General features: G+C 38.7%; 1 protein-coding gene across 8 annotated transcripts; it reads left to right on the plus strand.

Moving 5' to 3' along the window:
• Positions 1 to 6,620: 6,620 nt before the first annotated feature.
• gphnb (gephyrin b) lies at positions 6,621 to 219,676 on the plus strand. 8 transcript variants are annotated; one of them, XM_057822148.1, is made up of 25 exons: positions 6,621 to 6,836; positions 86,775 to 86,853; positions 102,911 to 102,968; positions 103,060 to 103,152; positions 110,680 to 110,774; positions 111,045 to 111,111; positions 121,509 to 121,781; positions 125,793 to 125,927; positions 156,250 to 156,291; positions 163,862 to 163,936; positions 172,821 to 172,877; positions 177,429 to 177,471; positions 186,842 to 186,979; positions 200,999 to 201,091; positions 204,770 to 204,825; positions 205,039 to 205,158; positions 207,811 to 207,881; positions 207,977 to 208,130; positions 211,986 to 212,107; positions 212,207 to 212,294; positions 212,416 to 212,489; positions 212,569 to 212,636; positions 212,766 to 212,869; positions 213,074 to 213,170; positions 216,329 to 217,724. In XM_057822148.1, the coding sequence occupies exons 1-25, from the start codon at positions 6,773 to 6,775 to the stop codon at positions 216,460 to 216,462; spliced, it is 2,400 nt and encodes a 799-aa protein (XP_057678131.1). In that variant the 5' UTR covers positions 6,621 to 6,772; the 3' UTR covers positions 216,463 to 217,724. The 8 variants fall into 8 exon arrangements, with proteins under 8 accessions (XP_057678131.1, XP_057678133.1, XP_057678134.1 ...); XM_057822150.1 differs by having other exon boundaries at positions 6,622 to 6,836; positions 207,823 to 207,881; positions 216,329 to 217,721; XM_057822151.1 differs by having other exon boundaries at positions 6,623 to 6,836; positions 207,823 to 207,881; positions 212,569 to 212,633; positions 216,329 to 217,720.
• The last annotated feature ends 8,981 nt before the right edge of the window (positions 219,677 to 228,657 follow it).

Raw genomic sequence — 228,657 nt, forward strand, 5'->3', positions numbered from 1 at the left:
CAGTTGTCAAACGTCCTTTCGGAATAAAGGCAGTCACATGTAAACGCTGGATCGGAATAGATGAAGTGACATGTAAACAGCTGATGTGAAATTTCCATTCGGAATGATTTGAATCTGTATGAATAAAAGTCAGCATGTAAACGTGGCTAATGAATGACCTGAAAAGAATAAAAATGGTAGGCTATCTGACTGCCTTTTCTGTTGTAAAAAAAAAAAAAAAAAAAATACACACACACAACTTTAGTAAGAGGGAAGTGTAAATAAATTATAGAATTAAGATTTGCTATCAATGAAAAAAATTAAAAGTGTTCATTGGCTGTCACTGAGTAGTCCCCAATAATGGTCAGAGACGTAGGACAACCAGAGGATATAATACATAGGAAAGACAGGGCTGGTGGTAAAGGATAGCTTGTATAAACAGGAGAATATAATTGTCAGTCACGTAAGAAAAAGGTGTCGATAAAAAAGCTAAAGGCTATGCTAAAGTCGGCTCGTTTTTTTCGTCTTTTTCAGCCCTCGACACTCAAGCCATCTCTTTAACTGAACATTTTTATGTACTTCCACATCTTTGCAATTGAATTTGGCACCAGGGACATCATTTTTGGAGAGAATTGGTAGGTTTAGCTTTGTAAACATCTCCTTTGTACACGATTTCCATTCATTTCCTATTGGGGAGAAACGGTGGCATGTCCTTCCTTAGCAACAGTAGCTAACGTCATGAATATTAATGAGCGGAAGTGACGTGTTGATTGCGGTATGCCCAGAGCCGTATAAAGAGAATCGCGACACTCCCATAGGATCCATTATACGATTTTATTTCCGGGTTTTCCGGGAAGTGGAGCCTCGGGTAGTTCCAAACATGGCTTCGACGAGGGCGGACCGCATTCATATGAATGGCTGGTTGTCAAGGATATTCATAGGTAAGTTAATGATAAAAACGGTCCCTTTTAACTTTCAACAGTCTATATTCTATAAGAGGCGCTTTACAATGTATATGTTGAGCTTTATTTATATGTGCGCGGCGTAGTTATACGTATATTTTATCTTGGTGACGAGCGATTTTCTCCTACTTTTAAAGCTGACTCTGCTTACTGGGAATGTATCGTCAGGGATAAATTCATTTAGTCGCTACCTCTATTAAATTGTCAACTCTTTCAGAGGCCCTTTGTGACGGTCACACTCATCTATATTTGTGAGTATTGGTAGACGACTGGCTTTCACGTGCTGATTAGCTCGATTTTGTAAGCTTTGAACTAAGGTATCACCCTCATGAAAGAGTACCAAGGCATGACAACCTGTATTCTTTACACCAAAATGTTTGACATTATTATATTTTAGAGATCTGTATAGATTGAAAAGTGACATCAACAAACAATAAGCACAAATTTATAATAGAAAACTAATGTTTTTTTTAGGTCACATTTTCAAGATCTGCTTCTGCTGAGGACTGCTGCTGGTGCCTGCTGGCTGTGGGCATGAAGCCCATTTTTCAAATAGCAAAAAACATATTTAAAAAGCCTTTTATTTCATGTTTTGACCATTGCCATCCATTTTTTTCTGCTGCTCTTGTTCTTTGGGGAAACCATGCTGCACAACCAACCATCACAGGCCACTGATCTATAAAATGTTAGGTGTAAGCAATGAACCACGACAACAATTTCACCAATTGTTCAATAAAAAATGTTTTTCTTTATCAAAGAGTAACACGTTGTTATTGTTATACATTACACCATGTTACAGAAAAGAATACAATTTTGTTCCTGTCTTGTAATCATTTTATTTGTGTTGCGTGGGTCCAAACTAAATGAAAAATGCCTCTAAAAAGGTACAGGTTTGGTTTTGCTAAAATTAGAGGCTATATTCAAAATTTGAGTTAAGTTGGAAATATTTGTTAAACGTAATTTCTTTGTGTTTCAGGTCAAACTAAGTCTATAAAATAAAAAGGAAAATGTACACGAATATATATAAGCATTAGAAAGTACAACAGTAAAGAAAAGTGGAAAATAGAATTTAAAAGTCGTGACCTCCAACTTTTTGGGAAACAAAAGTGTTTATGTCAAAGCGACGAAACAAACTAGGATGGGCTATTTAGAACTTGAGAACAAACTATGTTATACATGGTGTTATTTTTAATATATTACCACAGGTAGGTGAATCAAGGAAATCTAGACATTCTCTGGAAAAACAGTATTCTTGTTGTGAAAAAAGAAAACCTAAATCATCTTGCATTTCAATGTAAAAGTCGATTTCTCGTGCAAATGCAAACACAAACATGAAACTTTCACCCCACATGGGAAAGTTCCCTTCTGCGTAACAGTTTACATAGTTTTCAGTTGTCGCCTTACCCCTCCAAATGTAAAACTAGCATTTACATTTATGTTATAATGCAATGACATAATCAAACTAGTACTTAAATATGCGATTTTATCCATTTTCCCATAAATGTCGCAATTACCGCTGTCACTTCCATTGAAAACCACTACAGCGCTGCTTGTGCTTGGAACTACCCACACCCTACGGGAACCACGTGACCATCTCCAGTGACATCAAATAGTGTCAGTAGTGTGGGTACGCCGTGGAGGAAGTCAGCGTGCTGTCACGATGACGTCACCTCGCTTAGCAATGTGTCGCCATTTTGTGAAGGGGGTACGCCCAGCTAAACCTTCCATAGACAAACGTCTGAAATTCATATATTTCAGGTGTGTTTTGCGTCTTTTTTCATAAAAACGTCTTAAACATGGCTTACTATTATCACGAGTCACTGCCGACAGACGCGAGGAAGCGGTACAATTTAAAATTAGCGTTTATTGGCTTACAAAGCTGCCGATACAAAGTTGCAGCTGATAGCTGGATAAACAAAGGAATGGCCTGCAGTGGAGTTTGGAAACATCTACAACTACCTCATAAAGTCACCCAGTAAGTTGACCTTGATCAATTACATGGAATATGTACTGTGTGGAACTGAGAAAATTGGTAGTATATACAAAGTGATTATTTCTGCCATAACCGGTAATTTGCCTCCAAGCGTTATTTAGCCGTGAACACGTCACGGCAAAATAACCAACTCCCACCAGGCCAATAATATACCGATTGACCGATCAGAGCAGTTCACGGCAAAAGAATAATAACGCTTTGCGAGTTGCCGGTTACGGTAATAATAACCACTGCCTAGTCTATTTAATCCTAGCAGCTAATTGGGGCAAAAATTAAAGTTTACTCACCAGTAATAAAATATCGGCTGCAAACGTAAATGTGCTTGGATTTAGGTTCCCACAGGCGAGAATAGTCCACGGAACTCTCTTCTTTTACTGTTCCTCGATTTATTGCTTTCAGCCATTTGTTTCTCTTCCTCTCACGAGGAAGAATAAAGAACTTCAAATGCGGCTCCGAACTCTTCCTTGTGTGACAACCCGCAACACAGCAACTTTTAGTTATTCCGATGGAAAAAAGACCGCAAATAAGATGAAGTTCAGTGCGTTTGTATTACAATGCACGACAGAGCAATTGCTTGTGACTCGTCCATAGCCCCGTTTTCAATATGGCGACGCTTTGTTGTGTGTGGTGACGTCATTAATGCCCGGATGTCCGACTGCCTCTATTACAATCAGGGGTGAAAGTGGTGAGAATTTCTTGCCGGAACTCCCCGACGTGAGGGTCGCCACGGAGCAAGAAAGTGTATTTATTTTTTTTTTTGGGGGGGTCAAACCTCTTAAACTACTGAAATGCAAAGAAAACTGTTTTAGCACATTTATAACAGATATAATATATAGACTATATAACAGCTAAAACAGATACAAAATCTGATTTTCATTCAAAATTTTATTTTTCTCAATGATTTGCAAAATAAAAGTTAACACAAACAGCAATAACCCCAACCTCCATCTCCTAATTTTTATTTTCCCTCATTTACATACGAAATGCCATATCTCAATTTTAACTACTTAAGAACATAGGATGTATATTAAAATTGAAGTTAATGTAAACATTTACTTTTTTCTTAATAACAAAGATATAAGTAACATACATTCAGAAAAAATAAGTACAAATGATTTATATTATGCAGAGTGAAATGGCGTAAATATTTTGAAGATTGACTTTTTTATTTAAATCATAAGGAAATGAATAAGTAGCCTAGCATAAATGAACAAATACAAGTCCAAAGTGCACTTTGACAGCTAAGATGTTCTGGACCTCCCCATCAGGGCAAATAAAACTAGATATAATAAATAAGCCTCCTCAACTATTTCGTTGCTTTTTAAGATTTGATCCATTTTATGTTGCATTGCCCTTTTTTGTCGCATCAATTTAACAACCTTTTTTTTTTTTTTTTTTTGCTGTTCCAGAAAACATGTACATTTGAACCAATCAGAGCTAACTATCTCTGCTGGTCACGTGTATGTCAGCCAATTGAACGGATAAATGAGTCCAGGCGTTTTGCTTTGCTGCATGCATTTGCACATCGACGTGACTCATCATCGTCAGACTCAAATAACTGCAGCAGCTGGGGAAACCTCCATGCCGTCCATGGAATAGAATAAATAATAAATATTGGTGGAAACGGATTACGCTACACAAGCACTTTATTATGCTTGTTGTTAACACCTGTGTATGTAAATCTGATGTTGGTAGATTGTTTCGTTCTTGGAGATGAAATGCATGTGTGGCAGCTTAGCATATATATATGGTGGAAAACACAGACAAGACTGAAAAAGCAGTTTCTGCTCTTGCACTCCTCTGTATAAGAAACGGCTGTATTTTAAACCAAAACAACTGTTGTGTTTGATAAAACAATATGTCTATATGCTGCCATAGCAGATTCATGACGCATAAAGCCCCGAACTATTTTTAATTTGTCCGTTTTACCCTGAAAACCCCCGTTTACAGACGTCGCGCAACCGCTTTTGTTTCGACCCAGCCATAAAATAAAGGTAATTAATTATATTTTCTATTCAAAATGTCTGTCGTTTTTAGCTTAGAATCATTCATTGATGTCTCATATTTCGTTTAAAAAACAAAACAAAAAAGACTTAAAAAAATTATTCGCTCACATATTTTAAACTTTTAAACAAATTATGTCACAATGAAAAAAATGGCGTCTGTAAAAGTCGGATATCTACCTCATAACTATTGCTTAATTGTATTTTGTTTTTTGTTACTGTCGCATTTTTCCGATAGGTTAGATGATAAATAATTGATCCAAACCAAAAAAAACAAAAAAAACGTTTAAAGGGTAAATATATGAAAAAGAAAACCTCGACCACTCCTTGATGTCTGCGATTTCTGCATCGCGACCCTTGTTATATTACCATGTTTCACCCATAAAATCCCCAAATAATCCAGCTGTGGCCATTCACAGCTGTGTCTTGACACTCAGTGATACATGCTACATGGAGTTTTTGGATCGAAACAAAGTAGGTACACGATAATATCTCGTTAAAGTCATGGCGTCTGTAATTCTGTTCCCGCGTGCTCTCACCTTTAGATAGGGTTTTGCTGTTTAAATTTTTTTTTTTTTTTTTTTTTAAATGCCCTCCTGCTCAAAATTTTTCTTCCCCCAGAAAATTGAGATTTTATTGCCTGGCACGGCCAGACTGTTCTCCCTGTATTTTTCAAAAACTGAGAGAAAAGTTTGGGAACCATCCCATTAACGGCCTCTCGAGCAGGTACAAAATCAATCGACAAATCAGATTTGTTTATTTGCGTGACGTGTTCTTAACGAGCTTCTTCTTGCGCGTCGAAAGTCGTCTCCACAACAACACAGATAGTGAACAGGAGAGCCGAGAATATGTTCCAATCCACGGTAAAATCAGTTTTAAATTACCAAAAACACATCGACACGAGTCATTGACAACAGTCTGTCTCGCGTTAGCCATGTTGAGTAAACTCCGCTCTCCTCGTATGTTTACTTCTGCGCGCAAGTCCCTCATCCTGCCCTCGTCGTTTTACTAACGTCATGTCTGCCCGTTGCTGATTGGTCCACTCTGCTGTCTGTTTGCTGTGGCTTGCTCCGCCCTGGAAATTGTATCCACTGAATGGTGGCTAGACTCAATAGCTGGAACAGCGGTGAGTCTGGTGTACCAGGCAAAAGATTTTAAGCCTCCCAATGATGTATCACACATGCATATTGGACAATTTTGAAAGTTGGCTAAATTGGGGGTCTCAGAGCGGAACTTCAAGTCAACTGAGTGTTTCCCGCCATATATTTTTTTTTTTTACATAGCGTTTTGACAGTTGCCGTCATATTCGGAATCACAGCACCATGGACCGGAACAGCATTGTGGCCCTCAATCTTATACCGGAACAGCATTCCGGCCCTGAATCTTATACTGGAACAGCGTTCTGGCTCTGAATCTTACACCGGAACTGCGTTCCTGACCGTTCTGGCCCACTTTCACCCCTGATTACAATACACCTAAGAGATTATAAAAATACATGTAAAAAAAAATCTCGTTACGCTAAATAAATGTTTCTATTTCTGTTACTAGCTTTAGAACAAATTCAGTTGTGCTATCTAATTCTGTGTCAGTGGGCCAGCTGAGCGACGCACGCCTTGATGCGTTGATTGCTCGACATTCTACTCATCTCGTCTGCCATTTCCCCCCTCTTTGCTCCATCCTAACACTCCTTCTCAACCTCCTCCCTCCTCTTTCTCTTCTTCCTCCATCCCTGCTTCATTCTCCTCCTCCTCTTCCTCCCTCTCCCCAGCAAGTTCGATGCGATCGGCTCTGGGCCCTGCCGTGAGTTGTCGGTGCGGGCGACAGCGCTGCTGAACATGGCGTCGGACGGGATGATTTTAACGAACCATGACCACCAAATCCGGGTCGGAGTTCTGACAGGTAAGAAGAGAAAGACATTCAATCGTTTCCGTTTTTTTCTCCCCTCACAGCTAAAGCTGCTTGGATTATTTTTTTTTAACATGCTGCTTGCACCGTGGCACCTCGCACGTTCTGTCTTAATTAGAAAAAGACCCATTTCCTCGGTACGGCCCATTACATCCAGCGCCGTGGATGTGCGGAGCTCAAGGTGGGCTCGCCGTCGCCGTGTGTCCGCTTGTGCCGAGTCCTTTAAAGGACAGGAAGAGGTGCGCGGTTTATGTGTATTGAATAATTAATGTGGCGATCTGTTTGTTTAAAGCCGCAAATTACAGCTGAGCGCGCGCGCGTATGGATGCTTCAACATGCATGTGTATGAACACACAGCGGTTAATTATTTATTTGGCTGGAGGTGTTGCTCAAGGTGGTGGTTTGGGGGAGGCATACCTTGGCCCATTCCTTTGCCAAAATGCTAGAATAAGGTGGATGCTCAATGGACACATGTTGGTCCTGCAGTTTGCGTGGCTGATGCCGGATTGAGGAGAAGTGTGTATTGGTTTGCATGTGTGTGTGTGGATGGGGGATCCTCCACTAGACGCGATGACTGCGCGTCTCTCACGAAGCAATGTTGAAAAAGGGATGTGTTGGATCTGTTTGCCGTCGGCCTTCGTTTGTGAGCTTGTATAGCCTCTCTCATGCTTTGTCATGTTATCGTGGGCTCGTCTTGATCCCCCAGTTAAATGATATTTCAGATGACGCGCCGAGGCTGATGGGGTGGATGCACGATTAAAGCTGTCCAGAGGAATATCCTCCCATCACCCCCCTATCTCCCTTCCTCTTCCTCTCTCTACTCCTGTTGTCCATCCTGTGTGGTGCTGCCTCGATCAATATTTCATGAAGGGCGAGATCTCACACATGCGGCAGACTTTATTCCCTCCACATGGATACAGAGGTGGTGGCAGTGGTAGAGCGGTGGGGTAATGACCGTGTCTTGAAATCTGCCAGGGAACCCCCCTCACCAAAAAAAGCACCAGCACAGCTTTTCACCCCCACATCATCATGCCATCCGCCACCCGCGGCTGGAGAGAGACTGACGGTGCTGAAATTGGGCTGCGCTGACCTTAGCATGCTAGTGCCGCATCAGCCATGTAGTCCAGGACAAATGCCTGCGCTTCTATGTGGATTCACTACGTGCTTTCATTACCGCTGCCGAAGAGGTTATGTTTTTATTGATCTCCGTTTGGTTGGTTGGCTGGTGACTCACACTATGCGTAACTACACATGTACATGATAGCACAGGTGAACCAGTGTACGATTAGTCCATCTATTTTCCTCTGTGTTTGTCCTTGTTTTGTAGCCTGGAGTCTATCACAGCTGACTTTGGGCTACGGCAGGGTGCAACTTTGATTGGCTGAAAATCAATCACAGGTCAAAAACAACCAAAGAACTATTGACACATTCATATTTAAGGATAGAGGTGTGCATCGGCACTGCCCTCACGATTCGATTACGATGCGGAGGGCCACGATTCGATTCGATTCAGAAGGTCACGATTCGATTCGGTTCGATTCGGCAATGCATCGCGATACATTAAAGCCTGGGATGCATTAAAATTCTAAAGCAAAGGATAATTTTCGTGAATCATGAGGCAACACAAGCGGTCAAGCGGTTTAAAGAGCATACGACAGGAAAAAAAATCTTAAATAGCATTATTATGTGAATTACAATCATATTTTGAGACGATTCGACTATATACGACAATTTAGCAAAACGCAGATGACGAGAAATTAGTCTTTTAATCTGCCGGTTAGCCACGCCTACCGTTATAGGGCTGGAGCGTCCCCAACAGGTGGATGACGTCAGCGGGAGACTGGGCTCATCGGTTTTACTATTCAACCCATTGAGGGGGCATTATTCAGAACGAGGAAAACGCGACGAAGATAGCCGCAAAATGTCATTGTTTCAGTCTCTCTACTCCAATATTTTTACAGGATATTCTTTTTATCCAAGTATTTTTCCACAATAGCTAAATAAATGGCTCGAGAAGGACCAGTCAGCCTGTCGAGAGGGAAGTATTCACAACGAGGAAAACGCGACGAAGAGAGCTGCAAAATGTCATTGTTTCTGTCTCTTTACTTCAATATTTTTACAGGATATTCTTTTTATCCAATTATTTTCCCCAAGTGCTAAATAAATGGCATGGTCATGACAAATAACAGTCTTGTGCTAAATGGAATATGAAATCATAAAAATGCACATATTCAGGACAACATGGCAAAATTACTCCATAATGGTCAAAACTGTCGACTTCACCTTTACTGTCGCACCTCCCGAACGATATTTTATGACACCTAAATCGGACATATGTCATTTCCCTTCCCCGACTTCGGAGAATGTAAACAAACCAAGAGGCTTGACAGCTAGCCGACATGCTAACCCGAACCGAATGATGTTTCAAAGTCTTCGAGGCGGAAAATCACACATAACTAGCCCGGATTATTTGACATGACGACTGGGTTGTCGATTGTCTTCGCGGACCGGCAAACCGCCCGGCGGAGAGCAATTTACAGCTCGTTCCCCGGAGGAGGGCTGCTGCAGTTGTTGTGCAGCTAACATGCAGCTAATGTGCATGAGGAGAGCTTTTTACATGCCTATCAATGATCAAACTTAAGTAGTCTTTTATTTAAAGAAAGTTTGTAGTGTTTACTTTGTAATCGCTGTATTCGTATTTGACATAATACAAAACAAGATGTTTACTCACTTCCTCGTAAGTTCAATGTTCCCACAGTAGTCGGGCTTGTTTTGGCCAATATCCACGGTGAATGGGAACCTTTTTAAACTCCAAAAAGGCACACACGCCTCCCTCATAAAGCAAGATTTTTCTGCAGCTTTTTGGCTGGCATGAGGCGAAAAATAAATGTATTAATCCGCAAAATCAGCTGAATCCTTAGTCCTCATACACAACAGTACGACTGGAAAGTGAAGAGGACGCCTTCAACCGTACACGTCACAGCGCCCTCCTCCTCAATGCAAGACCGAAGCCAGAAGTCACTCATTTTCATGGCGCGGGATTCAAAAAAACTAAATAAATATAGCCATCGCACACACATCCAAGCGGTCCATATCATTCAGGAGCATAAAATACCGCGTGTATTATGAAATAAACATGATTTTTCGTGTCACATGCACTTTAAACTACATTCAATTAATTTAATGTTGTGAATCAACCGTTAAAGTTGTTAAAATTGCTCCCGTTATTCCATAATTTCCCTTCTGTCTACTTTCGACGTGAAAGTTTTAAAACTGTTTCATCATTTAAAGATAGATTCAAGTCAAGATTTTGCCGATTTGGGTTGGGTTTTTTTTTTTTTAGATAAAAAGTAATTAGCTTCGCTACAACAGAGCCTTCTAGAGAAGTCTACTGCTTTAAGACTGGCGCGGGAAAGTCTGTCATTTCGCATCTAGTTCTTGGTATATGAACTAACACGGCCGTTGTCTGTCATTTCACATCTAGTTCTAGATACATGTGATATCTACCATAGCCGTATGTTGCCGTATGTTTGTAGCAACTGAGCGCTGTTTGTGGCGGGTGACGGCCGCAGTCAGGTATTATTATTATTATTTTTTTTTTTTTTTTTTTTTTATCTAGCGGCATGAGTTGAACATGACATTTACTCTCGGTCCGTTCCTCATTGCGTCCTGAAGACCGCACTGACTGTGTTTTATTTCCGCTTTACCTGGTATAATTCAATAATCGGAATTTGGATATTTGTGAATCCTTCTCGAATCTTTCACGGCCAAATCGCGAATAATCTATGAATCGGAAATTTTGCACGCCTTTAGTTAAAACACACACAAGACCAGTGTTGTTAATAATGGCGTTACAATATAATGGCGTTGCTAACGGCGTTATTTTTTTCAGTAGTGAATAATCTAATTAATTACTTTTCTCATCTTGGCAACACCGTTATCGTTACTGAGGATGGAAAGGTGTGCGTTACTATCTGTTACTACATTGGTTGAATGACGCGAGAAAAGTCTGAGGGAGACGGACTCACCGAGACGACAGAGCAGGAGTGTGGGGAGGAGGCAAAAAAGTTGTAACGCCGAGCAAACGCGATGCTAGGTGGCTCCGATAATACCTGACTGTAGCGGATAGCCTACAAACTACGCTCACATGATATGGTAGATATGGTAGACATGGTAGATATCACATATACAGTATATAGAACTAGATGCGAAATGACAGACACGGCGGCGTTGGCAACATGTACAGTACAGGAACTAGATGCGTTAGTAAACAGCCGCCATCTTAAAGCAGTACTTCTTAGGAAGGCTCTGTTGTAGAGAACCTTCCTAGCGAACCTAAGTAACTTTTTATCTAAAATACTCCTAAATCGGCAAAGTCTTGACTTGAATCTATCTTTAAATGATGAAACAGTTTTAAAACTTACACATGTTAAAAGTAGACAGAAGGGAGTTGATGCAATAATGGGAGAAATTTTAACAACTTTTAACGGTTGATTCAGGGTAAATTAGGGTAAAGAATTGGGCTAGGGCCAATTGTCCCAAAAACCTTTTAAACTTCACATATTGTGACCTATGTTTTTTTTATTTTAATTTTATTTTTTGAGGAAAGAAAAACAAAACATGAAAATTATCACCAATTACTTTGCCAAGTAACTAATTACGCTTACATTCAGGTAACTCAGTTACTAACGCAATTACTTTTTGGGCGAAGTTATTAGTAACTGTAATTAATTACTTTTTAAAGTAAGATTAATAACACTGCACAAGACTAAGGAGAACATGCATAGTCCACAAAGGAATGCCAGACCGCAGATTTGAACTGTGACTTTAGAACTGTGAACCAGTTGTACTACCAACTTGATCACTATGCTGTCCAACTCTGTAAAAACTGGACACTGATGTACGCCTTCAGTCAGTGTTTCTTGTTGTCGAACAACACAAACAGATGGATGCAACGGCATGGCATCAGTCGCAGAGAATTCTAATCACAGCCCTTTATACAAATCAAAGTCCTTTGCTGCTGCTCGAGTGCCAGCCCAGAGTCCTATCAAGCCAATGGGAATGAAAACAAAAGAAAACAGACGTTAAAAACCTTCTCATATTTAACCGGTAATGTTTTATGCAGAGTCAAATGGTGATCTTTCCAGGTTTTATACAGCACAATATTGAAAAATTTGCACACTTTTCTGTCCAAGCTCTCCCACCAACCTAAAGGTGACCTTCCATTATTATACATATGTATGTATACATACTGTATTTACATTATTTTATAACCTGTGATTTCATTTCATCATATTTTTAAGATAATTCAGGTCGAAAAATACCCATAATGTCCTCTATCAAGTTATCAGTTGGTCGTTTATACTTGCCTCTCTAAATAGCTGTATTATCATTCAGGGGCGATGTCACTCAAAGCAGGGGTGCTGAAGAACTTTTTTTTATTTTTTCCCCATCCAAAAACAGTTGTTTAGGTCCAAAATGTGTCATGCTCGCGCATTTTCTCCATACTGGGCATACACAATGGCAGGACACACGCATGCTGGATAGTTTACATACTACTACTACTACTACTAGGCTACTACAAAGACAGCGTTCTATTTCACCTTCAGTGTGGGTTGGGGGTTTTGTATTGGAAATAAAAGCGCCAGTGTATTATAATTCAAATCCCTGCAGCTAGATGACGCTAAGATACCAGAACACATTTGAAAATCAAAAGGTCCGATAAGCCTCGGTTTAACACCCCCTTTTCATAACAATAAAATAAATGCACACAAATAACAAACAGAGCTCTGCACAATGGCAGCTCAACAGGAACAACAACCAATAATATGGCTACAATGCAAGCATGTCTTACCGATTTGAAGACACCAATTTTATTTCAAAGGTAGGTTTTCGTTCTGGTGTGTTGTCGATGAATTTCTTCATCAGTGGCTTTAGGTCCATTTTATCTGGGATGGTATTATGGATATGCAGTAATGTCTCCCGCTTGGGCTAGTGATTCAGCAGAATCATCTCCACGGTCTAAATCTGCAGCTAACTTTTTCTCGCTGGTACCTCGACGTACGATCGCTTTGACACACGATCTTTTCGACATCCAATGTAAAATTTGACTCGCCATTTGTTTCTCCGTCCGACGACATGCTCGAAATACGATGACAATACATGACAACATCGCAGACGCACCCGCGGGAAATTTTCTTGTGAAAGGAATTAACACAGGTTTCTAAAAGGTTGGTACAGGTGGTCAAACAAGAAAAAAGGTGACACCATTAAAATGAAGATGCCAATTATATAGAAATATGAGCGTGGGGTGCGCATCCGTTAACTGGCTCAACAATACATCTAGAGCTGAAATGAATATGCGAGCAACTCTAGTAACTCGAGTTAAAAAACTGATCCGAGTAATTTTATTCACCTCGAGAAATCGTTTAATTTTGCCAGCTCTAAGCATCAAGTTTTGCCTGGAGTACTTAGCCTAACCCTAACCCTAATGCGGGACAACGCGCTGACGTCACGTGCGGAGAGGAAGAAGCAATAAAAAAAAAATACCTTACTGCAGCCAACAGCCTCTACAAACTACGCCGACGTTCCTAAAAACTACGCCCGCATAATGCTACGGACGGTGGTAGCAGGTAGCTTCTGATGCGTCTCATAGATATCATATGTAAGTAGAACTAGATGCGAAATGACAGAGCGGCGTTGGTAAACAGCCGCCATCTTAAAGCAGTAGACTACATAGCGCTAATAAATAAGATTAACGTTACTGTCACTCGCTCAGGTAACATTAGCCCTGCAGAGGGCTAGTTTTCTATTAATTATGACCACTGTAGATGCGTGGCTAACGTGTCTAACATACAGGCTTTATTCAATCTGTGAAAACATAGCGCTGTAGAGTGATGAGGGTGTAAAATAAAAAATAATGCTAACTGTCAATTTTAGCTCAGTAGTCATTGCTGGATAAAACACTAAGTAGCACTGGTCCTTAATGAGCTCCAATACAGCAGGTATCATAAATTTATTTTGAACACTGCAAAAACTCAAAATCCTATCAGGACTTACAGTTTAGACTAACTTAAAACTTAACAAGAACCTAAAAATAGCTGGACACAAATGGAAATTCAATTGAAACACATGGGAAAAACACCTAACTTTTAAGTGATGTGTGTTATCAAGCGTAATGACATTTTTAGGTAAGAAATATATATATATTTTTTTTATAAGACCAAGAAGTTTTTTTTAAGTAAAAGCAGTGAATTAGTATTTTTATTCTAGTCACATCTGAGATGCAATTGTTGGCTGTTTTCAACAATGTACATCGAAAATAAAGACATTGATTGACTGAAAATGGTTCAATATTAGATTAAATGTCTTGTTTTCTCATGTATATTTCTAATTGCTCTTGACCTAAAAATAAAAATGTTTTATCTGATTACTCGATTAATCGATATAATTTTCAGTCGATTACTCGATTACTAAAATATTCGATAGCTGCAGGCCTAAATACGTCTTCTCGGTCTTCCTCCGACGACCGTTTGCCAGTCTTTACAGGTTAAGTTGACAATTGTTATTGTGGTAACATCGCCAAAGAAATCGCCAGCTTCGTCAGGTTTTTATCATTTATTTCAGAACATATCCAACACAAAACGCCTCCTGACCGCCAAAGTTGACAGTGTTCTCATGAAAACATTGAAAGCGAAAGTAAACTCTGAGCCGCTCCACTCCCTCACTCTGTCAGGATAGCCACGCGGTGCGTTCAGGTACAGAAAAAAACGTCCGAAACATTAGAACCCGATTTGTTACACTATTACAGGAATGATTATTATTATTATTATTATTATTATTATTATTATTATTAATTATTCCAATTTTTATTTATAATTAATTTGTTTTGCTATGTGTAATTGATTGAACACGTTTATTTCGAATACTTAATACATAGGTACCGATAATCGGTGACAGTAATGGAAAAAAATGAAAAAACAAAATATGAGTATTCGAAAAGGAGTGAGAAGAAGTAAAAACTTATTTACTCCCACCCCTTGTCCTTAAGTCCTGACATATCAGTTCAATTCCTTACATTTAAATATATACATTCTTGTATATACATTCTTGTTTAACACATATACAATCTCACCATATAACCCTGCATATGAGCTATATACAAATGTTGCAAAAGCCCAGTCCATTAAACAGTACAGTAACAGTAATTGCCATTTGTAATAGTACCAGCATTATTTATTAAGGATTTAGTTTAGGTTTTTGGGCTGTGGAACGAATTAATGGGATTATAATGTATTTTTATGGGAAAATCCTGCTCGACATACAACCATTTCGACTTACAAATAAGGTCCTGGAACAAATTAACCTCGTATGTAGAGGTACCACTGTATTATAGAACTATCATCACAATCTTCATTTTCGTCATCGAATTGAATTGTAGAACATTCGCTGTTTTTGTAAACAAAAAAAATCACGCTATGTTAACGCTTCTTCTGTCAACAGTTAACTTTTACGTTCATATGTCGCCTTATTCAACGTGACCCGGTAGCAAGCAAGGTAACCATGTTGTTAACGAAAACAAATCTTTTTCAACACGTATATTTAATCCCAAAAGTTGAATACGCTATTGTTTCAATGTTTTATTTATTTACTTTTTTTATTTTTTTATTTTTAACAACAACAAAAACAATCTACCCAAAAACTTTTTTTTATCCTCAACACCAGGGGGTGCTGTAGCACCCTCAGCAACCCACTTCCCGCGCCAGTGTTCTCATGAGTATGTGGCTGAGTCGATCAAATTTGAATATTAAGTGTTTGAATTTAAACTGCGCTTCCGCTGGCGAATGGGCATGTTGGTAGACAAGTTTTTTTTTTTTTTTATATATATATATACATATTAAGACAATGTCTAAAGATCAGCTATTGTCATTTCTGGTACCTCTTGAAATAATGTTATGCATTGCATACTTAAATTTCTATGGATGCTTTTTCCCAGTCTCCTGTCATTTATTCGAGCCATAAGGAAGTGCTTCGACGGGTTTTGCTGAATGCAGGAGATGGGTGTTTGAGTGCAAAAAATCATTCCTATTACACTCCACACCACAGGATAATCACTCAGGATAATCTTTCAGAGACATCTGAGAAAGAAACCCATGAGGATCTGGGGATTGTACATTTGGCAACATCTGATAAAAGGCGCAGCATTTTCCTTTTCTGATCCAAATTAGGATTGTTGGCCCTTGCTGGGAGAGATGTGTGCTCTACTGAGTGTTGTTGTAATTCCTCCATGTGTGGGCGGTTGTTTGCCTTCTGACCAACTTGTTCTCGGTATACCCTGCCTCTTTTTTTTTAAGATTGCATGAATGGCAAAGCTACATCAGAGCGGGTTAATTTTTGTGTGTCATTAGTCACTCGGAACCCCAACTAGATCTCCAGCGCATGCAGTGACAGATTGACGGTTTGATCTTGCTGTGCCGTGTTGACAATTCCTGCATACATATGGCGACGCTGAGACAAAAGCGACAGCCGTATTTGTCTTTTTGATGTACTGTATTTGTGTGTATGGAGCAAGATGGCTTACATTGTCACAAGGAATTAACCATAAAAAAAAAATATGGCGGGCAATGGCAGTACAGCAATGTTACTGTATTTGGTTTCAATGTCTCATGATTACTAGTGTGTTTAACTCAATGAGGAGACATCTATGACATTTTGTGAAAGTTGACGGAACTCATTATGTGTTCCACGATCGCCTCTAATCAATCGCAATGTGTTCAAAAATCGAATTTAGCCTATGGTGCTCCACCGAGATGCCAGATATTGTCTCAAAATCCAGCTAAACAATCACACATTTCCTTACTATTTTTGTAAAAAATCCATGAGAATCCCCGATTTATGGGTATTAGTATAAGGATTCCCTTTTATTTATTTCGGGGAACGCCTGGGTATTTTCAATACTTCTAGCATAAGCTTGTGGCTATGTGAAGATACCGGCCTCTGATTGGTACTCTCTGGTTGGTCTATTCCAGGGGTCCCCAAACTTTTTCCTGTGAGGGCCACATAACTTTTTCTTTCTTTGATAAGGGGCCGGGTCAGTTTGTAACAGAAAAAGTGTGACGATTGCAGGAGTGCCTAAATATAAAAAATTATTGTTTTTCAGAAAACCACAATCAAATAACCCTTTCTGAATTCTTCATGGAACAAAAGTAAATAATATAAAAATAATTATCATATCATATCATATAATATATAGGGATGTCAAAATTTTTCGTGTTAATGGGCGGTAATTGAATTTTTTTATTAATCACATTAAAATATTTGACGCATTTAACGCACATGCCCCACTCAAACAGATTAAAATGACAGCACAGTGTCATGTCCATTTATTACTTGTGTTTTTTGGTGTTTTGTCACCCTCTGCTGGCGCTTGGGTGCGACTGATTTTATGGGTTTCAGCACCATGAGCATAGTGTAATTATTGACATCAACAATGGCGAGCTACTAGTTTATTTTTTGTCTGAACATTTCACAAATTGTATTGAAACGAAAACATTAAGAGGGGTTTTAATATAAAATTTCTGTAACTTGTACTAACATTTATCTTTTAACAACTACAAGTCTTTCTATCCATGGATCGCTTTAACAAAATGTTAATAATGTTAATGCCATCTTGTTGATTTATTGTTATAATAAACAAATACAGTACTTACTTATGTACAGTATGTTGAATGTATATATCCGTCTTCTGTCTTATCTTTCCATTCCAACAATAATTTACAGAAAACTATGGCATATTTTATACATGGTTTGAATTGCGATTTATTACGATTAATTAATTTTTAAGATGTGATTAACTAGATTAAAAATTTTAAGCCCATAATATAATATAATAATGACACTATTAATTAAATAGATAATAACCAAATAACCCTCTCTGGGTTCTTCACAGAAAAAAGCCAGGAAATAAGTAACACTATTGGGGGGGGGGGGGCGGATTGTTCAGGGGGCCGGACTGAATGTGGTGGCGGGCCGTATCCGGCCCGCAGAACATAGTTTGGGGACCCTTAGTCTATTCTATAAGCACAGCAGAGGATGCAGAGGACAGGGTTAGATGGAGACAACTGAGTCGCTATGGCGGCCCCTGAAGGGAAAAGTTGAAAGGAAAACTAGAATATACTGTATATACAGTATATACACTGCTGGCCAAAATTTTTGGCACCCCTGCAATTCTGTCAGATAATGCTCAATTTCTCCCAGAAAATGATTGCAATTACAAATGCTTTGGTAGTAATATCTTCATTTATTTTGCTTGCAATGAAAAAACATCCAAACAAGTTCAGGCTGTCCTGCAGTCCGAGGGTAACAGTGTCAACCCGTACTATCCGTCGGCGTCTGAATGAAAAGGGACTCTGGACACAGGAAGACCCCACTTCTGACCCAGAGACATAAAAAAGCCAGGCTTGAGTTTGTCAAAAGTTACCTGAGAAAGCCAAAAACGTTATGGACAAATGTTCTCTGGTCAGACAAGACAAAAGTTGAGCTTTTTGGAAAGGCATCAACATAGAGTTTACATTACAGGCGAAAAAAAGGACACGGTTGCCACAGTCAAACATGGCGGAGGTTCCCTGGTATTTTCGGGTTGCTTTGCTGCCTCTGGCACTGGACTGCTTGACCTTGTGCATGGTGTTATGAAGTCTGAAGAATGTGAGAAAGCTGGGTCTCCCTCAGAGGTGATGGGTCTTCCAGCAGGACAATGACCCAAAACACACTTCAAAAAGCACTAGAAAATGGTTTGAGAGAAAGGACTGGAGACTTCTAAAGTGGCCAGTAATTAGTCCAGACCTGACTCCCATAGAATACCTGTGTAGAAATCTGAAAATGGCAGTTTGGAGAAGGCACCCTTCAAATCTCAGAGACTTGGAGCAGTTGGCCAAAGAAGAATGGTCTAAAATTCCAGCAGAGAATTATAAGAAATGGATATAATGGATACCGGAAGTGGTTGTTCGCAGTTCGCAAGGTTGTGCTCCCAAGTATTAGGCTGAGGGTGCCAATACTTTTGTCCGGCCCATTTTTGGAGTTTTGTGTAAAATGATAATGATTTAAAAAAAAAAAAATTCATTCTCGTTTGTGTTTTTTCATTGCAAGCAAAATAAATGAAGCTATTACTAGCAAAGCATTTGTAATTTCAATCATTTTCTGACAGAATTGCAGGGGTGCCAATACTTTTGGCCAGCATATGTTTGCGCTACTTATTACACAAATTGTTGAGATAAATGCTAAAATCTCTCATCAAATAATAAAGGTTTTTCACTACTTCCTAATGTGGAATTGTCCGAATTGTTATCCACATAACCGATGTATTCAGTTTAAATGGAAGGCTCCATGAAAAATCCGCAACATGTCGTGAACAGAAGACGACAGTAGGCAGGAGCAGTGCTCAATCTTCTTTCCCGCAAAGGTGAAAGGTCAGCTGTCCACTGCTGCATTCAAGTCACCAGGGGATGAGATGAGACCTTGGCTCCCTCTACTCCATCATTTAGCCCCTCCCAAACCCTCCAGACAGGTGACATGGAGCCCAGGGGACGTCTCTGTTTAGACTCTGGGCACGCAGTGGAGTCGTGCGTGGGTCGAATAATGGATGAATATCAATGCATGTTTGAACAGGAGGTTTAGTTTGTTGGTTTATTTGCATGGGGCGTTGATGGCAATGTTGAGCTTGACGCAGGATAACTGGGACGAGCAGGCTGTCACTTGTCAAGGATATGACACTAAAAATGTAAGCTTCCTCTTGCCTTGATGCCCAGCGTTCTGTTTGTTAAACTTGACTTTTAATATGAGTTTTAATTAGGCCGAATCTGTCTTTCCAGCCCTTTCTCAGGCTGTAACTTGACCCGCACTTCAGGTTGTGGGCTGGTGGAAAGAAACAGCAATAAATTAGGGTACTAACACAAAGGTCACAATATTCACAATTCACAAATTTTAGTGTCAGATTAAAACCATGACAATATCAAACCGTGAGAGTCACATATCGTTACATTCTTACCTACTAATAACTTTTTAAAAATATATACAGTGGTACCTCTACTTACGAACGTCTGTACATACAGAGGAAAATATTGCCATTTATTACGAAATAAGTTTTAGGATACGAAAGGCAAAAATACAGTATGGCTGGTACTTGCAGCGCCCAGAGTTTATTGAACGTAACATACTTACAGTTGCTCTGCCATTGGCTATTGCCTAGCAATCCTGGAATTCAATTAGGTAAGAGGGACCTCTACTGTATGTGTACTGCATGTGTGTATCCCAGCGTCCTCTTCATTCGCTCCTCGTGTTCCGACAACTTTACATGAATGTATTAACTTTTATTCTTGGATTTTTACATTATGCACAACTCTGATTTTATGTTTATTGTGCAATAATGTAATTGTAACATGTATTTCTTACATGTTTTGATGCATTTTATGCATTATAAAAGATTTATGTCTGAATTTTGGGGGGGCTTGGAACAGATTAGGGCTTTTACATGGAAAACACGTCTCTACTTACAGAATCTTCAGGTTACAAAACTACTTCCATGAACAATTAATTTCGTAAATACATGGAGGTATCACTTATACCATTTATATACTGTATATATATGTATATATATATATATATATATATATATATATAGAAGTATTAGGGCTGCTGCTATCGATAATTTTAGTCGTCGATTAATCGATGAACTGGTTGGTTTGAATAATCAAGTAATCTGATAAGGAACATAAAAAAATCAAAATACCTGAGCTGAGCTTTGAACAATATAAAAAATAAATAAAATAAATAAATGAGGATCTTAAGTACAACAAAAGAACAGTTGGCTAACTTACATAGCAAAAGTCCGCTAGCTTAAATGCAAAAAAAATGCTAACTTATATATATATATATATATATATATATATATATATATATATATATATATATATATATACACATATATATTAGGGCTGTCAAACGATTAAAATATTTAATCGAGTTAATTACAGCTTAAAAATTAATTAATCGCAATTAATCGCAATTCAAACCATCTATAAAATATGCCATACTGTAAATTATTGTTGGAATGGAAAGATAAGACACAAGATGGATATATACATTCATCATACGGTACATAAGGACTGTATCTGTTTATTATAACAATAAATCAACAAGATGGCATTAACATTATTAACATTCTGTTAAAGCGATCCATGGATAGAAAGACTTGTAGTTCTTAAAAGAAAAATGTTAGTACAAGTTATAGAAATTTTATATTAAAACCCCTCTTAATGTTTTCGTTTTAATAAAATTTGTAATATTTTCAATCAAAAAATAAACTAGTAGCCCGCCATTGTTGATGTCAATAATTACTTACACAATGCTCATGGGTGCTGAAGCCTATAAAATCAGTCACACCCAAGCACCAGCAGAGGGTGGCAAAACGCCATAAAACACAACAAGTGAGCGTTTCACTAAACTGTCAATTAAATCTGTCTGAGCGAAGCATCTGCGTTAATTGCGTCAAATATTTTAATGTGATTAATTCAAAAAATTAATTAACGCCCGTTAACGCGATAATTTTGACAGCCCTAATATATATATATACACATATATATATATATATATATATATATATATATATATATCCTCTCACAAAAAACGGGTAAATATACCTATAAACAGTTGTTCAAACAAAAACTTATGTTGGTCTTAACAGGGACCACCTGGATTCAGCCATGTGAAATGAATTATGTCATATTTACCGTTGCCACTAGAGGGCAGTGTATCCACTCCATTTCTAATCGAATTACTCGAGTTAATTGATTAATCGTTGTAGCACTAATATATGTATATATGTATATATATATATATATATCGTACTTATATACTAATACCATATTACCATAGTACCATTGTACATACTACTATCATACTATATGTACAATATTCTTTAAATGCCAAGCTAATACAGTATTTTCCATGGCTTGCTGTATTCGGTTTGACATTTGTTGAAAAAGGTATGCAATCAAAGTGTTTCCTCCTTGGCTCCTACTTGATTTTTACTCAAGTACTGAGCTTTGAGTAGGAGACCCACTGTAGTGAACAAAATCACTACCACTCCTTGCATCCTTTAAAACACGGCTGCTTCTCTGTTTATGCAGTTGCATAGAGATGTCGAAGATTGTGACATAAAATAAAATGATGACAAAAAAGAGGGAGACCCTCCCTTTTGGGTAATGATTGCAGTGTTGGGTTTATACTTCCAAGAATGCATTATTTAAATTTATATTATTATTAACATCCTCGTGATAAGCGCTTCAGAAGAGGAATTAATGAATATTGCTCATATGATACTCCAATGTCTTAATGTTGAACTTGTATCTCTTATTTCATGTATGTATGGTGTTTTTATGTTTTGAGGACCACAATGGAAATGAGCCTGCCAGCTTTATTGTGTTATTATGCCTTTTAAACTTCTAAAACAGTCTTACAGATGTTGGAAGAAACTGACCACTTTTAACAGTAACATAACCCCTACCTCCCCAAAATAACCTTTTTTATTTATCCTTACTTTGATAAGAAAGTCTTACGATTTCGGAATTTCATACTGCTTGCTTCACATCACTACCAATATGCTTCTGTTTAGCTATATATATTTCCTGAAAATTTAGTGATAATTGAAAAAAACAGAACCAGTGATGTTTGTGTTATACAATGTGTGGACATACTGTAGGTAGAGGTCGACCAATACTGGATTTTCAAATGCCGATGCTGATGCCGATATCTAAAAACATTTTCAGCCAATTGCCGATATCCAAATCCAGTTTTTTAAGCCAATATACTTTTTTTTTTTTTTTTTTAAAGCACGTAGTTTATGAAAGGCATTTTTTTTAAAACAACAGCTTCAAATTTAAAATGATGACCTGAGACTTATACGATTAATTCAGTCCAGTGCTACTAAACCAATGAATGCAGCACTTTTTTAATGATTATACACATTCAGCAACAACAGTACATTATTTTTCAAATAATTAAACCCACCAGGACATCACAACAAGATGTAAACAAGTGAGAGTTCAAGAGGTCGTCATGGTAAAGCCAATGCTAACGCGAAAGCTACGCTAATGCTACAAGTTACATTTAGAGTGTAAGGCTCATTCACTCAACACTTTAAAAAGCTGAAGCAACATTGCATAATCTCTCATGCAAGACAAAAAAGTACAATATTTACAAAACAGGCATGCCTGATGCTTCCTGTAGTGGCCTGCCTTCAAGCTGCTGCAGGGTACCATCAGTCAGTTTGCCACACAGATGCCTGATCAAAATCCTTTTTTATCGGCTCATATTTTTGTTAATCGGCCGATGTTGGAAAAAGTAGTCCATGTATCGGCCCGATATATTAGCCGGATGACATATCGGTTGACCTCTAGATATAGCTATTAAGTAACTGCTTGATTCTCGTTCCATCCAAAGCTTACCCTAATGATATAAGGCTGCAGTATACACTGCAGGTGCATCATGTACGGTATCTTACAGGCTCTCCTCAAAACAAGTGACAGTCCAATGAAACCAAGCCGGAAAACAACACTCATTTTACCTTACCTCTCATTTAGTGTCTCAGTGTCTCTCCATCCTCTCAACGTTTTTCTCTTTTCTGCTCTTTTTATCACCCTTGGCTGTAACAGTTGAGAGAAGCCTGGCGATGCATGGGCTGATTTCCAAACGTACATGTTTAACGGAGGCATAAATTGACAGAACACAGGATTCTTCTATGTTTATAGATGGCGCCCTCAATCTTCCGCTTAGATGGAACTACAGTAATTCTTTGACTAGCCGTCCAATCGGGATTAAAGCTTTAGCTTTTGAGGTCGGTGGAAACAAGTGAAACATTTAATTTGCTCATGCACACAATTTATACTCTGGAGTTTGTCCTAATGCTCAGAAGCTCACAGAGGTACCCCACAGTGACCCAAATAAGTCACCGCTTTATTATCGGCCAATCTTTTTGCACTGTATATTCGGGTGTGCTGTCAACTACAACTAATACTGCATATTGATATTTAACTCTGTGTACTACATAGGAGGTCATTTTGAGATAATGAACGGCACGCAAATTGTTCTTAACCAAGAGAAATAGCCTGGCCTCCTATATGCATAGCAGTTTTGTGTTCTTTGTTGTCTGTATCAAGACCCTCAAAGTTGAGTCTTTTTTTTTTTGTCTCATTTTATCCTTTTACACCTCTGCAACTCTGAAAGTAAGTTTGCTAATACTGTTTGCTAGCTTACTCTCATGAGTTGCGGTTTGTCATGCTTTCACAATCATCCACTCAGAAGAGTAAACAGTTGACACTCTTGTTTGGAGATTTTGTACAGTGTATCACAAAAGTGAGTACACCCCTCGCATTTCTGCAGATATTTAAGTACCGTAATTTCCCAAATATAAGGCGCACCTGTGTATAATGCGCACCCCAAATTTACTTGTAAAATCTAGGGAAAATTATTGTACCCGTGTATAACGCGCACCCTAATTTTAGCACCAATAAATAGAAAAATACAAGAAAACAGAGCTCGTGTACAGATACAGAAATGTCAATTTACTGACTGGTGAAACACAGCACAAGCATAGCACATTGGTAGTTCAAAACATCACCATAAACTGACAATATTTACGGTAATAATATGATTTGACAACTTCTCCATCTTACCAGAATATAGGAGAAAACAAAACAGATGTGACTTTTCTTCTAAAGGCTGCTGTATAACTTGCTCAATTCATCATGATGAATAAATGTTTCTTCCGTGGATTGATACGGTAAAATGAAAGTGAGAACGTAAGTCAAAAATCCGAGAGACACGACAATAACAATAGGAACTATTGTTATTTGGGTTTGAGTTTCCCTAGGGACAGATATAGTTGACGGACACAGGAAGTCTGTGTTGTTACGTTTGTTATGGTCCGAGTTGCGGAGCTGCAATAAACGTTAACTCAAATGAGTTCAAGAAACTAAATTCTGTGCTTTATGAAGAGTGAAAAAAGCAGAATTTAACACAGACAAAATCATTCGGCCGATCAGAGTGAAGTATTACAGAAACAAAATGGTGACGTCACGAACCGTAATGGTCGGCAACGGATCGCCTCATACGTTTCTTCAACAGAACGTGGCCGTGTCAATAAAAAAAATCGGTTTATATAGTATATATAATATACAGTGGGGAGAACAAGTATTTGATAAACTGTCAATTTTGCTGGTTTTCCCACTTGCAAGCCATGTAGAGGTCTGTAATTTGTATCATAAGTTCTCTTCAACTGTGAGGGACGGAATCTAATACAAAAATCTAGAAAATCACATTGTATAATTTTGAAATAATAAATTTGTATTCAACTGCATGAAATAAGTATTAGATACATTACCAACTAGTAAATATTTCGGCTCTTAGTTCTTTTTTAAGAACCCCTCCTGTTCTCCACTCATTACCGGAAGTAACTGCACCTGTTTGAACTTGTTACCTGTATAAAAGACACCTGTTCACATGCTCAAACAAACAAACTCCAACCTCTCCACAATGGCCAAGACCAAAGAGCTGTGTAAGGACATCAGGGATAAAATAATAGACCTGCACAAGGCTGGGATGGGCTGCAGGAAAATAAGCAAGCAGTTTGGTGAGACGATAACAACTGTTGGAGCGATTATTAGAAAATGGAAGAAGTTCAAGTTGACAGTCAATCTGCCTCGTTCTGGGGCTCCATGCAAGATCTCACCTTGTGGGGCATCACTGATCATGAGGAAGGTGAGGGATCAGCCCAGAACTACATGGCAGGACCTGGTCAATGACCTGAAGAGAGCTGGAACCACAGTCTCGAAGAAAACCATCGGAAACACATTACGCCGTCATGGATTAAAATCCTACAGCGCACGCAACGTCCCGCTGCTGAAGCCAGTGCATGTCCAGACACGTCTGAAGTTTGCCACTGACCATCTGGATGATCCAGAGGAGCAATGGGAGAAGGTCATGTGGTCGGATGAGACCAAAATTTGAACTTTTTGGTCTAAACTCGGCTCGTCATGTTTGGAGGAAAAAGAAGGATGAGTGCAACCCCAAGAACACCATCCCAACCGTGAAACGTGGAGGAGGAAACATCATTTTTTGGGGCTGCTTCTCTGCCAAGGGTACAGGACGACTGCACTGTATTGAGGGGGGGATGGATGGGGCTATGTATCGCCAGATCTTGGCTGACAACCTCCTTCCTTCAGTGAGAGCCCTGAAGATGGGTCGTGGCTGGGTCTTCCAGCTTTACAACGACCCAAAGCACACAGCCAAGGCAGCTAAAGAGTGACTCCGTAAGAAGCATCTTAAGGTCCTGGAGTGGCCTAGCCAGTCAACAGATCTGAACCCGATAGAAAATCTATGGAGGGAGCTGAAAGTCTTTGTTGCCTGGCAGCAGCCCCAAAAACTGAAGGCTCTGGAGAAGATCTACATGGAGGAGTGGGCCAAAATCCCTGCTGCAGTGTGTGCAAACCTTGTCAAGGACTACAGGAAACGTTTGGTATCTGTAATAGCAAACAAAGGTTTCTGTACCAAATATTAAGTTCGATTTTCGTGATGTATCAAATACTTATTTCATGCAATTAAATGCAAATTTATTATTTTAAAATACACCGTGATTTTCTGTTTTTTGTATTAGATTCCGTCCCTCACAGTTGAAGAGAACTTATGATACAAATTACAGACCTCTACATGCTTTGCAAGTGGGAAAACCAGCAAAATCGGCAGTGTATCAAATACTTGTTCTCCCCACTGTATATATATTTCTGTCTCCATCCATGTACCCGTTTATAATGCGCACCATGATTTTACAAGTTGATTTTGGGGGAAAAAAAGTGCGCGTTATATTGGGGAAATTACGGTTTATCTTTTCATGGGACAACACTGACAAAATTACACTTTGACACAATGGAAAGTAGTCTGTGTGCAGCTTATATAAAAGATTTATTTTCCCCTCAAAATAACTCAAAATATAGCCATTAATATCTAAACCCGCGTACACCGCATGGGAACTACGTACATCCGTAAATGTCCAAATTGAGTACTGCTTGTCATTTTCCCTCCAAAATGTCATGTGACTCATTACAGGAGTGCTTTCAGCGTTGCTGCAGAGATTATCATTTGAAGAATATGATTAAATGTTCACTATAAAAGCTAAGTTTACACACCGAATATCTAAAAATATCAAAATATATAAAAAACATACCGCCCACCTTTTGTAACTTCGTATATTGGCATTTTAGTGGATATATACCCTCCCTTTTCTCACTTCTGCGTCAACCTAACATTACTTCATGACAGTGAAGCACTTGCTTGTGTTTGTCTCCCCCTGTTCCCTCCTTGACATGGAGCTGTGTGTCTGTACATGCATGAACCTCATCTAAGCTATACTTCCCTCCTAGTGACATATAAACATCTGTTCAACAATATGCTGCCAAGACGAGACAAAATAATCCTTCTCAAAATACCATTTGGTATGTTTCCATTTTGCTCTAAATTCCATAATTAGTGTTTGTGTCAATCTTGATGCAGATGTAAACTCCATTTATATTACTGAAACAGTCATAACAATAAATGTGAGCTTCTCATTTAAAATACCTTTGTATGTATGATCAAACGGAGCTTTGCCCTTCATATTTGGGTTGACTTTGTAACAGTAACAAGACATGCAACACACACTGACCCTTGTGTCACTAGTGCCCTCGCTCTATGCGCGCACACACATCCAGCTGTCACAGTGGACAGCAGTAAGGCTGGCGACCGCATGAGCAGAATAGACAATGCTGAAGCAAAGACACACAAACAGAATAAGAATTAAGTCCTCCCTGCAAAGGAATTATTTTCAGTGCTGAATCAGCCAGAGTGGAGCAGTGTTGTTAAAGTTGAAGGAACATTGAGGCCTCCACTCCTCCTACTTCTTAGCACACACCCATCACTCTCCCTGTTCTCTCATAGTCTACGCAAGTAATCCTCTCGTACTGTAAATCGGGATGAGAACTGGAACATGGGACAGACAGTATTACTCTCTCCAGAGAAGCGTTCCGTTGCGGCTGCCTTGCAAAGGCTGCACGTAGAGGTGGGAAAAGGAGTTGGAAGGCTGCCACTCCCTCCTGGCCCAAAAACTGTAACAGTCTGTCATTCAGCTGAGGTGATAAACATGTGAAACGAACATTGCCAAAGACAAAGATGTCGGATATTGTTTTCAGGAAATCATAATTAGTGCTTTTTCGGTTCAGTATCTGCCATGGTTTGTTTGTTAACAAAAGTCTTGAGCAGTAGGTACCCTATTTCATAAATATTAAACATTTTTAACAAATCCGTTTTGGAATTATTTAACATATGGTTGATAGATGTTTATCAGCAAAGGAATGCACACACTAATATGTTGAGTCATGCGACTGTTGGGAAATATGCCTCTTAAGTCACATTAAACCGGAGTTCGAACCCAGTTCACTGCAGCATATCTTCAAGTTCGTTCTACTATGATAAAAATGTACGTTTCGCTACTTTTAAATGAGCCCTCCTATTAATTGGCCTTTGCCCTTTTGCTTTACCCAGCCTACATACCGTATTTATTTTTTTAAATATAATTTATAGAAGTTAATTTAGAAAGCATAATTACTCTGTAAGTTGTGCTTTTCCCATAGCTACTGGTACTGTTCTGAGTGCTTCCCTTTTTGTTATTGTTGAGATGTTAATTACAAAAGGTTAATTAATCATGTGCCATTTTGGACAGACTTATCTCACATGGCAATTTCTTATGCTCAATTTATAGCAGACTCTCTTCTTTTGTATTGGCTGTTGAACAAACTAAAGTTAGGGGTTTATTAAATATCTTTTACCTATGACACCTACACACTCATACCGGTCTTCGGGGAAAGTCGGAACAGGGCCGTACAGTCCCAGGCCAGCAAACCCATTGATTTTAATGCATTATATACTGAGGATGTGGCGTGGCTGGGACCGGTTTGGGAGGGGTGACGTGACAGTTGCCTTCCCGGGCAGGCCCTGGCATTCCCACACCTCTTTTGATGCACCACATATATTTTACTAGGAGGGGGGCTTCGGCAAGGGGCGGCGGGATGTGTGGCTGGGACGAGCTTCCATGCGGCGGTCCCCCTGCCCTCAGCCGGGTTCTCCTTGGGCCCTGGCGTGGGTCGTTGGCTGAGTGCAGGTGGGTTGGCGGTTTGTCGCCCCCTCCAGATGGGGATCTTATCCTGCACCGGGCCTAGTGGGCCATGGGGTCCCACAGTGTGCCATGTCGGTTGCAGGGTTGCAGCGGTGGCTGGTGATGCAGGCGTAGCGGGCGGTGGCATGTCCCTCATCCCTTCCCTGAAGGCCGGTTAATGGGAGCGCTGGCTCACCCAAGGCTGGTGAGGGACCGTGGCCCTATGGCGGCCCCCGCACAGATTCTCACTTGTCTGCAGGACTACCACACATCTGATGGGATTCACGCATGACTGGGTGCAATTAGGCTAGGTTCATACTGCAGGTCTTAATGCACGAATCCGATTTTTTCGTGTTTTTCCGACTGGAGTGAGGCATTAACTTGACGGTCTGAACGGGACAAGTGGCATAGAAGTGGACCATTTCAAATCTGATCTGGGTCACTTTCGAATATGGTTTAAATCCGATCCGGGCCACATTTCTCCAAAATTTTGCGTGCGGTCTGAACTGTCAAGTCTCCGAAATTGGAATTCATGCAGCAATTACGTCATCAAAGAGCGAGAGAGAGCGCGCGCTACGGTATCGGTGCAGCTGTGCGTTAGCGCCTAGCTTGCCTTGAACACTTTTGGGCTTTTTGGGAAGGGTCGGGCTTGACAACAGTCATAAAAAATAAAAATGGGTTGAAGATAAGCCTGAGAATGATCGGTTTTCTCTCTGCTCTATATGAGCAATTTTTCAAGATTGCTTACACGGCCGAGAGTTGGAGCAAATTGCCCGTATGGGTGTGTGACATGCATGGACAGTGCGTGCATGCTATCGATCCATATAAACTTTGAATATACGCCTAAACGGGGATTATTTATGTCTGTTATTTGTGTCCTCTTTTTGGAAATCAAAATATGATCTCCCTGCAGTGACGGATGACAGCCAGCATGCGTGGTCATTTGTTTTGATGCTTCTGCGCATGCGGGTCTTCTTGCTCAGCGCGAGTCGGACTGCAAATTAGTGCGCATGCATAATACTTGAACGGTCTCAATGGACAAAGGCAGTCTGAACAGGCACGTCAATAAAACAGATGTGACAAAAAAATCAGATTCGTGCATTAAGACCTGCGGTATGAACGTAGCCTTCGACACACTCAAGTAGAGAGAATGTCGGTGCCAAGATTGGCGATCAGGCAGCAAAGAAAAGGATGTCAACATATCCACACGTACAAGTGATTCACATATTACTGGGTTCTACCCCTCACATTGCTGATTCGTGTATGCTGCACTCCGGCTCATCACATCTTTTTTGGGGGCAGTTTACATGGCGACTCTGCGACACCAAGACGCAGTGACTGTGCTGCGGAATGGCGTCGCCTTCATATGGTGTCAGCAAAAATGGAAGGGAAAGACGCAAACCACTGATTCTGGGCTCTAAAGTGGAAGGATTTGATTGTGGGGGCTTGGGGGGGCTTGCTCCGCATCCATATCAATGGAAAGCTCCCGCGCCATTAACGTCAGTACTCGCACACGTCACATTGAGCGTGCGCAGCGGTGCTGCTAAACATAAAAAACAGCAAATATGGCGGAACGTTGGCTTTAATTTACTTTTTTATAATATTTACAATAATAATAATATAATATTTTAAATTTAAATATGTTGAATGTTTCCATTTTTGTGCCTTTTGGAGCAAAAGAAAAATACCATTGCTTGGTGAGGGCGGGTATGTTGTCTTCCAGGCTGAGGAGGTTGTTGGGGTCAAAGTGAATCATTGGATGTCACCTTGTAAATATGCACTGCCCCCTAGGGTCTGGCATGAATACTGCATTGTTTTCACACGGAATTGCGACATTGTTCAAATGGAGATGGAACCATAAATATGCAAATTTGAAATTTTTCGTATTCTCAGAGAGTCACCATGTAAACGGCCTCTTTGACTCACCCTTCTCCTCTTCTGCTCGGCCCCCTCACATGGTGTCCACGGGAAATCCAATTAGCTAATGATAGCACCACTATATTCATAGGTAATGTAAGCGTGCAATGTATTTCTTGTTGTTTGTTCTTCTCCTCTTTTGTCTCTGTCTCTCTTCTATTTTTCTTTCTTTCTCTCCATAACCCCTTCCCGCTCGCTGCTTTCTCCGAATAAACAAAACACATTGAATAATCACAGGAGTATGTCATACCCCCATGTAGGGGTGTAACGGTACACAAAAATCTCGGTTCGGTACGTACCTCGGTTCTGAGGTCACGGTTCGGTTCATTTTCGGTACAGTAAGAAAACAAAATGCAAAATGTAAATGTGCTAGTTGTTTATTACCAGTGTTGTTAATAACGGCGTTACAATATAACAGCGTTACTAACGGCGTTATTTTTTTCAGCAATGAGTAATCTAATTAATTACTTTTCTCATCTTGGCAACGCCGTTACCGTTACTGAGGCGGGAAAGGCGTGCGTTACTATGCGTTACTAAGTTGGTTGAATAAAAAAAGTCTGAGAGAAACGGACTCACAGGGACGAGAGCAGAGCAGCAGTGGGGAAGACGCCGTTGCAACTGCGATGCTAGGTGGCTCCAATAATACCTGACTGTGGCCATAGCCGACAAACTACGCCCACATGACACGGTAGATATCATATTATAGAAATAGATGCAAAACTGACACAGCTGCATTGCCAACATGTTTTAAGGATTACATGCGTTAGTAAACAGCCGCCATCTTAAAGCAGTAGACCTCTCAGGAAGGCCCTGATGTAGAGGTCCTTCCTCGCGAACCTAAGTAACTTTTTTTTTTTTTAAATCTAAAATGCTTCTAAATCGGCAAAATCTTAACTTAAATGATGAAACAGTTTTAAAACTTACACGTTTAAAGTAGACAGAAGGCAACTAATGCAATAACGGGAACAATTTTAACAACTTTAACGGTTGATTCACAACTTTAAATGACTTCCACACATAGCAAAGGTTACTAGCTAGTTATCGCAATACCCTTGTGTCTAGTTAAGTGGAGGATAAAGAATTGGGCTAGGGCCAACTGTCCCCCAAATCCTTTAAACTTCACATTGTGTGACCTGTTTTTTTTTTTTTGTTTTTGTTTTTGTTTTTTTTGTTTTTGTTTTTTTGAGAAAAAAAAATCACTAGTTACTTTGCCAAGTAACTAATTACTCTTACATTCAGGTAACTGAGTTACTAACGCAATTACTTTTTGGGAGAAGTAATTTGTAACTGTAATTAATTACTATTTTAAAGTAAAATTAACAACACTGTTTATTACACACCTTTGTGCCTTCAACAATAGGAACATTAGCCTATACAAAGCTCGAATTCTGCTCAAAAAGTAGCGGGTATTTAAAGATAACCCAACAACAATTCGCCTTTCAGACCCCGCGTATTGGTCAGCTTTCTTTCTGAAAGAAAGAAGAAAAAAAGAAGTCCTGTGCTAAAGAGAAAAGCAATCCCAATGACAGATTTTAACATGTATTTTACAAATGAAATGCCTCAATGAAATTTTTTTTTTTTCTTATGAACGGTTTTCAAAAGCTTTATTGGTGGATTTTCTCAATTTAAAGCACCCAACAGAAATTAATAAATTTAATTGTGTAAGCAGGATGTGTGTATTATCCTTATTAGTCAATTACATGTGTTTTAGCTCATTTCAATTTATTTTATTTAAATGGGCTGTTATTTATTGTATTATGTGTTTATATTTTACAAATGTGATGTAGTATTCATTTATATTGTATATTTTATGTTGTATAACTTTAGTACCCATGTGAATATTAGTTCCTACTTGTTTTGTTGTGGTAGGAGAGTTTTGTATTGAACATGGGGCCGTGTTGGTTATTATTATAGCAGAGAAGACCGCAGTAAATCAACAAAGACAAGTGAACTGTGCCCCTATCCACCACTCAAGAGATCTGATGAACTCAAAAAGTAGGTTACGATTGCATATTAGTTTGAAAATCAACCGGATCTACCGTATTTTTATACTAGTGACTTCCGGCCCGATCCTAGCTACCGGTAGTAGTATTGACGCAGCAGGGCCGCGTCTCGCGTCAAATAATAAACTCTGCCGTTCTTTTCGCGTACGTCGCGTTGAGCCGCTTTTGGGACGCATCTAACACGTGGCCGCACTGCGACTGGTGTGCATTGGCTGATTGACTCTAACGCCTGCGTTTTACTGCGTTCTCGTGGCGGCTACGTTGTCGCGCCGTTGACGTTTCTGGGTTATACTGTCCTACCGTGTTGGTCCTCATTATAGTAGAGAAGACGGAGTAAATATAATCTACACAAAGACAGCAATCGACTCACAGCCTCAAAAAGTAAGGGTTATATTACGTCCAGTGTTGTCACAGATTACTTGAAAAAGTAATTTAATTAGTGATTACTGATTACGCCTCAAAAAAGTAATCTAGTTACAATACTGATTACTTCATTATCAAAGTAACTAAGTTACTTTAAAAGTAATCTGTCAGTTACTTTTTACCCATTTTTCTCCCTTTGGCGCCTCAACATAAGAATGACAACAGAAAAATGTCATCACATGTAATTGACTTTCCGATGATTGAATTTAAAGGGGAATATCAGAATTTCGCGCTAGCTTAGCCACTCCGGAGCCTTGAAACTAAGAAATATCTGACAAACTGCTTGGAATTTGTTGAAATCAACTCCTCCGACCAATTAAACCCCGCTAACTTTAAGATTAAGCCTAATATCAAAACTTCTGAATTCCGGCTTATGGTTAACAGCATATCAGTGCCAATGTAAAACAATGCAAACTGACTGCACAAAATTGCAAAGGTGGTTGGCGTGGATGCGCGTCCACAACCCGGAAGTAGTCCTCTCAACACACACGCGGTCAATTCCATCCCACAGATGCTAAACGAACACATAACCTCACGCCATAAATGTGCAACACGCATATGATGTAAACAAAGCTTGCAAACTTGAAGCAATGACTGACCGTCGTTGCTACAGCAAAGCTACGAAGCGGCCGCGCATGTAGGAAGTCCAACCTTTTGCTGATACCCTCCAGAATGAAGGAAAAATACTCACCTTCATTCATGGATATCCACGGATCAAAATTCCCTCGCAACGTGTCAACACTCGACTCCAATGTCCACCCGCCTGGCCCACGCTTTCAGTCCCACAACACATGTGACACGAGACCAAAACAGGAAATAGCTAAGAGGTTGTCATGGAAACACGTACCGGGAACCTTTTATTTTAGCATTTTCTATTCAAAATTCTCTTCGTACATGACTACACAAATCTTCATTTTACATACGTTATGAGGCGATGAAAAAATAGTAACGCAGAGACACTAAGGAAACTAACTTTAATCAGATTACTGGTGTAGAAAAATGAACGCGTTAGATTACTCGTTACTGAAAAAAGTAATCAGATTACAGTAACGCGTTACTAACTAACGCGTTACAGAAAACACTGATTACGTCAGAAACCCGTTCGGCACGCGTCCGTTCCAAACCGAGCACCAAACACCGAAATGGTTCAATACTATTACATGTACCGTTACACCCTTACTCCCATGTGATACATAAAAAAATGTTGAGACCATAAAGACACTCATATTCCCATTCTCCGTATCGAAGCAGCTAAACATGAGGTTTGGGGGTTTTTTTGGGTTTTTTTTGTTGTTTTTTTAATATAATAATTTTGGGTTTAATATTGTCAAATGTACTTGTGCATTTTTAGTCTCAAAGTACCAAAGTCACTTTAAAAAAAAGTTGTAGCATGTCTACAATTGATGGCATATGCTGTATACCAATTTTTGTACCTTTATTATGGATCAGACTCCAAGTTTCAAGAGATGTAAGATGTTTGACGATCGGGAGGTCATAGTTGTTTGTTTTCCCAATGTTTCAGAGTGTTTTTTGCTATAAGCCGACAGAGATTGAGTCCATTGCTTAAATCAGTACCTCCTGATAACCTACATGAGGAGTGAAACCGTTGAGTGATTGCGATGAAGATTTAGATAAAAGATACTTGGTTTCAACTGATGACTTCCCCTGGCAGTCCATTGCTGCTGCTGGATCCTGTGTCCTTAGCAGAAGTGTTAATTAGACCAGCAGGGAGAAAGGTGGTAGAGAATCCAAGAATGGGGAGTGAAATCAGACAGGATGGGGGTAGAAGAGTGTGAACTTACTTTGCTGTTATTAATACCTTAAATGTGTCAAATATGATCGCTTGTTGTTGTTGTTGTTGTTGCCTGGTGGGGTTGACGTTTACATTACAAATTGGGTCTTCAGGCTATGTGTTTCTTCAATAATAAAAATGTGTCATGTTAGGCAGTTTGCTTTGTCAAAAACTGGTTTTATGATACGTCTGATTGTTCGGATGTGACTATTTATAACAAATTGCACTCACTGGATTAAATACCCCATAGGAGTTTAGCATATGAGGTATTTTGAATGTGGAAAACAGGTTAATAGCTAATGCATCATACAATTTTAAAATTGTGTTTCTACTGACTTTCTGCATACATTTATGAACCCACCATTTTCAAAACATTTTTATCCTGCTCACTGTTTAAGGCCATTGTAAATCCAAATTCAGAGCACAAATTGGTCTTATAATTGTCGATCACTGGCCAATCTACTTCCTTAATAGTTTGTGTTCCAGGGACATTTAAAACAAAAATATGAAAAGAAATATATATATTTATAAGACAATATGTACATAAGACAATTAAGAGTTGACGCGCCAGGCATACTTCCATGAGTGGATAAGTTATTATGTATTTGAGTAATTTAACAAAACAATGACTGCACTGCTAGTTAACATGTAAAAAAAGTAGCATTGGAGAAGAATACTAAAACATCATTCAAGCCCTTTACTAGTATTTCAAACTTTGCGTGAGTCTTCAGACACTTTTTTTTCCTCACTAAAGCTTGAACAACATTTTCATGATGAGATTTTGATGATTTTGTTGAAGCAGTGGAGGTGTCGCGAGATCACAGCAACCTCCTGGGATTCATCATTTTGGTGTGTTTGATCTGTCTCATGTAAACATGGTCTGAAATTAATAGGCTAATTTGTTTGGAAAGGTGTGCAAGTTTGATGTTCCGATGTGTATACAGCAGAACTTCAACTCTGAAATGCCTTAGAACGTGTAAAAAATGGAGTAATACAAGCATTTGTGGCTGGAAAAAAAGATGTCTTGAACCACTATTGTTGATTCTGTTCAGTGATGTTTCTTTGTGTTTTCGTTCTCGCTGACAGTGGCTTGATAAGACTCCATTGGCCAACATTTTGAGAGAGGACATTGATGGGATCTTCTGACTGTTGTTTTGCATTTTGTTTACACCTGCTCGTAAAATTACAGAAGAAGGACCAATGAGTGGAATTGTAGACTGCTAGCTGATCTTTAGTTAGCGGACTGACAAGTTGACAATGCATATTTAAAAAAAGTTTGCAGTGATGGTTGAGTTTTTGCAAAACAGAAGGTCCTCATAGTTCCATAGAGAGTGTAGGCATGTGCCGGTATGAGATTTATTTATTTCAGTTATAGCTCTAAAATTTGTTAGAGATGTATGGGTTTTTTTTTTTTTTTCCACTGAGCAGGATTTTTTTTATTTGTCACAACATAGCCTATTTGCAAATTGAAAAAAAAACAAAAAAACTAAAGACTAAACCCAGAGCCACAGCTCGAGTTGCTTAACAGTTGGGGGAAGAAGAAAAATTTTGAAAAGGAGGGCATTTTTTTTTTTTTTTTTTAAACAGCAAAACCCTAACTCGAGGTGAGAGCACGCGAAAGCATAATTAAAGACGCCATTATTTTAACGAAATATTATTGCGTACTTACCTCTTTTCGATCCAAAAACTCCATGTAGCATGTATCACCGAGTGTCAAGACACAGCTGTGAATGGCCACAGCTGGATTTTGGGGGGATTTTATAGGTGAAACATGGTAATATAACAAGGGTCGCGATGCAGAAATCACAGGCATCAAGGAGTAATCGAGATTTTCATTTTACTCCTTTAAACCCATTTAAATGTTTTTGTTTTTTTTCAATTTTTCTTTGTTTGGTTCGAGTATTTATCATCTAACATATTGGGGAAAATGCGAGAGTAACGTAAAAAATACAATTAAGCGATAGTTATGAGGTCGATATCCGTGACTTTTTTACAGACGCCAATCTTTTCATTGTGACGTTAATTTGTTTAAAAGTTTAAAATATGCGAGTGAATAATTTTTAAAGTCGTTTTTTTTTTTTTTTTCAAATAAATAAATATTGGACATCAATTATTGATTCAAAGCTAAAAATGACAGACATTTAGAATAATAAATACAATTACTTCTTTTTATGGCTAGGTTGAAACAAAAGCGGTTGGGCGATGTCTGTAATCTGGGGTTTCCAGGGTAAAACGGAAAAATTAAAAATAGTTAGGGGGCTTATTGCGCCATGAATCTGCTATGGCAGCATATAGACATATTGTTCTATCAAACAACAGTTCTTTTTGCTTAAAATACAGCAGTTTATTTTAAAGAGTGGTGCAAGAGCAGAAACTGCTTTTTCAGCCTTGTCTGTGTTTTCCACCATGTATACAGTATATATTACAGGCACTTCATTGACTTTAAAGCTCTATCTCAACATTTTTTGAGACTTGCTCATTTTCTACATATTTCTCTCTCAGTCCAAGTTATGATGCAGCAATGTGAGTATGTTCACCTTTTCCGGGTTAATATACCACTACTACTATTAATATTAATTAGGTGAATATTAATGGAGAGTGACTGCGCGTGTGTATGACTCCTATCATTATTTACACATTATACACACACACCCTCTCTCAACACAGAAAGTCGCCAGAGAGAAAAAAATCACCACAGGCTGTATTATGAAAATGTTATTTTGGAACAAATGTTTACTATGGCGGCAGACTTTACAAAAGCACACTATTAACAAGAAAAATAGTTAGCCGTCTGGGCATGCTAACTAACCAAGTTAACAGCCTCGTAAACAACCTTACGTTATAGTATTTGTTTTACCATCGCTAGACACACGAGACACGCAGAAGTGGACTCTCTTAGCTGGTGGGAAACGTTCATGACAGCTTTATCTTATCTTAAATTATGTGTAAAGTGACGGATGATGGTCACGTAAATGTGGAATCAGGTTGGAGGTGTTGACTGCACATCGGCTGTCCTTCCTCCTCTAAGCCGCGGCCGTCTGTTTCTTTTCAGTAGCCCAAATACTCCCATACTAGACTATACCTTTTTGAAGGGGTTTTGAAAAAGCTCAGGTGTAGTTTTGAGAGCGACAGCCATGTCATCGACACATAGGACAGAGCAACAACCGGAGGGGGAGAGGAGACCGCTGCCGCTCCAATAAGCTTGAGAACGATAAACCGATACGACCGGATATCCGGTTTTACAGGTGAGAGATACAGATGTATCAATAGTAAAGTTACCATTCGAACAGTAATTAGCCATTAAATATTCAATGAAGAGAGAGATAGAAGAGATAGAATTCGGCTATCGCGAGCACAAGAATCGGCTTCTAATGCCTAGTTCAATGCATTGCTTAATATGATAATAATTTAGCTTTTAATTCACATGCTGCGCTTGTGTCATTCAGCACACAGCGCACTTAGATCGAGACCGCACGCATGATATAATATGGACAAGCACTACTCACAGTCGTGGTTGCCTCAACTTCCCATGCATTTCGGCAGAACCGCTACTAGTCGTCGTCATTACCCGATCGTCACGGGCGTGTCATAACAACGCGAGAGCTAACGAAACCACTGTAACGCACGCTCCGTAGCATTTTCTTCGCAGCCCAAAACGAAACTAGTAGTGGCAACGAAGCAACATGCTAAAACAATGGACAGTGTGATCACCGACGCCAACGACGTGCAGCGATTGATTTTCAACGCACCCAGGAAAACAAAAGTCGGACTTTGAAGTGATGAAGGCAGCCAGATCTGTTCGCATGGGACAGAGCTTGTGTGAAGTGTGGAGCGGTATAGAGATCGTGAGTTTTTAACCCTGTAAAATAATCCACTACAATGGTGGAAAGGGCGGCATATTGTTTCCACGAAACGCAGTCTACTTAAACATGAACATGTGGATTAGTTGATCTTCCTCAAGAAAAATCTGCCCTTCAAAAAATATATGGACAGTGATGAGGAATAAAAAAATGAGGAAGCACAGGCATGAGTGAATGACTTTGCTGTGTATTAGGTTAAAGTAATGATTATTGACCTCTCTGTCTAAAATGCCATGTTTTTATTCCCCCAATTATACCAGTCGTAAAGCATAATTTATTATTTATTTATGATAACACTAGCAGGTTAAATTCTTTTTTTTCTAGAGCTGCTGCATATAATTAATAGTTTTTGTTTGTAAGACGTTTACGTTGAAAGTTTGCACTTGAATTACTTACCTCTTGTGTTAAAAACACCAGGAAATACATTAATTGAATTACTGCACTTTATTGTTGTCTGTCACTGGAGTATTATTTTATTATCAATCCCATCCAACAAAATGACGGTCATATAGTAAGCCTTATTATTTTTTTTTTCATAAAAAAATAAAACATAACACTGGTATGAAATTTTGTTGTTTATTTTGCTATATTAGAAACGTGGTCTTCTTATATGTTTAAAATACTGTACAAACACAACAAATATTTACTATTGTATCATTTTCACTTTATCGAACGGTATCGTTCTTACACTGTATCGAATCGCTCGGCCTTAAAAATGTATCGTTTTTTTAATCGAATCGTAACCTGTGTATCTAGATACATATCGAATCGGCTTCATGCCAGAGATTCCCAACCTTACGCTCCAAGCCGTTTCTCGCTGCATTTTTTGGGACATAAAATATAGGTGATACTTTGGCATGACGGAAAATTTTAGTGGTTTTGAAACCGTGACGTTTTCATACCATGGTAAACCTTGAAACCGGTAACCGGCACATGTCTAAGAGAGTCAGAGGAAAGCATCTGTGTTTTTCCTGTACGGTTTACTGTTGCTATGGAGCTTGCCAATGTTGCTTTCATAATTGACAGCAATTGCTGCAGTCATTGGCCTGCTCACATGATACATTAGTAACATTAGTGGCTGTAATAAATCCCATATCAATGATGATTAAAATCTAGTTTGACTAATCCCAATACACGGTGAGGGATGTATCGTCATCGCTACCCAGCTCCCCATTTTACATTCCCCATTCCATCCCCAACCATCTCCCTTTTTCTCGCTTGCTATTTCTGTCTCCGTTGCCTTTCTGCTCCTTTTTTATTTATTCTCGTATACCTTTCTCACTTTTTTTTTTTTTTTACCTTTTCTGGCTGTCTGCACTCAACTCCTCTGCAGCCAAGAGCGGAAGCGAGCAGTAAGAGAGGAACATGTATGTGTGAATAATTGAGGTGGCCAGCGTCTCCCTAACGAGGTGTGTTTGATAGCTGACCTCGTGCGTCTGCGTGTGTGTATGTGCATGGTCAAGGTGTTCTCCGGCACTCCCTCAATTATTCAACATCATGCATATCCCAATACTACCGCAAAATCCTTTCAGATCATGGCAAAAAAATAATAATACAGCCAGAAATATGCAAAGGCAATACATATACAGGGAGACAGTTTGAGTGACAGGAAAAGGCAATGCTCAATGGCTTTGATGCCCTTTTGCATCATTCATGGTTCTGCAACAGGTTTTCCAATGTGAGCACATGGCTATGTTGTGTGCATTTGAAATAATGAGTCAGCGTCTCCCTCTCCATAATAGAGGCGCATGCTTCTCAAGAAATTGGAATCTCCAGGAAAACTACATTTATTTCTGGAGTTCAATTGAAAAAGTCAAACTTGTATATGGATGGAACCGGTGTCCTTTGCTGACATCTTGCTTATAAGGCATGACATTCATTGCCCTCTTTAGATTATTTTTCTTCATGCTGCTACATGGCTGTATTTACCTCAGGACCTTTAAAATGAATTACTCTTCACAGGTGTATGGGTAGCATGAAAGCAAAAAAATCATTTGGAATAAATACTTTGGAATGTGATTTGCTAGACTACAATTTGACTGTTAATTCATTTTAGGTTTTACATATTGTCAAACAAAACTAAGATTATCGTAATTTTCGCACTATAAGGCGCACCTGGCTATAAGCTGCCACCCACCAAATGTAGGGTGACCAAACATCCTCTTTTGCCCGGACAAGTCCTACTTTCACTTAGTATCCTCGTCGTCCGGGTGGGTTTTATAAATTCATAAAAATGTACGGTTTTTATGATTTTTCACGGGACCAATTTGAAGAGAATTCCTCCGGCCGCTGGGTGGCAGCGCCTGCCTGCGATGACATGGCTCCTAGTAGTTGGGAGGGAAGGAGTAGTTTTTCTTGTTTTTGTTGGCAGTTTACCCCATCATGAGGCATTACCGCCATCTACTGGGTTAACGATTTGGCCACAACGCCTGAAGTTTTTTACAATAACTACGTATATAGTGGCAACTGTTGACTTCTGTCGGAGCTTTGAATGTAAAATCCCGTTTGGTGTCGCATCGTTGCGCTGTTGATGATTGTAAACTTTTATAGCAAAGTTTAATTTTTGCCTCAGCTAGCTATCAGTAAGCTAAAGCATGCTAGGCATTATGGGAAACGTAGTTTTGAACTGCTACGTTTGGAAACATGCTGGTTGAATAGTTTGTCAGTTTATTTCGGTTTTTGTTTGTGTGCAATCTAGAACATCTAATGAGAATATCAATTGAATGGGAATAACAATTTGTCAAGGACAATTGTTGTGATAGTAATTTATAAAAATGTTTAGTTGGCACATAGCCTACTGTGTGTATGTGTATTGACTGGACTACAGTTCTATGGGTCTGCATTATATATTTTAGGTATATATATATATATATATATATATATTTTTTTTTTTTTTTTTTTTTTTTCAAACTGCATTTTTCCATCCAGAGTGAGGGAGCACACTTTAAGGGCTGCACCAGACTATAAGCCACAGCTTTCCTCACTGTATTATGGGATATTTACAACAAAAGATATTAACCGGTAACACTTTTATTTGACAGTGACAGCGGCATCTTACGACTGTTATAAAACCAAATGAACCACCATGAAGCTTTGAATCAATTGGCTGAAAAGCTTCATTGCTTCAAGAAGCTTCATTTGGCCATTACTGCTCCCTTGGGGGAGACAGTCAACCTCTGCTGCCAGCTGCTGTCAACAATGTCTTTGTCCAACGTGCCTCTTAGCATGCATTGCAACATTCTAGATGTAAATAACAATCAAAATTCATGTTATGTGCTAATTATTTATTCAGTTAATCTTGCAATTCATTAATTGCTAGTTATGGTATTTGGTAACACTCACTGACAGTGGCGCTATAAGACTGTCATCATAATTATGACATGAAACTGTCACGAGCATTAATGAATGCTTATAACAGATGTCATTTAGTGTTATCCGGCAAATTATTTCACTTTTGAATGGATGTAAAAGATCCGAGCTGGACGTAAATGGAGTTAGTAACATAATTTGCTGGATGACACTTAATGACAACTGTCATAAGCATTCAGTAATGCCCATGATAGTTTCATGTCAATTATGACTGTCTTATGACAGTCTTATGACGCCGCTGTCAAATAAAGTGTTACCAAATACCATAACTAGCAAGTAATGAAACAACCGGAAGAGTAACTGAATAAATAATTAGCGCAGAACATGAATTTTGATTGTTATTTACATCTGGAGAGCTGCAATGCATGCTAGGAGGCATGTGTTACCTATTAACCCAAATAAATCAATAAGCCGCGCTAGACTATAAGCCGCAGGATTCAAAATGAAGGAAAAAAGTAGCGGCCTATAGTCTTCTGTGTCGTATGAATGAAAGGTAGACAGCACACTGGATGAGTGGTGAACACATCTACCTCACCGTTCTGAGATTTGAGGTTTGAAACTGCAGTAAACTTTACTGCATAGCACGTGATACATACTTTAGATATGCCTAATTATTCCGGGTCACATGTTTGATTCCTAGTCAAGCCAAAAGTTCCCTAAATGTTCTCTTTCTCTCCCTCTCTCTCTCTCCTGGGGCTTCCCCTTTGGTTGTGCTTGCACTGACTTGTACATGTATGTGTGTCTCAGCGGGATAAGTGATGAGATGTGTGAACTAAAGCAAGTGAAGCACTCTATTAGGCAGCCCCTTGCCTGCAGGCCACCAGACGACTCCACTAGCCATAGTGGTAAGCAGTGGAGAGAAAAGTCACAGAGGCGATGCTGGTGTCCAGGCAGCCTGATCTAATTTGGGTTCCATGGATTTCAGCTACTATTTACAGTAGCTCTTCAGGTATTGGTGTGTATAATGTATGTCCAATTCCGAATTAGTACCTGTAAAAAAATTTTCATACTGACTTCCTTTCCACTTATTTTCAAAACCTCTATACAGAGTAAATATTTAATGGTTGAAGAACTGAGATTTGTTGATATCTTGCACTATGTCATGTATCAGCACTTCAGATTGCTGGTTTTGCGAAATGTGTGTATTTCTGGGGTTACAATATGTTTGACAGGCAGGGAGTTTTACATGAGTAGTTCTTTTTAATATATATGTATATATATGAACTGAACATGGTACTCACTTCCATATCCAAAATATCGCCAACTAACACTAAATAAACTTCCTAAACCTGCCCTATACCACAAAAAGCTTCTACCACCTTAAAGCTCAAAATTTTTGACATTAGGCTTAATCTTCGAGTTAGCGGGGGTTTAATTAATCGGTGGCGTTGATTTCAACAAATTGCAGTTTGTCAGTTATTTGTTAGTTTCACTGCTCCGGAGTGGCTAGGCTAGCGCGAGTCAATTTTCTCATCTTAGCATGTCAAGAAAAAAAACAATATTGACAGATCTAACATAGTCCAAAAAATTCTAAATGCAAATCATTGTCCCAAATATCCATGCGGCTAATACAATTTTCACACCAAAAGTCATGCAATTCTGCAGGACTTTAAAAATTTTTTTTTTTTTTATATGTGCTCATGCTGCATTCGAGGAAGGTGGGAATCCGGACTTATCCCATTCGGGTACCAGTCGCGACCTCAAAGCGCTGCAAGCGAACGTAAACAGCTAGATGGTTGATCGCGACGAGTTGTTTTTTTTTGGCCATCATAAACATAAACACACCGGTGGAAAAAATATCACTCCGCTCTGCAGACTGTTCCCTGCAGAGCTGCTGGATTACAAATGTTGCTATTCCTACCACAATTACTGACATGCAATGGTAAATTTGAATAACTTTATCCTGAAAACATAGCCAACACTATTGATTGCATGAGTCATCGGTGATTCTCATGCATGCATATGTTGTTTTATATTGACATGCTAAGAATGAACCACTGACTCGCGCTAGTTTAGCCACTCCAGAGCCCTGAAACTCACACATAACTGACAAACTGCATGGAATTTGTTGAAATTAACTCCACCGACTAATTAAACCCCCGCTAACTCGAAGATTAAGCCTAATATAAAAAATTCTGAATTTCTCCTTTAAGACTTGGTTTTAATTGAGCTATCATAAATTTCTTCCATCACAATTTGTTCCGTTGTCCAATGCGTTTTGTCAAAAAGTTCAACTCACACAGTTGTAGGGATGGGAATCGAAATCCGATTCCAATTCCGAACCGGTTCGTAGTGTTTCGAGGCCTCGAAATCACAATGAAAAAGCCTTAACGATCCATTTAACGATTCCTAAAGATGCGCATTGCGTCATCACGTGACGTAACGTGTCTTGTTGTCCAGACGCATCAAACTAGCATGGCGCCAAGAACCACTCGCTCCAAATTTGGCTACACTTCACCAGGAAAGAGGGTGAAAATGAAAGGTTACGATGGTTTAGCACGAGCATTGCGTAAACATAACAATGACAGCACGTAGGTTCAAACGCTCGAAAGTGTGTCTTCACTTCACGAGGAAAAGTTACAACAAAGCAACTTGCAGTCATTGCAAGGTGAAAATAACTGCGTTGGGAGGGAATACGACTGTACTGTCCTCACTGAGACGCTAAGGCTCAGTCCTGGCCATACAGCTAGCTAAACTCCCAAATGACGGTACAGAAGACATTGGTGTAATTTGCTGACTTTATTCAACCATCACTTGAAGAGTGAAATTAAAAATAGAAATGAAACAAATCAATTTCGTCCCCAATGACAAACAGGTTCGCATCAACGTAAATCAGCGATGATTAGCTGGTAATACAGTACACAAACTAGTAACACAAACGGTTAGCATTGCGTTCGCTAGCTTTAGCACACCGTTGAAGCCACTACACAACTGGAATTAAGTGTCCGATCGCGAGTGGAAACACACAACAACAACACAAAAGATGATACATACAGGCGTTGCCTCTGTAGATATTTTAAAAACATAAACAAAGAACCTAGGCTCACAGCAGTGTTTCCCTCTCTCACTAACTCGCTCACTCACTTGGATGCTTTGTAGCGCCACTTCTTCTTCGCGTGAGAGCGCGCTCTTCTTCGCGTGAGAGCGCGGTCTTCTTCACGTGAGCGCGTTCTTCTTCGCGTGAGGAAGCGCTAGGGCCCCCCCACTTGAGCATGAAAGCACCATAAAAACTAAAAGGCATGTATTTCAATATAATGGTAAATAATACACTTTAACACATATTGCCAAAGGCAGAACAACGACCTATATGCCAATATATACCAATATTTTTTATTTCTTTTAGAAAAATGTTTCAGTAAAATGTTAAACATTCTTGTGTATTTGCCACTTATTGCCACAGTTAACATTGAGGTCTTGGGCCTCTTTTAACCTCGTTGTGAGTTTGTAAGGTTGTGACTTCTGATTAAACAAACTCGATGCCAATCAGAACGTTTGTTCTTCTTTTTCCCCAAATTAGAATCGATTACAGCAGGGGTCCCCAACCTTTTTTGCACCACGGACCGGTGTTATTTGGGTCTTTTTGTCACGGACCGGTGTTCTGACAAATTTTGCAACCCATCAAAAGTTGCAACGATGCGGTTCTGGGCATGCGCGTAACGTTAAACATAGCCACAAAATGCGCAAATGTAGCGATTTGAAAGTAAACACTACAGACTTTCTTAAAAGAAAGGAATATTACCTTACGTTTGATCATGAAAAGACTTGTAGAAAAGTTCTCCTCAGATACATCCTGCCATGTAAGCTGCACACAACAACTTCACACTGCTCTCACCATTAACGACATCGCCTTGTCGTTAAACATTAATTAAAAAGCCCGCTTCACAAGATACGATGTTGGAAATTGTAGCAAGGTTTTCAATGCTCTTGTAGCGATGTCAGGATATTCCAGAATGACTTTAATCCAGAACCTCGGTAGAGTTGTTGTCTCAAATGTACGTTTAATAAGGTCGCCGTCATTTGCGATCTCTACAAGTTGATCTTCCTGTTGCACAGACATGCTCGAATCACTCGGTTTATTCACAAACGGGTCACAAATCCACTCCTTCGCAGTTTGTAGGTCTTCGAGGTTGTAGGCTCTTCAGGTGACCTTTTCGCCGTAAAAATATCTCCAAAGACGTCTGTTTTCCAGTCATCTTCGCTCGTGTGGGGGCTAATTATTTCCGGGAACAAATGTGCTGCGGGTGCGGCCTAGCAATACATTATTATCGAGGACAAGCGCACATTGATATATTATATACTCAAACAAGATGTACTGCTAGCAGTCCAATCAATGGATTTCTATGACGACATTTTAATCCATCCCGTAGTATTATATCTAGAGTAGACAGGGATATTGGTGTGTTAAGCAGGGGCACAGGGTTAATTCAGCCAGAATGCGGTCGTAATTAAATTGTTATTTCTGTGCGGCCCGGTAGCAAATGCGCCACGGACCGGTACCGGTCCGCGGCCCGGCAGATGGGGACCCCTGGATTAGAGGATCGATAAAGAATCGAATCGTTAAGCAATATCGATAATGGAATCGGAATCGTAAAAATCGTATCAATTCCCATCCCTACACAGTTGTGATGGTAAAGCTTGATTTAAGGTTTTGCCATTGGTTGCCCCCCAGTTGAGACAGTATTGCATTTTAGTACGAGTGCAGGCCTGTGTTTGAGCGTAAGTGTGTTCACTAGCTGACATTGTCCAGAGAATTGAAGGTAATGAAGGTAGCTGCAAAGAGGCCGCTTCATTAGTACAAGCGGGCCTGGGGTACTAAGTGTGTGTTATGCGTGTGTTTTCAGGTGTGTGTATGTAAAACACTGTATCTTGGGAAATAAGAGGAGCCGAATGGTTCATGCACACCCATATGCTCCCAGATACACACATAACAACACAAGCACACACAGCAAGCGGCGTTGGTTTATGTGTAACTTTAATATATAGATTTCCTCTGTTTGTACAGCCTAACCCAACAGAGGCCACATTTCAAAAAATAAGAGTGTATCACAAAAATATATTTTTGTTGCAGCAAGCTACATTACAGCTTTGATGACATTATTTTGAATAAAGACATATTTTCAAACTGTTTCAATGGTAAATATTACTCAAAAGAACTAATAAAAAAATGACGATGAAATTAACCTCAAAATAATTATATAATCCAAAGGGAGTTTTGTCATTCTCTGCTCCAAATGTATTTCATGTTTATCATGTGGAACCTTGCAGGGAGACTTATGTGAAGCAAATGTCATTTTAGTTTACCACTGTGCTTCATGTCAAACAGAGCACTCAAGATAATCTTGCATTAGCTGATTGGCCCTGGTTGATTGATTCATGCTGTATAATCCCAGGCTCCTCAGCTGTTTGGTATCTGACTAGAACTGTCCGCTCGTGCGCTCTTTGATAGATCCATGTTAATTTGCTTTAGTGTAGCAGTTCTATTCACATCGGAGGCTGTTTTGCTTTTTATATGTACATTTGATGAGAAGCACTCTATACAAAATGATTCTCTAAATTTGAGTAGCAGAAACTAAATAAAAGTTTTGAACTGTTCATTGCAACTTAACATTAAACATAAATAATTACACATTGTGTATTTTTATAACGTTGCTTAATACAGTCTATATATCTTAAAGCGAACAGATAATGCAAACCAGCATATGAATAAACTTTGGTGTTTCAGTGTTATAATATATAGGGGTGTCCAAACTTTTTGCAAAGGGAGCCAGATTTGGTGTGGTAAAAATGTGGGGGGCCGACCTTGGCTGACGTCCTTTACGTAGAACAATATATTTAAGCAAATTTTAGCAAGCCATTCTGTGTGTCACGTTTGCTTTATCTTTTTTTTTTTTTTTAAATAATAATTTCAACAAACTCGCAACTAGCCTTTGTGACGTTCTCTTTCGACTCTCGGGCTCTTGCGAAATACTGCTGTGAAATTAAACTAGTTTCAAGTTGCTTCAATTTCTCGCTGCCTATCTTCCCTCTAATCTTGTCGTACATGTCAGCGTGTCTTGTTTGGTAATATCGCCTCACATTGAACTATTCAAAAACAGCGACTGTCTCTTTGCAAATGAGGCAGACACAGTTGTTGCGTATTTTAGTAAAGAAATAGTCCAATTTCCACCTATTCTTGAAACGTCGGCCGTCGCAGTCAACTTTCTTATTTTTGTTGATTGTCGCCATTTTAGAAAATTGGAAGTAAAGAGTCACACGGGGTAATGTTGCTTAGAGTGCTGCTGCCTTTTATTGGGTAAATGAGGAGCAGCATTTAGTGTGTAAGCTACTTCATATGCTGGTAGCAGTACTGCTGACCAATTTATTAAATCTGTGTGCGGACCAGACATTATTGATTTTATGACAGAGGATGGGGGCCGGATGAAATTTGACCACGGGCCGCATTTGGCTCCCGGGCCGGACTTTGGACATGCCTGCTTTAAGCAATGGCTACTAGAACACACATGGGTACATGTACACAAATAGTACAAAAATACTCACATATATATAGTATATATTCTTTCTAAATAATGATTATAAAATGCAAAAGTTTTGAGTTATAAGCATTGTAATTGTCAGAACTACCGTATTTTTCAGACTATAAGTCGCACCTGAGTATAAGTCGCACCAGCCATAATATGCCCAACGAAGAGGAAAAAAACATATATAAGTTGCACCTGAGTATAAGTCGCATTTTGGGGGGAAATTTACTTGATAAAATCGACCACATAGAACAGATATGTAATCTTGAATGGCAATTTAAAATGAAAATACAATAGAGAACAAAATGCTGAATAAGTGTACAGTATGATAATGTTACATGATGCATGAACAACGAAATGCGAACGTGGCCGGTATATTAACGTAACATAGCTATTAAGAGTTATTCAGATGACGATAGCATAAAGAACACACTAACATGTTTACCAAACCATCAGTGTCTCTCCAAAACACCAAAATAACATGTGAAATGATATAATAATGTGTTAATAATTTCACACAAAGTTGCTCCGGAGTATAAGTCGCACCTCCAGCCAAACTATGAAAAAAACTGCGACTTATAGTCCAAAAACTACGGTAATTGAATTCACATCTCAAAGCATGACTGTATATGGAAATCAGTTTTGTTTTTTGCATAATTCTATTTTAAATAATGAGCAATTTAGAACCGGTTACCTTGTAAACTGCACCAACTAAAGATATTTAATGAAGATGTCCAGATACAGATTTGTTTTTAGTTCTAATTCAAAAAAAATTTCATATATTTTGCAGATGGCGATCCGATATATAAGATCTGATCTTGTGACCAAATCCAATACTGTCTGATACTCCCAAAAACAGTCATATCAGGTAATGATACCGATACAGAGTATCGGATTGGGACAATAAGATATGCTTGGAAGTGACCTTTAGGTAGTCATTATTTTCATCTCCTCTAAGACATCACAGTCAGAAAAGCTTCGTGCTCCTCTGAGAGCTTCTGCCTTATTCTGGATTCAACGGAGTTCCATTTCGTTATGTTCCGCCAATTTTATAGTGATTGTTCATACAGTGTTCTGAAACCTCAGCTGTGTCGGCCAGGCTTTTGTTTTTCATGGCTGGTATGAAATAGGATTTGTGGACAGTGAACGAAGAGGGGCTGGTCACAGGGAGGGCAGTCGGTCGGTGAATCCGCACCAAGATGAGGCTGCCATTTTTGCCACATGGGGATCTCGTGCGCAAATGCACTTTAGATTAACTTCCCGCTTTAGCTGAATTTTCACTGCAGTTCTTATCCAACTTTTTGGACTCGATTTACACCTACTTTCGGGTGACCCATATCCAATATCACTGTGCATTGCATTACTCACCACCTGAAGCAATCCATTTGTGCCAATACCCAAACCACTGGTAAACGAAATGGAAATATAAGTGGCAGTGCTGCCTAATGGCAACCTTTGTAAGTCCACTGTGTGATTTCAGAGATGTATTTTGTTACATTGCAACAGAAGTATCTGATGTACTCCCTCTCTTCACGCTTAAATTGATATTTGTCTATTGGAAATGATACAAGGATTGTATCGGAGTCCGAATGAACAAAATAAAGAAGAGAGAAAAAAAAAAAAAAACAGCATGGCAATGAAGGTGGAAGGCGTTTTAAATTCGCAAAATTTTACCAGCACTGGTAAACTCAATCAGCTTTGAGGCTGATTTATGCTTCTGCGTAGCTGCGACGGCGGACCTACGCCATTAACGCAGACCCGATTTACGATTCTATGCTGTAGCTTGACGTGCACCTCCAAAAAATCCTGACTGCGCGTGACGTGAACAACGAAGGACTGTGATTGGTCCACTCAGAATGTTGTTTCTGGTTCGGCACAACAACACCGCTGTTTTCAAACATTCGCAAATTGTGTCACCTACGCTTCAACATTTGTATTAACATTTGTTCTTCAATGTTGATTAGCTGCAGCTGCAAATACCCACGTTCCATCTCTGTTGCCATTGCTGTCAATTATAACCGAAAGAAACCTGTAAAAACCGTACAAAGACAAAGCCACACCCCTCTAGAGGCATGGCGATGAATTACAGAGCAACGCGTTCCCTTGACGCAGAATTTCAAATGCTCAATGACGGCGTAGATTCTGTCGTCTACGTTACACAGAAGCATAAATCAGGCTTCAGGCCATTCTACACGCAGCAGGGTATTTGGCAAAAAGAACTTTTTCTACGGTTTGGCCTATCATCCACACGCACATTTAAACGAGGGTTCTTAAAAACTGCGTCTGAAGTGAAGATATGCGAATTCTGCGTTTGTGGCACCAACACGTGGACACTGATTACCGAAGATTCAACTGTGGAAACGTCAATGACTGAGACAAACTTTGTCCCTATGTCACACATGAGACCAATGTTTACATTTGGAGTGAATTAGACAGGTGCTTCCATTTATTTACTCTTGCAGTGCTTCTTATTGAAGAACGCACGCGAAGGATGGGGGTTATTATGGACAATTATTTTTTGTGCATTGTTATGAATGTACTTAAAAATGAATGAATGCAGTTGGATGTGGAAGCTTTTTTTTCCTACAAACGCGCTGGAGTGAACATAATTATTTTTTTTCGACGTGTTGGGGCAGGATCTTGGTTCTGCTAGGTGTAGAAATGGCCTTAGTAACAATATGTCACTTAAAATAATGTTTAGTGTTAGAGATGTCGCCGATCGATCGGGTCCGATCACGTCATTTTCAAAGTATCGGAATCGGCAAAAAAATATCGGCCATGCCTTTTTTTTATTTATTTATTTTTTTAAATTATTAAATCGTTTTCTAATTGTATTTAACGTTAGACTAGAGCTGAAACGAATACTCGAGCAACTCGAGTAACTCGAGTTTAAAAACTGATCCAAGTAGTTTTATTCACCTCGAGTAATCGTTTATTTTGACAGCTCTAAGCATCACGTTTTGCTCGGACTACTTTTAATGTGGGACGCGCTGATGTCACGTACGTAGAGGAAGAAGAAGAGAAAAAAAACTTACTGCAGCCGACAACCGCTACAAACGATGCCGACGTTGCTAAATACTAGCCCGCACGATGCTAGTTGGTAGCAGGTAGTGTCTGATGAGTCTCATAGAGATGACATGTATGTTGAATTAGATGCGAAATGACAGACTCGGCCGCGTCTGGGCAGCGTTAGTAAACAGCCGCCATCTTAAAGCAGTGGAGCGCTAAGCGCTGATAAAGAGCGCTAAGCGCTAATAAATAAGATTAACGTAACGTTAGCCCTGCGGAGGGCTAGGTTTCTATTAATTATGACCACTGTCGATCCTTGCCTAACGTGTCTTACATACAGGCTTTAACATAACATAGCGATGTGGAGTGATGAGGGTGTAAAATATAAACTCAATAATGCTAACTATCAATTTTAGCTCAGTAGTCATTGCTGGATAAAACACCAAGTAGCACTGGTCCCTAATGTGCTCCAATACAGCCTGTATCATACATTTATTTTGAACACTGCAAAAACTCAGAATCCTATCAGGACTTACAGTTTAGACTAAATTAAAACTTAACTAGAACTTAAAAATGGCTTGTCACAAATAGAAATTCAATGGAAGCACGTGGGGAAAAAACTTTTAAGTGATGTGTGTTATCAAGCGTAACGGCATTTATATATATATATATATATATATATATATATATATATATATATATATATATATATATATATATTTTTTTTTTTTTTTATAAGATCTAAAGGTTTTTTGAGTGAAAGCAGTGAATTAGTCTTTTTTTTTTTTTTTTAGTTACATCTGAGATGCAATTGTTGGCTGTTTTCAACAATATACATCGAAAATAAAGACATTGATTGACTGAAAATGGTTCAAGATTAGATGAAATGTCTTGTTTTCTCCTGTATATTTATAATTGCTCTTCACCCAAAAATATATTTGTTTTATCCGATTACTCGATTAATCGATAGAATTTTCAGTTGATTACTCGATTACTAAATTATTCGATAGCTGTATAATGAGTTGAGTGAATTTTGACAGCCTTTGGAACCTTATTTTAATTGGCTAAAGCCTTACAATCCCTCTCCCAATGATTTGAAATATCATGGGAGTAATGTGGGGAAGCAAGGTAGCAATTGATCTTTTTCTTAACACCTTAAGTTATATCCCATTGCTGAGAAGATATATGAATTGGTAGCACTACGCACAGTCGTGGTTTCACTTGTCATGGTTCCACTTTTTATCATGCATTGGGCATGGCCTTCAGTATCATTTACTGAAAGCTCAACAAATACACTAGATGGCAATATTTAGTCACAATATACAAAGTCACAAGTCTTTCTATCCGTGGATCCCGCTCACAGAAAGAATGTTAATAATGTAAATGCCATCTTCAGGATTTATTGTCATAATAAACAAATACAGTACTTATGTACTGTATGTTGAATGTATATATTCGTCCGAGTTTTATTCATTTTTTTCTTAATGCATTGCCAAAATGTATATGATCAGGAAAAATTATGGGGAATGATTGGAATTGAATCGGGAGCAAAAAAAAAAAAGCAATCGGATCGGGAAAAATCGGGATCGGCAGATACTCAAACTAAAACGATCGGGATCGGATCGGGAGCAAAAAAACATGATCGGAACAACCCTATTTAGTGTCCACCTACTTGTTTGTCCCAAACAGAGTTGATTGCTAGTTTTACAAATGCAATTAGGTCCTCTGTTTGACCCTTTGATTGAACCGACATTGATTTTAGATCGCCGCCTGACATACCACCCTTGACTCATGAGCCAGAGCCAACCATCTCGTCACCTTTAGTCTGCTCTGCTTTGGATCCTCCCACTCGCCATTCTTTTGAATAAGTGAACACAGAGGAGCCATGACAACATTGTTTCCTCCGTCACGATGGTCGATACCTGATCTGATTAGACTTCGGCATTTGTTTCTCGACATACTGTAAACCCACCCAGCAGATGAAGAGCAGGCTCGCTAACGTTAGCCAGTACCTCCAATGATTTACTCTTTTGGGTGAGGTGCAATGAATGAGGGGACTTCTCTGTGTGGATTCACACTGCTCATCCCAGTATACAGAGAAGCCATGTGTAGCTAAGCTGTAGTTGTTGTGGGTTTCCCTGCATCAGCAGCTTGGAAGGATGAAGAAGTAGGTGGAAGGAAGGAGAAGGAGGAGGAGGGGGATTACGGGATGTTAGGGGAAAAGGGGAGTGTAGGGAAAATTCTGAAGGGAGGTATTAGAAATGTGCAGCTGTATTGATGCCAGTGTAAGCACATTTCTATTTAAATCAATGAGGCTGCTCTGAAGATCATTTTGGCTTTAACAAAAGAAGGTACAGTGCCTGGTGCACTTATAAAGTACAGTGGGGCAAATAAGTATTTAGTCAACCACCAATTGTGCAAGGTCTCCTACTTGAAAAGATTAGAGAGGCCTGTAATTGTCAACATGGGTAAACCTCAACCATGAGAGACAGAATGTGGGAGAAAAAAAGGGAAAATCACATTGTTTGATCTTTAAAGAATTTATTTCCAAATTAGAGTGGGAAATAAATATTTGGTCACCTACAAACAAGCAAGATTTCTGGCTGTCAAAGAGGTCTAACTTCTTCTAACGAGGTCTAACGAGGCTCCACTCGTTACCTGTATTAATGGCACCTGTTTTAACTCATTTTCGGTATAAAAGACACCTGTCCATAATCTCAGTCAGTCACAACTCCACTATGGCCAAGACCAAAGATCTGTCGAAGGACACCAGAGACAAAATTGTAGACCTGCACCAGGCTGGGAAGACTGAATCTGCAATAGGCAAAACGCTTGGTGTAAAGAAATCAACCGTGGGAGCAATTATTAGAAAATGGAAGACATACAAGACCACTGATAATCTCCCTTGATCTGTGGCTCCATGCAAGATCTCATCCCGTGGCATCAAAGTGATAACAAGAACGGTGAGCAAAAATCCCAGAACCACACGGGGGGACCTAGTGAATGACCTACAGAGAGCTGGGACCACAGTAACCAAGGCTAAATCAGTAACACAATGCGCCGCCAGGGACTCAAATCCTGCACTGCCAGACGTGTCCCCCTGCTGAAGGCAGTACATGTCCAGGCCAGAGGTTGCGCTAGACATTTTCGTTGTCTGTCATTTTGACTGACAGGGTCATAAAAATCCGGTCATAGTCTATTTTTACCCGTCACTTAAATTTTTAAAATGATAATGATGACATATTCAATAGTATTTAGTTTTCATTCATTTTTAATTAATATTGTAACGCTTGCCTGGCGGCGAAAAATTAGACACGGAAGTCGTGGTATTTTTCTCCCTTTATACTCTGCTTACCGCCAACAACTCCGCCCCCAAAGGAAAAGAGGCAACGATATAGACCCCAATCACCTATGTCACACAATGATCTTAATTGTGGTTGTCAGCCCAAAATCTTCTAAATATATATTAATTGCATCTTACCAGATATAAAACTACTACATAGTCTGTGGTGATCGTTTGGTGCCCAGATTTCTTGTCGAATTACAGCAGTCCATCTCGCTCTCATCTTCGGGTCTCTCAGAATACGGTAGAACTTCAAGTCTCTCCGTCTATCTTCTCTGTTACAGCAACCAACCGCCACACACGCCTTCACCATTTTGATTATTAATATTAACGAGCCGAAAAACACGCCGTAATAGGAGGCATGTACGTAGCGGTAATGTGTAAACATGACGAGCTGATACACAATATGGCGGCTCCAGTCAGGGGGGCAGAGTTGTGACGTCATGTGATTGGGGTCTATACACAGGCGGCAATCTTGTCCATCAATTGGATGACGCGCTGGCACACCGGGTGCACCAATAAGAACCTCGCGTTGATGTGTCAATCACGGTGCCGCCGCCAGACCCCGGTGACGCTACAATATTCTGACAGAAGAGCCAACGACGTCATGCATTAAGAGAGACAATAGCTAATTAATATGCTAACTCACCACCCTGTGGTCTGGGGTGTGAATTGCAACTTGTCAAAATGACGGACGGACTTCAGTTTTTTTCATCACCGTTTTAAAAAAACGGTCAACGACGGAAAATATCCGGTTAACGCGACCCCTGGTCCAGGCCCGTCTGCGGTTCGCTAGAGAGCATTTGGATGATCCAGAAGAGGACTGGGAGAATGTGTTATGGTCAAATGAAACCAAAATAGAACTTTTTGGTAGAAAAACAGGTTCTCGTGTTTGGAGGAGAAAGAATACTGAATTGCATCCGAAGAACACCATACCCACTCTGAAGAATGGGGGTGGAAACATCATGCTTTGAGGCTGTTTTTCTGCAAAGGGACCAGGACGACTGATCTGTGTAAAAGAAAGAATGAATGGGGCCATGTATCAAGATTCAAGTGATTTTGAGTGAAAATCTCCTTCCATCAGCAAGAGCATTGAAGATGAGACGTAGCTGGGTCTTTCAGCATGACAATGATCCCGAACACACAACCAGGGCAACAAACGAGTGGCTTCGTAAGAAGCATTTTAAGGTGCTGGAGTGGCCTAGCCAGTCATCAGATCTCAACCCCATAGAAAATCTGTGGAGGGAGTTGAAAGTTGAAAACATCACTGCTCTAGAGGAGATCTACATGGAGGAATGGGCCAAAATACCAGCAACAGTGTGTGAAAAGCTTGTGAAGAGTTACAGAAAACGTTTGGCCACCGTTATTGCCAACAAAGGGGACATAATAAAGTATTGAGATGAACTTTTGGTATTGACCAAATACTTATTTTCCACCATGATTTGCAAATAAATTATTTAAAAATCAAACGATGTGATTTTCTGTTTTTTTTTTTTCACATTGTCTCTAATGGTTGAGGTTTACCCATGTTGACAATTACAGGCCTCTCTAATATTTTCAAGTGGGAGAACTTGCACAATTAGTGGTTGACTAAATACTTATTTGCTCCACTGTAGATACACCACAGGAAAATGTGACACTTTAACATTTTCAGTCCAATGTGAAGCAGGTGTGAATTGCTGTAAAATCTGTTAGCCTTAAGAGTAGCTAGCTTGTCCTTAATATGATCCCTCAAATAACCACCACACTATGAGATTAAAGACAGTTTACAATAATTCAGGTGCATGGAGATGAAGTGTTGCCTTCACGAGTGAAATTACCTTTAATTCTCTGACTAACATTTCAGTTGCTTCTCTATATGATAATGCTTACTGGTGTATGAATATGAGTTACACTAACAGCTACACTGTTATAGTTTAGATAAAAGCAAAATATAAGTCCTCGCAATTTACCATAACTTCTTCTAATTCAGGGTTCATGTTGTCCAACTCAAAAGGAATCTTGTCTACTTTTGCTTTCACAAAAAAACAATGAAAAATTGCACTGCATGCTCGCGGAAAACCTATGCATATTTTGTCCAGGTCGTCATGTGTAAGCAGCTGTCAGAAATACAACATAGCACTGACTTGCCCTGGGCCATCTAAATGTATACAAGGTTTGAAAAAGGATGTATTACCTCATATTCAGTAGCCACAGGAACACGTCACACGCTACATGCACACACACGAATACCCTTGCGCGACTTTGTGGTAATGCCATGCCGAGGCACCATTCATCATGCCGCAAGTCATCATGAGCAACCCTCATTAAACACTGAGCCCATAATTTATGATTAATATTTGCTGAGGGGTGGCCTGTCATCAAGTCCCTTCAATTCATTGATTCTATTGATCAAATAAAAACAAAAAAATCAGAAGCACAGCACTAGGTTGGTTTTGTGTGCATAGTTTGGAAGCTGCAGGGCTATTCCAATCATGGTACGGAAATTGAAGTTACGAACCGGGCCAGTATAGAAAGGAGTTCAGGGTGTTGTATTCAAGGTCTCTGCATTCCCTCGCGTTGTAAATTTTCTCTAGAGCTTTGCGCGTGGCTTCATTAGTAAGTGTCTTTTCAATATTTATGACCTTATTAATAAAACATCAATACAAGAGGCTTTTGTGAAGAACTGCGGGGTGCTGCAGTCTCAAAGTTAGGATGTTCGCTTGTTAAATACAGATGCTCAGGTGAGAAATGTGCACGACATGGCGGTAAACGAATTACGGTGGGTCACGCAAAGGACATTCTTAAAGAGATCAATTCAAATTCTGGGTGGGCGACTCATTTTGTGAGTGATTGCTTGGTAATTAGATCTTTCAGTGAATTTAGTAGTGGAGTGTGTATTGGTTTCTAAACTAGGGTACTGAGTTAAATTGTTCGTACTGTGGTTAAGCCTTGCTCATGTTTTTTTTTTTTTTTTCGGTGACCTAATGGAGAGTGCTGATTAGGTACGATGCGATTTGCGATACAAAGCTCACGATAACGATGACCTGACGATATGCCGATACAACGATTATCGATACATTTGTAGAATATCCTAGAATGATTTTATGACCAACAACTAATAAACAGAAAAACAAGCTTCTGCTGTGAATTGGAATGAGTTTATCAGTAGTAGACGTCCAATCCATTTGAAATGGGAGGGTGGCAGCGAATGAACGAATGTTCATTCGCTGCCACCCTCCCATTTCAAACGGATTGAACGTCTATGGCCGCCAGTGGCAGCCAATGCCAGGCAATGAGGTAATTTTGGGCCATTTAAGGTCATTTTCCTGTTGATGTTCAGTTACTTCCTGTTGATTTTGGGGTATTTTATGGGTCACTCCCTGTTGATTTGGAGTTACAGAACAGGAAGTGACCTGGGAATCACCCAAATGAATAGGCAGTGACTCAAACTCAACAGGAAATGACCTATAAATGCCCTATAATGAACCTGTAAAGTGACCTGTAAATGCCCTGAAAACCCCCAGTCTAAATGGATTGGGCGTCGTGCACCGTCAATGCAGCCTTAACTGTTAACTGAGACAATATTATGGTGGAAGATTTTGGTAGCAACTTGTTGGTTCCTTTTTATTATTATTTTTTTTTAGACATTGACACCTTTTTAAAACGATATCTCGATTCTTGGCAGGAGCATATCGCTAACCTTTTGGGATACAAAGTATCACGATATTTCACCATTTCGATATTTTGTCACACACTTAGTGCTGATAGTACCAAGCCTCAGGAACTTCAGGGTCCGACCACTGTTTTGTTTTCTTCCATCTCAATTTTCTCTGCAACATACATTACAAAGTCACAGATTATGTAGTGGTCCGCAACCTTTTGGCACCACGGACTGGTGTGATGTAGGCCTTTTTTTACGGACCGGCTGTGTGTGGCAGAAAATTACAATAAATATAAAATAATACGACGTGGCTAAAGCACAAAGGTTAAGTGCAGGGAAAATTTAACTCACCATACGCTGAATGAGCATATTTTTTAACAGCGGCATCTCCTAAAACTTGTCGGCAAATATCCTTGGTCGCAGGGATAATGAGTTCTTATCCAATCGTGAGAGGTTTCATGGCTTAAGTAGTTCACCACGAGGTATAATCCTCTCAGTACATTCGCTTTTGTCGCTTCGTTTGCTAGCTTTTAGCCACATATTATGCAGGATGGACTTGGCTCTTCTTCTGGCTCAGCAGGTGGCCTTTTCTCCGTAAAAAAGCTGTCCCAAGACGTCGTCGCCCGCAGCACACAGCCAACAGCAACTAACGTTACTGTTTTAAAATTGACTGACGCTGGGTTGCTATAGGTGTGCAAACACTCCAGTAGAGCTGAAACGAATACTCGAGCAGCTCGAGTAACTCGAGTTTAAAAACTGATCCGAGTAATTTTATTCACCTCGAGGAATCGTTTAATTTTGCTAGCTCTAAGCATCACGTTTTGCCCGGACTACTTTTAATGCGGGACAACGCACTGATGTCACGTGCGTAGAGGAAGAAGCAATAAAAATAAAACCTTTCTGCAGCCGACAGCCGCTACAAACTACGCCGTCGTTGCTAAAAACTAGCCCGCATGATGCGGTAGTACCAGGTAGCATTTGATGCATCTCATAGATATCACATGTATGTTGAACTAGATGCGAAATGACAGAGTAAGTGGTGTTAGTAAACAGCAGCCATATTAAAGCAGTACACTTCTCAGCGCTAATAAATAAGGTTAACATTACTGTCAATCGCTCACGTACGTAACGTTAGCCCTGCAGAGGGCTAGGTTTCTATTAAGACCACTGTCGATGGGTGGCTAACGTGTCTTACATACAGGCTGTAGAGTGACGAGGGTGTAAAATGAAAATATGATAAAGCTAACTGTCAAATTTAGCTCAGTAGTCATTCCTGGATAAAATACCAAGTAGCACCGGCCCCTAATGTGCTCCAATACAGTAGGTACCATACTGTAACGTTGACAAAGAGTCACCCGCTTCGTTAGGTTGCAATTATTTCTTTTTTGGGAACTTGTGGAACGACAACAACAACAGGAAGGCGCGTCTCTCGCTCTCCCGCACCTCCCTCACCCCCGCACGTCACGCTCATTCAGGAACGCATGCAAATATCCCCGCCGTAATATAACCTGATATGTTACAATACATTTATTTTGAACACTGCAAAAACTCAAAATCCTATCAGGACTTACAGTTTAGACTAACTTAAAACTTAACTAGAACTTAAAGATGGCTTGACACAAATGGAAATTCAATTGAAACACGTGGGAAAAACACTTAACTTTTAAGTGATGTATGTTATCAAGCTTAATGGCATTTTTAGGTGAGAATTTTTTTTTTATAAGATCTAAAAGTTTTTGGAGTGAAAGCAGTGAATTGGTCTTTTTTTTTTTTATTCTAGTCACATCTGAGAGGCAATTGTTGGCTGTTTTCAACAATGTACATCGAAAATAAAGACATTGATTGACTGAAAATGGTTCAATATTAGATGAATTTCTCATGTATTTTTATAATTGCTCTTTACCTAAAAAAAACGTTTTATCCGATTACTCGATTAATCGATAGGATTTTCAGTCGATTACTCGATTACTAAAATATTCGATAGCTGCAGCCCTACACTCCAGTAATGGCGGCCGACCACTAGAGGGTAATGTACATACAGTGGGGAGAACAAGTATTTGATACACTGACAATGGGAAAACCCATTGGCAGTGTATCAAATACTTGTTCTCCCCACTGTAAATCTCTACTCGAATTAGTCAAGAGAAACAGGCCAGATTGTGGTTGTTAACAAATTATTAATTATTTCTCTGCAACCCGCTAGCAAATGTGCCATTGACCGGTACTAGTCCCCGGGCCGGTGGTTGGGGATCTCTGTTATAGGGGGATAGGTAGTTAATAAATTAAAGAGATTTTGATTATAACTGCTAGGAAGTGTGTAACATTGATTCAGTTTTGCTCAGCCACCTTCAACTTTTTCACCATATTTTCTTTTCTTTTTAATGTCTCCCATTTTTCCTTCCAATCTCATTTGCTTGCTTCCCCCTTGTACATTTTATTAGTCCCTTGCCTTTCATTTTGCGACCCTTGTTCTCCTCTCTACCTTTCCTCTTTCCAATCTTTTACCACTGATGCTGTGCCTCTTCGCACTTCAGTCTGCCATGTTGTCATGTTCCCTGATTTAGTGCGAATTGGTCTCCTCTTAAGCTTCCAAGGGTTTGCTTCCACACCACCCTCCCTCAGCTGTACTTGTCCATCCCAGCAGCTCTACTGCCCGCTTGCCTCCTCAGCCTGGGACGGCGCTGCCTTTTCTCTCCATGGACACACTTGCATGGGACTCATCTGATAAGAACAGAGCTGTCTGTTCCTCTTTGTCTCTCTGTCTCTACACATCTGGTGCATACTTGTACTTTGTGTGTGTGCCACTAGGCTTGCTGGTGTATTTAAAGTGCAGTTTACAGTGAAGCCAGATTTCAGATTTCTTGAGAACCGTCACAGTCCAAATGCTTTATTGGTGTTTTAGGGAGAATTCCAATGATGGAACCCAATCTATTTTGCAGCATCTACATAAATAAATTGTTGTTGTTTAATCCAAGCCAAGTGAGAGTTACAAAACAGTTGTTGCCATAATGTAATATAGCTGTTTTGTTAATAAATTAATTAATTCACCATCCATATTCATACTAGGGTTGGGAATCTCTGGCATGAAGCCGATTCTATATGTATCTAGATACACAGGTTAACATTCGATTAAAACACGATACATTTTTAGGCCGAGTGATTCGATACGATTCGATACAGTTTAAGAACGATACGTTTCGATACAGAGTGAAAACGTTACGATAGTAAACATTTGTTGTGTGTGTTCGTACAGTATTTTAATTTTTTTTTTTTTAAACACATTTTTAATAGCAAAATTAAACAACAAAACTTCATACCAATGTTATGTTTTATTTTTTTATGAGAAAAAAAAAATACGAAAAACTATATGACCGTCATTTTGTTGGATGGGATTGATAATACAATAAAACTCCAGTGACAGACAACAATAAAGTGCAGTAATTTAATTACTTTTATTATTTCCTGGTGTTTTGAACACAATAGGTAAGTAATTTAAGTGCATACTTTCAACGTAAACATCTTACAAGCATAAAATATTATATGCAGCAGCTCTTGAAAAAAAAAACCTGTTAGTGTTATCATAAATAAATAATAAATTATGCTTTACCACTGGTATAACTGGGGGAATAAAACATGGCATTTTAGACAGACAGGTCTATAATCATTACTTTAACCTTATACACAGCAAAGTCCTTCACTTATGCCTGTGCTTCCTGGGTGCGTTGAAAATCAATCGCTGCACGTCGCTGGCGTGGTGCGCAAACTGTCCATTGTTTTAGCATGTTGCTTCGTTGCCACTACTAGTTTCGTTTTGGGTTGTGAAGAAAATGCTACGGAGCGTGCGTTACAGTGGTTTTGTTAGCTCTCGCGTTGTTATGACACTCCCGTGACGATCGGGTAATGACGGCAACTACTAGCGGTTCTGCCGAAATGAATGGGAAGTTGAGGCAACCACGACGGCGGTCACAATCTAAGTGCGCTGTGTGGTGAATGACACAAGCGGAGCATGTGAGGTAAAAGCTAAATTATTATCATATTAAGCAATGCATTGAACTAGGCATTAGAAGCCGATTCTTGTGCTCGCGATAGCCGAAGTCTATCTCTACTATCGGTTCATTGAATATTTAATGGCTAATTACTGTTGAATGGTTACTTTACTATCGATACAGCTGTATCTCTCACCTGTAAAACCCGATATCCGGTCGTATCGGTTTATCGTTCTCAAGCTTAATGCATACCTGTCAAGTTGTATGGTTTCGGCGTAATTTGTACAAGTGAGCACTGATTTTTAAATGTGTATGACATACGTTCAAAATCTGTACGTTTTTCGTGCATTACCTTTTTTTTTCTCCGTTCAGATTTTGTCACCGTTTCGGCAACGAGACAATGTGTGTTACTATGCGTTACGTTGGTTGAATGACGCGAGAAAAGTCAGAGACACGGAGAGAGAAGAGTGTTTGTTGTGACGCTGTAGCAAACGCGATGCTAAGCTAGGTGGCTCCAATATTTCCTGACTGTAGCCGACAGCCTACAATCTATGCCTAGATATCACATGCATATAGAACTACATGCGAAATGACGGACTCGGCGGCGTTGGTAAACAGCCGCCATTTTAAAGCTGTAGACTTCTCAGACAGGCTCTGTTGTAGTGAACCTTCCTAGCTAACCTAAGTAACTTTTTATCTAAAATAGTCCTAAATTGGCAAAATCTTGACTTGAATCTATTTTTCAATGATCAAACAGTTTTAAAACTTTCACATGTCAAAAGCAGACAAAAGAAAACTAATCCAAAACGGGAGCAATTTTAACGTTTGATTCACAACATTAAATGACTTCCAAACATAGCAAAGGCTACTATGTTTTTCTGTTTTTTTGTTTGTTTGTTTTTGTTTGTTTGTTTGTTTGTTTGTTTTTTGAAAAAATGAAAGAAAAAAAAAACATGAAAGGTAACACCAGTTACTTTGTAAATTAACTAATTACTCTTACATTCAGGTGACCGAGTTACTAACTCAATAACTTTTTGGGAGAAGTAATTTGTAACTGTAATTAATTACTTTTTAAAAGTAACATTAACAATACTGGTCATAAAGATGAAGTCTGCTGAATGAAAAGTGACGAAAGCGGCGATTTTATTCTGCCAATTTGTTGCCGAACACAGTTTGCCCGCAACTACTGACTAACTGATCACTTCTCATAATTAGCAAAAGAAACGTTCCCTGACTTAAAGATTGCATCGGTAAGTTAATTTTATCAACTGACCTTTTTAATTTATAATTGGACACACTAACGAACTACCTTCAAGTCAAATTGAATTGGGAGCTGAAGTGCAGCCATCAAAAGACTAGAATAGAAATAGAAATTGCCAAAAGTGCTACATACGTACAATTGTAAAAAAAGTCACTGTTAAATTTTAGTAATCATGATGTGGCTGAAGATATTGATTGTTCTTTGATTGCACAAGGTTATATGTTACAGTATTACCAATAAATTCATATCATTTTAAAAACTGAGTTTCATTTTTCTTTCATATTGCATGCTATATACGACGTTGTAAGATTAGTTACCAATTTGTAAGGGCATACGTCACTAACTTGTAAGATTGCCAACGGCCTCGGGTTGACAGGTATGCATATTGCTTATCCTCACAAGGGTTGCAGGGGTCCCGATCCCATCCCAGATGACCATGGGCAGGAGGAAGTGATGCACACCTCCATTAATTACTACTGACTTTCAAAACTTGCTCATTGCAGATGTGGTTAACACTTAGATTAGTGCTTTAAATTTGGTGCAATAACTTCTGATATATTCTGTAGGTTTTTTTTATGTTATTGACACAGCTTGTTCGAAGCTGTTTCTGTCTAACCACGTGCATTTTCGTGAGTGGTGTTTTGTGACTTTTCACTAAATTACATCTTTTTCTTGATGACGTCAATCACAGCTCCTCCGTCGCAGCTGACGGAGTCTACCAACTCTCTCAATAGCAGACGGGTGTCCCAACAACTAGCGCAAACGTAGCACAAACGAATGGCATCCCTCCGGGTCCATTTTGCAGTAAACATTGGGCTGCGGGTGACGTCAAAACTCGAAATAAATATCATAAGCCCCCCTAGTTGGATAAGGGAAAAACTGCGAGTAACGTCATCACTCAAAATTAATATATCAATATCTATAAAACAATAGCAGCACAAACGAAATTTTTTACAGCACAAATGCAGCATAAACGAATGGCACCATTTTTGGCCCATCATCACTCGAAATTAATATCTCAGAATCACAAACACGATAGCAGCACAAACAAAACTTTTTACAGCGCAAACAAAGCATAAACGATTGACACCGATTTTAGCCATTTTTTAATCAAAATGGGGGCTGGTTGACCTCAGATTGACCTATATAAGAATTGTAAATATCTTAAAAACGATAGCAGCACAAACAAGCACAAACATAGCGCAAACGATTGACATAATTTTTATGTAAATTTCCGTCTGATGGGGGGCTAACTTCACTGAGGTGATTGAAGTGGCTTGTTTATTGTAACACGAGAGTGGCTTCTTACATGGCCAATGAGAAGGATTCTGATTGATTTATACTGTTGCTTAATAGTGTTTTTGTCTCATTATTCACTACAAAGTACAAACATGACAACTTTAGACCTGAATTAGCCACTGTTGGAGCGGTACGCCATCATAAATGGAATACCCCTGCTACTAAACAGATTATTTGTTCAAGTAATAGTGAGAGATTTATGTAGTTGTTGTTTCCATCTATTGTTTTATGCAATGGCAGACCCGTCAGCTGCAGCAGTCAGGTGTAGTGTCGTTCTCCTTGCGTTATGTAACCCCCCACCCCCAAATTAGATCCAACTTCAAATAAATGAAAAGCAAGCCGCTGGTTGGCTCCTTCCCCCCGCAGATATAAATAGCATTCTCACATCTTATCTAGAAACCGTGTTGTGGAGAGGAGAGGCTTTGAAACGCGGCCCAACGATTAGGATCCCATTGTTCCGCTCCACACCCCCTCCCTTTCCCCGGCTGCTTACAGTAAGCCCTGGAATCTGCGTGCATGTGTGTGGATGCAACGTCTGAGCGCGTATGCATTCATCTGCATCACACTCTCGTGGAGATAGCGGCCATGATAGCTTGTGTGTTTGCGTGTGTGCGAAGTGTCGTGGGTTAGCGAGTAATTGGTGTGTGAGTTCCTGCTGGGTGTGTCTTTGATGACTGGTGCCGCGCTTGTGCTTCTTACCCCACTGATCCTCTCAGAATTAACAAGGTTGCTAAGATACATTGGGTTTATATTAGATTTGTTTATGCTCTTATTGTTCCTGCAATATTTTACTCAGGACTATGAAGCCTTTATTAATTTAGTAATGTAGATGCACCGTTCCTCTCTCCTGGTGTGGAGGGCGTGGGGGTTTAGCCCTTTAGTTAGATGTCTACCCCACCCCATTACAATCTGGAGGCGGATCCATACCTCCATTTATCATTACATCATTTAATCCAAAGCCTAGGGCCCAGCTTTTCTATTCAGTGCAGAAGAAGACAGTAGGAAAGCAGACAAGTGATCTCACTTTGGCTCAGGCTCATTGGCATGAAGAGCTGTCGTCCCTCCTACCAGCAGATGTCATCTCAATCTAATGTCTGACCTCCATAGTGACTTCTCCTGGCTTGAGGGCCATTGGCGCTGCTGTTAGCACATAAAGAACGGGAAACAATAGGGGTGGGCTGGCGAGACAAAGACTGCCAGCGCTCTGCTCTGTCGGAGTTGCCAGTTTTCATGGATACTGTATTTCCTCCACTCTAATAAAGGCAAGGTGTATCGTCTACTTTACCTAATACAAAACAATATTCGTTAATGCACTTGCCTATTATGACTACGGCTGGGCATTGACTAACACTCTGGTTCTCCCGTAATCATTCGATATTTTTTTTTTTTTTTTTTTTTAATTCCAACTTTCGATGCCCTGACCGCCGACCGGAAAAAATAGCTGCCGAAGACCACAAAGAAGAAGCCACGTGAAGATTAGCTAGGTTATGACCAAATCAAATGATTGATTGACTGATTGATTTTTATTTCGAGCAGTAATAACAAAAACAGCAAGAATAGGTAAAACATAACAATACCAGTACTGTTGATTACAACAAAAATTAATAACAAATACATACATACGTAGCTCGAAAAGGAGTGGGAAGAAGCCAAGCTTTTTTTGGTTCCCACCCCAAATTCACTCCCCAAAATTTCATTGTGAATACAGTCACTTCCCTACATTGTCATCATCATTACACTATCACCACCGCCATCACTACCACCGCCATCATCGTCCCCATTGCCGTCCCCATATATTGATTGTACGTTCAAAAGTCATAATTTATGTAATAACAGCTTTACTGCTGCTCATGGTGATAATTCTTGAAATGTTAATTATTCATTATACAATGTTATTTGTGGACCTGCTTCCAGAGGGGAACAACCCCCAGGCAACGGGACCACTCATTGCTACGTGTCCTAGCTGTGCATTAAAAGACAAGATTTGGAAACCTGAGCCAAGGTGTTAGCATCCAGAGTTAGAGCTCCAACTTGCCAGCCCTATACTCCAAGTTATATTGAATGTGTAGACATATAAACATGTTTGCATACTAGTTCATCGATATAAATATGTATAACCATTTAGCTATAACCATCAGCACCGGCGTTCCGCTTTACAAAGAATTGTTAATTACGATAGAATCTGGACTCAATTGGATTAGAGCATTATTCACAACACCAACAAGGAAAATGACAGTTACGGCCACAAAAATAATGGCAACAAAAGCAATGATAACTGTGATGACATCAACGACAACGAAACACTTATACTACAACTCTATTAATCAAAATGATTACACAGATAATAACAATAATAGTTGCAGTGATCATAATAACACCAATATATCAGTAATAATAAGTAACTATAACACATGTAATAATGATTGTACATAACTCCTGTTATATATATATATATATATATATATATATATATATATATATATATATATATATATATACTGGACTGTCTCAGAAAATTAGAATACACAATATTCTAATTTTCTGAGACAGTCCTGTATATTGTTCTATGTAAAGGACGTCAGCCAAGGTCGGCCCCCCACATTTTTACCACGCCAAATCTGGTCCCCTTTGCAAAAAGTTTGGACACTCCTGCTTTAAATGGTGGATTAATGTACAGGACTGTCTCAGAAAATTAGAATATTGTGTATTCTAATTTTCTGAGACAGTCCAGTATATATATATATATATATATATATATATATATATATATATATATATATATATATATATATATATATATATATATATATATATATATATATATACATATACACATACATATACAAATACCCAAAAACATTTAGAGACCACTTTCTGTGTATTGTGACCAGACCTGATGTTTGTAAAACAATTTGAATCTCTGAATACTTTGGCACTGCTTACATTTTAAATCCAGACTGTTCCAGAGTTTTACTCCACATACAGACACACAGAATCCTTTACGCGTACTATGAAATTTTGGTCTTAAAAAATTGGCAAATCCTCTCAAATTATGAGATTGCTCTCGCACTGTAAACATACATTGTAAGTTCAAGGATAATAATTTATGAAATGCTTTCAATAAAAATATAGATGTGTAATATTTTACAATGCCCTGCGATTGGCTGGCAACCAGTTCAGGGTGTCCCCTGCCTACTGCCCGTTGTTAGCTGGGATAGGCTCCAGCACCTCCGCGACCCTCGTGAGGAATAAGCGGCATGGAAAATGAATGAATGAATGAATAATATTTTACAAGATCATTGAATTTTAACAGTTTGGATTGAGTAAATAAATTAGGGGTGTGATCTAAAAATCCCATATTATGTATGATCCGAATTGCTCGTTTCTGTAATATAAAAATGAAGTGGCTATTTAAGCTCAGCACAAAAATGTGTTGCTTCGTTTCACATAAATGACAACAAAGTAACAGAATAAACACATCTAAATGCTATCAGACCCTCTGTTAGAACGTGCAAACTTACAGATTTTGTTTTATTAAGGGTTCCCAACGTTGTGTAACGCAGAGGAGATGTGTAACGTCAGTACACCTCAAGGATTCTTTTCCAACTAATGTTCTTTTTGCCTGCTGCTTCCAGCAAGTCACCACTAGGGGAAGCCAAGCACGCATAGCAAACCAAAAAAAAACTGTAAATTCGGGGGTTACAATAGTAATACAATTGTGGACGGATGAACAATATACAGTGGTACCTCTACATACGAAGTTAATTCGTTCCAGGACTTTGTAAGTCAAAATGTTCGTATGTCGAGCAGGATTTTCCCATAGGAATACATTATAAGTCCATTAATTCGTTCCGCAGCCCAAAAACCTACACTAAATCCGAAATAAATACTGCTGGTACTATAAAAAATGGCAATTAAACATAGCGAAAAAATAGGTTATGAATATAAATCGGAATAATATAATAATACTAATAATGATTCCTGTAAATAATGTAACGATTCGGATTCTAATGTGGCGTACACTTTTTGCTGTACCTGAACCCACCGCGGGGCTGACGTCACAGTGAGATAGGTCAGTGCGGTAGAGATAACTTTCGTTTTCTCAAAAGCACAGTCAACTGCGGAGGGAAATGGCCGTTTTGTGTTGAATAAGTTCTTAAATAAATGATAAAAACGTGACAAAGCTGGCGATTTCCTTGGCGATGTTACCACAATAATAATTGTTACCTTAACTTATAAAGACTGGCGAACGGTGGTCGGAAGAGGACCGTGGAGCTGTATTGTTGAGCCAGCTCATGGATGCACACCCCATTTTTTTTTTTAATTTGCATTTTCATTTCAAAGGTAAGCATCACTTTTTTCCTTGTTTCACCAACTGTACCAACGTTTTGGAAACCTGTGTTGATTTCTCACACAAGAAAATCCGCCATGCGTTAGTTTGCGGTGCTGCCATGTCGTCGTATTTCGAGCATGTCGTCGGATGTAGAAACATGGCGAGTCAAATTTTACGTCAGATGTCGAAAAGATCGTGTGTCGAAGCGATCGTATGTCGAGGTACCACTGTATCAGTTTAGAAAGAAACCAAACTTAAAAAGTAGTCAACTTAAGATCATGTATAGAACACTCCCCGCCACCTGAAACAAACGATGCAATACAATAAATGCCAGCAGCATAAGACACTCTCAAACATAGGCAAAAGAATATGTGTAAATGTTTTCTCCGTGAGGTTTTTAAAAATAAACATCTTTGTGAAAGTGCAATCCTGTGGAAAGAAACATTATATTCAAGTTCAAAGACTGATATTTATGTTCAAGTTAAAAATAGCCCTGTGAGAAAGTCATAGCAAAGTTAATTGAAAATTCACATTAGGGCTGCAACGATTAATCATTTAACTCGAGTATTCGATTAGAAAAAAAGATTCGAATTAAATTTAGCTCTGCTTCGAGTAGTCGTTTAATTAAAGTGGCGTTGTAATGGTTTGTTTCGAAAGTGTTTGCATTTAGTTTTATTGATTTGGGTGGATACATGGCCCTCTAGTTTACCTTATTTCACATGGCTGAATCCATCTGCTCCCTGTTAAGACCAACATAAACTAAGTTTTTGTTTGAGCTAATGTTTTTTTAATGGATTCGTAATTTAGTTTATTAGTATATTTAGACGTTTTTTGTGGGAATGTGTATCTGAACCATTTGTTAAGAGCATTTTTTAAAAAGTTAGCATTTAAGCTAGCGGACTTTTGCTATGTAAGTTAGCCAACTGTTCTTTTGTTGTATATAGATCCTCATTTATTTATTTAGTTTTTATACCGTTTGAGGCTCAGCTCAAGAATTTTAAGTTTTTTATGTTCCTTATTCAAATAATCGATTATTCGAGCTAATTAGTTAATCGATAAATCGACTACTAAAATAATCGATAGCTGCAGGCCTAGTTCATATAATTTTTTAAATAATCAAGAAGTTAATAAATTAATATAAACTATGCAATTTTTTTACCCTGCCTATCAAGAGAATCGGAATCAAGAATCATTAGGAACCGGTATCGAAACATGGAATCGGAAATCGGAACTGGAGCTTTTCAAATTCAACCCTAATTACGACCTGTCCAAGTGACACAAAATATCATGTGTAACCACAAGACTACAAATTTTTGTATTATCTTCAGGAGCAGCAGTTAGCATTAATGCAATGATGATAGACAACCATTAAAGCCATTTTTCTGAGTGCTCCTATTGTACATACTTCATACAGTATGTGTGCGCATATGTATAATGTTTTGCCTACTTTAAGAGGAAACTATTAGTGTGACATCTAAGGGAGATACAGTAATGAGTGGTGACTGCTTTATATCTTGGAAATGATGGAGTAGGGAAGTCATAGTTTATGAATGCCGCCAGATTGACAGCGCATGGCCATGGTAATTTAGAACAGAATAAAGAATGGGTAAAGCCAAGCCCATGCCTGGCCCTTTAAATGTCTGCTGGGAAAATGCCATTTGAATGTTTAAACCTTGACATGATAACAACTATTTGGACCAGTTTCCTTGCCGCTTAGATCTTTTTTGAGAATATATTGAAACAAATGGGAAGAAGAGGTATATTTTAGTGATTAAACAGAGGAAAATAGCATTTCTAGTGCGATATTTTCACTATGTTTATGGATATTTATGCATGTACTATGTAAAGGTTGCACTGTAAAATAGTTTTCATGATTTCCAGCAAAATTATATATTTTTTTCTTTTTTACATGTTGGTTTCTTTTATAGACTTGGCCATTTCTTGATTTGTTCCCTGATCAGCTTATCTCCTCATTGCTGCTTGACTAACCCTTTAATATCAAGTGTGAACACGTTTTGTGTTGTTGGGTGAACATCCACATCTCATGTATAGATTTCACGCTTCCGACGTGTTCCTCTCACTGCTATTGCCTGGGGACATCCATGCTGCTACAATTACATACACTCAGTCAATCTAACAGGTAGCACATAAACATCACATAGTAAATAAAGTAATAAAGACATTTAGTGTAGTTGTGAGCAAAATAAAAAAGATTAAAAAAAAAATTTTTTTAATAAATAAATAAAAAACAAGGACAGCAGTTGGATGTGATCAAATTACTTTGATTGACACAAAGATTATTACACCTTTTTGTATAACAATTTGATTCTTGACAATATGTGCTCTTAAGTGGCACAATTTGTATATGCATCTATTTATCTAGTTTATTTTTTTTATACCAAATATTGCTGCAACGGTTAATCGATTTGAAAAAAAAAGATTCAAATTGAATTTTGCTGTTTCAAGTATTCGTTTAATTAAATTGGCGTTGTCATGGTTTGTTTTGAAAGTGTTTGCATTTAGTTTTTAATTGATTTGGGTGGGTACACTGCCCTCTATTGGCAACAGTGAATATGACATAAGTCATTTAACATGGCTGAATCCAGCTGCTCCCTGCTAAGATCAACATAAACTATGTTTTTGTTTGAGCTAATGTTTTTTTTTTTAATGCATTCTGAATTTAGAAGTATATTTAGCCGTTTTTTTTTTTTTTTTTTTGTGTTTGAACCATTTGTTAAGAGCATTGAAAAAAAAAAAAAAAGTAGCATTTTGTAGCATTTAAGCTAGCGGACTTTTGCTATCCAAGCTAGCCAATCGGTCTTTTGTTGTACTTAGATCCTCATTTATTTATTTTAATTTTTTCATGTTCCTTATCCAATTACTAACTAGAGAACTAACTAGTTCATCGATTAATAGACTATTAAAATTAATGCTGCAACGATTAATCGATTAACTCGAGTATTCGATTAGAAAAAAAAAATCCAATTTTGTTGCTTTGAGTATTCGTTCAAAGTGGCGTAATGGTTTATTTTTAAAGTGTTTGCATTTAGTTTTATTGATTATGGTGGATACACTGCTCTATGGTCTGCCTCTTTTCACATGGCTGAATCCAAATGCTCCCTGTTTAGACCAACATAAGCTAAGTTTTTGTTTGAGCTAATGTTTTTTAATGCATTCATAATTTAGTTTATAGGTATATTTAGCCTTTTTTTGTGGGAATATGTGTCTCAACCTTTTGTTAAGAGCAGTGTAAAAACAAACACTGGCATTTTACTGCATTTAAGCTAGCGGACTTTTTCTTTGTAAGTTAGCCAGTTGTTTTTTTGTTGTACATAGATCCTCATTTTTAAAAAAAAAATCTATACCATTTGAGGCTCAGCTCAGGTATTTTAATTTTTCATGTTCCGTATCCAATTACTCGATTATTCAAACTAAATAGTCCATCGATTAATCGACTACTAAAATATTCGATACCTGCAGCCCTAATTAAAATAATCGATAGCTGCAGCCCTAATACCAAATGAGGGATCTACGAGAGCATTTTTACAGGTTGAAAGCCTGTCAAGAAACCACTCAAATAGTTGTCCTTTGTCAGTTGTGATTGGATTGTCTTGAAACGTGTTAACTATGTAGCATTGGCCAGTATCTTTCGATCCTCCAAGCCCCATTTTTTTATTTTTTTGTATCAGGGCTGATTAACTGTTTATTGAATAATAGTTTCGGTAGTTTAGGAGTTGTTTGTTGATATTTATAATCTGGATTACCGTATTTTTTCAGGCTACAAGTCGCATCTGAGCATAAATCGCACCAGCCATAAAATGCCCAACGAAGAGAAAAAAAAACATATAAAAGTCGCACCGGAGTATAAGTCGCATTTTGGGGGGAAATTTACTTGATAAAATCCAACACATAGAACAGATATGTCATGTTGAAAGGCAATTTAATATAAAAAATACAATAGAGAACAACATGCTGAATAAATGTACAGTGTACAGTGCATGAACAACAAAATGCGAATATACTGTCTCCACCAGGACGCTACGGCTCGGTCCTGGCTATTCAGCGAACTCCCAAATGACGATGCTGGACGTCCGTATAATTCGCTGAATCAATTTGGTCCTCAATACCAAACAGGTTCACATCAACGTAAAAAATGATAGTTAGGTGCTCTTACAGCAATTACATAAACGGTTAGCATGCGTTCGCTAGCATTAGCACATCGTTCAAACAACCATACAGCTGGCTCTAAGTGTCCGATCGCAGGTAGAAAACACACAACAACAGCAACAGAAAAGATGATACACACAGGTGTTGCCTCTGTAGAGATATTTTAAAAGCATAAACAATGAACGTAGGTTCGCAGCCGTGTTTCTCTCTCGCCCACTCACTCACTCACAGCTACGTAGCTGTCCGTCTTCTTCTGGCGTGTGAGCGCTCTTCTTCAAGTAAACAAGTGCAAGTGCACCCCCACGTGGGCGTGAAAGTGCCACAAACTAAAAGCATGCATTTCAATATAAAAAAGTCAATAATACAATTGAACACACATTGCCAAAGGCAGAACGCGAACGTGGCCATAGCTATTAAGAGTTATTCAGATAAATATAGCATAAAGAACATGCTAACAAGTTTACCAAACCATCAGTGTCACTCCAAAACACCAAAATAACATATTAAATGATATCATATTGTGTTAACAATTTCACACATAAGTCGCTCCTGAGTATAAATCGCACCCCCAGCCAAAATATGAAAAAACGCGACTTATAGTCCGAAAAATACGGTAGATAATAAATTATTGGGTTGTTTGAGATGGAACAGATTTATTGTTGCTGTATGTTAGGAGTTGTTTGTTTGTATTTATCATCTGGATTAGATAATTAATTATTGGGTTGTATGAGAGGGGACAGTAGAAATAAATAGTCATAGCATGGAAGCCCTTGTACTTTGTTGTCTGACATAGTCTTGCTTCTGACAGCTGTCTGTTGCCCCTTGCTGTCTGTGTCCAAGTGGTTGTGCAGCCATGCAGAGTTGTCCTTTTAGCATCCACCACAGGAAATGGTGCTCTCCAGAGGGGGTGACAGGTCACTACAGTGGATCATTGCTTCACAGTTTGATTCTGGACCCCTAAGCTTTTTTGGGAAGTGTTACCAATTTGATGCACAGCAGTTTTTCGACCCACAGATGTACTGGTTGGATAAATAATTTCAATCAAGATGTAAATGAAATGTGGACTTTCAGTTTTACAGTCAATATTTCGAATATAAGTTAGCATTCTCTCCATGTACTTCCTCAGGTTTTATCTAGGAATTCCAGCTTCTGCCAACATACCTAAATCATGAATGTTAGGTTCAATGAAGACTCTGACAAAGGTTTCTCTGGTTAACTTTTTCTTTTGAATTTACATTTTATAACGGTATTTCTTTGTATTTTTATTCATTTATAAGGAATAGCAACAATTTTCTCCATGTACAGTATAAATTTTCAATCTTCTTTCAGTCATTGTTGACTGATGCGCGAGGCACTGAGTGTATATGTTTCAGTTGGGAGGGCATCACACCAGAAATTCATTACAGTGTGGTGCAGGTAGATCAACTGATTGTGACTACAGCACAAGCATATCGTCCATGTCTGACGTAATGTATGGAGCCAATTAAAATAAAGCTTCAAATATGTTCGTCCTTGATAGAATATGGCTGATTGATTATTTGATGGATTGTCCTGACTGAGTGTGGCGGCTAAAAGCTAATAAATCTTGATAATGCTCATTACCAAGCTTCTGGGTCACATAAACTGGACCAATTAAATATTAAAAATGAAATTCAGTACTGCGGACTGTCAGTCAGTCACCGATTTTCAAACCCAATTCTGATAAAGTCGGGCAGCTGTGCAAAAAGTGATGTTTGCATGCTACAAATCCAAGGTACAGTATTTGGGGGGTGGGGGGTATTAACTCATTTTGAATATGATGCAAGGGCATTGGTTTGGTCTCAATATTGGTAGGGACAATAACCCTAACCCTAACAAATATAAATAAAAATGGAGCCCTCCTTCAAGTAAAACACTACTACTTTTGTCCACAAGCACAGCCAAACTCAACAAAAAAATGAAAGCTCCTTTGGGCTCCTTAAAGACCACATAAATAAAATAATGAAAACTGGGGAGAAGGGGGTAAATCTTGGTTCACTACATTTCTTACAGTTTACCATTAACAGTAGAAAACATCCAAGAGGATATTTCTCTCAAAGCAGCTTCCTCCTAGAGTTCGAGAAATTCATATAGATTAATGTTAACTCTGATGCAGGTCGGACTTTCAGGAGCAAAATTAGTGATGTGTGCCCCATCTCCACAGCATTGATGTCTTTTTACATTACTTACAGTGGCTGCTGCTGGCGGGAAAAAACTTAATATCCGTCGTCTTCGAAGAGGGCGGCATATTGTATTTCTGTCGGGGCTGTGAATGCGTGTTTGTGTGTGTGGGGGGGGGGGGCGGGGGTCAAGTCATCAGCCAATCAGACATACGTTTAAGGGGAAAACATTCAGCAAGTGAAAAGGAGTCAATATAGGTCTGAACATAATGAAAGTACTGTAATTCACTTAATAATGCTGCGGGCAATTCTATCCTTACAACATATCCCAAAAACCTGTAAGGTAGCTTAAAAGTTGGTGGTGACAATTTGAGCATCCTGAAAAGTTGGTAGTGTTATGTCCCTACCGTCCCTATGCAAACCTATGCCATTGATATGATGCCTGCAACTTCTTAAATGCACAACATTTGAAGTTTTGTAGGTAAAATTCTTTAATATTGTTATTTGATTCACAACTTCAGCTCCTCAACAATCCATGTCTGTCACATATTATTTTCTTTTATTCACATTTTAGACAAGGTCACAAATTCCTGAGAATTAGGCTTTGTGGTTTTTTAAAGTTCCCTTTAACTATTGAAAATGGAAAGCATCTTTTGTCAAATGTTTTTAAAAATATCATTACTCAAAGATGAAGAGCTAGGCAACTTTAAGAATACAGTGGTGCCTTGACATACGATCGCTTCGGAAAACAATCTTTTTGACATCCGACGTAAAATTTGACTTGCCGTTTGTTTCTACATTCCACGACATGCTCGAAATACGATGTATGACAGTGCCGCAGTTCCTTTGTTTTCCTGCAATGATATTTTTAGGTAAGGAATAAAGTTTTTTTTTAAATATAAGATCTTAAGTTTTTTTTTGAGTGAAAGCAGTGAATTTGTTGGGGGGGGTTTCTAGTCACATCTGAGATGTTATTCTTGGCTGTTTTCAACATTGTATATCTAAAAGACATTGATAGTCTAAAAATGGTTTAACATAAGGTGAAATGTCTTGTTTTCTCATGTATATTTATAATTGCTCTTCACGTAAAATTTTTTTTTTTAAATTAAAAAAGTTTATCTGATTAATCGATGGAAATTTCAGTAGAATACCCGGTTACCAAAATATTCGATAGCTGCAGCCCTATATCATATACTAGTCCTTCTCAAAAAATTAGCATATTGTAGTAAAGTTCATTATTTTCTGTAATGTACTGATAAACATTAGACTTTCATATATTTTAGATTCATTACACACAACTGAAGTAGTTCAAGCATTTTATTGTTTTAATATTGATGATTTTGGCAAAAAAGTCAAGAAAAACCCAAAATCCCTATCTCAAAAATTTAGCATATCATGAAAAGGTACTCTAAAGAAGCTACTAACCTAATCATCTGAATCAGCAAATTAACTCAAAACCCCTGCGAAAGATTCCTGAGGCTTTTAAAACCGCCCAGCCTGGTTCATTACTCAAAACCGTAATCATGGGCAAGACTGCCTTCCTGACTGCTGTCCAGAAGGCCATCATTGACACCCTCAAGCAAGAGGCTAAGACACAGAAAGAAATTTCTGAGCGAATAGGCTGTTCCCAGAGTGCTGTATCAAGGCACCTCAGTGGGAAGTCTGTGGGAAGGAAAAAGTGTGGCAGGAAACGCTGCACAATCAGTAGAGGGGACCACACCCTGGGAAAGATTGTGGAGAAGGGCCAATTCCAGACCTTGGGAGACCTGCAAAAACAGTGGACTGAGTCTGGAGTAGAAACATCCAGATCCACCGTGCACAGGTGTGTGCTGGAAATGGCAGAAGTGCCTGACCTGGGCTACAGGGAAGCAGCACTGGACTGTTGTTCACTGGTCCATAGTACTTTCTTCAGATGAAAGCAAATTTTGCATGTCATTCGGAAATTAAGGTGCCAGAGTTTGGAGAAGGACTGGGGAGAAGGAAATGCCAAAATGCCTGAAGTCCAGTGTCAAGTACCCACAGTCAGTGATGGTCTGGGGTGCCATGTCGGCTGCTGGTGTTGGTCTACTGTGTTTTATCAAGGGCAGGGTCAATGCAGCTAGCTATCAGGAGATTTTGGAACACTTCATGCTTCCATCTGCTGAAAAGCTTTATGGAGATGAAGATTTCATTTTTTAGCACGACCTGGCACCTGCTCACAGTGCCAAAACCACTGGTAAATGGTTTACGGACCCTGGCATTACTGTGCTCAAATGGCCTGCCAACTCTCCTGACCTGAACTCGATAGAGAATCTGTGGGATATTGTGAAGAGGAAGTTGAGAGACACCAGACCCAACACTGTGGATGAGCTTAAGGCCGCTATTGAAGCATCCTGGGCCTCCATAACACCTCAGCAGTGCCACAGGCTGATTGCCTCCATGCCACGCTGTATTGAAGCAATCATTTCTGCAAAAGGATTCCCGACCAAGTATTGAGTGCATAGCTGATACAATTAATTACATTTAATTATTTTTTAATTTTTTTTTTTAAAGATAAAAACACACTTTTTTTGTATTGGTCGGATGAAATATGCTAATATTATATATTATTATTATTATTATTATATAATATGCTTTTTTTTTAAGATATGGATTTTTGTTTTTTCTTGACTTTTTTGCCAAAATCCTCAATATTAAAACAACAAAAGGCTTGAACTACATTAGTTGTGTGTAATGAATCTAAAGTATATGAAAGTCTAATGTTTATCAGTACATTACAGAAAATAATGAACTATATCACAATATGCTAATTTTTTGAGAAGGACTAGTACAGTGGTACCTCGACATACGATCGCTTCGACACACGAGCCTTTCGGCATCTGACGTAAAATTTGACTCGCCATTTGTTTCTACAGCCAACGACATACTCGAAATACGACGACATGACAGCGCCGCAGATGGACGCACAGCGGATTTTCTTGTGAGAGAAATCAACATGAGTTCCAAAAATGTGAGACTCACCATTGAAATGAGGATGGAAATGATAGAAAAATATGAGCGTGGTGTGCAGGTTCGTGAGCTGGCTCGACAACACGGCCGTAGAATGTCTACGATATCGACAGTCCTACTCCTACCTGACAATTACCGTATTGGCCCGAATATGAGACGGTGTTTTTTGCATTGAAATAAGACTGAAAAAGTGGGGGTCGTCTTATATTCGCAGTCTAGTATTTATACCCATTCACGACGCTAGATGGCGCCAGATATCATTGAAGCGATGTTCTGTCATGACAGATCTCGGCTACTCTCAAGTTTAACAAGTTTGCATTATTTTATTGCAATGTTTTTCCTTATTCAGATTTGTTTCAAGACTACAGTTACAGTTAGACTTCACTTTGATGGTTAATGCAGTTATTGCAATTTTGTTGTTTTATCACAATAGATTGGTTTATTTACATTTCAAAAACCAGGAGCCATTCATTTACGAATGTGATTGCACTTTAGTTTACATATTTAAATGTTCAGATATTAAGATTTGAATGAGGCAAAATAACATGCTTTTTCTCTCAAATATATTGTTATAAACATTTGTTTTACATATACTGTAATTATTTTCTGTATGAAAATTAATTTTGTGTTCAAAAAAATTTGGTGTTTTTCAAACTTGAGTCTTGAATAAGAGGGGGTCGTCGTATAATCAGGGCCGTCTTATATTCGGGCCAATATGGTAGTATGATTGTAACATTGCCAAAAAAATAGCCAGCTTTGTCAGGTTTTTAATTATTTATTTCAGAACTTGTGCAACACAATATGCCTACTATCCGCTGCAGCTGAACATGAAACGTGAAAGTAAAAAGTCATCTCTCTCTCTCTGTAACGTAACGATCATTTGCATCCTTTGGTATACTGGGGGTGGGATTTAATAAGCTTAGGCTTCTCCCGTCAGCCCATTTCTTTTCGAGTTTTACTGAATATAAACACAACTGAATGCTGCTTGTTTGGATCTGTCATGCCTGAAAAGGAAATAAACAAACAAACGTCAGCCACGCGGTGCGTTCAGGTACACCTCACAAAACACATTCGCCACATTAGAACGCAATTCATTACATTATTAAAGGTATTACTAATTATTGTTTCTATTATTATATTATTATTCCTATTTTTATTCATAATTTATTTGTTTTTTTCTGTGTAATTGCTATTTGCAATAGTACCAGCAGTATTTATTAAGGATTTAATATAGGTTTTGGGGCTGTGGAACAAATTAATGGAATTATAATGTATTCTTATGGGAAAATCCTGCTCAACATACGACCATTTCGACTTACAAACAAGGTCCTGGAACGAATTAACTTCGTATGTAGAGGTACCACTGTATTTTAATTCAAGTATGGTGGTGTTTGTTTGTGGTGAGAAAGTTAAAAATACATTATATCTAAATATTCGTGGACTGAAATGTGCCTGAGCGACAGGTGGGTCGAACAGTCATTGAGAAAAGGATGCATATCTCCTGAGCAATCTCTGTTTCTTCCATGTTCTTTATCTTATCCCATTAATATTCCTTTGAAGCTTCTTTCAACTAGAGTCACTCCCACATTGTGTTCCCCCTTTTCCCCTTTTTTGCACCGCTGTTTTTACAAGAAAGCATCGGCTTGACGTAACTTACAGCAGTGAAGAAGAGAGGATGGTTTCATAGAGAGGATGGCTTCATACCTTCAGCCAGGGGTTCCCCCTCATTGCAAATGTAGAGGGGTGGTAGGCACGCATGCCTTTGACAGAACACGTTGATTGGTTCAGAATGGTTGCTGCCTCTTGAAGGAAAAAAGGAATGGCTATTTTTAGATCAAGGGGTAGCTGGGAGAGAAAGACTGAAGAAGGGCTACGTGCATGTGTGTGTGTGAGGATTACTGCAGTCATGTAGGAAGTTCCCCCTTTATACACGCTCACACACACACACACAGTGCCACAAACATTGGCTATTTGATGCCCCTTTTTTTCTTTCTTTTCTCACCTCTTTTGTTCTTTCTCTCTCCCTCCGCAGTCTTCCTCTCTCTACGTGTCCTTCTTTTCCGAGCTGGCCCAGTGTGCAAATGTCAGCACTCTCCCGTTTATTTGCCAGCGCCCAGAGCAACGTCCTGCACACTCTGTTTACCTCCACATGGCTGCTCCCCGCACTCCCACCCTCAACTACCCAAAAATGTCTCCCTTCATTTGATTTTTCATAACTTTCTCTTTTATCACTTCCCGCCCACCCTTTTCACAGTTTCTCTCATCCTTCCCTCTTATCCCTCTGCGGTTGCCATCTTTTACACCATTCTTGCTTCACCTGTCTGCCCCCTCCTTCCCCAGTTTACCCCCACCCCCGCCCTCTTTTCATGGATCACAGCACTCCATTGGAGCACCATCATGACATTTGCAGCCTCGTCTACAATTTGATTTCTACCGCTACACCATCATCAACACCCCTTCACCCAATGTGCATCATTTTGGTTCTATTTTTGGCAGATGTGCACATTTCACGGCGCACTTTTGTCGCGCCACTCATCCCGACCCCACCATCACCTCGTCTCTTTTGGTTTTCTTTTCTCGGCATATTTGCCTCTCTCGCTATTGCACGTGATGACTGATGTGGCTCACACCTGCTCCACAGTGATGGGGCCACACAATGTTAGTATCATCATAAATTAAAAAGGGAAGCAGGGTAGCGGGATCATATTAAAGTTGATACAGTGGAGACAGACTGAAAAAATGCCATATTACTTTACCTTATATAAAAGCCAACATGACAGCAGCCTACGGTGCTCTTCATGCTCTGATTTTCCTATATTTACAATATTGATTCTAAGCATTAAATCACAAAGCAATAAGATTAAAAATAAAAACTTCACTCAAAACAAAACTCCAGTACCAGGGGCGGAGATACATTTTTAAAGTTGAAGGGGAAAATATCAGTAACATTTTAGAGAATAATTATTGGGACGGGCAATGATAAAAGTTAGAGTATATATAGTGTATCTATATATGGCGGAAAACACTCAGGTGACTTGAAGTTCCGCTCTGAGACCTCTAATTTGACCAAATTTCAGAATTGTCCTATATGCATGTGTTATACATCATTGGAAAGCTTAAAGCTCAATTTTCTGGGGGAAGAAAATTTTTTAACAGGAGGGCATTTAAAAAAAATATTTTAAAAAATTTTTAACAGCAAAACTCGCTTTGCTTTTTTTTTTTTTTTTTTTTTTCCCAATTTTTCTTTGTTTGGCTCGATTATTTATCATCTAACATATCGGGGAAAATGCGACAGTAACAAAAAAAAATCAAATTAAGCCATAGTTATGAGGTAGATCTGTGACTTATTTACAGACACCATTTTTTTCATTGTGACGTTATTTGGTCAAAAGTTTAAAATGCGAGTGAATAATTTTCTAAAATCGTTTTTTTTTTTTTTTTTTTTTAACAAAATATTAGACATCAATTATTATCCTAAGCTAAAAAGGACAGACATTTTGAATAGGAAATATAATTACTTACCATCTTTTTATGGCTGGGTTCAAACAAAAGTGGTTGCGCGACATCTGTAAACGGGGGTTTCCAGGGTAAAACAGACAAATTTAAAATAGTTTGGGGGCTTAATGCGCCATGAATCTGCTATTGCAGCATATAGACATATTGTTCTATCAAACACAGCAGTTCTTTTGGCTTAAAATACAGCAGTTCATTTTAAAGAGGGGTGCAAGAGCACAAACTGCTTTTTCAGTCTTGTCTGTGTTTTCTGCCATATATATATATATATATATATATGTATGTATGTGTATATATCCCTCCCATTTTTCACCAAAACCTGCGGTGAAAAACCGCGAAGTATTGCCCCCCAGCCCCTTTTTTTGTGTGTGTGTGCAATGTATTTATTCAGATTTAGCATTGGAAAGAGATACATACCGTAATTTTCCGACTATAAGCACCCACTTTTTTCCTTCATTTTGAATCCTGCGGCTTATAGTCCAGTGCGGCTTCTTTGTTGATTTATTTGGGTTAATAGGTAACACTTTATTTGACAGCGGCGTCATAAGACCGTCATAATTATGACATGACACTATGATGGGCATTACTGAATGCTTATGACAGATGTCATTAAGGCTTGGTTCATACTGCAGGTCTTAATGCACGAATCCGATTTTTTTTTTCATGTTTCTCTGACTCGAGTAGGGCATTAACTTGAAGGTCTGAACGGGAGAAGTCGCATAGAAGGGGACCATTTCAAATCCGATCTGGGCCATTTTTGTATGTGGTTTGAATCCGATCTGGGCCACATTTTTCCAAAATGTCACGGCGGTCTGAAGTGTGAAGTCTTCTAAATCAGAATTCTTGCAGCAATTACGTCATCAAAGAGCGACAGAGACAGAGTGCTAATATAGCGGTGTATCTGTGCGTTAGGGGAAGGGCCGGGCTTGAAAACGGTCCTTAAAAAATAAAATGGGTTGAGGATAAGCCTGAGAATCCTCGGGTTTCTCTCTGCTTCATTTGAGCAATATTTCAAGATTGCGTACACGGCCGAGAGTCGAGGCAAACTGTCCGTATGTGTGTGTGTCATGCACGGACAGTGCGTGCATGCTATCGATCCATATGAACTTTGAAAATAAGACTATACAGGGATTATTCATCTCTGTTATTTGTGTCCTCTTTTTTAAAATCAATATACCAGTATCATCACCAGTGAATGACGTTGAGCCAGCATGTGTGGTCATTTGTTTTGATGCTCCTGCGCATGCGGGTCAGCTTCCTCGGCGCAGCTCCTACTGCGAATTAGTGCACATGCGTGATGCTTGAACGGGCTCAATGGACAAAGGCAGTCTAAACGGGCACGCCAAAAAAACAGATATGACAAAAAAATCGGATTTGTGCATTAAGACCTGCGGTATAAACCTAGCCTAAATGTCATCCGGCAAATTATGTCACTAACTCAATTTATGTCCAACTCGGATCTTCTATAGCCATTCAAAAATGAAGATAATGGCCGTATAACACTAAATGACATCTGTTATAAGCATTCATTAATGCTCGTGACAGCTTCATGTCAATTGTCTAATGAAAGTCTTATATGCCGCCACTGTCAAATAAAGTGTTACCAAATACCATAACTAGCAATTAATGAAACAACTGGTGCAGTAACTGAATAAATAAATAGCACAAACCATGAATTTTGATTGTTACTTATATCTTTAGCGCAGCAATGCATGCTTGGAGGTATGTTGGACAACAACAGCGTTAACCAGGTGGCAGCAGATGTTGGCTGTTTGCCCCAAAGGAGCAGTAATGGCCAAATGAAGGTTCTTGAAGCAATGAAGCTTTGCAGCCAATTGGTTCAAAGCTTCATGGCGGTTCATTTTGTCTTATGACAGTTGTAAGATGCTGCTGTCAAATAGTGTTACCGGTTTATATCTTTTGATGTATATATCCAATAATACAGTGAAGACTGCTGTGGTTTATAATCCAGTGTGATTTATCGATGAACAACTGTCATTTTCGTGTCAAATTTAATGGGTGGCGTAAGACATGTTTTTCCACTTTTTCCCAAAAGTATAATTATAAAAAAAGAAAAAAATAAACTTTTATGTATCTATATTTTAAGTTTTTAAGCACCTGAATGAAATAATTATAAGTTTTTAACATGTTACTGTTCCAATTTTCCAATTTCCAATCCTATTTCAACAACAATGAAGTAGAAAAATGCTTGTCTTTATTAAATGCTTCATTGAGTGAGTCCACTGAACTCCGCTCAAGCTGTTCACTTACACACAATGAGTTGCCACAGCAACATTTTAACAAGCTAAACTATGATTGACGCATGCGGCACTTTGAAGTTTTGGCTTCCAAGCATCTCTGGCAAGATCAAACCTGTCAAATATCGTTAACTTTAATAAGCAACTCCAGTGCACTGCTAGACCAAGAAAAGCAGCAGGAGGGAGAGGGAGACTACGTGATCGGGTCGTGACAGCTCATCTGTATTTATTTATTTTATCTTTTAATTGAAAAAAAAATTGCAATGTACTGAGGGCGCAAATTTTGAAGCACGAAGTAGTGAGGGATCACTAATACTTGTGACAATACTGCTAAATAATAAATACTAATATACTCATAATGTACATATTATATATACAGTAATATATATTAGGGATGTCACAATCCCATCACGTGATCGGAAATCGTGCCGTTTCAGAGGATCGGAATCGGGTGATAAGGATCGGGTTTTTAATTAAAAATCTATATTAATGTTTTTCTGCTTCATGCTCGTACAGCCTCTCACTCTCCCTGCTGCTGCTTTTCTTGGCAGTGCCCCGGAGTTAGCTTCGATGATTGACAGGTTTGTAGCTTTGATCTTGCCAGAGAAGCTTGGTAGCTGTACGATCAATGGCGCAAATATGTCAATCATCGTTTAGCTTGTTAAACTGTGCTGTGGCAACTCATTGTGTGAGTGAGAGGCTGTTCTCAGCAGACTGAGTGGATTTAAGTGGACTCACTCAATGAAGCATTTAATAAAGACAAGCATTTTTCTACGTTATTCTTGTTTGAAAACAATTTACATTATGAAGGTGGCACGGTGGGACCTCCGAGACTGTGTCCCGGGTCATGCCTTCGCTGTGTGGCATTTGTTTTAAAGTTTTGTCCCCCCCCCCCCCCCCCCAAAAAAAAAAAAGAAATTTTGGTATCAGGGCTCTGAGTATTGGCAAATTCTCAAAATCAGGCGACTCGAACATGGGTGCAAAAATATGCGATACTTCCGATTTGGGGGCAGATGCTACACAGCCTCTACTGTGTGGAGTGGACTAAGCCATTTTCAGATAAGGCAGGGGGAGAGAAATATTCTAATATTTAAATAGCACATTATTGCACGAATAAAATGAGAAGTGAATAGATTTTACTTTGAATTAAGTGAGTTAAGTTGTCCCAGCAACTCACCACTACTCCATTAAGCATAGTTCAAATGCCACCTTAATAAAGTTAGTATCACTAGACGAGATCTAAATTACATTTGGGTTCAACCATTCAAACATGATTGTGGATTGTACAGTGCATTGAAGAGTGATTTGTCATAATGCCGTGAGTCCACACATATAGTGTGTCCTCCATATTTGAGGTGGCAGGTCTGCTTATAAGTAAGGCAGTCCTGTAGACGAAATGTCATGAAGCAACAACCCCCAGTAAAAAAAAAAAAACATTAAATTGTTGCTCCAGTCTTTTTGAGTAACTGAGAAAGCGTGTTTGACTTAATGAATGACTTGCATAACTCTGCAAAGTCTGCAAATTTGTGGGAACTTCCTTAAATTTTACCAAAATAATTTAGGACTTGAAACTCTTTGCACTTTGTACATTTTTGACTTCATCACACCGCTGGCAAGTAATCATGACAACTTGTATATATGGATGATTGTCATCTGATCAATTTTTGCCATTACTGTTGTGCATAGGTGACAGCATCATACAAAAACACGAAAAAATGACAAAAATTTCACCGCAGTCTGACAAAATTGGCTGAGTTTTCCCATTTAATATTATTTATGAACATTTTGGTCTACCTCCAGATGCCATTTTGTTCCACAATAATCAATGTGTTCATTGTTTTGTAATTGTTTAGTTACCCTCTTCCTCTGTCTACGCAGTGAGTGACAGCTGCTACCGAAACCTGGCAGAGGATCGCAGCGGCGTCAACCTCAAAGATCTCGTCCATGATCCGTCCCTGTGAGTAATTGCCTCATTGATGACTCATACATAATACAAAAAAAAGACATGATTCACACTCCTTTGAATTTACCACCCCAAATTAACACCACGGTATCTGTGTATTTGTACACATTTGATGAAGGGAGCCTTTTTTTGAAGAAGTTTAACAAAGGGACTAAAAATATCTCTTTAACGCAACGTCGGGGCTCAGTGTCGCCCTGTGGAGGGAAATTCCCAGCATGCACAGCAACAACAAAAGAGCCGCAGCACTCCTCTCTCTCACTGTGACTGCAGGAGTCGTTAATTTCTCAAAGAGGAGGTGAAATCTGCAATTGTTTTTATGAACAAGAATGTGGAGCATGAAGAGAAGCATGAATAACACTATAAAAATGTGTGTGTAGGTGTAGGCGTGTGTGCAGCAGTTTTGCAAAAGATCTTTTTCAATAAAATTCTAACATTAAACATTGTTTTTTTCAATACCAATAGTGCCATGGCATCCCCTTTTGTTGCCCGGGTCATTCGCATTATGTCCATTGATTTACTGGAGCGAGGGTGTCAGCATCAACGTAGTGTCATTGCCCTCCCGCTTGAGGGACCCTGAAGTGCTCCTTTACTGTCATGTCTTGGCTGCATGTCCGCTTTGGCTGCTCATGTCTCATGTGATGTTTGTGTGTGACGCAGAGTGCGCCATGTTCAGTTTGTCATGCTAGACTGAGCCCCAGATTGTGATCAGAAACTCATGACTCACTGATTATAAATATAGAATCTGAAAAAATACTAGATTGTTGCAAAAATGTTGGGGTTACATATGAAATCTACAAATGAGACTATGATAACTAAACACTGCAACTTCATTAAATGTTGAACAGTCAGATTCAATTTGCAGTTGCAGAAAACATGCAGTCATGTGTAAAAATTACGACACCCCATAATATATTCAGTTCTTTATTAAGAAAAGTTCACATATCAATGTCTGATCTTGGTTTCTTTTGTTTTTTTTTATCTCTGGAAAAGAAAGTGATTTAATTGCAGGTAAACAACAAAAGTTAGCATTGCTTTACTCATTAAACCAAATACAGCAACAAAAATGCATATTCTAACTGAGAAAAAAAGTTAGGACACCCTATAACCTAATAGACCCCAATCACGTGAAGTCACAACTCCGCCCCCCTGACTGGTTCCACCATATTGTCCGTGAGCTCGTCGTATGTACATACTACCGCTACGTACATTCCTCCTATTACTGCGTGTTTTTCTGCTTGTCTAAGGAATCAACGCCTAGTAAACGAACCCAAAAACCTTCCTGACAATCGTTAACATTGATTAATCAAAATGGTGAAGGCATGTGTGGCGGTTGGTTGCAGTAACAGAGAAGATAAACGGTCATTTTAGAAGTTGCTGTGTGCCCATTGTTAAAAGGGCAAATCTCTAAAGCAGCACGGTTTGTTTATCCCGGTCCGTGATGCGTTTGTGTCGACAGCCGTCAGACAGCGGCGAAAACATCAATATGATGCCAACACGATCGCAGACATCAGACTGAGACTACGAAGCTCGTCGCCACGGTCGCGCAGCAAGAAGGTGAGCGCAACAACAGGTGTTGCGCCGAAAAATAGCCGCCCTGCGTGAAATGTCCCCCCTGACGGGAGCACCCACACGGATACGACTTTCTTGTACCGTGATTATGTATTATTTTACTCTGCTTGAACTAATAAATGTCATAACTGTGTGATTGTCATTGGGATATGGTCGTGAAAACCTGTAGACTAATACATTTCATTTGTACAAAGATGGTTATGTGGCCCAGTCCACGATTTGTTACTAAAATACAGTACTAATATTTTGTGTAATTTAATTATTTAAAACTGATCTTACAGTCGTAAATCCATTACTGTAATGCGTCCATGAAAACATTTGATGTTTTCACGTCAATAAAGCGTTATGAATAAGCGCTCCCGTCAGGGGGGACATTTCACGCGGGGCAGCTATTTTTCGGCACACACCGGCCCGTTGTCGATCAAGTTTCATTTTACAATCGTGACAACGGTAACACTCAGCGGACCAAATATCGGTTTATATTCGGGCCGGTGCCGATTTTGTGTACCCGACTCCTCATCGTGACATAAACTGGAGTGTGATTGGAAATTTTGTGGTCTCAGGACGAGCTCTGACACACGGGACGGGACCGGACGGGAGGAAACATCGGTTTGGGCATCAAATATGGATCTGGTGACTAGATCGACCGAAGCTTTTCCAAATAACGGCTTTTATGCAGCTCATCCAATGAGTTTACAGCGTCTGAAAGCACCGGGGCTTCCATAATTTGCAAGTGAATCCACCTTTAGAAACTACTACCATTGACAATACGGACACACAATGACGGACAATATGGCGGTACAATACAGCGATCTTGTGATTGTGTGACGTTGGTGATTGGGGTCTATAGGCTTACCCCCTATAGCTGAAATAACTTCAGTGAGACGCTCTACCAGTCTTTAACATCGGTCTGAAGAAAGTTTGCTCCATTCCTCAACGTAGAATACTTTCAACATTGACTGACTGTTGAAGTAAGAGAAAACACCATGGTGAGCTCAAAAGAGCAGTCTTAGGCCTTCAGAAAGAAGATTGTAGACGCTTATGAGCAGTGTTGTTAATAACGGCGTTAGAATATAACAGCGTTACTAACGGCGTTATTTTTTTCAGTAGTGAGTAATCTAATTAATTACTTTTCTCATCTAGGCAACGCCGTTACTGTTACTGAGGATGGAAAAGCTTGCGTTACTATGCGTTATTATATTGGTTGAATGACGTGAGAAAAGTCTGAGGGAGACGGACTCACCGAGACGACAGAGCAGAGCAGGACTGGGGAGGAGGCAAGAAAGCTGCGACGCCGAGCAAACTCGATGCTAGGTACCTCCAATAATACCTGTTGTAGCCGATAGCCTACAAACTATGCCCACATGATATGGTAGATATGGTTCACATGGTAGATATCACATATACAGTATATATATACTGTATATCTATACAGTGCCCTCCATAATTATTGGAACCCCTGCAAAAGATGTGTTTTTTAGCTTAGATTTTTTTTCTTTTAATTCAAATAATATGGGACCTTAATGGAAAAAAGAGAAAAATCCAACCTTAAATACAAGTGCATTCATTCAGTGGGGAAAAAATCCCACAGAAACAAAACATTATTTGACATCTAATAATGTGTGTCATAATTATTAGCACCCCTGGTGTTAATACTTTGTACAACCCCCTTTTGCCAACAAAACAAGGTCTGGGGACTGAGATGGCCATGGGAGGAGCTTGATTTTGTGTCTGGTGAACCATTTCCGTGTAGATTTGGCCATATGTTTAGGGTCATTGTCTTGCTGAAAGACCCAGTGACGACCCATCTTCAGCTTTCGGGCAGAGGGCAACAGATTTTGATTTAAGATGTCCTGGTATTTCAAAGCATTCATGATGCCATGCACCCTCACAAGGTTCCCAGGGCCTTTGGAAGCGAAACAGCCCCACAGCATCACTGACCCACCCCCATACTTCACAGTGGGTATGAGGTGCTTTTCAGCATGCGCATCTTTCGTGGCACGCCAGACCCACTTAGAGTGTTTGTTGCCAAAAAGCTCAATCTTGGTCTCACACAAAAATACACACGGTCCCAGGCTTCAACTGGGACCGTGTGCTTTGGTCAGATGAGATTTTTTTGTGGGGATAAAAAAAAAAACAAACATGAAAATTATCACCAGTTACTTTGCCAAGTAACTAATTACTCTTGCATTCAGGTAACTGAGTTACTAACGCAATTACATTTTGGGAGAAGTAATTTGTAACTATAATTAATTACTTTTTTAAAGTAAGATTAACAACACTGCTTATGAGTCTGGGAAGGGATTTCAAAAGATCTTAAAAAAATATAAAATCAGCCATTCCACTGTCCGGAAAATAGTCTACAAGTGGAGGAAATTCAAAACAGCTGTCAACATACCCATGTCTGGCCGTCCAAGCAAGTTCACCACGAGAGCAGACCTCAAGATGCTAAAAGAAGTCTCCAAAAATCCTAAAATGTCATCACCGGCTACTGTTGATGTGAAAGGGCATGCCTCTACAATCAGAAAGAGACTTCACAAGTTTAACCTTCATGGGAGGTGTGCTAGAGAAAACCTTTGCTCTCTAGGAAGAACATGAAGGCCAGACAAAGAGCAGGACTCCTGGAATAATGTTCTCTGGACAGATGACTATAAAATTGAATTATTTGAACAGAGGACATGTTTGGCGATAAAACCAACACAGCATTCCAAGAAAAGAACCTCATACCAACTGTGAAGCATGGAGGTGGAAGTGTCATTGTTTGAGATGCTTGCTGCAGCAGGAGCTGGCTATCTCACCATCATAGAAACTACCATGAATTCTATCGTGTATCAGAGGGTGCTTGAGGAACATGTGAGATCATCTGTGAAAAAATTAAAGCTGAAACGAAATTGGACCCTGTAACATGACAATGACCCAAAACATACCAGTAAATCCACCAAGGACTGGCTGAAAAGGAACAAATGGAGAGTCAATGCCCGGATCTTAATCCCATTGAGATGCTGTGGGGTGACTTGAAACAGGCTGTACATGCAAGAAACCCGTCAAACATCTCACTGTTGAAAATATTCTGCATTGAGGAGTGGGGCAAACTTTCTTCAGACCGATGTCAAAGACTGGAAGAGGGCTACAAAAAGTGTGTCAGTGAAGTTATTTCAGCCAAAGGGGGTAACACTAGCTATTAGGTTGTAGGGTAACCTAGTTAGAATATGCATTTTTGTTGATATATATGGTTTAACAGGTAAAACAATGTTATTTTTTGTTGTTTACCTGCAATTAAATCACTTTCTTTTCCAGAGATGAAGAAAAACAAGATCAGACATTGATATGTGAACATTTCTTAATAAAGAACTGAATATTTTATGGGGTGTCCTAATTTTTTCACGACTGTATATTCTGCTGGCCTAGAAAATGCAATAGTGCAGGTTTAAGACCCCGACAAACCGGTTGAGCGTAGAGTTAAGTTGCAACCATCTGTTACTGAAAATCAGGGATTTTTCAGTACACGCACAAAACACACACACTGACACACATTTGGGCTGGCGAAGATATTTCAGGTCAAATGTTTTTCAATATCTCTGTTTATGTATTCTGCTAATGCCAAGTATAATTTATACTTAGAATTAACAGCTTGAAATGCACTGGAGATTAATCTGGAACTTGAGTCCAACAATTGTTGATCATTTTTTTATACTCAGATTTAACATCTTAAATACACTAGAGATGAATCTGGAGCTTGATTCAAACAATTGTTGGATTTTTAAATTATTTTTTTTACCTCATGTTACATTTCATGGTGTTAAAATAGACTGTTTAAGGGCAAGCATATTTCCTAGCGGCTTGCATAGGCAGAGTTTGACTTTTGGAGCAGGGGGGGCACAACACGTTGATGACCCCGAACCGCAGTATCAGCAATAAAATTAACTTACAAGAATATTTATAATAATAAGTTCAAAATGAGCGTTTTTTATTTTCCGTCATTCTTGAGGTGAATTCTCAATCAGACTGATGTGTCAGCTGCCACATGTGAAGAGTTTCTCAATTTCTTTCAAAACAAAGTCTCTTCAGTTAGGCAAAATGTCTGCAACTCTGGTTTCTCATCCGACAACGTACGTCCTTCAGAACTGCTCAATGCCTTTGAGCAATTTGATCATATTTCATTGTCACCTCTCACCGAAATAGTTAGTGGCATGAAACCCACTAACTGTCCATTAGATGTAATACCAGCTAGGCTTCTGAAGGAAGTCATTAGTTGCCTTGGATCAAGTCTGCTGTCCCTCATAAACACCTCTCTCAGTTCCGGTTCTGTCCCAGCTGCCTTCAAACAGGCTGTAGTCAGACCCCTTCTTAAAAAAACCCATCTCGACTCCTCTGTGCTGCCCAATTTTAGACCCGTCTCCCACTTGTCTTTCCTTTCCAAAGTTTTAGAAAAAGTTGTTTTTATTCAATTGCAAACCTTCTTAGAGACAAACTCCACCCTTGACAAGTTCCAATCAGGCTTCAGGTCCAGACACAGCACTGAGTCAGCATTGTTAAAAGTACATAACGTCATTGCCCTTTCTGTGGATAATGGAAACCCGGCTATACTTGTTTTACTGGACCTCACAGCAGCATTCGATACGGTTGACCATACAGTCCTCGTATCTCGTTTAGAACATGTCATAGGTATCCGCGTTAAAGCTCTAAAATGGTTTAAATCGTACCTACAACATAGAATATTCTCGGTAATGATTGGGGAATTTTCCTCCTACACAAACTTCTCTGTCTTGCGGGGTACCGCAAGGCTCTATTTTAGGGCCTGTTCTTTTTGCGCTTTATCTCCTACCTTTAGGATCAATTATAAAAAAAAAAAACATAATATCGCTTTTCATTTTTATGCTGATGACCTGCAGCTTTGTCTGCCCCTGAGACCTAACAAAAAAAAACTGCTCTTGCTAAATTGATGGAGTGCATATCTGATGTGAAGCAGTGGCTTGCACAAAACTTTTTACATCTTAACGAGAGCAAAACTGAATTCATTACTTTTGGCACACCTTCCATGATGAAAACCCTTGAGCCCAACTCTGGCGCTCCGGCTGACATTTTTAAGACACACGTTACAAATCTCGGAGTGATATTCGATAACAGGCTTAATTTTGGAAAAACAAATAAGTTCTGTTGTAAGAGCAAGTTTTTTCCAACTTCGTCTCTTAGCAAAAGTGAAGCCTTTTCTTAGTCGCCACGACCTTGAAAAAGCAATTCACGCTCTTATAAGCTCAAGGCTGGACTACTGCAATGCACTTTATTTTGGCCTCCCCAAGTCCTCGATTTCTCGGCTGCAACTTGTTCAAAATGCTGCTGCTCGATTTTTAACAGGTACACCTAGACGTGAGCATATTACGCCCGTGCTATTATCACTCCACTGGCTTCCAGTCCATTTTAGAATTGATTTTAAACTTTTACTGTTTGTTTTCAATTCTATTAATGGCCAGGCTCCATCTTATTTATCGGAAATTTTAACTTTTCGTAACTCTGGCAGGACTCTTCGCTCAACCAGCCAGCTTCTTTGAGATGTTCCGAGGTCAAAACTTAAACACTGGGGAGACCGATCTTTTGCGGTTGCTGCCCCCAGGCTGTGGAATAGCCTTCCCCCCGAAATCCGCACCACCACGGATGTAGGTCTTTTTAAGTCTCGGCTAAAAATGCACCTTTTTAGACTCGCCTTCACACAGATTAGGATAGCCTGGTTTTATTTGCTTAAAGGTCTTTTTAATGTCTTTGGGTTTTCTCGGTTTTATTTGTTGGACTTTCATCGCGATGCGCCGTTTTTGTTTTATTTTTTGTTTTATTTCTTGTTTTATTTTTTTAAATGTCATTGTATAATATTTTCCTGCCTTTTATTTATCTTGAGCCATGTTTTGTTGTAAAGCACTTTGAGGGCCTTTCGGCTTTTGTAAAGGGCTATATAAATCAATTTGATTGATTGATTGAGGCTGCTTAGGACAGCTATACTTTTCGGCAAGATCGTCATCCATCGAATATGCTAACCCTAACCCTTGTAGGATGAAATCAAGGGAATGGAACCTTGGCTGAGTACTCAGAGTTCGTCAGGGATTTGAAGAGGTGGGCTTGTTGGGCCCCTCCCCTATCTCTCCATCAGTGGAGAGGTGACCCCTTGAGAGCTCCCCTACATATGGATGGGCTGTAATGGGCTCCATGCCACTATGAGGAGCCTCGTGTGTGTACGTGTGTGTGCCCCTACAATGCACTGTGTCTTGCAAGTGAAGGGGGAAAGAAAGGGAACACGAGAGTGAGTGCCTCGTGCAGAAAGCTTGTTTATTATTAATAAAATCACCCTGGCAGATGGGTTTCATCTTAAAAGTGTCCCACTACCACAGAGATTTGCAATACGCACACACACAGGCAGACACACACTCTCAGTAAGTGTACCCCTGACGATGTATCTCTTGGTGCTCTCACTCCTTTTACTCTGTGTCTCATTCTGCCTTTATCCTCTTACACTTCTCGTCTTTTATTCATAGAAATTTTTGGACGTTAAGGCTTTCAGGCCCATACTACTACCATACTAGAGCCCCTGACACACAACTTCCATTGAAATCTCAAACTACTTCCACTTTTCCTGACTCTCCTCATCCTTCCCCGATCAGGATTTTTTTTCTTTGCAAAAAACCTCTTGGCTAAAAGGCTGCACCTGCCCTTCAGCATGAGCTTTCATTGATTTCTTATTCTTATGGATGAATTTTAGTGCATGAAGGCTTATATAGCTGACACACAACGGTGGGTTAAACTTAAGTTCAAATACTTGGCAGATTCTGAATTGTACAACCTCAGGGGTGTTTGGCACATTTGTTGAGTTGGCATGAGAACGCCATTGCCTGTAATTACTAGATTTAGACGACAACAGGTAGATTAGATTATTCTCTTTGAGTGTCTGGTAGCCAGTCCAGTAGGAGTGGGAGCCTCTTGGTACCTCACGATAACGATGATCTGACAATATGGCGATGCAACGATTATCGATACATTTGTCAGGAAATCATTCTAGGATATTCTAAAAAAAAAACTAATAATCACAAAAACAAGTTTTTGCTGTGAATTGGACTGAGTTTATCACTAATAGACGTCCAATCCATTTGAAGTGGGAGGGTGGCAGCGAATGAACGAACGTTCATTCGCTGCCATCCCTCCCACTTCAAACGGATTGAACATCTATTGCCATAAGTGGTAGCCAATGCCAGGCAATGAGGTCATTTTGGGCCATTTAAGGTCATTTCCCTTTTGATGTTCAGTTACTTCCTGTTGATTTAGGGGGTATTTTATGGGTCACTTCCTGTTTATTTTGAGTTACAGAACAGGAAGTGACCTGGGAATCACCCAAATGAATGGTGCCCTGACAATCGGACAGAATGACTGCTGGTTTTGAATGAACAAACGTTCACTGTCATGCACTGTCAATGCAGCCTTAGAGTTACAGTGGGGCAAATAAGTATTTAGTCAACCACCAATTGTGCAAGTTCTCCTACTTGAAAAGATTAGAGAGGCCTTTAATTGTCAACATGGGTAAACCTCAACCATGAGAGACAGAATGTGGGAAAAAAACAGAAAATCACGTTGTTTGATTTATAAAGAATTTATTTCCAAATTAGAGTGGAAAATAAGTATTTGGTCACCTACAAACAAGCAAGATTTCTGGCTGTCAAAGAGGTCTAACTTCTTCTAACGAGGTCTAACGAGGCTCCACTCATTACCTGTATTAATGGCACCTGTTTTAACTCATTATCGGTATAAAAGACACCTGTCCACATCCTCAGTCAGTCACACTCCAAACTCCACTATGGCCAAGACCAGAGCTGTTGAAGGACACCAGAGACAAAATTGTAGACCTACACCAGGCTGGGAAGACTGACTCTGCAATAGGTAAAACGGTTGGTGTAAAGAAATCAACTGTGGGAGAAATTATTAGAAAATGGAAGACATACAACACCACTGATAATCTCCCTCGATCTGGCTCCATGCAAGATCTCACCCCGTGGCGTCAAAATGATAACAAGAACGGTGAGCAAAAATCCCAGAACCACACGGGGGACCTAGTGAATGACCTACAGAGAGCTGGGACAACAGTAACATAGGCTACTATCAGTAACACAATGCGCCGCCAGGGACTCAAATCCTGCACTGCCAGACGTGTCCCCCTGCTGAAGGCAGTACACGTCCAGGCCCGTCTGCAGTTCGCTAGAGAGCATTTGGATGATCCGGAAGAGGACTGGGAAAATGTGTTATGGTCGGATGGAACAAAAATAGAACTTTTTGGTAGAAACACAGGTTCTCATCTTTGGAGGAGAAAGAATACTGAATTGCATCCGAAGAACACCATACCCACTGTGAAGCATGGGGGTGGAAACATCATGCTTTGGGGCTGTTTTTCTGCAAAGGGACCAGGACGACTGATCTGTGTAAAGGAAAGAATGAATGGGGCCATGTATCGAGAGATTTTGAGTGAAAATCTCCTTCCATAAGCAAGGGCATTGAAGATGAGACGTGGCTGGGTCTTTCAGCATGACAATGATCCCAAACACACAGCCAGGGCAACAAAGGAGTGGCTTCGTAAGATGCATTTCAAGGTCCTGGGGTGGCCTAGCCAGTCTCCAGATCTCAACCCCATAGAAAATCTGTGGAGGGAGTTGAAAGACCGTCTTCAGTATGACAATGATTCCAAACACACAGCCAGGGCAATAAAGGAGTGGCTTCATAGGAAGCATTTCAAGGTCCTGGAGTGGGCTAGCCAGTCTCCAGATCTGAACCCCATAGAAAATCTGTGGAGGGAGTTGAAAGTCCATGTTGCCCAACGACAGCCCCAAAACATCCCTGCTCTAGAGGAGATCTGCATGGAGGAATGGGCCAAAATACCAGCAACAGTGTGTGAAAAGCTTGTGAAGAGTTTGACAGAAAACGTTTTGCCTCCATTATTGCCAACAAAGGGTACATAACAACGTGTTGAGATGAACTTTTGGTATTGACCAAATACTTATTTTCCACCATGATTTGCAAATAAATTCTTTAAAAATCAAACAATGTGATTTTCTGTTTTTTTTCCACATTCTGTCTCTCATGGTTGAGGTTTACCCATGTTGACAATTACAGGCCTCTCTAATATTTTCAAGTGGGAGAACTTGCACAATTAGGGGTTGACTAAATACTTATTTGCCCCACTGTAACTGAGACACTTTTATGGTGGAAGATTTTGGTAGCAGCGGTTCCTTTTTATCAATTTTTTTTTTTTTTGACATTGACACGTTTTTAAAACGATATCTTGATTCTTGGCAGGAGCATATCAATAACCTTTTGGGATACAAAGTATCACGATATATCACCATTTCGATATTTTGTCACACCCCTACAGTCCACAGTGTTGTGTCTGCCTTTTTGCCCAAAGTCAGAGGAAGATACAGTGGGGAGAACAAGTATTTGATACACTGCCAATGGGTTTTCCCATTGTGAGTGTATCAAATACTTGTTCTCCCCACTGTATATTGTATAGAAAATGAGTGGGTATATGACATCATTGTAATATTTTGTGTGTGTGTGTGTGTGTGTGTGTGTGTGTGTGTGTGTGTGTGTGTGTGTGTGTGTGTGTGTGTGTGTGTGTGTGTGGCTGAAATGTCATCTGATTGCCCTGATAAACCTTCCTTAATAATTTGAATGCCATTAGAGCGCCTTGTTGTTAAAATCATTTCACAATACGATCGGATATATTCCTTTCATGGACTTGTTTTTTACCCTCTATTATTTTTGTTTTTTATCACTCTGGGGTCTTTTTGTGTGTGTGGGGCTGTTTTCATGAATTTCTGCTGGCTAGAGGACTCAAATGTGTGGTACTCTGGGTAATTACTGTATAGGTTTGATTATGTGCATGCACCTGACTGTGCGTGACCAAGCATGTCGTAACCCTGTTGTATTTTATTTTGTGGAGTATTTCTTGACATTCAGTGTACAATAAAATAGTTGATATATACTAGGGATGTATAAAATTTAAATACTACTTTATTTTTATACTGCTGGCTTTATTAAAGTTAATCATTAAATTTCAAACTACTCACACACGGGCTCAAATGTCTGGATCACTGTACTCGATGTGACGCGGGACATTAATGGAAAGTAACTTCAGGACGAGCGTGGAGCGGCGATGAAGCAAATTTATTTTCCTTAATTTAGTAATTTACATATTTCTTTGATACCTCAAAATACTTCCAAACCGCGGACATGTTGGCTATGAGCCAGTAGAAGCCAGCTTGTTGCTTCTCACCGTGTTTTAATTACATCATCACAAGAGGACTACAGTTCTTCACACTTTTCAGTGGTAAACTTTCAGTCTTTAAACCGAAAACCAAAAAGGCAATTATAGCTATTTCCGGGCGAAAGTTTTAGGCGCCGAATTTTCGGTCACATCTCTAATATACAGTATACGCATTTAATGTGCAAATGTGATCTATACATTGTTGATTAGTTTTATTTGTTCAATTTACTTCAAAAATGTAAGATGCTACTTATGAAAAAATAACAAAGAATTATTGTATTACACACACTGTATGACACATGTACATTGTGCACCCGCAAGTGAGCACTAATACATCAAAATATAGCGAATATTTTTATTTATGTTTATCTATGGATGCGTTCCAGGCCCATTTGAAACCGTTGAAAATCTGTGGCATGTTACTGGTTTCAAGGTTATACAGTGATATGAAAACAGCAATGTTTCAAAACCGCAAAAATTTTCCTTCATACGGTCCCTAAGGTATTAGCCATTTTCTATGTTCCAAAAATGCAGGGAGAAATCCCTCACTTGCAGCTTCAAGGCTCAACTATCTCCCACCGGTTGTTGCTCAGTGTCAGTGAGTCAGCTGTGCTACACGATGGATGAAGAAGGTGAAACTCAACTTTTTTCCCCCATTGAAGAAAACGTAATCACTGGGATCGGAATACTTCAGCTACAGAAAAGTTACAGATGGCCGCAGATGAGGAGGAGTGCCAACCGACATGTAAAACATGTTTACGGAGGGTGGTTGTCAAGGAGGCAATACCTCCAATATGATTTCGCATTTATTATTCATAGAATTAAAGATGAATAAACACTGTCATGAACGTTTACCACCAGCTACGAGAGTTAGCTCCAGCGTGTTTAGTGTGTCTAGCGGTGGTAAAATGTGTTTTTTTTTCTCTCTGGCAACTGTCTGTGTTGAGAAAGAGAGTATGTGTATAATGTAAACATGATACAAGTCATACGCATGTGCTTTTTATGGAAAATAATTCAAGTATTTTTGTTCTGATGGTAATAATTTTGAGCAATGGCTGTGAGTTTAGGACTGTATATATTTTAATTTTATTTATGTTCCAATTTGCTAATATTTTTTGAAAAATAAAAATCCTGTTCAATGGAAAAAAGTTTTGTGATTTTTTTAAACCCAGATATCTCAAAGTAACACATTTTAGAGCTGTAATTGCATTACCATGATACCGTGAAACCGTGATATTTTGGCTTAAGGTTATCATACTGTCAGAAAAGCATATCATACCACCTACATAAAGAATATGTACTGTATATATGAACACAACCTCTCAAACTTTTGCAATACACAATGTAGCAGGGAAATGAACCAATAACGACAATATGTATTGTATTTTCTTACCAACCTATAGGAGGTTTGCGCATATGTTTCTTGTGAACTGTTTCAGACTTCAGAGTTTGCCCCTGTATATACAACTTGGTCCAAGAATACTAAGTTCAGCAAATTTGCCAGTGAGTGCACATAATGTAGATGTACAGCAACATTTATTGATCACAATGTAGTACCGTCCAACCTAAACGTGGGGTCCAGTCAGCAACCTGTTCGCGTCAAACTACAATCCATGATCACAAACAAACCGCAACTCTGAATCATGAACATTTAGTGGTGCACATGAAATCTGAAACTCACTCATGATGAACAGCGCAGCAAGAAGAAGCTTCAGACAGGAGGGGTTGCCTAGGAAACAGTGGGAAGAAACCCTCGTTATTTGTGTTGAGCATATTTTCATTTGGGCTGAAACAGAGCCCCATAAAAACCCCAGGAGAGGGAGAGAGGTGATTTGTCTTGACAGCTCCTTTACTCTCCTGAGGTGTAACACACACACACGTAATAGGACGAGAATACATGCTTGAACGTGCACGTGCACACGCTCGGCTACACACAAACTTAAAAACGGAGATGGCAAAAATCATCTTCCCTCCCTTGCACATCAGAAGAAATAAATCACTTGTGCCATTACTGAAATGTCAGCAGGTGTGGAGGGGTGCATGTAGCGGTCTCTTTCATCATATTTACTCTGTACACGTTATATGTTATTTTCAGTGTCGCAGATTTTACTTTTGCATGTGTCATGTCAACCTGTGTGAGTGGGTAAAAAGGCTTAAAAATGAATGTTTTCACAGTTGGGAGGGATCGTTTAAGTGGCTGTCACAGAGGGAAAGCATGATGCAAATCGCTTCTAAAAATAGCATTCCTCTTGGGGAAAAAAAAAAAAAAAAGCAATGGGGTTACATAAGAATTGTCAACGCTGAGCCTTTACCCTCACCTTGAGCCTCTGTTTTGGGGGGGCTGAAATGTCCTACTCCATTTGACCACAGGAGGTCGCCAGGGCTTGACAGCAGCAGCTTCTTCATTAAGTTATCCTGCGGAAAGTCCTTCTAGGAGAGGATGTTCAAGGGCATTCTGGCTATTCTCTCCCCTGTCTCATTCTTATAGTTTTCTTTACTAAAACTGCATATTTTAATTTTTGCATTTAAAGGGACACTCCAGTCATTTTGATGATTTGTTTCATGAAATGCGTTTGAAGATAAGAGCTGAAAACATTTGCACAAGTGGAGAATAATTTAGTGCTGAATCTCTGAGTTATTGCGAGAAACTGAGTCCTTTGTCAGAGCTACCAGGATATTCAGGGTGGGTCTAAAGGGGAGTGGGGGTGAAGTGACGTCACCTACATAGAATCTGGCCCACCCTGACCTCTATAGAACTCAACACGCCATCAGTGGATTTCCATCCAGCAGCTTTCTCAGGCCCCAATCCCCCAAATACACTGGTACCTCAACATACTATCGCTTCCACACACTTTAAGGAGTTAGTGTAGGTTTTCGGGCTGGACAACGAATTAATGGAATTATAATGTATTCTTATGTGAAAGTGTTACCTCTACATGCAAAGTTAATTTGTTCCAGGACCTTGTTTGCAAGTAGAAATGGTCATATGTCAAGCAGGATTTTTCCATAAGAATACATTATAGTTCAATTAATTCGTTCCACAGCCCGAAAACCTGCACTAAATCCTTAATAAATGCTGCTGGTACTATTGCAAATAGCAATTACATAGAGCAAAACAAATTAATTATTAATAAAAATCGGGAATGATAATATATAAATAGCAATAATAATTAGGGCTGTCAAAATGATCGCGTTAACGGGCAGTAATTAATTTTTTAATTAATCACGTTGAAATATTTGATGCATTTAACGCACATGCCCCGCTTAAACAGATTAAAATGACAGCACAGTGTCACGTCCATTTGTTACATGTGTTTTTTGGTGTTTTGTCGCCCTCTGCTGGCGCTTGGGTGCGACTGATTTTATGGGTTTCAGCACCATGAGCACTGTGTAATTATTGACATCAACAATGGCGAGCTACTAGTTTATTTTTTGTTTGAAAATGTTACAAATTTTATTAAAACGAAAACATTAAGAGGTGTTTTAATTTAAAATTTCTATAACTTGTACTTACATTTATCTTTTAAGAACTACAAGTCTTTCTATCCATGGATCGCTTTAACAGAATGTTAATAATGTTGATGCCATCTTGTTGATTTATTGTTACAATAAACAAATACAGTACTTATGTACAGTATGTTGAATGTATATATCCATCTTGTGTCTTATCTTTCCATTCCAACAATAATTTACAGAAAAATATGGCATATCTTATAGATGGTTTAATTGTGATTAATTACGATTAATCACGATTAATTAATTTTTTAACTGTGATTAACCTGATTGAAAATTTTACTCGTTTGACAGCCCTTGTATATACTTAATGTTTAGACTGCATGTACAATTGTAAAATATGTTAAATTGAAAGCTGGTAAATAAATCAACGAGAAACAGTTGATTTGTATTTCATTGATTCAGATTTTCAAATTATACAACAGTCCGCTTTGAGCAAATGTATCGTCATTTGTCGTTATCGAGGTAAATCTGCTCATTTTACCGTGATACGTACTTAAGGCCATATCGCCCAGCCCTAGGGTCATATGTGTTTCATGTAATATGAGCTCTGATAATGTACAGCGAAGCGGATTAGCAGTTTTATCAGAGACAACATCATCATCGCAGCCAATGAAATATAGATTGCATTGAGACAGAATTATGATTCACTGACACTTTTTTTTTTCTTTCTTTCAGGTTGGGTGGTATGATTGTGGCATACAAGATAGTGCCAGATGAAATAGATGAAATAAAGGTATACTGTATCCGGCGTCCATCACATTATTTGCAGTAATTTCCCTTCACATACTTTTGTCTTAACCGTGTGCGCGCTGGTGTAACAACAGGAAACTTTGGTGGACTGGTGTGATGAAAAGGAGCTTAACCTCATTTTAACCACCGGAGGTACCGGCTTTGCTCCGAGAGACGTCACACCAGAGGTGGGTTTGCTCTCATTGTCGTTAGAACATGGATTATGTTGTTTAAAATACAGCAAACATCACACAATCTGTTCTTGTACCGCTGTAGTACACTACGGATTTGTTTGGCTTGAATCAAGGAGGTTTTGGCGTGTAATATTGAGTTTGGCCGTCAAGTATGGAGTTTTCACATTCCAAAAGTGTGTACTGGATGTTAGTTTTATTGAAGATTGTCCCAACGTCACTTATCAAAGACTCCAGCTAACCATAACACTAATGAACAGTATGGAAAATGGCTGGATGGAAAATCACACTAAGAAAACAATGTTTTAATAATATGGGATGACATATCGTAACACTTTGAAATTCAATGTTCAATTCAATGCCAGTAACTTTAGTGCCGGGAAAAAAACAACACCCAAATGTCAAAAATTAGCTGAACTCCGAGGTATCCTGATGTCTCACGTGATGTCATTCATGCAAGTTTTGTGCAAATTTAGAGCACCATCTCCACTAAAACTAATACCATTACGCTTTTGTTTCAAAGTAGAAAAGACAGACAAACGACTTGTGACTTGCCTCCATCTTTTTAGCATTTTGCTGACACAAACGTGTGCGCGCCGTGTGTGTATGTGTGTGTCTGTCTGAGCAATGATTAACATACAGTGTAATTAGCCCCATGGTCCTGTGGGAAATAAAGAGGCTGAAGTCAAATCCTTACTGATTCTCTTTTTTTTTTTAATATTTCTTAATGTGGGATCTTGTAGGCAATTAAGAGATAATGGCTAGCAGGTGTCAGTACATGCGTGTCAACATTTCCTGGATATATTTTTTTGTATTTGTATGATGTCTGGGAGCTTACATTTGTTTGGTAGTTGTCAGCATTAAAAATGGAACCAACATTTTTTGAACATTTTCATTTCATTTATCTATAAAATGATACATGAAGCTTAAAGTCAAAATTAGGACACATTTAAGATTCTGTGGGGGGAGTTGGTCTCATCCAAAAACAGGATTTATTTTGTTTTGTTTTGTAAGTTTCTCTGCTCTCATGTCTGTACACTGGACACTGGTGTTTCAGTTTAGGAGAAAATTCGATTTAATAAAGTCCCAAAAAAACAGCTTTCAACAAAATTTCTTGGGCCCGACATAAAAGAGGTCAATTTAACAACAGGCAAACTGACCTCCAGACACATATCTGTGGCCATTTAAATAAGGACGGACTCTTCTAAACATCCACTTGGGAGATTTATGGTAACAAATAAACCAAATATTACCAATTTAATTAAATAACAACAAATGGAAAAATTACATAGAATAACACCAAATAGTAAATCAACTAATGTGCATTTCAATAAGCAGTGGAAAAACTACCCCTTACCCCTTAAATATCCCCCCTCTAGATGGTAGGTTCCAGGTCTTTCACAGCGTGGTCATTACCTCAAATTAGAAATCAAAATCAAGTACCGTATTTTTCGGACTATAAGTCGCACCTGAGTATAAGTCGCACCAGCCATAAAATTCCCAACGAAGAGGAAAAAAACTTATATAAGACACTATTTTTTGCATTGAAATAAGACAGAAAAAGTAGGAGCCGTCTTATATTCGGGGTTTAGACATTATACCCATTCACGACGCTAGATGGCGCCAGATATTATTGAAGCAATTGCTGAACTTGATGAGTGATGTTCTGTCATGACAGATCTCAGCTGCTCTCAAGTTTAACCAGTTTGCATTATTTTATTGCAATGTTTTTCCTTATTCAGATTTGTTTCAAAACTACAGTTACAGTTAGACCTCACTTTGATGGTTAATGCAGTTATTGCAATTTTGTTGTTTTATCACAATAGATTGGTTTGTTTACATTTCAAAAACCAGAAGCCATTCATTTACGAATGTGATTGCACTTTAGTTTACATATTTAAATGTTCAGATATTAAGATTTGAATGAGGCAAAATAGCATGCTTTTTCTCTCATATATTGTTATAATCATTTGTTTCGGATGTACTGTAATTATTTTCTGTATAAGAATTAATTTGGTGTTCAAAAAGTCTTTTTGCAAACTTGAGTCTTGAAAAAGAGGGGGTCGTCTTATAATCAGGGCCGTCTTATATTCGTAGCAATACGGTAATTATAAATAAATTTCTAAATTAATAAAATGTTTGTAAAGCCATTTAAAAAAAATAAAAACAGAAACAGGTTGCGATCCCTAGTAACAGTCTAAAGTTGTTTTTTTTTTGTTTTTTTTTTTTAATATAAATATAAAAATTGACTCATTGCATGTCATTGACGGTGCTAGACGTAATTCATGCATGAAAGGGTTCATATTGTTTAGCACTCTTATGACTTATTTTTGTATATTTGTCAGCACAACATTATAACATGTCCTCTATGAGAAATATAAATTACACTGACTTTCGAAGCTTCACGTGAACTATTTTGCTAATCAAAACCTAAGCACATTGCACTATAGTGTGCTAGCCTGTACAATGTCCTCGTTTTCACTCGCACACACCCAAACGCCCGCGCACGTAATTTGGCAATAGCTGAGCTTCAGCAGTATCACTGGCCCTCATCAATCACGTTAGACAGCAGCAATCTTCCTGGAAGGAAGGCAAGATGGGAGATGGGAGTAGAGGAGACGTGTACATGTTGTCTGATAATACCTTGTATCTGATTTAACCCTGTCGACAAATAAATCTCTTCATCTCCATGCGCTATTCAAGGGTTTACCACGCATCATGTGACTGAATTGGGTTCTATTCATAATGAAAACCTTCTAGAATGTTCTTGTTTTCTCCGCGTTTACACTAACCCACAGATGCAAGAATTACACAAGCAACAACAGTTTGCCTTTTTTAATCCATCTGTCCAATTTCAATAATGATCAGGGTCGCTGTTGGAATCTATCCGAGCTGACTTTAGGCGCAACTGGGGATACACCTTGTACTTAGAGAGAAATTTGTCTGGATTTGAAGTCTTTATCTTGTAATTTATCTGACACACCTTGTAGTATGAACGTTTTTCACCGATTATATTCTTGCTGCTATTTGGTATACTTCATGCACACCCAGGTGATGAGATTTCTTAGGCAATTTTAAAATGAACAAATTTAGCTATTTTGCTTTGCTTTGTGCTTGTTTTACTGGTTTGTTTGTGTCATCTTATATAAGACAATTAAATTTGCCGTTAACCAGGGCTGAAGCTATCGATTATTTAAGTAATCGATTAATCAATCAACTAGTTAGTCTGAATAATTGAGTAATCGGATGAGGAACATTTAATGTGTGAAGAATCAATTTTACGAGATGTATAACAAAGGCTTGTTAAGATTGCACTTTCAAAAGTGCATTAAATGCAAATACAAAATAAAATTGTAAATAAGGTTTTTCCTCAAACTATGCAGAATTGCACTTTCATTTCATAAGAGCAATAAATGCACTTAGAACTACATTAAAATGCGGTATTAAAAAAATAAATGAGGATCTAAGTACAACAAAAGAACAATTGGCGAACTGGCGTAGCAGGATTCCGCTAACTTAAATGCTATAAAATGCTAACGTGTTTTTTTTTTTTTCAACACTCTTAACAAATCATTCAAACTGCTAAATATACCTTTAAATTAAATTACGAATGCATAAAAAACATATTAGCGCAAACAACAACTTACCTTATGTTGGTCTTGACAGTGAGCAGCTGGATTCAGCCATGTTAAATGAGTTGTGTCATATTCACTGATGCGCAAACAACAGCTTACTTTATGTTGGTCTTGGCAGGGATCAGCTGGATTCAGCCATGGGAAGTGAGTTGTGTCATATTCACTGTTGCCACTCGAGGGAGGTGTATCCACCCAAATGAATAAAACTACATGCCAACACTTTCAAAACAAACCAGTACAACGCCACTCTAATTTAATGAATCCTCGAAGCAGCAACATTTGATTCGAGGTTTTTTTTCTAATCGAATTACTCCAGTTGATCGATTAATCGTTGCTTCACTACCATTAACCTAACAGATAAGATTGTAAATTAAATGCATAATAATGAATAGGTGCCACTATTATGTAAATATGTTTGGTTTTAAGTTTAAAGCAGACATACTATTAACTTTGCGAGCAGAATAAATGTATTTCTAATATGCTTCCAGGTAAATTCAGGTTCCACACAAACCATCCTATATTAATTTAAACGCATACTCAGGAAATTAGAATGTTGTAGAAAAGTGTCAGCAAGTTATTCCTCGCTACTTCGCGCTTTAAACTTGGCGCCCTCAGTACATCGCGAATTTTTTTCCCCCCCAATTTAAAAGAAAAAAAAAACACAGTATTTTACAGCGCTGTCCCGATCCAATCATGTAATCTCTCACTCTTCCTCCTGCTGCTTTTCTTGGTCAGGCAGTACACTGGAGTTGCTTGTTAAAGTTAACGATGATTGACAGGCGTTAAGGTTTGATCTTGCCAGAGAAGCTTGGAAGCCAGAACTTCAAGGCGCTGCATGTGTCAATCATTGTTTCGCTTGTTAAACACTTGCTGTGGCAACTTGTTGTGTGTAAGTGAGCAGCTTGAGCGGATTTCAGTGGACTCACTCAATGAAGCATTTAATAGACAAGCATTATTCTACGATATTTTTTTTTTTTTAATAATTCGATGGGACAGTAACATGTTTAAAACCTATCCTAATTATTACATTTGAAATGCTTAAAAAACATTTGTTACAGTATATATATATATATATATACATACATATATATATATATATATATATATATATATATTTTTTTTTTTTTTTTTTAAATATACTTTGGGGGGAAACGTGAAAAAATATGTCTTATATGTATCTCTTTCCAATGCTAAATCTGAATAAATACATTGAACAAACATACAAATATATATATGTATATGCATATATATGTGTATATATATGTATATATATTTATTTTTTTATTTTTATTTTTTTATGTAAATAAGCACCGTTTATACTTCAGGATTTTTCGATTATTGTGTGTGGGGGGGTCCCATTAACGGCGAAAAACGAGGGATCACTGTAGTGATTAGCACATTAGCCTTATATTTTTGACGTTGATAATGCTAGTTCATCTTTTAAGTCTAAAAATTGTATGTCTTACCTGTCTTTGCGCATTTTACTTGGGTAAATTGATCATTATTAATTATTCGTTGTATCATTTTCTCTCTCGCTCTCCCTCACTAGCTCTTGCTCTCTCTCCCTCTCCTAAATCCAGGCTCATAATACTCATCTCCTTTCAAAGTCTGATTTCTTCCTTTCTCTCTTTTATCCCATCTTCTTCTTTGTTATCGGTGCATTTGAAGTGTCACTCAAGTCAAGGGCAAGTGAGAGTACACACACATCACACATCTGGTGTAGGAAACCAAATTCGATCTTGGATTTCCATCAGTTTTTCAATATCTAAAGACAAAAAAAACATAGCTGATGTGGTGAAAAACAAGAAAGTATTGCAGTACAAGAAACCGTAGGTATCATTATTGTTTAATTAGAGGCCGGCTAAGGAACATGCTCATGCCCAGATTGTTTTTAAAGATTTAATCAATCTTGATTGTGAGTGAGTGATGACGATTGGGAGGTCGTGTAAGGTTTTTCATCACAAGAAAAAAGAAGTAGATGGTGTGGAATTGTAAAATGAATGTTTAAAGGTCACTGAACTGCAATTTTTAACATCTCTACCAGGTGCGCATTTGTTCTTAGCTAAAATGTACATGTTGGTAATGTTGAGTACCAAGGAGGGGAAGTCTAGATTTTGAAAAGGAAGTATGTTACGGGTAATATTACTAATAATACTTATATGACTCCTTCTTGTTACTGATTCGAAAGCCCCTTTTCAGACATACGCTGAACTCCGGTTAAATCCCGGGATTTAAACGGATAGCCTTCATGTCTGAAAGCAATTTTCCGGGTCGACTGACACAGACATTAACCGGATCGCATCCTAGTAATGTCCGGGACTTACCCGGGAGGTGGAATGGGTGAAAGCAGCCGTTTGATTCCCGGGTCACAGGGCGAAGGCTAAATATCATGATGGGCTGATCATCATTTCCTCCTTCTTCACCGTAATATGAAAAGGGCTAAAGAAACATCGCAACTATCAACATGGCAAACTGAAAGCTAGCAAAATTAAACTGGAAACATGACAAAATTAAATTGCTACTGGTTCTTAGAGCCGAGGAAGAGACAGTCCATCGTCCATCTTCAGAAATGTGTGGTTTATTTTGTTGCCGATGCCAACTAAAAATGACGTAATGTCCAGTTTATAAAATCCCGTCCCCCGCCATCTCCGCACAGAGAGCACCGAGTCGCCAACACGGGACAAGTCTGAAAGTGTCCAACCCGGGTAATTCCCGGTACATCTCCCCATGTCTGAAAGCCATGACACAGGTACCGTAAATCCTGCGCCACCTTACAGGGAAATTTGGCGTGATATAATCTGAAAGAGGTTCAAGTGACATATTTGGGGTGTCTAATAAAATGAACTCTAAGGCTAGGTTCATACGGCAGGTCTTAATGCACAATTCCGATTTTTTTGTCATATCTGTTTTTTTAGGGCGTGCCCGTTCAGACTGCGTTTGTCCATTGAGCCATTTAAAGTATTATGCATTCGCACTAATTCGCAGTCCAACACGCGCTGAGCAAACTGACCCGCATGCGCAGAAGCATCAAAACAAATAACTACGCAGTGTACATGCATGACACACACACATAATGTGCGTCATGTGTGCGTCAGTTTGCCCTGACTCAGCCATGAAAGCAATACTGAAATATTGCTCATTTGGCAGACAGTAAGAAACTGAGCATTGTCAGGCTTATCCTTTTCTAAATGGTAAATGGACAGTACTTATATAACGCATTTATCTACATGGTTACCATGCCCAAAGCGCTTTACATTAGTTCACATTTACCTGTTCATGCACACATTCACACACCAATGGTACTGCTGCCATTTGCTGGCAGCAAATTAGGGTTCAGTGCCTTGCCCAAGGGCACTTCGACAGTGGGCAGTCATAGCCGGGAATCGAACCGCTGCCCCTTCGGTCCAAGGAAAACTCCAGCTATCAACTGCGTCACGGCCGTGTATTTTTTTATGACTGTGGTCAAGCCCGCCTCCTGCATAGTAAAAGCCGAGTTCAAGCGAGGCGCTAACGCTAATGAACAGCTACATCGGTGCTGTCTTGCGTGCCACTCTCACTCTTTGCTGACGTAATTGCATAAATTCCAATTTGGGAGACTTGACAGTTTAGACCGCCGCCACATTCTGGAAAAATGTGGTCCAGAGCGATTTAAGCCACATATGAAAGTAACTCAGCTCGGATTTGAGATGGTCCACTTCTATGCGACTGGTGCCGTTCAGACCGTCAAGTTAATGCCTCACTCGAGTCGGAAAAATCGGATTCGTGCATCAAGACCTGCAGTATGAACCTAGCCTATGTGGATTGGTTTTGTGCTTAAATCTTTGCAGACTTGGGATGCATACACAGAGAGCTAAATAATGATCCGTCTATAATAATGTCATTTCTCCAGGCCACTAAGGAGGTGATCGAGCGTGAGGCTCCGGGGATGTCGCTGGCGATGTTGATGGGATCTCTCAACGTCACACCACTAGGCATGCTCTCCAGGTCAGAAAGACTTTTTAGCTGTCTTTCTTCATTACCTGTGCCAAGAGAGTTATGTTTGCATCAATATTAGTGTGTTTGGGGCAACTTACATTATTGGCATTATTCCAGGGATGCAATGAAACTACACATGCACTTTTTGTAAATTAGAAAAATAACTATACCAATTTTATGTTTAGGAATATCTCAGAGTTTAAAAGTTGTTACAGTGTAGTTAGCTGTCGTTCCTATTAGGGCGTAGTAAACATTTCTGACATGTATGTGTGTTTGCAGACCTGTATGCGGAATACGAGGGAAGACACTAATCATTAACCTACCAGGAAGCAAGAAAGGCTCCCAGGTAGGATGATACAAGGGCTTTTTTACTGCACTGTAAAGATGCTACAAAATGGTGATAAAGAACATTGTAGTTGTTTGGGATATTTAGAGAGTCAAGCATGCAAACAACTGTTCTCTCTCGTTGAATCCGAGGGAAGACTTATCTGATGAGCAGCCATTTGCTGACTTTGATCGAAAAGCATGTCAGAATGCTCAATTTCAGTGCGATTAATGGTATGTGTCTATCCTGCTCAAGTCAATAACTTTATATAGATTTTAAGAGCACGTGTGAATGAGTCTTGCGTGTTCACTGGACAGATTCATTGACTGTTATCTTCAAAGGCATAGATCACAGTACATGTGTGGGCTGGTGTTTTGCCTGTGATATCTCATATGCGTGTGTGTGAGAACGTGTTTTCCTCCCACTCGTCTGTATTTTTTTCCCTTCATCCAACACTCTCCACTGTGCTGACCACACCATCTGTGTGTATCGTGTACACACGCACACACCTCCCAATTGATTTCTTACTATTGCTTTTATTCACTGACTCCGCCCTTCCCCAATGATTTACTGGCATATTAGCGTCTCCTTCATCAACTTGTAGTTAAAATTAATAGCGCAAGCAGCGCATTGTAAGGTTTCGTTACACTGATTACAAAGGTCCAGCTAAGCCAAGCCAGACAAAGCCATGCATGTTAGTGATGGCTATGTAGCTTTTATCATTCGGCATAATTTTCGTTGTACTGATGCATATGCATATGACTGACTTTAAAGTGCCTGTGACAGGATAAAAAAAGTCTTAAATAGCATTATAATGTGAAATTAAATCATATTTTGAGCCTATTCGACTATATACAACAATTTGGCAAAGCGCAGATGACAAGAAATGAGTCTTTTAATCTGCCGTTTAGCCCCGCCTGTCATTATAGTTCTCTAGCGTCCCCAGCTAGATGATGATGTCGGCAGGGTCATGGTTTCAGCTGATTTAGAATTCAGCACATTGAGGGGGAAGATTCAGAATGAGGCAAATGCGACAGAGGACAGCAAAATGTCATTGTTTCAATCTGTCTGCTCCAATATTTTTACAGGATATTCTTTTTATCCTTTTAAGTTTTTCCCCAAATTGCTACATAATTGGTATGATCATGACAAATAACAGCCTTGTGCTAAATGGAATATGAAATATTTAAAACGCATATGTTCAGTACGACAGGGCAAAATTACCGCATAATGGTCAAAACTGTCAACTTCTTCCACCTCACGAACAGTATTTTATGCCACCGGCATTAGTCCGGCTTTTGTCATTTCCCTGCCCAGCTTCGGAGACGGAGAAAAGAGCGTAAACAAAACAGGAGGCGTGACAGCTAGCCGACATGCTAACCCGAACCGAGCGGCTTTTCCAAGTCTTTTTCACGCCTTTCGAAAACGAAAAATCACACAAAACTACCTTATCTCATGTCACAGATGGCGGTAGGGTTAATTGTCACCACCGATGGGCCAGCCCCCGGCGGTTAGCAAGTTTCGGCTCGTCATTTCCCTGCTGCAGCAGGAGTGCTCGGTGGTGGGGAAGCAGCTGAAGAATGACCGCAGAGTGGCTGTTCCAATCTTTTTCGCTTTTCGAAAATAAAAAATCACACAAAACTACCCCGACTAATGTCACACATGAGGGTGACAGCCTTCACCGATCATCCAGCTCCCGGCAGCGAGCGAGTTACGGCTCGTCGTTCTGCTGCGCCCCGGCGGGCAGGCAATTCTTGTCAACGGGAAAAGAAGGGGAAACGCCGAAAATATAAACAATACAGGAGGAGTACTATCACCCACAAAATGCAAGCCGCCTCCTTATTAAAACATTTGCCATGATCTCAGTATTTGACATTATATAAAACACAAAGCTTACTCACTTCCTTGTCCGTCCAATGTTTTCTCAGTTGTCGGACTTGTTTTGCCCATCGTGGTGATCAAGGATCTTTTGGAAATCCAAAAAGTCTCACACCACTCTCCCTGGTGTAGCAACAAAAGCCTGCAGCACATTGGGCTGGCGTGACGCAAAAAAATTGTGAAGCTAATCTCTACCGCTGACGTCACATTCGCCTTCTTCCTCAACCCGAGACTGGAGCCGGAAGTCATTCATTTTATGGCGAGGGATTCAAAAAATTGAATAAATATAATATATCGATTGCTTCCACACACATTCAAGCGGTCCATTTCATCCAGGAGCATTAAATACCGCATGTAATATGAAATAAACATGCTTTTTGATGTCTGACCTATCTGTGTTATGGAGGTTTATGTGTTTATGTGTGTGTACAGTAGACTTGTGTATGTTGCTATTCATCCAACATATAAATCATGGCCAACGTGAGTGTATAAATTTAATCTCCAATTAGACGCCTAATTTGATTAACTTATTCCCAAATGAGCCCCAGCAACAACCAGATACACTGGACAGACTGGTGATGTTACATTGCTTTTTAGCCTACCCACTTAATGTAAATGCAGCCTCGCGTCAAATTTTGATCATTGCAAGGATTCCTCATAAAAAAGGGCATGCTGTTAGCCATTATGCTGTCGACTTCATGCTATATGTGGTAGCATCTGCTTGGGAAATTTGTTTCATGTAGCAGATAGTTAATGAATTATATTGCCCATGCTAAATTGAGCAGCCAGATGTTTTCCTGTGTCTCAATAAGCGCAATTTCTGGTTCTATGGTTGTCGGGCTTTCCCTTTACTAGCCATTACAAAATAACATTATGGAATGAAGTACATTTCTGTTACATCATCTACACTGTAAATGGTAATCCACGACCTAATTAAGTTGTAAGTAGTAAACATGTCATCTGTTCAGCCCTGTCAGTTTGAACCAGAGAGGAACAATAATGAGCATGACAAAACAAAACGAGCAGCAAAAGCAAAATGAACAGGAAAGACGGGATGAGACGAGACAAGAGTAGACAAACCAATGTTCTGCCAAAATGTGCTGCACCGGCGAAATGTTGTACAAGAGGCGAATTTGACACCCAAAGTACTATCGTCCGTTTAGAACATAAAGACAGAATGTATTTATGATGCCTTAAGAAAATACTTAAATGTAGTAATATCAAACAAGGGGGGTTTAAATAAGCTACTTGACTATTGTGGTCAACAGATCAACAATTTACTTTAAAGCTACCACAAGAAAACACAATGCTTAAAAGTATGAGAGGGAAACACATGCAAAAAAATATATAAAAAACACTCTATAAAAACACACATAGTTAGTACTCGCCACTTTTAACCGATGTGCGCATGTGTTGGACGTCTCGCCGCGTAGGAAGGAATTGCAGAACACCGGCAGTGTTTGTCTAGCAACAGTGACAAACTACCGTACGTCATTAAACGTATGAAATCTCCGATTTTTAGATTATTCACGATTCGGCCGCTGAAGTTTCGAGAACGATTCACAAACATCCATATTCCGATTATTTAAATATGCCCAAGTAAAGCGGAAGTAAAATACCGTCAGCGCGGTCTTCGAGACGCAATGAGGAACGTACCGAGAGTAAACATCCACAACAACTCATGCAGCTAGATAAAAAAACGCAGACAGCCGCTACAAACAACGCCCAGTTGCCACAAACTTCGCCTACGCTGCCACAAACTGCACCCACATGATGCTACGGAAGATATCACATGTATATAAAACTAGATGCGAAATGACTGACTTGGCAGCGTTAGCACATGTATAGAGAACTGGATGCGAAATGACAAACTCGCCGGCGTTCGTAGAAAGCCGCCGTTTTAAAGCAGTAAACTTCTCAGGAAGGCTCTGTTGTAGTGAACTTTCTGAGCGAACCTTAATTAAATTCCTATCTAAAATACTCCTAAATTGGCAAAATCTTGACTTGAATCTATCTTTTAATGATGAAACAGTTTTAAAACTTTCACATGTCAAAAGTAGACAGAAGGAAATTATGGAATAACAGGAGCAATTTTAACAACTTTAACGGTTGATTCACAACATTAAATTCATTGAATGTACCGTAATTTCCCGAATATAACGCGAACTTTTTTTCCCCAAAATCAACTTGTAAAATCATGGTGCGCATTACAAACGGGTACATGGATGGAAACAGAAATATACTGAATATATATATATATAAATAAAAACCGATTTTTTTTTCATTGACACGGCCACGTTGTGTTGAAGAAACGTATGCGGCGACCCGCTGCCGACCATTACAGTACGTGACGTCACAATTTTGTTTCGGTAATACTTCACTCTGATTGATCGAATTATTTCATCTGTGTTAAATTCTGCTTTTTTCACTCTTCATAAAGCACAAAATTTAGTTTCTTGAACTCATTTGAGTCAACGTTTCTTGCAGTTCCGCAAGTCGGACCATAACAAACGTAAGCACACACTTCCCGTGTCCGTCAACTATATCTGTCCCTCGGGAAACTCAAACCCAAATAACAATAGTTCCTATTGCTACTGTCGTGTTGACAGCGATGAGCTCTCACAGATTTCCGACTCACGTTCTCACTTTCATTTTACCGTATCAATCCATGGAAGAAACATTTATTCATCATGATGAAAGTTATTCAGCAGCCTTTAAAAGAAAAGTCACATCTGTTTTGTTTTCTCCTCAATTCTGGTAAGTTGGAGAAGTTGTCAAATCATATTATTACCGTAAATATTGTCAGTTTATGGTAATGTTTTGAACTATCAATGTGCTATGCTTCTGCTGTGTTTCACCAGTCAGTAAAATGACATTTCTGTATCTGTACACGAGCTCTGTTTTCTTGTATTCTTCTGTTTATTGGTGCTAAAATTAGGGTGCGCGTTATAAACGGGTACAATAATTTTCCCTATATTTTACAAGTAAATTTGGGGTGCGCATTATACACGGGTGCGCCTTATATTCGGGGAAATTACGGTAGTATAAAGCTGCTGATACGGAAAGGGGACTTGAATGTTTTATTTAATGTTTTGAACTGTTAATTTGACACTGAAATAGCACTTTATTAAAGCCTGAGAGGATTTTTGTACTATTTTTGTAACTAATGTATGAAATATTAAAAGCAGCTAATAGCTAGGTGGGTGGGGTTGTGCATCAATAATCGATTTATAATCGAATCGTAGCCTCTGAATCGTAATCGTAATCGAATCGTAAGGTGCCTCAAGATTCCTACCTCCATACGTCATAACCCCGAAACAAGGCGCCCTCCGTAGGTCAAAACATGTACTAAATATTATAGATTTTTTAATCAATTGCAATATTTTATGTGTTTTTAATGACATATTTTAGTAAAAGAGAACAACTGTGGCTTACTAGAGCCTACAAGTCGTTAAGTACGAGGGTTCCTTTAAGCAAAGTAAACTTATCGTATTTTAAGGAGTATGTACTTTACAGTATATGCCTGCAAAGGATCAATGTTTTATGTGTACCATAATTAAAATTGGAAATCCTGTAAAATCAGTGCTCTCCTCTGCTGTTTCAACGTCCCCGTGCTTGAGCCAGCATTTAGTTCACTGGCAATACAGTATATCCAAGGATTCTCTTCTTTAGTGTTCTTGACAGTTGCTCACCTCCAGGAAAAAGCCGAGGTGCTCAGAGACACCTCAGCATGCCATGAAAGTACAAAATGCATGCGGAGGAACATCTTCAGGGTTTTGACACTGTCTGTACTCCTTTACCTCCAGACAGGACAGTTCTTCTTTCTTTCACAAATGTCCAGACAACACCCTTTTTAAATCAAGGTCACATTCATCATGACTGCTAATAAGACTACAGTGAGAAATGAATGTAGTTGAAGCCTGTTTTGCAATACTTGTAGCTACAGTATGGCTTTGGCTTGATTAATAATGTATCTTTTCAGTGCTTAAAATATACAAGAAGATAAATAATTTCACACATTAGCTCTTGTCTCGTGAGAGAGGAGAATGGAACGTTTAGCATAGTGGAGGAGCCAAAGGCACACTGACACAGAGATTTTCAGTACTTTTCCGATTTCTGTTTGGTGCTTCAATTCTTTTTAAAGTATCAGAGCAAATATTTAAGAAGGTGATGATATTTCGTGAAAATGTGGTAATTTATGGACAAGTTTCCTGAGCGAAATATGGGCGGCGCCATCTTGGAAAATGTCTGCTCCGAACTTCCGGTGTAGAAAGAACAACATGAATTGCGGTTGAAGTAAGCAGTGTATTGACAAAGTTAAAATTGCTAAATCAAACCAGAGGAACCCACGGAATCCTCAAAAATGGATTCAGCACGATGTAGATGAGGCTCTGAGACGTTCTGTGCCGTGCGTGAACTCGTACCACTTCTTGGATTATTCGTGGACAAAATTACAACGACCTGTCAGCATGTGTTGACGTGAGGTGTAGATTGATACGCCGGCCACTTGAGTGACCAAAATGAGGTGACATTACAAATAATATTAACATTTGCTGAATGCAGAAGGAATGACACGGATTTTGTTGTTACAAGGAAATGCTACAAGGTATGTACATATAACCAAAAATAGTATGTCATTTTTTTTTTTTTTTTTATTGCAGATATTGATCGCAATAAAACATTTGGAAAACATAATTGATTTCTCATTTTATTTAAAACGATTGGTGCTTGTTCAAAAGAGGTCAATAAATCACAATTTATAAACTTGTTAGAAAAATAGCATACGAGAATGTGATACCGGACAGCAGAGCCCCGGAGCCTCGCCAAACTTTCTCCCGACATTACGGCCTCCAGACGGGCTTTCTCCTACTGTCCTCGGTAATTCCAGCTCCAATAGCGTATCTTAAAGTTGCTGCAGTTAAAAAGCTCGTTTTTGGATCTCGGGATCGAGCTACCAGTCCAACGCAAGCGAGCTGAGCCACCGTCTCCCAGCCGCCCCCACGTATAACACCTGTAGTCTCAATATACCGTATTGGGGCTTATATAAGACACTATTTTTTGCATTGAAATAAGACTGAAAAAGTAGGAGCCGTCTTATATTCGGGGTTTAGACATTATACCCATTCACGACGCTAGATGGCGCCAGATAATATTGAAGCAAATGCTGAACTTGATGAGTAATGTTCTGTCATGACAGATCTCAGCTACTCTCAAGTTTAACCAGTTTGCATTATTTTATTGCAATGTTTTTCCTTATTCAGATTTGTTTCAAGACTACAGTTACAGTTAGACCTCACTTTGATGGTAAATGCAGTTATTGCAATTTTGTTGTTTTATCACAATAGATTGGTTTATTTACTTTTCAAAAACCAGAAGCCATTCATTTACAAATGTGATTGCACTTTAGTTTACATATTTAAATGTTCAGATATTAAGATTTGAATGAGGCAAAATAACATGCTTTTACCCTCAAATATATTGTTATAATCATTTGTTTCAGATGTACTGTAATTATTTTCTGTATAAAAATTCATTTGGGGTTCAGAAAGTCTTTTTTCAAACTTGAGTCTTGAAAAAGAGGGGGTCGTCTTATAGTCAGGGCCGTCTTATATTTGGGCCAATACGGTATGTCCATCACCGTACAGTAAGTGTTGTTGTGAGGCAAATTAACTTGTCTTCCCTTGCCTAACAGCGTTTTCCACCTGTAAACAAACTAACAACAAACTTGTAACACTTGCATTTATGCTTTGACATAACTGTACCATCCAACACGTACTGATTAGCAACAGGCTAGCAGCATATACAGTGGTTGTAGTAAATAATATTAAAGATCATCATAATTACAATCATCATCACAATAACAATATCAAAGGCAACAAGTCGTTTCATGCGCAAGATTTTAGATTTAGTGTTTTTTTTAGCACCTGACACATGAAAATGCAGGGATAGGAAGAACATGCCTTCCATAACACAGCGGCAACATGGCTACAAAAACACCCGGTCTTTGTGGTAGCACGAGCTTGGTTCCACATCTGTTCTTCATAAACATGTTGTCCTCCTTTGTTGTGATGATGGCAGATGGATGCAGTATGTCTAAATTGTCTTTTTAAAGGTATTTTGATGAGTAATGTTACTCCAGCTCCACTGTTGTTTTGAATAGAGAAATTCTAAAACGGAAGTTGCGAGCAGACTTGCGGAAGTAAAGCGGAAGTACCTCGGAAACTTGTCTAAACATCTGTACTTTGTACATTAAAACATATACTGTATATCTGAAAGAACAAACTAATTTTCTTCCTTTGAGCATAATTTGGTAATGTGATAGAAATGGTTATGTAAGGAGTGAATCATGAGATATTTGTTGGGAATTTTTCATTTCTGGAAATAATGAGTCAATTTTGGATCATTAAATGTGCTCAAAGTTACTTCACACTGAACCAAGAGCAGTTCTGCTATTCCTGTAAATAAACATTAGAGGCTAGCTTCCTCTCTCCCTAATACATTATTTCCAACAGTAGATACAGTATCTTCCACACCTACAGTGGAGCAAATAAGTATTTAGTCAACCACTAATTGTGCTAAATTGTGATAAATAAAAATAATAATAGAGGGTTCTATACAATATATCTTCCTCTGACTTTGGGCAAAAAGGCAGACACAACACTGTGGACTGTAGGGGTGTGACAAAATATCGAAATGGTGATATATGGTGATACAAAAAAAAAAAAAAAAAAAAAGAATCAAGATATCGTTTTAAAAACGTGTCAATGTCAAAAAAAAAAAATTGATAAAAAGGAACCGCTGCTACCAAAATCTTCCACCATAATAGTGTCTCAGTTACAGTGGTGCAAATAAGTATTTAGTCAACCCCTAATTGTGCAAGTTCTCCCACTTGAAAATATTAGAAAGGCCTGTTATTGTCAACATGGGTAAACCTCAACCATGAGAGACAGAATGTGGCAAAAAAAAAAAAAAAAAAAACCTCAGAATATCACATTGTTTGATTTTTTTAAAGAATTTATTTGCAAATCATGGTGGAAAATAAGTATTTGGTCTATCCCAAAAGTTCATCTCAATACTTTGTTATGTACCCTTTGTTGGCAATAAGGGAGACCAAACATTTTCTGTAACTCTTCATAAGCTTTTCACACACTGTTGCTGGTATTTTGGCCCATTCCTCCATGCAGATCTCCACTAGAGCAGTGATGTTTTGGGGCTGTCATTGGGCAACACGGATTTTCAACTCCCTCCTCACCCCGTGGCGTCAAAATGATAACAAGAACGGGGAGCAAAAATCCCAGAACCACACTGGGGGACCTAGTGAATGACCTGCAGAGAGCTGGGACCACAGTAACAAAGGCTACTATCAGTAACACAATGCGCCGCCAGGGACTCAAATCCTGCACTGCCAGACGTATCCCCCTGCTGAAGAAAATACACGTCCAGGCCCGTCTGCGGTTCGCTAGAGAGCATTTGAATGATCCAAAAGAGGAATGGGAGAATCTGTTATGGTCGGATGAAACCAAAATACAGCTTTTTGGTAGAAACACAGGTTCTCTTGTTTGGAGGAAAAAGAATAATGAATTGCACCATACCCACTGTGAAGCATGGGGGTGGAAACATCATGCTTTGGGGCTGTTTTTCTGCAAAGGGACCAGGACGACTGATCTCTGTAAAGGAAAGAATGAGTGGGGCCATGTATCGAGAGATTTTGAGTGAAAATCTCCCTCCATCAGCAAGGGCATAGAAGATGAGACGTGGCTGGGTCTTTCAGCATGACAATGATCCCAAAAACACAGCCAGGGCAACAAATGAGTGGCTTCGTAAGCAGCATTTCAAGGTCCTGGAGTGGCCTAGCCAGTCTCCAGGTCTCAACCCCATAGAAAATCTGCGGAGGGAGTTGAAAGTCCGTGTTGCCCAATGAGAGCCCCAAAACATCACTGCTCTAGAGGAGATCTGCAAGGAGGAATGGGCCAAAATACCAGCAACAGTGTGTGAAAAGCTTGTGAAGAGTTTCAGAAAACGTTTGGCCTCAATTATTGCCAACAAAGGGTACATAACAAAGTATTGAGATGAACTTTTGGTATTGACCAAATACTTATTTTCCAACATGATTTGCAAATAAATTCTTAAAAAATCAAACAATGTGATTTTCTGGGTTTTTTTCCACATTGTTTCTGTCTCTCATGTTTGAGGTTTACCCATGTTGACAATTACAGGCCACTCTAATATTTTCAAGTGGGTGAACTTGCACAATTAGTTGCTGACTAAATACTTATTTGCCCCACTGCAATTGCAATACTTGAAAATCTGTGCTATGGAGAAACTATAAAATAACATTGTACAACTGTTCAACAGATTGTTTGTCACTCCTGGTTGAATTTCACAGTGAAACTGACACACATACCCAAATCAAATGAACCATAAAGTTTTGTCCTACCCATGTCTGCTAGCATAATGCTAACATATGATAAGAAACACCATATATGTTTGCAAAAGATAAAGTGCTATGTACAATATTTTAATTTCTTTTTTAATTTTAGGAATGCTTCCAGTTCATCCTACCGGCGCTGCCGCACGCCATCGACCTTCTGCGTGACGCCGTGGTGAAGGTTAAGGAGGCGGCGGACGAGCTGGAGGACCTGCCATCGCCGCCGCCGCCTCTCTCGCCGCCGCCCAACAGTTCGCCACGGCGTCAGACGGAGGACAAGGGCGTGCAGTGCGAGGATGACGATGAGGAGAAAAAGGACAGCGGCGTGGCATCTACGGAGGACAGCTCCTCCTCTCATATCACTGCAGCATCCATTGCTGCCAAGGTATGAATAAAGGGAACAGAAGATTGAATGTTGGGATAGTTTATTTTCTGTCTACCATGTCGTTTTTCCATGAAGACAATTTAAACCATGAAAACTGGAACACATCAGCAGACTTGCATGAATTTTGTTGGACATTATAAAAAGTACACTTTTTTAATCATTTCTCTTTAATTTATGGTAGTTTTTTTATTCACAAGACAAATTGTAGCACTGCCAAGTGTCCCACTTGATCTGTCACACATTTCATTGAAAGTGAATATTTAACTACATATTTGGGATTTATTTCATCATTAACAGATTTTTGGAGGGGTGAGGGGCGGAATATGTTTGTATCTGTAAAAGTTAAAAAATAAAATAAGGTAGGACTTTAGGGGGGAAAGATTAACTATCATTAAAAAACACAGGTTGATACACAACCTTAAAATCATGTGCCCAATCAATTGTTAACTCTGACCATCCATATTATTAATTTTTTTTTATTTATTTTTGTTTACAGTGGCATGAAAAATAACTTGAATAGGGAGCCAGTTTTAAAACTTTTTCATGCCACTCTATGGTATTATTTATATTCCTGAATAAATTCTGAATGAGTTCATGAACAAGCATGCCACAAATTATTTCATTGTTATCAAACTTTGCCGTATTACACTATTTAAAGCGTTTAACCGAGGAGGCCGCTCATCTATAAATGCAGATGACTCAACTTCAATTCCATTATAGACTATTTAGATTTGAAGGAATTTCTGCACACAAAGTAGATGGAATTAGGAACAAAGTAGTTGATATTAAATCATCATGTACTAGGCCTGAACGATTTTGGAAAAAACTACTGTTGCGATTTTTTGGGGGGTTTGCTATATGTTGCGATATTATATTGCGATATTAAAAAAAATATATATATATATATATATATATATATATATATATATATTTTTTTTTTTTTTTTTTTTTTTGTTAAAGAAATTTTCACTAGATGACTTGAATAGCTGTTTGGAAAGACTTAGGATGACTCACCATCACCAAAGTGTACAGTGATCCCTCGTTTTTCGCGGTTAATGGGGAACAGAACCCGCTGCGACAAGTTAAAAACCGCAAAGTAGCGCACCCCCCCCCCCCCCCCCCATTTTTTTTTTTTTTTTTTGTGTGTGTTTTTTGTGCTCAATGTATTTATTCAGATTTAGCATTGGAAAGAGATACATATAAAACATGTTTTTATCTCACTTTTTCCCCCAAAGTGATTTAAAAAATGGTTAAAAATAAATGGTTTTTAAGCACTTCAAATGTCATAATTATGATTAGTTTTAAACATAACTGTCCAACCAAATCATTTTTTAACAAGAATAAAGTACTGTAGTAGATAAATGCTTGGCTTTATTAAATGCTTCTGTTTATCTACCTTAGCTGTAACTCTTGGAGTGACATGTAGAAATTTCCTCATGATCACTTCTGGCATTTATATGCCTCCAACGTCTCCACACACACATTCATTCCAGCGCGGCTTCCTTGCAGAAACTGTTTAACAAGTTAAACAATGATTGACAGATGCCCGTGTGAAGTCTGCTTCTTTGGCCAGATCAAAGCCATCGTTAACTTTAATAAGCAAGTGCCGCAGTGACTGCGAGGAACAAAGGGCTGGGAGAGGGAGGGTGTGAGGCTGTGCAGCAGAAAGCAAGGCGTATGTGGATTAACAAAAATAAAAACTATCGCACGTGCTTGCGATGGGACAATCGCGCACGCGCACATCGCGATGGCGATGTTTAAACGATATATCGTTCAGGCTTATCATGTACTATACATCATACACTGCATGTGTGTGTTTACATTCTGTGTTTTTGTCCACACATAAGACACGCAACATCGCTCCATTTCCATCATCCTGCCTCGTTGCACCCAGGAACCTGCTTTAGCGCTCTTTTGTCAGGCTAACATCTCACCTCACCAAAGTCACTAATGGATGTTGGTAAGACACCCCACCTCCACGTAGCAACATCCATATTTTGTAATTGTCTTTATTTGTTTAAGTCCTGTGAGTCACAATTTTTGACATATTGTAACATTGTAAGCAAAGTGTGTGCAGTGGTATGAAAAAGTATCTTAACCTTGTAGAATTCCTCAGTGTCTGCTTTAACTAAAAATACCCAAACATTTATAGGTTTTCATATTTTCATAAGGATAGCACACAAACAATGACAGAAGAGGGGAAAATTAGTGAGTGAGCCCTCTGCCTAAGGAGACTTAAAAAGCAATTGAAACTGATTTTTACCAAACATTTTAAGATGGGTGTGTGCCCAAACACTGATGAGTGGCTTAAAGCTGCCCGGCCCACTATAAAACACACACCTGGTAAGAAATGTCTTAATGAGAAGCATCTGATGTGCATAAAGCTTTCTGAAGCTTTCTGAAGACCTGCAATCAAGGATTGTTGATTTTTATAAAGCTGGGAAAGGATACAAAACCATCTCTAAAGTCTGGATGTTTATCATTCGACAGTCAGAGAAGTTGTCTACAAATGGAGAGAGTTTGGCACTGTTGTTTCTCTCCCAAAGAGTGGCCGTCCACCAAAGATGCCGCCAAGAGTTCAGTGCAGAATACTCAGAGAGGTAAAAACAAACCCTAGAGTATCCGCTAAAGACTTAAAGAAATCACTGGCACAGTCCAATATCTCTGTGCACACATCAACTATATGTAAAACTATGGCCAAGAATTGTGTTCGTGGGAGGACTCCAAAGAGGGAGCCACTGCTTTCTAAAAAAAACATTGTTGCTCATTTAATGTTCACAAAAAGGCACTTGGACATTCCACAAACGTTTTGGCAAAATATTTTGTGGACTGATGAAACCAAAGTTGAATTGTTTGGGAGTAACAACAAAAATGTCAAAACAATATCCTGATACAATATCCTAAACAATGTCATGTGTAGAGGAAAATGGAACAGCTCACCAACTTCAACACCTCATCCCCACTGTGAAGTAAGGTCAAGACTTGAACCCCATTGAGATGCTGTGGCATGACCTAGAGACAGCGATTCATGCCAGACATCCCAGGAATCTGACTGAACTACAGCAGTTTTGTAGAAAATAATGGGCCAAGATTAGTCCTGATCGATGTGCCAGACTGATCTGCAGCTACAGGAAGCGTCTGGTTGAAGTTATTGCTACCAAAGGGGGGGCCACAAAATATTAAATATGATGGTTCACTTACTTGTTTTTCCCCCTTACGTCATTGTTTGCATACTATCCTCGTTAAAATATGAAGACCAATAAATGTTTGGGTGGTTTTAGTTAAAGCACAGTTTTTTCATCTGTGTGATTTTGACATAGATCAGATCACATTTAATGTTGATTTTATGCAGAAATGTGGGAAATTCCAAAAGGCTCAGATACTTCTTCATACTACTGTATGTTGTTATATTGCCATACCGATACCGCACTGAAATGACGTCAGGGAGTACTAAAATGTAATGTGCCAATGCTGCACAATATGTACTCTTTGAGTAGTTTCCAACCGCTGGTATCGGAAGCCATAAAATGGTATTGAAGCAACACTAATATTTATGCAAATAGTGTTTACTCACCTGTGAATAACATCACGTATAATTGGACTGTAAAACCAAAAAAAAAAATTTTTAATTTAAAAAAAACATCGTGAAGAACAAAGCAGACGTCGCGGAACCATGAGCTGCAAAATATCTAAATATTGATGCAGTGAAAATTCTGGCGTGGAAAAAAAAATCTGTACTCACCATCACACACATCTCCACACAGCATGAAATTAAAAAAAAAAAAAAAAAAGATCAGTCTTTACCCATCAATTAATCAGAGACTTTTTATTCCTCTGTAAGTTCTGCTGTTTTGGTTGTCAACTGGAACTGAAATCATCTGCTTTTATTCTTGCTAGGAAAAGAAATTAAACAAACAAATATATTTTTTTAAATACTAGTAGTAGGATGTTGTTTTCTCCATCAGCATATAATGTAGGTTTTGGTGTGTGCATATGCATATGTGATCTCAGATCCCGGACTCTATTATCTCACGGGGTGTACAAGTGTTACCCAGGGACACGGCCTCTCTCAGCACCACGCCCTCGGAGTCGCCCCGCGCACAGGCCACCTCGCGCCTCTCGACCGCTTCCTGTCCCACACCTAAAGTACGTATACACACACATACTCTACACTTACACACTATCAGCCATGTTGCAACACTTCAACTCCACGTAAAACACTTGTCATTGCAACATGTCTCAAAACAGATAATTGGCTATAAATCAAAGTACATTTCAAATTATATACTATGTACTGTACTATATACTTTAATGAGCGTCTTTAATCGAAATGACATGTTGACATGATAACAAAGCTCTCCCACAGGATTAAAGAAAAAAGCGGATGGGCTTTCCCCTCTTTCTCGCTCTGTCCTTCTCTCTCTCTTTCACCTCATGTGTCAGTGTCATGCCGCTATGTGTCTGGCAGACAGCAGGCAGGTGCCATGGGAATGGAAGATGGGGTTGCCATGGGAACCAGAGAATTGGATGTTAGTTGACGAAGGCTTTGCGGTTGATGCGACAGAAGGAGAGGGATCTGTTTCTGTCGCTTGTTCCATAGTTGTGAATGGTTAGCAAAATGAGAGGGTTTCTCTGAAAAGTAAGTACGGTACATATTTTGTTGGCATCTTTGCATAGGACCACAGTTTGTACAAGTATAACTGGTAACACTTTACGATAAGGGTCCCTTAATTAACATTAGTTAATGCATTTTAAGACAATAACTAATGTTTAAGTAATATTACAATAATTAATATAATTGCTTATCCAACATTTATTAATATATTAAATAACATGAGTTAAATGCATTAGTTGATGCATTAGTTAATGCATAACCAGACAGTAACTAATAGTTTGGTAAAATTAAAAAAATATATAGGCCTATATAGGGATAGGGTTAGGGTTTAGGATTAGGGTTTGTTAACCTAAGCATTTATAATTTCTTAGTTAAGCGACACATGTGCTACACTTTACAATAAGGGTCCAAAAAGCATTCAGTAATGGTTAATAAAGGTTAAGAGGGGGGAACTTAAGCATTTATAATTTCTTAGTTAAGGGATACGTGTGCTACGCTTTACAATAAGGGTCCAAAAAACATTCAGTAATAGTTAAATAGGGTTAAGTAATACTTAGGAGGTACGTGCACGTGAAATAATACCATACTTAAGGTTAGGTTATGATATATAATATATATAATACATTACTTAACATTAATTCACATATACATTTGTTAATGAATAAATAGTTATTAATGTATACTGGTACTAGTAAGTGATTATGTTATTTTTAAAATGAGAAACATTGCTCTGTGAGTCCTTGGGTGCTGCTAACCTAACCTTAAGTATGGTAAAATTGTTTGTTGACGAAATACTTTCGTTATCATCATCGTTGACAAAAACAACGCTGGTGGATTGTCCACTATTTGGGAAAAACTGTTTCAGAGCTGAGTCAAGCTGAGGGCTGTAGTATATGGAATTGCCCATGTAGAGAAGGGGTTTCAAACTTGCCTTGCCCACAGTACAATGTTTTGCAATAGTCAAATTTACATAAAATTTTGTGTAGTGTTGGAGTGACCCTCATGTTTTTTAGTTAATTCCCTTCATATTTTTATTTTTAGCTCATTCACTCCGATCCATTTTCACCAGAGCAAGGCCCTTTGCTCCCGGCTGTTTTTCTGGATTTTGACTGATTTTGCAAGGCCCACAGAAAATTCTGTTCTTTTGCTATATAAACATGGAACCCAGCAAAAGAAAGATTAGACTCACTTCTTTCAGCAGAAAAAAAGTAAGTTCATATGTTTTTCTATTCTTTAGAAATCAGCATTAGAAAATAGCTTAGTTTGAGCAATTTTCCAATTTCTAAAGAAAAAACGGAGAAAATTAGCTTTTTGTAAACGCATACATTTCACACATAACTTTGACTTTAACACAGCTATTTTTTGCAATAGTTACATCCCAAACGTCTGAATAATGTTTTCCTTTTACAAAATATCATAATAAACAAGACAAATAGAGCTTTTGATAGCAAAGTAACAATTTGTTTACACATGACTACTGAGAGATGACGCCTGTTGTCGCCGCGTGTGCTGTGTAAACTTTTCCCTCATCGTTGTCTGTCTCACAAAGATGGATTATTTTTTAATCTCTGCGGGGTCTGCTTGGCGAGCCCGCTGCACGGTGGTCTCAGTCGTTTTGGTCCGTCGTCAAGCGCCTGGTATTCCAGGCGTCCTCTCGGTTGTTTTGTTCGGTCGTCCCCCGCCTGGCATACTACCGCCAGCTCTCCAACCGTGCTGCCAGGCCCTTCATTGCTGTTGAATCGGGTTGCGGGTCTTTACAAAGTGCGCTACTGCCCTCCAGTGGCCAGTTTTATTGCTTTAAAAGGGGTTCGGAGGGTTTTTGGTTTCTCAGATAGATCTCACATTTCTTGTTTAAAAAAAAACGTAAAAGACGTATAAATACGTTTTTGGGACAATGAAGCATTTAAAAATATAACGTATTTATATGTTTCTGGGAGCAAATGAGTTAGTCACTTACACAGTAGAAGCTATCATTCCTTTTCATTTGTCAACAAGTTAGCTGATAAGTAAATTAGCGACATTAGTCACTCAGTTAAAATGTAATTCCAAAATTATACCAAGTGGGGGAAAATATATAAAAATATACTTGTATATTCTGCTACGCAGTTCTTAGTGTGTCTTTTTCCTTTCCTAAATGTGACATGAAAAGAAAGGTTGGCAACCAGTGCAGCCAATTTCAGGAAAAGTGGGGGAGAGAATGTTTTTCGATAAGCAGAGGGGCACATTACTATTATTGTACATTACTCAACTAGACATGTTGAAGAGTATGCAAAATATTAGTGTTAGGAGAAAGGGAGCTGTGCCACCAATCTTCATGTTCTGAAGAACAGTTAATGTTCGGAACTTTTTTTCATAAAGGTTTTGAAGATTGGATAGTGCTGATATTTTTTCTAGATCAGTGGTTCTTAACCTTGTTGGAGCTACCGAACCCCAGCAGTTTCATATGCGCATTCACCGAACCCTACTTCAGCGTAAATTAAAATATGATTTTTTTTTTTCAAATTCAAGACATAGTTTTTTTTTACTGGTGCACAAAATGAACCATGCAGAACAAAACCAACATACTATTCCGAGAATCAGATTCGCTATCGTTAACGCTGCTGGTTTTACATGTGTTTCCCCAATGGTGTGTGGCTTGCCCTGCTTTGCGATCAGGTATGTGACTTCATATGATGCTGTGAGGATTGGTTTGTTAATGGGTACAAATCCAAGAGCAGGCACCGTGGTATTATCATCAAATCTGACTGTTCACCTTGAATTCAGCCAGTGTTGTGTTCTTATATTCCCCATCTCCATGCAGTTTCTCGAAGTGGTCCTTTAATTTTGCCAGTGCGAGACAAGAGTTGCTCAACTTGTCATCGGAAATCTTGCAGATAGGACGCTGACTCCCATCCCTTTCCATGATACATGAGAATCTATATTGTACATATTGGTCCAACCAATTTTTTTTTTTTTGGCGACATAGTAAGGATTCAATTTAGAAAAAAGTTAATTACACAACGTACCTCGATAATATTCACACTTTGGATCACTCCTGAGTGCACTAAATTCCTCGCAGCATTGACTGGCCAGGCAATGTCACGTGACCATCTGCAGCAAGGGATGCCATCGTGTATAAACATGATGAATCGGTGTGTCTTGACCTCAACAGCAGAGGCTCCACCGAACCCGAGACCGACTCACCGAACCCACAGGGTTCGATCGAGCCCAGGTTAAGAGCAGCTGTTCTAGATGATTAAAAGCTTGCATGATATGTCCCGGTCATATGCCGACTGTTACTGTCCTTGCTTGGTTGACAACAAGCAGCTAAAAGGCTTTTGGCGGTGTAGCAGCTTTTTCTTTCAATCTTCCATAGACTCCATAATGATATTGATGGGACACGGGGCACAGGGCCGATTGATAGGGGGCCTATCTCCGTCAAAGCTGACCGAGTGGAGCTTTTTACGTTGAAAATTCTTGTGAATAAATGCTTAAATCCCTCAATTCTTTATAGATATAGACATAAAACAGTCTCAATTCTTGGTTAAAAGCAAAAAAATGGGCAGTTAGCATTTATTTTACGTAAATATGTCGAATGTGCTGCTAGTCTTTAAAGAGCATACGACAGGAGGAAAAAAAAGTCTTAAATAGCATTATTATGTGAATTAGAATCATATTTTGAGATGATTCGACAATATACAACAATTTTGCAAAGCGCAGATGACGAGAAATCAGTCTTTTAATCTGCCGGTTAGCCACGCCTACCATTATAGGGCTCGAGCGTCCCCAGCAGGTGGATGACGTCAGCGGGAGACTGGGCTCATCGGTTTTACTATTCAGCCCATTGAGGGGGAATTATTCAGAACGAGGAAAACGCAACGAAGAGAGCAGCAAAATGTCATTGTTTCAGTCTCTCTACTCCAATATTTTTACAGGATATTCTTTTTATCCAAGTATTTTCCCCAATAGCTAAATAAATGGCCTGAGAAGGACCAGTCAGCCCGGGAGAGCAATTTACAGTTCGTTTCCCGGAGGAGGGCGGCTGCAGCTGATGTGCAGCTAACGTGCAGCTAATGTGCACGAGGAGAGCTTTCTACATGCCTATCAATGATCAAACGTAAGTAGTCCTTTATTTAAAGAAAATTTGTAGTGTTTACTTTGTAATCGCTGTATTAATATTTGACATAATACAAAACAAGATGTTTACTCACTTCCTCGTAAGTCCAATGGTGCCACAGTAGTAGGGCTTGGCCAATATCCACGGTGAATGGGAACCTTTTGAAACTCAAAAAAGGCGCACACGCCTCTCCCTCATGAAGCAAGATTTTTCTGCAGCCGTTTGGCTGGCGTGATGTGAAAAATAAACGTATTAATCCGCAAAAACAGCTGAATCTGTAGTCCTCATACACAACAGTAGGCTGTATAGTGAAGAGGAGTCCTTCTCCCGTACACGTCACAGTGCCCTCCTCCTCAATGCAAGACTGAAGCTGGAAGTCACTCATTTTCATGGCACGGGATTCAAAAAACTAAATAAATATAGCGATCGCGTCCACACACATCCAAGCGGTCCATATCATTCAGGAGCATAAAATACCGTGTGTATTATGAAATAAACATGCTTTTTCGTGTCACATGCATTTTAAGCCACTGTGGAGCCGCCTTATCACAGCAAAGGGGCTTTTTACGTTGAAAATTCTTGTGCATAAATGCTTAAATCCCTGAATTCTTTATACGTATTGACGTAAAACGGTCTCGATGCTTGGTTAAAAGCAAAAAAACAGGCAGTTAGCATTTATTTTATGTAAATATGTCGAATGTGCTGCTAGTCTTTAAGCCACTGTGGCGCCGCCTTATCACCACAAAGAGCTTTTTATGTTGAAAATTGTTGTGAATAAATGCGTAAATCTCTGAATTCTTTATAGATATGGACGTAAAACATTCTCGAGTCTTCGTTAAAGGAGCAAAGAACCAGGCAGTTAGCATTTATTTTATGTGAATTTGTCGAATATGCTGACAGTTTTTAACGCACTGTGGCGCGGCCTTATCACCGCAAAGAGCTTTTTACGTTGAAAATTCTTATGAATAAATGCTTAAATCCCTATATTCTTTTTAGATATGAACGTAAACCGTCTTGATTCTTTGTTAAAAGCAATAAACCGGGCAGTTAGCATTAATTTCATGTAGTGCTGCAACGATTGATCGATTAACTCGAGTATTCGATTAGAAATAATATTAGAATTAAATTTTGTTGCCTCGAGTATTCATTTAATTAAAGTGGCGTTATAATGTTTTATTTTGAAAGTGTTTACATTTAGTTTATTGATTAGGGTGGATACATTGCCCTCTGGTCTGCCTCATTTCACATGGCTGAATCCAACTGCTCCCTGTTAAGACCAACGTAAGCTGAGTTTTTCTTTGGGCTAATGTTTTTTAATGCATTCGTAATTTAGTTTAAATGTATATGTAGCCGTTTTTCGTGGGAATTTGATTCTGAACCATTTGTTAAGAGCATTGGAAAAATTTTTTTTTGCATTTTATAGCATTTAAGCTAGCGGACTTTTGCCATGTAAGTTAGCCAATTGTTCTTTTGTTGTACATAGATCCTCGTTTATTTATTTTTAATACCGTTTGAGGCTCAGCTCAGGTATTTCAATTTTTCATGTTCCTCTTCCGATTACTCGATTATTCGAACTAACTAGTTTATCGATTAATCGACTACTAAAATAATCGATAGCTGCAGCCCTAATTTCATGTAAATATTGCGAAGTATGACGCCGATGCCGTAGAGGTTAATTTCTCCCAATGATTTTTTTCACAACGTTTCAAATTGCATGCATGGTACGAAAAATATAATAATTACCTTGAATCCTCGAACAAATCACTCCTGAGACAATCCTTCCTTTTTGTATGCGGTACAGCTTTCGTACTTTTTCAACCTAAATCCGGCGTTGAATTGCTGCATGTGTTTGAGAATATCTGCGACCGACTTCGACTGACTGAAGCGGAGTGCGGGACGGCCCCCTACTTGAAGGCGTGGCGCAGTGTCTAGGGAAAGTATCCCGTCAATATTATTATGAAGTCTACGATTCTTCTTAATCACATCATGATGTTTGATGTTCATTGAAAATTTCCACATCGCAAACTTGCTTCTGCTGACACTGTGTGCAGAATGTCCCCAGAGACAGAAGCATTCTCATGTTCACTGATGCATCTGGTGTGTCACCTTGAACAATGTCCTTTTGTTACTACTGTACATGTTGCCTTCAAGACGAGACGATCTGTGCTGAGCTCCCAATACACAAAGTCTTACACTAGGTAACACGAGGTAACCTACGAGAGTCCAGAAAGCCCATAAATGCTACGTTTTGCATATCATGTTTGCACGTCATGTAACTGCGCACAAAGACGAGCTTTTTATGTGTGCATGCATGTGTTAAACTTGGAGGGAAAATGATCGGTGCAAGAGCACCAACCATTCATGTAAAACCATTTTCTTTTTTGTCACAGTGTCGGTGGACGGAAGGTTTTGGTGGCCTTCCACTCTTGTTAGCATTTAGCACAGTTATGTAATGGTAAATTTGAATTAATGAAGCATATGTGTGCAGAGGACTTGGACGCGGGACAGTCGACATCATGACAATACTTGGGTGAACGTAAATATTTTAAAAGTCATTCAAAGTGTGAGTCAGTTTCAGGGTCTCATGTGTGACATTTAGATATGGGACTTTGCGATAAATATACAAAAAGTGTTCAGAGTGCTGTAGGTTTTGTCTTTTTACCAAATCTGAAACATTTCGTATTGCTTTAGTCTAGGGCTGTCCCAAACGACTAATTTCCTCCCGATTAGTCAGCCGACTATTTTTACGATTAGTCGACTAATCTAATAATTTTTTTTTTTTTTTACTACTTTAATAATGAAATTTTTGTTGAAGCTTATTAATTCACAAAAAACATTTTTGGAACACTTAAATTCTTTATTAACGTATAAATAAATAACAAATATATATAATAAATCACAAACAATGAGGTCAAATGCTGCTGGCATTAACTAGTGCGAAAAAATTTTAAACGGAAACACCGAGACTTCACCTCTTTAACAGGAGTCAAAACAATTCTTACTCTTTTTGTGGTATGTCATTGTCTACTGTATATTGTTCTAAATGTTAAAATGAATTGCAATGTCCCAGACAACCATTTTCAGAATACTCTGAGTTCAGATGCTTTTTCTGGTGTGCATTCCGCATTTTTGGGGGAGGGGAAATACTGTTCAACTTTTGTTTGTTTTAACCTGAAAATAGATAAAGTAGAGGGCACACTGAGATATTACAATTATATTGAATGAGAGGCACACATACTCACACTAACAAAAATTAAATATATAGTATTATTTGTTTATTTGAATATAGTATACTACTATATGTATATACACAATGATACTTTATAATATAAAGTAACTAACATTAGTGCAGTCATGGATTAATACAGTAAGCAGGCCAGTGCTGTTTCCATATATATTTTTATTATATTATGTATATACATGATATATATATATTTTCCCCAAGTGGGAGCTTCCATGATCCTAATAAATGTAATAATAATTTAAAATATATATAATTATATTATATATTAATTATTTTATTAAATAAAAATGCACGTTGATACGACGCACATAAAAGCAACTTCTATTTAAAAAATCGTTAGAAAGTTGTATGGACTTACAATCCGCTAGCTCGTTGTTTCTTGTTGTCTTCGAAAATTATACTTTGACGGGGCTTCAAGTGTTCGTTCATAGCCGACGTGCTACCGTGGTATGTGAGCTCAGCTTAGCAAAGAGTACACACAGTGGCACCCTCCATATTTTCCTTGAAATAATTCCAGGCTCTGGCTATTCTGGTCTGCTTTTTTGACTTTATGCCACTTTCACGTGTCACCAATTCTGCCCTTTTTGGTGGTTATTGGCGGTGTTTTCAACTCCTCGCCGTAGTGAAGAGTGAACCGGCGATTCATTTGGGTCGTTGGCGTGCGTAAAAACACAGAGAGTCGTCGGATGGCTCTTTATGACTACTTTTATTGACCAAGACAAAAACGTGGGGGATGCCAACTCCGAGCTACCCGCGCACTTTCCCAACTCACCGATCTCGCTCCCTCTCTCTCGCTCGCTCGCCCACTTTCTTCCTCTTTGCTCAATCTGACAATGCCGGTCACATTGAAATAACAGCGGCCCCCTTGGGGGTGCCAGTAACAACCGAATGCATCACGAGCGCCTGCCATTCTAAACTTTATCCGCATGTAATTTTTTTTTTTTTTTAACCCGTTATTACCCGTCGATGGTATCTTTTGCCCGTCGATGCATTTACGTCATCGATGACATTGACAACGTCGACTAGTCGGGACAGCTCTACTTTAGTCAATATATAACAGCATGTCGTGTATTCTAACTGATTGGCAATAGTTATGCCCTTTGCACAAAGCATTAAACTGAGTTAATAACTTTCTGGAATCCCTTGAATGCTATAATTACCGGAATTCTTGGCAATCGCCTAATTTTGAAGTTCCGCTGAAAGTACTGCATGAAATGCTCTACTGTTTCCTAGAATCCAAGTGATAATGGAGTGCCTGCCCACCCGTTAAGCATGAAATTAAACTACAACGTAAACTTGCTGTTATCTGCCTGTAAACAAGTTTCCTGAGCGAAACATGGGAGGCGCCATCTTTGACTTTTTATGCTACGGATTTCCGGTTTAGACAGAACAACATGAAGTGCGGTTGAAGTAAGCAGTCAGAGAAAGTTAAAACTGCAAAATCAAACCATAGGAACCCACAGAATCTCCAAAAATGAATTCAGCATGATGTCAATGAAGCGTGTGTTTGTTCTTATCACTTCGTTGATTGTTCGTGGACAAAATTCTAACAATCAGTGCAGCTAATGTGTTGACATGAGGTGTAGATTGATACGCCGGCCTCTTGAAAATTTACAAATAATATTACAGTTGCTGAATGCAGAAGGGCTGACACAGATTTTGCTGTTACAAGGTAATACCGCAAGGTATTGTTCATCTGGTTAGATTATAGTTATGGTATTATGAGGACATCCCACTTTTGGTAAACATGATTCAATTTCTTGTTTTATTTAAAACGATTGGTGCATGTGTAAAACAGGTCAATAAATCACAATTTATAAAATTGTTACAAAAATGTTAATGAAGGTGGAGCATAAACTGAGCGTTCCCTCATCAAAGTAGAATGGACGTAGTCACGATTTACTGTATGTCCATCAACGTACAGTAAGTGTTGTTCTGAGGCACATCAAGTTGTCTTCCTTTGCCTAATAGCGTTTTCCACCTAACAACAAACGGACAAAAAACATGTAACACTTGCATTTATGTGTTTACATAATTGTGCCATCCTACACGTACTGATTAGCAACAGGCTAGCAGCAGATAGCATGTGTTGCAGCCACAACAATATAGTCGTTGTCGTAAATAATATTAAACATCATCATCGTAATAACAATATCAAAGACAGCAAGTTGTTTCATGCAAGATTTTAGCTTTAGTATTTTTGGAGCACCGGACACATGAAAATGCAGGGATAGGAAGAACATACAGTGCTGTCCAAAGGTATTGGCACCCCTGCAATTCTGTCAGATAATGCTCAATTTCTCCAAGAAAATGATTACAATTACAAATGATTTGGTTGTAATATCTTCATTTATTTTGCTTGCAATGAAAAAACACAAAACAGAACGGGGGAATCATTATCATTTCACACAAAACTCCAAAAATGGGCAGGACAAAAGTATTGGCACCCTTGGAAAAATCATGTGATGCTTCTCTGATTTGGGTAATTGACAGCACCTGTTACTTACCTGTGGTACATAACAGGTGGTGGCAATAACTAAATCACACTTGCAGCCAATTAAAATGGATTAAATTTGACTCAACCTCAGTCCTGTATCCTTGTGTGTACCACATTGAGCATGGAGAAAATAAAGAAGACCAAAGAATTGTCTGAGGACTTGAGAAGAAAAAGTGTGAGGAAGCATGAGCAATCTCAAGGCTGCTACAAGTCCATCTCCGAAGACCTGAATGTTCCTGTGTCTACCATGCGCAGTGTCATCAATAAGTGTGAAGCCCATGGCACTGTGGCTAACCTCCCTAGATTTGGATGGAAAAGAAAAATTGACGAGAGATTTCAACGAAAGATTGTGCGGATGGTGGATAAAGAACCTTGACTAGCATTCAAACAAGTTCAAGCTGTTCTGCAGTCTGAGTGTACAACAGTGTCAACCCGTACTATCCGTCGGCGTCTGAATGAAAAAGGACTCTATTGTATAATACCCAGGAAGACCCCACTTCTGACCCAGAGACATACAACAGCCAAGCTTGAGTTTGCTAAAACTTACCTGAGAATGCCAAAAACGTTCTGGAAGAATGTTCTCTGGTCAGATGAGACAAAAGTAGAGCTTTTTGGGAAAAGGCATCAACATACAGGAAAAAAACGATACCTTCAAAAGAAAAGTACACGGTCCCCACAGTCAAACATGGCGGATTCCTGATGTTTTGGGGTTGCTTTGCTGCCTCTGGCACTGGACTGCTTTACCGTGTGCGTGGCATTATGAAGTCTGAAGACGACCAACAAATGTTTCAGCATAATGTAGGGCCCAGTGTAAGAAAGCTGGGTCTCCCTCATAGGTCATGGGTCTTCCAGCAGGACAATGACCCAAAACACACTTCAAAAAGCACCAGAAAAAGTTTTAAGAGAAAGCACTGGAGACTTCTAAAGTGGCCAGCAATGAGTCCTGACCTGAAACCCATAGAACACCTGTGGAGAGATCTGAAAATGGCAGTTTGGAGAAGGCACCCTTCACATCTCAGAGACCTGGAGCAGTTGGCCAAAGAAAAACGGTCTAAAATTCCAGCAGAGGATTGTAAGAATCTCATTGATGGGTACTGGAACCGTTTTTTCACAGTTATTTTGTCAAAGGTTGTGCTACTAAGTATGAGGCTGAGGGTGCCAATACTTTTGTCCGGTGTTCTGCCAAAATATTCTACATCGGCGAAACGTCCTACATTAGTCGAATTTGACACCTAAAGTACTACCGTGCGCTCTAAACTTGTTTTGTTTAGATGCATACAGGAATAACGTACTAAAAAAATGCCTGCAGAAAATACTTAAATGTAGTTATATCAAATAAGGACGGTTTAAATACGCTACGTGACTAATGTGGTCAACTGCTTCAAAGCTAACACAAAAAAACACAATGGTTAAAAGTATGAGAGGGTAATACATGCAAAAAGTATCTTTGAGGCAGTGAAAAGGTTCTAAATAACTAAATAAAAACAAAAATAGTGAGTACTCGCCGCTTCTAACCGATGTGCGCATGCGTGTGGATGCATGCGCAAGCGCCCTGAGCATTGTGTAGGACGTTTCGCCGCGTAGTAAGGAATGGCCAAACACCGGCCCATTTTTGGAGTTTTCTGTAAAATTATAATGACTTGTTTTTTTTCATTCTCTTGTTTTTTTCATTACAAGTAAAATAAATGAAGATATTACTACCAAAGCATTTGTTATTACAATAATTTTCTGGGAGAAATTGAGCATTATCTTTATTATTGTTATCTGAATTGCAGGGGTGCCAATACTTTTGGCCATTACTGTACCTTTTATAACACAGCGGCATGTCGTGAGGATGGCAAATGGATGCAGTATTTCCAAATTGTCTTTTTTCAGGGATCTTGATGAGTGATGCCACTCCAGCTCCCCTCTTGTTTTGTTTAGAGAAATTGTAAAATGGAAGTCGCGAGCAGAAATGCGGAAGTACCTCGAAAACTTTCTATCTTTTTCAAATGCTTTCGTACAAACAGTTTACTACTTTCACCCATTTTAATGTTTGCATAGTGCCATTCCCTCCACACCGCCACTCTACTTCATATGCTCTCATGAACACAAAGTTCATGTGAGGTTCTTGAAGCATAACTTTTCCTTGTAAACAAATAACATACAAACCGCATCTGCAAAAATCCTCCTGTCTTCTAATTTTTATGGAAGAGAATTCCTCTGTGCTGTGGTGAAATATAGCTTTCAGTAGTAGTTGTACTTAGTAAATATTGATATCAGTCTGAAAGAATTATGATACACGCCTCTTGCCCTTTTGATCAAGCAAGGACTCCCACAATATTGCAGTTGTTTAATATTATTATTAATGGCTTGATGTTTGGAATCAGTGTTGAGAAGGCTTATGGAAATTTCTCCTTTTTCTGCCCTAGTATAGCAAGTGAGTCACAGTGCACTCACTGCACTGGTGCAATTCTGCCCTCATCACTTGTGTGACCTTCCGTGATGATTTATTCCAATTCTGGTCACAGCCAGCAGTCAAAGGAGGACATCATGCACACCTGATTGCAAACTACCTGAAAAGAAAAGAGTTGTCGTATTCATTTTTATAGATATTACATGTGATTTTTGACTTTCAGTAGTTTCCAGATATTCAACTACTTACATAATAGCGATTTAAAACAACCCCCCCAACAATTTTCCAATGCCGCTTTGATTCTAGGAAATAATTTCATCTTATTAGCATTTTCAGTCATTCTTACTATATTTGTACAGTCTTGCTTTTTTGTCAGAAAAGCAAATTGATCTTCTGACAATTCCACCACTTCAAGCATTCAAGGGATTCCGAGAATTTCCCTGCAAGTTATCTGTTTAGTTAAATTCACCGAGTCCAAAAATTGCCTGCTGCTAATGACTTTGATTTTATGCCATTACACAGCTATTAAAGCAACTCATTTTCATATAATTTCCTTTTGAAATCTTTTAAACAGACGATGCTCATTGGCTATTCATAGAAATATATCGAAGATAATCTTACCGCTGTCAAAAATGAACAAAATGAATGCACACTCAGCTCAGTCAGATCATGGAATCTTTGTTGAAAATAAGTCGTAGGAGCTTGAGGATCATTGAAAGTGTGATGAGATCAGGCACATGGAAATGAATGATTCATGCATGGGCAACAAGCTGCAGCGTGTGCGTTTATTGATCTGCCATCTGCTGCTCTATTGCGGCTCCTAAAGCAGGGACGTAACTTGTTACTCTCCTTGGATGTTCAGGTGTTTGGTTGCGTGCGTCCACGTCTGTTTGTGATGATGATGACAATAGGGGTACACCCTGGAACACGCTGCCATATTTTTATAGCTATAAATCGCACCTGTGTATATGTTGTACCAGTCAAAAACATGCACAATGTAGAGCAAAAACAAATATGTACACTGCAAATTTATAACGTCTTAATCAGATTAATTTTCTTAAATCTAGTCCAGGGTTTGGCACCCCAAAATGTTGAAAGAGCCTTATAGGAGCAAAAAAAAAAAAAATTGTCGGGAGCCCCCCAAAAATTGAACGCCTTATAATGAAGGCAACACATGCTGTATGTATTTATCGTATTTATACAGTATTAGCCTACTATCAAAATGACCAAGTTGGCTACAAATACATAATGAGCCTTCATGATTCCAGTATTTTCTGCACTATAAGGCACACCTGAAAGCCTTCAATTTTCTCAAAAGCCGACAGTGCGCCTCATAATCCAATGTGCCTTATATATAGCTCAATATTTGTTAATATTGGTATGACATTCAGTCAGCTCCATGTTGTAGATAGATAACGCAAGGCCCACCACTACTACTATTACTACTGCGCCTTATAATGCAGTGGACCCTATACATAAAAACTGTTTTAAAATAGGCCATTCATTGAAGGTGCGTCTTATACACTGATGTGCCTTTAGTGCTGAAAATACTGTAAATGTTTATTTGTGCATCCTAAAGGGAATGACGCACGATGTGACTACTCTGTTGTACGATGCCGCCTCAAGTTTAACTTCATGACAATATTATTGAATTAAGAAGAATGTTTGTGTCATGCTTGTCCTACAAAAACATTTTTTAAAAAACTAAAAATATATTTCCCTCCCTCATCTTTTCCCATTTTCAAACGTTTTTGAAAAAACTCCAGGGAGCCACTAAGGCTGTGCTAAAGAGCTGCATGTGGCTCTAGAACCGGGGGTTGCTGTCCCTTGATCTAGTCAATAATTTTCCTCATCTTGTTTTGAGTGTTAAAGACTAGTTAACAGATTAATGTGTCAGGTTATTCTACTTACTTAAAGTAAATATTACTATTTGTTTCTTATTAAGCCCATACATCTAAAAGTTGGCCATTTTTCACCTAAATCAAGAAAAAATGCTTTCAAATAATGTTTTGAATAACAAGTGGATTTCGACATTTCAAAGCTTTTTTTTTTTTTTTTTTTTTTTTTTTTTTAAGACTAAATACAGTGATACCTCAGCTCACGAACGCTTAAGCTCACGAACTTTTCGCCTCAAGAACATTAAATTCGCAAGCATATAGTCTCTGCTGACGAACTAGTTTTCGGCGGACAAACCAAACCACGCGGTCGAACAGCACCACGAGAAGCTGACGCACGCTCACGGCGTCCCAGTTCGTCCCCTCCCTTTCGTTGAGTGCGGACGTGGTTTGTGTTTGATAGACATTTTGGACCATATTGAGTGTACTTTTGCTATTATGGGACCGAAAAAGAGTTACCTACAGTCCTTATGGAAGGTGACTCGTGTTACCAATTCGCCCTCGACTGGTAATTGGCGGTGCTTTCAGCTTCCCACCGTAGTGAGAAGTGGACCGGCGAGTCACGTTGGCTCGTTGTCGTCGGTTGTCTTCGGTTCGCCCGATTTCCTCTCCAGAAAGGTGGCGGCGTGCATACAAACACCCAGAGGCGCCGGATGGCTTTTTGTGGGCACTTTTATTAACAACCAAAAGCATGTGGGGGGCACAGCACAGGAGTCTACGCTAACTGCGCACTTTGCCGGTAACACTCTCCTTCCAAACAGTAACTCCCTCCCTCCCTCCTCCTCCAACTCCATTCCATCAAGCCATCAACTACCATCACAAAGGTAAATAAAACGACTTTATTATACAGTACAGTTTATTTCTTTAATTATTATACAATAGCACATTTATTATACATAAAATAAGGTATATTTTTGTGTAGTTATAAGGCTTATTTAGTAGAAAATTATGTTTTATGGGGACCGGGGAACGGATTATTCTCATTTTAATGGTTTCTTATGGGAAATAAATGTTCGGAAGACGGAACTTTTCGCCTTACACACACTTTCTGGGAACCAATTATGTTCGTGAGCTGAGGTATCACTGTATACTAATTTATTGCTTAAAATAAATCTGTTAATCTTATTTTCAGATAGCTTTTTTTCTCATTTCAAGAAATCTATGGGAAAAAAAATACTTGAAGCAGTGGCAGATAATTTCACTTATTTTTATAGATTTTTTATAGATAGATTTACACTGAAAACAAGGGAATTTAACAGGTTTAAGGATGTGTGTTTTTGCAGCTTGTAAAGTAGCACTGGAGTATAAATTTCATTTAAGGGGGGATTTTATTTTATCATCGACCAAAAACAAACATTTGTCATTATGGTAATAACAACGAAATGGAGAACAGGGTAAATAAATGTAGGTTCATACTGCAGGTCTTAATGCACAATTCCGATTTTTTTGTCATATCTTTTTTTTTTTTTTTTTTTTATGGGCGTGCCCATTCAGACTGCCTTTTTCCATTGAGCCCGGTCAAGTTTTATGCTTGCACACTAATTCGCAGTTCGACACGCACTGAGCAAACTGACCCGCATGCGCAGAAGCATCAAAACAAACAGCTACACATGCTAGCTTTATGTCATTTCAGGTTGATGATATTTTGATTTTCAAAAAGGGGACGAATAACAGACATTAATAATCCCGGTTTAGTCTTATATTCAAGGTTTATATGGATTTGTAGAACGCATGCACGCACATAAGCCTTATGTGTGTGCGTCAGTTTGCCCCGACTCAGCCATGTAAGCAATACTGAAATATTGCTCATTTGGCGCACAGAAAGAAAATCAAACATTATCAGGCTCATCTTCTTCATTTTATTTTTTATGACGGTGGTCAAACCCACGTCCTGCGTAAAAGCCGAGTTCAAGTTAGGCGCTAATGCTAATGCACAGCTACAATGCTGACGTCCTGCCTGCCGCTCTCGCCCTTTGCTGGCGTAATTGCTGCATGAATTCCATTTGGGAAACTTGACAGGTCAGACCGCCACCACATTCTGGATAAATATGGCCCAGATCGGATTTAAACCACATACGAAAGTGACCCAGATCGGATTTGAAATGGTCCATTTCTATTCTATTTGTCACATTCAGACCGTCAAGTTTATGCCTCACTCGGGTTGAAAAAGACGAAAAAAATCGGATTTGTGCATTAAGACTTGCGGTATGAACCTAGCCTAAGTGTCTGTTAACGTAACATATAAACAATTATTCAGATAACTATAACTTAAACTACACAACATAACTTGTGTGCTAAACACTTCATCTCATTTTAAATCTCTACCAAATCCATTTAGGTCCTCTGCTTCAGAATCACTTCTAAACAACTCTGCCAACTCTGGAAGTAGCGGGCACAGCTATTCTCGTAGTGGTCAGTGTGGGGAAAAAAAACATTTCAGTTGATGACCCAGCCAAACAATGAGAAAAAGTGAAACATATAGTCAGGAAAATACGGTACTTGCATTTTGTATGAATTGTTTGTGTGGGTGTGATTTGACAGAGTTCGTATATCACTTTATTTACCATTCAAATTAGGCATAATCTTTTTCCTATGAGTAGACATTTAAATTTTTGCCTCTGATGTAACACTCGATAGTCTGTTCTTATATACAGTGGGGCAAATAAGTATTTAGTCAACCACGAATTGTGCAAGTTCTCCCACTTGAAAATATTAGAGAGGCCTGTAATTGTCAACATGGGTAAACCTCAACCATGAGAGAAAGAATGTGGAAAAAAAAAAAAAACGAAAATCACATTGTTTGATTACTAAAGAATTCATTTGCAAATCATGGTCGAAAATAGGTATTTGGTCAATACCAAAAGTTCATCTCAATACTTTGTTATGTATCCTTTGTTGGCAATAACGTTTTCTGTAACAATTCACAAGCTTTTCACACACTGTTGCTGGTATTTTGGCCCATTCCTCCGTGCAAATCTCCTCTAGAGCAGTGCTGTTTTGGGGCTGTCGTTGGGCAACACGGACTGTCAACTCCCTCCACAGATTTTCTATGGGTTTGAGATCTGGAGACTGGTTAGGCCACTCCAGGACCTTGAAATGCTTCTCACGAAGCCACTCCTTTGTTGCCCTGGCTGTGAGTTTGGGATCTTTGTCATGCTGAAAGACCCAGCCACGTCTCATCTTCAATGCCCTTGCTGATGAAGGGAGATTTTCACTCAAAATCTCTCGATACATCGCCCCAGTCATTCTTTCCTTTACACAGATCAGTCGTCCTGGTCCCTTTGCAGAAAAACAGCCCCAAAGCATGATGGTTCCACCCCCATGCTTCACAGTGGGTATGGTGTTCTTCGGATGCAATTCAGTATACTTTCTCCTCCAAACACGAGAACCTGTGTTTCTACCAAAAAGTTCTATTTTGGTTTCATCTGACCATAACACATTCTCCCAGTTCTCTTCTGGATCATCCAAATGCTCTCTAGCGAACCGCAGATGGGCCTGAACGTGTACTGGCTTCAGCAGGGGGACATGTCTGGCAGTGCAGGATTTGAGTCCCTGGCGGCGCATTGTGTTACTGATAGTAGCCTTTGTTACTGTGGTCCCAGCTCTCTGTAGGTCATTCACTAGGTCCCCCCGTGTGGTTCTGGGATTTTTGCTCACCGTTCTTGTTATCATTTTGATGCCACGGGGTGAGGTCTTGCATGGAGCCCCAGATCGAGGGAGATTATCAGTGGTCTTGTATGTCTTCCATTTTCTTATAATTGCTCCCACAGTTGATTTATTTTATTTTATTTTTTTATTTATTTATTTTCCCTCAGGCATGACAAATCCAAACAAACATACAGCATTTATATGTGTTTACAATTAATTCAACCCGAAAAGGGCTGACGGGAGAAGCCGAAGCTTATTGAAACCCGTCCCCAGTATACCATATAGGACGCAGAAAATATTGAATATCAATTTATGTATTGAATATCAATTTTTGATTTCTTTACACCAAACGTTTTACCTATTGCAGATCCAGTCTTCCCAGCCTGGTGCAGGTCTAAAATTTTGTTTCTGGTGTCCTTCGACAGCTCTTTGGTCTTGGCCATAGTGGAGTTTGGAGTGTGACTGATTGAGTTGTGGACAGGTGTCTTTTATACCGATAATGAGTTAAAACAGGTGCCATTAATACAGGTAACGAGTGGAGCCTCGTTAGACCTCGTTAGAAGACCTCTTTGACAGCCAGAAATCTTGCTTGTTTGTAGGTGACCAAATACGTATTTTCCACGCTAATTTGGAAATAAATTCTTTAAAAATCAAACAATGTGATTTTATTTTTTATTTTTTTTCCACATTGTGTCTCTCATGGTTGAGGTTTACCGACGTTGACAATTACAGGCCTCTCTAATCTTTTCAAGTAGGAGAACTTGCACAATTGGTGGTTGACTAAATACTTATTTGCCTCACTGTATGTTCCCTCACTCCTGATTTAAGGGTTTTAGCTTTGTTTTTACAGTTTTTGTCATCACCTCTTTTATGTTTATCCCTGTTTCGAACCAACAAACAGCAGCTGTTAGATGTTTTTTGGTTTGTGCTGAAATAATGTCACCTTTGTTTTTGGCCTGACAGTATTGATCTCCTTTGCTGTCTTTGTGTGGTGTATAAGGTAGCTAAACTAGTGTGTGTATGTGTTATTGTCGCTTTCCCGAGCCAATAAAGTGACTTGCTTGTCTCCTGGCCTGCTGGAGGTGGAGGCGATTTACGAGATGCGAAGAGAAAAGAAGAGAACGTGGTTGAGAGTTAACGACGTGGAGAGGACGAGGAAAGAAAGGAGGTAATCCAGGGGAGAGTGATGGGAACTAAGATGGAAGTAATGCAGACGGAGGTTTGGACTCAGGAGCTTGTCTTTGTGATGAGTCAACTAGTTCACCTCTCGGTGTATTAGTCATCTTGTATCAAGGTAGAGTGAGACAAAGCCACATCCGTTCCTCATGCATCGTACTCGCACAATGTGACCACTCATGTGTAGCTCTTATTTTCTCTAGTTGCTTTTTCGCCCTCTTGTGCGTCGTCGCTCCCCCTCCAGCGCTTCTCCTCTCTCTCTCCCCGGCGCTCAGCCATGCGCACTCGCCCTCTCGCTGTAAAGCGTGTCCTCCTGGTGCGCGTGTCCCACCGCCAAGCTCATTCTGTCTCCACTCCAGCCAGAAGATGGTAAGTGTTGTTTTTCTTGCAGCATAGCATAGAGACTGTCCTTAAGTTTTTAAGTTGGCAAATCGAGAGCGTGTGCAAGTGATGGATTTTGATGAATGTGCAAGTCGGCGGGATGCTGGATGGATTGCATGTGCATAGTTTGCTCCGTAAACCTAATTTGGGGAATTTAATGCAAATTTGCGTGTGTTTGTGTGTGTATGTGTGGTTGTGATGGTGATGATGCCAGAAGGCGGTGACGATTGCAGGCCCTGAGTCAGCAGCAAAAAGTGGTATGGATGTAATATGCTCATGTGACCGTGGAACAAACTGGAGGCAAGAGCTGCAGGATGAGGGCAACAATATTGGAATGGCGAATGAGTATTTTATTTTACGTCTTTCTCATTTAGTATTATTGGTTCGTGTTACCGGGCAGCACGGTGAAGTAGTTACTATGTCTGACCTGTTGTCAAGAGGGTTTGGGAGCTAATCAGGTGGATTATAGACTAAATGTCAATGGATGCATGTTAAAGTCTAGACTGTATGTTATGGTTATAAGATTGGTTTTAAACTCATAACTCTAAAGAGATGACGAGATAAAAACAAAATAAAAATGTTCATGTTACTGTCAAGCTGAGTTATAATAGTTTGGGATTATCTTTTGTAGTTTTTTTTATTTGTATATTTCTAAGCAAGGTAGCTTTATCTTGGTTAAAGATGCATAATTTTTGTTTTTATGTGGGTTATTTGCAGCGGTCGAAACCTCTGATTACCTCACGATATGATACGATTTGAGATACAAAGCTGGCGATGCAACAATTATTGATACGTTGGTCAGGAAATCATTCTAGGATATTCTACAAAACAGAAAAACAAGCTGTTTTCCTCCTTCTGTTGTGCGTCTATCACTAGTAGACGTACAATCCATTTGAACTGGGACGGTGGCAACGAATCATTCGCTGCCACCTTCCCTGTTCAAATGGATTGGACGTTTATGGCGGTCAATGGCAACCATAGAGTTTCATTTGGGGGCTTTTAAAGTCACTTGCCATTGATTTTCAGTCACTTTTGGGGCGTTTTCAGGGTCACCTCTTGCTGAGTTAACTCGGGGAGCTCCCCAAATGAATAGGCAGGGACTCAAACTCAACCTGTAAATGTCCTAAACTGAACAAAAAGTGGCCTGTAAAGGCCCCAAAAATCGGAAAGAATGGGTGCGAATGCTCTGGTTTCAAATGAATGAAAAGTTCATTCACCCATACCAGTCTAAATGGACTGGGCGTCTCGCATTGTCAATGGCAACCATTGAGTTATTATGGTGGAAGCTATTTTTTTATTTTTTATTTTTTAAAGAAAAAAATTGACACCTTTAAAAAACTATGTATCGATTCTTAGCGGGAGCATTTCGATAACCTTCTAGGATACCAAGTATCATGATATATAACCATTTCGATTTATTTTTTTCACACCCCTAGTTATTCGTCAAGTGTCTAGATTTAAAAATATGTCACAATAAGGATAGTGTCATGAAAACGTAACGAAAAAAAGTTTAAGGAATAAGGAATTTCAGTTAAATTTCATTTTTCAAAAACATTCTTGTTTTTTTCCCCCCATTAAATATTAGAACCTTGCTATATTCATAAACCTGAATCATATAACGGTCCATGGACATTAGGACCATTATAGAGTCTGTTTAAGGTCCTTGACGGCTTTAATCAGCTGACAACCCGGATAGCAAAATATAACTGGAGCGGACATGGGCCAGATGTACTGCAAATTTCGGCCCAACTTCGTACAACGAATCTGCCCCAGTGTCCTTTTGATCAATGGCCCAAACTCAGTAGGGAGTCACTTGCCGGATTAGCAACCAGTTTTGGGCCAGAACTGGTCCAAAGTAGCAGATACGACATTAACGTATGGCCTCGATATGGCACACACATTACCCAATCTGGGCCAGATTTGTATCAAAACCATTTTCAGTAGTACAGGATCTCAGGGGGAAAAACACAAAAATGAGCTCAGTATTTTGGATTACAAGATTCTTTGTTATCTGAAAGTCACATACCTGTAGGTGAGTTGTTAATCTGGTGATGTGGCGATGTGAGGCCAACGACCGGCTTAAGTAAGCTACAGACGATGATCAGTGGCACCTTGGTCCCAGGCTCACCCATCTTTGCAATCAAGGCCACAATTAAGGCAAAACTGTCATAGTGCTGATCCGGGCCGCATCTGGCGCACTGATGTTAAGCGGGAGTTTGAGCACGTCCGGTCTGCAAGGTCCGCCCCGGAACAGTGCGTAACCTATCATTTGGAGAGTCATAGTGCTGATCCGGGCCACATCTGGCGCACTGACGTTAAGCGGGTGTGATTGCTATGCGGATCTGGCGAGCTGAGGCCGGATCCGGCACACAGTCGTCATGAAAGCATAATAAAAAATTGACTTTTTAAACCTTTTTTAATTTACCAACTATCCTCCACAAATCAAATAGAAGCTGAAGAGTTTCAGTTAAATTTCATTTTTTAAAAACATTCTTGTTATTCCCTCCTATTAAATATTATAACCTTCCTATATCCATAAACACGAATCATAAAAGAGTCCATGGACATTAGGACCTACTACAGTACTAGAGTATAGGATGTCCGCACCAGTCAGACCATTTTATCTTAAAGCAGGAACAAAAAGAAGTCTCAAAGAAACACCTTTAAAGTCCTTGACTGCTTTAGTTCGCTGACAAGCAACATATTATTGTTGTCGCAGAAGGGAGCAACATGAGTTTCATCAATGCCTATACAATTCTACGTTGTGTATAACATCGATCATTTTAAGCTTTTTTATGCATATCACGCTAGTGGCTCATCCATTTATTTTACAGAACACTATTTCTTGACATGCAGCAGGCTTTTTCTGGAGTTTGTCACCTGTACCGCCATGAGACCAGTGTGGTCGTATAATATGATTATGACTATGACCTAGTTGGCAAGCAAGCAAACAAGCATATACAGTATGCGGGGGCGTGACACAGCTCACTTGATGTTAGTTGCATTTAGTTTAATTATTTTCTGTTTCTCTGGTGTTATTTGCATTCTTGAAAAGAAAAAAATGCATAATTTGTGAGAAAATGTTGCCTTTTTCGTGGAAATACAGTGTACATAACATTTAACTTTATCCAGTCCAGTTAAAAAATAGTTGATGTTCGATAATATTAATATTACATCTGGGAATCACTCTGAAAAGACAAAACAAATTAAAGAAAATGTTGTTAAAATTATAATCTGTTAGAGAAAAAATACATTTAAAAGAAAAATCAAACCTGTTTAATAATCTGCAGCTTTTTATAATAGTGATAGTAATTATTCAAGAATCATTAGTTTAAACAAATGTTTGGATGTTTTTACTCTTTGGGCAATTTGAATGAGGAGACAGAATGAAAAGGCTTTTTTTTTTTCCTTTTTTCCCTTGTCTGCCTCATACTAGAAAGACCATTTGGGTCAAGTTGCTTTGGGCTTGAAGAGCAAATAACTGTCCTCATTCATGTTTGTGCGCTTCAATGGTTTTGTGTTTTCTTACAAATGTAAACAGATCCCTTCATGCTTATTCGAGAAAATGTCATAGTATTTTTGATTTGCTTGCATCCTTATAAATGGATGGTCACCGTGCACGTGTGTATGAAAGCTTTACATGTGTCTATGTAAGATTACTCACGCTGAAGCAGCTGAACCCAAACCCTCGAGGCAGGATAGCGAGAGAATGGGAGAAAGTATGAATAGTGAGCGATGAAAAAGAAAAAAAGAAAATGAGGCGCCGGAGGGACAGACAGGAAATGAAAGAGGACCGTATGAGAGCGTCTGACCAGCTGGATGGAGCGTGCTCATTGGCCATGTGGGCTGTGATGGCAAGTGGGGGACTGACGAGCCTGTCAAATGTGCTGTGTTCGCTCCCACGCTCTGCCAACGCTGGCAAAGTCGCTCAGGAGCTCATTAATTTCTATTTTCTAACTCACCTCTAATACATTGGGACGTGGAGACAGCTGTGGGAGACCCGCGATGAATCAAGGTGCTGGAGGATAAAGCACTTGTGCTTCGTCAGCTTTGGTTATTGGTTTGCTTGGCTTACCGACAACAGCTGTATTTACCTCTGCCAAACACAAAAGGCAAGAGCTATTGTTCTTCTAAAGCACAAATCTGATATGAAAAGACCCGACATGTGATTGTTAAAAAAAAAACACACAAAAAACCTTGTGAATTGGTGTTGTATGTGATGCTCTTGAGATGACCGACAGCCAAGCACCAACAAAAATCATGATCAGTGGTAGTAGTAGAGCGAGAAGTAGCATGTTATGGACATTATTGATCTCACAATGGGGATGAATGAGGAAACTGGTTATTTGAAACAGCAGAATACCTGATTAGGGCTGCAGCTATCGATTATTTTAGTAGTCGGTTAATCTATCAACGACAGTGGTACATACCTGTCAAGCCGAGGCCGTTGGCAATCTTACAAATAGTGACGTATGCCCTTACAAATTGGTGACTAATCTTACAACGTTGTATATAGCGTGTAATATGAAACAAAAATAAAACTCAATTTTTAAAATAATATGAATTTATTGGTAATATTGTAACATATAACCTGGTGCAATCAAAGAACAATCAATATCTTCAGCTACATCATGATTACTAAAATTTAACAGTAACTTTTGTTATAATTGTATGTAGCACTTTTGGCAATTTCTATCATGTCTAGATGGTTGCACTTCATGGCACTGCAGCTCGCAATTCAGTTTGACTTGGAGGTAATTCGTTAGTGTGTCCAATTATAAATTAAAAAGGTCAATTGTTAAAATTAACTTACCGATGCAATCTTTGAGTCAAGGAACATTTCTTTTGCTAATTCTGAGAAGTGATCAGCAATAGTTGCAGGCAAATTGTGTTCGGCAACAAATTGGCAGAATGAAATCTCCGCTTCCGTCAATTTTCATTCTGCAGACTTCATCTTTATGACCAGTGTTGTTAATCTTACTATTATAAAGTAATTTAGTAACTCAGTTACCTGAAGGTAGGAGTAATTAGTTACTTGGCAAAGTAACTGGTGTTACCTTTCATGTTTTGTTTTGTTTTGTTTTGTTTTTAAAAAAAAAAAAAAACAAAACGGCACAGTAACCTTTTCTATGTTTGGAAATCGTTTAATGTTGTGAATCAACTGTTAAAGTTGTTAAAATTGCTACCGTTTTTGCATTAGTTAGTTGCATTAGTTTGCATGTTAAAGTTTTAAAACTGTTTCATCATTTAATATCTTTAAATGATGAAGTCAAGATTTTGCCGATTTAGGAGTATTTTAGATAAAGCGTTACTTAAGTTCGCTAGGAGGGTTCACTACAACCGAGCCTTTCTGAGAAGTCTACTGCTTCAAAATGGCGGCTGTTTATTAAAGCCGCCGTCTGTCATTTCACATGGAGTTGTATAAGCATTTGATATCTAGGCGTAGATTGTAAGCTGTCGGCTACAGTCAGGTAATATTGGAGCCACCTAGCCTAGCATCGCATTTGCAACAGCGTCACAACAAACACTTCGCTGTCAGTGTGTCCGACTTTTTTTCGCGTCATTCAACCAACGTAGTAACGCACATTGTCTCGTTGCCGAAACGGTGACAAAATCCGAACGGAGAAAAAAAAACATAATGCACGAAAAACGTACAGATTTTTAACGTACAGCGTACGTTAAAAATCATACGCTGTAATTTTTGTGCGTACAACGTACAAAAATCAGTGCTCACTTGTACAAATTACGCCGAAAACGTACAACTTGACAGGTATGGTGGTACCTCTACATATGAAGTTAATTCATTTCAGGACCTTGTTTATAAGTCGAAATGGTCGTATGTTGTGCAGGATTTTCCCATATGAATACATTATAATTCCATTAATTCGCTCAACAATCCGAAAACCTACACAACATCCTTAATAAATGCTGCTGATACTATTGTAAATAGCAATTACAGAGAGCAAAACAAATAAATTATGAATAAAAATCGGAAGAATAATAATAATACCCGTAATAATGTAACGAATCGGGTTCTAATGAGGCGGATGTGTTTTGCGTGGTATACCTGAACTCACTGAGTGGCTGACTTGACTGAGTGAGAGAGGACTTTTTACTTTGACTTTTCATGTTCAGCTGCGGCGGACAGTAGGCATGTTGTGTTGCACAAGTTCTGAAATATTTTTTTGGGGGGGCAATGTTACAATAATAATAATTGTCACCTTAACTCATAAAGACTGAAGAACGAAGGGAGGAGGAAGACCTTCAAGATCGTAGACATTCTATGTAGAGCTGTCCTGACTAGTCGACGTAGTCGACGTCATCGATGACGTAAATCCGTCGACGAGCACAACATGCCGTCGACGGTAAATGAAGGGTTAAAAAAATATATGCGTGGAAAGTTAGAATGTCGGATGCTCTGTTTGCAAGCAGGGAAAGCGGCACAAAGCCAAAAAAAGCGCACCAGAGTGTCCAAAACATTGACTTATTTCAAAGAAACAAAGGAGAGTACACTCTTCTGTCCTGTCTCTTCAGTGCAAAGCTTAGCTGCACGTCGGCCGTGAATAAACGCCTCAAGCGCCTTCACGCAGTTTGTAAGTTTTTTTTTTTTTTTTTTTTCATTTTTTGTACACCAGAGGGTGCTGTCGCCTTACTAAATAATAATGTTTCATTGACAATGGGCCTATAAGTGCTATTAGTATTGTTCTTAATGCTAATTGAAAGGTTTATTTCATGTTATGGTTTATTTTATGGTATAGAAAATTATATAAGGTTAAAAGGTCATAAATATATACAGTATATACAGTGATTGCACTCAAGGGAGAGATTGTCAATGATAAGGTAATAAGGTAAAGGCAATTCATATAGGCAATTCATTGATATATAAATAAGGTTTAAAAGGAAAAATGTGAAAAGTTTTTGTTAATTTCTAATTGTGTTGCTTTATTTGTGTGCGCCGTAGCGCTTACGGTGTGTTTACATCAAGGATGGAATAAAAGTTGTAAACCATCAGTTTAAGAGACCATCTTTTCAATCGGGATGCTACACTAGTTAATTCTATCAGCATTTGAACTCATTGTTTATTTGTGATTTATTATTGTTATTTACGTGTTTATGCGTACTTTAATAAATGATTTGAGTGTTCCAATGTTTTTTTTTAATTGATAAGCGTCAACAAAAATTTCATTGCTAAATTAGTTAAAAAAATAAAATAAATAAATAAATAATTATTAGATTAGTCGACTAATCGTAAAAATAGTCGGCTGACTAATCGGGAGAAAATTAGTCGTTTGGGACAGCCCTAATTCTATGGCCATATTGTTGAGCCAGTTCACAGACGCTGGCACCACGCTCATATTTTTCCATCATTTCCATCTTCATTTCAGTGGTAAGCCTCACCCTTTTCCTTTTTTTTCACCACCTGCACTAACATTCTTGGAACCCATGTTGATTTCTCTCACACACAAAAATCCGCCACGTGTCCGTCAAAGAAACTGCGGCGCTGTCATAAATCTTCGTATTTCGAGTGTTTTTTCAAACTATGCAGAATTGCACTTTCATTTAAAAATAAATTAAAATTCCTGAGCTTAGCCTCAAGGGGAAAAAATATAAATGTTTGAGGATCTAAGTACAACAAGAGAATTGGCTAACTTGCATAGCAAAAGTTCGCTAGCTTAAATGATGTAATGCTATAAATGTTAAGTGCTAACTTTTTTTTTTTCATAGCAATGCTCTTAGCAAATCATTCAAACACATATTTGATTGAAAGCTTTATTTTTCTCATCGAATTACTCGAGTTAATCGATTAATCGTTTCAGCACTGTACCTGATATACTGATTCCAGTTATTGAGGTGTTTTCACCAACCTCGACGGGAGCTTTGACAGGCACACAATCCTCCATTTCTCCCAAGAGATTGTATACAGCTGCATATGTTCCATCAGGACAAGTAGGCACCGTTTTACCCACTATTTTCGATTTTAGAAATTTAGTCGATTTTTTTTTTTTAATCCGTGTAAATGTGTAATATTCGTGATTTTTTTTTTTTTTTTTCCATTGTTGTGAATTGTGCTTATTTGAATGGAAGAGACATCTACCCTATTAATTGTTTTTTGTTTTTTAAACACTCTTGTAAGATATGGAAAACCAGCTCAAAATAAGATCTTGTGTAAAATCATCCACAGTTTTTTATGTATGAATATTCATAGTTTTCTGTCTGAGTTAATTCCTGACATTATAACGATTTTCCATGTTTCATTTTATCTGAGCTTGATGGTGCCACTTAACAATTCACAGCATTTTAATTCGGAGGCAGAGATTCTTATCTCTTTGACAGTGTAATTTTATTAAAGCCATTTGTTATATAATCTAAAACGCTACTGTGTCATAATGACGGCTTTAGTTTTAATTTAATTAATTAAGTAATAATCCAAAATGAGCTTGCTGTCTGTGCCTGCTATTATTTTGGAAGAAATAGATCTGATATTACAGATGTGCCAAGAATGTGCCAGGTTTTGAGGAAGGTGCTTTATGAGGCAAGCAGATGTCTTGCAGAAGCCGTGTTTAAATGTGGCTTAGCACCTGTCGCCAACGCACAGTCTGTCACAAAATGGTGTTATGAGTGAGCTTTCCAGCAATATTTATACAGAACCATATGTGGGTTTCATCAGCACAGAAATGTTGCACATTTTCTTTAGAAAGGGTAGATAACATAAAGTGATGACTTAAAATCTTTGGTCTACAAATATAGAGGAATATAAAGTACTATAGAAAATTCACAGCTACTCAACAATTCCAGGTTTTCCTCAAGAAAAAAAACATTGACGTGAATCCTTCTGTTTCAAGTGGAATTGCTTTAACACTTACAAGTACTAGTATTCACACAATTCAGTTGCTCACATATTAATAAACTCTGGACATTCAGGTTACTATTCGCCACATTCCATACACTCTCAATTTCCCACTCAATGCTACATTTTACAATAAATTAATTTAACAGAGATATTCCTCTCACGTTTTGCCATTGTTTGAAACCACTCAAACTATTCAATTCAAAGCTAGCGCTAGCAAAATGTGAATAGTTTCGTTGGTCGTCAGCCAATTTTACAGAACAGGACATACAGCTTCCAGGTAAAACTACGAGATGAAACTGTAACATATTTATGTCACACTGCTGTTGCCATAGTTGTGCACTCACTGTGGGTGTGGTTTTACAGTAAAAAGGAACCTCTCTGATGAGTCGTGTGCGTATGTGATGAGAAGCACACTGAATAAAGAAGTGTTGTTCCCCTCAAGTCTCGGTAAATATACTTCGACTGAGGAAGTACATAACAGAAACTACACTCCACCTTTACCGGTGATAGGCTTACCTGCACTCTAACGGCTAACTTTTCAGTGTTTCAGTACAACTTGCTGTTGACTAGGGGCAGTTTACATGGCGACTCTGCGACACGAAGACGCAATGATTGTGTTGCGGAGTTGCCTCGCGTGCATATGGTGTCGGCGAAGACGAAAAATTCTGAATCCTGCCTCCAAAGTGGAAGAATTCGATTGAAGGGGGCTATCTGCGCATGCATATCAAAGGCTCCCACGGCGCGACACCGCGCCGATAACGTCAGCACTCGTACACGTCACATTGGGTGTGCACAGCGGTGCTACTAAACATTAAAAATAGCAAATATGATGGAATGTCGGCTTTAATTTACTGTTTAATAATATTTTTAAATTAAATATGTTGAATGCTTCCATTTATGTGCCTTTTTGAACAAAAGAAAAATGCCATCGCTTCGAGTGGGCGGGCATATTTTTTTCCTGGCTGAGGAACTTTGGTAGGGTCAAGGTGCATCATTCGCTGTCGCCTTGTAAATCTGCACTGCCCCCTAGGGCATGGCATGAATACTACATCGTTTTCATGCGGAATTCCAACATTGTTCGAATGGAGAAGGGCCCATATAGATGTAAACATGAACATTTTTCATCTTCTCGGAGAGTCACCATGTAAACGGCCCCTTACAAGATGAGAGAAAATTCACAGCAAGTGTGTCATCTATGAGTATTGGTTGACTATTTAGGAATCAAACACTCTTCATCATGTTGTTCACATTTTGACATTGTATGAGGCCAAGAAAACACTGAAGTGATGCTGAACTGAATTGATCGGTACTACTTAGCAACTGCGAAGCTACAAACTGCAATTGTGCTCTGATCTTGTAAAGGTTTTATGAATCTTGTATAGTGGCCTAAATTGTACAACATATGGTGGGATTCTTTTTGCAAAACAACCCTCATTCAGCTCCTACCTGCTGTTCTGACCTGACCTCCTCTATCCTATCTCCTGTCCTGTCCTGTCTGTCCCACCTTTGCCTATCTGAGACAGTTACACAGAGACTGTTCATCCCCCTCCTAAAAGAAAGGAGGGTGCTGTCGTCAGTCTCTGTCTGCCTCTGTCCTCACCTGCTAAACCCAGCTTTGAGTCTGTTAACCCTCTTTCTCTTCTCCCCCTTCCTTTTTTGTGTCGCACCAGGCGCGGCTCCCCTCTTGTTCATCCACCCTAAGCATTGCTGAGGTACTCCTGCATGTGTTCGGATGCATCGTTACGGGACTTCATAATCTCTTATCTCCTTCTCCAAGATCACATCTGCTTGGCATGAATTCCTCCCTTCCTTTGTCCTCAATTATATGTGCTGCCCTGCTCGTTTATTTATGTCCCATAATTGTGAATGTTCCTCTTCTTGTCTTTGTGCGTTTAGACAACGTAAAATCTCTTTGTGGCCGCTTTCTGGTGCAATCTAACTTGCGTTGCTCTCCACTCTATCACAGCTTCTAACTAAACAGTCAGGGTGTCCTTGGTTTATGGTAGTCCCAACACTCAAAATTTCAAGGTTAAAAATGCCTCTTAAAGAACTAGTTTGTGCAGTGATGTCAGACTACGTGATAATAATAATAATAGTACATTTTATTTCTAGAGTGCTTTCTAGAGGTCAAGATAAAACCAAGATAAGGTGGGTAAGAAAAAGTAAACAGGTGTGTTTTGAGTCTGGATTTGAAAAGTGAGAGGGTAGATATATTGCGAAGATCGAGAGGTAGGGAGTTCCAGAGCTGGGGGGCACAGTGACTAAAAGCTCTGGAACCGAAGTTGGCGAGACGGACACGGGGGATCGAAAGGTGGAGGATAGAGTAGGAGCGAAGTGAACGGGGTGAGGCGGTTTATACAGAGGAGATTACATAAGTAGGAGGGGCTAGGCCATGGAGTGCTTTAAAGATAAGGACAAGGATCTTGTAGTTGATTCTTGTTTGACTGGGAGCCAGTGAAGTTGACGGAGGATGGGGGTGATTTGGTGAGTGGTGGGGGTCCGAGTGATGAGGTGTGCTGCTGAGTTTTGGAGGAGCTTCAGTTTCTGGGGGGACTTATTTGGGAGACCGAAGAGCCATGAGTCACAGTAATCGAGCCGGGAAGTGACTAGACTACAGACAAGAGTGGAAGCGGTCTGGCGGGTGAGAGAAGGGGGGAAGCGAGAAATATTGCGAAGGTGGAAGTTAGCTGATCTGGTGATGTCGTTGATATGGGAGCGGAAGGAGAGGGTGCTGTCGAGGATGACACTCAGACTCTCTCTAGAGCAGTGGTTCTTAACCTTGGTTTGATCGAACCCGAGGGGTTCGGTGAGTAAGTGCAAGGGGTTCGGTGAGGGTTAAAACACAAAGGGCCCTATTTTTATTCACTGACTAACAGCAAAGTGTCGTTTTAGACTAAGTTTTGGAGTGGTTTGCCCCCAATTTACAAGCTAATGTAACTCCATTTCTTTAACTGGTTTTCTCAGTGGAAGGTTGACCCGTACTTGGTACAAGTATATGAAAAAAAGCAAAATATTTGCGTCATATTTTACACTATAAATATAATATGTGATGTAGGAATGCAACACTAAAATGAGAATGTAGAAATGACAACAACAAAAATCAGTTTGCAAAGTGAAAATCAACAGCAAACGGCACAAATATCTATATTGTACAGTTGTGGTCAAAAGTTTACATACACTTGTGAAGAACATAATGTCATGGCTCTCTTGAGTTTCCAGTTATTTCTACAACTCTGATTTTTCTCTGATAGAGTGATTGGAACAGATACTTCTTTGTCACAAAAAACATTCATGAAGTTTGGTTCTTTTATGACTTTATTATGGGTGAACAGAAAAAAGTGATCAAATCTGCTGGGTCAAAAATATACTAATATTTGGTAACATGTCCCTTGGCCATTTTCACTTCAATTAGGCGCTTTTGGTAGCCATCCACAAGCTTCTGGCAAGCTTCTGGTTGAATCTTTGACCACTCCTCTTGACAGAATTGGTGCAGTTCAGTTAAATTTGATGGCTTTCTGACATGGACTTGTTTCTTCAGCATTGTCCATAAGTTCTCAATGGGGTATAAGTCAGGACTTTGGGAAGGCCATTCGAAAACCTTAATTCTAGCCTGATTTAGCCATTTCATGACCACTTTCAATGTGTGTTTGGGGTCATTGTCCTGTTGGAACACCCAACTGCGCCCAAGACCCAATCTTCGGGCTGATGACGTTACGTTATCTTGAAGAATTTGAAAGTAATCCTCCTTCTTCATTATCCCATTTACTCTCTGTGAAGCACCAGTTCCATTGGCAGCAAAACAGCCCACAGCATAATACTACCACCACCGTGCTTGATGGTAGGCATGGTGTACTTGGGGTTAAAGGCCTCACCTTTTCTCCTCCAAACATATTGCTGGGCATTGTGGCCAAACAGCTCGATTTTTGTTTCGTCTGACCACAGAACTTTCCTCCAGAAGGTCTTATCTTTGTTTATGTGATCAGCAGCAAACTTTTGGAGCAAGGGCTTCCTTCTTGCACGGCAGCCTCTCAGTCCATGGAGATGCAAAACACGCTTGACTGTGGACACTGACACCTGTGTTCCAGCAGCTTCTAATTCTTGGCAGATCTGCTTTTTGGTGATTCTCGGTTGAATCTTCACCCTCCTGACCAATTTTCTCTCAGCAGCAGGTGATAGCTTGCATTTTCTTCCTGATCGTGGCAGTGACAAAACAGTGCCATGCACTTTATACTTACAAACAATTGTTTGCACTGTTGCTCTTGGGACCTGCAGCTGCTTTGAAATGGCTCTAAGTGACTTTCCTGACTTGTTCAAGTCAATGATTCGCTTTTTCAGATCCATGTATGTATATTTTTGACCCAGCAGATTTGATCACTTTTTCTGTTAACCCATAATAAAGTCATAAAAGAACCAAACTTCATGAATGTTTTTTGTGACAAAGAAGTATCTGTTCCAATCACTCTATCGGAGAAAAATCAGAGTTGTAGAAATAACTGGAAACTCAAGAGAGCCATGACATTATGTTCTTCACAAGTGTATGTAAACTTTTGACCACAACTGTATCTTTGAACTTTGAAGTAATTTGAATGGGAATTGGATATTAGCTTGCTATAGCTTAGCTAAATCAGTTTTGAAATCAGTTTAGGGGAAAAAAATGCTTTTTTGTTTAATTCCAAAGGGTTCAGTGAATGCACATGTGAAACTTGTGGGGTTCAGTATCCTTAGCAAGGTTAAGAACCACTGCTCTAGAGGGAGAGATCGGTACATGGTTGATGGTAATTGAGAAGTTATTGTCATTAGAGAGCATGGCGTTGTTGCCTACAAGGAGGACTTCTGATTTTGAGCTATTGAGGAGGAGGAGGAAGTTGGTGGAGAACCAAGAGTTTATGTCTTCTAAACAAAGGGTGAGGGAGGAGGGTGAAAGGGAAGAGGTTGGTTTTGAGCAAATGTAGAGTTAGGTGTCATCCGCGTAGCAGTGGAAGTGAATGTTGTGTTTGCGGAAGATGAAACCGAGGGGGAGGATGGAAATCAGTGTTCTATGATCAGTGACATGACATAAGAAAGTATACACTCTATTAGATCTATGCCTATTTTTTTAATATATATATTTTTTTAGTACTTCGGTTTGGATTTGTGTGACTTAATAAATAAAATCCACCATAATTTACCCGTATTCAAAGAAGTAAAGACAAAAGAATAGCAATGAAAATAATGCAAATAGGATGTGGGGAACAAATAGGCACAATTGCAGGAAAAAACAACTGACTGTCCATCAGTATAGATTACTGATACACTACAGTGTGTATGGATTCAGGTTACGTCACCATCATAGGAGACTAATGCCATCATAAACCAAGGACTCCCTGTACATCAAATCACAGCATATCCCCAACTCTAGAATGCGGTTGAATGATGTTTAAATGTTGAATATCGCTTGCACAAAGTGCCTTTCTCATACATGCGCATTCTGCTTTTCGAAAGCTGAAGAGCAGCTTGGTGCTAATGTTGGAAGCATTTAGCAGCTCATCTGTGCACATTACTCTGGCCCGAGGCCCAGTGTTTGTGATCCGTATCTGATAAAGGCATGACCGCGCTAGCACTTGTTCAATCTGGTATCACAATGCATTGATTTTCTTGAGAAGCGCAATAATGAGTTTCTGGATACAACTTTTTTTTGTTTTATTTAATTACTTAGTCATTATAGGCAGTATGTTTTAAGATATAAACAATGATTAGTGATGCCACAATTGGCTTAATGGACAAAAACACTGAAAAAAGCCCATAATAAACTGTATTTTTCATGTACAGGTGTATTGTATATTATGTTGCCAAAAGCATCTGTCTTTTTGAAAATACTATTTTTTGATCGATAAAAAGTAGTTCTGTGTATGGGTTGGGCCATGCTTCATCATATCCCACCATATGAAACAAAATTACATAGTATGCTTGCTTACTTCGAATTTCTTCAGATTTTGAAACTCGTTACATTATAGGAAATAGGATGGAGGTAATCCACTCCAGGATTGCCATTTTCAACCCTTGAATAGCTTACAAAGGCATTTTCCATTACGTTTTAAAATTATGGACCACTGGCAACTAAAAGATATAATGCCCTGTTAATATTAAAATATACAAATCCTTTTGAACGTTCCTAATTGTTGCATATTGTAAAACAAAGCTAAATTCTGTCATATCTGGATTTAAAAATGTACTGGCCTTTAGACATGTAGTAATTATATATAGAGTAAAAAAAAGTTCATTCAATATATCTGTAATTTTATTTCGACCAGTTAAAACAACAGATAGATTTCCTGAAGTCAGTTTTGCTTAGACATAACTAAATTGCAGTATCTTCATTTTGTCCACGACAGGGGACATCACTATTGTTATTCATGTGTACAGGTTTTCTCATTACCGATATCTACAATATAGGTAGTCCCCGGTTTACGAATGAGTTCCGTTCCTGCGCTGGCGATATAACCCAGATTTCTGCGTAAATCGGAATTAACCCTTTAAATACCTCTTAAAACCCTCTAAATTAAAAAAAAAAAAAAAAAAAACGAAACTATCCAAAAACATGTATTATACGTCATTGCACTGTCTTCGTCAAGACATTGGCGCTATGTCCTAGCTAGACAGCGAGCTTAGCTCCGAAATGACGATCTCAGACGTCAGTGTGGTTTGCTTACTCGTTTCAGCTGCTCATGACATCAACACATGCAGAATGAAACTAAAATAAAATTAAATTAAATCAGTCTCATTTTCAATAACAGCAGTTCAAATTTGCGTTTACAAGAAGCTTCTGAAAATGCAATAAAAAACGATTAGCATGTATCAGTTAGCGTCTGCACATCATCAAAAACAACCACATAAACTCGCCCCAAGTATTCGACCACAATAGAATATGCACACTAAACAATACAAAAGGGGTTATATACAGTCGTCGCCTCTGGATGCTTCACAAGCAACAAATGTGCGCACAGGCGGTCACCTCTTCACTCGGCTACGCTCTTTCTTATATGTGTAGAAGAACAACCTGCTCTACGGGTCCTACGCCAAAATAAAAGCATGCATTACAAAACAAAAGTCAACAATTAATTTAAAAAAAAAAAAAAAATTTAAACGACGAGACAGGCGTCGTTAAGGTGAAATCACTTAAGTCGGTTACTTCGTAACCCAGGGACTACTTGTATAGTAAATCACACATATCGGCAACTGAATTGTAATGATCTGTAAAATAATTTGTTCTAAGATAAATGGCGGTGTAAATATCTGAAAAGTCTGCTATTGTAGATGGGTAGAATGTAGTTACAGTTACCTAAATCACAGTTTTGACATAGAGTGGTATGAAAAATTATCTGAATCTTTTGGAATTTCTCACATATCTGTGTAAAATCACCATCAAAAGTGATCTGATCTTTGTGAAAATCACACAGATAAGTAAGTGAACCCTCTGCCTAAGGAGACATAAAGAGCAATTGAAACAATTTTTTTCCAAACAATTTAAGTCAGGTGTGTGCCCAATCACTGATGAGTGGTTTAAAGCTGCCCTGCCCACTATAAAACACATACTTGGTGAGAAATGTCTTGATGAGAAGCATTGTCTGATGTGTATCATGTCTCGGTCAAAAGAGCTGTCTGAAGAGCTGCTATCAAGGATTGTTGATTTGTATAAAGCTGAGAAAGGATACCAAACCATCTCTAAAAGCCTGGATGTTCATCAGTCAACAGTCAGAGAAGTTGTCTACAAATGGAGAGACTTTGGTACTGTTGCTTTTCACCAAGGAGTGGCCATCTACCAAGGATGAGTGTCTGCTAAAGACTTACAGAAATCACTGGCACAGCCCAATATCTCTGTGCACACATCAACTATATGTAAAACTATGGCCAAGAATGGTGTTCATGGGAGGACTCCACGGAGGAAGCCACTGCTGTCTAAAAAAAAAAAAACATTGTTGCTCGTTTAATGTTCGCAAAAAGGCACGTGGACACTCCACAGAAGTTTTGGCAAAATATTTCATGGACTGATGAAACCAAAGTTGAATTGTTTGGGAGGAATACACAACGTCATGTGTGGAGGAAAAAAAATAATAGCTCACCAACATCAACACCTCATCCCACCATGAAGCATGGTGGAGGGAGCATCATGATTTGGGGCTGTTTTGCTACCTCGGGGTCTGGACAACTTGCAATCATTCATGGAAGAATGCATTCAAAAGTTTATCAGGATGTTTTTCAGGAAAACTTAAGGCCGTCTGTCAGACAGTTGACGCTAAAAATAGGATGGATGCTGCAACAACACAATGATCCAGAACACTGAAGTAAATTAACTTCAGAATGGTTTCAGAAGAACAAAATACACGTTCTGGAGTGGCCAAGTCAAAGTCCAGACTTGAACCCCATTGAGATGCTGTGACGTGACCTAAAGACAGAGATTCATGCCAGACATCCCAGGAATCTGAGTGAACTACAGCAGTTTTGTAGAGAAGAATGGGCCAAGGTTAGTCCTGATCGATGTGCCAGAGTGAACTGTAGCTACAGGAAGCGTCTGGTTGGCGTTATTACTGCCAAAGGTGCAGGCCACAAAATATCAAATGTGATGGTTTACTTACTTATTTTTCCCCCTTCTGTCATTGTTTGCATACTATCCCCATTAAAATATGAAAACCTCTAAATGTTTGGGTGGTTTTAGTTGAAGCAAACACTGTTTTTTCATCTGTGTGATTTTGGAAACATTCAGATCACATTTGATGGTTGATTTTATGCAGAAATGTGAGAAATTCCAAAAGGTTCAGATATAGTACATTTTCATAAAACCGTATACAGTCACTGAAATGTTAAAAGGGCTTGCCGTACTCCACTGAAACATTGGTATGTTGTCTAAACATCATTTTTACTAATATGCTGAGTTGTACAACGTTGGCTGAAATAAAATAAAAAAATAGGATTTTTTTTTCAGTAACCCTAATATACACTAGTTTTATTTTTAGGTTTGTTTTTTCTCACAAGCACAGGCCCTTTTGTCCAATGTCCAAATGAGTTTGACGCCTTGGTAGTTTATAGTTGGCAACTGGTCTGCCGTTATTTTTTGTTGTATTCAAAACCAGTAACAAGTTGGATCTGATTTTGATGGAGGATTATAATACAGTATGTGTGTGACTTTTGAAAAACTGCAGCTTGTTTGTTGAACTTTGCAGCGTCGCTCGCTTGTTCCCTGCTCGTCTATGTGCGTGATTGTATTTGTGGCATGAAAGTGAGTGACTATCCTATGGCTTCCCCCAGGCCTCACGGAGAGAATTCAGGGCTCACCTGGATGAGGTCATCACGCTCAAGTCAAGGTACTCTACCTTGGACCAGGTAAACCCGCTAACCTTCTACCAACCTCTTACCGATCTACCGGCATGCAGGTCACTGGCATCCCACGTAGCACCTGACCATGCTCATAACATGCACTGACATACCATTTAGATAACTTTACTCTGATAGGCCTCCTATTATGTTGTATTATAAGTTGGGGGAATGATTATTCCCATAATCAACATATATCAAATAATATTTTCCCCAACATCGTTCAAATTGTGTCTCCATGGTCAGTTTATTTCCCGTGGTTGTAACTTGAGAAAGTTTACCGATATTACACCTGCCATTAAAGCAACACTAGGTACCTTTTCAACCTTTAATGAATATTTTCATCAAAATTGTGATAATATTTAGACCGACAACTAGTTGAATGCCACCTCTTTTATATCTTGAGGGGCTCTATATCGCTTTCACCGGCACTAATTAACTTTGAGGAGGGTTGCTAACCATGGAAGCATGCTAACTGGATTCATTACCTTATTACTATTCATCCTTCAAACAGCCGCTGGAAACAGAAATGTTGTTTAATCCACCTGCAGGCGACCAAGAGATTGATTTTTGATTGAGTGATGATTTTACGACACTGTGCGGGGGTGCGCTGGTCCTCATGGGAAACGCAGCTCTGGTCCTCAAAGGAAACACAGTCTTTCTTATGGCAAAACATTACCTCTTTTGTCCAGCGGTGTCGCTAAAATCGATCAAAACTGAAAAGTTACCAAGTGTTGCTTTAACATCTGATCGAGGTATGTTATTATCAAGTATTCACATCCAAATATGCATGTTGACACCAGGTTTGTCTGAGAGTTGTTCACAAAACATAATACACAGGGAAGTGTGTGTTGTCACTGGCGAAACACATGCAGCTTTGAAAAGCAGTACAGCAGAAACAAAAACTTTTTTTTTCCAAAGATGTCATGTAAATCTCCACCTTTAGTGGTCAAGTACACTTCTTCTCATGGACTGTCATTAAAATTACACTACATGGACAAAAGCACTTGGATTATGATGTGCACAGCTCACAATCACTTTTTGAGAGTAGGCATGTGCCAGTATGAGATTCTGACGGAATGATAACCTTAGCAAAAATATTTTCACGGTATAACAATTAAAGCTCTAAAATGTGTTACTTTGAGATATCTGGGTTTAAAAAAATTTTTTTTGAATCCATTGAACAGGATTTTTATTTTTAAAAACATAATAGCAAATTTGAACATAAGTGTAATGTTAAGTTAAAATAAATTTGAAAAAAAAAAAAAATCACTGAAATATTCTAAATAAAATTAAAATAAATACTGTCCTTTAGATGAGCCTAAACCCACAGCCAAGCTCAACATTATTACCATCAGAACAAAAATAATTGAAATATTTTCCATAAAAAGCACGTGTGCATGACTCGTATCATATTTACATTATACATACACTGTCTTTCTCAATACAGACAGTTGCCAGAGAGAAAAAAACACGTTTTACCACCGCTAGGCACATTAAACACGCTGGACCTCTCTCGTAGCTGGTGGGAAACGTTCATGACAGTGTTTACTAACCTATAAATTTGGAAAATGCTAAATCATATTGGAGGTATTGCCTCCTCGGCAGCCACTCTCCCATAAACATGTTTTACATGTCGGTTTTCTGTAGCCGAAGTATTCTCATACCAGCGATTTCATTTTCTTCGATGGGGGAAAAAGTTCAGGAGTTTCACCTCCTCCAGCCATCATGTAGCACACCTGACTCATTGACACTGAGAAACAACCGGTGAAGGAGGGTTGAGCCTAACAGCTGCAAGCGAGGGATTTCTCCATGCATTAGGGATGGATGATGGATCATTTTTTCCGTTTTGAATCCTTGACGTTTTCATACCACGGTATACCTTGAAACCGGTAATCGCCACATGCCTTTTTGAGAGTCAGGGCTTTTATATCGTTCCACACCTAATTCATCTAAACATGTCCTTACAGAACTTGCTGAAAAACAGTACAGGTTTTCAGACTAAAGCCTGAGTTATGCTCCCGCGTTGCGGTGACGGTGCAGCGACTACGGCGTCATTCGACATTGGATGGTTCTCCGGCCAAGTGACGCGTTGCTCTGTAATTCACCGCCAAGCCACTAGAGGGGTGTTGCCTTATGTTTGTATGGTTTTGAGGCATGCTTGTTGACTTCCTCTTGTCTAGTTTAACGGAGAAAAAATAAACAATGCAAGATAGAACGCTTGAATGTGGATCTTTAGCTTATCAACATTGAATAAATGTTGATCATACAAATGTTGAGGCGCAGGCGACGCAGAAGACGGTTTCGAGGTGGTCTATCCAACTTTAGATGCCGTATAGAGAGTTCTAGGCTCGGGTGAAAACCAGCTAGCTGTGGCGGCTAGCTTCAAACTGGCGTCGAGCACTGCATCCAGTGTTTTGTCCAGGGTCTGCAAAGCCATGTTTGAAGTGTTCTACAACCAGCCAATGGGAAGCCATAGCAGATTTCTGGCTTCTATGGAACTTCCCAAACTGCATTGGAAGCCTTGATGTTAACGTTGTGATAAAAGCACCGAAGCACTCTCAATCAGTGATGATGTATCATGTTTGAACTGTCTGTTGTTGAAAATGAAACATCAAAACAACTCTTTTGACACCAAACCGGTGCTTTATTCTTTATATACTTGAAGTGTGACACGTAAATAAGTCACAGACTCACAGCAAACATATGTACTCAATAAATGATAAAGTGCACCAACCAAAAATACGACATAAAGTGATTAAAAGGTGGCAGTTTTTGGCTGACCGCTTCGTGTGTCCATTCGATTCCGAACACACACGTCTCGGTGGTTCTTCCATTTTTTTTATTCAATCGCTGACCTTGCCATTTGGCAATCTTTATGATGTCTTGACAAGACTTGCTCTTTGATGATACTCCCGTTGGCTTGGTCCATTTATGCGTGTAGAAAAATAATGTTTTACAACGGCGGTGATTTCGCGCTGAACAGCAAACGAGTCTGAGCGGCCCAATCCCAGTCCATTTCCGCCACGTCAAATGCGTTGACGTGACGCTAGGGTTTGAAAAATCAATAGGAGCGTGTCATGCTACGGCGCAGGGTTGTAAATCGGGTCTTCCTTGACGGCGCAGGTCTGACGTGGAAGCATAACTCGGCCGTAACTAATGTAATTTTTAATTTTTTGAACATGACTCACTGTTTTTGATAAATACAACTGTCAAACCAGTTCTGTTGGGCTGAAGTGTGAAACATAAGCGGTACAGCAGCCAAACTTTTCAAAAGTAATTTCAAATATTTACTGTGTTTCAAAGTTGAGCACATGGGTAACAAAAAAAACCAAACAAACACCGATTTACCTCAACGAGGATGCACGCTTTGATTACGTTAACTTAGCTCGTTGCTATTCCTTAGCTTGAAGCAATACAATATTATACTCCACAATTTCTAGTTTTCTAGCAGAGGTCTATTTTTTCACTATGTCCTCTGAAATAATCCTTCATGGGGACTTTCAGGGTTCCCTGTGGTAGGCTTCCTGCAAGTAATAAAATAAAAACTCCAAACAGAGGTGTGTATGAGCTACTACTCATAAGTAGTGTAAAGTTGCAAAGCAGGATTTTGTCCACATAGTGTATTTTACTCATTTTCTTTCAGTCATCGCTCATCACCATTTGGTTGGCGTCCTGTTCTTCAGATGATGCGTGCATCAAGTATCTCTTCTGTCCTATAGTTTAATTTGAGTTGTCTCCCCTTCCGGGCTGTTGCCTCCGTTCCCCAGGGAGGACAACTTGGCTACAGATTGTAAAATGCAGACACGTTTTGTCCTCCATCGCTGAGTCCCTCTCTTTCCCGCTGTCTCTTGAGGCGAGGCCGCTTTAAAAGAGCACTTCCTGAATTGTCATACGCAGGCCTTCGCTTCCTCGCAAGCAAACAGATAAATCCCCCTTCTTTTTTGCATAATTTGTTCGACAGCCCCTTTAATTTTGTGCTGAGCTTAGCACCGCGCCGGTTACATCTCATCATTTCCTGCAGCGTCTCCTCACTCGGATGGTTATTAGCGCCATCGATTTCCTGTGGAGCCTCGCCACCCGGGTCTCGCTGACCTGGCCGCGATGGCTGTTTTGTATTCTACAAGGAGGCTGTAAAGGGCAAATCTGAGGGGCCCTTGAATCACATTAAAAGGAATAGTTAATGGGGCCCGGTATTATAGGTCCAAAGTCTTTAGCCACCGTTGGTCTCTTTCTGCAGCCATGATTGAGGTTGGCATGTTGAGGGATTAGTGTTTGTGTGCATGCATGCGTGTGTGCATCAGTATTACAAGTACACTGCAGCATCCCATGAATACAGGTTGAAAGGCCCGATATTGTCAAGTGCTCGTATATAAATCAGCCGCTTCTACTGATTTTGAATCCTATTTTGCTCACTTGTCAACGTTTTTGTGTGTGTGCATGATGCGTGCGTGCTCACATTTGCATCTCCACGATCTCTTCTGACACTTTATTGAACTGTATGGTAGATTTCAGGGGGGACTGCAGGGTAAATTAGGAACTTCTCTTCTATTTATGTCCAGCATCACATCCTCACAACAACAGCCCATATTCGACCACTGTGTTCATTTTCATACGCAGTCTTCCCCCTTTTCACGTTTCTCTGATTTTGTAGTCTTTTCTAAAGAGCTTTTCTTTTGCCTCTTTTGTCTCATCACACAACACGTGTATTGAGGTTTGTTGTCGTAGTCCGGCTACAGTATTGACTTTATGATATCATGCGGAATGCATGAAATCGTTTGCTAGACTAGCTCTTGTAGTGAGTCTGTTTCCGATAAAAATGTCTGCGTTTTGTCACCGTAGGTTGTGTGATTATGTCTTTAGCTGTCGACCATTAGTTTTCATGCGTGCTTCTTCTTTTGATCTGTGTGTTGCTTTTAATGTTTTTAGCACTCTTAAATCCTCCTTCCATCTCCCCCTGTCTTTCCGGGTTCTGCTTCGGTGGTTTGGCTAAAATTTTCTTTAGCAAAACACAGAAAGTAAAAACCAAGGAAATTGTTAACTAAGTATCAGTAACAGAAACTATATATTTTGCAAAGCTATTGTAGCCGTCATTTAATTCATTTGAATGTCATATGATACTAAAACATTCGTGGTTAATGTAAAAGCGTCATTGTTTGAAAAAAATTTTTTTGTTTAATCAACAAGAGGTGAGAGGTGAAAAAACCCTAAATTTGTTCAGTGTGGTTTATTTCAAATGAACCCTAAAGCATCAGTAGTCATAAACAGGACCACAGCTATTAATGATTTAAGTAAATGATTATTGTAATCGACGAATTGGTTTGATTAATCGAGTAATCGGATACCAACGTTTTAATGCATTGCAAAATCATTTTAGAAGACATAAAACAAAGAAACAAGTGTTTATGCTTGCAATAACATTAATGTTGACCTGCACATCCACTGGCGCCAAGATTGCACTTTCAAAAGAGCATTAAATGCGAATACAAAATAAAATACCTTAGTGTTTCATCAAACCATAAAAAATTGTACTTTCTTTTCACAAGCGCTATGAATGCACATGGAAATACATTAATTGAAAAATAAATTCAAATACCTGAGTTTAACATTAAATGGTATAAAAATATATGAGGATATAAGTAATACAAAAGAACAAAAAAGGAGTTCAAATGTTGAAGTAGGGAAATTGATATGTAATTTTATTAGCTCAAATTAAACTTGTATAGTAAAAGTCTGCTATCTTAAATGCTATAAAATGCTAACTCTTTTTGTTTTAATTCTCTTACCAAATCGTTCAAATCACATATTCCCACAAAAAAATGTAAAAGGGCCACTAAACTAAATTACAAATACATAATGTTATGTTGGCCTTAACAGGAGGCAGTTGGATTCTGCTATTTTAGACAAGTTATGTCATTTTCAAAGTTTCCAACAAAGGGCAGTGTATTCTCCCAAAGCAATAAAACTAAATGCAACACTTTCAAGACCAACCTTTACAACCCCACTCGAACTAAACCAGGGGTCGGCAACATAAAATGTTGAAAGAGCCATATTGGACCAAAAAAACAAAAACAAATATGTCTGGAACCGCAAAAAATTAAAAGCCTTACATAAGCCTTATAATGAAGGCAACACATGCTGTATGTATCTGTATTAGCCTACTGTCAAAATGGCCAAGTTGGCTAAAAATACTTTATGAGCCTTCACGTTTTAATGTTAATTCTCCCTGCAGTGCATGCAACGCATCATGTGACTACTCTGTTGTATGATGCCCCCTCAAGTTTAACTTCATTACAATATTAACTAATTGTTTAATTGCTTTTATGAAATCAAAGAAATGCAATAAAGAAATCCAGTTTTTGATGTCATTTTTATTTTGACGTTTCGGAAAACAACAAAATGGAAAGTGCATAACATGCCCCTTATCTGGGCATATCTTTGATTTTCTGTATTATCTTAGTTTTGTTTTTGAAGTCTGCAAATAGGTGTTCTTGTTCTGATATGTTAATGAATGCCTCCTTCATGTACTCACCATCTGTGAACTGTTTTCCACGCTTTATTATCTCCCGGGTTGCAACAAAACTTGCAGTTGTGGTGGAGTTTGGTGATGCAATCCACTTCTTAAATCTATTTTTGCGCTCCTCTAAGTTCTTCAGAAGTAATGAAATCGCAATTTTTCTCTCACTGACAACTTCTCGCCATAGAGTAAACATTCAGGCAATCCTTCCGCATTGGCAATCAATGCAAATGTTTCGGTCCGAGAAACAGTGAATCCTCTGTTCTCTTCAGTTATTTTTCTAATTTGGCCCGCTCTTTTTCTTCACGGCCGCCGATTTGTTTACAATAGCCACCTGCCTGGTATCCTGCCCTGCTGATATGAAGATGCGTCACAGGCTATGACGCAAATCTTCGTTGACAGAAATGTTGAAATTTAATATTTTTCTACACATTTTTACAGCATTGGAAAACATTAAGAATATTTGTATCATTTTTTTTCTCCTACGGGAACCAAATCAAAACAAAAAATATATTTTACTTCCCCATGTTTTTCTATTTTTAAACATTTTTGAAAATGCTCCAGGGAGCCACTAGGGTAGCGCTAAAGAGCTGCATGCGGCTCTTAAAACACGGGTTGCCAACCTCTGAACTGAACGAATTTTTGAAGCAGCAAAAAATCTAATGTTTTTTTTTTTTTTTTTTTCAAATTGAATTACTCTATTTAATCGATTAATGGTTGCAGCTCTAGTCATAAATATAGCCAATATGTATTTATAACACTTCTTATCCATAAATATAAAGCAATAAAATAAAGTAAGCATGCCAGTACATAAGTATGCCTTGTCGCCATTCTGATGCCACTGTGTAAACGAACTCATTGTGGATCATTAGTAACCTGGAAAGTGCACTTATTGCAAAAACTTATAAATAGTAATAAATAAATTAAAAAAAGAGCGCAAGATTTACTTTAGCAAAACATGGCAGAATATTGCATTTGCATCCCATCCATGTGCATCTGTGTGAGCCAGCAGTTTTATTTCAACATTAAAATATTGTCACGTTAAGACAGACATGTCCAAAGTCCGGCCCGGGGCCAAATGCGGCCCGTGGTCAATTTTTATCCGGCTCCCAGCCTCTGTCATAAAATCAGTAACGTCTGGCCCACACACAGACTTAATAAATTGGTCAGCAGTACTGCTACCAGCATATGAAGTATCTTACACACTAACGCTGCTCCTCATTTACCCAGTAAAATGCAGCAGCAGTCTAAGCAACATTACCCCGTGTGACCCTTTACTCCCAATTTTCTAAAATGGCGACAATCAACAAAAAAAAAAAAGTTGACTGCGATGGCTGACGCGTCAAGGATAGGTGGAAATCGGACTATTCTTCGCTAAAATACGCAACAACTGTCTGCCTCATTTGCAAAAAGACAGTCGCTGTTTTTAAAGATTTCAATGTCAGGCGATATTACCAAACAAGACACGCTGACATGTACGACAAGATTACAGGGAAGATACGTAGCGAGAAATTGAAGCAACTTGAAGCTAGTTTAATTTCACAGAGAGTCAAAAGAGAACGCTACAAAGGCTAGTTGCGAGATTGTTGACATTATTGATTAAAAAAATAATAAAGCAAATATGACACACAGAATGGCTAGCTACAATTTGCTTAAATATATTGTTCTACATAAAGGACGTCAGCCAAGGTCGGCCTCCCACATTTTTACCACACCAAATCTGGCCCCCTTTGCAAAAAGTTTGGACACTCCTGCGTTAAGATGTTACTTTCTGCTGTAATAGGGTAGAAAATAATGATGTAATGGTATACTGGTCTTTTGAACTGGTATTATTTGAACTTGCATAATTAAAGGTACATCTAAAAAAATCATGGAAAATATAATTTTAATAGTTCCATTCAATTGGTGCATGGAAATTTCAGTTGTTATTTTGGCATAATGCAATATACTAATCTCGGGTTTTCATTCAATTCATTTGAAAAATAGTTGAGCTGAAATACCATTATTAGTCTCATTTACCAAAATACAAATAGCCTTAGATTATGTTTGGTTATACAGAATGGGATTTACTGGATTAAATTGAATTAAATTTCACTCACTAACAGATTTAGGGTGTTTAATTAATGAAGTATCAATGAATTATCTTAAAACACCAATGTAATTGTTACAAGAAGCACCCCAAATATGCAGTCAAGCCACCTGGTAAAACCTGTTCTTCCTTTCTCCTTCTTACCTTCACTCCTTCACCTTTGTTGCTCCTGCTTTTGGGCTGTCCCGTCTGTTTGTGTGTGGGGGGTTGTGTGTCTGTGTGTGTGGTGTTGTGGTTGCCGGGACCGATGCACTGATGCCTGTGATTCGATGCTTTATCTCCACTAGCTCCAGTGTAGGTTGGAGGGGCTTAAAGATGATCGCAGGAGGACCTTCAGCTCTCGAGTAACTATCCCGCCCCCACCCGCCCCGCTGCCCTTTGCCTCACCCTCCTGCGAGGAGCGTGCAAAACAAACGCCCCGCTCTGTGCCCCCCTTTTTTTTTCTCTTTCTCTCTTTCTCTCTCTAGCCCTTCTTTTTTATTTACCCTCTGTTGTTCTGCACCATCCCTGCTCCCTTCGTTCCCATTCTGCCTATGCTTCTTCTTTTCTTACCACGCAAAGTCTGTCTGCCTGTCTGTCTGTCCCTTTGTTCGCTTTGTCCATCTGTCTCCGCGGTTAACATGAGTCTGCTTTCACTAGCAATGTCTGGTGTGTTAGATGTCTGTCAAGTAGATGTCATCAGGCCGCTCCAGTAGTCTTTGTTTATTCTTCTTTTCACTTCTTACTGCAATGTCTCGGCTCTGTAGTTTAGCCAAGTCTGTCCAGTCTGTGCTTCCTGTTTATGTTCCTTTATTTATTCAACTCTAGTCTAGAGTTGTAGGGCCACGTCCTGCTCATCCCATCACCTGACACGTCCTACAACGTGTCTGTGTCTATCCATGACCTCTCATCCTTCATCCCAGCCATCCTCCCGCCCACTCACCTTGGCTGTTTGGTGCCTAGTATGATGGCGGCGAGGGAGGGGAGGAGAGGTAAAGGGTTGCTTTAGTAAAACAAACACACCACACACTTCACTGTCTGACTCATACAGTTGATGTCACTCCAGGGAGGTTTTGCATAAGTGAAAAATCTGTATTAGCAGACAATGAGAGCCAATGTGTGGCAAGAGGATGACAGTTAAACATGCTAAAAGCAATGCAATACTGGTAAGTGTCTCACAAGGTCGAATTGGTGCAAAATTTGATGTATAACAAATAATAAGAATTTAGTTGTCCTTTATAATTCATGTTTAGCATTCTACATTTTACATGTCTGTTATTGTTGTGAATTACAAATGGGGACGACACGAGACAATAGCCATTAATACCCACTATATAAAAATCTTGTCCTATATACTAATCGCAAATAACTATCAATAAGATGACATTTCATTTGAGTGTTTACAGTACTTGGAAAATATATGACGATAGGGGCTCTGTGGCAGATGGAAGCATGGTTATGTAGGTATAATTATTGTAACCTTGTGGAATTGTATCATTGAAAAAAGAAATCTTATTTCGAATGGTAAGTTTCTTCATTTTTATTCATTATTATTATTTTTAAAATTTGTTAATCATTCTTACTGCGCCTACAAACTAGAAGCACTGACACTATTAATTCATAGTTACCATATATCTGCAAATAGTGGCTGCGAGCATTTATATTTGAACAGTTTCCATTGTCAATGTTCGAATGAGTTTTATATCACAAGAAAGTGGAATTTCAATGAAATTACAAAGGATTATTACAGTGGTATGAAATAGTATCTGAACCTTTTGGAATTTCTCACATTTCTGCATAAAATCAACCTTCAAATGTGATCTGATCTTTGTCAAAACCACACAGATGATAAAACACAGTGTCTGCCTTAACTAAAACACCTCAAACATTTATAGGTTTTCATTTGGGCCGTCAAATGATTAAAATTTTTAATCGAGTTAGTTACAGGTTAAAAATTGATTCATCGTAATTAATCGCAATTCAAACCATCTATAAAATATGCCATATTTTTTTGCAAATTATTGTTGGAATGGAAAGATAAGACACAAGATGGATATATACAGTACATTCAACATACGGTACACAAGTACTGTATTTGTTTTTTATAACAATAAATCAACAAGATGGCATTAACATTATTAACATTCTGTTGAAGCGATCCATGGATAGAAAGACTTGTAGTTCTTAAAAGATAAATGTTAGTACAAGTTTGTTTTAATAAAATTTGTAAAATTTTCAGTCAGAAAATAAACTAGTAGCCCGCCATTGTTGATGTCAATAATTACACAATGCTCATGGGTGCTTAAACCCATAAAATCAGTGGCACCCAAGTGCCAGCAGAGGGCGACAAAACTCCCAAAAACACAAGTAACAAGTTGGCATTGCACTGTGCTGTCATTTCAATCTGTTTGAGTGGGGCATATGCGTTAATTGCGTCAAATATTTTAAAGTGATTAATTTAAAAAATTAATTACCGCCCGTTAACGCGATAATTTTGACAGCCCTAGTTTTCATATTTTAATGAGGATAGCATGCAAACAATGACAGAAGGGGGGAAAATAAGAAAGTGAGCCATCACATTTAATATTTCGTGACAAAAACAGGAAGTGGTCATGCCATAAACGTATTGTATTAAACCACAGCAAACACACATGTATGCATTTAAATACCATTTAATATACTGTTCGCGTTTTTTTTTTTTTTTTTTTTTTTAAATTTAAAAAATACATTAAAAAAATAAAAGTAAATAAAAATAAATAAATAATAATGAATAAATAAATAAATAATAATAATAATAATATACTGTTCGCTTGATTAAACTCCAAACTACTGAAACACGGGCTCAGATGCATTGTATTCGATGTGACGCGGATCAATGGAAAGCAACTTCAGAAAGCGCGTGTAGCAGTGTTGAAGCAAATTTTATTTTATTTTCCTTAATTTCATCATTCATATGGCAGAAAACACTCAGGTGACTTGAAGTTCTGCTCTGAGACCCCCAATTTAGCCAACTTTCAAAATTGTCCGATACGCATGTGTGATACATCATTGGAAAGCTTAAAATCTCAATTTTCTGGGTGAAGAAACATTTTGAACAGGAGGGCATTTTTAAGAGAAATTTTAAACAGCAAAACCCTATCTGGAGGTGAGAGCACGCGAGAGCAGAATTATAGACTCCATGACTTTAATGAGATATTATCGCGTACTTACCTTGTTTTGATCCAAAAACTCCATGTAGCATGTATCACTGAGTGTCATGACACAGCTGTGAATGGCCACAGCTGGATTTTTGGGGGATTTTAATGGCTGAATAATATAGTATAGTAATATAGCAAGGGTCGCGCTGCAGAAATCGCAGACATCAAGGAGTGGTCGACATTTTCTTTTTCATGTATTTACCCTTTTAAACTTTTTTTTCAAATTTTTTTTTATGTTTGGATCGATTATTTATCATCTAACATATCCGAGAAAGTGCAACAGTAACAAAAAAAAAATACAATTATGCGATAGTTATGAGGTCGATATCCGTTACTTTTTTACAGACGCCATTTATTTCATTGTGACATAATTTGTTTAAAAGTTTAAAAAATGTGAGTGTATAAATTATTTGTCGTTTTTTTTTTTTAAACGAAATATGAGACATCAAATAATGATTCAAAGCTAAAAGCGACCGACGTTTTGAATAACAAATATAATGAATTACCTTCGTTTTATGGCTGGGTTGAAACAAAAGCGGTTGCGCGACGTCTGTAAACGGGGGTTTTCAGGGTAAAACGGACAAATTAAAAATAGTTCGGGGGCTTAATGCGCCATGAATCTGCTATGGCAGCATATAGACATATTGTTCTATTAAACACAACAGTTTTTTTGGCTTGGAAAATACAGCAGTTTCTTTTAAAGAGGAGTGCAAGAGCAGAAACTGCTTTTTCAATCTTGTCTGTCTTTTCCGCCATATATTTTTTTTGATATCTCAAAATACTTCTAAACTGCAGACAGCCGTGAGCCATTAGTATTAGCGAGGCAGCATCAGAAAGCGTGTTGCTTTGTAGCAGTGTATGATTACGTCATCACAAGAGGCCTGCAGTTCTTACATTTTTCTGTGGTAAACTTTCGGTCTTTTATCCGAAAACCGGAAATGCAATTATAGTGATTTTTGGCGCCAAATTTTCGGTCACATCTACAGTATTTACCCAACAAATTTACTAAGTCGATCTGGACCTGTTTAGTTAAACACAAAGCTGAACTTGAATTTGAAAAATAGACACATTTGAACCTGAAAAATCAAATTTTATTGTATTTGGGGGATGGCCACTATTTGAGGAAATACGGTATTTCATTTCGAACATTAATTTTTTATTTTCTATTTTTACTGAGGCTTATTTTGATTTTTTTTTTTAAATATAATTTGCACCATCAAAATGATTTCACGTCTTGGTTGCTACTTTACAATAAACAAGCATCTATTTTTTTTTTTTAAGTCGTAACCTACGCTTCTCTCCTCCCCATCATATGCATTGTAAAGCAAAACAAGTCTCAATCGGAACTGAACACTACATTTGATGTCACACAATAGCACACTTGTAATGAATGTCTCTTAATGTCACTGTATGCTGCTGCCTTTGTCCTTGTATTCTTTTAAGTGCAACATGATAGTAGCGTCACATATTGTGAGCACGTTTATCAACAAGGATAAAGATTAATGATGTGGCGCATTGTAAGCGCTGCAGTAAGCCTGTGATCATGATGGAGATGCAGTCGTCTCCCAACAGGCTGGACAAAGGGCACAGTGTATTGTGACATGACACTTTGTCACCTCAAACTAGCACTACTGTTTATCTCCAATTTCCACTGCTCTCTCTTTCTGTCATTGTGTCCTCTATGCCCCCCCCCCCCCCATTTCCCCATTCAATCTCTAGGTGCAGTCACGATGCAGCAGCAAAGAGAATATCCTAAGATCAAGTGAGTGCCAATGTTGCCACTTCAGAGTCACTGTCACTCATCTGTGTGTCCCATCGCTACACGGCCTGTTTTCACGAAAGTTGAGTAATGAAAAGTTGCAAAATACTCGAAATGTTGGGTATAGTTAAAGGCTTACTTGATTATTCATTCTTAGGAAATTCATATCTGTTTCCCAAAGAATTTATTGCTAAATATTCTTTAGTTTGTTCTCGGCTTAACACTTTAAGCACAAAAGACCGAACCTTGCGACAAGCAACATTGCTGACTAACAAGCCAGAGCTTCAAATACGGTGCCTCATGTAGTGACTTCTTTGCACGATTTACACCAATTCAATTTTATTTGTATAGCCCTGGATCACAACAATGTTGTCTCAAAGGCTTTGCAGAGGCAATATGATACACAATCAGAAACAGCAAATGAAGCAACAAAGATGAATAAATAAATTCAAGTCCTGGGTTTCCCCCATCCTTAGACTCTCCATGTCGGCAAGGAAAAACTCCAAAAACTCCAGAGTCTTCGGGAGAAAAATGAGAAACCTTGGGGAGTACCACAGTCAGGAGAGATCCACTCCCAGGACGGATAGACAGGAAGCCCCAGGACCGCTAATGGGAATTAGCAGGCGAAGTTACAGTCCGTAAAGATGCGGTGGAGTAAAGGAACAAGAAGCGGTCCATCTAGCCAGATGGGACGGGGGTAGCAACGAGGACGTCCATCCAGCGCGGGGTCCGGAAAGTCAGGAGGCTGCAGCTGAAAAATAGCCCCTCCCCAGTGGGGAGGGGGGAAAGGGGACACCGGGTGACTAGTGATGAAGAGACTAGTTAACTAGATATTAACATTGGAAAATAGAAAAATAAAGTAAGATAAGTGGTAGGTAGAGTGAGAAAAAGGAGATAGAACTCAGTGGCTGTACTTCCCCCAGCTTTATAGCTTCTAGTGCAGCTTAGACTAAACTTTGAGTCTACTCCGACTTCAACTAGCCTGACCATAAGCTTTGTTGAATAGGAATGTTTTCAATCTAATCTTAAATGTGCAGACTGTCTCGGCTTCTTTAATATTAGCTAGAAGCTGATTCCATAAAACAGGGGCTTGGTGGCTAAAGGCTCTAGCTCCGACAGTACTTTTAGAAACCCTGGGAACTACCAGTAGGCCTGCATTCTGAGAGCGGAGTGTTCTGCTGGGGCGGTATGGAACCAGAGCATCGGTGAGATAAGATGGCCCCAACCCATTAATGGTCTTAAATGTAAGAAGGAGGATTTTAAATTTAATTCTAAACTCGACTGGAAGCCAGTGAAGGGCCTGGAGCACAGGGGTGATGTGCTCTCTTCTATTGGTTCCTGTTAAAAGTCTTGCTGCTGCGTTTTGGACAAGCTGAATACCTTTTAGAGAACTTTTAGGACAAGCTGCAAGTAGGGAGTTATAGTAATCCAATCTCGATGTAACGAACGCGTGAATTAATTTTCTGCATCGCTTTTAGATAAAATATTTCTAATTTTGGCTATGTTGCGCAAGGTGAAAGAAGGCCGTTCTGCAGGTTTGTTTAATGTGAACTTTAAACAATAAGTCAGGGTCGAATAAAACTCCTCGGTTTTTAACTGTGGTGCTGGAGGCTACACTTAACGATGACCGTCATCTACCTCCGCGAAGTTGCCCAGCTGCCATCAGACGCAAATTTATATAAAAATTATGTCAATCGTTTGTGCTGTAAAATGTTTTGTTTGAGCTGCAGTCGTTTTTTAGATATTTGCAATTCTTATATAGGTCAATCTAAGGTCAACCAGCCCTTCATTTTGATTAAAAATGACTAAAAATTGTGTCAGTTGTTTATGCTTCGTTTGTGCCGTAAATGTTTTCATTTCTGCTGCTATCATTTTTTGAGATATTGAGATATTAATTTTGGGTGATGATGTCACGCAGCATAGGCGGAGTTTGACTTTTGTTGCATGGAGGGAAAAACATGTTGATGACCCTGGAACGCGGTGTCAGCAATAAAATTAACTTACAACTTCAGTTAGTAGCGTAGCCCATGATCGTAAATACAGGCATCCCAGCTATGTGTGTGGGGGAGTGCGTGCGTGTGTGAGCGCGCACAATTTTCTGTGGAGAAGTAGACGCCGATTTTTGCATGGATATCCAATTTAATGCCAAGTTTTTCTAGTCACTCAAACCCTTGCGAAACGAATCCTAACCGTAGTGAGTTTGAAAATGGTGGCAGGCAAAACAGGAGATGGCATCACTGAATATTCCAGTAAGGAATATTTATAATCATACATTGAAAATGACCATTTTTTGTTTGCCATCATTTTTAGGGGAATTCTAAATCAGGCTGCTCAGGACAGCTTTGCTTTTGGCCAAGGACGTCGTCCATTGAATATGGTACGCCCGATTGTGGCTCTGTTGTACAATTAGCATCTTTAGTGGGACAAACTGAAACTCCGCTTACCATTTAGACAGTGCTCTCCGGCGTTTCAGGATCCACATCTTAAATCCTTGGTTCTCGCTCAGTAGTTGTTGTCACTTTTGAAACCTTAGGTTTGAAAAAAATTACGTACTGTATTGGCCCGAATATAAGACGGCCCTGATTAAAAGACGACCCCCTCTTTTTCAAGACTCGAGTTTGAAAATAGATTTTTTGAACACCAAATTATTTTTTATACAGAAAATAATTACAGTACATCTGAAACAAAAAAATATAACAATATGTTTGAGAGGAAAAGCATGTTATTTTGCCTCATTCAAATCTTAATATCTGAATATTTAAATATGTAAACTAAAGTGCAATCACATTCGTAAATGAATGGCTTCTGGTTTTTGAAATGTAAATAAACCAATCTATTGTGATAAAACAACAAAATTGCAATAACTGCATTAACCATCAAAGTGAAGTCAAACTGTAACTGTCTTGAAACAAATCTGAATAAGGAAAAACATTGCAAAAAAATAATGCAAACTGGTTAAACTTGAGAGCAGCTGAGATCTGTCGTGACAGAACATTGCTTCAATGATATCTGGTGCCATCTAGCGTCGTGAATTGGTATAACGTCTAAATTGCAAATATACTGTAAGACGACCCCCACGTTTTCAGTCTTATTTCAATGCAAAAAACGTGTACTCTTATATTCGGGCCAATATGGTTTATCTATTTTGTTTCTTCTGTCCTCAGGTGGTTTTGGTTAAACAAAGCAAATGACCGTCTCCAAGGTGCTAGTCACATGATCGGTTTGAAAATTAATTTTGACCCGTTATTTTTTAAAAAAAATGTTTATGTTCAGTTCATTCATTTTTGTTGTATGTTTTGCCGCTTCACAATTTTTATAGACAACATTTTACCGGCAAAGTCTTAATTTTAAATTCATATACTGGAAAGACAATTACATGCAATTACATTTTCGGCCACTAGTGGGACTGGTGGGTGAAGATAGGCAAGGCAAGGCAAGGCAAGGCAAATTTATTTATATAGCACAATTCAACACAAGGCAATTCAAAGTGCTTTACATGAAGACCATAGAAATCACATTTAAATCAACACAACGTAAAAACCAAGACAAAAGATCGCATTTAATCACAGAATAAAAATAAATAAATAAAAATAAAACAAAAATAAAAATAAAGCAAAAACTACTACTACTAATAATCATTGAAATCAGCAATGGAGATAAGCACAAGAGGAATAGAAGGCAGGTAGATTGAAATATATAGACAGTTATGGATATGCAGTGCTAAACAAAAGCGTTTTTAGCCCTGATTTAAAGGAGCTAACAGTTTGATAGAACAACAAGCTTGCGTCTGATTGTTATAATCGACTCATGTGATTATTGTTGCGACGTCTCAGATAGAACTACCCCGGTAATACACCACGCACGTCTCTACTCTTGGCATCGGTGGCAAAAAAAAAAAATATATATATATATATATATATATATATATATATATAATATGTAGAATAAAGAGGAAAAATATAACGACTCTTGTGTAGCCCAAAGTAGCGGAGCAAGAATAGAGTTTTTTCTTCACAAATCTACTCAATCAAAAGTAAAAAGTATAGCTAAAAGCTATACTTAATAGCTAATAGCTATTTTTTTCTCAAAAAGTTACTCAAGTAAATGTAACTGAGTACATGTAACGCATTACTTCCCAGCTCTGCTACTTTGCAACATTTGCACCAATAGATGCAAAGTAGTATGGTGCCTCTTGTAGGTACTACCGGTACTTTGCACCATTTACACCAATAGACGGCAGATATCTGCCATTTTTTGGTGCAAAATAGTAACTACATGAGACACCATATTTGTAGCTCTTGCTTGTTAGTCAGCAATGATGCTTGTCACAATTGTCTAACTTAGCGCTTAAAGGGGAAAAATGCTGTCATAATATCATTTACAGGCAACTTCAAACAGTTATTTATCACAATAGGAATGTTGTTCATGTTTCTTTAGTTTGAGTGTTTTAAGTCATAATATTTCAAATTTACTGTGTGGTCAGTATAAAAACAGTTCATTTTTAGAACAACTCTTCGTTGCCGTAAGAGGTTTTAATGCGATATTCTAATTTTAACAGATGACAAACCCTACTAAAACATCCAGCTATGCTGGTGTCTGTATTAGCAATTAAAAGAAAAGTTAACCATTGTGAAATGTAGCTCAAAAAAGTAAAGCATTACACACATCGATGTCACATTTTTTCTTAGATCCAGCACAAATTGCTTGTGAGAACATGTTGCTTTTTTTCGCCGGCCGCACTTGCTGTATAGCTTTTATTTGCTCTTGTGATGTGACATGCAATGTGTAATTTTGAGGGTTTGTTACGCTGTGTTTACGCGTGCGAGTCTCTTGCCTATGTGATGTTTTGCCAGGAGGTTGTTAAGCCTCGTGTTGAGCAGCGGAATGTGCTGTGGAAGCGTAAGTGTATGTTTAAAGGCAAGAAATTGGGTCAAGGCAAATCAAAGCGTTGCGCCGATTCGTCGCTGTGAGGCAGCGAGAAAGAGAAGGGAGAACAGGAAGAAAGAGCAGATTACATATTAGTTCCACCTTCTTTGTTCTTTTTTTACCTTTGCTATCATTAGAGGGATATTATTAGACAAACATGGATGCTATCGAGAACTTCCAAACCATATCCAGTTGCTTTGTTTTTGTCTCGTATGTTGTATGTAGCAAAGCATACTCAAGTTCACTCAGTGCATATGTATGAAATTCCCTGTATCTGAGGTTTGATCAGTGTCAAACAAATTGAAAATATAGTTGAATAAATTGTTTTCCAGCAGATAGCGCTTTAATCATAAGCCATGAAGTCTGTATGTGTGTACCGTGTATAAGATATTGTCAAATATTCCATTTTAACACTTTCTGTATTTTCAATTGGCCATTTTTGTTTAGGCATATAAACCTAAATCAAATGAAAAATTGAATTTTACGGAAAAGTGAAGCATTTGTCGCCAAGCTCTAATTTCTCCATCAAAAATCAAGTTTTTTAGTATTTTTAGGATTTTGAGTATCTAAGATAAAAACGCGAGTCATTTTTAAAATCATACTTTTTATCTACAGTGTTTCTACAACTAATATTATATATTGGCTTTGTAATTTAACCAGATTTTTTGGGATTATAGACAAGTTTCCTGAGAAAAACATGGGCAGAGCCATTTTTGATAATTTCTGCTCCGAACTTCCGGTTTAAACAGAACAACATGAAGTGAGGTTGAAGTACACAGTGTGTTGACAAACTTAAAAAACTGCAAAATTAAGCCAGAGGAACCCACGGAATCTCCCAAAATTGATTCAGCACGACGTAGATGAGACTCCGAGACTTTCTGTGCTGTGGTTGAATTCCTGGAAGCGGCTATATTGGTTGCGAGTGGAATGTTTATAACAGCGTCCAGCTTTAACGCGCCAGTGTGGAAATACCTCGCCATATGCCTTAAATCTGCAGACAGCTGCAAACAATAAGTTAAGGATGCACTTTAAAACTAATGCTCTACATATAAGATTGTATATTTTTTTTATCACTTTATTGATCATTCATGGGCGAAATTATAGAAACCTGTCAGCCTGTTTTGACGTGAGGTGTAGATTAATACGCCGGCCACATGAGTGACCAAAATGAGGTGAAATGACGAATGTAGATGGGCTGACACGGATTTTGTTGTTACAAGGAAATACCACAAGGTGTGTACATAAAAACAAAAATAGTATGTCATTCTTTTTTATTGCAGATATTGATCACAATAAAACTTTTGGACAACATGATTCTATTTCCTTATTTATTTAAAACGATTGGTGCATGTGCAAAACAGGTCAATAAAATCACAATTTATAGAAATTATTAGAAAAATATTAACGAAGGTAGAGCATAAATCGAGCCTTTCATCATCTAGGTAGAACGCATGTAGTCTCGATATATGTCCATCGACGTACAGTTAGTGTTGTTGTGAGGCCCATCAATTTGTCTTCCCTTGCCTAACAGCGTTTTCCCCCAGTAAACAAACGAACAAAACACTTGTAACACTCGCATTTATGCGTTTACATACCATGCCATCCTACACGTACTGATAAGCAACAGGCTAGCAGCAGATAGCATGTGTTGCAGCTAGGGCTGTCAAACGATTACAATTTTTAATCGAGTTAATCACAGCTTAAAAATTCTTTAATCGTAATTAATCGCAATTCAAACCATCTCTAAAGTATGCCATATTTTTCCATTAATTATTGTTGGAATGGAAAGATAAGACATAAGACGGATATATACATTCAACATACTGTACATAAGTACTGTATTTGTTTATTATAACAATAAATCCACAAGATGGCATTAACATTATTAAGATTCTTTCTGTTAAAGGGATCCACAAGAGAAACTTGTAGATCTTAAAAGTTAATGTTAGTACAAGTTATACTAATTTTCTATTAAAACCCCTCTTAATGTTTCGTTTTATGAAATTTGTAAAGTTTTCAATCAAAAAATAAACTAGATACACTAAATACACCAGAAGGTGTCAATGCCGAGTTTTAAATTAACTTAGAAATCAAGCCAAATCGTGTGTTTTGTCCCTCGACTGACACCGTAGTTTCCTGTTTACTGGTCCATCCATTGTAATTCACGTCATTTGATTGCTGGCTTCACAACGTACTTGACCTCTTAGAGTTTGTATATTGTGAATAAATAATGCCATCCAGTGTATTTGTTGAACTAAACGAAATGTTTGAAGAGCGTTTGACCAAAGTCTGAGTACGTTTTATGTGTATGTTGCATGGCTATTTTGATTGGGAATGCCAGTTCTCTTGCACTGTTGTTTCACTGTGTGAGAATAGGGCCTCATTAATACAGATTGAAGCGCTTTTCTTTTTGTGAAAATTATTTTATTTTGAGAGATATTATTTTTGTTGTGCTTTCACTAAATGATACTTATGTTTGTTGCGAAGGAGTTGCCAAAGCTTATGCCAATAAACGGCGCGGTCCAATGAACGCCTGTGTCCACTCACCTTTTGTAATGTTCTGATATAGAATTATCCGAAGCACCTTCAAGTGCATGCGGCGCCAATGCTGTTTACTCACATTATGCAGGAGTGAGTTAGAGTTACGGCCTGCCGAGAGCCGTAGGCTGTGTTAATGTTGAAGCTGAATGTGCTAATAAAGCAACAAAGTGCCAGCACGTCGCGTGTGGTATACCTTTGTTAAGAAAAAGCACAAAACAAGACACCTTTCTCTGCCTCATAGCTCTGAAGTGCGTCATTGTAATCAGTTTGAGGCAATTCATGAGCGGGTCATTCCACGCATGCGTTAAATGCATTAAATATTTTAACTTGATTAATTTAAAAAATTAATTACCGCCTGTTAACGCGTAACATTTGACAGCCCTAGTTGCAGCCAAAGCAGTACAGTACTTGTAGTTAATAATAGAGGTGTGCGAAATTTCCGATTCTTAGATTATTCGCGATTCGGCCGTGGAAGATTCGAGAACGATTCACAAACATCCAAATTCCGATTATTGAAATATGTCAAGTAAAGCAGAAGTAAAACAAACTCGGCGCGCCGCGCGGTCTACGGGACGCAATGAGGAACGGAGCGAGAGTAGCTAAACATCATGCTTGTCAGTACACCTCAACTCATGGCTCTAGCTCAACTCATGCCGCAAGATAAAAGAACAACATACCTGACTGCTGCCGACAGATGCTACAAAGTACGTCCACATAATGTTAAGGTAGATATCATATTTATATAGGACTAGATGCAAAATAGACTCGGTGGCGATAGTAGCACATGTACAGAAAGCTAGATGTGGGCGTTAGTAAACGGCCGCCATCTTAAAGCAGTACACTTCCCTGCAAGGCTGTTGCAGTGAACCTTCCAAGCGAACCTAATTAACTTTTTATCTAACATACTCCTAAATCAGTAAAATATTGACTTGAATCAATCTTTAAAATAGTTTTAAAACTTTCACATGTCGAAAATAGACAAAAGGGAAATTATGGAATAATAGGAGCAATTTTAACAACTTTAACGTTTGATTCACAACATTAAATTAATTTAATGTAGTTTAAAGCTGCTGAAACAGAATGAGGATTTGAGTATATTATTTATTGTTTTTAACTGTTAACTTGATACTGAAATAGTTGTTTATTTAAGTTTGCGAGGCTTTTTTTTTTTTTTTTTTTTACAGTTTTTGTAACTAATGTACAAAACACTAGCAGCTAATAGCGGAGGGGGTGTCATCAATAATCGATTTATAATCGAATCGTAGCCTCTGAATCGTAATAGAATCGTCAGGTGCCCAAAGATTCCCACCTCTAGTTAATAATATTAAATATCATAATTATAATCATCATTGTTATAACAATATCAAAGACAACAAGTTGTTTCATACGCAAGATTTTAGCTTTAGAATTTTTTTAACCAGAAACACCCGGTCTTTGTTGTGGTACAGGCTTGTTTTCACATCTGCCTTCATGAACATGTTGTCCTCCCATGTCGTGATGATGGCAGATGGATGCGGTATTTCCAATTTGTCTTTTTTGAGGGATTTTGATGAGTCATGTTACTCCAGCTCTATTGTTGTTTTGAATGGAGAAAGTGTAAAACGGAAGTCGCGAGCAGAAATGCGGAAGTACCCCAGAAACTTGTCTATTAGGCACACCCACCATAATTCTCAAGAAAACCAGCATTCGTCCACAAAAGCTGCACTGTACTATAAACTGTTGGTGTCCAAATTGTGTTATGTGTTATTTACACCAAAAAACATGTAGCTCATTAGCCTGTAAAAAATTGTAATTTTAAGTAGAATTTTCTGCGATGTTCGCTAATTTATTTAAATGCTGTTTTCGGGGTTTATAAATCCATAAGGATGTCAAAGATCAAAATTGACGTCACACTTTTTAATCTCAGGTCACAGTGCTGTGGACATTACCAAGGTGGCCCGGAGACACCGCATGTCCCCTTTCCCCCTCACCTCTATGGACAAGGCCTTCATCACTGTGCTAGAGATGACCGCCGTCCTGAGTACTGAGATCATCAACTACAGAGGTGAGCACGATGCATGGAGTTTTTCTTTTTTGAACAGCTGACTAAAAAAGTGTCCCTGTCATGTGCAATGTTTCTTTCCACTTTGCTGTCTGACTCTTGGCCATGTTTGGATGTTTGCTGTCACACCTCTCAGGGTGTTGTAACAACATGAAAACGCTAAGTCCACATGGCGGCTTTTAAACACAGTCTGGCACCCTGCTGAAACAGCACTTTATCTGCACAACACACACACGAATGTTGACTAGACAGGAAAGTCACAACTTACTGTCGTGTTGAATATCAAACATCTAGCCTTCCATTTTTTTATGGTGGTTCATTAGAGTAGCAGGTGAGCCAACACCTGTCCCAGTTGACTTTTGCATGAAACGGTGGGATACTCTACAATCGCATCAAATGACCATTTACACATACTGCACATTCACGCATCCATTTTAAAGCAGAGGGGACTCAAATACAAATTTAAAAGGGCCACAAAGATTTATTTTTCAATAATTAAAAGGTCCTTTATCGAGGTTTGTCAGCCCACATACGTTAATATTGTAATATTACTGTAAAACTAAAATGCAATTTTCATTAAAACAACCTTAAGAACACATGTGCTAAAAAATAAATGTCCATTCTTTCATTATTTCTGCATCTGAGAATAATATTAGATTCCACACCAGTCACTGTGAGCACTGTGTTGCTCTTTGTTGTTGTGTCATAGATGTGACAAGAATCTTGCTTGCGGCTTCAATGCATTTATTTTTGTTGTTCTTGACTTTGAACTTTGAAGAAATATCTCTTTAAAATCTGTGTTTCTTTAAATAAAGTCCTTTCCAAATTGGAATCAATAATAATCTTCATGTATGATCTTCCTGCATTTTAAGCACATGGAATGTTTTAGTTTCTTATTTTCATTGTTCACTTTTATTTTACTAATGATTTTACACCGTAAATAATAGTGTCTGCTTCTTCAAGTTTTAAGAGTACATATTATACGATCTACACTATAAACAACGGTTTAATTTATGCTCTGTATGCATAAAAATAGTTTAGCATAGATAAATGTAGGGCTGCAGCTATGGAATATTTAAGTAATCGATTAATCTATCAATTAGTTAGTTCGAAAAATAGAGTAATCGGATTAGGAACATTTAATGCTTTGCAGAAAATGTTTAAGGAGATGTAAAACAAAGGCTTGCTAAGATTGCACTTTCAAAGGAGCATTAAATGCAATTACAAAATAAAATTCCCGAGCGTTTTTTCAAACTATGCCAAATTGCTCTTTCATTTCACGAGAGCAAAAAATGCATTTAGAAATAAATTAAAATAATTGGCTTAGCCTCAAACAGTATTTAAAACAAAAAAAAGAGGATCGAAGTAGAACAATCGACAATTGGCTAACTTGCACAGCAAAAGTCCACTAGCTTAAATGCTATAATATGGTATCTTTTTTCACAATAGTCTTAACGAATTATTCAAACACACATTCCAATGGAAAAAAAAAACTCTAAATATACTTCTAAACTAAATTATGAATGCATAAACAATAATGTTAGCTTGAACAAAAACTTGGAACAAAAGGTTTTTCTTAACAAGGAGCAGCTGGATCCAGCCATGCTAGATGGGTTATGTTATATTCACTATTCCACTAGAGGACAGTGTATCCACCCAAATCAGTCAAACTAAGGTGCAGTTTACATGGCGACTCTGCGACACAAAGACGCAATGACTGAGTAGCGGACTCTCCTCGCGTGCATATGGTGTCGGCGAAGACGGAAGGCGAAGACGAAAAATTCTGAATTTGCCTCAAAAGTGGAAGAATCCGATTGCGGGGGGTTGAGGGGGGCTCCCTCGGCATGCATATCAAAGGCTCCTGCGGTGCGAGACAGCGCCGTTAACGTCAGCACTCGTACACGTCACATTAGGCGTGCGCAGCGGTGCTACTAAACAATTAAAAACAGCAAATATGGCGGAATGTCGGTTTTAATTTACTGTTTTAATAATATTATTAAATTAAATATGTTGAGTGATTCAATTTTTGTGCCTTTTTGGACAAAAAAAAATGACATTGCTTCGAGTGGGCGGGCATATTTTTTTCTGGGCTGAGGGAGCTTGGTGAGGTCAAAGTGCATCATTCTCTGTCGCCCTGTAAATCTGCACAGCCCCCTAGGGCCCAGCATGAATACTACATCGTTTTCATGCGGAATTGCGACATTGTTCAAATGGAGACGCAAATGCAAATGCAAATTTGAAATTTTTCATATTCTCGGAGAGTCACCATGTAAACGGCCCCTAAATCAGGGGTTCCCAAACTATTCCACATCGGGCCGTTGTGGGTGCTGGATTTCGTTCCAACAAAACAGGACGACACTTGTGTACCAATCTGGTGTTTTACAAGTGTAATCAGTTGGAGGTGTAATCAGGTGCTGCTTGTTTTAGCAGAAACCTCATTGATTAAACGGTCTGTGCTCGATCGGTAGGAACAAAAACCAGGACCCACAGGGGTCCTTGAGGACCGGTTTGGGAACCACTGAACTAAATGTAACATATTTATGTCACACTGCTGTTGCCATAGTTGTGCAGTCCATGCGGGTGTGGTATGCGCTCCCTATGAGTGTGGTATTACAGTAAAAAGCAACCTCTGTAATGAGTCGTGTGCACATGTGATGAGAAGCACACTGAATAAAGAAGTGTTGTTCCACTCAAGTCTCAGCAGCAAAAAAGAAGCTACTCACTGAGGGTGGATTGACATTAAAGAAAGCCTTTGAAATAAGTGTGACATAAATATGTTACACTAAATGCAAACACTTTCAAAACAAACCATTACAACGCCACTCTAACGAATCCTCAAAGCAGCAAAATTTGATCTAAAGCTTTTTTCTAATCGAATTCATCGAGTAAATTGATTAATCGTTGCAGCACTAGTTAAATGCTTCATGGCAGTGGTTTATTTTTTTACTTGTAAATAGACATAAACTGCATTGAACACCTTGAGGAGAAGGAGAAGAACCCTAACTATTTGTAATAATGTCTGAAAGGCAATGGCCAATTTCAACACAAATGTGGGGTTAGATAGGGAGTTGTTCTGCCCCGCCACCACCATCAGGTATGTAGTGGGGTTTCAGGTTTACAGGAGAGCAGGGCGGAGTAAGCGCTGGATTTGCAGGAGCACAGCTGGCGAGGCGACAGAGCAGTAAGAAAGAGGGGATTTGGGAGATGAAATATTTAGACAGGCAACAGCAGGAGAAGCTACCCTGCTGGAATACTGTGTAATGCAGTGTGTGTATGTGTGTACATGCATATGACACGCAATATATTAATCATAATATTTACTTAAATTTATGGCACACACTTTCAGATAATTTCAAAGAGAAATTATTAAGATTCAGAAAACATTGTGACCGAAAAGGGAGTTACCTTCTTTTGAAAGATGTGTATTTGTAGCTACAGTGTATCACTACGGTGGCCGAGAGGTGTCAGGCGAAATGCAAAGTCCAAACACTTTGCAAATAGAAAAAGCACGAACCTCAATTGCAAACGCTTTGCAAAAGGAAAAAAAAGCACGAATGCAAACTGCCACAACACGATCCCCAATTCCTAAAGCGCGATCGCAAATTGGCAAAAGCACGAACCCCAATTGCCACAACACGACAGCAAATGGCTCGCAGCACGAATGCAAATTGCCACAACACAATCCCCAATTCCTAAAGCGCGATTGCAATTTGGCAAAAGCACGAATGCCAGTTGCCACAACACGACAGCAAATGGCTAGCAGCACGACCGCAAAAGGCTTGCAAGACAATTGCAAAGACAATGACCCAGAAGTAAAAAAAAATAATAATAATAAATAAGACGACACTTTGCTATATGTGCTTTGTGACCATCTCTACGGACCTCCGTAAAGTTGCCTCCCCCATCAGACGCAAATGTATATAAAAATGATGTTAATCGTTTGTGCTGCAACAGTTTTGTAGATACAGTATTATGCTTTTATTGAGATATTGATTTCGAGTGGGGACGTCACTCGTAGCTTTTTCTTAGCTTAGCTCCCGGAGCTAATAGAGCGTACCAACTCTCTCAATAACAGAGGGGTGTCCTAACAACTAGCACGAACAGAGCACAAAAAAAATCCGGGTCCATTTTGCGGTAAATTGGAGGGCTTGAGATATTAATTTCGAGTGATGACGTCCCTCTAAGTCCCTCATTTACTGCAAAATGGTTCTGAATTGGGGCCATTCGTTTGTGCTAGTTGTTAGGACACCCCTCTGTTATTGAGATAGTTGGTACACTTCATTAACCCTTTAACACCGAACGTGTCAGCAGCGACACGTTTACGCATGTCGTCTTTGAAGCTTCGTCACGCTGTAATTACGTCACCCACGCGCCGCTGGTTGGTCTCATTTGAAAGTGCGGAAGTTGATGTCCACACCAGTTTTTATTTGAAGTCAATCGACCAAGAAAAACGGGAGATGATGTCATTTGAGTTTTATAGTTTTATTGCACTCATAAATATGCATTAAAACGCTACATGTATCATGTATCTATCTCCATATTTCCATCATTTCTTGTCCTTTTTCAAAACCGAAAGCAGCACAAAAGACTACATATCCCAAGATCCGTTGTGATGTCAAGAAGGACGAACCAAATGTGAACATTTTTAATAAATTGCCGAGCTAGGCGCCAACTAAGGAAAAGGAGGCATGAACACCGGTTGGATTGCGCGAGCGACTTTGAAACGTGCTGAATGAATCGAAAACTAATTTTAGCACAAGCTAATGCATTTTTTCATCAACTCAAGGAATATGATGAGCTGTATTTGTCGTTGTTTTCCTCTGATCAGTCGGCGTCTCGGCGAGTAGAAGTGACAGCAGCGCTCAAACGGCAGAAGAGTAGGCTGTGTGACGTTGTATGTGTCGCAGCTCAGTGACCTGTTCAAAAACAAACTTTATTGAAAAAAAACTTTATCGGGTCGCATGCCTGAAAAATTTGAATTTAACTGAACTACTTTTCAATATTTTTGAAAATACTTTTTTTTCAATGTTATATATATATTTTTTTCTTCACTATGAATCTTTTCAATTTTTATATAGATGTGTGTTCGAGAAGCTTGATTGCATGTACATATACTTTAGATAAGGTGATGGGTATAATACCTAACTTCACAAAGAGAAATCCTCCAAACCCTTTTTGTGTTAGATGATATATATTTTTTTTTTCTCACTATTTTGCACTGTATATAACCTGTATTGACCATAGTATGTGTAAAGGCCAAAAACGCCTATGACCATACCCGCTGTTTGTGTTGAAAATTCAAACAAAAAACTATTCAATCTTATTTTTTTCTATTGAATGTTTATCCTAACAGGTTGAATAAATATTATCAGGCTTCAAAACGGTTGGTCGAGCATGTTTGGTTGTCAATGGGACACCAACGTTACAAATTTTGAAAGAATATTTTGGAATTTTTTTTGTCTTGTTCGGTCCAAAATGTGGATTATAATTGGTCAGTGAAGAAAACAACAGTTTGGACATGAAGTTCAAGGTGTCCTGAGCAAAGGGACCCAACTTGGCCATTGTGAACAATTTTTTCTTTGAAATATAAAGGCAACATCAAATGCATGCAAATTCGGCCAAAATAGGCTTAGGTGTTAAAGGGTTAAAATAACATAACAGTGGGAGAGAGTTGGTACGCTCCATTAACATAACATAACAGATTTGTACATTAACATGCACAATAAATACAAACTTGTTACTATTACAGCGTGTTGTGCTTTAGGTTTTACTTTCGTGCACCAGGGAACAATGAGTTAAACGATGGCGATATGCTAACAACATTTCGTGCACTGTGGTACTGAAATGTAAACAAGGCAAGACAGACACTGTGAGAACCGCACGTAGCCTACCTGTGAGCAGACGAGCGTGTTGTCGTCTGTTGCTTTGAAAATCTGTAGGTCCTAAACCCATCCATTAGTTAACTGGACATTAGCCTCGAGGGATTTGCAATTTTTCAACTGAACCAATGTGTAGGCACTCACACCGCAGACAAGGTACAGTATGCGATGATGTCGTTTGTTGTCAACGAGGGCAAGTCGTCCAAATTGTTGCTCCATGTCTTCTTTGGCAGCAAGTGTGGGTCTACGTCGTTAATAAAAGTTATTTTTTTAAAAGTACTGGTTTTGAGCCTCTACTGACAGCGTTTCCCTGTAAATACCACGACGACTTTGCTTTTTTAACATGATTCCTGCATAAAAACTATTCCAAGGCAAAGTAAACAGCAAGACTGGTTACAATCCGCGTTGAGTCTGCCGGACCGGAAGTAAAGGATATTAACAGGATGGAGGCGTATCAAAACAATGACGTAGTACGTCCCATTCCCTATTGTCTCATCAGACCGTAGGACATGGTTCCAGTAATGCATGTGCTTTGTTGATTTTGTTGAGCAAACTTTGTTCAGCAAACTGTTTGCAAGCTTTCTTGTGTACCGTCTTCAGAAGAGGCTTCCTCCTGGGGTGACAGCCATGCACACCAATTTGATGTAGAGTGTGGTGTACTGTCTGAGCACTAACAGGCTGACCCCCCACCTCTTCAATCTCTGCTGCAATGCTGACAGCACAACGAGTCACATGACATTTTGGAGGGAAAATGACGAGCAGTACTCACTTTGGACATTTAAGGATGTACGTAGTTTTTAAGGGGTGTACTCACTTTTGTTGCCAGGTGTTTAGATATTAATGGCTATATTTTCAGTGATTTTGAGGGGAAAATAAATTTATTATATAGACTGCACACAGACTACTTTTCATCGTATCAAAGTGTCATTTTGTCAGTGTTGTCCCATGAAAAGATATACTTAAATATCTGCAGAAATACGAGGGGTGTACTCACTTTTGTGATAGACTGTACAGCAGTGGCGGGTGGGGCAGTGACCCCACCTCTAATTTGAATGGCCCCTTTTCCCATTTTAGCACAAAGCCTGGCAATCGTCGAATCCTTCTTTTCTGAAGTGAGAGAGAATGAGATCATGCAGAATGTGTTAAATGTTAATGCTGCTTTTCTTGTTTAAAATAGCTTTTCAAAAAAAGTGATTAAAATTATTGTTCCATATCCAAGGCGGATTTTCTTGTGAGGGAAAACATGGGTTCCAATGTTAGTGCAGGTGGTAAAAAAGGAAAAAGGTGATGCTTACCATTTACCATATTTTTCGGACTATAAGTCACAGTTTTTTTCATAGTTTGGCTCGGGGTGCGACTTATACTCAGGAACGACTTAAATGTGAAATTATTAACCTATTAAGATATCATTTCACATGTTATTTTGGTGTTTTGGAGTGACACTGAAGGTTTGGTAACCTTGTTAGCATGTTATTTATGCTATAGTTATCTGAATAACTCTGAATAGCTATGGCCACGTTCGCGTTCTGCCTTTGGCAATGTGTGTTCAATTGTATTATTGACTTTTTTATATTGAAATGCATGCTTTTAGTTTGTGGCGCTTTCACGCCCACGTGGGGGCACACTTGCATTTGTTTACGCGAAGAAGAGCGCTCACACGCCAGAAGAAGACGGACAGCTACGCGGCGTCCGAGCGAGTGGACGAGAGAGAGAGAGAGAGAGAGAGAGAGAGAGAGAGAGAGAGAGAGAGAGAGAGAGAGAGAGAGAGAGAGAGAGAGAAACACGGCTGCGAACCAACGCCTGTGTGTATCATCTTTTCTGTTGTTGTTGTGTATTTTCACTTAGAGCCAGTTGTGTGGTTGTTTGAACACTGTGCTAATGCTAGTGAACGTATGCTAACCATTTGTGTCATTGCTGTAACAGCAGCTAATTATCATCTATTTATGTTGATGCAAACCTGTTTGGTATCGAGGACTAAATTAATTAATATTAATTCTATTTTAAGTTTCACTCTTCAAATGATGGTGTCATAACGACGGCCAAAATTAAGTCAGCAAGTTATACGGACGTCCAGCATCATCATTTGGGAGTTTAGCTTGCTGTACAACCAGGACCGAGCCGTAGCGTCCTGGTGAGCATAGTATATTCGCATTTCGTTGTTCATGCATGATGTAACATAAGCATACTGTAAACCTATTCAACATGTTGTTCTCTATTGTATTTTTATATTAAATTGCCTTTCAAGATGACATATCTGTTCTATGTGTTGGATTATATCAAGTAAATTTCCCCCAAAAATGCAAGTTATACTCTGGTGCGACTTATATATGTTTTTTTCGTCTTCGTTGGGCATTTTATGGCTGGTGCGACTTATACTCAGGTTGGACTTATAGTCCGAAAAATACGGTAAATGGAAATGATAGAAACATATGAGCGTGGTGTGCGCATCCGTGAACTGGCTCCACAATACAGCCATAGAATGTCAATCTCGACAGTCCTCCTCCGACCTCCGTTCGCCAGTCTTTGCAAGTTAAGATGATCATTATTATTGTGGTAACATCGCCAAGGAAATTGCCAACTTCGTCAGATTTCTAATCATTTATTCTATCAACTTGTGCAACACAACACGCCTACTGTCCGCCGCAGTTGACGCCAGCAAAAAAGCAAAAAAAGAGAAAGCAGCCACGCGGTGCGTTCAGGTACAGCACGCAAAAAACGTCCACCACATTACAACGCAATTTGTTACATTATTACAGTAATTATTATTATTATAATATTATTCCAATTTTTATTTATAATTTATTTGTTTTGCTATGTGTAATTGCCATTTGTATTAGTACCAGCAGTATTTTCTTAAGGATTTAGTGTAGGTTTTCGGGCTGAGGAGTGAATTAATGGAATTATAATGTATACCTGTGGGATAGTCCTGCTCGACATATGTCCATTTTGACTTACAAACAATGTACAACAATTAACATCATTACATCTTCAAAACTGCTTTTCCCGCCACATGCAAGATAATCTGCGTATTGCCTTGTTTACCAAAACAAACACTGAACAAACATGGCAACGAGACTTGGCCCCTTCTTGAAACCTGTTTCAGAAAAATCTAATATACCGAGTATGATGTAATATGCAACAAATGATGCACATCATCCACATTTGTTCAAAATGAACAATTTTCCCTTGGGTGACAGCTGTGGAAAAATGAACAAAAAGCTTATATGAAAAGCTTCTTGAAATCCTATCAAACACACCTAACTGCTTCATCTCCAAAAACTGTAGAGCTAAAGTGTTTACATGTCCCAAGTCTATGCCGTGCTTTTGAAACGGCACCATTGAAGGAAAAGGGAAGCAATCTCCAGTGATGTTGTTTGTGTAGCCATGAAGCTGGATCTATGAATAACAAACGGGAATTTACAGCAAGTGTTATGTGTACAGTAAGCTACCTACGTCATCTTTGATATCGTTGATCACATTCTCATATTAACACTCACGTTTGCATAGAGCGCTCAGCAAAATGAGAAGCAGTCTATATATAGCCCATCAAAGAGGCTTTTGGTATTTTCGTGACAGTATTTGTTTTTTCTTTTTTGTCTATTCTACCACTTTTTCTATCTTGCTTTGCTTTCTCCGAAAAGCTGTTGTTTAAAAGTAGCTTAATCCTCATATGTACATGTTTCACAAGCCTATCCGGGAGGAAAAAAATACCCTTAACATCATAGGCGGAGTTTGACTTCTGGGTCAGGGGGGGCACAACATGTTGATGACCCCGAAACGCAGTGTCAGCAATAAAATTACCTTACAAGAATATTTATAATAAGTTGAAAATGAGCTTTTTTTGTGTTTCCCATCATTCTTGAGGGGAATTCTAAATCAGGCTGCTGGCAGGACAGCTATACTTTTCACCAAGATCATCATCCATTGAATATGGTACGCCCGCCGGTGTCGTGCCAATGTAGTTACCTCAGTCAAAAATTGCAACCCCCGGGCAGAGGCATATGGAGGTAGATTTGTGTCTTCATTTTTCAATCAAAAAAAAAAAAGTTGCTTCAATCAAAATATATATTTTCAATAAAAAAAAGTAACTTCAATCCAAAAAAAAAATGTGAATGCAAAAATAAATTTGAAACTAAAAAAAAATCGTTTGAAAGCTATTTTTATTTGAATTTTTTTTTTTTTTTTGGATTGAAATTTTCTTTTTTTAATTGAAGCTTTGAAACTTTTTTAATTGAAGTAATGTTTTTTGTTCTAGCCACATTTTGGTTAGGACATTTGTGTCTTTATTATTCAATCAAAAATTAAGTTGCTTCATACAAAAAAATATATATATTTTCAAAAGAAAATCACTTTGATGAAAAAGAAAAATTTCATTCATAGAAAAAAAAGTTTTTGAATGCGAAAAAATATTTGAGACTCAAAAATTTGCATTTGAACACTTAAGTTTTCCATTTAAAAAGTTTTCTTTGAATTCAGCAATCCTTTCTGTGTTTTGGCCATATTATGGGTAGGACATTTGTGTCTAAATCATTCAATCCCCAAAAAATTGCTTGAATCAAAAAATATATATATTTTCAATGAAAGAAAAAAATCATTTGAAAAATAAAATTGCCCTCCCCTATTTTTTTTTTTTTTTTTAAACCATGCAAAGCAAATGACCGTCTAAGGTGCTAGTCACATGACCTGTTCGAAAAAATAATTTTGACCCACTATAAAAATGTCTTTTTTTGTTCATTTCATTCATTTTTGTTGTTTGTTTTCTTGCTTTACAACTATTATATATATAGGAAAGTCAATTACATGCAATGACACTTTTCGGACACCAAGGGGAGCCTGGCGCCCCCCCCCCCCCCCTAAACTCCGCTTATGCTTAACATCACTAGGCATATGCTAGTATTATATTCTGACGGTATGATAACCTTAAGCCAAAACATCACAGTTTCACGGTTTCACGGTATTGCAATTACAGCTCCAAAATGTGTTACTTTGAGATATCTGGGTTGAGAAACAAAACAAAAAAAAATATTTCCATTGAACAGGATTTTTATTTTTCAAAACATATTAGCAAATTGGAACATAACTATAATGTTAAGTAAATTTTTTTTTTTTTTTTAAATAACAAAATCTTCTAAATAAAATCAAAATAAATGCAGTTTAGGGTGTCCTAAACTTAGCCACAACCATAGCTCAACATTGTTACCATCAGAGTAAAAATAATTGAATTACTTTCCATAAAAAGCATGTGTGTATAACTCATATAATGTTTACATTATACACACACGGTCTTTCTCAACACATACATTCGCCAGACAGAAAAAAACACCACACTTTAACACAGCTAGAAACACCAAACATGCTGGAGTTAACTCTCATTTCTGGTGGTAAACGTTCATGAGGAGGTTCATTGGAGGTATTGCTTCCTTGACAACCACCCTCCGTAAACATGTTTTACATGTCGGTTGGCCCTCCTCATCTGCGGCCGTCTGTAACTTTTCTGTAGCTGAAGTATTCCCATACCATCGATTTCGTTTTCTTTGATGGGGGAAAAAAAGTTCAGAAGTTTCACCTTCTCCAGCCATTGTGTAGTACAGCTGACTCACTGACACTGAGCAACGACCGGTGGGAGAGTGTGCAGCCTTGCAGGTGCAAGCGAGGGATTCTCCTTGCATTATTGGGACATAAAACATAGCTAATTCCTTAGGAACATACATTTTATGCAGTTTTGAAACCATGACGTTTTCATACCCCGGTATAGGCCCTACCCACGTGACGTCACAACTCCGCTCTCCTGAATGGTACCGCCCACTTGTCCGTCAAAACATAGTGTTAACCTGTTACGGCTACGTACATTTCTCCTATTTACGGTGTGTTTTTCTGCTCCTTAACATTAATAATCAAAATGGTGAAGGCGTGTGTGGCTGTTGGTTGCACTAACAGAGAAGATGGAAGGAGAGACTTGAAGTTTTACCGTATTCCGAGGGATCCAAAGAGGAGAGCGAAATGGACGGCTGCAATTCGACGTGAAAACTGGGCACCAAAAAATCACCACAGACTATGTAGTAGTCATTTTATATCCGGTAAGATGCATTTAAGATATACTTAGAGGGTTTTGGGCTGACAAATAACCACAATTAAGATCATTGCGAGGCTAATCGCCGACAACATACGACGTAGTACGACATAGTTTCAAATTCAAGATGTTTGTGACTTCCCTTTCTTCCACCATCGTTATTTTTTGAATAATATTTAGCTGGTACCAAGTGAAAGAAACTGGCCTCGTCTACGGGGCTGACAAATAACCACAATTAAGATCATTGCTAGGCTAATCGCCGACAACATACACGTATGTATGTAGTGAGAGTGCTATCGCTAAACCATAAAAACATTAAAAGCCTTAACTCCATTGACAAACGACATGAAATACATTAGACTTGACAGTGGATGTTAGCAATAACAAAAGCTTTTGAATTGAAAATTTCGTAACTCACCATTCCAAGCACAAGATAGATTCCTGCCAAATTTTCGTGGACGAGGACCTGTTTCACCCAACCAGCAACGAAGTATTTATAAGCCTCCAAGCTCTTGAAGTTTTTCAAATTTTCGTGAGAATAGGCTGATTTTGTGTGGACAAGATAATTGTAAATATCAGCGTAGCAGATGTCAGGCAGACAGGGCGAAGACAGTGGGTCGAAAAACATCGATTTGGGCATCAAATATGGATCTGGCGACTGCATAGAACGAAGCTTTTCCACATAACGCCTTTTATGCAACACATCCAGTGAGTTTACGGCATCAGATTGCACCGGGTCTTCCATGAAATGCATTTTAAATTCCTCGATCAATTGAAAACAATGCTAATACAGAGACAAAATGACGGACAAGTGGGCGGAACCACACAGCGAGCACGTGGTTTTGTGACGTCGGTGGGTAGGGTATATATCTTGAAACCGGTATTCGGCACATGACTTCATATCACACATGAAAGAATTTTCTGGTTTCCATTTAAATATAAAAAAGGGTGAAAATGCCGTAATTGTCATTATCATATTAGCATTGCAGCAACATTATAAGTCGGTTACTTTTGGTACATACTAATTGTATTTGACCTGCAGTTTGCTTTCTGGGATTTTTGAAGAAAAAGTAAAGCCGATTAATTGTTGTAAAAAGCTGTTGTATTAGGTAAATATTTATTGCATATGTACAGTACAGGTAGTCCCCGGGTTATAAACGAGTTCCATTCCTACGCTGGCGATGTAACCAGAATTTCTGTGTGAGTCAGAATTAACCCTTTGAGTACCTCTAAATACCCACCAAATCTCAAAATAACTATCCAAAAGCACTTGTTATACGTCATGGTCCTGTCGTCGCCAAGATGTTGGAGCTAAGTCCTAGCTTCACAACGAGCTAAGCTCCGAAATGACGATGCCAGACGTCCGTAAGGTTTGCTGACTTTATTCAGCTGCTTATGACATCAACACTTAGAGAATGAAACTAAAATAAAAATGAAGTTAAATCAATTTCATTTTCAATACCAGCAATTTAAAATTTGCGTTTATAACTAACTGCTGACACAGCAATAACAATCCACACAAACGATTAGCATAACATAACATTAACTCGCTCAGAGGTTTCAACCATAATTGAAAACGCACAATAAACAGTACAAAAGGTGTTGCCTCGGTGGATGCTTTACAAGCAACAAATGTGCGCGCAGACTTAGCAGCTGTAATCTGTCCCTTCTCTCACTCAGCTGCACACAAATGCGCTCTTCTTTGTATGCATGTATTACATTCTTCTTCGTGTGACCATGGGCTTTTACTTGTGTGCCATTAATACCACCTACTCTACACTTCCTGCGCCAAAATAAAAGTACTATGCATCACAAACCAAAATTCAACATTTAAAAAAAAAAAAAAAATTTTTTTTTAAAGAAAACAAAAGAAAAATACGAGACTCCGGTGTTGTAAAGTCGAAATCACGTAAGTCGGGTACGTCGTAACCCGGGGACTACCTGTATGTAGGAAATCCAATTTAATTTAAACTAGTTAAATGAATTAATTTTCTCTCATGTCATGGAAAAGTAATGACCGGGTTTTTATGTTTTATTGTTTTGATCTGTTTTTGCTGTTATTGTTGTTCATAGATGGGATGGGTCGAGTCCTAGCTCAGGACGTTTATGCCAAAGACAACCTGCCACCTTTCCCTGCCTCTGTCAAGGACGGCTATGCTGTGAGAGGTAATGCAATTGTTTCCTGTTTGTCCTGCTTTTTCTTCTGTGTTATAAAACAGCACAGATTAAAGCTGGTGAAGGTGTCGTTTAAGAATGAATACTACTGTTGTAGAATTGTGTGATTTGTGTTTTTTTTTTTTTTTTAACACACATCATAGACTTCACTATCAGTTTACGGGACACAGGGCTCGGAGCCGATCCGTAGGAGGCCTGTTTTCAAAAACTTTAAATTAAAATATTTTCAAAACCAAGGCCGCTAGCGACCTAAAACCAAAACAGGCACCTCACCTTATAAGTGTCTTATATAAGTGTCCGTGAGCAGCAACATAAAAAAATTCAATGTCGTTCCCTAATAAAATCACAACAGCAAAACCCTAACTGGAGGTGAGCGCACACGAAAGCATAATAAAAGACACCACAATTTTAACAAGATATTATTGCATACTTACCTTGTTTCGATCCAAAAACTCCATGTAGCATGTATCATCGAGTGTCAAGACATATGTGAATGGCCACATCTGGATTTCTGGGGGATTTTATGGGTGAAACATGATAATATAACAAGAGTCGCGATGCAGACATCGCAGACATCAAGGAGTGGTCGAGATGTTCTTATTTATATATTTACCCTTTTAAACATTTTTTTTTTTTTTTTCAATTTTTCTTTGTTTGGATCGATTATTTATCATCTAACATATCGGGGAAAATGCGACAATAACAAAAAAAATTAAATTAAGCCATAGTTATAAGGTAGATATTCGTGACTTATTTACAGACACCATTTTTTTCATTGTGACGTAATTTGTTTAAAAGTTTAAAATATGCGAGTGAATAATTTTTAGAGTCGTTTTTTTTTTTTTTTTTTTTTTTTAAACGAAATATTAGACAACAATTCATGATTCTAAGCTAAAAATGACATTTTGAATAATAAATATAATTACTTCTTTTTATGGCTGGGTTGAAACAAAAGCGGTTGCGCGCCATCTGTAAACGGGGGTTTCCAGGGTAAAACAGACAAATTAGAAATAGTTCGGGAGCTTATTGCGTCATGAATCTGCTATGGCAGCATATAGACATATTGTTCTATCAAATATATACCTATTGTTCTATCAAACACAACAGTTCTTTTGGGTTAGTAGTGGGTGAGTAGAAACTTCTTTTTCAGTCTTTTCTGTGTTTTCTGCCATATATATATATATATATATGTATATATACATATATATATATTTTAGGGCTGTCAAACGATTAAAATTTTTAATCGAGTTAAGTACAGCTTAAAAATTAATTAATCGTAATTAATCGCAATTAATCGCAATTCACACCATCTATAAAATATGCCATATTTTTCTGTAAATTATATATATATTCTGTAAAATAAATTGTTGGAATGGAAAGATAAGACACAAGATGGATATATACATTCAACATACGGTACATAAGGACTGTAGTGGGCATTTCACTCTACTGTCATTTAAATCTGTCTATGCTGTCCTCACTCCGAAGCATCTACTTTTTCCAAAGCTAGACAGCTAGTGAACGACGCCTTAATAATTAGACTTCTTCTTTTAAATCTGATTTATTAATAAAATGGCCTCAAACCATTGTCCTCTTTAGACCGTCGTAAAACTACCAAAAAAAAGTACACAAGCATTGCATTAGCAACAACCTTAGCTTAGCACGCTATACAGGTTCACTAAACATAAACAAAAAGCGTCTCATACCAAAAATATAACATTTCGCTTACTAACATAATATGTACATTCTTTACAACAACCATACTTACGGACAAATCTTGTCCAAGGATCATATAAGCACAACATTACAACGTAGGCGTCAGCCCGAGACGTCGTGCAGCCATATTGAACTGGCAAGAAAACAATAAACCATGTCGTAACGCGACCACAAGAGTTCGCTGTTAGACAGCACAAAAAGCCTTGCTGTAAAACTTAACAAAAGGCAGAATACTGTCTGAGCGGGACATGTGCGTTAATTGCGTCAAATATTATAACGTGATTAATTTAAAAAATTAATTACCGCGCGATAATTTTGACAGCCCTAATATATATATTATATTATATATTAACTTTTTTTTTTTCAGAGCAAGTTTTCAACAGCCAAAAAAAAATCACCCAACTTTCACATCAGAAGCTTAATACGTGAGGAAAAATCACCCAACTTTCACATCAGAAGCTTAATACATGAGGAAAGCATGCAGAATCATAATTTTACTCAACAAAAGCAAAATTTGCATTTTTATATAGAATCACAACTTATTTAGGTTGAATTCCGATGTTACTATTGCCTCAGCACAGAGGCACGTCTTGCTGGCTACCTCGTCGTTTTTAGATTGAAATGTTACATAAAATAAAACACGTAAAAGGCGAAAAAAAATTTGTATGGACACAGAAATGTCTATATTACGACTTTTTTTGCCAAAAACAGGCAGTTGGCCAAAAATTACCTGATCATTTGAATGTAAACTTACGCTACTGTATATGGAAACAACATGGCGGCCAGTCGCAAAACAAAATTGAACATTCTTGTAAAAAAATATGTACATCCCACAATGTCTCTAGATATGAACACATAACAGTCTAGATTCTTGATTAAAAGCCAAAAAACAGGCAGTTATTATTCATTTTACGTAAATATTTCAAGCTAAAAATGCGCTATTGTGTAAATCCAACATGGCGGCCATCACCAAACAAAGAGCATTTTAAGTTGAAAATTCTTAATCTTAATCTTTCTAAATAATTGCGTGCATCCCTGAATTTCTATAGATATGAACATAAAACAGTGTAGATTAAATAAGATTTAGATTAGGTAAAGCCTACCACCTAAATTCGGCGTTTGAACGCAGCGTGTGTTTGAGTTTATCACTGTGAAAGCCAAATGCTCTACCTGCGTCGGCCCCCAATGGGAAGGTGTGGCGCAATGTTTGTGGGAGCTTTCTCGTCAATTGATAGTGAAGTCTATGCACACATCTACTTAATTTAAAGAAAAAACAGTTGAATATGAGGTGGTTGTATACATTTTGCCTCTGTGTGAAGTTAGCTACCTTCCAGGCACACACAGCAATCCTCCCACTGCACAATGAATGTCCTTAAGACTACACTTAAGCTTAATTTGAGGCATTTCCACTTAAGCCCCAAAGTCATTCGGTGTTGCAGGTTCTGGGGGGGCAACAAGGGACCTGCAGACCTGGTGAGCAGGACGGCAGCTTGTTTGCTTGAGGCACCTTTATGAAAAAAAAGGAAACTCTTGTAAGAAGCATCTGCTCTTAGTGCTCTCTGTTAGAGATGAGAAACCGCACACAACAGGTCTTCTCTGTGTTTTATGCATCTGTCCTTAGGGCCCACACAAGCATTCATGTGTGCTGATTTTAGTGCTTGGATGGTGACGGTAGATGGAACAAAATTATGTCTGTGCACCTCAGGCTGGATTTTAAGCCATATAAAAAATACAAAAAAAATCACTGCATGGTTTTCTATTCCACAATCAGGTTAAAGAACACAATGCAAAAATATTAGAGTTCTACAAGATATATAATTAAATAAACGCACATTGTCTGTCCTCTTGATTGTTCATTCAGTAGCCCACTGTAACACAATGACTAAATTACACACTCCCACACTTCTAATCTAACAACACAGCGTTGACTAATACTTTTTCCTGCTGTTTTAGCCGCCGACGGACCGGGTGACCGCTTCATTATTGGCGAGTCCCAAGCAGGCGAGCAGGTCAGCACTTATATCTAAACTTATCAATTGTATTGTACTGATTTCCTTTCAAAGCATCTGCATTCAACATTATTATTTTCACTTTCACACTTCACATCATTTGCATTTCCTTATTTTTGAATGACATTTATCACAAACACACAATTTGAGCGATAACAATTACCTAACACTGTCTGTATTTACCCTTGCTTGTCCTTTTGTGTCTCCTGGCAGCCCACCCATACCGTGATGCCTGGCCAGGTGATGAGGGTGACAACTGGCGCTCCCATTCCCTGCGGGGCTGACGCTGTCGTTCAGGTGGAAGACACTGAGCTCCTCCGCGAGTCCGAAGATGTAAGTCTGAATTGAATGGAAGGGAATGTCGAATTCAACCTGAACAGTCTCCCAATACTCCTGTTTCCTCTTACCTACATAGCTCGACACAGTAATATTGACGCACAGTTGGTCTAGTACCTGCAGCAAGATAAGATTAATCCGTATCATTGTCTTATTGGAAGATATATGGCTATAAATAGTATATTAAAAAAAAAAAAAATCATGTTAATTAATATATTAAGAAATGTTAGATAAAGAATTAAATGAATTAATTGTTATGTTACTTAAACATGAGTTATTGTCTAAAAATCCATTAATTAAGGGACCCTTATTGTAAGTGTTACCTACAAATTATTTGCATGGATGTACGAAAACATCTGCAACTTGTTCAAAGAAATGAGAAACTGTTTTTTGATGTGCACTAGTGATACAATGTTGTGAAAATTTAACAAGTAATTTTGAAAATTTCAAGTCTGAGCGAAAGAGAAAAACGAACTAAAGCAATTGAAAGAACTAGGGCTGTCAAAATTATCGCGTTAACGGGCGGTAATTAATTTTTTAAAATTAATCACGTTAAAATATTTGACACATCTAACGCGCATGCCCCGCTCAAACAGATTAAAATGACAGCACAGTGTCATATCCACTTGTTACTTGTGTTTTTTGGTGTTTTGTTGCCCTCTGCTGGTGCTTGGGTGCGACTGATTTTATGGGTTTCAGCACCATGAGCATTGTGTAATTATTGACATCAACAATGGCGAGCTACTAGTTTAATTTTTGTTTGAAAATTTTACAAATTCTATTAAAACGAAAACATTAAGAGGTGTTTTAATATAAAATTCCTTTAACTTGTACTAACATTTATCTTTTAAGAACCACAAGTCTTTCTATCCATGGATCACTTTAAAAGAATGTTAATAATGTTAATGCCATCTTGTTGATTTATTGTTATAAGAAACAAAAACATTACTTATGTACAGTATGTTAAATGTATATATCCGTCTTGTGTCTTATCTTTCCATTCCAACAATAATTTACAGAAAAATATGGCATATTTTATAGATGGTTTGAATTGCGATTAATTACAATTAATTAATTTTTAAGCTGTGATTAACTCGATTAAAAATTTTAATCTAGAAAGAACATTTCTGACAAACAAGCTTAGTTTAAGATTAAATATACTAATTTATTGCTTAAAATAAGCCTGTTAAGTTTATTTTGAGCTAGCTATTTATCTCATTTCAAGAAATCTAAGTGAGTAAAATTACTTGAAGCACTGGCAGATATTTTCCCTTATTTTTTGTAGATTTACTCTAAAAACAAGGGAATTTAACTAGTTTTAGGAAGGTGTCTTTTTGCAGTGTAGTTTACTGTGTAACTGACCTAATACAAAAAACAATGAAACATTATACATTTTTTACAATAAACCGTTAAACCAAACCATACGATTTTGTCTCTATGCAAATGAAAAGAAATTATCATCAATTTAAAAATAAGTTTAAAGCTTCACAAAAACAAATGAGGCTTTGCTAACTTATAAGCAGGGGTGCACATAAGTGGTCCGCATGCGCGCATGCGTACCGGACGTAGACAAACGCGCTGGCCCTCAACGACTTCCATACGCTTTTGCGTACCGATGGCTGACCACCGTATTTGCGGCGGACACGAGAAAATAACTTCTCAAAATGTCAAAGAGGCAGGCCACACTGAGTAATTACTTCCGTGTTCCCCCACCCCCGTCAAAAGACAGACAGACGACAGAGACGTCACCGGAGCTACCGAAAAAAAGGACTTTTGCTGAAAAGTAGGAGGTACCATGGCTAGAAGCAAATGATGCTCGCACGGAAATGCGGTACAAAATGTGCCGTGAGAATCCCAATGTCGCCGATAAGAGCAGCGCATTTTATGTAGGGTCAAAGAATTTCAGCCATCCAAACTTTGAAAAGCACGAAAAAAAAACAGAGAGCATGTGGCAATTAAGCAAACTATCGATGTCAAACAGGACCCCGCTCGCCCTATGGACAAGTGGCGGAATAAAGGTAATGAACAGCGACATGCACTGACAAACGTGTTTTTGCTCGCATTTTACAAAGCTAAACATGCACGTTCAATAAGGTCTAATGAGGAGGACATCCCACTTTTAAAAAGGGTAGGAGTTAATGTGGGAGCCGCATAATGCCCTTTATTTTGAATTGGTGCTTTTTATTTCTTTACATTACACTTCAAAGTAATGGCAATTTTGTTGTGCCAGTTGATGTTAATCAAGCATTAATTGTTAATGTAATTAATTAAAGTTAATTGGCTCTAAGTAAAGCTTGTCATAAATTTATTGCATCAGGCGGGTCGGCTCTCAAGCTCAATGAGGACCAAGTCACATCTCCAGGTCCTCCTCTGAGAACCTGGGCAAAAAAATTATGTGCACCCCTGCTTATAAGTGTAATCCTTATAAGTGTAATATTTTCATCTGCTTTTTGGAAATTAATTTGGATCAGTTTGACAATGTAAATGCCATAAAAAGAGCCACTTAAAATGCATTATACAGTACTGTATAACACAATATTTTTAATGTGAAAACTGCTCCGCCCAAATTTACAGATAAAGCTGAGCTAAGATGGAACTGTGCAGTAGAAAAGCAGCATTTATTAGTTACAAAATACCTCTGTCAACTAGTTTGTCTTTCAGGGCACCGAGGAACTGGAAGTACGAATTCTAGTCCAGGCTCGACCAGGCCAGGACATCAGGTTAGTTCAAAGAAATTAATTTCCATCTGTAAAAAAAAATATGATTCCACCATTTATATATCATCATACATTTTCTCTATTGTCTTTCCTAACAGGCCGATCGGTCATGACATCAAGCGTGGCGAATGTGTGCTTGCCAAGGGCACCCATATGGGTCCCTCTGAGATCGGCCTTCTGGCCACTGTGGGAGTCACAGAGGTGGAGGTGCAGAAATTCCCTGTAGTGGCGGTCATGTCGACAGGAAATGAGGTACTTGAATATGAATTTGTTTTTCATTAAGGAGGATTATACCTCAATTTACTAAAACGCATGCACATCATCTGAATTTAGAAAGAATGTCTTCTGCAAAAAAAAAAAAACCAAAAAAACAATGGGCCAGTTATTTTGGCAGTGTGCCAAGCTCATGTTTATGCACAGTCACCGCTGTCTGCTTTGACCGCTAAATTCTACAGTCAGGAGCAAAGCACAATTCAATTTATAAGTTGTTCACTTGTCAGGGGAAGTTGGATCTTTTTTTAATATTAGAAGTAGGTCATTAAAACTGTTGGACAGTTTTAGACTGTTAGGTAACAACCTCCTATGACAGATAACTTAAGCAGATAACTACAGCCTTTTTAACCCTTTCATTAGAAATAAATGATAGTTTCTGGAGAACACATGGTGCTTTTTTGTGTTCTACTATACTGCAAATTTATAACGTCTTAATCGGATTATTTTTCTTTAATCTAGTCAAATCATTTTCTCCATCTTGTTTTAAGTGTTAAAGACTAGTGAACAAATTAATGTGTCAGATTATTGCACTTACTTGAAGTAAATATTACTGTTTGTTCCTATTAAGCCCATACATCTAAAAATGCTTTTGAATAATGTTTTGAACAATATCTATTCTTGAAATATGAACATTTCTGACAAACAAGTTTTTTTAAACATTAAATATACTAAATTTATTGCTTAAAATAAGTCTGTCACCGAGCTATTTTTCTTATTTCAAGCAATCTGCAGTGAGGAAAATAAGTATTTGAACACCCTGTGATTTTGCAAGTTCTCCCACTGGGAAATGATTGGTGGGTTTGACATTTTCATGGTAGGTGCTTGTCCACTATGAGAGACAATCTAAAAGGAGAAAAAAATCCAGAAATCACACTTTATGATTTTTTTAAACAATTTATTTGTATTATACTGTTGCAAATGAGTATTTGAACACCTGAGAAATATTTCGTACAACAGCCTTTGTTTACAATTACAGAGTTCAAACGTTTCCTGTAACGTTTTACCAGGTTTGCACACACTGCAGCAGGGATTTTGGACCACTGCTCCACACAGATCTGCTGTAGATCAGTCAGGTTTCTGGGCTGTCATTGAGAAACTTGGAGTTTGGGCTTCCTCCAAAGATTTTTGTATTGGGTTTAGGTTATTGGGTTTAGACTATCTACCATAATTTCCCGAATATAATGCGCACTTTTTTTCCCCAAAATCAACTTGTAAAATCATGGATGCGCATTATTCACGGGAACAGGGATGGAGACAGATTTTTTTTTTTTTTTTTTTAATTGACACGGCCATGTTGTGTTGAAGGAAACGTATGCAGCGATCCGGTACCGACCATTACGGTACATGATCACCATTTTGTTTCGGTAATATTTCACTCTGATTGGTCGAATGATTTCGTCTGTGTTAAATTCTGCTTTTCTCACTCTTCATAAAGCACAGAATTAAGTTTTTTGAACTCATTTGAGTCAACGTTTATTGCAACTCAGACCATAACAAACGTAACACAACTAGGACTGTCAAAAATATCGCGTTAACGGGCGGTAATTAATTTTTTTAGTTAATCACGTTAAAATAATTGACGCAATTAACGCACTTGCCCCGCTCAAACAGAATAAAATGACAGTACAGTGTAATGTCAGCTTGTTACTTGTTTTGTGGTGTTTGGCGCCCTCTGCTGGCGCTTGGGTCCAACTGATTTTATGGGTTAGTACCATGAGTGAGCATGGTGTAATTATTGACACCAACAATGGCGAGCTACTAGTTCATTTTTTGATTGAAAATTTTACAAATTTTAATAAAACGAAAACATTAAGAGGGGTTTTAATATAAAATTTCTTAACTTGTACTAACATTTATCTTTCAAGAACTACAAGTCTTTCTATCCATGGATCGCTTTAAGAGAATGTTAATAATGTTAATGTCATCTTGTTGATTTATTGTTATAATAAACAAATACAGTACTTATCTACTGTATGTTGAATGTATATATCCGTCTTGTGTCTTATCTTTCCATTCTAACAATAATTTACAGGAAAATATGGCATATTTTATAGATGGTTTGAATTGCGATTGATTACGATGTGCTCTTTCCTCACTTTTATTTTTACCGTATCAATCCATGAAAGAAACATTTATTCTTCATGATGAAACGAGCAAGTTATACAGCAGCCTTAAAAGAAAAGTCATATCTATTTTGTTTTCTCCTGGATTCTGTTAAGTTGGAGAAGTTGTCAAATCATATTATTACCATACATATTGTCAGTTTACGGTAATGTTTTGAACTACCAATGTGCTATGCTTGTGCTGCGTTTCACCAGTCAGTAAAATGGCATTTCTGTATCTGTTCAAAAGCTGTTTTCTTGTATTCTTCTATTTATTGGTGCTAAAATTAGGGTACGCGTTATACACTGGTACAATAATTTCCCATAGATTTTACAAGTAAATTTGGGGTGCGCGTTATACACGGGAGCGCCTTATATTCGGGAAATTACAGTAGGCCCCTCCAGAACCTTGATATGCTTTTTACAAACCCACTCCTTGGTCATTCTGGCTGCCTGTTTCGGGCCATTGTCATGTTGGAAGACCCAGTCACGACCCATGTTCAATGCTCTAACTAAGTGAAGTAGATTATTCCCCAAAATCTCACAATACTTCACCCTGGTCATCCTCTCCTTAATACAGTGCAGTTGTCTAGTCCCATATGCAGAAAAACACCCCCAAAGCATGATGCTACCACCCCCACGCTTCACAGTAGGGATGGTGTTCTTGGGATGGTACTTCCAAACACTATATGAGTGTAATTAAGACTGAAAGTTCCATTTTCAGCTCATATGACCACATGACTTTCTCCCATGGATCATCCAAATGGTTATTGGCAAACTTAAAACAGGCTTGGACATGTGCTGGTTTAAGCAGAAGAACCTTCCGTGCCATACATGATTTTAAGCCATGATGTCTTTGTGTATTTCCAAAATAACCTTGGAAATGGGGGTCCCAGCTCTTTTCAGGTCATTGACCAGCTCCTCATGTGTACTGTAGTTTTTGACTGATTCCTTATCATTCTTTAGGATAATTGAGACCCTACCAGGTAGAACTTGAACGGAACCCCAATCCGAGGGAGATGGACAGTCATGTTTCGTGTCTTCCAGTTTCTAATAACTGCTCCAACGGTGGATTTTATTTCAGCAAGCTGCTTGGCAATTGTCCCATAACTCTTTCCAGCCCTGTAGAAGTTTACAATTCTGTCTCTGGTGTCTTTGGACAGCTCCTTGGGTTGTATGGTGTGGACGGGTGTTTACATGCAGCTAACTACCTCAAACAGGTCAAAAAGTCAGACTCAAAAAGTCCACCTCCACTCTTCTTATTAAGGAAAATAAATGGAGTGGAGATGGACCTTTTGAAGGTGGCGAACAGGTCTTTGAGGCTCACTATTCTAGCTAATATACAGATGTTCAAATACTTATTTGAAGCAGTACAATACAAAGAAATCATTTTTTAAAAATCATACACTGGGATTTCTGGATTTTTTTTCCCCAATTGGCTCTCGCAGTGTACAAGCACCTACCATGAACATTTCAAACCAATCCATCATTTCTAAGTTGGAGAACTTGCAAAATCGCAGGGTGTTCAAATACTTATTTTCCTCACTGTAAGTGAGCAAGATTTACTTGAAGCTCTGGCAGATAATTTCACTTATTTCTAGTAGATTTATATTGAAAACAAGCGAATTTAACTAGTTTTAAGGAGGTGTAGTTTTGTAGTGTAGGAATACACCTTAAATGCTAATGCTGTAACATGTGTTGTTTTCATTCATACTGTATTACGTTCATGTAGCTGCTGAACCCAGAGGATGACCTCCATCCTGGGAAGATCAGGGACAGCAATCGCTCCACCCTGCTGGCCACCATCCAGGAGCACGGTTATCCAACCATCAATCTGGGCATTGTGGGAGACAAGTAAACCTAAATTTTCTTTAAACATAAAGAGTTTCATATTCATTTTCCCCCTGTGAGGTGCTGTTTAACACAGTCGCTGTGTTTGTGTGCATCCCACAGCCCCGATGACCTTCTCAATGCTCTGAATGAAGGCATCAGCCGTGCTGATGTCATTATCACCTCAGGCGGAGTATCCATGGGGGAGAAGGTATTTAGGCAATTCACTCAGGGCTAATGCTTTGTTTTACTGACACGTTGTGGTAGAAATATATACTGCGGCTTAAATTTGCAACAACATTATTATTAAACAAAACTATGTTGATTTGCAGGACTACCTAAAGCAGGTGTTGGATATCGATCTTCATGCTCAGATCCATTTTGGTCGGGTCTTCATGAAACCAGGGTAAGCTGCAGATTCTAGAACATTTTTCCTTGCAACGGATTGACAAATTTTAATTCAACGTCTGATGTTTTTTCTGCAGGCTCCCAACTACCTTTGCCACGCTGGATATCGACGGTGCTCGTAAACTTATTTTTGCCCTCCCAGGTAGTGTGTGAAGTTGAGAGAAAGACTTGATTTACTCTACTTTTATGAGAAGGTGGTCTTCATATATCTTCTCTCTTGCTGTCCTCTCTCTCCATCCGTTCGTCCATCTCTCCACTCGTCCTTTTGTCCTAGGAAACCCCGTATCTGCTGTCGTTACTTGTAATCTTTTTGTCATCCCTGCCTTGAGGAAGATGCAGGGTATTTTGGACCCAAGGCCCACTATCATCAAAGCAAGGGTAAGCACAGCTGGAGCAACCTCAAGTATGTGTCCACCTGTTTTTTTTTTTTTTAACACACAAGGTAGGAGGACATTTTTCTCCTCTCCAGAAAAGAATGAGTTCATATAAAGCAGCTTCTGTGTACAGTCAAAAATTTTCATGCCACTGTAAACTATGTGGTACTATTTTATTTGACAAAATATTCTGATGGTTGTGTTGCAGTTATCCTGTGATGTAAAACTGGATCCTCGCCCTGAATACCACCGCTGCATCCTGACATGGCATCACCAGGAGCCTCTGCCGTGGGCACAGAGCACAGGTAACAGCACAGTTTTGCCTAACGTACCTGGAACAGTTCACCAGGGATGCTTCCAGGAGGTCTTTCTTGACTCAGCCTGCAAGATAAAGTACTTTTGAGATGATATCTCACACCGGAGTAAAAGTCGCAACAACAGAATGCAAAGGAAAAAAACACAACAGGAAAAAAAAACATATACAGTACAGTATAAGTTGCACTGGAGTATAAGTCTTATTTTAAGGGGAATTTTATTATATCATAGACCAGGAACAAACATACACTACGGTAATAAAAATAAAATGGAGAACAATACGCTAAACAGGCATCTGTTTAGCGTATTGTTCTCCATTTTATACATACAATAATATTCAAAAAACAGTAGCCCGAACCATACAACATAAGATGTTGCCAAACTTTCGATCTCACTCCATTCACTATCAGTATCAGTACAAATCAGTATCCCTTCGGAACAAGTTGTAATAACTACTGTAATTATCGCACTATAAGGTGCACCTACAGTGTATCACAAAAGTGAGTACACCCCTCGCATTTCTGCGGATGAATCAAGTCTTTTCATGGGACAACACTGACAAAATGACACTTTGACACAATGAAAAGTAGTCTGTGTGCAGCTTATCGGATAAATTTAATTTATTTTCCCCTCAAAATAACTCAAAATATAGCCGTTAATATTTAAGCCCCTGGCAACAAAAGTGAGTACACCACTTTGAATAAAACGTACATCCAAATTGAGTACTGCTTGTCATTTTGCCTCCAAAATGTCATGTGACTCGTTACAGGAGTGCTGTCAGCATTGCTGCAGAGAATGAAGTGGTGGGGGTGGGAATTACAGTTCACGCATACAAACTAAGGAAACACATCTATATTAAACACTAGTAAACGTTAGCATTGCTACATTGATACTAACGGGGAACAAAAGACGGCCTACTTCAGCCTGCTATAAAACTTTGGCAGTCTTCTCCAAAAGGCGAACTTGCGGTTAAAATGTGACACTTCAAACATGAAAAATCGCTGGTTAACAGCATTTGCTAACGAAAAAAATGAAAAGAAAAAAATCTATTGGTGACACCACAAGCAATGACAATAAGTGCTTTTTGGGGAGTATAAAGTTGTTAGCGGTTTAGTGAACGTCCTTGTGGTGAACATTTCAAAATAAAAGCACGTCACGTTCGTCATATAAATAACGATTTCTGGAGTAATTCTGAGGTATGTGGGATTAATACTGTAATATGTAAATACTATAATACTAAAGATTTCAGGTTCTACACTAAGAATAGCTTTAAAATGACACCCTTTTTAAAAAGATGACTGGCAATAAATATCCTAATTATTATTGTAATACTATTACCTGTATATATAGTAGCATACTATAATAATAATGCTAGATTTTTTAAAGAATTGTTTTGAATAATGTTGGAAAGGCGAAGTCAGTGTTCTGAATCTGTTTACAATCCATTTTTTTCGCACTAGTAAATGCGATCAGCTAAGCTTGCACAATATATCGTTTGAACAGCCCCATCGCAATGTGCGCATGCGCAATAATCACATCGCAGGACATGCAATTGTTTTTTTTCCCCCCAACATTTCAACTTTTGTTTTTCTTTAAGTGTGCAGATCCTGTATTAAACTGCGTTATATAAATTAGGGCCGATGGCGCCATTTTTTAGAGCATCGGAATCGGGTGAAAAGGATCGGGTTTTAATTTAAAAACAACATACATTCATGTTTTTCTGCTTCATGCTCGTACACCACCACAGCGTCTCGCTCTCCCTCCTGCTAGGCAGAGCGACCAAACTGTTTTTCTTGGTCAACAGTGCAGCTATTCCAAATGGAGTTATACAAGTTATTTTCGCAATGATAGTTTTTTGCAATATTGTTAAAAAAAATTAAAAATTCTTAGTCGACTAATCGTAAAAATAGTCGGCTGTCTAATCGGGAGAAAATTTGTCGTTTGGGACAGCGCTACCGAAACATATTTCCTCCACACCCTTTTCACCTTTTTAACCCCTGACCCATTTTCATGCCTGGTGTAGAGCCGGCCTTGTTTCCACTAGGGTTGTTCCGATCATGTTTTTTTGCTCCCGATCCGATCCCGATCATTTTAGTTTGAGTATCTGCCGATCCTGATATTTCCCGATCCGACAGCTTTTTTATGCTCCCGATTCAATTCCAATCATTCCCGATAATTTTTCCCGATCATATACATTTTGGCAATGCATTAAGAAAAAAATGAATAAAACTCGGATTAATATATACATTCAACATATAGTACTTAAGTACTGTATTTGTTTACTATGACAATAAATCCTCAAGATGGCATTTACATTATTAACATTCTTTCAGTGACAGGAATCCACGGATAGAAAGACTTGTCATTCTTAAAGGACAGATGTGACTTTGTATATTGTGACTAAATATTCCCATCTAGTGGATTTTTTATGAGCTTTCAGTAAATGATAATTCAGGCATTTAACTTCTGCCCAAATGCATGATGGGAAGTGCACCCATGACTGTGCGTAGTGCTACCAATTGATATATCTTCTCTGCGTTGGGGACTAACTGAAAGTGTTAAGACATAGATCAGTTGCTACCTTGCTTCCCCACATTGCTTCTTGTGATATTTCTAATCGTAGGGAGAGGGATTGTAAGGCTTTAGCCAATTAAAAAAAGGTTCCAAAGGCTGCCAAAATTCACCCTACTCGTCATACGCTGCCTTGTATCTCTCTATATGGGTTAAATGGCGCCATTCCAGATTGAAGGTGACAATGCGAGTGTGGGTTGTGCAGCGCATGCATTAATTGCGTTAACTATATTAACGTGATACCTTTTTTAAAAAACTTAATTACCGCTGCTATCGGGATAAATTTGTTAACCCTACCTTAAGCCTAAACTAAAGACTCTGGATGAGTGTAACATATTATGTTTGTAACGTTAAATACAATTAGAAAACAATTTAATTAAAAAATATACAGTATATACCGTATATTAAAAAAAGGCATGTCCGATATTTTTTTGCCGATTCCGATACTTTGAAAATGACGTAATCGGAACCGATCTATCATCCCGATCGATCGGGACATCTCTAGTTTACACCCCATTTAGACAGGCTTCCAAGTTCCAATTTTGAAAGTGTTTTTTTCCACTTGTGCTTCCTGTAGGGAACCAGGTGAGCAGCAGACTGATGAGCATGCGCAGTGCCAACGGGCTCCTGATGCTACCTCCCAAAACAGAGCAATACGTGGAGCTGCACAAAGGCGAGGTGGTGGACGTCATGGTCATCGGCCGGCTATGATGTCATGACCGTGGGGGCGGAGGGTCGCCGTCATTTCTAGCGAGGGTCGTAACGGGCGGTTCACGGTGCATGTCCACATATCATTGACTATTCTGTAATATGCAACGGCACAGCTAGTTTTTCTTGATTTGAAGAACATTGAGGTATAGTCGACATCTCGATCACAGCCTAGATATACTGTATAAGAAAACATTGATTTAAGAAGATTATAGTATTTCAAAGAAAGAAAAATATAACTTTTAATGGACAAAAATCTAATTATAAAAAGAGATTTATTCTGTAATATATTATTATGATTATTCTTCTTATTATTATGATTATTCTTCTTATCATTATTATATTAAGGCAACTTTGTTCCTTTCATTGCAATTGCTTTGTGTGTTCAATGCTAGACCTTATCTATAGCAGTAGCATTTTAATAGACAGCTGTAGGTGCCTGCCAGGACAAAAAAAAGATTATTATTATTTTCTCATGTTTTTTATTTTCATTTTTAAATGAAGAAAATTTTTGAGGAAGACTCCAGATTTCCCATGGTGCTGCAGTTAGGAGGAAAAGGGGGACACATCGAGGTCCTTTTCTCTTTTGAGCACCCATCAAGGTGACACTTTTTCTCTCATTAGTATGCATCATATTGGCTTCACAAAAAGCTTTGCTTGTCGTTTATCTTGTGAGTCTTGTTTATGTGCGCGGTGCCAAATGCCTGGACGGGGAAGGGAGAGAGGGGGTAGGGTGTTGGGCGCTGAAGCTTCCTTAATTTCGCCATGACCTGGTGGAATATTTGCTCCAAACCCGCCCACCGCCCAACCCTAACCCCCATTCCTAGGGAAAAGCTTGGGGGGGAAATATATTTTATTTGAGCAACTATTTAAGAAAAAAAGCAAGAGAAGAAGCAGCTTCTTTAATTGCTGACGGCCTTTTTAACCGACTTCACACAATTGTACAGATTGAAGAAAAAAATAGAACCATATTGTACAGATATGTGACCAGCACTCCTAAGGAAGTTATTATTAAGCAATGAGGAGACATTGAACAACGCTGTACTATAAACGTTTTCTGTAATGATGCTGAAACTGATGAAAGAGACTACGATAATAAAAATCCTTGATCATTATGTAAAAAAAAGAACAAAAACAAAGGTTATTGTTGGGTTTCCTTTTTTAATAAATTATATCTAAACAACTACAAAAGAACTACATTTCTTTCTCTGCATAGGAAAAAGGGAACTTCGTGATAAAGGATCGGGTGTTACAAAATTTTAAATCTGAGACAGTTTTTGATTGCTTTCTATTTGTGTGGCACCAATACGTACATCGGAAGTGATATCAAAACACATAATTGTCAGTATCTGTGTACCCAAATCTTGACCGATGTTTACATCTCTGGCAGTTATTGCCGTGTTGTGGTGTGGAACCCATTCAAACTACATGACCATAATTATAGGTCATGCCTCATGTTTGTTTGTGTCAGGGGAAATCCCCAGTTTAGCAGCCAAATCCTCACTCTGCTGTGTGTTTATCCAGAAAAAGAAAAGTTGAAAAAGATGCACCGGCGCTGGAAGTCACTCACATCAGGGGTACTGAGGATCTTATTTTGTTTCTCCCATCTAAAAACAGCCGTTTCGGTCCAAATTTGTCATGCACGGGCCTTTTCTCCATACAAGGCGTGCACATTGGCAGTACACACGCATGCTGGATAGTTTACGTACTCCTAGGCTACTACAAAGACAGCGTCCTATTTCATTTACAGTGTGTGTTGGAGTTTTTGTATTGGGAATAAAAGCGTCCGTGCATTATAATGCAAATCCCCACAGCTAGATAGCACAATGACACTCAAACACATTTGAAAACTAAAAGGTCCATTAAGCCTCAGTTTAACACCCACTTTTCACAACACTCAAATAAATTGCACACGAATATCCAACAGCGCTTTGCACGGCGGCAACTCAACAGCAAAAACAACAAAAAATATGGCTACAATGCAAGCTATTTGAAATTCTCCACGGTCTAAATCTGCAGCTAATTTTTCCTCGCTGGGCACCATTATAAAATATCATAATCATCTTCATTTTCAACCTTGAATTTTAGAAAATTTTGCTGTTTTTGTAAAGAAAAAAAACACTAATTCGTTTTTGCGCCATGATAACTCCTCCTCCATCAACAGTTATCAGCTAGCAATAGCCAGAGGCGTAGCAAGGGTGCACGGGGGCCCCAGGCAACAAGCAACATGGGGCCTTTCTGAGTCACGTGACACACATACATACTGGCGCAGTATAATGAACACAAAGGTGGGGGGCTGCGAGTGCGCGCTGCGTGCACGTGCGGTCATCTTGGCCATAAAAGTGGCGAAAACTAAACACTTTACACTGACTCATATGGGTGTACTTACATTCGTTCATGGACGCACACATTTTAACAGCTGGCCGTCCTCTGCTCGAAATGCGCACCTTACGCCTATTCTCGCTCCCAGAATACGCAGCGCATGTGACGTAAGACAATAACAGGACTGGTTGCTATGGGAACGTCCGCATACCCAAGGAACCTTGCTAAAAGGAGTATTAAAATTGCTAATAAAATCGTTTAGGATTATTTTAGATGCATTTTTCTTATGGAGTATTCGATGAGGAATACGATAGATCCATTAGTAGGCTTTTTTGGAAAATTCACCATTTTAGTCACATGAATAATGAGGTGGCCTGTGAAAATCAACTTAAAACAACTCGGCAAATTTTCCAGAGAGTACTTGGTGAGTGACTCTTTAAACAATCATGTGGTATTAATAGCTGATTGGACTTTGTTAAACATATATAATTTACGTGACATGGTTAGTACTGATTGGGATTGATAACATAATCGTTAGATAATCTGCCAAATGATTCCATGGTATTGAAACACTCCCTACACTTGTCGCTGTGACAGTGCAGTAAAGCTGCATGTGCTACATCTGTTGGCCCTCTGGGGGCCCCGGCTGGCTGTACCTGGTAGCAACATATACAGTATATTTAATCCCTAAAGTTAAATACACTATTGTTTCACTGTTTTATTTGTTTATTTATTTTTACAAAAAAAAAAAAAAAAAAGAATGTACCAACTTTTTTTCGCCACAACAACAGGGGGTGCTGCAGCACCCTCAGCACCCCACTTCCCGCACCACTGAAAAGATGGATCTCCAAGAGAGGAGCTAAAACAAATGCAACATGTTTCTTTTCAAGAAGCATCCAAGAGGGCACTCACATGAGCAGGCCCGTCAGCAGACATTAGTCTTTAGACGGGTACTGGACTGTCTCAGGAAATTAGAATACACAATATTCTAATTTTTTGAGACAGGAAATTAGAATATTGTGTATTCTAATTTCCTGAGACAGTCCTGTATATATACACAGGACTGTCTCAAAAAATTAGAATATTGTGTATTCTAATTTCCTGAGACAGTCCAGTATATGGAATGGTGTACCGCAAGCAACACGTCACTTCCGCTCATTAATATTCATTACATTAGCTACTGTTGCTAACCAAGGACAAGCCATCGTATGTCCCTAATAGGAAATGAACGGAAATCGTGTACGAAGGAGACGTTTACAGCGCTAAACCTACCAATTCTCTCCAAAAATGATGTGCCTGGTGCCAAACTGACTGGCATAGATGTGGAAGAACATAAAAATATTCAGTTAAAGAGATGGCTTTAGTGTCGGAGGCTGAAAAAGACGAAAAAAACGAGCCGACCTAAGCATAGCTTTAGCTTTTTTTTATCGACGCGACTGACAATGACATTCTCCGGTTTCAACAAGCTATCCTTTACCATCAACCCTGTCTTTCTTATATATCCTCTGGTTGTCCTACGTCTCTTACCGTTCTTGGGGGTAATTTAGTTAGCTTTGTGTAGCGATCGCAAATGCTACTCAGTGACAGCCAACGAACACTTTTAATTTTTTCATTGATAACACATCTTAATCCTATAATTTATTTACACTTCCCCCTTACTAAAGTTGTTTTTATATATATAACAGAAACGGTAACAGTGGCAGTCAGATACCATTGTAATTCTTTTCAGGTCATTCATTGTCAGACAGAAGCAGTACAGCACAACGTTACGCTAAAAGAATAAGTTAAAAATATAAAAATGGCTTACCTCTTTGTCCTCTGAAAGACCATGCCAACCCAACATAATGTTTACTGCATATGAAATGTGAATGGATTCTCCGAGCTGGTGTTAAAGTCCGCGCAAGTTGATTCGGTCTTCACATTTTTTCCTCCCGAGTTTTTGGTTTCTGGGAACGTATGAAGAAAACATCCTTCATGGTCGTAATGTCTAGAGTCGTTTCTACAAGTTCCAAAAAAAGCAATGCGTGATCGGCATGTTCGTATTTGAAAGATTACCGGCGAAAAGTAGCACTTTTTACGTTGGGTCTATGCGAGGGCGGGTCTATAATGTCCCACTTCGGCTTTACTTCCGCTTTACGATGCGACGTCACGGTCTAAAAATAGCCTGCGTGCGGTACACCATTAGAAGTCCACCGATATATCATCGGGTCAATAAATGGACTTTTTTCCAACATCAGCCATCGGCCGATTAACAAAAGACTAAGCCGATTGAAAAAAAAAACGATTTTGATCAGGCATCTGTGTGGTCAACTGTGGCTGCCGCTGACTGACGAACGGCACGAACATCCCTTCAGGTCTATTTGTGTGTGTTGTCAGTAAATGTGGGGCTCTACAGCAACATGGAAGGGGTTTCATTCGTTTGTGCTCCGTTTGCGCAAGTTGTTGGGTCAGCCCTCTGTTATTGAGAGAGTTGGCACGCTCCGTCAGCCGCGACGGAGGGGCTGTGATTGACGTCATCACTCGAAATTAATATCTCAATATCTATAAAACGATAGCAGTACAAATGAAAATTTTCACAGCACAAACGTTGCATAAGCCAAAGGCACCATTTTTAGTCATTTTTAAACAAAATGGAGGGCTGGTTGACCTCTAAAAAAATTATAAATATCTTAGAAAACGACAGCAGCACAAACAATAATTTTTACAGCACAAACAAGCACAAGCGCAGCACAAACAATTTACATCATTTTTATACAAATTTGCTTCTGATGGCTTCACAGAGGTCGGTATTGGCATCGGCATTTGAAAATCCATATCGATGGACCTATATATGGAATACATTGAAGGGGGGTAATAACTCTATTTCTATATTTTTAATAAGCCTACAGCATACTCCATTCACGCGGCAAGTAATCATTACGTAACTCATCATGTCTAAGGCAGGTTTCCTGTTCTACATCAGCTGTAAAAAATATGTGAACATTGTTTAAAAACACAATAGTAATGTATCAATAATGGGAGTTGCACTTAGGACCAGAGGGTATCATGCTGTTACCTCACTGCAAACATTTATCCACAGTACCAGGAGGCTAGGCATGTGCCGGTATGATACTTGACACAGTTTTACGGTATCACGGTATTGCATTACAGCTCTAGAATGCATGACTTTAAGATATCTAGGTTGCGGTCCTTTAGGTGAGCCTAAACACACAGCCAAAGCTCAACTTTATTACCATCAGAACAAAAATAATGGAATTATTTTCCATAAAATCACGTGTGTATGACTCGTATCATGTTTACATCACACACAGACTCTTTTTCAACACAGACAGTTGCCAGAGAGAGAAAAAAACATATTTTACCAACGCTAGACACACTAAACACGCTGGAGTTAACTCTCGTAGCTGATGGGAAACGTTCCTGACAGTGTTTACTCATCTTTAATTTTGTATAAATGCGAAATTATATTGGCGGTATTGCCTCCTCGGCAGCCACCCTCCGCAAACATGTTTTACTTGTCAGTTGGCCCTCCTCCTCTAAGCCGCGGCCGTCTGTAACTTTTCTATAGCCGAAGTATTCCCATACCAGCGATTTCATTTTCTTCGATGGGGGAAAAAGTTCAGGAGTTTCACCTCCTCTAGCCATCATGTAACTCAGCTGACTCTCTGACACTGGGCAACAACCGATGGGGGAGGGTTGAGCCTTACAGCTGCAAGCGAGGGATTTCTCCATGCATTTTTGAGACGTAAAAACAGCTAATACCTGGGACGGTATGACAGAATTTTTTTGCGGTTTTGAAACCTTGACGTTTTCATACCATGATGTACCTTAAAACCAATAATCTGCACATGTCTACAGGAGGCCATGAATGAAATATTAATCTTCAAAGTATATTAGAAGTTAGACATTTTAAAAGGTTTGACTGAAATGTGCATTTATGCAATTGGTTTGATGATATTTGTCCCCTTTAAAAGCGAGGTCGTTTAACAGCTCTTTGCTTTCAGTAGGGGCACGCAAGCAATTCTGGAAGCGGGTACGGCCCCCGCTGGCGCGCCAATGGTGACGGGTCTGCGCATGTGTGAGGATAAAACTATTAAAAGAGGTTATAGATAAAACTAATAGAAAATACTGCAGCTCCCAAACTGTGGTGAAGATATTGCAGAAGTAGCATGAGGAGATTAGGTCCTCGCTGTTCTGCAAGGTGAAATGACACAAGATCCCATTAACTTAAGATGATTCATAGCACATTGAACTTGCTTCCAATTCATCAATGTGACCAAGAGCGTCTGTTGAGTGTAAGGGGATTAGCATGGAGATGATTCAATAATTTAACATGGCTCTTCTCATACTCTCAAGTGCATTAAGTGTTCCTTTATTTATTGGGCAGGGAGAAAGCACCAAGGGATTTTACAAGGGTTTTTTTCTGTGTCTTGGTAGGTTTTTAAATGTATTGCAAGTTTGATGTCATTAGTATAAGTGAGGAAGGATGCATAAGGTATCGACGGCCCCTTTACGGTACGTTGTATTGCATTCATGGGGAAAAAAAAGTCCTATTTACAATTTCAATTTGTAATTTTTTTTCTTGAGGCAGTTTTGACACAATACATATTCACCACCACTATTCACTTGATTTTATTGTAGATACCTCCACAATACAAGAGCATTGTTGTTAGTTTAATTTTATATTGTGGTAAATTGGTCCCTCACACTGGCGGTAAGTGATGTTTTTTTTTTTCTCTTATTCTACCAAATGTGTACTTAACCTTGAGCTGAAAGCATTTTGACCCGTCTGAACGTGAGTGATCCAGGGAGTATTGATGAGGATGGCACCAGAGTTGGCGATGCAACATATTCCCTATCCTTGGCCTTATTTAAGAGATGTGTGTGTTGTCAGCTCCCAAGAATTTCTTTGTTTCACATAAACGCATTTCTTGTGTTCTGAAATTATCTTAAAAAATAATTATAGAAAGCAAATACTGTAATTTTTGGACTATAAGGCACACCTGACTATAAGTCGCCACCCACCAAATTTGACACGAAAACGGCATTTGTTCATAGATAGGCCCCACCGGACTGTAAGTCAAAGCTGTCCTCACTGTATTATGGGATATTTACACCAAAAGATATTAACCGATAACACTTTATTTGACAGCAGCGTCCTAAGACTGTCATAAGACTAGGAGTGGAAACCTCTTGGTACCTCACGATACGATACGATTTGCAATACAAAGCTCACGATAACGATGGTCTGACGATATGGCGATACAACGATTATCGATACATTTGTAGAATATCCTAGAATGATTTTCTGACCAACAACTAATAAACAGAAAAACAAGCTTCTGCTGTGTATTGGAATGAGTTTATCACTAGTAGACGTCCAATCCATTTGAAATGGAAGGGTGGCAGCTGCCATCCCTCCCACTTCAAACAGATTTAACGTCTATGGCTGTCAGTGGCAGCCAATGCCAGGCAATGAGTTCATTTTGGGCCATTTAAGGTCATTTACCTGTTGATTTTCAATTACTTCCTGTTGATTTTGGGGTATTTTTATGGGTCACTTCCTGTTTATTTTTAGTAACAGAACAGAAAGTGACCTGGGAATCACCCAAATAACTCAAACTCAACAGAAAATGACCTGTTAATGACCTAAAATGAACAGCAAGTGACCTGTAAATGCCCTAAAATTCACAGAATGACTGTGAATGCTCTGGTTTTGAATGAACGAACGTTCCTAGTCTAAATAGATTGGGCATCGAGCACCATCAATGCAGCCTGAGTGTTAACTAAGACACTATTATGTTGGAAGATTTTGGTAGCAACTTGTTTGTTCCTTTTTATTTTTTTTAGACATTGACACCTTTTTAAAATGATATCTCGATTCTTGGCAGGAGCACATCAATAACCTTTTGGTATACAAAGTATCACGATATATCACCATTTCGATATTTTGTCACACCCCTACTGTTATAAAACTGTCATAATTATGACATGACACTGTCATGAGCGTTAATGAACGCTTATGAAAGATATCATTTAGTGTCATCCGAAAAATTATTTCACTTTTGAACGGATGTAAAAAAAAAAATCCGAGCTAGACATAAATGGATTTAGTAACAAAATTTGCTGGATGACACTGGCATGTCATAAGCATTCATTAATGCTCATAACGGTGTCATGTCATAGTTATAACTTTCTTATGGTCGTTTTATAACACCTTTGTTAAATTAAGTGTTACTTATTAACCCCACAAAAAAAAAACCAAAAAAAAGCTGCGATGGACTATGAGCCGCAGGATTCAAAATGAGGGGGAAAAAGTCACAACATATAGTCCAAAAATTACGTGTATATTACCCACAGTGTTTTAGAGCAGAGAGAATGGCTTGATGCTCATATATGTAGCTCTGGGACCCCAATATGGCCAAATTTCAAAATTGTCCTATATGCATGTGTAATACATCATTGGAAAGCTTAAAATCTCAATTTTCTGGGGGAAGAAAATTTTTGAACAGGAGGGCATTTAATTTTTTTTTTTTTTTTAACCCTAAACCCTAACTCGAGGTGAGAGCATGAGAGAGCATAATTAAAGACACCATGATTTTAACGAGATACTGTCACTTACCTACCTTGTTTCGATCCCAAAAACTCAGTGCAGCATGTCTCACCGAGTGTCAAAACACAGCTGTGAATGGCCACAGCCAGACTTTTGAGGGATTTTATGAGTGGAACACAGTAATATAACAAGGGTCGCAATGCACAATTCGCAGACATCAAGGAGTGGTCGAGATTTTCTTTTTCAAATATTTACCCTTTTAAACGTTTTTTTTACCAAATTTTTCTTTGTTTGGATCGATTATTTACCATCTAAAATATCAGGGAAAATCCCACGGAAACAACAACAAAAATAATATTATTAAGCGATAGTTATGAGGTATCCATTACATATTTACAGACATTATTTTTTCATTGTGATGTAATTTGTTTAAAAGTTAAAATATGCGAGAGAAAAATTTTAGAAAGTTTTTTTTTTTTTTTTTTTTTTTAACTAAATGTTAGACATCAATTAATGATTCTAAGCTAAAAATGATAGACATTTCGAATAGTAAATATAATTACTTACTTTCTTTTTATGGCTGGGTTGAAACAAAAGCGGATGCACGGTGTCTGTAAACGGGGATCTCCAGGGTAAAACAAAAAAAATACAAATAGTTGCCATGAAACTGCTACGGTAGCATATAGACATATTGTTCTATCAAACACAACAGCTCTTTTGGCTTAAAATACAACAGTTTATTTTAAAGAGGGTTTCAAGAGCAGAAACTGCTTTCTCCAGCCTTGGCTATGTTTTCCGCCATGTATATATAATTTTGGTTTTTTTTGTTTTTTTTAGGGGGGGGGCACTTTTTAAATCATATTTGACAGATTTGGTGTGACAATTTTATGGTACATTTACTTTTTGGAAAAATTACATTTTGTGTCTTTTAACTTTATTAAACAAGATTCTTTCCGCTCGGATTAACATGATCAAAATGTTTTTCATCCATTTCAGGGCAAGTGGCTGTTTTTGGTAAGTTAAAAAAATAAAAATCAACATACCCTACATGGACCCCAGGCCTCAATTATAATTATCATTTTTTGTTATTAAGCATCATTGTATTTGTCATTAAGCATCACTGTATTTTATATTATTTGTATATAATGGTTTTATTAATAACACATTCCTGAAATATAGCATTAATAAATACAAGATGAATACAATTAAAATGAATAAAACAGAAATATACTATGGTTATGGCCCTCAGTAAAACTCTAAAGTTTATGTATTTTTTGTTTAAATTTCATAGTATTTAACTCTTGCCTGCCAGTGACAACGTTAGGTGTCGAATTCATTTAAACTAGGACGATTGGCTGTGAATGCTCATGTTTCGGTGCCATAGACGGCGCTAGACATCTAATTCAGTTTGACTGGGAGAGTTTGGCAGCGATCAGTCAAAATGGACTGGACATCTAGCGCCATCAATGGCAACCAATGAACTAAATGTTAAAGCAGTACTTCTCAAATAGGGGGGCGCAGAGCGGTGCCGGCAGTGACCTCGGGGAACATACTTTTTTTGCTGTACTAGAATAAAGTGTAAATTTACATCCAGTCCTGGTGGCAGTGGCGCGCTCATCTTCAGAGTGTGCGCTGTATTTTTTTAACCAAACGAGCACACAGCAAAGAGCGCTGGAGATATGAAGAGCTAAGACGAGGAAATATGACGAAGCATATGTAGCGTTTGGCTTTTGGCATTTAATACAGAGGGAGACGAGGAAAGCCCAGTCTGTGTCTAAAATTTTTTTTAACGGACAGCAGAAAGCCAAATCAATTAAGACGTCACTTAAAAATATTAAACCCCAACCACATTGACAAGCCGCTTGATTTTTTTTAATATAGCAAAAACATGCCTAATATTGCCAACAATCATCCCACTTTGTCAGTGTTACATCAGTAAACCAGCGAGCACTGTTTGCAACATATAAGGTGGCATACCAGTGCAAAAAAGCAAAAATAAAAATTGTCCCTCTGTCCAATAACACTCATGATTTTGTTCTTTTAATTTTTGTTGTGTCAGTCAAATGGTTTGGCATATTTTTCTTATCATGAGTTAATGTTGCCAATCAATTTGAATTGATTATTGATTTAATTAAATCTTATTTTTTAGTAATAAATGGTAAAAAAAAAAAATCTGTATTAAGTGTATTTTTACAGTTCTGATGTGACTTTTTTTTTGATTGAAGGAAAGTGATGCACTTTAAGTCTTTTATGTTACAAACAAAACAATGTTAACAAAGTTATAATTTATTGTAAGTTGATCTTCATTTTTTTTCTTTAATATTAAAATGGACACAATGTTATGCAGAGGTGAGGTTTACTTAAAATACTAATAATTTCGGTAACACTTTACAATAACGGTCCCTTAATTAACATTAGTTAATGCATTTTTAGACAATAACTCATGTTTAAGTAATATGACAATAATTCATTTAAACCCTTATCTAACATTTATTAATACATTAATTAACATTAGTTAAAGCATTTTAAGACAATAACTAATTTAAGTTACATTAGAATAATTAATATAATTGCTTATCTAACAGGTATTATTATATTAATTAACATGAGTTAATGCACTAGTTAATGCATTAGTTAATGCATAACCAGACAGTCACTAATAGTTTGGTAAAATTAAAAATACCGTATTGGCCCGAATATAAGACAGCGTTTTTTGCATTGAAGTAACACTGAAAAAGAGGGGGTCGTCTTGTATTTGTCGTCTAGACATTATACCCATTCACGACGGTAGATGGCACTAGATATCATTGAAGCGATGTTTTGTCATGACAGATCTCAGCAACTCTCCCCATTCAGGACGCTAGATGGCGCCAGATATCATTGAAGCGATGTTCTGTCATGACAGATCTCAGCTACTCTTTTTAGTTTAACCAGTTTGCATTATTTTATTGCAATGCTTTTCCTTATTCAGATTTGTTTCAAGACTACAGTTACAGTTAGACTTCACTTTGATGGTTAATGCAGTTATTGCAATTTTGTTGTTTTATCACAATAGATTGGTTTATTTTCATTCAAAAACCAGAAGCCATTCATTTACGAATGTGATTGCACTTTAGTTTACATATTTAAGAGTTCAGATATTAAGATTTGAATGAGGCAAAATAACATGCTTTTTCTCTAAAATATATTGTTATAATCATTTGTTTCGGATGTACTGTAATTATTTTCTGTATAAAAATTAATTTGGTGTTCAAAAAGTCGTTTCTCAAACTTGAGTCTTGAAAAAGAGGGGATCGTCTTATAATCAGGGCCGTCTTATATTC

Source organism: Corythoichthys intestinalis, chromosome 19 (assembly GCF_030265065.1).
Source record: "Corythoichthys intestinalis isolate RoL2023-P3 chromosome 19, ASM3026506v1, whole genome shotgun sequence".
NCBI classification, from domain to species: domain Eukaryota; kingdom Metazoa; phylum Chordata; class Actinopteri; order Syngnathiformes; family Syngnathidae; genus Corythoichthys; species Corythoichthys intestinalis.

Bases quoted from the DNA above. Each gene is read 5' to 3' on its own strand.
- gphnb (XM_057822146.1), top strand. From the start codon at position 43,317: ATGCTGGTGTCCAGGCAGCCTGATCTAATTTGGGTTCCATGGATTTCA. The intron at 110,775-111,044 runs GTCAGAAAGACT...GTGTGTTTGCAG, and splicing joins CCACTAGGCATGCTCTCCAG to ACCTGTATGCGGAATACGAG. The intron at 212,490-212,568 runs GTAAGCTGCAGA...TTTTTTCTGCAG, and splicing joins CGGGTCTTCATGAAACCAGG to GCTCCCAACTACCTTTGCCA.